This window comes from Strix uralensis, chromosome 4 (genome assembly GCF_047716275.1).
Source record: "Strix uralensis isolate ZFMK-TIS-50842 chromosome 4, bStrUra1, whole genome shotgun sequence".
Lineage (NCBI taxonomy): Eukaryota > Metazoa > Chordata > Aves > Strigiformes > Strigidae > Strix > Strix uralensis.
Window position 1 is genome coordinate 49,214,060 of NC_133975.1, and position 243,793 is coordinate 49,457,852.

The 243,793-nt window shown below is 42.4% G+C and overlaps 5 protein-coding genes across 12 annotated transcripts; 2 read left to right on the top strand and 3 right to left on the bottom strand.

Moving 5' to 3' along the window:
• The first annotated feature begins 71,318 nt into the window (after positions 1 to 71,318).
• On the top strand, positions 71,319 to 75,152 carry SFRP2 (secreted frizzled related protein 2). Its single transcript, XM_074865088.1, has 3 exons — positions 71,319 to 71,958; positions 72,583 to 72,663; positions 74,087 to 75,152. Exons 1-3 carry the CDS (start codon positions 71,466 to 71,468, stop codon positions 74,389 to 74,391), a joined length of 879 nt encoding a protein of 292 aa, XP_074721189.1. The 5' UTR covers positions 71,319 to 71,465; the 3' UTR covers positions 74,392 to 75,152.
• A 3,244-nt stretch (positions 75,153 to 78,396) lies between these two features.
• Positions 78,397 to 109,402, top strand: RNF175 (ring finger protein 175). The gene is given in 11 exon segments (XM_074864940.1): positions 78,397 to 78,645; positions 94,931 to 94,965; positions 96,774 to 96,819; positions 96,821 to 96,879; positions 96,881 to 96,914; positions 103,856 to 104,024; positions 104,909 to 104,996; positions 106,655 to 106,775; positions 107,421 to 107,554; positions 108,387 to 108,511; positions 109,202 to 109,402. Coding segments are annotated over 11 exon segments (1,179 nt in total). The 3' UTR covers positions 109,321 to 109,402.
• Positions 109,403 to 111,466: 2,064 nt separating this feature from the next.
• Positions 111,467 to 114,068, bottom strand: TLR2 (toll like receptor 2). The gene has a single exon (XM_074865089.1). It carries the CDS (start codon positions 114,066 to 114,068, stop codon positions 111,717 to 111,719), a length of 2,352 nt encoding a protein of 783 aa, XP_074721190.1. The 3' UTR covers positions 111,467 to 111,716.
• A 5,377-nt stretch (positions 114,069 to 119,445) lies between these two features.
• Positions 119,446 to 129,852, bottom strand: LOC141942743 (toll-like receptor 2 type-1). 2 transcript variants are annotated; one of them, XM_074866630.1, is made up of 3 exons: positions 129,593 to 129,852; positions 124,056 to 124,187; positions 119,446 to 122,208 (listed from the first exon to the last, which is right to left on the bottom strand). In XM_074866630.1, the coding sequence occupies exons 2-3, from the start codon at positions 124,067 to 124,069 to the stop codon at positions 119,823 to 119,825; spliced, it is 2,400 nt and encodes a 799-aa protein (XP_074722731.1). In that variant the 5' UTR covers positions 124,070 to 124,187; positions 129,593 to 129,852; the 3' UTR covers positions 119,446 to 119,822. The 2 variants fall into 2 exon arrangements, with proteins under 2 accessions (XP_074722731.1, XP_074722732.1); XM_074866631.1 differs by lacking the exon at positions 129,593 to 129,852 and adding an exon at positions 125,429 to 125,451.
• A 16,491-nt stretch (positions 129,853 to 146,343) lies between these two features.
• Positions 146,344 to 229,868, bottom strand: TMEM131L (transmembrane 131 like). Of its 7 annotated transcripts, none has more exons than XM_074866635.1 (35): positions 229,706 to 229,868; positions 229,244 to 229,314; positions 221,824 to 221,867; positions 194,437 to 194,508; positions 193,389 to 193,512; positions 192,210 to 192,326; positions 190,109 to 190,219; positions 183,743 to 183,820; positions 181,722 to 181,875; positions 179,383 to 179,441; positions 178,905 to 179,013; positions 177,840 to 177,945; positions 177,029 to 177,182; positions 176,202 to 176,372; positions 175,836 to 175,905; positions 173,742 to 173,859; positions 172,847 to 172,985; positions 171,733 to 171,842; positions 170,032 to 170,104; positions 167,752 to 167,894; positions 166,980 to 167,122; positions 166,464 to 166,650; positions 165,214 to 165,399; positions 163,472 to 163,621; positions 162,281 to 162,897; positions 159,751 to 159,905; positions 158,305 to 158,429; positions 156,606 to 156,763; positions 155,245 to 155,430; positions 154,124 to 154,202; positions 152,969 to 153,051; positions 150,941 to 151,061; positions 149,211 to 149,299; positions 148,233 to 148,375; positions 146,344 to 146,756 (listed from the first exon to the last, which is right to left on the bottom strand). In XM_074866635.1, exons 1-35 carry the CDS (start codon positions 229,827 to 229,829, stop codon positions 146,478 to 146,480), a joined length of 4,848 nt encoding a protein of 1,615 aa, XP_074722736.1. In that variant the 5' UTR covers positions 229,830 to 229,868; the 3' UTR covers positions 146,344 to 146,477. The 7 variants fall into 7 exon arrangements, with proteins under 7 accessions (XP_074722736.1, XP_074722734.1, XP_074722735.1 ...); XM_074866633.1 differs by having other exon boundaries at positions 152,969 to 153,054; XM_074866634.1 differs by having other exon boundaries at positions 172,847 to 172,988.
• Between the last annotated feature and the right edge of the window lie 13,925 nt (positions 229,869 to 243,793).

The following is a 243,793-nucleotide window of genomic DNA, read 5'->3' on the forward strand; positions in this document are numbered from 1 at the left end:
GCAACCCCCCAAATGCAATGTAAGTTTTGTAGCTAACTAGGAATGGGATCTGTAACATGTATTATGCCATCTGCTACATTCCAGAAATAATTTTCCAATAGCCTTGAAACAGAATGAGTACAGTGCATATAAACAAACAGAAAGCTCTTTGGGTCTTTAAAGTTTTACCTCCCAATTCTTCCTGCAAAAGTTGTATATCTGGCTCTGGTGATCCTGCAACAGATGTGCAAAAATTCATATATTAACTTTGTAACTGCCCTAAGCCATGGTTTTGATTTTTGTTTGAGCCTTGGCTTGACAATCCCTTTAAAAAGTCTGCTGGGCTATATTCTTCTGACAGGTTGAAGACTCACAACAGAATAGTTTTAAAGGGCATAATGGTTTCATGGCACTTAGACTTGTCTCATGATAACACAACGCATTTCCATAAAGACAGCAGGAATCACAGCATCTGTCCTATGTATGTCCTGAGTATGGTGGCCCTGCTAAGCAAGAGATGCCTGAAATACCTATGGAGTATAATATCCTGAAGCAAAGACTGCACTCACTCATAGCTCAAGTGAAAATGTTGGCTTCGCTGATAGCTTCTTTTCTGTACCATTGCATTCATCTTAGCTGCCAACGGTGGATTGTGTAGGCAAAGCAAGCTCTGTGCTAAGGGAGAAGCAACCACAGCACTCTATCCAGAGCCAAAGGTCACCCCAGACTGAAGACCTCAGTCCAAGAGTTAGGTCTCACTATACTCTAAGAGAGAGGTTTCCGTCCTGCCATGCTGGTTGTTTACATGCTCCATCCATAGGGTTTAGGAAGCTGTCCTAACCAAGCAGCTTTGCTCAGAGCAGCAATAGAGGGAACATGATTGTCACAAGTCATTCACAATTATTCACAATTTTGTCTCAGTCCTTAAGGTGGAAAGAGACTGAGGAAATCAGTGAAAGGTACAATAGGTCCATTTCAGTTACTTTTCCGAGCTTTCCTTTCTGCATATGCCTCTTGCTTACTGGCTTGCAGATACTTCGATAGCAAGCCACAGAAACCACCGCGGCAAGTACTTTACCAGTACTGGGGAAACTCTCAAGGGAGAGGAGAAGAAATAGGTACGAAATTGTTACTCATTTTGCTCTCTGTGTTTATTTATTTTGGACCCATTGGGCTAGACCGCAACTAAAACTTTATGAACCTAATAAAATTCCCAACATTCTCAGACATGGGTCGTGATGTTTATGTATTAGGCAGAATACAAAGGTGTATTTATGAGGAGATTGGAAGTACTTAGAGATGCTTGAGCTCAGGCAAGGCATAAAGCACACGTAAGAAATGTTTTCAAACTCAGGACAGGTACAATCGAGCTAACCAGCTGGGAAGAAGATGATAAACTGCATGACACTTCAAAACCAGAAGCGTTTCAGAAATGCTGTGCACCTCATTACAGAACCGTCCCACCTCCTCACAGGTGGCAGAGTACAGGGCAATTTCATTATTTTTCAATAGATGTTATTTATTTATTTGCCTACTTCTGCTATAGCTAAAATACAAGCTCTCTCATTTTGGTAGTGGTGGTAACTATACACACTAATAAACAGGAGAAGGTTACAAGAGTAAACATCTCTTTTTCCTTCTGTCCTCATAAAACACACAGTATTCCCTGATTCAATATGCAACTTATACTGTCTGACTCAAGTTGAGGGATAATGGGTTTTGGCACAGATTAGGCTTTCCATCTTTATAAATAAGAAAAAGCTAGGGGGGATATATGCTGGGATTTATTTTTGCCAGAAGCAAATAAACAGTTCTGTCAATACACAGATAATCCCTTCTTCCCTGCTTTCCTCATCCTTCTCTTGTTTTTGGTCATCTCCACCCCCCCACCCCCCCCCCCAAAAAAAAAACCCAAAGAAAGAAAGGTTAAGTGTTCATTCTCCTCCTGTCACGCATGATTTTTTTACCTATTTCAGCATTAACTTTTTTGGATACTTCCTGTCACTGGAAGACCTCTCCCTCTTCCTCCCCACAAGAACAGCATACGTTTTCAATTTAGATTATGTTCCCAGCAGATGTTGCAGGACGTGAAGGCCTTGCTGTCTCTTTCATTAAAAAGGCACTTGTAATACGTTTTATTGTCTTCGACGGTAAAAAGCATGTATTGCAATGTTCAGAAATCAGTCAATGTGATTTCATAATCTCTATCTTAAAAATAATAATAATTGGTTAACAGAAAAGAATAAAAACAAAGGTATGTGTTGAATATAAATCCCTGAAGAGTATTTGTAAGCATCCCTCCAAAGGGTGCTATGAAAGGAAAGGTGTAATATCTCAGGGAGAACTCTCCAACTCTAATGCCCAAGTCATCCCAAGAAACACTTCTTATCTTCATAATATTTTGCATGAAAATTCAGAGTACACATCAGTGCCTTTGGTTGTCCACATGGAACTCTAAGCTATTCTGTGTGCATACAGCTTTATCTGAAGTTACCTGTTAACACAAACCCTTCTGTTCTCAAGACATGACACCAACATCCCATGTGGAGCCTGAGGTCTGGGTTAGAGTGTAACATCCAGATACACCACTTGGGTACTTGCTGCTGGCTGGTGGCCTGGCCAGGGTCACATCACCCATGTCTTCCTTGCAGCAGGACTGGCTTGAAGCGGACCAGAGTACACAAAACCTCAGTGCTTTGAACTTACCTAAGGAGTGGTGGACCAGAACAAGCAAGCTCCTGCTTCATTAATAGTCACCCAAGAGTAAGGCTTGAAAGGAAAAGAACAAGGCAGGCTGCATTAAAAAAAACCAAGGAAATATAATCAGAAATTCAATATACCAGAAAACAGTATGCTACAGTCTCCGAAGATTCCCTTTAAAAATCTTTAAGCTTATGCACACTAGGAAATTGCTGTTGGTAGCTTGTAGGATGCTCACAGTGTTACAGAACCATCTGTTATCATCTGGTTTCACAAATACCTACTGCTAAACACGCACTTATATATATATTTGTGTGTGTGTGTGTATGCATCTCTGTGTATACTTTACATACACTCATATTTACTTATTCCATCCTTTGTGTCAAAACTCGGAACAAATGAGGTTATACCCCACGGCAAAACATACACAAACATAATGCAGAATCACCAGAGCTGCCAAAAAATCCCCGCTGTAGAGAGAAGATTAAGTCTAACAAAATGGACAGCAAACCACAAGTTTCATACAGAAAGCTTGTTTCCAATACAGTTAGATTTTATCATTCCATTGTTTTTTCCTGTATTATGGAAGCAATTGTTTTTTTCTAAAGCATAGGTATGTCAGAGCCAGAAGCAATGGTCCATCTAAACCTACATTTGTGACAGTAAGTAATACAGACAAATTGATATCTCAGCATCTATTCCTAACCACATAAATCCAGCCAGTGGCTATCTCTCAGGTTTCCTCATTTTTCATAAATTTGTCTATCTTCCCTTGAGCTGATCTGCATGGCTTTTTATTGCTGACTTTGGAAATTGCTCCATAATTTAAAAATTCTTTGTATAATAGAAATTCAGCTTAAATTATAATTAAGGTTGGTTGTTTCCACCTGGTGTATTGGTTTTCCTGATTACAGACACAAACTTTCAACTTATACCTTTCTGTAAGCACTTACAGAACACACTTACTGCTTCAGGTGGCTGGTGGTACCCTGGGACCAGCAAGGAGAGATTGGAGGCAATTTTGCATTGCGCTTGCCTCCTCCCAGCCGTGGGGTGCTGAGTGTGGGTGCTGGCCCCATGCTGGGTTGGTGCAGGCTGGGTCCTGCCTTCCTGGCTGCTCGTGGCTCCCAGCACTCAGCAGCAGCACTCAGCAGCATCCTGCTCATCTCTGAAGCCCCCAGGATGGCTCCCCAGTGGTTTGCCTCCCTGTACTTGATTTTTTTCCAACCCAGGAGCTTTCTAGGCAAGGGAAACACAGCAGGGGACACACTGAGCTCTGGTCAGCCAAAGAAATGGTCTCATTTTGACTGGACACTTGTCACCTCAGTCAGGTGTCCTTCTGGGACAGCATCCATGCCCCACGGGGCATGCCATGGCCCTGCTCTGAAAGCCAGAGAGGATATAGTGTCCAGATGATTGCAACTGCAGGGCTGTCTCAGCAAAATAACTTCTTGCTGCAATTTTTCAATTTACCAAGAAGCAGAAGTTTCCTCCAATACTGGGAAAGTCCTGGCTCTTGGCTGGCAGCACCACTGCGCTCCTGAGCCATGTAGGCACCAGGGGCCAGTGGCATCCCCATGCAGTTGACAGCATTTGAGATTTCAGTTACTGGGACTCGAGGCCCAGTAACCCTCAGCCTGGACTTGCTTTCCTTTCTGCAAATAACCTGGTTTGTTTTATTTTGTTGCCATAATTAATCACAGTAAAACCAAGCCTGAAAATCCCCCCAGCAGTGTAACAAGCTCTCTCCACACCACTCCCAGTACCTGGCCGTGATAATCCCCTATGACAGGCTGCATCCTGCTGGTGCTGGAGCCAGTTGCTCAGCGCCGACCCCAGCGAACACATGGCAAGCAGTCAGACACAGAGCTGGCATCCTTCACCCACGCTGTCGCCAGGGTCTGCCTGCCCACCGAGGGACACCGTCCTGGAGTAGGGGGGGTAGGTGGGCTTCTCCCACCCTCGTGGCATTGGAGGACATGGAGACCAAAACCAAACTCAGTGCAACAGAGCAGCCCCAGCCCCTAGGCACCAGCTCGCCACAGACCCACAAGCACCTCAGGCAGAAAAGCAGCCGGAGAGCAGAGCTAGGATGTGTCAATGAAACAGGAGATGAGATTTAAATAATCTGTGTCAGAAATACCGCTTACAAATTTCAGCTTGTAATAAATGAACAATGTGCAGACTAAAATATTTCCACTCTGGGGATTCCTTTTTTTTTTAACATTAAATTTTTTCCTTCTGTAAATGCCAGTCACTTTTAGCCCAGGAATTAGCATTTTCTGATATTTCTCTGTGCCTTTTCAGGCTGCATGCTGTTGTGCACAGCCAACTCTCTGTCTTTTCTTTCATGCTCCTCACACTTCTTGGCACTGACACCTCAAAATAACTGTTGCTGCTACACACCGGCTCGCCTCTACACAATGAAACGGTAGTACAAAGCAATCGGCCAAATGAATTCTGCAACTTTTCACCAAAACAAACCGCAAACACCCAGTCCTTGACCCCTCTGCCACCGGTGGCCAGAGCAGCATCAGCCCCAAGGGCAGGCACGGAGGAGCCAGGCATGGGGGGCTGGCTGCCCCTTGCAGCAATGTCACCAGGTCACAGGAGCCCGGATGGGACAGACAGCCCTGAGCAGCAAAGGGGGACAGTGAGAAAAGCAGCCAAAAGGCTTGGGAGGGCACCAGGGAGCGGGAGCAGCCATACACAGGGACGAGGAGAGGAAGCCACAGCCATGGAGATGACTACCCTTCCTTCTTCAGGCCTGGGGAAGGACCTGCAGGAGGGCAGCCCAGCATGGGGATGGGGACAGAAGGAAAGCAAAAAAAGTATCCTGAGGATACGGCGGCTACCCGTGGGCAGAACATCTGAATCGAGCATATGAACATCCCATGCTTCCCAGCATGGCTTTAAATTAAAATAAACCCATTTTGTAACACCACCAGAGAATGGCTGACTGAGAAATTTATAGTCCAAAGTATCCAGGAATTCATTCTCTATTACTCTGTGAACACTTATTAAAAATATAAAAATGAAATTAAAATGGCCATATTAAGATTTGATGCCCTTTGTGGACACATATCTTTTATTTTCAGGACAAAGTTGCTTTTCTTCCAAGAAGTCTGATGAATTCAGAGATGGGAACTTGCTAAAATCATCCGCAATGGTATTGTACAGCACTGCTTTTGCTCGCTGTTAAATGATATTCTGTAGTTCCTCCGTTACCTCGAGAGGCTGAGTTGACTGGCCTGGGTTAAGCTTAAGAGCCAAAAATAGAAATAGAAAACCACAAAATATTGTAACAGATATTCAAAATCATAAATCTGTAATCAGCAAAGCAGAGAACCTCTGTTAACATCTTCACGTAAAACAACTATTTGTTGAGGCATGCAAATAAAAAGAGTTAATGAGACTAATTTAAAAAGTAGCTTTTGCAAGCCCAAGAGTTTTGGATTACTTGTATAAATATCCAGATTGCTGAAAGCTGGGCTGCTCTCAGGAATCCCTTAACCTTTTGACATCTTTATACCACGCATTTACATCCTTAGGAGCTGCGCTGGTCCTGCCTGGGAGAGGCAGCATTCCCGAGGGACCAGTCATGCATTTTCCTTGAGCTGGCCCCTGGACAAAAAGCAGCGTTACTCCCAGAAGTGGGGATCGCTGGCCACCAAGTGCAGAGCCCTGCTAGGAGCCGGCTGTGCCACGCCAGGCTGCCAGGGACCTGCACAGGGGGTGGGCAGAACACCCGAAAAGTATTGGGGAGCATGGTGCTCTCCTCCAGTGCAGGGAGAGGGTGCAGGCAGTATGACAGCCATGGAGACTTGGACACAGGCGTCTTTCTAGCAAGCAGCAAAGCAGCTGAAAGGGGTGCCAGGATTCACTTTGACAACAGCTTTTCAGCACAGTTTTGCACTGCACTTATAACGGTATCAATGAAACAAATTGGCCTCACCGATGTCAAAATTGCCATGTGCTTCTTTTTTCTAAGAAATTCAACTGCTTGCTAAAAATGGATGACAGGAGAAAAGCTTTACCATGTGCATTGCCTTGTATGAAAAACCATCTATGTCTGGTCTCAGTTTAGATTGTTTCTTAATACTGCCCACAAGATGTTATCACGTTGGTGGGGTATTATTATTATTATTATTACTACCTTCATTTCTAAGGTGGTGCACCTTCCAACTACTCTTAGGCATGTCCTGCACTCTTTCCCTAGGGTACAAGATGTCACCTCTTTCTTGGTCTTTTAGGGATTATCAATGAACATACAGTAACTATGAATCAACCCGTGTAGATTAGTCTCTTCTCGCAAGTGCATGACCAAGTAAGCTGGTGAACTCAGAAACATGTGCATGGTTCTCAAAAGATAAATGTCTTTCTGTGTGACATATGCTTGACAAATACCCAGTAAGTCTGAAAAAATTGACTTTCTAGATGCTTCCATATGAATCCAAAAGTTTACCTTTAGACTCGGGTTTTTCAGTTTGCCACAACACATACATTCAGCCTGAGAGTTACACAGCGTCTAACACCACCACAGTCTTGGCAGAAAATCCTTGTTGATACTTATATCACTGTAAAATCCACTCATGCTGAGTGAATTAATTACTTACTAAGCTGACAGTTTTTAAGACAGCGCAAGATAAAACCAACCAAAAAAGCCAAACATAAAAATCCAAATATAACCACAGTGTCTGCTGAAATGTTAAAATAAGAATGGGATAATGTTTGCAGTGTTAAACCTTGGCCCTTGGATGAGTTTCTTAGTATCAGATTTCAAAACACACTGGCGCCTACAGACCCATACAGGTTTCCTGCAATGCTTTTCAACATGCATATCAGCTAGTTCCAATAGTCTAAAACCTCTCAGGCCAACTCTGGAAACTATTTAGCACCTGAATCCCATTTATTTCCACATAATCATCTCAGTTCCTTAATCATAATTGGAAAAACTGTACTTCTCTGCCTCTCAGGAATTATTTAATAAATGCTACGTAAGACTTCTAAAGCCCTTTAGATATGATGGCAAGGGGAGAGCCCAGAGATATCCTGGACAGAACAAAGTGAAATGAGGAATTAAGTGAGGGAGATCGGCAGTGACAAGATGCGCATTGCCTTGGCTCCTGGAGATAGATAGATAGATAGATAGATAGATAGATAGATAGACAGACAGACAGACAGACAGACAGACAGCATGTAAACACACTACTAAAAGCCTCAAATTACAATCCATAATTTGTAAAACCCAGCTAATGGCATTGCAGTGTGCATACTGAAACAGACTCAAAATTATTCCTAATTCATGACAGTGAAATTTTCCTTAGTGCCACTTATGAGATATCAAATTATTTCCATTATTCACTGGAGCAAATAAATAGCAAAACTCAGAAATTCATACCAGAAGTTATATTTATGGAAATACTGCCTAATTTTTGGAGAAAACACTTTGTACCAGGTCATCAGTTCAAGACAGATGGCCTCATAAACCTCTCAGCAATGTATAAAACCTAAGGTTATATCTGATGGGTTCCAGGAACTGCATTTCACACAGATGACTGAGTGCTGCAGCAGAGAAGCAGACCCTATTTACTGCCTGGTAATGGGATGTGAGCTGAATACACCCATCACCTGTGCCCAATGCAGGGTAAGACCAAAATGGAGAGTGACCAAGAGCTGCTGTCCCCAGCAATGTGCCACACATGGCACACCGCCGATGGCAAGTTGCCGATCTGTGAACTCCTAGACTTCTTAAACCATTTTTCTGACATTTGCTCATCTACGAGGACTGAGTGGTGATGCTGAAACAAAATCCCAGGGAAGCTGCACGCTTCATGGCACAGTACTCAGTAGAGCCTGAATTTATATACCTGGCCCTGCCTGGCTCTTCAAACATTCATAGGCATGCCTTCTCTATTATTAACATACACAGTAAGAGCATCAGACTTCACATGACATATACCCATTTACTGACATTTTACAACGGAACCCTGTTTACTCAAGTTGACATATCTACAGCTGAAATACTTACTCATATCTAAGAGATAGATGAGCTACACAATGTTAAAAGTTTATCAGTCTTTTCCAGCTTCATACTATTTTGGATGTATCAGTAAAAAAGCCATCACCCCCGTGCCTCCACTCATAAAAGTGTAGCAGAAGGCATGGTATAAATAAATATGGCTACCATATGGTACATCGCTTTTGCCATTGTAAAGCAGGCACAAGCATTCTGTCATCTGTCTGATTTCAAAATCTCTCGATTATTTAACAATACCTGGTGTGCACTGGTTTTGCACATAAAATGTAATCTCACACTATGACACATCACTCTAAATTTTAAAAAAGCAAGCTCATGTATATGAGAGGGAGGGAGAGAGATCCTTCCACATGTGGACAAATTACTGCAAACAGGGCTACAAGGGGTAAGCTATAATTTGGGACTGGGAAGTGTGTGAGGGTTTTGCTAGTATTTCACTCATGTAACTGATTCTACTATTTTAATGGAGAGAAATTATGTAGCTGGAGCTCGCAACCTGTTTATTCATTGGTTTAGAAATTTCCTGGTGTAGCTACAGATCAGCTGCCACTGAAAAGCATTAATGATGTAACTGTTTCCTTCTTTAAATAAACACAAAACTCCAATTGGTACCGCTCAACCACTTTTTTTTTTCTTTTGTTTTTAAATATATACTACTTGAATCCAGCAATTTTTCTAATGATCTCTCAATTTTGCTATGGAATAATTCTTTAAAGTAACTTTTTTGCTGAAAATGTTTCTCAGCATGCAGTTACAGCCTCACCAATATTAAGTTATAGTGGGACTGGTGGGCCTGTTACTGACTTTATTTGACAGAAGTAAAGACAGAAAGTTACGCTCAGAAGTCTGTTCAAAATATGTTACTAAGGTTTCCCCAAAAACACTGCTGAGGAAATCCAGAATTAAAATCATCCTTGCTATTTAATTTTAGCCCTTGCAAGTAAATCTTCCAGGGACAGATGGGCCCTGAATGCCATTACCACACAGTACATTTTTCTCTGTCTCAACACAGGGTGGATGGCACTACTTAATGAGCAGCAATAGCAAAATGTCTTGATCTTCACTGCCTACAGCACTGCCGGGCTTCTGCACCTGAGCAAGGAGAAGTAAGCAGAAGTCTGAGCCAGCTGACAGAGCTCTCTGGGGATGGGAACAGCCTGATTGCCAGTAATCTCCCCAGGCATCTGCTGGCAGCAGAGAAATAGTGAACTCAGAAATCTCATTGTTTTGCAGATCCTCAGGGCAATTATGGGCCTTTCTCCCAGCCCTGACTCAACCCGCTGTTCTTCAGCTTGTTTTCATCCAGGCCTGTCTCTTCTATCTTCCAGGCCAGGCCCCTCAGGTCACCCCAAGCTGGCAGTACCCACCTGCTGGGTGCAGACCTAAGGGTTCTGGGGGCATGGGCATGGCTCCCAACCCAGCCCATGCTGGACACCCAATCCACCCTCTCATGTCAACCCCATCCAGTCTACCCTTCCTCGCACCCTCCCTGCCAAGGTGCTCCTGGTCTCACTTGTCTCCCGTTTAGCCCTTGTTCTCCTGGGTCACATCCTTGCATAAGAGTTTCCAGCTCCCTCTTATGCTGGTGGTGGGTGGGTGGCTGTCTGCATGCTGCCATGGCTGAACACTTCTTGCAGAACACAGAAAGGAGAAGAAACGTCAGGACATGTATTTCTATCAAAGCAATGAGTACACAAGATACACAGACACTACGTTTCACTGTTGCTTTGGTGGCTGTAGGATATACATGCCAAGTTTTGCTCTTCCAGGTGGTCTCTGTATATTTTTTTTCATCTGGGAGACGCTCTCTCACTGATGGCCACATGAAAGATGGCAGACAACTAGACATCTGGGTGGAAATTCAGTGTGGGATCCCAGGGACACTCCAGAAGGCTTTCTGAGTTCAGAGTCATGAATGCTGTAAATGCTAATGCAAGTGGTCCACCGACACTTATTCCATCACAAAAATGATATCCCCAGAGTGGCTTGTGACTCATTCTGTAGCCATAGCCATGCTAGGCAGAAGAGTGCTCTTGCAAGGCTGTACAAGCCTTGGTAGGAATGACACTTTTTGGATGAAATTGTCAGGAGTCCCTATCTTAGACAGGGTACCACCATCCCTTGCCTTTTTTTACCTATGATTTTCCCCATTGCCTGTATCTTTGTACACTGGACACTGTCAGATACATACACATCCATCAGCTGATTTTTAAGCACTCTTGGATTCAAGATATCTTTCGTCTGTTTTAATCAGTAGATACCTCATTGGATATAATTATGATCTGAAACCTCTACGCGCCTGCTAATTTACTTTGAAAATGAACTTGAGTATCTGCAGCGCTTGGGGTTTTGGTTTTAGCTCACTCTCCTCTCAGTGATTATTTCACATTTGCCCATGATTCCGCTAAAATATTTGTAAATGCCCCTCCTTGTCCCTGAATTGCTTTGCCTTGCCTAGCCTTAACTCATCATGGCTTTTAACTCTCATTTTTTCCTGTTAGCAGTAACTTAGAGAATGTTCTTGTGTAGCTGCCACCTCTGTTTTCCATTTCCAGAACAGTTCATTTGTTAACCTCAGATTTTTTGAGCAGTCCTTTGTGAAGCCACACTGGCTTTTTTACTTGTTCTTTGCATATCTTTTTTCAGAGGAATTTTAATCTGTTGCACCTTAAATTCAGATTTCTTATTAGAATTCTCCAGCTTGTTTGCACACCCTTGGATCTGAGGTACTTCTCATTGTATCCAGCCCACTAAGACCCTGATTTAACTAAGCAGTTAAGGATGTGCTTAATTTAAAGAATGTGTATAATTCTATCCCTGTTCAACAGAACACATATATCAACGGCTGTTCCAATAGGACAAAAGCACATGCTGAAAGTTACTGTAAATTTGTAAAAACTCATATTCTTGAAATCTAATCCTCCAGTACTACTGCAGCACCTTCTGGCTCCCAAACAGTTTTTCTCAATTAAACAAAAGGAGATTTGCAATACTGTTGTTTTCATCCTTTCATTTTCATAGGACTTGTTGCCTTCTAGGTTTTTACGTCACTGCAGTTTTTTACATCCTCTAGACAGAAGTAATTGCATGTTTTACTATATTGGGATGACAAGCCATCATACTCTTGAAAAGAAAGAGACCCCTTATTCAGAGTAAGCAATATAAAGCAGGCTTTTTGACCTCCAATTTCTGACTGTTAGGATTTGCATTTGTGGAGGAATCTGCAGAAATCAGCTGTGAAGGCTCAAGTGTACATCTCTCCCTCCAGGGCTCAGGCCAAGAGCCTGCACAGAGCCCATATGCTCTCAGGCCAGCCTTTAGCTCTTCTCTCCAGTTAGGTGACTTTTTACCTTCTTGTGCAAGTGACACCTACCATGCACACATAAGTGTGTTTCCATGAGATGAAGGAGCGCGGGAGAGGTTTCTCACTTCCATGCTCCCTGGGGTAATTTGTCCCTTTCTCATCATGACAGTCAAATGAACCATCCTGGAAGAGTGAAGTTGTGATTCAGTAATATAGTACTGTCCTGGCGAACTTTTGTTTTCACCCCAAGCTTTTAAAAATATTCATTTTTGCTCTAGTAGCCAAATGCAAATTGAAAAGAAATGAAAAGGAAGTGACATGACCGAGCAGCAAATCTCTTTACCAGTCAGCTTTGCATTGTAAATTAAAGCTGACAAAGTAAAGATAATGCTTAAAAACTTTGCACCTTGAGGCAATCAAGTAACTCGGTGTCCCCAGAGTCAATCAGATGCAGTTCTTACAGCTTCACTCATTGTCTCCTAAGAAATATGTTGTTTTGCTTCTTGGCTAAACTGTTGACTTGGGGTGGAACATGATTTCCAGGCAAAAGGCAGAACAGAGCACAGACCTGTTTGATTCCTGGCTTGGTGTCCTGTTGTTGGCTTAAACAAAGTTTCAGTTTAAATTATTTTGCATTTTCTCTCTCTCTTTTTTTTTTTTTTGGTAGGTTTGCCTCATGTTTCAGTATTATCTGTTACAAATACTGTGCAGCTTAATGCTATCACCCACACCCCAACAGCACTTTATCACTTTATCACTTACTCCCTTTCAAGCAGAAAAGGAATTTTTCTTGGTGTTAATGGAAGTGCAGTGAAGGGCTGTGCGGGACCCCTCTGAGAAGAGAAGCACATACCATGCGCTGAGGTTAGTTTAAATCAGGTTTGGGGCCTTTTCTTAAACACAAAAATAAAAGATTTTATTAACATAGGAAATGATTCAGAGGAATCTGCAGGCTACAAAGCAGGGTAATATCCCTCAGATGGTACAATTACCCAGACAACTGGGAAAACTTGCAATTATACAAATAAGCTATAGAGTTGCAAAGCTGATAGCAATGTAGAAAGTTACAGAAAGGTATTGCTCTTCCAGGGAATAAAGGGTGAGAATGTTGCAGTCAGCAGCCAAACTTGGATAACATGATATCTAACATATTAAAGAAAGATGTTTAACGTTTCTTCATAACAAAGTAAAGGACTCATAAATCACAAAGTACTGATTCCTTTGGGTACCACAATTCTACAAGTTTGAAGACAAAGAATATATCAAGTTTCATTCTCATTATAATCTCCACGTAGTAACCTTGAGGTCAAAGAGAGAGGCAAGAGCCTATGGAGGTATGCCTTCAATGAGGGAGAAGTGATTTTGCCTTGGATTGCTTGGATTTCTTAAAAGAAGAATCTGCTGCCTGAGTAATTGGGTGCATTTTGCCTCATAAGGCTGAAATAACAGAAAAATTGGTAATACATCAAGTAATTTGGAGATTATTTTGTAACCGAGACTGCCCTTTAAATTCATCCACTTTCCCTATCAAATGCTCCCTTCCAAGAACTAATTACTGAGTCATTCTCTTCCTCTGTCATGTAAGTACTATTTCTTTCCATCTTCAGGGGATTTTGTGTTTGCACGAACTATTCCTGTTTCTCCACACTAACACACTTTAGCTACTAAAAAACCCCCCAACAACCTAGAAGGACAATTCAAAGCGACCAGACAGACATCTTGCATCAGAAGAGAATTAGCAAACTCTAATAACTGTCTGGGCATTTATTTGCTATCATTTACCTGATCATTTCAAAGTATTTTTGAGCCATTAAAGCTTTACAACATCCCACAAGGTTGGTGTTTTTAACTTCCTTTCACAGACAGTAAAAATGATGCAGAAATAGCTTACCCTCCATGCTGTAGGTCATATGGGCAGTAACAGAGAGGGGCCATAAACAAGCTGACAAGGCTATAATGTTCCAGCCATTAGACAACACCACCTCCTTCTGGAATGAAAAGTCAGTAACACAGCTGTCTGATGCAGGGGGAAATAAAAAATAAATTACTGCAACTTCTTGAAAATGATAACAAGGCAGCCTTCCCTAAAAACTGGAGAGCAAAAGGTGAATTATGAAATTCCCCTTATGAATCACATAGTGTATATTTCTACATCAAAATAAAAACCATCAGGTGTTTAGATAGTGTTCTAAAGAATAGAGAGGGACACATGAAAGAAGTGCCTGCACCTTGGCATCTGCATCTCCCAGGAGCTGTGCAGGTACAAAGAGCCTGTGCTTGCAGTTGGATCAATGGGAGCACCAAGAAACTGGGTGGGAAGGCCACACTGTGCAGGCACATGAGCAGGCTTTCATGGGCTGCCCCATCTTGGGTTCACAGCAGAGCCACATGCAGCACTGCCTCATTTACCTGCTTGCTGGTTGGGTTTTGCAGCCCACGAGGCTGCCTCCAGTACACAGGCTGGGCAGTTCAGGGGTAGGTATACTGCTGTACGTATGCTGTATGTATAGCCACCCTGTCCATCTGGTCAAGTGCCACGTGGCAGGGTTTCTGAGAATACAACTCAGAGGCTGCTTCTGAAGTTTCAGCCCTATGGGGAGAAGACTATCCAAGCAGATTGCATCCAGCACCCGGGATGTATGGAGCTGAGATCATTACTGTGCCGTGACGACCACAGCAAATGCTGAACGGAGTCCAGGCCGTTATTGCATAAGACTTGAGCGCTTTCCTGGCAGTGACTGCAAAGTATATGAAAATGTTGAAACTGAATTTATTCTCAGTTTCAACATCATCTCTCAGAAAGAGTCAACCGGCAATGGAATTTCAAGGGCGAAAAGCTCCTATAAAACTAATGGCTTTTTACTCTCTTTCTGTCAGCAGATGATTAATTCCTGGTGCTGGAGGTGCATCTGAGCAACTTAGAATGGTGTTCTGGAAGTCATGAAGAAGCAGGAGAGGTTTTGACCAAGGCTTAATCATTCTATTCTCAGTCCTTGCTCTGTCCAAAGCTCCACTGATTAGAAGCCAGCAAGAATTTTTCCTTGAAAAAGGCAAAGTAAAACGTCAAGATAATATTGGTTTGCAACTTGGGATCTCACATTAACAAGAAACTAAAGCAATACAGATTAAAAGTAATATTTTTTTTTCAAAGTCAGATGCCTGACGTTCAGCACCTAAGTCTGTCTTTTGAAACTTGTCTACTCCCAAAGCCAGTATAAACTGGCTGACTGGGGCCTCTGAAATGTATGCCGCATAGGCTGACACATTAATTTAGAATTGTGAGTTTAATTAGAGTGTCCCAAGTTAAAAAACTTCCTCTAAGTGGCTCACCAGTGATTACAGAAAAAACAAGTCCTACATCTCCCCTCTCCCTGTTGCTATGTTCTGAACACAGAAGAATGCAAACCTATACACCCCCACCAACTCCTCAAGTCACAGCAAAATGCACCACTTCTGGAGATACCTTCCCCAGCCTAGCACTGCAAAGTAGGTCTCAACAACCTAGAGCAGAACAATGGAGAAAGAAGCTGATTAGAAAATACTTCCTGAGCAACCATTTATAACTAGTACCTTCTAAAAACCTCCTGTCCTAGAGCTGAGAATACAGAGCTGAAACATATAATACTTTATCATCATTCTCTATATCTTTAAAAACTATCAAGTATACGATATAGATCCAGCATGTATGCATATAGATTAGATTATTGCATTTTTTCACATTTAAATATTTTTACCACTCTTTATTAAGCTCCCCTCCAAACATCTGGAAATTTAAATTTTTAAAAAATCAGTCTTTTTAGCAAGCAGTAGAACAGCCAAACCTTTCTTGCCAATCAAAACATTCCCAAATACTGATTTCATTTTTTCCAAAATTTCATAAATATTTTTGAAAAATCCTCATGATCTTTTTTTTTTTTCTTCCCTGAAATGGAAAAGTTTGGTTCAAGAAGCGCTGCCATTACAAAGACAGACCTGTTCCTGAAGGAGATATTCAACAGTCTTCATATGCATTAACCATTTTCTTTCTGCATTGTTCTTCATCCAGTCCATACTTTTGACTTCTGCAGTAGAAAAAGCAGGTGTCCCCCAGAACAAATTGCCTGATGCAACTCTGGAGTAGCTCTAGCCAGCATATAGTCTTTACATGAATTTTTTTTTATATGTTATGGAAAAAATAGTTTGGGATTACCTAATCAAAGACCATTTAATAATGCAAGCAACCTTTACTCAGTGTAGGAGGTTACATTAGGATGGCTAATCAATTTGTACCGAAGTCTACATTTCCTTTACCTTGCCCTTTATGTTGTTGTATTTTGGCCATGGCATCCAGAAGGTCTGTCTGTTTTCCCCAGGATGATATTTCAATCCTTCCCTTGGCAGACAGCTCCCAACTGGTTTCCTCAGCTTGTGCTTTTAGCATGCTGTGACTTCTGGTGACAAAGTTATCAATGGTACAATTAAACAGGAATGCTTTCCAGATGGTGCAGGAGGAATGCCACGGCTCTCTTCCTCTAGCTCAACCCTTGCCCTTTCAGGCAGCAGCTCTGTGGCCTCTTCTTTAACCTGTTCCTTACCACTTGACAGTCTGCCTACAAATCCCCATCTTCCTCAGGTTATTTCAGTCTTCCACACAGATCAGTGACACTGAAGCCCTGCTACACTAAATCTCTAAATTTCACTTCCTTTGAAGAGGAATTATCTTGTCAAATAGAAATATCAGTTAACCTGGTACAATTCACCTTTGAAGAACTCCTGTTGCTTTTATTTTTTCCATTTTCTACTTGCCTTTCTCTCTCTGTTCTCTATTATTTCAAATCCTTGCATACTACTGAGGTGACACTAATGAGCTGCCCAGATTATTTTTCCCTTCCTTTAACAAAGGGTGTTACAGGCATTATCCCCCAATCATAAAGTGCTACCTTTGAGTTCATAGATTATTAAAAATCCTTTCTACCAGACTTGCAATTTCCTCTGCCAGATCTTGGACTATTATGAGATGGACATTATCCAGCCACTCTTCCATTGCAAAAACATTCATTTGAACTTCTACAGTTACTCCTGACTACCTTTGTCCCCATAGTCTACCTTACAAAATATAGCTTCATTATAAAACAAAAGCGAAGTATTCTTTGGTTTGAGTCATACTTGGACTACCTTTATCTTCATTCCCTCCTTATTTGATTGGGGGGAAGAGGGAATTTTTTTTGACCTTGCTTCTAACCAGGGTGAAGTAGAACATTAATTTTGGAAACAGTCTTGTCTGCAGTGACAGATCTCAACATATGCCTTTAAAGGGTTCAGATAAGCCATTGATGGCATTGTGTTATGTGGCAGGAAGGTCCTAATACTTACAAATATTCAAATTTGAAGTTTCTTTGCCCTGGAATTGCACTGGCTGATATAGCGGTAATCATCTAAAAACAATATTTGATCCAAAAGAGAAAGGAAAACCATTCCGACACTGATTTCAGCTTTCAGTATATTTGTCATTTTGAGTATCTATGTCAGCAAAGACTGACCAGAAACCATTTCAATGAGCATCTTACCTTATGTGCTGCAGCATCCCCAGAAGAGCTCCATCTGAGTAGAACAGCCCCATCTGGGGCTGATGTGCCTGGGCCAAAGGCAGCGTTTCTGCAGAGCACTCCCTCACCTTCCAGCTCACCTGGAGCACACTCTACATTTCCTGCAACCGGTATAGCACAAGCCCACCCATCACCCAGAAGATGAAGCAAGCGCACACAGCAAATACAGGAAAAATAGGGAGACTTTAATGATTATTTTATGTTTCTCACAGGGAGAGCCATAGGCAACTATTCATTAAATCCCCAAAACACTCACTCTTCCAAGTCATTCTGGCTTGAGTGTATAAGGAAGATCTTCCCTTCTCTGTCTCAAGCTCCTTACATCTTCACCATGCCAAAACCCCAGATCAAGCCTCAGTTAAGCAATGTACAAGGAGCAATTTCAATCCACTTAATATGTGTAATCAAATAGCTCACTGCTCAGTATATTCCAGAGTTTGGGAATGCTTATGAAGCTGCCACAAAGCTTTCAGTGCACTGCAGAGCTCTGCTTTGAACTGCCAAAGAAACTGGAGGTTCTTGCCATAAAATTGAGGTCCAGTGTGTCACAGAGCGCACATTGTTTTGTCTAATTTGAACCTGGAAACAATTTCTATGTTTTTTTCAGAACTGGTGAGTAACCATTGAGTGACCAGATTCATGTCTCCATGTTAGTACTAAAAGAAATCTTTACAGTGGGTTTGGTCTTCTAAGAACCGTCTGCCCCATGATGCCATCTCCCCTCCTAATTTCCATGTATTAAATTTCATTGAAGAACAGATGAAATGCAGGATGCTTTTTCTGCACATCACCCCTCTGAGGAAACCTTTGTTTTTAGCTTCCATAAGGATATTATGAAAAACTGAGAGAACAAAATGTCCCCATGACAACCTCTGTAACACACTGGTCAAAATGGTATAGTTTTAGCCAGTGTCCATAATGTTTTACATCTAAATGAAAGGGTATGGCTGTGTACTATATTCCCATGAGATCTGCCTAACCTGGCAGTGGCGTGATGGTGGTCCCAGGTGCTACACACTGAGGCAGAGCTGGCAGCAGACCTTTGCACTGGGATGCCCTTGGTACAAGGCATTTGGGAGTGCTCCTGGGCTTCTGAGGGCTTTAACAACACACGTATATGAGAAATGCCCTTTGGGGCCAGACCAGCTATCCACCTACTCCTATAACCTATCTGTGACATTGGCTTGTTGTAAATAAGTGTGTGTGTACAAATATGAATGCACTAACTCAATTCCTCTTGTTGCAATCATTGCAACAGAGCACTCTTTTTGGATTGGTAATGTACACTTTTATATCATGATCTGTACAATTCTAATGTCCAAACAAAATAAACTTGGTCAGTTTAATCCCTTGAGCTGTCCTCAAAGAGTCTTTCTGATTACAAACAAGAAGCAGGCAGCACCTCTTAATTAGGAAAAAGAGAGAGAAGTAATAGATGAGCATACAAAACCCATGGGCTAAACTGGCTTATTAAATTGTATGAAGCCTGGCTAGCATATGTTATTGAGCAAAGCCAAAAAAATTACTCTAAGTGGGCATGGAGGGAGTCTCCTATTTTGATAGCCATCTTTGAAAGAGGGAGAAACCCACTGGAGCAGACTGTTTGGAAAGGAAGAGGGAGGTCCTCACGCACTTCCAGAAATCTCCCAGGGCTGCACAGCACAGCTGTGGCCAGCTTGAGGCCTCCTAGAGGAATGATGCCCTTAAAACTTCTCCTCCTGTGATGCACCCCATCTCTCCTTGCCAATACCTCGCCTGGGGGTGCAGGCACAACTGCAGTACAGGTGGAGGTACAGTCCCAGCTGTCAGTTAGAGACATCAGTGGGGTCGTGAGGCAACTTAAATACAACAGCCACCAGGCAACACAGGAGTATATTGAAAGAAAAACTTTTTTCTCTTTTTATTCTCTGTTAGTCCATTTTTTTTTGTGAAATACTGGTAATTTCCAGAGAAAGCAGCCAGTTTTCTTGGAGGTAGGTGTTTGGCTGAAAATGAAATACTTTGTCAAAAAGCAGGTTTAATGAAGAATACTTAAGCAGAACGTCTTCCAACTTCCTGCTCAGAAAAGCCTGTACCAGCCTGTGGTCCCTCTCTTCTTGCCCCTGGACTCGCCAGTCCTTGCCAGTAACTTGTGACTTGGAGGGAGCTACCTCTCACATTGCTTTCTAGCTTCGGTCTTGACAGCAGAGAGGAAAAGGGAGATGAAAAGGGAGTACTCTAGGAAGGCAGAATCCTTAGAAACAACAAATAATGAACACAGACAGACAACTTAGAAGTGAAATAGTATAAAACGATACTGTCAGATGTTCTCAAAAATGGCCCACAGTAGAGAACTGGCTAGTCACACAGAGCTGGCTCTCCCTAGTCCCAGCTATTAAACTGTTATGAAGCTAAAATTGCATGAAATAGTTTCCTAACTCTACTTTTCTGTGTATGTAATAACTATCCACACCACAAAGGTGTTCCACAACTGCAAAATGGGAAGAGGAGATACACACAAGACACTCTGTATTAAAATGTGATCCGTGCTATGAAAAACAAATGAGAACCCTGGATCTGACCTAACTGTGAAGTAATTTCAAGTGATAATAAGACACCAATGATGAATTTGTTAAATCTGGAGTACATGTGGAACTCATCTGAAGCATATAGCCGAAAAATAAATACACTAATTTCAAAAGTGATGCAACGTGACATTTTGTCCATAAGCAACCAGCAAGAATCCAGGCTGCAATTATATTTTTGTAGACATAATTTTGGTAAATTTTTTAATACATGTTAATATATCTTGTTTACATACCAGTTCAGCAAGACAGCATTCTCCTCCTGAATTTAGAGACATCAAAAGTCACACTGTCTGGTACAGCAAGGGGTCTATCAGACCTAGAAGATACATATACACAGTGTATTAGTCTTTTAGCTCAGAATAAAACCAAATACCAAAGTTTGGTTTCATATACATCACAATTATTTTGATTCGATCATGCATTTCTAATATCAGCATGTTCAGAAAATGGCTAGATCCAATCCTTACTGTAACCGTGTTGTCAGTATGGCCGTAGCAGGACCAAGGAAGTTAATCTTCTGAAATCTTTTCCAGCACAACATTTCTATGATTTCATCCCAACAAGTATGTGCTGCCTTGTTCTGAATCAATCTCCAATGTGCCCAGACTGTCCTTCCTAGATTCTGTCTAATCTCTTCTTGAAAGACCTCAGTGACAGCAATTCGGCTACTTCCCAACAAAGTCTGTTCCAAAATCTAAGCCTTCTGGATATGTCTACAGAGTATCTCTGTTTTCCATCTACTACGTATTTTGTATTTACAGTTCTTTGTAGTTCTTTGCAATTTTCATTACTGGCATTTATGGACAAGATTTTGCAATCATTTATCCCATTTTTATACACTGATTTCTGCTTATTCACTGGATAAGGAACTTAGGTCTCTAAGATGGATTTCTTTTTTCTGTTCCCCGTGCTAGGACCTTACAAGTCAGGTATAGAGATGCTGAGTACTGAAGGACTGATGGATCTGGATGTAAGTCCCTCTAGCCAATGAGACTCATCTACATATATATCTGTTTCAGAAGAAGGTACAGCTTGAAATGAAAATAGAAATAATTCTATAATAACCCTATGGTTAGACAAGCCTTTAGTGGCTAAAATAGCATATCAGTTTGCATTGGTTAGCTTTCAGAGAAGGAAAACTAGATGGATTCTCCTCATCATCAACAGCGTAATTTACTGTCAGGCTGCTTGCTGCCAGTTTTGTTTCTAACATTTTTTGACTTTCCATAACTCAAAAACATTTTCCCACTTAACAGAAACTTCATTTTCACTGTACAGCAAACAGTTGAAAAATGTGAATATTGCTATGTAATACAGATAACGTCAAAAGTCAAAGAACTTTCTATTCCTTACTTTTTGCTCCATCTCCTCCATCTTACTCCTCTTCAAAGTACTCAAAGGACCTCAAAGTACTGTGACAATGAAAAGGGAGCATTCTAAATTTTCAAGAACATTTTGGAAAAGCTGTTTTGGATTGCTCCATGGAGAAATTAGGAAGCAGGAGGAATATGTTACACTGCAACCTTTCACAACACAACAGCCTAAGGGCAATGAGAAGATTTTCGTACTGCTGCGGGTAAGCAGTCCATGAGTCCTATGGTGAAATATTCTGTGTCAGGAAAATGACCTCAGTCTTTGACCTCTGCATGATTCATATTCTTTCAAGTTAATACTGAAGACAAAACATATGAAAATAAAAGATATAATGGCTGTTTAGCTGTAAAAACAGGACTGTCTAGTCAAAAACACGTGTAATTTTTACTCCCTTTCATTTACCTTTGTCTTCCTGCACACACTGTTCCTGCTGAGAATTAAATCCCCAAAAAGCTTCTGGATTGGTTTTCAGGCTAAATTCAGTTTACTGAGTATTCAAATGGATACATAATGAACATGGGGCCTACCCTAAAACTCTCATGAAAAATTATCCTTTTAATCTTAATTATTTAACTTACAGCAATCATTTTCTAAGTGTGCTTTAAGAACTGAAAACTTGATCAAAAGAAATATTTCTATTGATTTCACAAACAAGGAGACATGTTAACTTTTTTAAACATTGTCTTTAAAGACTTGTCATGCCTGTATGGTAACCATGTAGGCAAAAATTTCCCAAGCAATAAATATTTGATAAGCACAGCCACTGTAAATATCTGGTTGCACATTTATAAAGAACATCATAGAAGACAAGGACAGCATTGCTCCACCACCCTCTGAAAAATCTCTCTGTTTTGGAAACGTTAACACTTCCTTCCAAAAAAAGAACAGTCCAAACCAAATTATAATTCCAGTCCGTATTGTGATAGTTTCAGAACAAGCTGATTTAGCATTGATGAGAAAAGGCTGAGGACAGGCAAAGAGTAAGTCTGACCCTCATGTATACCAAGTGTCTTTTATGATAATTTGGCATTGTAACAAAAGCTTTTTCTGATGTGCAATTTATATTTCCACCCATACAAAGACCATTTTACTTTGCCATGGTAAATGAAAACAAGCCAGCATTTGAATATGCATAAATGTCCCCTCACTTCTCAGCCAATGGGATGAAGTTTACAAATAATACCTATTTTCATAACAGAAAGCCCACATACACACTCATTTTTACATAACTGCTTACATTTCTATTATGCCATATGCAGGGATAGGACTCAACATCCCACATGCAAACACCAACTTTGCATCTTCAGTTGCAGCAACTGCCTGTTAAAAACCAGGCCTGGGCTCAGTATTACCCCTGTATCTCTATGATCCATACATCAGAACTGCAGGCCTGGTCTTGAGCATCATTACTCTAAAATACTTCATAGCATAACATCCCAGCAGCTACCAAAAGCAATATGCATGCACCAAAGACCCCACCTAGAGCATGTGAAGATGCTGACTTTTGTTTAAATTTCACAAGCATTTTCTTACTGTCCCCAGGTCTGCAAGATCTGTAAACTCCTCATGGAGTTCAGAAAGTACAGAGTGCCTTGGGTCAGGACACCTACCCAGCAAAATGCACCATCCTTCCCAACGGGTGGGATTAGCCCCTGCAGACACGACCTCTTGCAGGAGTCCTGCTGCAGGGAGACTTGAGCTGCTCCATTCACATTGGGGCTCCTTACGGTGCTGCCTTCGGCCACACAGGCAGAGCCACAGTAAGGTGGACAGGCTTTGCACGTGTCTAGTAAGTCAAAATTATGATGGGAAAAATTCACCCAATGCCAAGAGCTCTAGCGAGACAGTATAACACTTCATTCATGTGCTAAAAACTCAATAGGGATTTAAATGAATTAGATCCTTGTGCACAAAAGAAAGTTAACCCTTACTGAATAAACATCTTTTATTAGTGGATCAGAATTTGATTGGATATATTTCTTATGAAGCACTTTCACTTGAATGTGAATTAAATGACTGACATATCGTGTCTTCAAATGTTTCTTTTTCATCATTTGTTTCTTCTTCTTGGAGTGCAGTGTTCCACCAGGGTTTTCTTTTTCCTCTGTGTAACAAAAACAAAGATAACTTCTAAAAACAGAAGAAATAAATCAGAACACTGAAAGTCAAGGTTCTCACTCTGGTTTGACTTGAAACAGAGAAAACACATTACAAAGTACAGCAAAAGTTTGCCAAGTCTCTTTAATGACCCAGAAACTGATTATGATGTACTGAATTTTGCAAGTTAGTAAATCTGCCCACACACACGATAGCAAAAAAAAAAAAACCACACCATTGGTACTCTGCCACTAACGGTATTTTCTGTTCAGAATTACACAGATCCAGTAGCATAGTGACTCCCAGGGAAATCTCTTGGTGGTTAACTGGATGAAACCAACAGGCATAAGAAAATATTATCTGCAGATTCCAGCAGATACATCTTCAGTGGAATGTTTCTACCAGCTGTGCCACAGAGTTGTCCACAGTCACCCGTGGCCCTCAAAAAGCCTCAGTGAGACTGGAGGGCTAAAGCTAAATCTCCGTCCTGGTGTTTGTGCCTGCATCCTCCTCTTGCCTATGTACTCTCATCAGTGTCCTTGCCTGTGAAAATAATTGTGCTGTTTCGTGCTCCCTTATAGAGCAGTGGAGGACAAAGCCATTAAAGTTGCTCTCAGATGTATCATCCCTTTTTTCATCAGCACAAGGACCTGTCCCAAAGCCATCTCAAGCCAACTGATGTCTATCCATTCACTCCCCTGGGCTTTTGACCAGCACAGGTCTCAGGTTTTATGTGAGCATAAAACACAGCACAATTCTTTTCACACACAAGTACACTGACAAGAGGTCACCATAATTTTAAAGATGTACGTGTTGTGCCTGTCAAAACCAAGGGATCTTAACCATAAGAAATTATCGAATTTGTATACACAAGGAGGAAGCTGGAAAATGAAATTACATTTGCTACAGAAAATCCATCTTTGTTTTCCAAGTTGTTTTTGCTTTCATACTCAAGCGTTTTGTGTTTCCCTCATCAGTAAACACTACCCCTTGGGAATGGCTGTGTCCTTGGGTGGACACACGATTCATGGTGTTATTGCTGCAACCTCTACATGTCTTCCTGGCAAATTTCTGTCTTAATTGTACTTCTTTCCCAAATTAATGTGCTTTTAAGTCAATCAGGGTTTACACATATCTCACCAAGTGAAGTCCAAGTGGGTGAAAGGCAGTTTTATTTTCCTGCAACAAATTTTCCAATCACACCTATTTTTATGTTAGCAAGGGAAACCTCCATGATTTAATAACTACAAGCCATTTAACAAACATGAACTCAAACAAGCACTTGTAAAGAACAAAAACAAATGCTTCACTCTGAAAGGTATGTTTTCCTTTTAAACACTTCTTCCGTTAGAATAGAAACATAAATTTAACTGATTTTTACATTATTTTATTTTTTTTAACAAAAAGTTATTCCCCCCCTGCTCCCATCCCAGATGGCTAGATGTTGACTCAGTGCAAGGAACTTGGGAGGTTATAAAAACACAAACCTAGTTTGACAATCCATTATAACTTGGCTAATGCCCCTCCGTCACCAATAATCAAGGCTCTACTAACACTTTCATTCCTCTCTTTCTTATTTTTGCTGAGTACGTTGCACTCTGCTCAGCTGAATCACCAGGATTTCTTTTCTTTTCTTTCAAGAGGGCCCCTTCTTTTAAAGCCTCTTAAGGGAAAAGTACATATTTATCAAATGAATCCCTTGAAGGCATTTGCTTCTTGCAGGTGAATTTACAGAAATGTTCGTTTTCAGAGTGGTTTCAGACATAGTTTTCTCTCTGCTCCCCCCTTGTCAAATGGCAGCACTGGGCAAGGAAACAATGCCCAGCTGCAGCACCTAATCCTGTATGCCTGCCCCACCCCAGCACTACTTGATTGAAAATCCAAAACTGAGATTTGTCCTGAATCCGACCCATACAAGGTTCCTCAACCCTAGTGGAAAACCTCCAAGCAAAACAATCCTGCTAATTCAGACTTTCTTATCAGCTTCTTTATGGGTGCTTGAAAAGGGATATTGGGGTTTTTTTGGTTGAGCACAGTGTCCGTCTGTGGGTTCAGCTTCTCTGACCACCCAAATTCAGGCTCTCCAAGGGGAAGCCTGGGGATTCCACCCAGATGCACAGTGGCACAGCAAACCAACAGCCCAGCCATTCACTCAGGAGCTTACATGGACCCCTGTGGAGAAAATGTAACTCTACCTCTGCTTGTCAGTACAGGTGTCTCCGAAGAGGCTTCAGCATAGCCACATGCTCCCATGCAAGAAGGAGCTGTGGCTGTGTGAAGGACAGGGCTCCCAGGGACTGGCACCCCAGCACCTGTCTCAGCAAAGGAGCCTGACAGGGCACTGACCTGGCACACAAATCACATGCCATGCTGGAGGGGACATGTGTTTTCTTCTGCCAGGCAATATGCGTCCCCTGGCTGGTCTCCAAACCATGTCAGACCCATGCATCTATCAGTGTGTTGCACCACATGCTGGACTGAGGCAAGTAAAGCTTAGCAAGTTTGTATTTCCCTGCAGAGCATTGCTACTGCAGGCAGGAGCACCTCTTGGGCTGGGTGAAACATAACGAATGGGGCCCTCTGACTTCTCCCAGTTGGGGTCTCTTTGATGAAGCAAAGCAGGACTGAATAAATAAACTCATCTTACCGCCTCTGTGGGAATCAAAACATTTCTGAAGATTTTGTCATCTGAAGTTGAGTACGGAAGCGAGGGTAACATATTGAAAAGATCCTGAGCAAGTAAAGCTTTATTTAAAGGTGAAGTGACTTAGGAGCTCTGGAACTTACTCCTGCCAAAGCCCTCAGCTGTAGGGTCTTAAATCACTTATGTGCAGTCAAAGACTGGGAATGTAGGAGTTTAAAAGGGGTGTCTAAAGCCTTCATCCAGACAGTAACATTTAAAATTGTCATATTTGCAAAGGCTTTGAAATCTCATTCCTGCCCCCCTCATGGGAGAGACAACCCACCCAAATGCAATAATGTTAAGGCAAAAATGTCTCTAAAACACAACCATTTAAGTGAAGCCTTTTTCCATTCTTTTCATCACTGCCACCAAAAGAAGGCACAGCCCCGTGGAGGACCCTCTGCAGCATGAGGTTGCTCTGGGCAGGAGCTGACAGCACTGGAGTGAAGCTGATGGGATGGGTGGTCACCTCCTGGAGACCAGTGCCACCAGCAGGTATGTGGCAGGCAGAGGGTAGCACACCAGCAGGGCTGGGGACCATGGTCTATGGGGTTGTCACAGAATCACAGAATCATCTAGGTTGGAAGGGACCTTGAAGATCATCTAGTCCAACCATTAACCTAGCACTGACAGATCCCAACTACACCATATCCCTAAGTGCTATGTCAACCCGCCTCTTAAACACCTCCAGGGATGGGGACTCCACCACCTCCCTGGGCAGCCCATTCCAACGCCTAACTACCCGTTCTGTGAAGAAATGCTTCCTAATATCTAGCCTAAACCTACCCTCGTGCAACTTGAAGCCATTACCTCTTGTCCTATCACTTATTACTTGATTAAAGAGGCTCGTCCCCAGTTCTCTGCAACCTCCTTTCAGGCAGTTGTAGAGGGTGATGAGGTCTCCCCTCAGCCTCCTCTTCTCCAGACTAAACAACCCCAGTTCCCTCAGCCGCTCCTCCTACGACATGTGCTCCAGACCCTTCACCAGCTTCGTTGCCCTTCTTTGGACACGCTCGAGTAATTCAATGTCCTTTTTGTAGTGAGGGGCCCAAAACTGAACACAGTCATCGAGGTGCGGCCTCACCAGTGCCAAGTACAGGAGTAAGATCCCTTCCCTGTCCCTGCTGGCCACGCTATTTCTGACACAAGCCAGGATACCATTGGCCTTCTTGGCCACCTGGGCACACTGCTGGCTCATGTTCAGCCGGCTGTCAATCAACACCCCCAGGTCCCTCTCTGACTGGCAGCTCTCCAGCCACTCCTCCCCAAGCCTGTAGCGCTGCTGGGGGTTGTTGTGGCCCAAGTGCAGCACCCGGCATTTGGCCTTATTGAACCTCATACAGTTGGCCTTAGCCCATCGCTCCAGCCTGTCCAGGTCTCTCTGCAGAGCCTCCCTACCCTCGAGCAGATCAACACTCTCACCCAACTTGGTGTCATCTGCAAACTACTGAGGGTGCACTCGATCCCCTCATCTAGATCATCAATAAAGATGTTAAACAGGAGTGGCCCCAAAACTGAGCCCTGGGGGACACCACAGGTCATCAGGGTGGGATAACATGATGTTGCCCCACATGCTACAGCATGCTCCTACCTGCTGGGATGAGCATGGGGACAGCAATCTCATCTCCCACCACAAAATAACAGAGAAAGAACTTACCTACTGAGGCAATGCTAGTGAGCTTGCCTCACCTCTGATGCTGCAGAGGATAGGGGCCCAGCTTTCGACAGTGGGAGCATCCTAAAGCACTCTTGGAGCCAAGCAGTCAGGGAGCCAGGAGACATGTGGAGGGAGCCAGTAGAGAGCACAGCATCCAATTCAGCAAATCCCTTAAGCACGTGTTTTAAGTGCTTTACTAAATCGGGACCACAGGGCGTCTGAACAGATGGCCCTCAGTGATCCTGGGATACCTGCTAGTATCCCATGAAAGGACAAGGAGGTGGCTCAGTCCCCTGCCAAAACAGGCGATGGCAAGTATAGACAGCATGGCGATGCAGGCAGAGCCTGCAGCCCTCTGTAGCAGAGATGATCTACATCCAGAGGCATGCTCCTTGGAGCAGTTCATTTCTCCAGGCAGTCACACTGAGTTATTACCATACAGTATCTTTTCTCTCTTTTCTCTTTTGCCATGGGGTTTTTCTTTCTTTTTTTTTTTCCTCCCTTTTTCCCCCTAATGTTGTTTATTTCAAGTCTCTCATCTCCACTCTTGACGGTGGAAAAGCCATATCCTACATATGTTCTGCAGATTATTGGACCCACCTCCCCCTTCAAGTATTTCAACAACAATCAGTTGTTTTTCTGTGCAGCGAGAGGGACTACAGCCCTGTGGTATCTTTCTGAATTCTTTAAAATCTTCTCTCCTCTCTGGGGAAGAATCTGTTTCTGATGTTAATGTGGTGCTACGTGTTTGTAAAGTGTTCTGATCCTGCCTGCTGTCACCACAACATAGTGACAAATTAAGAGTTTAATTTCAGTTTAATTTGCACATGCAGATTAACAAAGGCAGAGGACAGGGCATGGAAGGACAAGAGCAACTCTAATATCTCTGCCTCACTCAGCTCATTCATGTGCATCTCTGGGGACTGTAACTACTTCATTCTAGTGTTGATACACAAAAAGCAAGAAACTTGAAGATTTAATAGAGTCAGTATTATTTTGACTCAGATATTATGGAAGGAAAGAGTTTAAGAAAGACTCCTTGGCAAGAGAGTTAATGCAAATCCTTCTCATTTGTTTTAAGTTTCTCCTCTTCATTCTTAATACTGCAAGAAGGCACAATGTGCTGCATTTTTGAAGTATGTCCTTAACCCCACTGAGCTGAGGGGTGGCAGATAAACAACCATTCCAGCACTTTGAGTGTATGGAAATGGAGGTGTTAGCAGACTCTCACAGTGAAGGCATGAACCTCCCAAGGCGTGTTGAAGGAGATGATCCCATTGCTGCTGCTGATCTTTAGCCCCACAGCCCATGGTGGGGCCATGCAGGATGCAGCACCTCCAGCCATGATCATGCTCACCCTTGCCATATGGACAGCTGGCCTTACAGACCTTTGCAAAGGCACTGAGTCACTGTGGGAACCCTGCACCTCTAAGGCACCCCATTTCTCATCCCCTTAGAAAAAAGAGATGAGGTCAGAAGATTGTATAAAGAAAAAGATTGGAGCAGAGATCCCACAGATCTTGGCAAGACAGTTCAAATTGATTGAAGTGTTAAAAATGGAGGACCTATATTTTGGCTGTAATATATAAAAATTGTGCTAGGCATCAGGAACTTTTCAAAGAGTGCTAATTTATAGATGCTTTTCTAAGGAGGACAAGTTAGTATATTACTTTTCCTTTAAAGTGCAGCTGCAACAGCAAACCACACACACTCTGTAGGTTTTATAACCTTGCTAATTTTCCCTAAGTCTTGGGAGCTATTGGTGGTAAGTATAAAGGTATTTTGTTTCAACCTAAGAAGAAAAAGAAAACTGAAAACAAAATAATTTGTTTTCAGAGTACAGCTAACTGATAAACTAAAGAGATATCGACTCTGATCTCCACAGAACAGCCAGCAATGCCAGGGAGACTGTTTTATACCACTTACTCTTGACTCAACTAAAGGAATTGGGATTTTATTTTTATTCCTATTCATATCAGTGGGAAAACTGGGCACATAAAGCATGCAGGGACAAAATGACAACCTAAAGGAAATACCGGATGAATCAGTAACAGGTTTGGCTGTATGCAAAAAATCTGCAGCCATAAGAAGAGAGATCCTGGGAACATTGCACTGAATGAGGTACTTGCGTGAAGAGGAATCAACTCCCAGCTCTGCAACACATTTTCTTGCTTTCACATTCCCATTTGTAAAACAGGCAGCTATAAAAACCAGTTCACGGGGATGTGCAAGAGGCTCAGATACTGCAGTAAGGAGGAGCGTGTATGTGCTGAGACTGGAATCCTCATCTTCTGATCCCATCACTGCCTAAAGTACCAGTCAGCCATTTTGTTTTATGTTGGTTCTTAAAGCTTTGAATGTTGCTTTCATCTCATAGGAGAAGGAAAGCATGTTTTTCGTGGCACCATGTCAGAACAGCTCAGCGTTGGGGTACCAACCTACAATGGAGAAGACCTGAGTTTATCTTCCCATTTTAACAGCTTAACAGGAAAGCTTTTGATCTGAGTCAGGAAGAACAGAGATTTCACTGCAGGTTTGCCTAATTGCCTATGCAGAAGGGGTGGAAGCAACTTTCCCTGCAACTAAAGCATTTTCTGGGGACATAAAATGAAGATCTTCTGCCCAAACTCTAACCATAGTCCAAATTTTTAAGCAAAACATTTTAGCCATGCCTTAATATGAGGGGGCAGGCTGCACAGAAAGGTTACTTGCCTATAACAGCACAAAAATGGAACTGAAGATTTTTCTTTCTCTCTATTCTCTGGACTTCCATTTTTGCTCGATGGTCTACAGGAAAAAATTCACTGTCAAACCCCTACAGAGGTCCAAAATGCTGCTCACATTCCAAAATCACTGGGAGAGCTCACATAATAAAATATTTGCTGGAAAGGCACCAGGTCATATTAAGTATAGAGAGGCAACCTTCACTCTCACTTTCCATACTTTCATAAGCCTGAGTCAGAACTGTAATGTTATTTGAACTATACCTATATTCTGGATTTAACTTAAAGCATTTCTTCACCCATCCAACACCTTTTTATTTACTCCCATATGCTATCCCATATTATCTCATTAGTTACGTTATTTTAGCTGCACTTAGCATGCAGGAGATATTGCCAATTTGCTACCTAGTCATAAAACTATGTATCCTTTTATTGTCACTGGAGTTTTCCAAAATATGCGCTAATTCTGCCATCTCAAGATATATTTCACCAGCTGAAGAATATGTATTCTTAAGCATGTCATTACTGTAATAAAAATGAAAATGCATGAACAGAAAATAATAGATTTTTTGTATCCTATTCCCATTATTCTAATTTTCATTTGCTTCTGATTCTATATATATCCTGATTAACAAATGTCACGTGAGAGATTTAAAACTAAACAGTCTGGAAATGGGAAAAGGAGTTAAGTTCATAATGGCACCCAGACGTCTGCCAAAATAATTTTTAAACTGTTCCTGACCAAGCTGTAAAAGTGCATGGCTAGCTATAATCACCAGCACAAAAGCAATGATATCATCAGCTTGCTAATACATCTTCCATTTTAAGGCCACCAGTGGTCAAGCAGAAGATTCAGCCTGTTGAGTTTGTTCCATAAATAGTTATTAGCCACAGCACCGAGCAGGGTGAGGAAAGAATGTTAATGTCTAGGAATGAGTTTGTGTTGCAACAAAGGAGCAGCAACAGAAATGAAGACACACTGGTTTGTTCTTACACTGAGAGATCATCCTCTGGTTCACAGAGAAAACACAACTGAGTCCCAGTAAAATTCTTGAGACTCTCCTGCTTTCCACCTTGCCTTACTGGTCTGAGGCCAAGACTTTTCAGGTGTTTACCATAAAAATTCAGCATACAAAAAAAAGGAAGTTATAAACATGCATGATGAAAGTTGAGAGAGCTGAGAAAGATGAGTCAGCACAGCCCATGATTCATGGTGGCTACTTTCTCTCTCAGACACTGAACATGAAAGGCTTTCTGAACTTCTATATATATCCTCCTTCTGAAACTGAGTGTTCCTGTAGCATATGTGAAATAGGTTTCCTAATCTACAGCATTCATGTTATATTCAAAAAAGATTAGTTGATAAAAGAGGACCACATAACATTGGGTGAGATGGCAAGTAATGAATTTGCTGTATTATTTCACAGAGAACAAGATTTTCTATGTGTCTCGTTGATGAATTTTCAATCAGAATTTACTTATTTCATAGAACTGGTGAAATAATAGGCAAAAGTAAACCACATCAGCTCCTGTGATTCATTACAGGCTGCACAGAAAAATCCCACTTTGCCCCAGCCCTATGAAAAGTGACAGTAAGACTAAGCCACAGAGACTGAATTCACCAAGGATCAAAGTAAAAATAAGAAGCAAATATCTTGCAGTGTTAAAGTGTGGGTTTTTTCAAAATAATTTTCAAAGATAGGCCAAATGTTACCGGTCTTGAAAAAACGTGCATCCAGTCTGCCAACTCAGTTTTGCTGAGCAGCAACAGAGATAGGACAGGATCTTCGAGATCCTAGTGGCTAACTTCAGGAGCTTATTTCAGCTCTAATAACCTTTAGAGTATGTACTGTGCACTGGAATTATGTATCAGCAAAAGCATCCACAGCTGTACACTGCACTCCTGCTACCAAAGAAGGAAATAAAAAGGACAACCAGCAGGGCTTATCTTCTGCTTCAACCAGAGATACATACCTTACAATTAGCATGCCTATGGTTCACAGGAGAGGAAAAATAACAAAACACAACAAACATAATTCTGCTTCCAAAAGAGTGTTGCTTTAGCAGCACCATCATCTCCAGGCTCCAGCAGGTCCATTAACAAAAACAGACCAAAATTTTGTCCCCCACTCTGTCACCTAGGCACAGTTTTGTGAAACCACACGTCAAAGCCAAAGAAAGATTGTGCAGAAAGTCAAACTGCATCTCTTCTGAGGAACAGTTACTGGCACACTGTGTATAAATACATAGCAGTAACACAGAAATCTATACAGGCATCCTTTATATGCAAACAAAAACAGTACAGGTCTTTGTTACCAGTCCAAACATGCACCCTTTTATGTACATCATCTTCAGCCATGCAGAGAAAGTTCAGCAATTATCCTTGAGTGAGGAAAAACATACGGTTCACACACATTCCTTAATCCCAATGAGAAACAGTGCTCTGCAGTGGTTACTGCACTAGGACTCAGCTGAATCAAAACCTCTATTTGACTTTCCTACAGAGAGATCGTGGGAGATTGACTACCCAGTTCCTCCCTAATTTCTGAAAACAGAGGGTATGGATGCTATCTATACATTGAAATGTGTAAAAGCTGAGTGTTACAGCTATTTGTGTGTGGAATGCAAATCTTAAATACTATTAATTCCATAACTCTAACCATGTAACTCCATGAACATCGACTTTCATTAACAGTGTGAAATTATATTCAGCGTCAGGGTGTGAAAGTCTCGCAAGAACCCTAAATTACTGTAACTTATAGGTCATGCCAAAAGGGAAAAATGTGTTGGTGATACCTTCTAAATTATAATCCTTCAATTCTTCTTACTGCAACTAATAACTAGCATCACTTGCCAGTTGTTTCAGTGATACATTTCTCAAAATGAAACCCACACCATAAAAGTCTGGTCAGGTGAAGCTCGTTGGTGTAAAGTATCCTGTATTGTCTGTCAGAGAATTACCTATCAGATCTTGAAAAGTTTCAATTATATATTTAACTCTATACTAATCTATTCAATGAATAAGCAAAAAATTTAGATATTGCATAGTATTTTAGTGTCAGCTGTCACATAAATTATGATTGCTCTGTTCCACAAACACAAACAGTCCAGAGCTGAATGCTTCTTCAAGACAAGCTCAGCTGAAGAAATACCTCCCTTAGAAAGAAAGCGGATAATGCTCTCTTTCATCTGCTTTTGAAACTCCAGTCACCTTCTAGCTTGCATAGCACGAGAAAATACTTCTGAGAAAGGTTGTTGTAATATAAAAAATGAATGCTGGGAGTCTTGGAATTGTTTAAAAGCAAAATAAAAATGCAGATATCAAATTCCTCAAAGCCACAGGCTTCAGCTTAGTGCTGGTCAAAAGCCCACTAAAATTAATATGAATTTACTGATTTGCTTTAAGTTCTGCCTTTCATAACCATTGTGCATGTAATATGAGCACAACCACATTTTGGATTCAGTGGGATATACCCCATTTCTCTTACCAGTTCCAGGAAAGGATCAGAGATATTACATGATGAATATGCTGCACTTAGCTGTGATTTTATTGTCCCTCTGTTTCTCCTGCCTTGTGGAATGTGCAGAGAAGCTGGTTTCCATGACGAGGAGAACAATCCAAAATGAGTAGGGAATAGAAGTTAAACAACTGTTATTAAATTCAATGTATATTCATAGGGCTATTGTTTCTATCTAGTCTCTTGAATATTCTGGTTCAGCAGACACCCTAACGTGTCATCAGTCTGCTTTTTCAGCAATCCAGAGGACATCACCACTGATGTAACTGGGTATATGTCACGTAATTGTTTTGGGACAGCATACTCTATAGTATATGACTCTACGTGTTACTGGGTTATTACCAAAAAAGGCATTAATCACCATGACAGACACAAAGCGGCACTATTCACACTCTCTGAACTGAAACATCAAGTAGACCCATTGCCAATTAGGTTGATGACAGCCAGGAATTAAATTTAAAAGCCTCTGGTTATTCCCCACTACTTAAAATTACTCCTCTTTGTCCCATCCTTTTCCTTCTCACAAATCTGGTAGGTAAAACATTAGGCAGTCTCTTCCGCGATCCTGCTAAAGTTTCTTCTTAACGGACACATAATAATGATGATAAACGAGAGAGAAGAAAGCGGTCATTAAGCTATTAGAAGCTGAATGCACACCGTTCAAGCACACCCAGCATTTATCTAGCTTTAGCTTGCTTTCCTAAGCCAGGAATATAAAATGATACAGAGCAGAAAATGTAAATCATCAACAATGTAATAGTGACCTGTGCAATACCTTGGAAGGACTTAAGCATACATTAACATTTTCTTTACAAAAAACCCCATTGTCCTACCCTGACATATGAATGCCTGCTTACTTTCTTCATGGCTTTCCAGAATACATTAACCCTCTGTATTACTTAACACTGCATAGGCACTAATGTCTCTGTCTGAAAAGATGCAGCGATATTTTCCTGCATGTGGCTGTGCAGTCAGCAGGTTTTGACTCATGGAGGATAGGACTGAATACTAAGAAATGTGGGGTTTTAAATTCTATTTTTTAAACAACTTGTAAGAAACACTCGGCTATACTACTAGTGAATTGTTGCTGGTGTTGGTACAGGGAAAATGTGAAAAAGGAAAAAAAAATGTGCTTCCAGAGTCATTTGTCACAAGAACCTGGCAAAATCTTGTGTAAGAAACGCACCTAGCAGCATACAAAATTAATCTGGATGACCTATCTTTGGCTTACCGAAAAAGGCATGAAGATGGCAAGGAACTTGATACATCCATACCTGGAAGCTGCAGACACAGAGACCGAGCAGCATGGGAGAGCTTGCTGGGAGATCTGAATGCTCAAGAAGAGCAGCTGTGGGCAGAGCTGCCCTCAAAACCAGATGGTATCAAGAGGCAATGAGCAAATCCAGAGAAACAGCTGAGGTGAACCTCTTTCCAGAGATAACCCTTTGCCTGTCTCATTGAGTAGATGAATGAGCTAATAGGTGGTGATGATTAATTTTTTTCTAAAGAGACTTTATTGGGGAAAATTTGGAATGTTAATTTCTTTCCTGTTTTCTGAAGTTTGAGGTCTGTGTACTTGTCAAGTCATGCTTTGAAACGATCTTTTATCAAAAGTGGTTACAGTTGGGGTTTTTTAGACAAAACATTTTGATAACATGCTTTGAATATGTTTCAATAGCCATTTCAGAACAAACTATCACTGACATTTTCAGGAGGTGAAGTGTTGCAAAAGCTCAGCTTTTCCCACAAGTATTGTTTTGCTCTGAAAGAAGCCCATGCTAGAATGAAAACATATTTCTTAGCAAGCTTCAAAACGCTCATCTGATAGTTCTGGGAGTTTGCTATTATTCGAGATGGTGATTCATTAGGAGAAGAAAGATCTACTCAAACAGAAAGGGTATCCCACAGAAAAAAAAAGTTCGCGTGTTAGAGGTAATTTGCAGCAGTGACTTTCTTACCTTGGTTAAATGTTCACAGAAGGAAGTCAGAGCAGAAAAGCAACCTCTTCAGTCTTTTTGACCAAAGACAGAACCTGTGTAGAAATAAATGGCTTGTTAGCATATATAGTACACCTTCTTAGAATAGGTAGCTTTTCCTCATTTCTCCTCATGTTGAAATTGGCCTTTTTGAGCTGCCTACATTTTGCACCTTTGTTTTACTTTCTTTCAGTGGCTGGGTAAAAAAAGTTACAACCTAGCTGCATCTATAATTTCACTGATTTTTTTTACAAGTCAATATTGAATTAACTGCAGGCTGACAAAAAGACAACACAGAAGAAAAATAATTTATTTGCCTTAAGCTAACTTAATAGACAATTACAATAGAGTGAGAAAGAAACAGTGCTTTACAGTTAAAACATTCAAAGAGTTAAAATAACAATGCATAAATTTCTGCATGAAGAAACTAAAACCATTCACAGGTAATCTTGGACCCAAGCTATGAGTACAGGGCAGATAAATGAGAATATCCACCGCCAGGACGTTAATAACGAGGGAAGTTCAGTTTTAGAAGAGCCACAAGAAGAAAAACATGAATAGCTCTTAATGCTTCTCATAGCAATGAAACAGCCACTTAAATGGAAAACGAAAATTTAAAAAACAAATGGAGTGTAGCTTTGATTAAGGATTTGTTTTTCAAAGGCATTCATCTACATTATATGACTGGTAGACTTCAGTCCCTGTAGTGCAACATGTTCATATTTGAGCTCCGATTTTAGGGAGTACATGATGTTTTGATTGGAAACTGGATATAAGGAGACTCCTTCAAACAATAACCAAAATAAAGACATTGACATGAGGAATTCGGCTGTGGTTTCACATGCAGTCCAGGCAGTCTGGCAGCTCACTGACCAAGGCAGGGCTGCTGCTCTCCTCCCCTCAAATTTCCCTGCTGCTGCCCCAGCGTCAGCCTTGCCCCATCCCAGGCTGCCCCACTGCTCCTTCCCTCCACTGCCACAACTCATCAGAAGGCAGAAACCAACACAAAATTTCTACTTTTTTTTTTTTTCCTTCTGCCTATTTTTTTTTTGCCATTTTAGTGAGCTAAAATAGCTAACAGAGAGGACCAGCAAGTACCAGAGGCAGCACAAGGGGAGCACTGGGAGCACATGGCAGGGAGTTGGTGCTGGGGGAGGTTCTCCCTAGGTCGACACTGAGCTCTGTCCACTGAGGTCAAGAGAGAGGGTCCCACTGACTCCAGCAGGCACTTGATTGGTCCCACATTTGGGGGGAGGAGGACAGATTTGGATGTGAAGCCCATCTTCACTCTACATGTGCTAGTGCACACCTACATAGGTAACTGACCTGGCAGCCAGTGCCCTCTTCGGTGGTACACTGTATCCCTCCATTGGGGAGCAATGGAGCCTGTACCAAATTTGTTGTGAGGAATAATCTATGGAAAGTCACAACATGCCTCATACCCTCCTCTTGCCCACAATGTTATTTACCCAGAAGACTGATCCTATGAGTCTTTTGGCTCAGTCCCTGGTTGCCCACATGGCCAGGTAAGGACTTTATGATGCAGTAGGAGTTTGGCCACTTTAATTTAGACCAGAGCAGCCCTGCCGAAATCAGAGCCCATCCTTTATTTCATGGAGAATTTCAAGCTGCAGAAGGTTAATTACGGACAGCAGCAAGGTGAGAATGAACAGCGGTGGCACCCGTCAAACCGTGAGCTGCGCTGGATTTATAAACAGGTTCTGTACTCAATTAATGCTCTCACCTTTGGCATGCAGAACAAGTTTGCTCAAGAGCAGAAAAAGACTTGAGTAATACAAAGCTGCACACTGCAGTGCTTTATTTGTTTTTTCACATTGAACTGAGGGCCTAATTAGTTATGTTAGTGTAGAACTAATAGCACATTTGTTATAATGGCTGTTTCTTTCCTAAACTTTTTATATAAAGCTTACAAGTTTGATATCACAGTATGCCAAAAAAAGTGAGAAATGCTTTCCCTGCTCTTGAGAAATCTTGGTCTAATTAGGTTGTTCATTTTTCTGCCTAGATGCTGAACTGGAAAGACTTTCTCTTCATTAGAATAAAAGATATCAAAAGTATCCATTCTTCTGGTTTTAAAAGTGCTCAGAAATAAGTCTGTTCTAACCACTGATTTGTAACATTAAAATAGCAGTGACTGTGCTTCAGTTAGACGTCCCATAGTTATTTGTAAAGCTGAGGATACTAAACAAGATACAAATGTGCCCATTGGTTTAAATAATCATGGGGCAAGTGAGGGGAAAACTCTACAAAATAGTGATGTATATTAATTACATCAGTAATTACATAGCACAGACCTCAGTGTTCAAGGCCACTTTTCCTTATTTTGCTTCATACATTATTTACACCACCAAGATGGTAACTAACAAAACCAGCTTGGAAGCTGCTTGCTCTTTCAAAGATTTACACAAATATTTTCTGCTTGTAAGAAAACGCCTGCCTGTGGCAGCCCTTTCACCCCAGCCTTCACAGCTCCCTGCAGTCAGGGGACAAATACATAGCATGTGCCTAGCCCAAAGCTTCTGCGCAGCCACATTTACTGATCACAGTCATCAACTCTAATAACAAATTTGTCTGAAGACTTCCAGTAACGTGCTGGTGTTATTACAGCAAGAGGACACACTGCTGTAGATCATGCAACACTCGACAAATATTAACATAAACTTCAGACGCCTCCCCATGAGCCCCTCTTTGCGTATGGCTATGAAAAGCCTAGAGGGGATGAAGTGCCTCAGGCACAGAAAGAGCCTGGCTGAGCCAAGAAGAAAGTCTACACGCTAGCCGCCATTTCATTGCTCAATATCCCAAGCCCTTTTTTAAAATCACATTACTGATGTTATCAGAGTATACCTGGGGTGCAAGAAGCAGGCACAGCTCCTGCATCCAACACAAATTTACAGCTGAACAGGTCAAAAAAAACCCAAATGAAAATTAATGGTTGGCAACTTTTAAAAACTGAGTTAAAGGCTCTTTGAGAAACAGAAAGGAGGCACAAACACCCACCATAATGATGGAGGCCAGGGAATAGAAAGAAGCCTGAAGCCGAATCTCTGTGGTCTGCTCGGGTGTCCTAACTAACGGCTGCCTTAATGTAAAGTGCATAAGCCCTCCTTCTGCAACCCAGAACTGTTTCCCGATGTGCACCCATATTTAACCAGCTGAATGCCCTAGACACTCAGTATCAAGTCACACACACTTATGACACCACCCCCCCTTCAATGCAATGTGATTTATTTTACATGACATGGCACAGCTTTAGAAGAAGGGGGGTGCAGGTCACACCCTCCATGCTGCACCGCAGCACCCCCTTTCTCCTGTGGCTACAGCTTCATTCAGCTTTGAGGCACATTGGTTTCCTTCCTGAAAGCAAAATGCTCCTGTGAACAAGCAACATGATAGGCATGCTTAAAAACACCTCCTAGACTCAGTGCCCCAGGGCAAAATGCCTTGTCTGGACATTGCACTGGACAAGGCATGGAGAGGTGCTAAAGGGCTCACTCAGTGGTACATAGCGGAAGAGCTTCATGGTCTGAGCTGCAGCCCAGCTCCCGGTGCCACAGAGGTGCAGAAACCTGAGCAAGCATCTTGAGTCCCCGACTTTGGCCTCAAGCACTGACATTAGGTTCTGGGCCTTTAAAAACAGTATTTTGGAACATAAATATACAGATAGATTTTTTTATCAAGATATAAATTTTCCTTAGAAGGGTTACTTTGTTCTTTTATTATCTGTACATGAACTATGCCGGGCATTTGTTTAGGATCTGTAAAAATCTGTTTCCCATAAGCAGCTTGGCATTCTGTCTTTATTAGCTACAACATCCATAGAGAAAACATTGTACTATCAAAAAGAATCATTATTACTTTAACTTTATCACACCGGGTGATTACAACTGAGATAATTAGAGGCTAATTTGAGAGGAACCTAAGGGGAAGTGGAAGCCGAGCTAGAAGTTAATCAGAGTGTGCCTGTATTTAAATCAGGAGCGCATGGAGATTGATTTCTAGCAGATTTTTGCAACTCAAACAGCTCTTCTTGAAGGACATAAGAAGGAAAAAGAGCATAGAAAGAGATTGAGGAGAGAGGACTGGCGAGCACAGAGTGGGGGGGAAGAGCACGTTTGACCTGCTGGTCTGGAGTCACCTTCCACGTGTGTGAGGCTCCCGGCTCGGATGTTGTGATGCACTCTCCCTCCCAAAAGCCAAGCATGAGCCCAGCCCTGGGACAAGCAGCCCCTGAGCAGCTCCACACAGAGCATGTTGAAACCAGCTTTGCCCGCCAGCATTTCCAGGGGAGAGCCAGTGGCAGAGCTCTCTGAGGAGGAGCGGGAGGAAAGACCCTGCCCTTAGCTGCAAAGATGAGTTAGAGCCAAAGCAGCAGGGCAGGCAGATGATAATCCTGCCAGTGGGGAAGTTTTTTTTCTTTAAAAAAAAAAAAAAAAAAAAAAAGGAAGAAAATACAGAGCTCTGGCTCTGAAATTAGGGGAAGGTGATAACTGTGAGCTGCAGAAGGGGTCATCTGAAACAGAGCAATGGCTGCTGGAGGGCAGATTATCTCCTGCAAGCTCTTTCCAGAGTTGGCAGCTCTGAGGACAGCATGGGAGGGAGCAGGGGCAACCTTTTCCAAGCTCCCTCATGCAGTATGTCCAGAGAGCAGACTACCTTACTGAGATCCTGAAGCAAACTCTCAGCACCACCAGTCTCTGGAGAAATAGTGAGACATCAGCCCATGCCATACTAGTCAAGCTGTGCTGCTTTCAGTGTCCTTGCTGGCTCAAGTGTCTCCTCATAGCTCTGTGTTACGGCACACGTGTGTACCCCTTTCCTTAGCCCAGCATAATCCACCACAAACATCCAGCCATGGCAGCTCCTGTGCTACCACTGAAGCTTGTCTGCCCTGCCATGAGATACAATAGGGACTAACCCCCAGCATTCTTGTTTGCTGTTGAACAGACCCCTTAGAAAGCTTGCTGGTGACCTTTGCAGATGAGTCCCTCTGCCTCTGCAGGGTCTTTCTCAGCCTGCAGAGGAGAGGAGGGCTCTGCAGGCACTGGTGGCACAGGAAAAAACACCACAAGCTGAGCTGGGTTACATGGGGAATGGGGGATGCAGGACCATTTTTTCTGCCTGTGTATTAGAAAATGTTTGATGGTATGTTTTTTTCCACCGCAGCCCTCTCAGAAAATCCTCCCAATGGGTTGTTTGCTTTGCCAGAATACCATATAACGGGTCAGTGCATGAAATAAGCTATTACCAATAAAAGCACTCTTATGATAGGATAAGGAAAATTTATGGTAGGGCTTTGGCTTGTATGGCAGTGCGGCTAAGAGAAGAATTACAATGGAAAAAACAGTGTTTGCTACACCTGACAAGTGAATAATGCAGCTCTTGGCTCCTGTCTGCTTCCTCTGATAGTATTTCAAAGGGTTTGGGTCTGTAGGAGCACTGGTGCCCCAGTTAAGGGAGGGTGAACCCTGCCCTGCTGCCCATCACCCCAGACTCTGACACATTAGCAGCACTCCCATCACGGACATTTTGGGTATTCTCCCAATTACTGACCCAAGCTCATTGAAAGATGAGATGTCCTTGTTCCCATTGCAAAGAGATTCAGCAGATAGACTTCAACAAGGCAGGAACCAGGGACTCTTTCCTTCCAGACCCCGGCCCCAGGAACCTCCTTTCTCCAGAAAAAAGCCTTCCTGTGCACATCTGCTGTCTACAGGTGATGCAGGATTTTGCTGACTGCTTGACTTGCCTGAAGAGCAAGGGCACAAACTGACACATGAGCACTAGACACACTAATGTCTGGCAACTGCCCCATCCCTGTTTTCTTGCTTCCTGTTTAATAGGCCCTTTAGGGAAGTTTATTGCTGATCTACACTAGAAAATTACTCATATAATTGAAACGTCAGTGTAATATTGTTTGCCCAGTGTAACTTTTTCTTTGGGAATTTCTGGCTGCAATTATCCCTTGTGACTAATAAAAACAACAGCTTAATTGCAAATATATGGTTAGAAATGTCATTTTATGTTTAAACATAAAATGCCTGTTGTCTCAGTGTTTCAGATCAAATGTACTGTCCTTTCTGAGAGCAGCCAAGGGAATTCGAGGAGCAGAAACAGGGTAGGAATGACGGGAGCTAAGTATCCTTTTCTTGGGGATTTTGCTGAGTAAGCATTTGAGACCTGATCTACCATTACAGTCCTGAGATGCTCCTAAGAGAGACTCGGATTCATCCAAACCCCAAGGCACCTTTAAATCCACCAGCAATGCAAGCAGTGAGCCTCTGCCAGATACGGGTCTAATGGCACCTCTGGCCTGCCACCATCTCCAGCCTCCAGTCCCCACTCCACCTGAGCAGGAGCAGGGCCACAGCATGACCAGGGGAGTGGCCCAACATCTGTCCCCTGCTTTCCATCAGTGAATGACAGTTCACAGAAAAACTACCCTGTAAGGAGTTGGTCAGGCCATTTTTATTTTGCAAACTTTTCAATGAAATACATTTGATTTTACATAGCTCTATGTACATATACCAAAAATACCACATACGCAGAGATGTAAAAACAAGGAGGAAGAGGAGAGTGAATATTGGGTTTTGAATCCCTATAAAATCCCCAAATTGCTCCTTTTTAAATACTTGTATTATACTAAAAAGAAGAAAACTGTTTTACAGACCCACATTCTAAGAAATAAGAGCTACTGGCAAAACATGATTGAGGCTCAGTAGTTTTCAAACCTGGTACAATCTGCACAACTTCACTAGAAACCAACCATAAGGTATTAATAATTTCTTTTCAAAGTAACATTAAACAACTAGCACTCAAACAATCCCAGGAAGTGGCCTAAAAATGGAAAGGTCGGGTACTCAGCCGTTAACACTAAACATGAGAGTCCTGAGCTCATAAAGTGAACAAATCATGTCCTGCTGTCCCCCTCTACATGAAAGAGGATTCAATATAAATAACATAACATTGTCCACATTCACTGAAATGGAAGAGAACTCCCACATTATGTCATCATAATGTTTATTTTTTTATTAATTTAGAGAGTTTAAATATAATTCACTAATATTAAGATAGGAAAAATTAAATTAAAGAAAACACCACCCCAGACCTCTAACTAAAATATCTGTTTTGAACTCCCTGTGAGATCACTGAAGTCTACACCTGAAGTGCAAGGATGTTCTCTCTACAACAAACGAAGGCAAAACTAGACTACATGGGAACCACAAGAAAACTTGGGTCCCAGTTCTCATACCCATTCACAAATGGTTTCTGTCTTTGCAAGAGAGGAAAGCAGTCTTCTAGCTCCAAACACCACAAACCCTGAGGAAGCCTAGGATACACCCTGAAACTTTGCAGCTGATGCTTTCCTTTAATTTATTATGCAGCACATTCACTTTGGGTTTTGAATGATTTACTACCAGTACAGCTTAACTGTACTGAAGTTGAAATCAGTGTATTAGCATGTATTGAAACAATTTTGGCCTTTCGTTAGTCCTTCGACAACAACACTGTAAGCATTGGCACCAACTTCAGCATTAGCAGAATGCACGTTTCGATATGTACTCTAAATTAAATATGTATGAGAGCCTGAGAACCACAATGACAATTACTGCACCTTGGAACGAGACTTGGAATATTTCATCTGGCGAGTTCAAAAGACTTTTCAGCTGGGAGCAGCTGCAGCTTGGTTAACGCAAGAATGGATTGATTGCAATTCATAACTTGGAATATGGATTAATGCAATATTCATGGAAAACTGCGTGTGCAGAGCTCCATATGGCAGTGGAGCTCTGAAAGCATTTTGCTTCAGGGAAGAATCATGTCCCCAAAATGCATTTGCCTTTACTGTGTCCACATTAGGAAGGAAGGAAGCTATTTCCCTTGTTTAACTGGTGTGCAGGTTGTGGAGTCTAGAACTCCCTTCACCCTTACCCAAGGAGGCTGAAACAGCCCTGCTGGTTCCCAAAGCAGGGTCTGGGGTTTGACTGCCTCCTTATTGTGCCCTGAAGTCTGCATGATGCATTAGCTCTATCTAGACTATCCTCACAAATCCTCTGAGACGGCTCTCGAAATCACACTTGCTGTCAATACAGATGACAGTCAGGACCTATCCACAGTCCAGGTGGACTCTCAAGAGTAAAAGGGCCACCACACATCAAACACACCCAGCAGTTTTGTACGGTATGAATAAACACTTTGATGACTAAGCCATCAGACGCACTCAGACAGGCTTGGGCATATGAGATGCAGGCAGAGTGCAGCACTCACAATTTTCTATCAAAGGCTGAATAGAGCATTGCAACCCCCCTTATGCTGAGTACCAGGGGGAGGCCAGCCAAACTCCCACACTTCGTTATTTGGCACCTGCTTTCTTGTTGTTCTGGTGCTATTGAAGATCTTAAAGTCAAGACTGAAGAGTATATCTGGCAGATCTCAGATAGGGAGACAAAACAAGGGAGACAAAAAAAGATGTGATGCCAAATGGTACTCCTAGTTGGGTCCCCATTATTCACATGGCTTTGTTTCAAAGCACTTCAGGAAAATATTAAAAAAGAGGATTTGTCCTAGATCACAGAATGGTTGAGGTTGGAAGAGACCTCTGAAGATCATCTGATCTAACCCACCTGCTCAAGCAGGGCCACCTAGAGCCAGTTGCCCGGGACCACATCCAGTCAAGTTTTTAGTATCTCCAAGGATGGAGACTCCACAACCTCTCTCGGAAAACTCTGCCAGTGCTTGATCACCCTCACAGGAAAAAAAAGTTTCTTCTTTTGTTCAGATAGAACCTCCTGTGTTTCAGTTCATGCCCATTGCCTCTGGTCCTGTCACTGGGCACCACTGAAAAGAGCCTGGCTCCGACCTCTATGCATCCTCCCTTCAGGTATTTGTACACCTTGATGAGATCCCCCCAAGCCTTCTCTTCTCCAGGCTGAACAGTCCCAGCTCTCTCAGCCCTTCCTCACAGAAGAGATGCTCCAGTCCCTTCATCATCTTAGTGGCCCTTCACTGGACTCTCTCAGGTACATCAATGTCTCTCTTGTACCAGGGAGCCCAGAACTAGACCAGCACTGAGGGTGTGGCCTCACCAGTGCTGAGTAGAGGGGAAGGATCATCTCCCTCAACCTGCTGGCAGTACCTCTCCTAATGCAGCCTAGGGTACCATTTTCCGCTTTTGCCACAAGCATTCATTGTTGGCTCCCCAGGTCCTTCTCTGCCAAGCTGCTTTCCATCTGGGTGGCCCCCAGCACGTACCAGTGTCCAGGGTTATTGCTCCCCTGGTGCAGGAATTTGCACTGCCCCTGGCTGAACTTCATGAGGCTCCTGGATAAAAGATGCTGTGCAGAGATGCTGCTGTTGGAATGAGTAACTCTCATTTGCTTTGCAAATTTAGATCACTGTGGTAGGCTTCATGCACAGAAATCATTCTCCTTCCAATAAGGTGAAATACTGCAGCTGCACTAATAAATGAAGCATCAATTTAACATTTGAAGTAAATAATATTATTCTGACAAGGAAATATTCCTGCAGGATGACGTTGCAAGAAAGGCAGAGTGGAATTACCTGAGTTTGAATTGAGCCAGGATACTGGAGAAGGACAGGTTGCCACCCTCACCCCGTGGAAAATACAATTAGTTAGAACAATTAGAGATGCCTTTGGGAGATAAGCCTTGACCAGGTCACCTCCCACTGCAGCACCTGCAGCTCAATCCACGCTTGCACATGACCAAATCAGGAATCTCAGCCCTTCCAAGAGACCTTGACCCACAAAGACAAAGTAGCGCGATAAGAGGAAAAGCAAGTTAATAACAGCAGCAGGGAGACACCTAATGCACTTCCCAGGCATGTATTTGTGGGGAGATATTTAAGCAAACCACAGCCTATTTGAAAATGTGGCCTAGTTCCCATAGTTTCATTTCTGTCAGGAGGATTGTGCTAAACACACTTTCAACGAGCATTATACCACCCAACATGCAATCCCTTTTAACGACTTGATTTCCCTTTATACTACCGAGGCTGTTGTCTTTTCCCTGGATTGGTTTTACTGGGTGCATGGTGCACCGTCACACATTTCCCTGATGTCACTTAATCTCTTCCTACTTTCCTATCATTTCTGTATTTTCTGATGAAGTGCTAGCACACTGGGCACCCACTTGGTTCAGACTGGGCTGTGACGCCACACACAAATTTCCAGTAAAACCACAGTGTAGCTCAGGGAAACAGGAATGTGCTTAAAGCAACTTATGCCACTCACTAGAAATCATACCAGCTATTACATGGAGGAAGGTGCAATTACTGCATGTTGTTATCTGACTCCTGAGAATTTGGAGGAGCGTTACTCGAAGTGGAACAAAATCAGTGAAAGCTTCCCCACTGATTTCAGAGGGTCAGCAGTCCACCTCTAGGTGTTCAGTGCTCAAGGTTGATGTTTCCTTCAAGTTCTTTTCCAGCGGTTAAAAGTGGTTTGGGGGAAAATAAATCTCACATTCTAGGACTCCTGTTTTTCCTCAGTGTTCAAGAGCTCTACATTTGTAGCCTTTGCAGAGCAGCAAACCTTCAGCCAATTTTCATGGAATGCTCCTGAAAACACACTTCTTGCTGATTTGGTTTTCGGCAACATCCCTGGCTGGTAGAGGTTGCGATAAGTTGCTACAGCACTTTATTTTGCTCTTTAAGTTAATTGTTTTCCTTGCATCACGTCCTCTAAGGCATACTGAAATGATTTAGTATCAGACAGATCCGATTTGGGGAGACAAGATGATCAGACTTGATGCTAAAGTTTATGCGTCTTCTCATTCTTCACATGGCACTGTTTCAAAGAATTTTTAAAAATTTTTAAAAACTTAGGTGTCTCAGATACATAGATTAAAAAAATGTTGTGCCTTATTTTCTCAGGACTACTTTACAGTTATAGGCATTGCCCCATGTGGGAATATTTCACAAATAAATAAACAAGCATTTCTAGAAGGCAGAGTAAAAGCCATCCTCCCCACCACCACTTTTTTAACAGCATGTTAGAGACTCTGAATATTGTCTTTTTAAGGTCATTTTCCCTGCACTTGGGTAATTCTTCCTCCAGGAGCTGCCGTGGTTTTCTGCACACCACACCTTCCAATGACTTCCCTTTCCCAACAGCTTGAGAGCTCTTCAGGTGCGTCAGGGCCATGTGAGGCTCTGGCAGAAGAGCCAGAGGTGGTAGACAAAGAGCTAAAGGCTGCTGGGAGCTACAGAGTGAGAGCATCCATCTGATCTCCACCTGCAGCCAAGGAGTGGGGAAAACCTGCACTTTCCTCAAGTGCCTAAACCTCTATTTCATTGTCAAAGGCATGTGAAAAGCCTACCTCTGCGGTACTGACATTCAATTCAGAAAGAAAAAGGTCACCAAAAAGCACCAGTATCACCCTCACACAAGGCAAAGATTGATACAGCCTGAATGAAGCACACTCTCTCTCTCCCTCTTTCTCTACCACCCAGAAATTCAGCCAAATGAAAAGCAAAGCCTTCCCTCCAGGAAAACCAAACAAAAGCCATGTGTCTTGAACCCTCATTGTGTCCAGACCGGCACAGGGAATTTGCCAGAGCAAACAAGTTCCAGAGTCAAAGGATTTCCGCTGAGAGCTCTCTGCAACCAGTCCTCCTCGGCCCAGCCCCGTGCTTCCCAGCCAGCTCTGACTGCTCAAACCGCGGCAAAGAGGCCTCCCATTACAATGACACATTTGACAGCTTTGCCAAGAGCGCTTGGTGACATGCCAAAGAAAGAAGCAGTGTGCTCTCCTGAAAAAAGCAGACACGCTGAGGAGGAATACTTGAAGTGCTCCTTTTAGTAAACCTGAATGGCTGAGCACCCATGCAGAGAAGTGTTTGGGTTGTTATCCCAAGGGAGAGCTGAGAACAGGCTCCATCAGGCTTGTCCCTCTCCAGAGCTTGCCCTCCCATTCTCAATGATGGTCAAGGCATCTGCACTGAAGAGCAACCATCTCTGTCTGCACTTGGGCTCACCTTGAGGACATTCTCACCTGCTGAATTTCAAGCTAACCAATACCTTGAGTTTGCCTTGCCTCAGTTCACAGAGCTTCAGAGCCCTGGTGCTCAACACAGGGCTTTCACCAGGTCTCCTTGTTACCCAAGCAAAAGCTGTAAGCCTGGCTCCATCTGCTCCCATGGTGAAGAGTGCCACAGCCGTCAAGATCTTGCAGTCCACATGGAAAAGCACTGTGCGAAAACTGGAGATGCTCTTGAGAGGACACACGGTATTTGAGCAGTGTCATCAGGGAGATTTTCACTATGCTGAATGACACAAAGATAGCCAAAGCAGGTGTCACCCTGAAGCACCAACTTTGAGTAAGGGGACAAGAATTCAAAATAATTGTACTTTTATGTGTCTAGACAGAGACAGAAGCCACAGTCCTGTCCAGGTTTTCTTGCTGTAGGGAGAACCCCAAGGAGAAGCCAATACCATTACAGCCACTAGAGCACTTCTTCCCAGGCCCCACAGTGAAAGGACACTTTCCAGAGGCAGAGTTTTAAGGGGCTTATGGAGCAAAGTGGAACAAACACCCATACACATGCATATGGGTGTGTGAAATGAGTGTACGAAATGTGTGCATCATAAGGTCTCCGGTGTATTTAACTGAGGCACCACTCTACTTCTAAACTTGTATCTTGCAGGAAGGTTTTAATAGCATGACATAATCTAAGGCATGTACCAACTCCATTTTTAAGACAGTTGACTTCTGTCTGGTTTACACAACTCCCTCTGATTTTATACAAAGTCAAGCATAATGGAAGGCTCTTCTTCCATTGCTTTTATGTGCCATATCCTTTCTTTCTGTTTCTTCTTTAAAACACATTGGTTTTTTTATTTAATGCAGGATTGTGCATCCAGAGCCTTGCAGATGGAATGCATAATTGAACATTATATTCCACTCTTGAGAGACACACCATAAAATTAATATTTGAACCATATTCTTGCTGATCTGGGGGAAGAGAGCAAAATAACACAAAGAAAATATTCTAAAGCAATTTGTGGCCTATCTACAGAATACTTTCCAGACATTAGCATAGTAAGCGAAAGACTTAACATTAATAAAAGGTGGTTTTTAATTCACAAGCAGCGTTGTACTGTGCTGGGCTGCTTTGGGTAATTTTGCATTTAAGGAGTCAGATTGAACAGAGTTTAGGGTGATGGGAAGAAAAGAGAGAGAAAAGACCAGATTTCAAGCAATGGTCCCCATCCCCCCTCTCACCCCCCAACACACACATAACTGTGCAGTGGAGAAACACAGAGCAAGAGAGACTGCTAGAGACCAAACCACATCACAGATGGGACCACAGTGGGGTCAGCATTTCACAGCATGGAGGTCCTGGCTTCATGAAAGGCATTTGAAATGCTTAGGACAAGAGATTACAGGTAACGTTTGATGCAGTACTACTCTAAAGCCAAGCAGAAAGAAAAAAAAAAAAAAGGAAAAAAGGTATAAACTGTATTCAAGAGGGAATCAAGGTCAGGGGAAACAAAGGGGATGGCCATTAATAATCAGCTACTTCAGTCCTTACCATAGCCATGAAACTAAGATATGAATTTGGAGTAAAAAGTGCCTCATATGGGGCTGTTTTGCCCTGGGATATTGGTGTGAACAAAGAGATGTCAAGTCATTAAAGTTTGAGCTGATGCCAGATAGTCTCAGATTTCAGAGTTAGGAACCAGAGTTTCTATTTGTGTCCAAAACTGTTTCTAGAAGTAAGAATAATGAATTTGAACTACATCACAGGAGCACTGATGCCTGATCTTGATACCTACCGGCATCCAAAAACATCTGAGTTCTGTATAAGCTTTTTTTTTGGTGCATTTCTGAGCCCCATTTTACATTTTCTCCAGAATTTAAGGTTTTCCTTAGTTAAAATGTTGAATTCTAGTATTTGTGGCTGCAGAAACACATCTTTAAAGGCATATAATAGGCAAATAACATTGTTCTGCAGTTGTAAACATACAGCTTAAAATGGTGACTGAAACGAAATTTGCCTTTTTAACTGGGCTGGCATCGCTGCACTCCATAAGTGGACAAGGAACAAAGAGAAGGTGCATTATTTTATCCTCAGAAATAGCTAAGGTGCATAACCATGACCAGCAATTGCCGGAATAATTAGTGCTAGAAAAGGTCCAGGCAACAGGTACACCTACACTGCCACATCTGCAGTTCAGATGTTTATTAGTCACAACTTGACATTAAAAGGCCTTCTAATTGGCAAGGATTTATTCCCTCTGATCTCAGGAAGTTTATAATTGTGAGGGCCATAGACACAACACAAATGATGTCTAAGTCTCCCACCCTTCCTTATGTATTACAGAAAGTATTGCAGAAAGCAGGGTGGCAGTGAATACAAAGCAGGTGAGCTCCCCTCTTTGGTGTACAGGAAAAAAAGAAGGACCCCCTCCAATGGCCAGATTAGGTGTAAAACCTAATTTCTCACATATAGCCTTGGTTACCTCTAACTTTGTGATTCTCTCTGGTGACCAGGTTCAGAAAGCATTTCTGCAACACCACCTGACATGCTCCTGCTCCTTCACCCTGTGTGGAAGCCAGCCAGTACCCCAGTGGTCCTCCTGATGGGATGCAGGGGCTGCCCCCCAGCCAGTGGGATGGGGCAGCAGCAGTCAGTTAGGGCACAGGTGCCTCGGTAACGTGGCGCTGGGCCACAGCACATGCATGTGCAGCCAGCAAGCACACACACGGTGCTGCCCACACACAGAGCCATGACAGGGATGGCATGGCAGCACTGGTTTGTCACCGCCGCCTCATCATCATTGCCTTGGCGTGCCAGGCCCAGCCACCGCTGCCCGGGGAGGAAGCACCATCTGTTGCAATGCCAGGGATGTTCTGGCAAGAACATTTCCAGAGAGCTCCACATTTGAGGAGGCACTTGAAAAGCCCAGACCGCTTTGTTTAAACTCCGACTGAAGACAGACCCATAAGCTCTCTATATTATTTATTAGTTATTGTCTTATGTAATTCCCTTTGGAAAGACAACAATAGAGGAGTTACAGTTCTCCATTTTTTTCCAAGCTAGTGATGCTATTCCTTTACTTAGAAACAGAAAGCAGAGTGTACCATACATTTAACTACTAGCGCAGATGGGTTACTGAGCCCCATCACATCTGCCCCTTTCCTGACTCACTACCGGTCACTGTTAGTGATGCATTAGTCACTGACACATCACTTGGGAACACAGGTCTTTGCCCAACTACCTGAGCTCAGTGGGTGCATCTCTGCCCTCAAGCAAAAGTGAACCTTTCCTGATCACTCTTGAAGAACACGAGTGGTTTGGCTCTCGGAAACAAGCCTCTGGGAGACTGCAGGTATCTCCCCCCATGTGCACCGCCACACTGGTTTGAAATTCTCACCTCCAGGCCAGCATAAAAAGGAAAACCAGGAGTAGAAAAGGAGATTATTGCTAACCTAAGGGTGACCCACTCAGTCTCTCATTGAGGAGCATCAATGCTCCCACCAACTTCAGAGAGACTGGGTTATCGGTGACAAACAAGAGGAGGCTTCTGTTTTCCACTATCAGCTTTCTTAAAAAAAAAAAAAAAACCACCCACAAAAAACCCCCACAAAAAATTCCCACACCACTGCTACTCTCTCATGCTAGCCAAAAGCCTATTAAGCAAGTAGGAAGATAAGCAGATTTCCACTGTCCCTTCCACACTGAAGCAAACTGCCCTCAGACAGAGGGCTAGTTTAGGCACATAGGCTGAGATTTTTGTTTTGAAGAGACATTTGTTTTCAGGGAAGACGTGCATTAGAGTCAGAGTGCACCCTGAAATCAGATTTTACTCCTTTAATAGTGGGCTTGGGCATCTGGAGTGTATATGTGCAACAGCTAGTCTCCAGTTCAGCTTGTAAAATCTTTTTGTGGGGGGTAGTGACTTTCCCAGTATTTTTCATGTTAGAATAAATTAACTTAAGTGTACATAGAAGGTAGGGATACATATGACTGAAATGAAAAGTCAGGCTAAAAATAGCACTAAACCAATTGCATTGTTCATAGTGAGGGAAAGGAAACCTGGGGGGAAAAAAGAAATATATTTAACAGCTGTCTCAACATAATGTCAGATTTATTCAAGATTTCTAAAATGGTCTTTGACAAGCCTTGACTCATTGTGTAGGGCTGGAAAGGGTATTGAGGGTGGACTATTTCTTGTGATTTATAAGAGACCACTGTGACTAGTTTGAAAAACCTGCATACAAGTGCAGTAAATTAAAACAGAAGCCTACATAAGACGTGTACCTTACAGACAAAAGGCTTAAAGCATTCTTCAGTCTGAATCACCAGAGTGTGGTTTGCAAAGGGAAATTGGTTTCAAGAATTTCTGCTAGCCAAAGATGTATTCTCCAACATTTAGAAGAACTAATTTCTTTCATTAGCACATTTTTGAAATTAAAACCTAAACTCATGCAGCTATGTCATGCTTCCAAAGGCACTGCACTTGGACTCTGTATCAACCATTGCAGAAGTTTTCAGTGGCTCATTAACACTGGATCATGTAGTAGTCTCATTTATTGAAAAGCTTGTAAGGCACATACAACAACTTCTACATGAGTACAATTTAAAAAGCACTAAAGTTTGCATGTGCAGAAGAGTAGAAAATGAAAGTATGTGTATTTGATCAAAGATGGACGTGTTGGCCTTCCCCATAGCTCTAAGAGATATTTGCACAAAATTTCACATAAAATTCGAACATTACCTAATTCATCAACAGAATCTTGCACAGGCTGTACCATAAAGAAAACACTCCAGATATCTTCATGGGAAGCAAGGGGGAAGTGAAAACCCCACAGCTAGAGGTGCTCTGCATAAGAAGTGTATTAGTTTCACAGATCCAAGAGAAGTGAGATTGTGATCTTCCTTAAAACCCTGGTTTTCCCTCTCCCTCCAGGCAGATACTTGCTCACATTCCCCTGCAGAGTCCAAGAAATTACTGAGCGGAGGTTCACTCTGACTCCCACAGCCCTCTCCAAGCCCCGTGAGTAAATCAATACAGGCAGCCCCTTTGGCTTCTACCAAACGTCTGCAGAGGTACGTGATCTACACAGAATAGTTTGGGAAAGGCATCATACCTTTCCTATGAAGCTCTGGCACTGATTTGGATCGTCAACATGACTGGACATGCAGAAGGGGCAATTGTCCTTGGAAGTACAACACGGAATTTGAGATTAGGCCTGAAATCCTTAATTTTACATTATCTATGGTAAACTAGAGTAACAGCTGGTGACATCCTACTGAAGAACAGATTGGGGGAAAATGACATCTTATGAATGTGCTTTGCTTCCCATTACCTACTCATGATGCCAGCTGGTGATCTGTATAACATCCACCTCAAATCACATATGGGAATTCAGGAGCCAAAACCCTCCCATGACAGTTACTGCCCAGACTACATGACGACCCTGTAGAACTCTGTGTCACTATGCAAATTTGGGGAATCAAAATCAAGCAAACCTCCCAGAAACTTCTACACACAGTTGTAACACCCCTTTTCAGTGATGGGGCTTTATTAGCTGGTGCTTATGGAGGAATGACCAGAAATAGACTAGCTGATACTCTTAATGAAAGCTTGACAGCTCTTCTTTGTATAAAAAGAGTAGTTAATACACCTTGTATAATACAACCAAGAAGGTACAGGCAAAAGCAAAGGGCTGGAGAAAAGAGAAATCACTCCAAAAGAAAAAGAAGAAATTCACAAACAAGAGAGGGAGCTGAGACTTCAAGCCCTTCATTACCTCCTGTTCACAGCTCATAACCAGAACACCATGTTTGGGCCACTTCTTGCCTGATGTGACTATTGATAAAGGAATTAAAATATTTTCTTGAGTGTACCTGCTCCCATTTGCCTCGCACAACTACAGCGAAAAAGATTTCTGTATGAAACCTTGGCGGAAAAGGTCCCTGCCCAGTATTAAGTCATCCACGGCTCCTCCCTTATTCCACAGAAACCATCCAAGGTATCTCTTCCAAACTTGAGGAGTTATGATTGTTTATAGCAACTTCTTCTCTTCTTTTGTGTCAGCTAAAAGAAAGAAGCCTGATTTTGAATTCCCATACCTACCCATATAAACCTAGCTTCAAGTCAGTGCAACTCCACCAGAGAAGAATTGCTTAAGAGATCATAATCAGATGTAAAGTGTCTTTTATCTGCCGGACTTCCTACATGTTGCTCTGAAATGATGGGTCAATTATTCCAGCATTATGTTCTTCCTGGGCTGAACGAGGATAGTAAGTTGAGATCTCATCAATCACTCCATCTCCTATTTCTCCTGCAGAGAAAATTGTTATGGCAACAGGAGGCTGAAACCCAGGTTTACAGTAACTGAACAGATGGATTCCAAAAGCCTGGGACATTCTTGCAATGGAAAAGCTGATGAATTACAGAAGAAAAACATATGCCACTTATTTAACCTTCTGATTTTCTTTGATTCATTGCTAGGACAAGCAAACAAATCTTAAGAGAAAAAAAAAAAAGGAAAGAATGAAAAAAAAAGTAAATAGTAATGTGACTAGTACTTCTATATTTCATGCAGTAGTGACTCCTTCTATACCAGCACACTGACTGCCCCTTGACCTTCCCACCTCAAACCACCAGATTTTACCCTGATTTCTGAAAGTTATTTACATAGTAGCAGAGAAGTCTCCACTTCCTTCCCCTGGTTTTTTTTTTCCTCACTGGCCAATTCCATTAACGTTTGCCAGAAGGGTAGCAGCCCAAGAAAGCAGGGGACAGAATCCCAAAGCAGTGCTCCCACAGCTAAGAGAGACTGCGGGAGCCTCCACACATGGTCTCTTCCTCCCTGGGCAGAGGGGGGGCAGGGGAGACTGGAGGTGATGTGCAACTGAAAGACCTGGGATTACTGCAGGGAATGTGGGACACTTGGTAGGAAAGCCGGTTACACCACTCAGGAACAGATCTCTGTGCATGTTTGCAATAAAAATTAAAATGCCTTCCCCCCCCCGCCCCCCAAAATAGAAGAGAAACAATTGTGGAGATGCACCTTGATGAAGACGAGTATGCATGCCCTGCGGCTGTGTAAAATGGGAAGAAAACAACTTCTGCATTCAACCTTTCCTCTGCACGTGTGCACACACACGTGTGCGCACAACCAGAATACACATACACCCACACAACCAGAATACGTGTATATGCACACAGCCTGCACGTACACACATATGTTCACACACACAGGGGAACAGTTAAAACACAGGAATTATTGCAAGTGTATCCATACACATGCACACAGACAAAACCTGGGATTTCCAGCAAAGCTTGAGTGATTCAGTGTAATAAAAAAGGGCTCCTTGCAGCAAAGCACTTAACAAATGGCAGACTGTGTCCAAAGGGTGCCATTACCCAAGGGAGCTGGGGGATTTGGCTGGAGCGCACAGTATGAACAAATGGCCTGAAGATTTGTTAGGGTGACTGGATTCAACACAATCAGAAGGCTTCATCTCCTCTGAAGCCCTATATATTTTATCCCCAGAGCAGATGAAGCTGCAGTATTTTTCCATACTTTTAAAATATTTTTTTTGTGAGAGGAATCTAATTTCTGAAAACTATTGTACCCTCACAGTATTTGCAGAGTCAAGTTCTCTTCTCACTAGCAAAAAAAGCTCAATTGATACCTTTTGATTTAATTTCATTATTAATTATCTTCTTGTATACTGACTAGGGAAAACTGAAAAACCTAACAAGAGATAACAACTTGGTGTTCTAAATGGCCAGTAGAGATAAACAACGGGTCTGTCATTGCCTACCTTCTAGGAATCATCTTTTCACTCTCCCCTATAACCCATAATTTGAAGTATTTGCAACTCCTCTCGCCTTGAAGAAAATATATTATTTACAGCATGTTTTCTATTCTGGGAGCTCAGAATTCCTCCTTGACTCCAGCTCATACATCACTTCTGTGTCGAACTCTGACCTCATCTCTATTTGCATTCCCTGTTCTGATGGAGCAGCTATTTCTGATTACAGACTGGCAAAATAAATCATAGAAAATTGGAATTCCAAGGAAAAGAACATTTCATGTTTCGTCATGTTGTTGTTATGAGACAGGCGGGCTTTTAGTTTGATTGTTTTATTTTTACCAGGAGATGCTCAGCGCTATGTTTTATATGCTCTCAGAATACGAGCCCATGTACTCATGGTGTTCCAAAACCTCAAAACCCACAGCCAGTTATACTGCTCAAGAATGGTGACTGTAGATTCCTGACAACCAGTTTCTTCTGAGGTACTGCTGACTGCATCTGTCCCATGCAGCCATACTCCTCGTGGCCTTAAAAATGCACTGACTTGAAGAATGGTTGAGGTTGGAAGAGACCTCTGGAGGTCATCTGGTCCAACGCCCCTATTCAAGCAGGGCCACCTAGAGCCAGTTGCCCAGGACCACATCCAGTCAGGTTTTTAGTATCTCCAAGGATGGAGACTCCACAACCTCTCTTGGAAAACTCTGCCAGTGCTTGATCACCCTCACAGGAAAAAAAAGTTTCTTCTTTTGTTCAGATAGAACCTCCTGTGTTTCAGTTCATGCCCATTGCCTCTGGTCCTGTCACTGGGCACCACTGAAAAGAGCCTGGCTCCAATCTCTATGCACTCTCCCTTCAGATATTTGTACACCTTGATGAGATCCCCCCAAGCCTTCTCTTCTCCAGGCTGAACAGTCCCAGCTCTCTCAGCCCTTCCTCACAGAAGAGATGCTCCAGTCCCTTCATCATCTTAGTGGCCTCTCAGGTACACATCCATGTCTCCCTTGTACCAGGGAACTCAAAACTGGACACAGCACTGAGGGTGTGGCCTCACCAGTGCTGAGTAGAGGGGAAGAATCACCTCCCTCGACCTGCTGGCAACACTCCTCCTAATGCAGCCCCAGGTACTTGTTAGCCTTCTTTGCCACAAGGGTCCAACACTGGCTCAGCCAGCTTGGTGTCTGCCAGGACCCCCAGGTCCTTCTCTACCTAGCTGCCTTCCAGATGGTCGGTCCTCAGTATGCACTGGTGCCTAGGGTTATTCCTCCCCAGGTGCAGGACTTTGCATTTTGCTTTCCTGAACTTCATGAGATTCTTATGGCCCATTTCTCCAGTTTATCAAGGTCCCTTTGAATGGCAACACAACCATCTGGTCTATCAACCACTCCCCTGAGTTTTGTATCACCCAAGGTGATGATACACTTTATTTCAAACTTGCTGAGGGTGCACCCTGTCTCAGTGACCAGGTCATTAATGAAGAGGTTAAACAGAATTGGCACCAGTGAAGACCAAGGTGAGGAAGGCATTGAGTACCTCAGCCATTTGTGTGTCCTTTGTCACCAAGTCCTCTGCCCAATTCAGCAGCAGAGCCACATTTTCCCCTGTCTTCCATTTATTGCTGAGGTACCTGTAGAAGCCCTTCTTGTTACCCTCCATGTTCCTTGTAAGATTCAACTCCAGGTGGGCTTTGGATTTCCTAGCCCCATCCCTGCATGCTTGGACAGCATCTCTATGTGCCTCCTGGGTTACCTGTCCCTGTTTTCACCTCCTGTATGCTGCCTTTTATGTTTGAGTTTAGTCAGAAGTAACTCATTCTTCAATGCAGAACTTCTGCTGCCTTCGCTAGATTTCCTGCTCACTGGGATGGACCATTCTTGAGCTTGGAGGAGGTGATCCTGGAAAAAAATTATCAACTCTCCCAGACCCCTCTTCTCTCCAGGGTCATATCTCATGAGATTCTTCAAAGCAAGTCCCTGAACAGGCCCCAGTTTTCTCTCTTGAAGTCCAGGGTTGTGGTCCTGCTATTTGCCTTATTCCTTCCTCTCAGGATACTGAACTCCACCATCTCATAGTCACCGCAGTCGAAGCTGCCCCTGACCTACACCTCCCCAGTCAGCCATTCCTTCTTTACAAGTATGAGTTCCAGCAGAACATCTCCCCTCATTGGGTCCTCGATCACCTGCATTAGGATATTACCATCAATGAACTCCAGAAGCCTCCTGCACTGCTTGTACCCTGCTGTGTTTTCCCTTCAGCAGATACTGGGGTGGTTGAAGCCTCCCATGAGGACCAAGGCCTTGTGAACATGAGGCTTCTTCCAGCTGTCTGAGTGCCTCACCTACTTCTTCCTGATCAGGGGGTCGCAGTTAAAAATATTATTTACTTCATACTAGTTTGCAGCTTGCAACATTTCCACAAGTGTTTGGGTGCAATGGTTCTTCACTGGAATATGAGAGAAATAAAACCTAATGCAGGAAATACTTTATCTCTGTGTAGACAAGCCCATCCTCTTTTTTCCAGTCACTTCATCTGTGGAACTAGCAACTTGCAAAGGACACCCAATAATTAAGAACACATTGTGCTGAAATCAGTATATAGTAAGTCACAATTTGGGATATCCAGACTTACACCTTCAAAAGCAGTGCTTGATTTTGATGCCTGACTTGAAGACATTTTGGGCTTAAACTCCCAGCCACCACGAGGACTGCAAGTGCATAAGGTCCCTTCCTCCAAAGGAGTATGTTTGTAAATATTGAATGGCATCACCCACAATGAAATGCTAATTTAGGGAAGGGAATAACTTTTTAAAAAACAGTCCTGATTGGTACCCACAAATGGGAAAAGCTGTACTTTGTTAATGCCATCACAAGAAGTCAGGCCCTTTTTTGATTTATGTAAATCTAACCCAAAAAATAACACATAGCTACACATTTTTATGACCTCCAATTTAAGAACAAACAAAAGAGTAAAGTAACTGATGAGTGTCAAGGAAGTAACTGATGCACTGTCTCTTCTCACCATGTGCAATACCAACACCTTAACAGTGAGTGACCCAGGTTTAAATATACATTATGGTGTAAATGCTCCAAAAATAGTTCCTAAAAGTAGAGCCATGTAAAGTAGTCAGAATTTGTCCCCTCCTTAAGAAATATGTTCTTCCTATGCAAAAATCTGAGTAAGTTTAAAAGTAATGAACTGCAAGCAGCAAGGTGCCAAGTTCGCTCATAGGCAGAAGACATACTGTCCTAAAATGACATGACTGAGGGTTTTTGCTTTATCTGTGAACATTTATACAGCCAAACATGAGCCTTGCTTAGACTAGTAACAGGGGTGAGCATCCCCCTTTAATAAGTTAAGTTCCAGAGCTCAGTGCTGGGGCCTTGGGAGTGACTAACTAACAATATCATAACCTCTTTTACTAGAAAACAAACCATATACAGTGAGATGCAATGATTTATTCAAAATCACACTGAATTAAGCAAAGCTGAAAATAGAAGCCAGGTTTTTCCCAGCCGTGTGCCTCTTTCACAGAGCCACCCCTCTGCTTTCCCAGAACAAGGCCAGTTAAAGAGAGAGCATATGCACACATTGCTGTAAAGCAGAGAAAAGTAACTGAGAACTGACACCATTAAATCAGAGTAATCTCATCTGTGTAATGTATGAGGCAACATATGAAGGCAAGCCTCAAGAAACTGCTCAATAGTCATCATTCTCCACAATCAAATAGCCAGAGGAAAAATCTTCTGCTCAAGCATAAGATAAGTATTCACAGACATATTGCAGATACAGTTAATAATGCTAATAGGTCTTCTACAACTATAAATAGGCCAGAGATGCCAGAAGCTTTTCTCTCTTCACACAATCAAGAGGTCTAGAAAAAAAGCCGGATTCAGAAACATATCCCAAAAATAACAGTAGGCGTTTCAAATATGTGGTTAGCTCCTATGGCTATAGGCACAGCTGTGCATTGCATAGCATTACAGAATTAAAGCTGTTACCTGCACACATTCTAAATGCACAGCCAACATTAATGACACAGGCCATCTAGGAAGGATTAGTTATCATTTCAACCCAATGAAAGAAGATCTATATTTCTCTTTTAGACACGTAATTCACAGGAGAATCGTGCTTGCCAACACTCTGAAAAAATAATCTTTCAGAATTCTTGCAAACCCACTGTGTTATGATTTCATCTCATGAAATACAACACCTTTACATTAAACCTCATAAAACTAAATCCTGCTGGATCTCTTCCAGGCTCAGAGAATAAACAGCTATATCAGTGATGCCTAGAACAGTAAAAGCTGGCCCACTGTCATATGGCATGTTCCCATTTACAGAGGGGAGCAGGTCTGCAAACAGCTAATTCACTTTGCTATTACAAAATCCTCATATATAATGAATTTCTCACATAATTGGTCTAAGAAATACTTCAAGGGAAAAAAAGAATGCTTTGAACACCATAATACATATTTATTTCTACTAGATTTTTTTTAACCTATTCCCTGCCTTCCCCTTAATGAAATATGTGCTGCAGAGCTTCTCTGGTTTTTAGCAAGCAGGAGTGAGTTTAGTTGTGTCTGGAACTCTGGTAGATAGCAAAGGGGGGAAATTTTTTGTCAAAACAGTTCAAAAGCACAGATGAATATATCTGATGAGATTACTTTGTAAAACTCAATTATTTTCCCTTTGCAGTCAGAAGAGCTACACAGATTCCTTCCAGTCTTGCCGGTCCTGCCCAGAGCATGAGTAAGAAGGATGTTAAAATAACCAGTACAAGTACAATCCCACCCAGCAACACAGATCTAATGCAAAAGCCCTCCTCAGGAACTCAGGGCAAATATCCTCCATAGATATGGAGACCCACATATGGCTAATGAACAAAAGCAATTTTCTGTGTGAATTAGACTCTTCCCTGTCCTCCGTGTAGAGCTATGCCTTAATTCCCAAATCTGGGCAGAGGCTGCACATCTTCATGTGGGAACTCCAGTTACAGGCCCAGATACGCAGATGTCACACATTCCTGCTGTCTTTCTGATCACTCAGCAGGCTAATTACATCTCAGGTGAACCACAACTGGATCACCTTCAGTGCCAAAGCACACTCCGTGCAAACACAGCAGTCAAGGCTGACATAACCAATATCACCCCTCACCAGTGCCTGAATTCCCCTAAGGTTCCCCTTCTCATTTTTTCCATGTTGACCACAGTCCTTTCAATTTTAGTAGCCACAGCTGGAAGATGATACTTCTATAGTAAAAGGGGGAGGTTAACAGCACCGTAAACTGCCTGTAGCCAGTGACACAAAGCAGAGGGAGGAATCCCAAAGCATGTGGGTAGGCAGGCCAGTGAGGCTTCAGTGGGTGGGAGCTGCCGGGGGAGGGACAAAAGTTCCCTGGGAACTGTCAGGAGGTCCTTTTTGAACTAGGCAGAAGAGAAATGTCCCTGTTAAGATGGTCGATTAGATGATGTAGCAGTAGGGCAAGGTCACTGACCCCATCACTGGAAATAATTAGGAGGAGATGTACACTTGGAGAGCGGTAGATCACGCCTGCAAGCTTCCCATCAAGCAGAGGACAGTGCAGGACACCATCACCCAGCGGATGTCACGTGCCCAGTCTTTCCCTGGGGTGAGGAGGGCTGATGTCCTAGGAAGGCTTTCCATGGATTTGGGGCTGTCCCAATCAGCAAGTGACTTTTGTCAGAAAACTGCTGTATAGGTAGGGTCTCAGCGTGTACAAATGCTTGAGCCTGGGAGGAGGGAACGGCAGCTTGCTGTTTGCATGCTTGACCGTGCAATCTAGAGAGATGCTCTAACTCTCAAACTGGCTAATGACCCCACCCCAGAATTAGCCACTCTCATTAAGGGCACACCCAGACTGACTGTGTCAGACAGCACCAGGTAAAATCCAAGTGTCCACAGGGGCCTGTCATCCTTAGGGAAAGAAAGGAAGGAAAAAAATAACAAAACACAGGTGACAATACCAGGTTAAAGTGAAATTCTGATCTGACCTAGTATTAACCATTCCTAAGGGTTTGTTCTGATATTTCAAGCATAATTTTCAACACAATTTGTGCCAAACCAGATTAAGATAACACAACTTGATTTCGGCTTTGTCCACCTTTGTGAACACTTTCAAGCTCCAAATGTGTAGCTCTACACATAATCAAGTAGCAAAGGATATATGTCTGTAAATCACGGTACCTTTATTTCCAATGTTTACAGAATTACCCAAAACATCGTAGTTTCACCATTCACTCAGATGTAAATATTAATTCTAAGTTGACCCTAACACACTTTCTGCTACAACTTTACTTACAGGGACTAAACAAACCTTGTTTGCCCTGAAATCTTATGGGGGGAAAAAATATCACACAGCTAAACCAGAAAATTACATTCTCACCTTCTTTTTTCCAAACACAAATCTAAGTTTTCCCTGCAGGGAAGTCAATCAAGCCAGCTACATATTGGTCGGGAACATGGGCTGCAAGACACTCACTTCCCTCAAAACTAGCACAGTTTCAACCAGACCAGAAGACCAAGCATCAACCTGGATCCCAAGGTCTGATCCGTTGGCTACGTTTAATTCACTGTCACGTTCCAGCTTGCAGCACTTATGTATCACATACAAACAGTACAAGAGTATCTGAATAAAGGTGCACAACAAAACTGGCAAGCAAGCTTTCTGTCTAGCACATCACAATCTCTCAAGAAGGAAATTAAGATAATAAGGTAGGAGAAAAGCACCATTCTTTTTCCTGATACTTATGTCATGCCTCCCTTGCTGCAGTATAAGTGCCACGTGAGAACAGCCCCACTAACTCATACAGAAGTGCCCTTTTGGTCAGGAGCAGGACTTCTACCTCCGCAAAGTCATGATGAGCTTTGGGGTGGGACAGCAGTCTCCTTTTTTTCAGACAAAGAATTCAAGCTGGTGCATGGCAAAGAATTGTACCCTTTCTCAGCATGCTGTTAGCCTGCCTTACCCACACCCCTTCCCAGCTACCATCTCAGCCACAATGGTTGGTGGTTCAGCTCACAAACTATTTGGGCAGTCATCATGGCTAGTAGAGTGCTGAGCCCTACAGCTCTGACCCAACCGGCTTGCAGAATAGAAATGTTAACTACTAGACCAAGCACTACTAGGTAGGGTTGCAACTTGATCAAAACAAGCCTCAGGTTGGCAAAATGTTGTGAGGAAATCTACATTTGGGCAGAGGGAGGCTGAGATGGATTAGGCACACAGAGAGCTGAAAATATTGAAATTAATAGAAACAAATTAATAATTAAATGTATGTAAAACAACCCCAAAGTAATAAATAAATTTACTGGGTGGTTCTAAACCTCACCTCAGCCTATATTACATGCATGCATTTGCACATACTGAGAAAGAAAAAAATGTATGTGGAGAAGACAACTGTGTTTAAAACGTATTTCAGACAGGGGGTTCTTTATGAGCCTCTTCAGGTTTACTTTTCTGTGTCAAGTTCAGGAAGGTGAAACTGTAAATTTCTAGTTTGAAAGCTGAATAGTAGAGGAAAGAAGAAATTGGGGATGATGACCAAAAGTTTGAATATATTCCTTGATGAATACATGTTAAGTGATGGTTGCTGCTGTTTTTTTCAATCATTTCTGAACTTTGTGAAAACTGCAGATGTAATACCATCATAAGCCAAGTCACCCAAACTGCTTCTGGGTCTGCTTCTTCAAACACCTGGATTTTTTTAATATTTGGCAATGCCAACTTTAGAGTCTGCAGATATATTTTAATTACTGATTATGTGCCTACTAGTTGGATTATTTAAATCACTTTGTAATTTAACTCCAATCCAATACAGAGACTAATTTGTTGATTAGATCAACCTGACATCGTTTAGATTGTTTCCTTGCTTTAGTTTAAATTAGGCTTAATAATATTTTAAAGAGTATAGCTTTGGGCAACAGGTTCTCTTGATTTTACTTTTAAAAAATGTTTTACTACAAATTATTATTTAAAAATAATTTATCTTGACAAGTAGCAGGCCATTAGACTAGCTATCTACCTGCAACTGACTATTTCCCTACAAGTAGCAATTAGTTCTAAAAATCAGTTTCAATACCTGCCTCTCTCACACACTCATTTATAGTCATTTTCTCTGTTGGGCACTGCAGAAGCAGAGAGATGGCTATTTTTTGCTCACACATCTGCAGAACTACATGACCCCACAGCACGTACACCCACATCAAAGCTCACCAATGTCCACAGCTTTGGCCACTCATCAGGGGAAGTACTACAGCAGCCTTGGATGCAAATGGCCAAAACCTGACTAAGTCCTGATTTGGGGAGTAAAATTTGGACCTAGACCCCTCATGACCAGCAACAACAGCAAAACTCTCACTGTGGCAAATGATGGCAGTATTTCTGTCCCACACCACCCTGCCCAGGCAAAGAATTCTCTTCTGCAGCACCTATGCCCTCCCCGGAGCCCAAACATTTTGGTATAAACACCCTGTCCTTCTGTATGACTCACACAGCAGGGCCCCACTGTCTGCTCAAGGTGCTAGCTACTACCAGGCTGCAAATAACAGCTGGAGGGGGAAGAAAGGAAAGATATATTTCATTATAGCTTTTTTAATAATATACACTAGGAACACTAGGTACCATGCAATTGTAGTCCTCTAGGGCACGGTCTCTGCTATCTCTGTCATCCAGCACTTAGATTAGATAGATAGATAATAAAGGAAGCGGTAATCGCAAACAGACCTTCTGCATGAGCAAAAATGCTCACCATGACAAAAACTGTAGCCAGATACAGATACGTGTCAGATAAATTTGAAGGATCATAACTTACTTAAGCACTAGCATGCAAATAAAACTAGATTTATATACATATATATGTGTGTGTGTATAATACAGAATCCGAGCACCTATATTTACCATTTAATATAAACTGAGGAAAGTACAACACAACATTAAAAAACACCGGCTTGGAATAATATTTAATAATGTTCCTATGGAAAACATTACAAATTGGAAAAACTTGCCTGAAAATTTTAAGACACTAAATGCAGGGAAACTATTGAGGGAATGACCACTAAAATAAAAATAAACCCCCCTAGAAAACTCTTTGGGACTTGGTTTTGTTTCCATTTAAAAGTAATCAGCCCGAGTTTGATCCTTCCTCTTCATGACATAAAACCCTGATTAAAGATGGTCTAGAGTTTCAGTCCCCAAACATAGCATTTCTGGAGAAGAGACCAACGGCAACGAGCAGAAATACAGTGCCTTGGAAGATCTATCCCCGGTGTCACTGTGCAAAGATAAAAACGACATGGTGTGCACAAGCGCCACCAAGAGGTTTTTCTTTCATAGCCCAAAGATGATAAGATGGTTTTTTCCCTCTGAGCAGCAGCACCCTGTACTGCTCGGGCACACACTCAGCACCCTTCGAGCATGAGCCACTCCCTCGCACCAGGCATTTGCAGCTGCATTTTCAGTGAGCATTGCAAATGAAAGCAAAACAAAACAAAAAAAACCCAAACCACACTGATAAATTATTTTTTTAGGGTTCCTTTCAGAATGAGGGGAAAGATATCGCAGCACATGCCGTTTTTGACAATGGAGCTTTTAAACACTGCAGTAACAGAAAACAAGACCACTGCCCAGTCCCAGATCTGGAAAATGTTAAATTCCACCTTATCAGCCACCAAAACAGAGTCAGGAGGGATCTGTTGCTGAGCTGCCTCCTGTCAAAGCCTGTGCAATCCTATTTTTTTCACATCAAATGCGATTGCAAAATTCAAACAGTAATAATATTCTGGTAGTGTGATGTTGGAGCCCATTTTTAAAGGTAAGCAGACACTTTCACCAGATTTTTTTCATCATGGGGTGAAAGCCAGTTTTGTCCTCATCACTGCCATTTTACAGGCTGAAGAAAATGAGCTAAAAAGCCACAGTTTTTTCATTCCCCTACAAGATTACTAACCAAAGGGTAATTCCTCAAGCCCCAAGTTTAAGTTTAGAGAGGTCAGTATCTCCCTAACCTGCTTGGCCTGGCTACTCCCACCAGTGCAGCTGGACCCCCTCCAGGGGTGAAGGCAGCTAGGGAAAGGTGGGTGCTTCCTACTGGGTAAGGCCTGGCTGCCCTCCACGGGTGCGTGCCTCCCTCTGCAAATCACAGCTCTTCATGTGGCTGATAATCCATCTTGGTCTTCCTATCTTCCACAATGGAAAACCAACCTGCAGACTGCTCAGGGGCTGAAATCTCAGAGTTTTCTCCAGGAAGGGGAGGGATGTTGCGACACAGCCTTGAATCAAGCCTCCCTGGTCCCAGGTAAGCATGCAGGCACCCCAGTGAGGGCTCAGCTGGTTAAGGCTGCAAGCCACCTAGCTGAACTCTGAACCTGGAGCATGGGCTGGACCACATGGTCTCGAGGTCCCCTCCAGCCACAGTTATCCCATGATTCTGCAACCAAAAAGGGCAATGCCACCTGCAGGTCATGACAAAGGAATATGATGCTCAGGCTGGGGAAGCTATCAGTGATAGCAGATTTCACCTCAAGTTTATCACATCAGCAAAGCACCTCAATGGGTCATAGGGTCGGGGGGGAGGGGTGTGCAAAGAGGCCCCACATATAGTACATAGCCATGTAAGGGACTAAGTGATCTCAAGGCAGTGGATTTGGAAAAATATGTAACAGGCAAATTAACAGATTAATAAATACTATGTATTTGTTGCTGCCTGTATTGAAGCAAATCTTGCCCACTCTTCAGCAGACAGGCAAATGTCGGTGTATTTTCCCTTTCCCACTTTTCAGCTTCCAGGCCTGGCCAGGAAAAGGTACAGAAGATCTGAGTTCACACCAAGGCTTGAGAGCAAGAGGAAACAGCACCGTGGTTTTAACATAGATGCCACAAATCAGGCACACTCTTTAGAATGCAGTGCTACTCTTACCTCCCTGCGAGCACCAAAGACCCGAGTCATTTTCCCCACAGTTCATTAATTTTCACCACTCCATTGTGTAACATTTAGTGAGGGTTTAGGTTGGGTTTTTTTTTTTTTTTTTTTTTTTTGGGGGGGGGGGGTAGAGGACTGAGGTTGGTGGTTTTATTTTTTCCAGTCAGCTTCTCTCATCTAACTCCCAAGATTTAAGGTGATTTAAGCACTTAAGGATTAAATGCATTTTAACAGCTTATATTGCTTTAAGCATCTAAGGTGGCTTAAACGCTTACGGTACTTTCAGGGGTTTAAAGCAGCTTAACTGTCCATGACACCTGATGAATTTATGGGGGCTCAAAAGACTATGCTCCCTTTAAAACAATAAAAATGTACTTTAAAACATCACTGTATTTTAAGAGTGCCATCCTCCTTGGCTCCCCTCACGTCGGACCAGGTCGCCTAGGGTTTTATCCGGGAGGGGGCCCAAACCCTCCAGCTCCCCACCTTTCCTGAGGGAGAGGGGGGGTTTAGCGGCCTTACCTGGCGGCAGTAAGCTCCGGGGAGAGCGGCCTCCCCTCAGACACCGCCCCAGGCCCCCGGCTCCGCCTTCCCGGACGGCTTTAGGCCGGAGCAGCGGGCAGCCGCGCCCACACTTAAAGGGCCGGGGCGGCCCGTGGGGTTTAAACCGCTCCGTGGTGCGGGGGAGGGGGAGGCGGTACCAGCCATCGGCCGTGAAGAGCTCATTAGTTTCATTCCCAATTAACCGTGAAACAGTGGCTGTTGATTGGCCTGAGCGCGTGCAGCAGGACACCCCTACTCGCCCCGCCCCCCCGGGACTAACTCCGGACGGGGGAGCCTCCCCAGGGGTGCTCCCGAGTTGTGCAGTGCCCCCTCGGCCCCAACGTGTGCCCTGACAGCCGGGGAAGGCAGCGGCACCCGGGGCAGCCCGAAACACAACCAGCCCCCCGCAAGGGCTGCCCAGACCTGCCTTCCAGCGCCAGCCCCATCCCACCCAAAAGGCCACGCAAGGCAGCCCTGGGAGGCAAGGCTGTGAGCTCTCCCTGGCCTCAGCGACCACCCCACAGCGCAGGGACCCCCGACACCCACGGGTGTCTCCTCCTTCACCCCCACTACCCCTTGAACACACTTGCACAGACACCCAAAGCTGCTCTTCCTGCTTAGGCTTTGCTAGACTTCGAGCTAAGTTTAGCATGAAAATCATCCAGACCCTGGGAACACCGCAGGTTTTTGGGCCCCAGCAGCCAGTCCCTGCTGCTCACTCCTGGCCTGCCATGGTGTACAGGCCCTGCTAAACCGCAGCGACTGCTAAGAGCATTCAGGTCTGCAGGTTGGGAATGCCGTACCCGAGTTTGCTGCAAGGAGCACTGACAGCAGCCTCGTGCTCCGGTGCTTTCCCAAGCGAGGGCAGTAATGGCTACAGGCTTGGGGAGACCTGTCAGTCAGAGAGGGACCTGGGGGTGTTGATTGACAGCCAGCTGAACATGAGCCAGCAGTGTGCCCAGGTGGCCAAGAAGGCCAATGGAATCCTGGCTTGTATCAGAAATACATGGCCAGCAGGGACAAGGAAGTGATCTTACCCCTGTACTCGGCACTGGTGAGGCCACACCTCGATTCCTGTGTTCAGTTTTGGGCCCCTCACTACAAAAAGGACATTGAATTACTCGAGCGTGTCCAGAGAAGGGCAACGAAGCTGGTGAAGGGTCTGGAGCACATGTCGTACGAGGAGTGGCTGAGGGAACTGGGGGTGTTTAGTCTGGAGAAGAGGAGGCTGAGGGGAGACCTCATCACCCTCTGCAACTACCTGAAAGGAGGTTGCAGAGAGCTGGGGATGAGTCTCTTTAACCAACAAGCGATAGGACAAGAGGGAATGGACTCAAGTTGCGCCAGGGAAGGTTTAGACTGGATATTAGGAAGCATTTCTTTACAGAACGGGTTGTTAGGCGTTGGAATGGGCTGCCCAGGGCAGTGGTGGAGTCCCCATCCCTGGAGGTGTTTAAGAGTCGGGTTGACATAGCGCTTAGGGGTATTAGTTGGGAACTGTCAGTGTTAGGTTAATGGTTGGACTAGATGATCTTCAAAGTCTTTTTCAACCTAGATGATTCTGTGATTCTGTGACTGCTCGGGTCTGCAGGCTTGGGCTGGTTTTGTTTACGTGATCTCAGATCATTTCAAATTTATAGTAAATTACTTCGCCAAGGGTGATTAAAAATGGAAATAGTAAGGTCTCATAAAGCCTCATTTCAAATCAAAGCTTAATCCAGGAAAAATACCGTGTTTTTCCTCCTTATTTCCTGTGGGCTGGAAACAAACAAGCAAACCGTTCTGGTGAAAAAAACAAGCAGATTTCTGTTGGAAATGTCTCATCCTCCACCACAGAAAATAGTTATTATCTCCAGTCTAAACAGTCTGTTAGGATTTGGGCTCTTGCTTCCACACAGCCCAGCTGTCTGAATCTGTGGAAAGTGGTGTATGGAGCTACCAGGAATATATGGAGCGGGCAAATTGTCTTCTGGTCATGCTGAAATCCACCTGAAGGGATGTCAATGACCAAAAAATCAGAAGCAGTGAAAAAAGGAGAGAGAAAAGCAAACCACAAACTGGTCCGTTTTACAAAGACCTGGTGAATAGCCCAGCTGTTCAGGGTAATAGCAAATGAGCTGGTAGGTCTCCTTCCACTGATGAGGAGTTGAGGACAGAGGCCGGTGGGACCAGCACTGGGAGCTGAAAGGGACATCTCCTAAAAGTGGCAACAGCTACAGCCTCTGGCAATCCTCAAGACTTGGCAAAATGGGCTTAGATTGGCACCATAAGTCATTGGTGGGGCTCAGTGCCATGGAAGCTGACCGAGGCGAAGAGATTACAGATTTATTGTTTAAAGGAATGAGTTGAACACAGATAATAAATGGCAAGAATATGTGGAGCTGTAAGAAATAAACTACTTTTAAGCCCTTCCACAAGTGATATTAGACATTCAGGACATTTATTTTCCAGGTATGAAACAACTTTAAAGAAGAGAGAAGCTGGCCTACAGGGAGATTACATCCATCAGCATGGCCCACTGGAAAGGATCTTGAAGCCTCCTCCGAAGGAGTTGGCACTGGCTTCCGCGCGTGACAGGAGCCTGCCTGGGGCAGCCCTGTGCCTTCCTGGTGGGAATGCTGCAGGTCCCATCTCTTTCCTACGCCACAAGCAGTGACTCAGACCTCCAGGAAGCCCAGTCTGGAAACTGGATATACAGGGATCCTGCAGTTTACAGAAGTCCTCATGGCTAAGGCTAGCTTTTCATAAAACATCTCTGTAAGGAGATATATTCAGTAGCTGATTAATGAATGTGGTTTACCACAAAATGATACTACACAGGCCTACTCTTTTCAATAATAATCCCATAAAAAATATTACTAAAAATCCAAGAAATACCCAAATTGCACTGAAGCTGCGTTGTGATCCCAGTGCCTTGCCTGTTGTCTTCCCCTTTGTGGTAAATCAACACAAACATAATTCTTTAAGGGAGTTTCTAGGTGAAGACAGGAGCAAAGGGAAAGGGACATGCCTACACTGCACAGAGCCAGGCCCACGCTTTTAGCCTTAGAAAAACGTGCCAGGTGACGGTATTTCAAAAGCGCTTGGATGCTCCCACCCAGGGAAAATCCCCTTGGGCAGTCGGGGGCCATTCAGGGGCTGTAGGGCCGGTGTCCACTGCAGACGCCGCTCCTCTCAGGGGAGACCCAGGGGCAGGAGGGACTTTGGGAGGGGGGGGGGGGGGGGGAAGAAGGGCCCCGCAGGCAGCGCCCGGCGTCTGGGCGCTGCCGAGCCGGAGGGGGGCTGGGGAAGCCGGCAGCCTCCGGCCGCTGCCTGCGGCTCCAGCGCCGGGCCGAGCCCTACCAGCATCGCGGGGGGCGGGGGGCGAGGTGCCAGACACCTCCCGGGGGCTGGGGAGCAGACGGCCTCGCCCCCTGTTCGGGGAAGCGGCTCGGCCACGTCTGGCATCCGCCGAAGGTGGGCAAGGGGGGCCGGGGGGAGAGGGGGTCCCACCGCCCCGCAGTAGCGGTGTTAGCGGCAAAGCTCACCCCCGGCTCCCCGCCGCCTGAGAGCGGCCCCGCTCCCCCTGCCCAGCCGAGTTGCTCCTCGGGCTTTGCTGGCTCTTTGTTCGCGGGGATCTTTCCCCCCTTCCCCGTGCTCGCACGGTACCGCTTCTTGCAAGGATTTCCTGCCAAAAGACAATCCCCCTGAGCAAAAGCAGACCGAGAAAGTAGTGACCAATCCTTTCAGGATGGCTGTCACCAGGCTCCTCCCAGCTCCCGCTCCCCCTGCCATTTGCATACAAAAAAATCCAGAAAACTCCCGTTTGCCCCAGTATCTCGCTCAGAGCCTCCCGTCGCCGTCTGGCAGGCAGGAGCCCGGGCTGGGGGACGCTGCCTGCGGCTGAGGGCAGCGGCGCGCCGCCCGCTCCGCGCCCCGCCACCCCGGCCCCCTAAGCCTTTCGCCAGCCCCCCTGCCCCCCAAAATGCAGCGCCGCCTCTGTGCCCTGCTCCTGCTGGCGTCCCAGTGCATGGGTTCGGCCGCTGGGCTCTTCCCCTTCGGGGAGCCCGACTTCTCCTACAAGCGCTCCAACTGCAAGCCCATCCCCGCCCCGATGCTGCTGTGCCGGGGCATCGAGTACCAGAGCATGCGGCTGCCCAACCTGCTGGGGCATGAGACGGTGCAGGAGGTGCTGGAGCAGGCCTCCACCTGGATCCCGCTGGTGCAGAAGCAGTGCCACCCCGACACCAGGAAGTTCCTCTGCTCCCTCTTTGCCCCCGTCTGCATCGACGACCTGGACGAGATCATCCAGCCCTGCCACTCGCTCTGCGAGGAGGTGAAGGAGAGCTGCGCCCCGGTGATGTCCGCCTTCGGCTTCCCCTGGCCCGACATGCTGGACTGCAGCCGCTTCCCCAAGGACAACGACCTCTGCATCCCGCTGGCCAGCAGCGACCACATCCTCCCCGTCACCAGGGAAGGTAAGAAGGAGCCGCTGGGTCACCAGCATCTGCCCTCTCGCTGAGCCGCCCCGACAGTGGGGTATCCCCCCTGCGGCTTTCGGCAGTGGAGCGGAGACGTCCCCCTCCCGTTACAGCACACCCCGCTGCTCCGGGACGGGGGGGGGGCGGGGGACGACGACGACACCGGGGAAGGGGCCGCGTATCAGGTTCGGGGAGGCTTTCCCGAGGGGACCGGGGAAACCGCGGGCACCGTCGGGGAACTGGCGCCGACCCGCATCTCCCGGTCTTTGCCCGCCTCCGTCCCCGAGGAAAAGCCGGGACGCGGCTCCCGGAGGGACAACCGCCTTATGCAAAGACCATCGCTGAAGCGCGGCGCTGGGGTGCTTTGTGCCGTGTGCCCCCCCTCCCCCTTTACTCTTTCCCCCGTAAGAAAAAAAAAACGCTTTTGGTTGAGGTGTGACCTTAAAAGCACACCGTGCCCCCCTCCAGCGAGGTAAGGCGCGTCCCAGTGCCCGGGTAGCGCCGGGACTGGGGGGCAGAAGGCGCCGGGGTCGGGAAAGCGGCGCTTCCCGAAGGGCTTCCAACGCCACCTGCTGTCCCCTTCTCCCCGAGCCTGACGGGGACTGTCCCTTTCATTTCCAGCACCCAAGGTCTGCGATGCCTGTAAGAACAAAAACGAAGACGATAATGACATCGTGGAAAACCTCTGCAAAAATGACTTTGGTAAGTGGAAGCAGAGCCCCCCGGCCCCCCCCCCCCCCCCCCGTTTGAAACTCGAGAGTTGAGGATCAGGTAAAACTCCCGGTGGAGTCAGGGAGAGATGTGCCTGAATAAAGGCAGGGCTTTGTCTTAGCTGCAGATGGACCTCTCTGACCATTGGGTCATGAAACACAAAATTCCACCTTGGAATAAAAAGTAACCTTTTTTACAGTCCTTTTCTGTTTGCTGTTTCAAAGTAGTGCCCTTTTACGTGGATGTTGCTGGCCAGCCGAATAGAAAGTAAAATGGGAAAAAAACCAATCTTTCATCCAGACTATTGCCTGGGGAGAAGTAGAGCAAAGCTTCATTTAGACGTATGAGAAAAGAGACGCATGACCAATCTCACGTATCGTAAGAAAGACTCTCTCCACAGATTAAGAATGAAGCTCTGTATATCATTTGACAGAGAAGGTAATGCACAGACAATTGGGGATATAAACTTAATGGGAAAATCTGGGGTTAGAAGAGGACAAGAAAGCCCCTTCGACACAGACAAGTGAATGGCACATTATCCACACATTAGCATTTCAAGAGAAAAAGGGAATAAGGAGGGGAATCCTTTTATAATAGGTCAATGTTTATACCTGGAAACAGATTTGTAGTATAAATATCTACAACAATTCAAAAGTCCTTCTTTAAAAAAACCCCACCACCACCCAAAACCTGAAACCATGACTGTGGGACATAATTGCTAAAACAACCAATAACTTTGGCCTGGCAAATTGCACTCAGATAAATCCTCCTAAAGCTAAACATGCCCCACAGATTCTTACAGAGCCCTGCATCCCCCTCCTAGTTATTTTACCAAATCGAATGCAGCTGTTGGACCAATTTGCCCTCCATGGGATCTATTCTTTCAAAAAAACAATGCATGCAAAATATCATTTCCTTACAGGTTTGCCTAAAATCCTCTCCAGCCTAATAAATTAAGTTTAGAAGTCTTTGGCAGCAGCAGAGATCAGATTTCAGATTAGGTCTAGGTACTTGCTTCCCCACCTCCCCTTCAGACTCTAGTTTCAGAAAGACTGTTCTCTCCCAGCCAAAACCAGAGCTCTGCTTACCCTAGCAAACCTGCCCTCTCTCTGTTTGCAAACAGGAGTAAAGCTGGAGAAAATATTAATTTGGAAGGGAAGGAAAAAGAGGGGGAGGGGGAAGAGGAGAAAAGAAACCCAGAAAACCTCAACCCTAAGGTTGATTCAAACTGAAATGACTTGCATGCCCTTTGTGGCTTTAGAAATGGAGCCACCTGCTGCCTCTTCTGTCAGCCCTGACAGTTTAATTAGCAATAGAGCACCTCCCTCCCCAAGTCCTCTTTATGTGCACTAATGGGAAAAAACCTCTCAATCTCTCTCCCTCTCCCCACTTCCCCCTCCCCTCGCTCTATTAGCCTTGAAGATAAAAGTGAAGGAGATTGCCTACATCAATGGGGATACCAAGATCACCCCCGAAACAAAGAGCAAAACCATCTACAAGCTGAATGGGCTGACAGAAAGAGATCTGAGGAAGATCGTGCTCTGGCTCAAAGGTGGCCTCCAGTGCACCTGCGATGAGATGAACGACATCAATGTCCCCTACTTGGTGATGGGGCAAAAGCAAGCTGGGGAACTGGTGATCACCTCGCTGAAGCGGTGGCAAAAAGGGCAGAGGGCTTTCAAGCGGTTCTCCCGCAGCATCCGCAAACTGCAGTGTTAGTGGCTTTGGCTCTGCCTGCCTCCAGCAGCCACCTCTGTCCCGAGCTCTCTGGGCCTCCTGCACCTTCTTGCTTCGGCCCCTCTGAGCCTCGAGATGCCACGGGCATGAGACATGGTGACCGCTCTCCGAGATGGGAGGGAGCCCTCCGTTTTTTGTACATAGGTTAAAATGTAATAAAAAAAATCATGACTATTTTTGGGAAGTATTAAAGTATCTCGCTTAAAGCTTTTTTTTTTTTTTTTTTTTATGGTTGCAAATGTGACTTTGGTCTGAGGTTTTTCCCTCTTCATTTTTGGTAATGCTGGTTCATTTATATTGCTGCTTCTCTGTATACATGCATGTTTGTTGTGGAAAAGTAGGAGATGCAGAGAAAGACAGCCATGCGTGCGACTGGCCTGTCACAGTGGGTACGACTCTTTCACCGAGGTGAAATGGCTTGCCATCTATATTAACACAATAAAGGTCATGTTACGACTCTTGCATGTGATACATAGGCACCAGTAAGAGTATATTAACCATTCTCACATTTTATTTTCACAAGTCTGAGCCCTTCTCTCAGAAAAAATGAACGAGTTTTGAAGCCGGTTGATCTGAATGCAACTTTTTTTTTTTTATTATTTTGCAAATTAAACCATCTCTAGCCTAACTGTAATATACCTAGTGGTTAACCTGAAAGAGTTGTAAAATATTGCTTTAATTAACCTTGTAAATACTCCAGATAAATGTTATATTCTTGTATATAAACTTTACATGACAGTTTACACATTGTCTCAGTCTGTATTCACTTTAATCTGTTTGGGGAGAACTGGGAGAAAGCTGTCCAACTGACCTTTGTCATGGCAAAGCAGAATTTGGCCTTCTACCTCAAGTGGCCAGTAGAGAAGCATGAAGAAGCAGCTAGTGCTGCAATCAGAAAAAACATAGTGGACCTCATTTCCCCAAAGATGAACCCACGAGACATGGGACTGAGGTTCAGTCAACCCCTTTTAATATGTGTCTGTTGAGCTCTTAGAGATGAAGAGTGTTCTGTGTCTCCTTTGTGTTGACCGCCTGCCTTTTCATCTCATCTTCTCAGAAGAGACTGCTTTTTGCTGACGTGGAATTGCAATGAGACCGTTTGCTTAAAAATCAAATCCATTTATCCATTTCTTACACTTGAAAAAGACCTATTAAGGAGTGCAAGAGTAGATAGAAAAAAATCTCATTTGCAACTAGCAATTCAGAATAATGGTAGAGCAAGGTATGTTTTGTCTGTATGTACACTCACTATTCTTACTGAGAAAGAAAATAAAACCTACCTAATAGTGGAACTAGAGGAATGTTTTTCAGCATTTTTCTTACAAATGTTTTCTGATGAAAAGCATTACCTGCTAGAATTTTGTTGTGCTTACCCTGAAAAATAGTCTTGCTTCCCAGTGCTATCACACTTAAAAAATTCATCTTAGCTTCACTGAGAGGATGAGCAGTCCACTATTCCCAACGACAACATTTTATGCTATCCATTCACAGAAAGAATGCAAACCCAATGCTAGATTATGCTTTTAAGTAAAAAAATCATATTAATGTGACATACTCAGTGTGATTTTTTTTCTCACCATCAGGATAAAAAGGTAAAATCTAATGATCCAACATGTTAAATTAGTCTTAGAAAAAATAATTGTTGCCCTCTCCCAAAGACTTAATGCACTCACTACACCTGGTGCAAACAACAGCAGGACTCTGAACAAGCAAAAAAGATCAGTCCTCACAAATATCCTCAAAATAATAATTAAAGAACCCAACCAAACAAAAAGCCCCATTCCAAACTGGCTCTTTAAAGTCATTAAAACTTTTCTTCTGAATGGACATGGCTTCCCAGGAAACAGATTTGAGTCTTTTCATGCTATGGTGTAATTATTTTAATACCAGCACTACGTCCATCATCTTACAGAACCATCAGCATCCAGATGTCACATTGCTCTACCCATCTCACTCAGCATATAATGTAATACCTGTCCCTCAACAGCCTTGGGTTTAGAGGGAATGAGTGCACAGATAACGAGGCGCTGGCTGAAGGTGAGCCTGCAGAAAATGGGTTTGTGCTGCCCAGTGGAGGAAAGCACTTCGAAGAGGCAGTCTCTCTGTTGCAATGCAGTCTCTGGGGACCAAAAATGAACAGCCAGGACTGCTCCACTCAGCCTGCCTTACAGATACTAAGTCCTCCTACAGCAACCATAAAATTATCTTAATTGGGCTGTTCTAGAAGGCAGCAATACTGACGCTGATGAGGACAGACAGGTCACAAGTTACTCGCTCTGGGGTCATGTTAAGGCCAAGACTACATAACAGATTTTTGCCAAATCACTTAGATGTATGAAGACACATTACTTATGACCAACATTGCTCTGTCTTAAAAGAACCCAAATGTTCCTCTTTCTCCATCACAAAATAAACACCGTTACACCAGCAAAATCCTGTTCCTGTCAGGACAAATTCAGGAGAAGAAGAATAAACTAGACTAGCAAACATTCAATTTTCCTAGTATAATCAGTGTTCTGGATTAAGAGCATCCTGCCATACAGCATACCCCTACTGATAAAGCTTTCTGCATGTGGCCCTGGCCTGAATCACTGGGACCATCCACCCTCAGGGTAAAATGGCAGAGGCAGGATTACCTTTCAGATAAACAGGATTTAGGCAAATGTGAAGGGTAATGGGACTCACATTTTCCCAGTTTAGTTCCATTGCCTTGTTCTAACAGCATTGTATTAGAAGATGGGTCATATTCACCTCACCAAGGAGAGGGAGCATCAGGGTTTGTTATACTATTTGTTTCCAAAGGTGTATAATTCAGACACTGCAAACTATTAACTCAAAATTAGGATTTTAAAGTCACAGCATGAGGAAACTTCATCTCTCAGATGCTGGCAAAGAAGTAAACACATAAATTTTTCACATTTTTACCCTCAGTCTTACTTGCTCAACAATAACTGAAAATCTTTGACTGTGCCAGGCAAATAGCGAACCAAACATGTAACAAAAAATTATGAGCCTGTTACTTCTGATCAGTGGGTCACATATACTTCAGAGCAACTTTATTACCTGGTATGGTATGGTTCAGTTCTAGCAGAATTTTTTTTTGCAATTGATGAAAAAAGGCAACCCACTGTTGCATTTTTCAGACACTTTTTGTCGTCTTCTAATTAAAACAACATTGTTAGGCAGCCAATTATGTAGCTCCCATTGTATTTGCTTTCATAAAAACTATAAAAGCAGTTGACTACAATGGATTAGTTTAAGAACAATAATAATGATACTTGACATTTATACAGAAGTTTCCATTTAAGTTTCTCAGACTGACTTCACAAAAATAGGCATTAATATCCCTATTTTGCAGATCAGGAAAATGAGGCACAGTGAAGTGAAATAACTCATTCAAAACCACCCAGCAAGTCCTTTACAGTCATGAAAAGCAGCATATTTTTTGTCTCCAAGTTTTATGCTCTAATCATTAGGCCACAACAACCAGAATGGTGTATAATCAAGGCAGCACTTAGATTATGATTTGAAAGCATAACAGCAGCCAAGGCTCCCTCCAATTTCTTCCCCCCGAGTGTGTAAAAAAAATGACTGCCCCAATTCAAATTTAAAACCCATCAGTAATATTCCTTGCAGTCTTTTCCTTTCTTCCTTATTTATCGTTCTCTCTATCCTTTAATTACTTCTTAATCCTTTCTTTTCTCCCTCACTTCTCATTCACTTCAGACACCCACAGAGAAGCCACTCAGCTTCTCTCTCACCCCTCTCATACAGACACTTTTGCCCTCAATATGGTTTATTAAAGAACTCATGCAGCATAACTACACACAAGCCACAAAAATCCTAATGACCAGCTTAAGACATAAAAAGACCCATGCGGGAAATGCAGCAAGAGGCATTTAAATTTAATTAATGATTTTCTGTGAGGACAGGAGGACAGCTAGATGCCAAAAGGAGCACCATAGACACATGCTGGTTGCCTCAGGCATGGCCACTATTCCTATTCTGCAGCAGGAGAATATAAAGATATTTAAAGAATATAGTGAGCATGAAGAACACACAGATAAAGCATGCCTTTATCTCAGCTCCATTGTTACAACCCTGTATTACCCCAGTGGGGGTGCACCTCTCTCAACCTTCTTCCAGATGTCTCTCTACCCCTCTTCAGCCATCGAGGGCAACAGCCAAGAGCAGAGCCACCATGTCTCAAGAACGGGCCACCTCATTGTCCCCCAGGTGCCTGCTGGGGCATGAGTGGCCCCCGTGCAGTTGGCAGGGCAGCTCCTTTTTTCTGCTGCTTCTGAGGCCTGCTGCCATTTTTGCCACACCTACCAGCCCTGTGAGCCCTCACAATGTGCCCGCAGTTGGCAATGCCAGAGGAAGGGTGATGGATTGATTGCTACCAGAGCAGTAGGCAGACTTCCTTGGGTTGAGCAGCCCAGGCTTTTGTTATTGGAGCCAGAAGTTCTTATTTCTAGGCTTCAGAAACATGCCTGCATGATTTATCTAGAAGTTGCTTTCTTATCAGCAGATGTAGATTCAGTACAGCCTGACTGTCTGATGAAACAACCACAGGAATGGATCTTGTTTGCCTCTACGAAGAGGAGAGTGCAAGATATTCACATCACAGGAATCCAAGACCCCAAGCTGTCTTACAAACATAAATTAGCCTACACTATGTCCCTTTGGGGTGAGTTTAATAGACTAACATTTTCCAAATGCATCAGCCCCCTTCAGGGTGAGCCATGGGCTCCTAGATGCCTTGGAAAATATTAGCCGCTATCCCCCAGCAGAGTTAAAGCCAGTTGGCCAAGGTCAGTCAGCAAGCCTGTCACCCAGCCAGGAGGAACACCTCAGCAATCAGCCAGCCAGCCCATCGCTCTCATGACTGATCAAAATAACCACCCAACGCAGGAAGCTGCACCATGAAGCAGCTGATGGAGCAAACTTCAAAACCAACTGCACACACAGGGAAGCTGTTGGGCCAGGAAGCCCAGCACAAGTTAAGAGGTATGCTCAGTGTCTTACAGGACAGACCCAAGAAAGAGCATATATACCTTCTAAGACCCACAATAAGGCAATACTATTAATGCTGCTCTTTCAAATCCCAAATGCTGCACATCATCCTTTTGGAGTAATTTTCAATCCACAAAGGTGAAAATCACAGAGAATTTTCTATTTGGACACAAGAGGTTGCCATTAGGTGCACAGTCAAAACTGGCAGCAACTCACAGATTTAGGAGTGATCTGAAAGGGTAGCAGAAATGTTAATTTAAGCACACTTTCAACTTTCCAGATCTTTGTTTTCAGAGCTTAACCCCGGCAGTCTTCATTAGACATTAAACTTTCCATATGGAAGGACAATTCAAGAGTTTTCCATTGATACCTGCTTTTATCAGGCAAGAGATAACTAATCTTCGCTGGCAATTTCCCTGCATTGTTAGTTTGCTCCAAATCCCTAACACTGTCTAATTGCCTGTTTTGTTATGTGAATCTCCAACCATGCACAATGGTGAACCCTGGCCGGTTACACACTGAGACAGGTGCTTTAGTGGCTGCAGGGCTCACATCATTAGGCACACACAGAGCTATTAAACATTTCAGTTTACTCTGAGGCACAAACCTGAATTAAGTCAGGCTACTTTCCTAAGCAAAACAATAGCTTAATTGTAATAGGTAAGGCAAAAGAGTTTTGAGAGGCAGAGTTTCAGAAACTAGAGCAACTCCCCCCTCAAAAAATAATCAGGCAAGACAAGAAAATACACTGTAATTTAAGAATTAGGGGGGTTAATAATTTGTTTTCAACAAGGGAAGAAAATGATTTTGAAGATAATCTTATAGCCTCGCACCGCCTGTTTTCTTCAGAGGCTGGATTATTCAATATGGGAAAAATTTTCAGTAGTCTCATTTACATTCTGTGATCTGTGGCACTGCAATCATCCCAGTGATATGGATGGTAGTGTTTTTTCACACAGTGTGGATTTTTAAATAGAGCATGGATTTTCAGAAGAGTCTACGAAACTAGAGCATAAGCTCAGTTTCCAAAGTATTCTTAGGTTTTGATTTTTAAGTAATTTACACAACAAAAGGACAAAAATTAAATTTGTTAGAAGCAACATAAGAAGGCATATTTAAAATCCTGTTAGATGCTTACAGATGCTTATCTGTTGCTTGAGGTACCCACATATATTTAAAAATTTGGCTCCAATGCATATATCCTTAGAGAGTTTAATGTACTTGGCACCCAGGGATTTTGGAAATGAGATCTAGACTGTTGAAAATATAAGCAAGTAGTAGTATCATAATCTGTCCCACACATGTGAAACGTTAAAATTGTCTTAACCCTTTTGTTTCATCGTTTGACTAGAATATGCGACCTACTGGGAGAGCTGAAATAAGATGTTCTGGCTTCCCCAGAGAAACAGACTTTATACATTCATAAGGTACCTCCAGAATTCTAAAGCTAGCTCTACCTTCACAAGAAAACACTGCATGGAAATCAGTCCCTCAATCCAGAACTAAGCTTTAGAAATCTTACTGGAACAATTAACATCCTTCTCAACTTTGTGCTGCTATATTAAGTAGATGAACAAGAAAAGATTTGTATGAAATACTGCTTTCCACAACACAATGCAGCAGGAAACTACATTAATTGTTAAGATTTGCCTTGCGACTGCTGCAACTAACTACCACATAGCAAGGAGTAATACAAAAGTCAGCAATACAGTTATTTATAATTATAGTTCATAAAGGGTCTATTACTTGATGAGATTTCTCAAAATGGAAGATGGAAGAGGCACTGCATTTTCTCCCACATGAAACTCAAAAGGATTACTGGAGACATCTAGAACATGGATTACAATATAGCACCTCTATGTAGTAGAGTGCCACAGACTAGCTTAGGGTGAAGTTCACCTAGCAATAACTACACTTAATGTGTGCATATTGTATCTAAATGTGAGCTAGCTGCTCCATAGAGGCTTCATTTTCTGCACCCTACTGCCAGCTGTGTGCTCCTGCCACCTTCCTCAATCACACAAGGCAGACAGTGCATCAGCTCAGCTTTTTTACTCAACTCCAAATGAGCCCTGAATGAAAACAACTAAATACGATGAGTGGTTTGTGCCGAGTTCAGCAGCTGAGCAGAAGACCCACCTAGTCCCATGGCTGCACCATCCGATGCACAGAGAGCAGATGATGAAGGTGGCAGGTAGGTCACACAAAATGCATCCTGAAAATGGGCCCTCAGCCCAGACATTTGCAAAGAAACAAGTATGTTACAGCAGGATCCATCTCAATTTGCTGCTATGGCTTGCCCAGCATCAAGGGAAGTTGGTGAGGGCTATTAAAGAGTTTGCGGTACCAACTTTGTCTTGGTGTGGTCTGTCCCTGAACCACATGAAAGGGTCCCCCAGGGACCTACCCCTCAGAGCAGGCAAGGAGCAAGGGCTGGGGTGCTGCTCCAGCCCTTTGAGCTCCCACAGGGCAGGAGAGCAGCAGGCTGGATCCCTTCAGATGGCAGCTTAATGACCATCTGCAGGGCAGGGCTCGGAGCACTTGTATCTTGGACATGAAAAATATACCTTTTCAGCCTTACGGTCATCTTGATATGACTGAGTACCTGAGGCCCAGGCTTGCTGCATTCGCCAGCTGGGCTCTCCTCCTGCTTGCCTGTCTCCCACACTCATTCTATCTTTGATCCTCTCAAGGAGCAAAAGGATCTAGAAGAGCTTGTGGAAAACTTTACACACAGCAGCACTCGAAAAAAAGATAAGAAGAAGGTGCTGGTGAATACTGCAATGGCATAATCTACTTCAGTGGGAGATTCTCATCTGGCTGGTGTATTCCATTTCTGACACACTACTGACAGGACAGTACAGAAACAGAGCTTTGAAAAAAAAAAAGCCCAAATTTGCCAGGGAATTTGGTACCAATACACATTCTAGGTAGACTTTATGAAGTGTGAAATGATGGCCTAGATCTGGTCCTAGGGAAATCAGCGGTAAAATTCCATATACATTAATAGAAGCAGAGTAAATCCAGTATTGACTGGTTTTGAAGAGTCTGACTCTTTAACAGTAAGAGTATTTATTTTCTGAATGTCATGCTATATATAAAGACATCAACAGTACAGAAGAGCCAGTTCTGCTCAAGCTCCAATTAGAAAAGAAGCATTTTGAATAGATTTAATAGAGCCCCATTGAAACCACTGCTCTAAAATAGTATTAATACAATAGCTGATTAATTCTGAATAAAACATGTAATTGTATATAAATGCAATAGCAGAAGCTCTCTGGAAGAGAAAACAGCAACCCTGATTGTCACTGTTTCAGCACATAAAGAGGTGGACAAGTGACTGTGGTCAGGATGAAGTCATTCTCACCGTATAGCATCAGGCAACTGGCTGAGTGCAAAGCTGCCTGAGGTTCAGCAAAGTCAGCCTGGTGACATGTGGAGCAGATGCTGAAAGTCTGACAGCTGGAAATGTTGGAAGCTCTTGTCATCAGGAGGTGGCAGGAAGCTTATGTCAGCTGGAAAAGAGCCTGGATGCTTGTTGCTAGGGCAGCGGAGGGGGTTTTGACAGATAAAAGTGTTGGTGAGCAACGACTAGAGATAAGAGTGCAGATCCCTGGGAAGGCAGAGGAGGGCTGGTTCTTCAAGTTTATCTTTAGAGATAGGGATACAACAGGTCACAATGAACCCCTGGTTTGGGGCAGGGGCTTGCATAGTCCTTAAGTCATCTGCTCCTACCTTAACCCCAGAAGGGAATTGTTAGTTTTGACATTTTATGCTCATTCTCAGTGTTATGGTATAAATGCTACGGCTAGCAGGGAGGCTGCAGATGGGGAGGAAAGTAAGGGGCGGGGAGAAGAAAATACTCATCTTTGGGAAGAGTTAGACTTGACCTTGAGAATCTGAATGACCAAAGTTTGAATACACTTAGGTCTGTGCCTGGCAAAGTGCCTTCTTTTTGTATTTTACTTTCCTCTGGAGGCATTCAGAGTAAAGCAACAAAGACATAGCAGATGTGTCTTTGAGTAAATCTTACTTGGTCCTGAAAAAAAAAAAGAGGAGAGAAAAAAACCCAAAGGTTCGTAATTGAGATTGCTAATATAGAAGTATGTTAAAGAACAGGAAGAAAACCTGAGGACTATGAAAAATGTATAGACTTCAGAAAGACTGAAAAATAAGACCTTGTTAGTAGCTGGTTTTACTCCAGATCCAGTAAAAATACTAGAAAACAACAAAAAATAAAGTCTTTTGCAAGATTTTTTTTTTAAACAAGTTTCCCAAAATGTACAATATTGCTCAGAGATTTTTACAGAACAAAAACCTCTTCAAAAAGGGTTATAAAAGTTACAGTATTGATAGCAATTTCAGATAAATGGAAAACCCAAGGTCTTTGTCAATTTTCACACTATGAGAAGTTTCTTTAACCAAGTGCAGCTGGCTGAACTTTTTTTTCATTAAATGGTTTATTGGTTTGGATGACTCAAATAAATTGTTTCTTTTTCATTTCCAAGGTTGGGAGTGGACATTTCTGAAATTAAAAATTCCAGTTTTGGTAGCAGACTTGCACAGTCACTGGCATCATCTGTACTCACTCATGCACACTCAAATAGGTATGTGAGACAAGATGGCAAATGCTTTTCTAGGCTGTGGGAGATCCAGGTTTAAATCTGTCCTCTCCTCCCCTCTGTGCTTTGTGTCCCAGTTCAGATCAAGAGCTCAACCAGTAACCAGAGATTTTGGTAGCTACACACTCCAATGGGAGTATGCTGGGTGTTTCACTCTCAACTTTTACTACTGAAGCTTTTCTAAATTCTATAAAGTTATAGAATAAATCAGCTAGAGAAGGAATAAGCTTATGGTCTGATGACTAGGTTACTCACTTTGCACAGCAGCGGCAGAACATGAAGTAGAAGGGTCAGAGCCCATCTCTCATCCTCAGCCTCTCTCTTGCCCCTGTAGGTGTGTGCCGTAGCCCCATGTCAGACTCATAAACAGAGAAGATCCAGCACAAGAAAACTGACCCATGAGTTCTGATTTTGCCTGTTGGATCTGTTTTTTAATCTAGGCATCCTAGGAAAGAAATAGAGGTCCACCCCAGAACACTTCATTTCCAGTGTTAAGACTTTCATCTGAGTGTTAGGCAAACCTTACTAAAAGCTTGAAGCAGTTTGGAGTCTTGAATTTAAGTTGTTAACGTCCCAGGTAAATTGCCCTACTCACTCAAGCAGTAGATAAAACGGGAGAGCTGGGACTACTTCCCTCTCATGTTTATGATCCAATCCTTTGCTTTTATTAAATGTACCTGAAAACCAAATGAAACAGTTTGCCAGGTGTTAAAAAAATATTTCTATAACCTCAAATCAATCCTTGTTGCTGTGCTGACAATTCTAAAGAAATGAAGTTTCCATTCAGTCCATAACATTTTTTTTTTCAGTTCAGCTGCCAAAATACTTTAAACCCAGCAACTATTTGCACAGCCCTATAAATTAGGTTTACTAAAGGAAACAATTAGCAAGCCTGTAGCCTACAGGAATTTCAATTGGTGCTGCTACAGTGCATTGTTTAAGTAATTAGAAAATGATTCCAACTATTGTAAGTATTTGCAAAACAAATGCAGGGCACATAGATGCTGTCCTATTAATAATGGGAGCTATAAAAAGATTGAAAAGCTAGTCTGCAGAGGAGGTCACATGCTTATTAGTCTAACCAGTATATGCTTTTCATTGTCAGTGAATAGCAATATTAAAATCAAATAGGACTGTACAGGGAAAAGTGCTCCTGCACTGCTAAATTTGCGAGAAATCAAAAGATACAGATGTGTCACTCCATTTGAGCTTAAACAGATGAGCATCTGGATAAAGACATGAATATTATAATTAGTGAAGTTAGGGTGTACCACCAGACTAGACATGAAACACTGAGTGGAGCTATAAAATCAGCAGCAAGATGTCATGAAACTGAAATGAGTTTTCAGATTAATGTCTATTTCCAAATGGAAATAGCATCAATCATAAATGTTGATCTTGTGAAAACTGATTTAATGGGAAAACTCATCAGAGATGCTCAAAGCACAATTTAATACACTCTACAATCCTAAAATGCAATTAATCTGCTTAAACTGGTAATGCTTCCAAGTAATAATTTGCAGCCTTAAAAAATTCTGCACCTCAGATTTAGCTATTAAGCTTTAGAGATGGGCTAGCAGCCAGATGTTTATAAACTCTTTTCAGGTTACAATTTAGTTACGGTTACAGGGTTAGACAATGTACTCTCATTTAGCCCTTCAACTGACTAGCTTAACCATTATTTGCCACTACACTAGGCATATGCACCCTGCTGGCTGCTACTGTCCAATGCCAAGTCATCTATTTCCCCACTACTGCTAGGCTGAGGCTGCTCCATTCATCCCCTAGACAGCCTCCTTTCAGGGGAGCATTACAGGCTCAACAGAACTCTTTGTTGGAGTTCTATTTACACCACCATTTTTTGTTACTCGGATTGTGAAAGGAAACAACAGGAGATGGAGAGAAGACGGACTGCTAACACAGTGGACCAGAAGTCATCAACCTCGGTTCTTTGAAGTGATATGCACAGTAAACATGGAAACTATACCAATATGTGAAATAACCTGGTGGTCTAAGTGCAGTTCCCAATAGACGCGTGGATCTATATCTACAAAAAGTCAGCATCATAATCAGCAATAACTGGCAAGTTTCCCCATTACTTACAAAGAATTTCAGTGTAATTATTCACCCGGCTCCCATTGATTATAATGGGATTTGCTGCATAAATCCCCATGTAACTCTTTGAAAATTTGGGAGCTTTGGAGCAGTCGCTGCTCAGAGGTGCAAAACCGAACACACATTCAGATGGAATGCACTCCCTTCCGGATACAGCTAAAATGCAACAGCAAGTACTGTGAGCCTTTGACTCGATTGCTGCTGTCTCAAAGCTGTTGCAAGATAGAAATACACCTCCCTGCAGCAGGACGGCACAATGACTGCGCATCTCCCAGACACATGCTGAACTTTGAAGATGTTTTCATTTCCCTTTGACCACAGCAAGACTAAAGCACTCACGTGACTGCTTCGGGGCATGGATTTCAGCATGTGACCCAGGATGTAAGGCACACAGAAATGGTCCAGAGGCCTCGAAGTGGCTTCAGTTGTCAGGTTGTAGCTGGGGAAGCTGCTTTGCATACACACCATGCTGCTCGGCAGCTGCCTCCCCAGCATGCCATGGGCTGGTGCACTCCTTGCCCACACCACAAAAGCTTTTGCAGCCACATCGCTTCACTGCCATGATTCACCCCGTCAACTTCAGTGGGAGCAACACTCTGCATTTCAGCAAGCGATAGCAAGACCAAGGCTCTACATGCCAAGGTGAAAGACACAGTATGTTGAACCACAAGCTGAGCAGGAATAAAGGGCTTGGGTTCAGTGAATTCCGCACTGTTCAGGCAGACTTCCTACACCAGACAGCAGCTCCAGCCAGGGTACATGTGTATCGCTCATTTCTTTGCTGTACTCTGCCTGGAATACACCTGGTATCCCCTAGCTGTGTTATCTTCTTTACTTAGTGCAGCACCCTATTGCCCAGCTTTAGCTTTCTCTCTAGCCCTCAGCTGTCCTACTCCTTTCTGAGCTTCCCTGAAAGGCAGCTCCATGCTACTTCGGTTGCCAGATTTTAAGTTTGCAAGTACGTGGCAGCCTGCTCCCACTGGTCGTGTTGTCCCTCGGCCTTCCCAGCACTCTCCTGCTCTCTGCTACTATATTCCAAAGCAGTGATGCCTTAGACAACATAAATACCACCAGAGGCAAAAGTAATGTTGCTTCTCTATGATAATTATTTCCCATTTCTACCGTGGGACAGATGCCAGATAGCGCTATTGTGTAAGGTAGGTCTACATGTGTTGCCTTTAGCATGAGTCCAGCACCAGTCTTTCAAAACATTTTACAGGTGCCCAGATTCTGGGGTCGTGGGATGATGAAGGTCTCACTGCTTTCATTTTATGAAATGCATATTTTTAGACTTCCTTTTTCAGAAAAAGAAATTAAAAAAAGAACCCTAATAGCTAAAAAATTAAAAGTGACTAAGAAGAATGGTATTGTTATTGCAGAAAATTTTCTCTTCCTAAACCAGTCACATGGAGGTAGGGAACAAGGGGTTTTGGCTCTTGAATTTTCATTATTTAAGGTAAAGAGGTTTGCTTCACTAACTTTTGCAGATATGAGGAGAAACAAATTTTCATGTCTTGCTTTATGGCAGATTGACTTACTATTTCTCCCTTGTCTGGCATGCTTTGCTGCTTTTTAAGAGTACCTCCTTCACCAAATAAAAATGTTCTTCTTTTATCTGATAATATCCAGAGGCTGGACATAAAATAGACAATACACAGAGCACAGTGTGTACATGCATGTTTCAGTGCATAGAAATTTGCACTTTTAATTTTAACTAGTGCAAATGAAAATTAAAAGCAATAGCCTTTCAATCTTTGCAAGAAGATATCCCATTTTTGCATTTTATGGAGTAGTTAGAAAAAGAAAATTTTATTGCCTGTTGTCCTGGTTTAGCTAGGATAGGGTTAAGTTTCCCCAGCAGTGGGGGGAAGCTCTAGCCGGATTATTCAATACCATGCTGACGTCACCTCCTGGCGCCCAAGCGTGGGAGAGTCGGTGAACGTGTGTGTTATGCCATCTCTCTGCTCTCACTGCTGTATCGGTACATATCTTGCTCTGTTCGTTGTTATTACTGTTACTGTTGTTGTTTGTTGTGTTGCAGTTGCACTGTTGTATTAAACCTCTCCTTTTCTCAGCCCCGGGGGCTTTGTATTTCACTCCCTTTGTGGAGGAGGGGCAGCGGCCGCGTGGTCTCGGACCCTGGCAGGGACTAAACCACCACACCTGTATAGGGGAACAATTTTCAGTGATTTAAGCTTACAGTGAAAGCAGTTGATGTCCATCTTGTTTTACTCATATTGCTTTATTCTTTGAACATAAATGTATCCAACGAATATTTTTATGTTATTTTACTTTCTTGGTAAATTGTGTGCATCATGAGATTAAAAAAGTATACGAGTTACTATAATCTTCCTAGTGGGTTTTCCTTTCCAGTACGGTATTGTATTGTAGTTATCACATTGAGAATTTGCCAAAAATTATCTGACAGACCTGCTTTGGAGCTTCAGCAGTTTTGACATTCCCACAAAAGTTCCAAGAAGAAATAAAAATCCATTAATTTTTGCTTCCCAGGAGTCCCAGAATCCAGCCTAGTCAACCAGAAAAAGTTGTTCCCTTGTAAGACCAAAGCAAACCTCTGAAGCATATCAAGTTTATGAAAACATAGAGGAATCCAGTAAAGCAGTCTTTAGGGGGGAGCTCAAAGAATAAAATTTATAGTGTTTGTTGTGTTGTGTTGAATGATGGGGTAAAGCTAACAACTGACAGGGCTGCTTGGTCATCAAGAGATTGAGATGGAAAAACAGGGCCCCAGATGTTAATTGCACATGTCATTTAAAAGCCTAGATTTGGTTTACACTATCTTACACTGCTCCTTACCTTTGATTAGATTTCTGCCAAGTGCTCCAAGACTCTTGTTTGGTAAGTGTTATAAAGGTACAGTATGCATGTACCAAACATGGGCACTATTAATTTATGCAGAAACATTCCTCTATCACCTAGACTCACTTTGGCTGCTTAGCCCTATTTATTAAAACACTGAAGAAAGGGAAGAAGTAGGATAACAACATATACAAGCTTTCCTTTGAATATTTCTGCTTTGTGAGAGGTAAATGCTCTTTAGCCTTCCAACTTTCATCAAAAACAGAGATCCTGCTGTTGAATTTTAAAGAGCACTTAGAAATAGAAAATACTACTTTTATAACAGAAAAACATTTGGTGATTTACGCTTATTGTGAAGGTTTTGATGCATATTCTGGGTTAAACAGCCAGTATGGAAGCTATACAGTGAAACTGCATAACATTATGACATGCAATCCACTGTATTAAAATAAATACTTTTTTTTTAAATATAGAAGATAGTTTTGAATATTATTATTCACACTGGTCAGGGGCCATAGTGTAACCTCTTTCAGCTGCCCAAGTATCCCATTCCTAGGCCTGTACCTAGTTTTAGGTTCAATTTTCTGCTTTCTGGAAGAAAAAATTATACTGGTTTCCAAAGATTTTTCACTAACTCTGGTGATCTAAGAGAAAGTATATACTTTTTATCATGTTTAAATTCTTGCAGGAATGTAAATATATATCTACTCATAGGAAAATAGCTAATAAAGGTACCATTATCTTTCCTCAATAAGGCCTTTCTTTCCTACCAGTGACTGATATTAATTATCTATATTACTGTAGCATTTATTCATGCACCTGCTAGGGGCTGCACACAGTCCTGACACTTAGGGAGAACTTTGTGGCAAGGACTGCACTGGTCTTGCTGGCAACAGACTTCAGCTGTGGAGTTGGTCAGCTAGGAGGGAGCAGTTTGTGAAGCCGTCGTACCCAAAGATCACTCATTTGCAAACCCAAGCCCCAAATTGCTCCATACTGGTGCAGAGCTGAGCTGTCCTTGGGTTACTGCAGCAGGTGCCAGATGTCGAGGGTCAGCCCCTGCTTCTCTTCATTGCAGGACTGATGTCTGCTGTGTGTGAGTATGCATTGACTAACTACTGGTATTTGTCCCCCCATACAAGAGAGACACACTAAAAACCTCCTCCAGCACCATACAAAAAGCAAAGGACCAGGTGTGAACCCTCGGCAACCTTGCCACTTAGAAATTAAGCACTTCACAGCTGTTCGAGACTTGCACAGGTGGCCATCTTTTCAGGATCCTCAGTAACAGGCCCAGAAAGGACCAGGAGACCACAGACCACCTCCATTCTGGTGTCTTGTGCATCAGATAATGAAATTAAATAAGTATCTGGCAACAACAAACAATAATAAAGTTCAATTTGCTGCTGCCTTGGGACGCTTTGGCAGCCTGCTCGAGGGATCTCTAAGAGGCCACTTCCCCACAGCCACTTGTCAGATGCGTGAAGCAAACCCAACAGGGAGAATAATAAAGCTACATATGTCCTCTCTCATGTTTAAAATGGGTAATGGAGGCGGGAGAGGCCAACAGTGGCGGTCTGGGCTGCACACAGCCAGCCGAGTGTTGGGGTGAACGGACCAGGGCGCTGCCTTGTCCGCTCCCGAGCCCAGCCTGGAGCACCGCTACTGCTCATCCCCCAGCCGGCAAGAGCAACGCCAGTAAACCTCAGAGGAAAAAATCCCAGCCATTTTGTATAACGCTTCTGTGACTCGGGCTGAGGGATCGGGGATGAGTAAGCAAAGCCCTGCACCTCCCTGCCCCAGCGCCAGCATCTTGGGTCTCTGTGCACCTCCTGCTGCACTGCTGACAAATGGCCACCCACCAGCGCTGCCGCTGAGGGGCCGTGGGTTTGGGCGGGCACCCAGTGACAGCACCTTCCTTCCCACCCATGGCTGCAGGCATGGCTGCAGGCATGGCTACTGCCATAGCTTTGGCACAGGTCCTGGAGGCGAAGCAGCAGGGCCAGAGGGAGGAGGAGGAGGGATGAGGGTGGCTGGAGAGGGGCTGGCAGCAGTGGGAGGTGTAGGGCAGCTGTGTTGAGAGGTGTCTGGCTGCAGCTGTATGTGTCTGGGTGTATACAGGGGTGTGTGTATATATACATACAGATGCATATGTAAGAGGTGGTATTGGCCGTGTGATGAGGAGCCACATTTTCAGCCCCATCACCCCACAGGTTGTGAGGGAGCAGGCGCCATGGGGGAGGCCAGGCACTCCCCAGGCCTCTGCAGGCAGGAAGGGGCAGAGTCAAACCCACACCTCTAAACCTAAACCCGCTGCTCCTGCCCCAAAATACAGGAGCATTTGTGCTTCTCGGCCCATCAGCTTGGTATCACCTACCTCTCCTGGCCCAGTTCAGCGGGGCTGGGCAGCCCACCACCAGCCCACTCTTGCAGAGCGAGGCTGTCAGGCCCTCATTCGCCTCTACACTTTTTACCTTCCTTCTTGGAAAATGTAGCCATCAAGAAACTTTAAATATTTCCCTGCCCTCATACAGCTTTTGCAGGATTTTACAACAGCTGGCATAGGGTGAGACAGTAGCTCTCTGTACAACGCTATGCATTAATCATAATTACTCTTCATTAGGACTGTAGTAGTATTGAAAAGCCCAGGCACAATTTTTGGGTGCTTAGTGGCTAAAGCATACATAAGAACACGTGGGCCTTCCCCCAGCAACCTTGCGATCTAGTTTAAAACTAAACACAAACACTGGAAAATTAGTACAACACTTCAATAAAGATGAGATCAATGTTAATAAGCAATGTAGATGTATTTGGAGAAATTTTATCAAGATTAAAAAACTCCCGAAATTCTCAGTAATCCAACTGAGAAAGTTAAAGCACACATCGGGGCATCTGCTTGCCTGCTCTGAAGTTTTTATTTCATCCCAGTGTAAATAAACAGGGATTCACCTGAGCTGTCACAAGAAAATAATTCTTCTACACATGTAAAAACTATTCTGCCCATTCTTTTAAGACAGTATTATTTTTCTGTCCTGTTCTGTCCAGCTTTGGGTGGATAATGTTAGTTTACACCTCATTAGCAAGCACTTTTTACCCAACAGCCAGAAGAGGGGCCCTGACTGCACAAATGGCAGCTAGTCTTTATCCCTGTCTGCTGCTGAGGGATGCTGTGTTTAGAAAAGAGTTTAGCATTTATACCAAATACCTTTTTGCCAGGTCACAGTTTGCCACTACTGAGGGAACACTGTCAAGGGCAAAGCCTTGCCTGTGGCCATACATTCACTGATCATCCATTATGCGCTTATGTTACAGTCCCTAGCTGGGTCCAAAACCTTAAATTGTCATTTTCCTGGGGGCCAAATAAAACCTCCAGATACCTTAGTCTGTCTACACTTAAAACAGGGCTTTGCTGTCCTCTACCCATTGCCAGCAGCCACAATACTGTCCCTTGTTTGCATGCCACACAGCAGCTCCCAGTGCTCTCACCTCAATTGTGTACCCAACCTTCATGGCCAGGGTTGCTCAGGGTTACTACACCCACTGCTTCACACACAGCACCATGCTGCCACACAGTATTTGCCTCTACACATTGTATTTCTCTATGGTCACTGTCAACATACTCCACCGTGCTTCCTTGTATACATTACTTTCGTTCTTCATTCTCCCAACCCCTGAACCACAAACTGCAGCACCCAGGTAGCAGTATCTCACAGTACTTTCCTTAACCTCTCCCGTCTAGTTTTTTGCCCTAGGGACAAAGGCCATGCTAGTTGCCTTGTTGTGACAAGCCTTCACCTGCTGCTCTGGTCTTTGCCTCATGCAGCACATCCACCCAGTACAGGGCAGCCCTCATCACCAAGCCATTGCCATCCACCGTAGGGGAGGAGGAGGAGAATCAGAGGTTAAAAAGAGAAGATGGAGATGCAAGGATTCGTTTGGCTGTGCATTATCCAAAATAATGTTTAAAACACCGCATGGACTGTAATTTTGTTTCCTTTTCTTAACCACTGCCATATCCAAATTCTGGCACAGATAAGCTGATACTTGAAGAAAAAGTTGGGGGAAAAAATAAAAACAACAACAAAAAAATGTATTTTGTACAAATTCCTCACTTTAATAAGTTGGAAGGAAGTATACTAATAGAATATGATGAAATACTAGCGAATGATCTGCTGTCTTTGAAATAAAACCCATTTTATTTTCGAAGGCCCATTAGCCTTCCTCTTAACTGGTCCCTAGCTTGCTACAGAGTCAAAATGTTACAGCGTACAATGTTGAGAAAATTTGGATGTAAACTATTCCAAGCATATTTCCAGTTTTATTGCATAGTAACAACAGAAATTAGGTTCAATTAGCAAGATATAAATGCATTTTCAGAATCTGCAAGTTCTCTGTTACTTGCTGGCTGGTAAACAAATAAATAATGCAGCATGAATTGAAATGCATCTCTACTTTGAGCTATATAATGTAATTGGTGCAATTTAATTTGGCTGTAATGAGAGTAGAGTTTGCAGATGTGTAGTCCAGCACTTTTGTAAAGGTACATTAGCATATATGTGAACTACAAAAGCAAGTCTCCATTTTACAGTATTTGCTGACTAAGACTAGACTGTCAAAGCCTTTACTTGACTCTGCAGTAGTGAAAACTTCTTTTTTCTTATTTCCTCAATTTGACCTTCATGACCTCCAAAGATGAGAGATCAGGAGCCAATTGCCTCATACTTTTTTTTGACAGAAACAGCAAAAGGAGCTGAGGAAGCAGAGTGGCAGCTGGGCATCTAGATGGGTTTGGAGTGTTTGCTAGGTGCAGCTGTAACTTTTGGTACTTAAATTCTTCTAAAAGCGTACATCTTTCCACAAGTGAACGGTGACTTGCATTCCCTGTTCCTCCCTTAGACAAGTACAAAGTGCCACACGGTTACTTAAGGCGATGGTAAAACTGTAGTGTATCCCTCAGCACTCAGAGCAAAATGCAGGGACACATCACCCATAGGCCTAAAATGTACATGACAAAAGCCAACATAAAGTGGCACCCTGACACTTCAAGTTATATTAGCAACAACAACCACCACCACCAAAAATGGTCATTTCAACTACACAACAGCAAACACTCATAAAAATCAGAAAAATTTATCTTCTTGAATTTTGGAATTTCAATAGAAAATTTAAAGACTTATTTATAGAATTGGAATATACTGAAGGAAAACCAAGAACTAAACACCATCTTTGATGATGACCTTTTCTGATAGAACCCAGTTTGGAACTAGAAGTACTATCTTTAGACTTCATTGAATACTCTTGAATTCCCCTTTTCAACCATTTTTTTGGTGTGAGCTATACCTCAGGCTTTATGGTGTACCTGTACAGCTGCTTAATTAGAGTAGCTGAAAGATCAGACCTAGACCTTTTTGATTAAGTCTAGGAGATATTTCATTTAAACCTCAGCTTGCTAACTTTGTTGCAGTGATTTTTGTCCCCGTGTACTGAAGAAGAAAAAGAGAATTCACTGCCACAGGAGGCCCAGAGGGGCAGTGAAATATCCATCCATGGAGACATTAACTATTCAGTTGGACTCAGCCTGAGCAACCTGATGTCCTTCACTCTGTTTTGCACTGGAGGTTGGTCCAGAAAACCACCAAGGTCTGTTTTGGCTGAAGTTGTGCTAGAACTGTAGGTCTCTCAAGTATGCCCTCATCCCTGTTGGTCAATCACTCTGAGGGAATTCATTAGCGGCACCCATTGTACATCACAGCCATCGAAACTGCATGACTGCCATCCTTGGCACAGCTGCAGGTTTCTAAGCAGCTTCCAGGCAAGGGAGGCAGAGGGAACTTGCCAACACATCCAGCAACTCACAGGATGGAAAGGGTGGTGAGAGTTAAGAGAAGAAAACCCATCTGGCTGTTGTTCACCATGAAGTTATAATACTTGTTTTGAATGTGTTTCAGGAAAATGATTTATTATCAACAGAGGATCAATGGAAGTAAGTTAATTTACATATTGCTTGCAAATGTTTTGTTAAATGAATTGTACATTTATAGCAATACCAGAAACCTTTAACATTTTGTTCACAGAAGTGTAGTTAGTAAAGAATTTTCTTTTCTTGAAGAGTTTTACTGGAACTTTTTATTCTGTCAGTTTAATCTGTTTCTCAGCAAAACAAAATATGGAACAGCTTTACAGCGATCATTACGGAGACTGCTGTTGTAGTACAATGTTTTCCTTTAGGTACAATAAATATAATGCTTCCTGTCCTTGCAAGTCTAATATAAAGAAATGGTGCTTTAACCATCTTTTAATGACTGCTTGGGGGGAGTGGAGAGGAAAAGCTTGTTATCTCCCAGTTGCTGCCTTCCCTTTACTTAGGATGCACATTAATTATGCTATCTCCAGCTATAGGCTTGCCCCACCAGCATACCCGGCACCAGTGAGCCTCCCATAAGGGGCCATCCCTGACTGCGGCCTGAAGGACACCAAGTGCATCACACCAATGGGCTGCTTTGAGATACTTAACACAAGCACACTGTCAGCAAAAAAGAAGCGATACCCTGTGGTACTTGCATAAAGCTGAGAGGAAAGACGTTTAACACTGGTATCGGTACCTGCTCTGGTGCCGTGGCATCTGAGTGCAGCATCTATCACATAGCAATTTCTTTTTAAATGGAAAAAAGCATGGCTACTGTTACACTTTTACCTTCTGAAGGGATGGGAAAGAACCACATGCTTTAAACCTCCATCGAGATTTCTGCAAAGTCAAAAGTTTTAATTGGATTCAAAGTTTGTCCAACATGGAATAGCAAGTAATAGGAGCAAAGAACAGTTTCAGGCTTTTGTGTAGTTCCTTGCTCAAATCTGGATGCCAACTGGTTTAACAACAACCGTGTCTGAACAGAGTAGCTGCTGCTCATCAGCCACTGTGACACAAGGCCTTGATCCACGAATCATCCAGGGCAGGCATCAACCAGAACATGCTGCAGCTCCCTTCCAGCCCATACACATGATGTTTCTTCCCACAGAGACCAGATCATGGAAGGGGAAGTGAGACAGTGGATGTCTGTCTCTAACTTCATTTCAGGGTGCAGCTGGGGTGCACTCAGTGCATACACAGATCTAGAAGCCAGGAGGTGCTGTTGAGTCCTGAAATGTAGGCCCGGAAAGTTCCAGCTCAGAGGAAAACTAACATCCAGATTAATATGATGCAAGATCAGATGAAGATCAAGATTCTTACTACAAGGGCATGAGGCTCCATTCTAAAAGAGAAGCTTACTCAGCTTTAGTTATGAAGGAGGCTAATTTATAGCTCCAAGACAATCCCCTCCTCTCTTAGGGGCTCAAAGAAACTTCCATTAATTCTGGAAGGAAGATAAATACCAGCTACACTTCTCACTTTACAGGGAAGGAAGCTGAAACAGGAGTTTAAGCCTTCTTCTGGGGTTGCATTTACCTTAGGCTAAAAGATTATGTGGGACTCAGATCTGTGATTATGAAATGTCTGCTTAAAATTCGTAGTACTATGTATTTGTGTCCATATTTATGTTCAGGACTGAGTTACTAGAAACAGAAAAAAAAAGGCAACACTCTGCCTATTACTTTACATTTACTTTTTCAGGATAATAGTTCCAGTTACAAAGACCAAATATTCTCATCTAGTTTGTTACCTTATATCTTCACACATATCAACACTAACCTATTTCCTCATAAAGTATCTCTTATACAGAGGCTTACTGTCACCTTTAGGTATAACAAATCAATCTAGATTTTTTTTTTTTAAATAACATAATTTCTTTTCAGGTTGTAACATCAGAAGATGAATGTGAAGCACCATGGCTGTGAATCAAATTCATAGGGAGATGGTTCTTGTTCTCATTGCTACCTTGGTTTTGCCCAGATTGTGCTTTTCAGTGGAAGCAAAGCCACTGTTGATCATACAATGTGAATAACTTGTCAGAAAGACAGCAGTTTTGGAGTTGTAGTGGACATCATCTTTCTCAGGTAACAGTTGGGTGTCATGACATACTCCTAAGGGTTTCCATCTAGCAAGACAACTGAGCCTCATGGAAAGCAGAAAGCCATGGCTTTTGGTCAGGTGGAGAATAGCTGTTATGTAGGTAGAGAAAACAATTTGTATTTTATTTTCTGTGTATGCATCCTGATGCTGTGGTCAGTCTTTAGCAGGTTAAAGCTTTTAAGAAAAAGGCTTTGAGTTTTCATATAGCTAGGAGAACAAAGTCACTATCCTTATCTAGCTGAAGTAATGCTACAGAGTGTTTACTGAGAGAATCCAAGGGCCCTATTCATCAAGTTACTCATGCACATGCCTAATTAGAGAGAAAGCTTGTCTTGTGGTTAAGGTGCTAAAACTGGGGCTTATGGTGCTTCAGCTTACTTCCTTTCCCCTACCACAGATTTCTCTGCAAACCTGAGAAAACTAGAGTGACATGATTTCCACCCCTGACCTCCCTATTCAATAGTTCTAAAAAAGCTAGGCATCTCAGAAAGGGCCAGTCCTTAAAAAGTAATGCAAGTTTTAAGTAAATGTTAAACAGATAATGGGGATTACATAGGTATTTCAGACAGGCAGAATTTTAAGCACACAAGCAGCTTCTTAGCTTTTCCATCTTCATCTGTTGAGGGGTACCCTAAACCACCTGTAGATTGAAATCCAGTTTTTGGTAATTGAACTTCTTAGTAGCAGTGACATCAGTAACTAATCAATACTTTATCTCTTGATAATTGCTCCTCTGACTTTGAAGCATCCTACCCCCTGATTTGACAGGTCTATTAAACACTAAAGAATGAAACCTTGATACAATTTACAGAAACTGTTTTAGTATAGAATATAAACTCAGCCTAATGTATGACAGCTTTGCTGTTAGTGGAGTTTCACAGTGGCATAAAATTGCAATACGAGATTGTGAAATAAGGCTCTTCAGCTATACTTTAGAGTTAGGAACAGTGATGAAATGTTCATCATGGTAACATACGTACAGGTGAAGTGTCTAATGAAGTCACAGGTAGCTCAATGAGGATTTTAGCTCCACGTCACTAACTCTCTACCTTTACAAACACACACTCCTAACCCCAAGCACATATAGCATAATCATATATAGTACTACTTTATCATTATGTTCTCTTTAACTTCTCTTCTAGACCAGTTCTGCTGCATAATTCAATTATTTTAGGTTCATGTTAGCATCTCAGTTCAGAGGTTTTCAAATGTTTCTTTCCTATTAATTTTTGCCTTACTAATTTCAACAGACATTTAGAATGAAGAACACAACACTGAAGTGACTGAAGTCACTCAGACTGTGCATGTCTTTGTTTTCCATTGAAAGTATTTTGCATGAGACCAGTATCGAATCAGTGCTGAAACACACTTGAGCTCTAAGTATGCATACAATGATGAGCAGCTGGGAAGGTCCCTGTCTGCCTGGGAAGGCCTGTGGGAGTCTAAAAAGCATATACTCTATGTTGCTTTGGCATTATCCTCCTCAGCAGTACTGAAAGTTAATGTGTACTACATAGACTTAACCTCTGTCAAAACTGACAGTAGCCTACACATGTTACAGTCCTATTACTTGTGTAACTTAGTCTTCAGCTACTGAAGCTTCATTCCCAACCGATTCTAACATTAGTTTACAGGAGCCAGTCACACCTACAAAGTGACATAGCCAATATGAAAAAAATACACTTTTAAATGCATTTAGTCTCATTTAGGGAGGCTGCAGTACAACTACAACCATCACAACACTGATAAGATTTTGTGATGGTTTTTGCAGTGCCTTTTAAAATAAACAAAACATCTGCACCAGAAGCGTGTTGGGTCCTCATTTTTCAGTGCATAGCTGTGTGGCAGCAGGAAGGCCCTCTCCAGTAAAAGAGGAACTGAAACAGAGCTTTTTTCAGTAAAAATAGTAGCACCGTTCACTTTGCACTGAGTTTTGGCAGTTCCGCTTCATGCTCTGTTTAGTGGGGAGAGTAATATATTCTCACACCTACCATCTATGTATGAAGTTACTCTATAATAGCAAACATTACTCACAGTGGGTCTCTGCCAGTAGATGGTTTATTGCATGTATTCCACATTAGGTAATCGAAGAGTGTTTGTCACCAAAACAACTTACAAGTTTGTGTATTAAGTTATAACTGCCGTCATGTTTCATATCCAGATACTTCTGTATAGCTTTCGAACACGCTGCTGATCTCATTGGATTAGCTTGCTTTCTTTAAAAGCATGTCATGCAGCAATGTTAAAAGGTACAAATTTCTACCAGCATTGTAACTGCCAAAATCTCATCCACTCTACTTTGAAGGCTGACAAATAGGACAAACATTAAGATACAAAGCTGAACAACTAATGAGATCCTTACACAACACAGATGAAAAATAACTAGTATACATTGTTGCATCAGATGAGGAAACCTTCTGACTTAGGAGCAGAAACTGTAAAGATGGTTGCATTTAGGATTTAAACAACTCAGTTAATGCATACAGGAAATTGTCCATTTGACACAAGAATAAACAACAAAAAACCCCACTACTGCTCCCCTAAGTACAGGCAGGTCTAGACTTCTGCATTACAGTTCTTCCAGGTGGCAATTATTATGCTTGCATTCATGTGCATATCATTTTTGTTTTATTTGGTAGGAAACACTTAAATAAGTCAAAATTTGAAAATCAACCATGTGCTCACTAAAGAGAAAACAGCCCTCTACTTTTGCTTGCTTACCCATTTCTCTTACTTGCCATCCAGTTTTTGACTGCTTGGTTTATGCCTGTATAGTTCTTATATAGGTTATGCACAACAGCGTCTAATACTGACTAGAAGAAACCAAACACTTTCCCCTACTTGTAACAATATGCTTTCATTTTTTGGAGCAAAAGAGAAGTAAAATCAGATGTAGAAGTAGAATACATTATTTTCAATGGGAGGAGTAGACCTATGGCTCCTTTTCTCTCATCAAAAATTGCTTTCTTTTCTATTTTCAGAAAAACAAGTAACCAGCCCTCCATTGCATACCATGATTTGGAAGGCAGCATCAGCTGACAAACCTTTCTGTCTGATTCTTTGAGGTCATGGTGGGTGTTTGCATGTATACATCCCTGCTCTGGATACGCATGTTATTCGCAGACATAGTAAGAGCTCAGAGAAAATGGCATAGTTGTATCAGTAGAACTAAAGCAAAGGGTTGCAGCGATTGACTCCCACCACCCCCTTCAAAGTGCTTTGCAAACACGTGAAAAAGAAAAATTTGGTTTCTTTTTGAAAGAAAAAGGAAATGAAGGTCAAAAGGAACATAAAACCAGCCCTAAATGGAAAGGGCATTCATTAGCTTGCTCAAAAAGAACAAAAAATAAAAAGCAGCAACTACTTACTAGATGCAAGAGAAACAGCAACAGCCTATACCATCTAAAAGAACCTTATCCAGGCTTATCGAGAATGTAAAATGTCTCCTGAAAAAGAAGAAAAAAAAAAAGAAAAAAAAAAAGGCATGCTGGGAAGGCTCATATTTCAAAGGGACAAGAGCAAAAAAGTTGCAGCAAAGCAACCAAGGCTCAGCTGTGGATAATTTTGGCAAGAGGGAAGAGATTGCTCTTCACCAGATGGCTCCATATAAAGTAACATGGGTGTGATCCTAGCATGGAGGAGGGAGGGGAAAATAGGAAGAGGTTTTTCTAGTAAGTCTTGGCCTGAAATAAAATATAGACCACTCTGACAGTTGTGTTTTTTCTTCTAGGTGGTAGCTGACTATTTGGGGTTAACTTCTATATGATGAGGAAGCAGATTAGAGAAAATGATCATTTCTCAGTTACTTTTGAGAATTTTGTTATTTGAGATTTTAAAAAATAAATAGGGAGCCTGTGTTCTGCTAATTCATATTGTAAAAACCTGATTTTCAATAGGTTTGCATCTGTGTTAACACTCATTTCTCCATTTCACTCACAAATTTTGCCCTCCTCTAATTCAGTGAGGTGCAAGCAATTATATGCTTGCAACTGTATCATGTGATCTGTGCCATGGAGTGGCAATGAAGAATGGTAGTCAGAGAATTACCATCCTTGAAAAGCCATTCCTATCCTACCCTATCCTATCAATTTTTCTCAACGTAAAGGCAGGAGTCTAGCATATCAAATGGAGAAGGAAGAAAAAAGCATATTAGTGTTCTGACTGTGTATTTTCCTAAAGGAAATTCTCACTATCAGGTACTCAGCTGATTCTTATAATGCAATTTGCTTGCTGTTGGAAGCTGTCCATTGATGAAAATTACGTAAATGTGACCTATGCTGACAAAGTTGTTCTCCCTGGCATAATAGAAGTCCTAAAATATCTGAGATAGAAAGGCAGATTTGTCATGGTCTCAGAACAATCTCAAGCACAAAAACTTTACTTCTGGTCCCATAGGTGGCTGCCCATTTTACTGATTATATATCTTGTATCATATGGCAGTCATGTAATGAGAACTTACTTTGGAATGTAGTTGAAAAAAGGAGCAGCATAGCTATGACGGCATTGATTTCTGTACCTAAGTAATGAGGCAAATCTTGAAAATAAGGTTGGTTGATTTACTTAATACAGAAATCCCTGCTGATTTCCAATGTACTATCAAGTATAAGCATATTAATTTAAACCTTAAAAAACCCAAACAGCTGATTTATTATTGCTTCCATGCATATGTTTTTGAGTATTTGAATATGTCTACATCAAAAGAAATTAGAATTTTAGAGAGCCAGTTAGCTTGCATTGCCAAGTTAACAAGTTCTGGTAAGGTCAGTCTCTCACAATAAATCTAATTATTACACAGTTATTTTCTTTATGTATGCAGTTTTCACCGTATGCTATAAGATGGAAAGGATAGTGGAATAATGCTCTTCTGTTGAATTTACTGGTGATGGGCATTCTTACTCGCTCAGAGTTGGGGGAGCATTGTGAGGGAAGCAGAAGACAGATGGGAATTTTTCAGTTGGTGCTTCTATGACCTATTTAATCTGCATAATTAGAAAATGGGAAAGTTGTCTATGACGCTGATGCTGACTTCACTTCTAGGTCTTTTTGAGCTCATTTAAAGTACGGTAATGAGAAAAACATTTTACCTTTGGGCAGCAATCTGATTTGTCAGGAAATTCCTCTTGCTATGATGGGTGGATGAGGAAAATTTGGAATAATATGATCCAGATGTTAAAGTTCCCATTTAGCAGCAATGCAGATGTATTATTTTATGGAATTGTCCAGATGGTGACCTTCCAGTATTAATAATAAATCAATGCTGGGGTTTTCATCTGTATGACTCGATTCCTATCTTTGTCCTCATTTACATGACAAAATATTCATGCATTTCATGTAGAGGGTAATAGTATTAAAATTAACAATCTGGAAGACATAAAAATCAATAAGGAAATTTGAAACAATTATTGCAAACAATATATACCAATAGATTTAATAATGTATCACCCAAGAGAAGGTGGTGAGAACATTCTTTAATTAATTAGCATTTCATTTTGCAGCTAACATGGTAACAAAGTTCTGTTATAGATTTGTATTAGAAAGTAGCTACTTTACTGAAGATGTGTGTCCATTCAGTTTTTGTTTTACCACTTAAATTCAGACTTTACTTTCAGTCTACAGGAAAAAAAGCAACCCACAGTATGTAAACACATTGGAGAGGGATCACACTGGACAGTAACAAGGCAGGCAGGCAACAGGGAACTTTTGGTGGCCCCCAGTGAAGGCCGGGAAACCTCAGGCTCTGCAATCAGGGATGCATAGGCACCACTGACCGGTGACATGCCAGAAGGTCTGCGTGGCACGGAAGGAGCTCTGTCACTTCTATGGTCACAAGCAGCAGATTGTGGTCCCATAAAGGCAGGGCTGCAGGGTGGAGAAACGCGTAACAGTGATGTGATCTAATGATGCTGGAAGATTCATCTTCCATAGAAATAACTTTTTATTCTAGATGGATTGTGCTTTTTGTCTGCTTTTAAAGAATCTACCCTCCCCAAACCAAACATAAATTTGAAAACAATCTCCCCTCAGATTTTTTTTATTTTTAGTATCCTTTCTGTAAAGATGCAGGAGCTAACTCTACAAACACATATTAAAGTCAGTCTTGCTTTACCTTTGTCATCATCAGGCTTCCACAATTCCAAATCCATGGTTTATTAATGTGATCACAGAGAGAACTGACATTACAGGGCTTTTGACTCTTCAGTGGGTTTCAAATATTTGCTTATTGGAAAAGAAACAGAATATTTCATCACTGTGGGACGTTCAAGCAGATATACATATTAAGTTTGATATAATTTCATTTAGGAAAAAGTTTAAAAGTTTAAGTCACAGCATTTTGTTATGCCGTACAAAGAGTTTTTAAGAAAAACCTTCAGTAGTGTGGTTATGTAACTGAAAACATCCCAAACTAATGCAGCCAAATATACCTTTCTGAAAGTTTGTAAGATCAGCTCTAAGGCTTAAAGGCCAAACTGCCTCCACTGATTTCAGAAAACCTGCTCCCAAAGCTTTAGTCCTTTGGTCACCATAAATAATTTGAGTTAGAAAACAAACTTTAACTTTTTTTTCAGTAGCATTAATTCTATCAATAGACAGTTTAGTTTTCTGAGAATAGAATATGGAGGTCTGATGAGTTTTATCTCAGTGTTACAACCATTTACTACACTGGGATCACTAATTATTTACAGGGTGAAAGGCAGATTAATATCATTATTCTAGGGTCAAAGGCTCTCCTGTGTCAGGTGCTGTACAAGTCACATTTTTTGGTATGAGTTTTACAGTTTGGCAATCTGTTAATCAAACCTAACCATGCAAAACAGAACCACAGGATGTCATTACTTTGGAACAAATGTCTCAATTTTGCCAACAGTTAGTCACACTGCTGCAGATGTGGGTTGTTGTTCTTTATTTCATCACCAGACTTTACTGGTAGAGATCTCTGTCCATGTGGGGAATGCTCTCAGTTATTGCCAGTTACATCACTTTCAGAGCAATCTGCAAGCCTCTCTCAGGAAGAACACCACAGTATGTCCTTTTTTGTTGGTTTTGCCTTGGTTGGGTTTTTTTGGTATTGTTTCTTAAAGGAAACCTGTAGAAGGAGAAGAGCAAATAAGAATTTCCCTGGAACAAATCTTCCCAGATTACAAGAACGGCCATTAGCAGTTGAATTTGAGGGAATCTTTCAACTGCAGTATGAATAAATTCCTCTAAATCAATGTTGATCAAACATGACATGCAAATGAAAAAGAATTAAACAAGAGTTAAAATTAAATTAATTCCATCAGTTCCATCTTGGTTTTTCATTCTGCAAACTCTTACCATCAGCAGTCATCCCAGGTGTTATTGACCCTGAAGGCTCAATTTGGTATATATACCAAATAGTCTGAATTTATTTCTTAGAGCCCCCTCTGCCTCCCTAAAGAGAGGTCTGTATTCTTCCTTCTCCAGTCTTCTGAAACTCTGCCTTTCCATGCTGGATTTGCAAAGACAATTATTAATGGTTCAGAGATTGCTTCTGCTAACTGCTAAGTATTTTAGATAAATTTCTTTGATGGTATACTGACTTGACTATATATAACTTACTTCAGTTGGTTTTTACCTGTTCTTGTCCTGTTCCGGCCTATGTCTGCCTCCTTCACAATTCTCAACTGTTAGTTTTAATTGTGTTAGCAATCTGTTCATAATTACCATTTCTTGTGAAGACTGAAGCAAAACAAAAAGGTTTTGGTGGGTTTTTTTTCCTCCTGTACTTTTTCTTGTATTATACATTTTTATTCATCTTTAAGTAGGGGAGAAATAGAGAAATGTGAAACTTCTATTGAATTGATATGAATACTTCAGTAGAAGCTACATATGTGGCATTTTGTGCCACTCTGCAAAATATGCAAAGTCTTGAGCAGTCTTTCTTTTCTCTTATCCATAGGTTGGTTCCTCCTGATCTGTAAACTGAGTTATGCAATTGGAATTGTCGGTTATCTGACCATAATGGATCTAGTTTATTCTTTAGGTAGGTATCTCCAAGTAAAATTGGGATTGGCAACTGTTCTGATTTCCTATTTGATAGATTTTACTTTGTTTGCAGTGAAATTGCTCCAGACTGGTCTTTTCACCACCCACCTCAACATATGAAACCTCTTTTATGTTGTGTAGCTGTACATTCTCTTACTGCTTTATTTTTATTTTTGCATAGTTGATCTGAAGTTTGATATTTAGTCATTTTATAACATGTGTTTGTGGTGTGAAGAGGGGCGAGGAAAAACCTTAAACTTCATACAGCCACCCTGTTCACTTATTTAATCCCGTAATTTAACTGCTGAGCTCATTCTCAGTCCTTCGTTTATGTACCTGAAGGAGATAAGACATAAAAAGGTTTGACGTAAAGGATAAAAATAGATAAGCACATTCATATCAAAACCACATTATAATTCTTTCTGATAACTATGATTTCCTGCTCTACCAGGCTATAATGTTGCTAGGGGATTCTCCTCTTTTTATTTTGGCTGTTGCCAAAGACAATACTGTATGTCCAGATGATTCTCTACCTAACCTCTTAATACAGCTTGAATTTTTGCCTGGGTAGGATTTGAATTTTCTTTATGTTTTTCCAGGATTTGTCTCTGACTAGCAGCCCAGTCAGGGCTACTGTGCTGGACTCTGAGGCGCTGTCTGACCAGAAATTCCAGGGATTCTTCAAGAGCATGTAGACCAACTGCATAATGATTGTGCTTTAAGTCCAACACTTCTTGGAGGTATTGGAGATACTGCACATAAATAAATCAGCTGTTCCTCTAAGTATCAGATTTATTGCCCATACATTGTATAGTTGATTAACCCAAAAGTACATAGCTCCGATGGAAAATTCTTGGCAGAAACTTAAGAGTCTTGTGTTACCAAGACTATTAAGCTTTATTCTGTTGAGGTATTTTATTTAACCAGCCAAATTCTCCCACCAGTTTATTTTAAAGATATAACTACAAAATTTGTTAGCTCTATTTTAAACGTTCTTACTTTGTGCCCTGTTGCAGCAATAACAAGTCCTTTTTAATGTTAAGAAGCTCCAGTTTTATGAGTATTTCGTAGCCAGGTTTCAGCCTCCCAAGACCTGTAACACATACAATCTCAGAGAGATGACAAGAGATGTTAACATTTTTACAAACTCTATTGAGCTGGGGTTTTTTTGGGGTAGAGGGCTAAATATCACTTGCTGTAATTTTGCAAAGATTTTATTCTGAGGAATTTGTATTCAGGAGGACAGTGGGCTCTTTCAGCTGCAGAAACTTAACAGTTCTTTGACTGGCATCTTATACCTTATTGAAATTTGGCTGATCTTGTTCTTCTGCAAAACAACGAAATATATCTAATTGTTCTGTATAAGACAACTCTAGGTGAAGTCCCTTCCTGTAAGAAAATATGTCAGCTTGGCCTTTCTATAACAGCTGAGTAGCTGTGGCTCCAAAAGCAGTTCATAGCCTAATTTCAACATTGCTTGCCATCAAGAACATTGATACTTCAAGTACGAGGGTGTCTGCTGCTGCAACAGAAAATGAAACTAAACCTGCAGTTTGAAGGAAGCAGGAGCTAACTGGAGTAAAAATCTTGTTGATATTTTATTCTGGCTTTTTGGTGAAGAACAGACTCACCCAAGTATTCTTTTGTGGTTTTATGACAGAATCAAGTCTGATGACTCCGTGGATTTTGCTGTGACACTGCTTTTTTACAGACTGTACTATGGAGTGATGGGAAGAGACTTTGCAGAGATGTGTTCTGACTACATGGTTTCTACCACTGGTGTAAGTGCCAGGCATCATCATCCTGAATACCACTTGCAAGGACTGGAATTGAGCTGTTGAATCTCTTGTGCTCCTGGGTTCGTGAGAATAAGGTCTACTGGGTACTCTTGCACTAAACTAACCTCACTTTTCCTTGAGGAGAGCTGTTCTTGTGCCATGGACAAACTGTTGAACTCCATTGCCAATCTTATGATTACAAAAATAGTCTTAATGCATTAGTAGCCAGTGACATGTGCCAGGGTCTGATCTGGGGTTTCCAACAGGTGGGTCCCTGTGTACAAGAGACTACATAATTTTCCTAATTGCCATAGAAGACAAGCTTCTTACTTCCCCAAAGTCTGTGAAAGACTCTTCTTGGCCTTATCTTCCATTTCCAAATAAGGTGATTATCTCAGCACAATTCTCTTACATTCCAGTTACTTAAAATCAAGCAGACAGTTCCTAAAGTTCTTGCATCAGCAATAAGATTTTAATTATTTCTTGGTAACTGTGCCTCCTGGCACTAGTGAACTAAGACAACTGCAGCCATTTTCATGCTATCCTTATCTTTGATGGCACTTAAAATGTGTTTATGCATCCTTGACTCTAAGCAAATATTTTGTTGTTCTTTGGCTTCTTTTTTTCCTATGAACTTGATCTTAACAGTTTTACAGCATCAGTGGCATACCAACAACAAATTTGTCCAATGACATCTGCACAATTTGCAGGCAGAAAATTTTTGTGGATATAAACGAAGAAGGGATCATTCAAAATACCTACCATCTGTTCTGTAATCATGTGTATCCTTTCCATGGAATTATGAAATTGTTGTTTTCTCCTCTTTTATGCTGTATTAAAAAATAATAACAACAGCAATAAATACCAAGAAAAAAGGAACCAAAACCACATTCAGAAACAACGTAGCACAAAAGTAAAAACAGGAGCATAAAATATATTTCAGTTCTGTGACACAAATTGAGGACACACAGCTTTTTGACAGACAAACTGATGCAAGAGTGGCCATAACCCTACAGTTTCAGGCCTAAATCCGCCTTTCAGGTACTTTGTGCCTGTGTGGGTGTGCCTGGCAATATGTTAGACCAGGCTTGCTGACCCATTGGTCACATCTGCTAACTCAGGCTCCCATGTACTGCAGAGGATTTCCTCTGGCTGTGCCTGGGGCTATCTTTGCTGGGTAGTTTTAAGGCAAATGTAAAACCCTTCTCAAAAGATGGCATACCCTACAGCCTGACAGAAGACCCAGTGTCTCAGACTCGGGCCTACCAAACAACTTGGTGTTTTGCATTCCAGAAACTAAAATGATGGGTATCACATATGTGCTGGAACAATGTTACTAATCACCCCCTTCTGCAGTTCTTAAAAGTATCCTGGCTTCTTGCGAGCCGGAAAATATGAATACCAGTCTGGATGTTCAGGACATTGGATTCAACTTTAAAATAGTTCTAAATATTCTAAATATTTTAACTCATTTGAAACTGCTCAGTTATAAAAAAAGGCAGTATCCATAATCAGTCATTAAATTATCTCTTGATGGTTTGACTAGGTTTGCAGATGTAAGCACAGGGCCTTGTTTGTATTTGAAAGATTCCTTAGCAATACACCTCATAGCAGGTTTTATGAATCCTGCATCTGTGGTTGGTGCATTGTGGTTGGCAAGAACCAGACTTTCCCATACTGCCCTGAGAAAGTTGATTTGAAGAGGATGTTAAGTAACCCATACCCTCTCCCTGATAAGTGTGCTTTTGATTTTCTAAACCATAGCCTGATTACTTACAAAGTCTTGTTTTGATCTGCAGTGGAGGGATGAGGTGGCCACATTAAATAAATGGAAAACTAATAATTACTAAGGAACAATTATATTTAGGGAAGAGGATAGTTCTATTTGACTTTATCTTATCTAAGACCCCAAAGAAGCTAGGAAAAGAAAAGTGCATATATATTTTCCTTCTTGATTTTAGGACATCTGGAAATAATTTTTATAATGAGAGGAACATTTTAAAGAATGTAAATCGCAGTTTTAGAAAGACCATGTAGTACATTTTGCTCTTTAATGAAATAAGAAAATTGATACAATCCGCTTTCAGAACAAGTGCTGATTTTTTCCCCCCTCTTCTCTTAGTAGTTAGTAAACAACATTTTTCCTTTAACAAATGGAATAATAGTTGTAGATCTGCTGCTGCATCTGTAGAAACCTGCTTGAGTTGAAGCAACATTTGGCTTACTTTTTTGAAGCGTATTTTAACCTATATGTGAGGAGGATATTTAATTTTAACCTTACCCCTATAAAAAGGAAATCAATCAGAAGAGTCGAAAAGAAAGCATTTCAAGATTTTAACCCAATATTTTTTCTTTGATTCTGGCTAAGAAAAACACCAAGATTTACCTATTGTTGCATTTTCTCTTCAGTTTCTTTAACAAAAGATTAGGTGAGAACGCACACGTATTATATGGACAACTTTTGGACTGGCTTTGCTATCTGGTGGTTTGGCAACCAGTTGTTATAGACATCGTCCAAGGCATTAGTTATTCACTGGGTCTAGAATAGAACTCAGATTATTAGTGAGAATGAAAAGTGTTGGATATTTACCTGCTTAAATAATATGCATTTTCTGTACTTAATTTTAAAAGACTAGAGGAAATAGCTGTTAAACTCTGGTGTGCTGTACACCCTTTTGCAGGATAGTACTTCTTTTTGCATTACAACAAGACTGTACAGCATGCTATTAAAGCATTTTTTTAATTTTCTCAAAGTAAGAATTAAAAGAAATTGCTTCCTTTAATAGGAAGATTGCACTAGGGGGAAAAAAAAGGACTTACTTCTTAGAATGAATATCCCATTAAAAAAAAAAAAAGAAATATTTTGTTTATGAAATATATGGGTAGTGGCTTCCCACTAGTTGAAATTCTGACTACAGAAAATTGTGCAGTAGATAAGGAGAATTTTAAGTCAAATAATGGCCTTGTATACAGCAAATTGTGAAAAATGTCACCCAAGTAGTTTGTTCATTTGGTCAATGTAAAGTAATACAAGATTACCATTAGCTTTTTTCCCCCACCTCTTTCAAGAGCTGTTGCATTGTAACTCATACATCTTCCAATGGCTATTTACAAAAAGCTCTAACCACAGCAATGTTTAATGTGTGTTTGGTATTCAGATAGGCCTATATATGGAGGTCCTACATTAAGCCCTCTTTGACTTACTGTCACCATGCTCAAAAGGCCCAGCTTCCTATAACCAGCTTCTCAAACACAGAATGAAGTTACAATCTCTAACCACCAATTCCGTATTTTGCTATTGCTTTTTTTAAAAAAAAAAAAAAAAATCAAAATGGATGCATAAGTCTTGCTGCTTAGTGGCCAAATGTTTGACATCTATACTACCCTGGCCACATTGTGAGGAATTGAAACATGGCGTGTTTATGCAAGAACGGGCAGTTCTGTTTAGGAATCAGAGAAGCTGGTCTTAAAATGTAATTAGCCTAGCTGAAGTAGCTTTTAAACTCAGATTAAATATGGTCAGTATTTTAAGAATCTTTGTTCTTAGAAATCATAAATACAGATTATCTTAATTTACACTTTAATATATATATGAGAATAAAGCAGAGATTGTGTGAAGCCATATACCAATGAAGGTAAGGTTTAGATGTTAAAAATAGGAAATGATGCAATTAAACAAACATTAAGTAAATGAAACAAAGAGCAAATCTTAAGTGCATAGAAAGAAAGTGGCTTTGTTTGTTTAGATGAAGTAGGAAAGTTAATAATTCTTATTATGAGTTATGCCTGTATTCATATATGCAAAAATTCACGTTAATAAATCGTTCATTTGTGTTACACTGTCAGAGTTGCCTAATTGTGGGTGTAATGGAAGAATATTTGTCCTCAGCCTTCTCAATGTCTAGCAAAGTACAGGGGGACTTCTGCTCTCACTGACACGTTGGCTGTGTGGAGAACAACTTCCTAAAAGTAGTAACATGACAGGTAACTAGCTGTGAGATGAAGCTTCCAATGTACCAAATATGTATACAAAGAACACAGAAGAACCCTTGGCTAGGCAGACTCTCTCCTAAAGCTTTTACAAAAATAAAGATATATAAACTAAGTAGCTGTGTATCTAGACAACGTTTCATCATTAAATATTTATATGAAACAGCTTTTGCTAACACTGCTGATTAATGTATGTAGACAATTGTTGCGGTTTAACCCCAGAAGGCAGCTCAGCATTGCACACTCTCACTCCCCCCACTGTCGCACAGGGAAGAGACTTGGAAGGGTAAGATTGAGAAAACTCGTGGGTTGCGATAAAGACAGTTCAATAGGTAAAGCAAAAGCTGCACACAAGCAAAGCAAAATAAAGAATTCATTCACTACTTCCCATCAGCAGGTGGATGCTTATCCTTCTCCAGGAAAAGCTCCATCACACATAACAGTTTCTTGGGAAGACAAACATCATAACTCCAAACATCCTCCCTTCCTATTTCTTTCCCACAACTTTTATTGCTGAGCATGACATTATATGGTATGGGACATCCCTTTAGTCAGCTGGGATCAGCTGTCACAGCTTGTGGCCTCTCCCAAATTATCATGCACCCCCAGCCTACTCACTGGCAGGACAGCATAAGAAACAGAAAAGGCCTCGATGCTGTGCAAGCACTGTTCAGCAATAACTAAAACAACCCTGTGTTACCAACTCTGTTTTGGTCACAAATCCAAACCACAGCACCATAGGCGCAACTATGAAGAAAATTAACTCTATTTCAGCCCAAACCAGTACAACAACTCCCAAACATGGACACAAAAAGAAAATAATCTCAAAACAAGTAATAGAATTTACAGTAGTTAAGCTCTCTATTCTTGAGATACAGATAGGTGACAGGATGAACAAGCAAGGGAAAAAATCCAGAGTACATTTGCTATATATTCATTTGTTAATGTCTCTGTCTAGGATTTTAGAGCTATTTTCAAATTAAACCAAAATATCTCCTGCTGCTCTTCTTCAAGAGGCCACTCCAGGTAGGTCTTTGTGTTCATGATCCTCCGCAGCTTGCAGAACCTCTTGGGAATCGCTTTGCTCTGGATGGGCTCCAGGAGGACAAGAATCGCTGCATCGTTGTTCTCGTCAAAGAGGCGGAAGTGCGAGAAGTCCAGCTCGTATTTGCACCACTCGCTCTGCACAAAGTGCTCGGACAGCACAAAGAGCGTTTTGTGGCTCTTCTCTATGGAGTCAATGATGTTGTCCACAATCCACTTTCCAGGCACAAAGTCCCGCTTATGGAGGCAGAGCCGAAAGGGGGGGCAGGCCTGCTCCAGCTCCCGCACCATTATGTTTTCCACCCAGTCAGAGTCATGCTCGCTGTAGGAGACAAAAGCGTCATAGCAGATGTCCTTCAGGGGGGCTCGCTTGGGCTTCCGCTTGGCTTGGAGCCATGCCCAGGTCATTCTCAGGTACCAGACCGCGTGGTACTTGTAGCCAATGGCCACGAGGATGAGCATGACCAGGACCACCAGGGCGCAGAGCAATGACACCATGAGGGACCTGTGGCACTCCATCAGGGAGAGGTGCACAGCTCCAACCTGCACCCCTCTCACTGCCAGGGGAGAGTCACAGATGTACTTGTCTGGCCACCCCACCAGCACCTGGGCTATCCCAGCCTGGTGGTGGATGAAGGAGAGGAATTCACAGGAGCAGATGAAGTTGTTGTCACTGGCATCCAGCAGCTCCATTTTCCTGAAGGACTCAAACTCTTCCCTGGAGAAACCGTTGAGCTTGTTTCTTCTGACTGACATGGCCACTAAGTTAGGAATGGGTGCGGCACCAGGCAAGGTCTTCAAATGGTTTTTTGCGAGGTACAGCTCTCTGAGAAATGGGAGTTGCAGTCCAAACTCCTTCAGGTTGTTAGCACTAACATCCAAAACTTCCAGCGTTGGAGGAATGCATGTTGTTAGTTTAAGAATTTGAGTGCTGGAGAGGTTTAAATATTTCAGGTTTTTTGGCCATTCACACACATCTGGAATCTCTCCAAAATTATTTTGGCTAATGTCTAAGAGAATTAGATTTCTTAGATGAGACAAACTTTTACCTGTCATTTCTAAGTCACTCAGTGAATTCTGACTTAAATTTAGAGTTTGTAGTGAGGGCCAACCACCCTGACAGGCTGAATGCTCCAAACTCTGGTCTCCAAGCAAATTTGCACTAAGATCAAGATACTCTAATGACAGAAGATATTGTGAAACACTGCATGGTACTAAAAAGACCTTGGTGTTTTCAACTGTGACTTTGGTAAGAAGTGATAGTAGACCATCTACAGCATGAAGATCTGTAAACAAATAAAATTTTTCTATAGATAATTTCTCTATTGTCAGAACTCTAAGAGTCTGTGATTGGTTTGCTTGAATTTGCATTTGCCATTGTCCAGTTCCCAAGAGTCTACAGTCTATCATCTCCACCTCCACTAATTTTGGCATGTCTTCTAAAATGCTGATAATCTCAGGCACAGTAGCATCTGTTAATAAGGTCTGTTTAAAAGAAATTTTCTTAGCAAAAGAAGAAGACATGACTCTCAGTAGTTGTAATTCAGAGAGTATACTGAATGCTGTTTTTCTCACTTCTAACCAAGTGACAGTGTACAGAAGGTCCCTGACAATTGCTGAGAATACACTAATACTTTTTATGCTTATGATCATGTGATTTATCTTCTTAATTGATTTCAGACTTCCTGGCCTGTACTGACTGAGTCTGCCACCATCAATCCACAACTTGTCAAGAAGCTCAATGCCCTCAAAGTTCCCTTGCCTTATCGTGGAGAACCACGGGTTGCCCAGGTGGAGAGAGCTGAGGTTCCTCAGGCTAGAAAAGGGGGAGCTTTCACCCAGGTCTCTGTAGGAGTTCCCTTGAAGGTGGAGGTGCTGGAGTGAAAAGAGGTGCTCAAACCACTCAGGGGACAGGTGAGCCAAGCTGTTATTTGATAAGTCCAAGAGCTCCAGTTTCCCAAGGGAGCGAAATGAGTCCTTGTCTATTGAGCTGATTTTGTTGGACTGCAGCAGCAAGGCTCTCAGGTTCACAGCCTGCTGCAGATCCTGGGATCGGATGTGCTTTATCCTGTTGTGGGCTAGGTTTAATGTTGTGATTTTGCCCGTGAGCCCTGGGGGAATGAAATCCAAGCCCATGGAAGAGCAGTTGCAAAGCTGAGTGGCATCGCATGAAGGACAAGCCTGCTTCAGCACTTGTTCTTCAGAGAGGTTTGGAGCTAAGACCATGTAGATGGCCCACACTCGCCAGCTGTGTGTAGTCATTATTTTGCCTAAAATATGAAATACAGTCAGAGCAAGTATAAAATGGTTAGTTTTGAAGAAGGCACATTTATCTAAAACATAAACTGTTCTGTCCTGTTGAAGGCACTATAAATATATTTGTTTTTAACGTTGTTCAGAGATGAAAAGGATTAACCAAAAAAAGAAATATTGTACACAAATATTTCAGAATAATTTGTTAAATGCTATGTACATTGAATTTACTCTTTTGTTCCCTGTGTTTTCTAATTTTGGAATGAGGACTATCAAATCAATTAACAGCTGCACAAATGTTTTGTAGATTCAGCTAAACATCTGAATAATAACATTATTACTAACCTGATCCTTTGCCTGTTTAGGAAATAGTCCCATATATCCTCCCTCAGCCCCACCTTAAGTCCTTTTCTTCTGGATCTGTGAATATTATTTTGTATATTAATTTTTCACTACAGGGAGTCTCCTGTATGTGTTTCAAATCATAGTTACATCAAGAAGAGTTGGCATCTTGTGGGAGACAGTGATGTTCACATTTAATACTCATTTCAAGCATATGTCTAATCTCAATTCTGACAATAAGGAGAAGGAAGCTGCATATGTTTCAGTCCCGTTCTTCATTTTATCTGCCTTTGGCTATTTCAATTGTAAATGTGCTAGGAGCAGGGAAATAAATATTTGCCTGGATGCATAGGCCATTGTTACCATGTTGCCATCAGTCTGATACTTGCTAATGAAACTTAAGATGGGAAAACTGACCGTTGTAACCTACTGACTTTTAGCTCTTCCTTTTTACTGCCACATCCTTCTCCTCTGTCAGTGGCTTTTTCTGCTTTGGGTCTTTATAGCAGAGAGAAGGTCAGGCCCAGCCACGAGGAAGAGCCGGGGGCTTTTGGAGCCTCCTGCAGATCAGATCAGACTAGGTCAGATCAGACTAGGCTTTTTCTGGCCCTGTTCCTCATCATCTGGACTGAAATGATTCAAGAGAAGCCACACAGCTGTGGATCCTGTGTCACTTCTCTTTCCTCTCACAGTTGTGCCTTTCATAGTTCTGTTTTGACATGGCTTTTTGCATTACACAGCTTGCTGCAATAGCCAGCCCACCCGTACTCCCAACAAGGTGACTTTAGTACTTCTGTGCCTCTGAGGAGTTAGACTGAATTGAATATATTGAATTATAACCCTTTTTTGTTTATGCTTCGTTGATAAGGATCAAAGAGCACTTTTAAAGTGTAACTTTCCCCAGTGTGCCACAAATCCCCCCTACCTTAGTAGGTGTCTTACTGAAGGTGAAAGGAGAGAACCAACCCCAAAGAGGCTAATGAACAGGTTCCCAAAGACCATCGTGGGTTCTGTATCAAGTTAATCAGGTTAGACTGGCTCACTGAGGAGTACTTTCTCCTTCAGTCACCCCACTGAGACTCTGTGCAGATCTCACACAGACAAGTCCTACCCTTCTGGTTGCATTATTTTTAGCCAGAGTTGCTATAAATTATTCAAATGGGCTAAGATTGTTTGGGCATATGAGAGAGGAGGAAAAGTTGTGAATAATTTTTTCAATCATTCCATCTCTTCCCATCTGAAGGACTATAAACATTTTGACCTCTTGTGTTATTTTCCTTTAATTTCTGTCTCTCTAATGTATAGCTTTGGACTTGAAGGACACATTCCTCTCCCTGTCTTTAGATGCCCACAGCTGAGCTGATCACCCACCATGTCCTTCAACATCAATGGAGAGAAATAACAACTTTTAGGAGCAATTCACATCGTGTCTCTTAGACACTCACATTAAGATGTGATTACTCCAAGAGAAATTACCCCATCAACTTAAAATGGAGGACCATAGTTTAGATACCTAGATATTTATGCATGTGAGTCCTATCCAAATAATTGCAGTCTGTAGCCACACCCACCTGCTGTCCAGCTGAGGCTCTTTTATGGGGCTTTTTTGGTCTTGCAAGTCTGGCTGGATAACGCAGTGCTGTAGGCCATAGGAGCAAAGCTATGAGTAAGATGAGTTTCACAAGCAACAAATTTAAGTGAGATTTTTAAAGTTGCTATAACAATGCCTACTGTTGCAGAAAGAAACAACCAGGCAACCTGGCCAATCAAAATCTATCTATAGGTAGGTTATTTACAGATGTAAAATTGGCAGCATAGAATGGAACTGGCAGGTACTGATATTTATGCTGGAAATACTGGCTGAGCCTAATGGCTCTTCACCTTACCAGCTTGAAACCAACCAGTGACTGCAGGACTGAAATCCATTTGGTGCTACAGGATGCTTTTCTTTATTGTCACTTCCCTGAGCATCTTTTCCAGGTTTTTTTGCTCATCTGTAATGTGAGCAGACTGTCAGAAAAATCCAATTCCCACCCTCATTCATATACAGCCATTCACTTTCCATTCCTATTCCTGTCTAATAATTCAGCTTAAGACCCTGACTTACAGGGTCATCTCAGGCCTCTCTGCACCCACTCAGAAATTAGCCCCACTCCATGATATCATTGCCCAACCAAGGAATCACTTTTCCCTGTTGCGCTGGGAAGACAAAAAGCCACATAGAAATTGAAATGCAGCTAATAATATGGAAACTTGCACAGGTACCCTTATACCACAAGGCACTGTGATGAACTAGACATGTTTCTGGGTTATGGGCAAAGGGTCTGAGCCATCAGACATGCACAGGATTATTTTCCTTGGCCCAAGCCAGTAGAAGTATTTGAGGAAATATGTTCATATTCTCAAACAAAAACATGAGTGCCAACAGAGTGAGGTTCTATAAATGCTAAAAAATACTAGACGCTGATGTTAACTGCTGAAATAAAGCATGCCAATAGCATGCAAATTGATTCTAGCTTGGGGAACGCCATCAAGCTAGGTGAGGGCTGGTAAATTTGAGCAGTACTATGGAGTCTGCAGCAGGAGGGTCACTGGTTGGTGAAGGGATCGTTCCACAAGCAGACTTGGCAAAGCTGCTACTTTCCATTTGGCTGTATGCGGGTTACATATGTCCTGGCTACTACCCACCAGCATTGCCTTAATAGCATGTATGTTTATACACACACAAGCACACATACCTAAGCATGTCCCCTCTTGTTTCCAACACAGAGGATGTGCAACAGGGCAGTTAGGTGAGGAGGTAACTGATCCCACTGCCCCAAGAGCATTGCTGAATGAGCTCTTTCCTAGTTGAATTCCTAAACAAACACAGCCCACCTTCACACCCAGCCTTCCCTGGGCAGCTGGTATCGACACACAAGTGGGACAACATACAAACAGGACAAAGCACATACAAGGCACCCTCTCACAAGGAAACTGAGCAGAATTTGCAGTGTCTGACCCAACTTGTCTCTTTTTATTTGCTGTTTTCCTCTCTCCCCTTTCCTGAAGGACATTGCTCTGATCAGCATGTCCCAGCTCTCCCAAGGAGCCTTCCTTTTGCTGCCTGCCTTCCATGCAGCCCTGCCAGTTGCCTGCAATTGTATCTGCCTGCTCCACTTCTTCTGGCAGCCAGAAATCCCTCCCCGCCCTGCACTACTGCAAGAGCTGACCCCTGCCCAGCAGTCCCAAGCACCCTGAATCCCCCATGCAGAGGGGTGGCAGAGATTAGCCTCTTCCCAGGGCTTCCTCCTTGCTTCCTGCTCTGGCATTGCAGCTCCACTGTCTTTCCTTGCATCTCCAGCCTCCACCCACCTGCAAACTCACCTCTGTGCAGAAGAGATTCCGGGGGACACCAGCTCCAGCTCCGGTGCCTACATGCCAGTTAATCTATGTCGAGTTTCATCCGTTTCTTGCTGATCGCTCTTTACCCAGCTTCCTCTCATACTGCTGTTTCCTTCCCACTTCACTTCTCTGACCTGGCTATGTAAGTAGGGGAATTCCCACCTAGGGGATCAGATTGGTATAAGAGCAGTAACACTATCAGTCCTTTTAAATGTGCCAACCCATAGAAGTCTGGCTCTATGGTAAGAGCGTACTGTGTGAAAGTCAAGGCTTCTCCTACCTCTTTCTCTGACTCTTTCTTTGAAATGACTGGCAAGACATATTTACCTCCTTACCTCTAGGCATGCAGTCTCCTAATCTGATTTATCAGTGCTCAGTGTTTGTTATCAGATGATTCACTCATTGCTTACCTGGAGTTCAGTGTTGATTAGCCTGTGAGCTTTTCTTCTCCAAGAGAGCAAACAGAAAACTCCTTTTGTAGCAGACTTTGGACTAACCCTAGAGATATCATTACAACAGGAAAGTAGAACTGAAAGTGGTGTTTGCAGGCTACATCCACAGAATCTATCATCTCATGTGTGTATACACATAGGAGTGTGAATAAATACATATGCATAGGCATGTACACAGATGTACATATATGAATCTGTACATGTATACCAACACACAGACACATGTGTATAAGCGGCTTTGCCAGTTTTTCAAATACTCAGTCCATATGTGAATGCTTTTGTATTTCACCACAAAATAATTGCATGTATAAATTTTAATCAAGCTTCATTTAGACTCTCCAGCAACACAAGCAAAGTGCAGCATGGAAGTGCCGAGTTAGAGAAACACACACCTAACTTTATTCCCTCAGACACAGTTTCAGGTTTCCATAAAAATAGCACAAGAAACCACAACTGTGACTCCAGGCACTCAGGGTGGGACCAGCTATCTTAATATAAACATCTGCATCTACCTGCTTGTCTAAATTCCCTTTATAATTGGTGAAGAGCAATACAGTAGTTCTAGGAGATACCTCATACTGAAGCAGAAAGATTAATTGCCTCTTATCAGTGCGATTTTCTGCACCAGTTATAAAGGAAGGTATGTAGAGCTATAAGGGGTGCACGGCCCACTGATTACTTAAATGTGCTATGCAAAGTAGCAGAGCAGAAACAATAAGTGAGCCAGTCTGCAACACCATCTAGCCCACTCATTAGAAACACATCCTCATGTCCCACAGATGGAAGGGTTCAGCTATTTCTGTGGGTAGGTAGAAGGGAATGTGGTGTTGACCATGCAGAGAGAAACAGGCATTCACAGGAAGAAAGAAGAATAAGAAAACAAAACAAAACAAAACAAAACACAACAGTAATTTAATGCCTCTGGATTTCACCACAGTCATTGTACAAAGTGCTGGGATGCTTCCTTCACAGGTATTGAATAAACTCCAATCTGTGCATGGTGGTATGGACTCTGGTGTAACTAGCCAGAACAACAGACTTGTGAATGGAGGTATGTATTCTGTACTGTCTTTTTTTGTGTTCCACAGCAATGGTAGGGCTTATTTTAATGTAAGTCCTCAGGGTTTTTTTCAGATTTTAATTTTAATTACCCTGCTATGCATGATAGCACTGAAAATAAACTAAAGGAGAACAACAGACATGGGAGATTATTGAAGCACTTGGTTTTTATTTTCATTTGTAAATCAAAATGACATTGTTAGGAATTAGTCGGGGATGTGGTAACAGAAGGAAAAAGTACAGAAATAACCCACATTCAGCTAGACGTATGTAGAAAAGTGTATGAAGTCCAACATGGCTTCCAAATATCACAGTTATTGGCAGGGATTTTGAAAAATCAGAGTATCAAATCACTGGAAAGCCTAAAGTGGGTCTTTCTCATTTAGTAAGATGATAATTATTTCTATACACAACTAAGCAAGTTCTCCTTAGGCAGAAAATTAATAAAGAAAAATTTATTAGCAGGAAGAAACACCAACATATATCCTTTGTGGAAATACACTGAAATGGGGACTGCCAATTTCTTCTAAGACTTCAAGGCTCCTTTCAAGTTTTCCCAAAACATCTCCTGCTGCTCTTCTTCAAGAGGCCACTCCAGGTAGGTCTTTGTGTTCATGATCCTCCGCAGCTTGCAGAACCTCTTGGGAATCGCTTTGCTCTGGATGGGCTCCAGGAGGACAAGAATCGCTGCATCGTTGTTCTCGTCAAAGAGGCGGAAGTGCGAGAAGTCCAGCTCGTATTTGCACCACTCGCTCTGCACAAAGTGCTCGGACAGCACAAAGAGCGTTTTGTGGCTCTTCTCTATGGAGTCAATGATGTTGTCCACAATCCACTTTCCAGGCACAAAGTCCCGCTTATGGAGGCAGAGCCGAAAGGGGGGGCAGGCCTGCTCCAGCTCCCGCACCATTATGTTTTCCACCCAGTCAGAGTCATGCTCGCTGTAGGAGACAAAAGCGTCATAGCAGATGTCCTTCAGGGGGGCTCGCTTGGGCTTCCGCTTGGCTTGGAGCCATGCCCAGGTCATTCTCAGGTACCAGACCGCGTGGTACTTGTAGCCAATGGCCACGAGGACGAGCATGACCAGGACCACCAGGGCGCAGAGCAATGACACCATGAGGGACCTGTGGCACTCCATCAGGGAGAGGTGCACAGCTCCAACCTGCACCCCTCTCACTGCCAGGGGAGAGTCACAGATGTACTTGTCTGGCCACCCCACCAGCACCTGGGCTATCCCAGCCTGGTGGTGGATGAAGGAGAGGAATTCACAGGAGCAGATGAAGTTGTTGTCACTGGCATCCAGCAGCTCCATTTTCCTGAAGGACTCAAACTCTTCCCTGGAGAAACCGTTGAGCTTGTTTCTTCTGACTGACATGGCCACTAAGTTAGGAATGGGTGCGGCACCAGGCAAGGTCTTCAAATGGTTTTTTGCGAGGTACAGCTCTCTGAGAAATGGGAGTTGCAGTCCAAACTCCTTCAGGTTGTTAGCACTAACATCCAAAACTTCCAGCGTTGGAGGAATGCATGTTGTTAGTTTAAGAATTTGAGTGCTGGAGAGGTTTAAATATTTCAGGTTTTTTGGCCATTCACACACATCTGGAATCTCTCCAAAATTATTTTGGCTAATGTCAAGATTAATCAGTTTGTGCAGACGAGTTACAAAATATGCAGTCTGTTTCAGAGATTTTAGAGAGTTTTGACTTAGATTTAAAGTTTGCAATGAAGGCCAAGCATCTTCACAGATTGTCTCATTTAAGCGATTATTTACAAGCAAATTATCATGAAGGTCCAGATACAGAAGTAATGAAAAATTTTTTGCAAGTTTGCATGGTATCATGAAAACTCTAGAGCTTGCAATGGTGAATCTTTTCAGTTTGTTTATTTGTGACTCCATACCATCCAGATCAAAAAACAAATGAAAATCCTGAATCGTTACGTTTATTATTGATACTGTTTCAACGAAACTTTGCCCACTGTTTGCAATTTCTTCAACATCCCATTTTCCTTGCCCCTCAAGCACACAATCGATTGCCTCTAACTCTTGCAAAGATGTGATTTCCTTCAGTAATATTATTAGGAGGCTAATATATCGATCTGTGAATGAAGCATCTTTAAATGTAAGTTTTTGTATCTTAAAAGGAAGTGTAGAGTTCTGCACCAAGCTTTTTTTTTCAATCTCTAATTTGATTTCTCTCACTTCTAACCAAGTGACAGTGTACAGAAGGTCCCTGACAATTGCTGAGAATACACTAATACTTTTTATGCTTATGATCATGTGATTTATCTTCTTAATTGATTTCAGACTTCCTGGCCTGTACTGACTGAGTCTGCCACCATCAATCCACAACTTGTCGAGAAGCTCAATGCCCTCAAAGTTCCCTTGCCTTATCGTGGAGAACCACGGGTTGCCCAGGTGGAGAGAGCTGAGGTTCCTCAGGCTAGAAAAGGGGGAGCTTTCACCCAGGTCTCTGTAGGAGTTCCCTTGAAGGTGGAGGTGCTGGAGTGAAAAGAGGTGCTCAAACCACTCAGGGGACAGGTGAGCCAAGCTGTTATTTGATAAGTCCAAGAGCTCCAGTTTCCCAAGGGAGCGAAACGAGTCCTTGTCTATTGAGCTGATTTTGTTGGACTGCAGCAGCAAGGCTCTCAGGTTCACAGCCTGCTGCAGATCCTGGGATCGGATGTGCTTTATCCTGTTGTGGGCTAGGTTTAATGTTGTGATTTTGCCCGTGAGCCCTGGGGGAATGAAATCCAAGCCCATGGAAGAGCAGTTGCAAAGCTGAGTGGCATCGCATGAAGGACAAGCCTGCTTCAGCACTTGTTCTTCAGAGAGGTTTGGAGCTAAGACCATGTAGATGGCCCACACTCGCCAGCTGTACATAGTTCTTGATTTGTGTTTTGTTTGGTTGAACATTTTGCTGTGGGAAACAGAAAGGAGAGAAGGTAGTGTCAACTTTTAGTTTTGAACAGCAACTGAAAAACAATTGAAAACCTGTGCAATTTTATTAGGAAATTCAGATTCAGTTTTTTTCTTGTAAGAGTTATCCTATGACATCAGTCTTCCTCTCCTACTTCAGCTGCTCAGCCCTGCAAACACGGCATGCTACTCATTTCTTAAGTACAGCCTTGCCATGTCTCAGCAGTCATAAAGGACTGTTCTCAATGGCCTGCCTTTTCATACACGTTTCCTATGGCTCTCGCTTCTTACATCTCTCGCATTACGCCTCCTCTCAGCAATGAAGCTACAGCTGGATGTTTCAACCCTAAACAGGGGAAGATGGTTAGGTCGCCAATGATCTGGATGAGGGAATTGAGTGCACCCTCAGTAAGTTTGCAGATAACACCAAGTTGGGTGGGAATGTTGATCTGCTTGAGGGTAGAAGGATTCTACAGAGGGATCTGGACAGGCTGGATCAATGGGACAAAGCCAGTTATATGAGATTCGACAAGGTTAAGTGCCAGGTCCTGAACTTGGGTCATAACAACCCCATGCAGTGCTACAGGATTGGGGAAGAGTGGCTGGAAAGCTGCCCAGTGGAAAAGGACCTGGAGGGTGTTAGTCAACAGCCAGCTGAATATGAGCCGGCAGTGTGCCCAGGTGGCCAAGAAGGCCAATAGCACCCTGGTTTGTATCAGAAGCAGTGTGGCCAGCAGGGACGGGGAAGTGATTGTCACCCTGTACTTGGCACTGGTGAGGCTGCTCCTCAAACACTGTGTTCAGTTTTGGGCCCCTCGCTACAAGAAAGACATTGAGGTGCTGAAGTGCATCCAGAGAAGAGCAACAAAGCTGGTGAAGGGTCTAGAGAACAAGTCCTGTGGGGAGCGGCTGAGGGAACTGGGGTTGTTTAGTCTGAAGAAAAGGAGGCTCAGGGGAGACCTCATCGCTGTCTACAGCTACCTGAAAGGAGGTTGTAGAGAGGTAGATGTTGGTCTCTTTTCCCAAGTAACAAGTGATAGTATGAGAGGAAATGGCCTCAGGTTGCACCAGGGGAGGTTTAGAGTGGATATTAGGAAAAATTTCTTCACCAAAAGGGTTGTCAAGCACTGGAACAGGCTGCCCAGGGAAGTGGTTCAGTCACCATCCCTGGAGATATTTAAAAGACATGTGGACGTGGTGCTTAGGGACATGGTTCAGTGGTGGACTTGGCAGTGTTAGATTAACGATTGGACTCAACAATCTTAAGGGTCTTTTCCAACCTAAACAATTCTATGATTCTAAATGCCCACAGCCTTCACAGTGTTAGTCTGTCCATCTAGTATGGCTACCCATGAGGAAGAAGCCTGAACAGAGCAAGTCCAACTTCTTGGCCCTTCAAGTGGGCTGTGGCTTCTGATGCCACAAACTTTCCTGGCAGAGATTTTGGGGTCCCCTGCCTGGAGTCTCACCAGCCTTAGGGCTTCTAAAAAGCAGAACTGTGTGGCTCCTGGCACATCCTTTTACACACTGTGTAAGCAGTTTACATTCTTTACTGAAAAGGCAGACAAGCTGATAAAAGTCTATCGCCCTTTTCTGTAAATCAACACTGGTAATAGATGGGAATTGGATGTTACTGTCACCCTATAAACAGTGGAAGCAATTAGATCAATACTGATTTTAATTTACAGAAGGGCTGTGTTTCCTGCCACGGGTGTCAAAGAGCATTTCACCATTTGCTACAGCAGAAAATAAGTCACTTACTAAAGCTCACAAGCTGCTGTAAACAGCTCCGGTACTGCAGACAAACAGTATACCCAAATCCTGAATATGCAGAGAGTAAATACTTACCTTGTGCACTGCATGCTGTGTTTCAGTCTTCTTGTGTGCTGATCATGTACTCTGGGATCCAAGTAGTCACCTCATACCTCCAAGTGCAACAAAAACTGTAAACCCTTTGGCAGGTCTGATGCAATGACAGTCCTGGAGTGAGAAAATATTTCAGGCTGTGCTCCTCAAACAAAACTTTATGTTGACAGTTTCCCAATGTCCTCTAACTACTCAGCCAGTGAAGCATACCAGTTCACACAGCTTTTCTTTAGTGGCTGCTCCCCTGAGGAAACTATGGCTTCTGAAGAGTCTGTCATTGTCCGGCACACATGACACTGCCCTTCAAACTCACATTTCAACCACTTCTACTGCTGCTGCTGTAGACACAAAAATGACCACAGATTGTGTTTTCCCTCTCTTCTTCGCAAGCTGAAATTCAGTGGCAGATCTCTCTCCTTTTGTCAGTCATCGCCCATCACTGGAAAAGCTGATGCAACCATTTTGTGCAAGTCATTATTTCACAATCACTTCCTCCAGCATTAAGTGCAGAAATAGTTCCTAGGCAAAACTGCATTCACCTCCCTGTATCTCTGCTTTTGATACTTATTGTTTAGTATGCACTGGGGTGATGTTAACTACTTCCTTCAGAGGTATACCTGCTGTGGCACGGACATAACTGCAGCCACTGATGCTTCGAGATGTACCTGCTCTTGGGTGGACATATTCATGGCCACAGACGCTTTGGGGTGTCCTGCTCCCGTGAGTATTCATCCATAGGTCACAGTCCCTTCAACTCAAGTTTACACTGGAGTTCCAGCCTGTCCAATGCAGCAGCCCAGAAACAGCAGTGATGCCCTGACCCTCTGCCAGCCCAGGCGCAGCAACATTGCTTCTATCAAAATGTTCCCAGGCACAGCAGAGTAAAATGATAAGCAGTGCAACAGTACAGTAAGCAGTAAAAGCAAAAAGCAGCCACTAACAAGCACAAGACTCTAATTTACATTAAGGCAAGCAAGCCCCATGGCAAGCACAGGATCCTGTCAATTAAAAACTAAACAGCAAGAACAGCTATAAATTCGATCTAACACATTCTAATCAAATCCATTGTTATCTCGAACCCTTTCCAATCAAATCCATTGTTATCTCGAACCCTTCAAGTCCCATGTTAGACACCAAAACAGACTGTCATGTTTTAACCCCAGCCGGCAACTAAGCCCCACAGAGCTGCTCGCTTACTCTCCTGTGGTGGGATGGAGGAGAGAATCAGAAGGGTAAAAGTGAGAAAACTCATGGGTTGAGATAAAGACAGTTTAATAGGTAAAGCAAAAGCTGTGTATGTGCAAAGCAAAACAAGGAATTCATTCACCCCTTCCCATCAGCAGGCAGGTGCTCACCCATCTCCAGAAAAGCAGGGCTCCATCACGCATAACGGTTACTAGGGAAGACAAATGCCATCACTCCAAACATCCCCCCCTTCCTTCTTCTTCCTCCAGCTTTATATTGCTGAGCATGATGTCATATGGTGTGAAATATATCCCTTTGGTCAGCTGGGGTCAGCTGCCCCAGCTGTGTCCCCTCCCAACCTCTTGTGCACTACTTGCTGGCAGGGCGGTGTGCGGAGAAGAAAAGGCCTTGACTGTGTAAGCACTGCTCAGCAGTAAGGAAAACATCTCTGAATTATCCACACTGTTTCCAGCAGAAATCCAAAACATAGCCCCATATAGCTACTATGAAGAAAATTAACTCTACCCCAGCCAAAACCAGCACACTGAGCAACAGAACATCTCAGCACAGCTAAGTTATTTTGTGTAGGTTCTGTAAAATGTTATCAACATATAGACTGATATATATATTATATTGATACAAATGTTAGAATCAAATTGTTTAGTCAAAGAGAGCACTAGAGAAACACTCGGTATCATTTCATTTCCTAGGACACTGCAGTCATACGTTATCAACAAATAGAAAATGCCTAAGAATGGGAATGATATTCTGTCTGAAAAAGAAGACACAGTTTGAAAGAAAGTATCCCTCTATAAACATTCACGGCAATTTGAGAGGGAAAGTTTGGTGATATTTATTTTAGCCTGACTGAATGGAAACACATGGCTGGTCAAATGGCCAAACATGCTGCATGCATAAAGGGGTAGGGAGTCTTCCTACCAGCTTTGAAAGGCACACCCATTAAATTCAAACACCAAACCTTCCTACTGCAGTTTTCATTCTTTTTCTGTGCGCAGAAATTGTCACAATCTCCTGCCTGCTTGCACCGACCGAGAGGTACCTGCCTGAGAGCAGACAGACAGACTGATTCCTGCCACATGTCAGAGGGTCTGTGGTGGCATCTGTGTGCTGAAGGGTGGCAAAGCCCAGGCAGAAGCCTGAGTGCATCTCATAGCAACTTTCAGTCCCACTGCATTGAAATTAACATTGCACATTAGGTTAAGAACTTGATACTTTCCAAAAAAAAGGAATTAAAAACTAAGATACTGGTGTATTTTCTGCCTGCTACAGAGGATAGATGATAAGCATAACAACATTTTAAAATAGAGACAAAGCAGCTGTGAGACACAGCAGAGAAGGGAAATGGTCTTTTGGTGAAGGGATGTCATCAACTTCCTCAAAGCTACCTCTTCCCCCTAGCACCTCTTAGTTGGAAAGGTTCTTGTTCTTCAACAGGGGAAAATTTCAGTTTTCAAAATGCTTGAAAATGTCAATTCTGAGTTTGCTGCGACCCATTCCTATATGTTTTTGTCATCAAAACCGCAATTCCATGATAATGTTAAATATAGTTAAATTTGTGAAGAGCCTTGAAGAAGATGACATATGAGGCCACGTACTTCATTGAATGTGTCGTGGTTTGAGCCCAGAGAGCAACTGAGCACCACGCAGCCATTCAATCACCCCTTCCTCCCCAGTGCTGGGAAGGAGAAAATGAAGAAAAAGGCTCAGAAATTGAGATAAGGAGAGGGAGGGGTGTCTCACCCATTACAGTCACTGGCAAAAGACGGGCTTGTTAGGGGAAGAAAAAGAACATCACTTTAATTCAAACACTAACAAAACCAACACCTAATAGTGTGGGACAGTGAGAAGCATTACCACATCTTAAAAACCCTCCCCCCACCCCTCCCTTCTTCCTGGGTTCACTACCTCCTCCCCCAGTGGCGTAGGGGCAGGGGATGGGGGATGCAGTCAGTCCGCCACTTCTTCCTCCAAGCTGAAGGGGAAGCACTCTTCTGCATTCTTCCCCGTTCCACATGGCGTCGCTCTCACAGGAGACAGTCCTCCATGAACTTTCTCCATCATGAGTCCTCCCCATGGGATGCATTGTTACTGAGATGCTCTGGCATTGGTCACCTCCACGTGTTGCTGTCCTCCCAGCACTGAACTACAACAGCGGGGGCTGCTTCTTCCCACAGAGTCACGGGCGTCCTCCACAGGCCTCAGGCGAATCTCTGCTCCACCAGTGACCTCCGGGGCGGGGGGGGGCAGCCCTGACGTTTTATCAGGGGAATACAGGGGGGCTCTCTGACAAAGTGCACCTCCCCCCCTTCCTCCTCCTTCCTTCCACTGACCTCAGTGCTCACATAGGTGTCCTTCTTGTAACTCCTCCTCACAAGTCCCAACCCCCTCTCCCATTCCCCTTAAAAATGTTATTGCAGAGGCACAGCCACTGTTGCTAATTGGCTCAGCCTTGGCCAGAGGTGGGTCTGACTTGGAGCCAGGGGAGCTTTCGAGAAGCTTCTCACAGGTGGCCACTGCTGAAGCCCCCTCCCCTGCTACCAAAAACTCCCACCACACAAACCCTGCACAGAATGCGAAATGGGCATGCTTTTCTATCTCTTAAAGCTTCACCACCATGCATTCATGGAGACTCAAGGTAGATGACAGCTATTTTTTCAAAAGTACTGACTTTCTCCTAACATCCAGGCTCAGCCCACTCTTACCATACTTCTAAACTGGGCTGGGTTTCTGGTATCTCTCAGAAAGAGAAAACTGGAATGACCCTGCCCACCTTCCCAGGTCGCAGTTCACAAACTAAGGAGTTCATTTCAGCAAGGTGCTTAAGAAGCCAAGAAATCAGGGTGGGCCTTCTCCTTTTTTCCATCAGCACAGAAAAAAAGTCTACAAGCAGCACAACTTCCTTCTCTCTTACTCCAGGTCAATTTGTCAGGATTTATCAGGTTATCCGGAGTCAGAAAGGTCCAAGGATGTTCAATGTGGCCAGAAATGCCCTCCACAATCTGCCCCAGACAGAGAGGCAAGGTGCCATACAGCTGCCTCCCAGAGCATCAGCCTCCAAATCGAGCTGCAGCCTGGACTCAAAACAACTTCTTTTGAAATCAAAGTGTCTAAGGTAGGAGAAAGCAGATGTCTTTTAAGGTAAGAATACCATTCACCTGCCTTTCCTCCAGAGAAACTACATGTTTATCATTGAAGAAAGTTGCACCTTGTGGGTGCTTACTCTCCTCCTCCAAGTTTAAGCTATGATTATCCTTCTTCTTCTAGAGCGTTTAAAAAAAGGCATGTGCCTCCACCTGTGCCAGTACATTACTTTTTCCCAGCAGAAGGGCACAGATCTGCAACAAGCCTGTGCTTTTGTAACTGCAGATGTTCCAAGCAGAGACACCATGCAAGCCTTTGCCAGCAGATAGATAGGGCTGAGACAGAGCCTTGGTCATCATTTTTGAAGCTCTCTTGCTGTAAATGTTCCCATTTATCCAACAGTAGCACAAGAAGCACACATTTCCCTCAGTCAGGTCTTCCCTGACCCCCAGCAACCCCCTGCTCAGCATCCCTTCCTGCCGCTGCTCAGTGTCAGGTCCCTGCATTGCCTCTGCTGGCAGAGGGACAGGCTCCTGCCACAACCCTCCTCCACCAGTAAACTCCTGCTGCTAGACAGGGCAGCAACCAGCGATGGGGGACTGTATGAGATGGGTGTTGACCAAAATAGATTTAGAAACAAAAATACATTCTGTGGAACACAACTCCACAGGAATGGACTTGCTGATCAAAAACCACAAATCAAGTGGCAACACTAATCCTCAGTCTGCCATTAGAGTTACAAGGGTTATTTCACAGTTATATCCCCACTGTCTCCTCTTTCTGCATCTATGTTGTCTTACTCCGGGGAACGTGGCTTTAGAATCAGGCTCCAGTTGCTAGAGCCCAGCAGCCCTCTCCCCTCTGCCAGCCAAAGGTATCAGCTCCTCCATTTCCTGCAGTATCTGGGCATATTGCACTCTGTAAACCACTTCCCCTTCCCAGTCCCACGTTAGAGGATCCTGCAGCTGGTCCCCTCCCTTCCTCTCTTTTCTCCTGTACGTCAGCATCCACACTCAGAGCTGCTTTTTTGCTTTTCTGCTGAGAAAGGACAAGTGAAAGTGCAGAAGGAGCACAAGTCAGGCGACACCCTGCCCCAGACCCCCCGCCTCAAAGAAAAAGCAGAAGCAGTAGAAGAAGGAGGGAGCTCATTAATCCATTGGCCAGCCTAAAATATGAGCAGAAACGCCTTCCAAATCTTTGCAAGTGGCGCAAAACTGCTTCCCGGTACTTACCCCTGTTAACCAGGATGAGTCAGCTCGGCCACAGCAGTGCCAGCCGGGCCGAGCCCAGGGCACTCTTCTCCTAACCCCGCCTAGAAACGGCTGCTGAGGGAAAGCAGTCAAGTCTACTCCTGCAGTCTTTGGAGCAGGAGGTATAATACTTGTGTAATTGAAAGCAGAACAGCTTGGCATCCTTTCATGATCCTGGAAGTGGAGCCTTGGCATGCATTGCTGGTGCCTATGCTTTCATCTGACTTGCAGGGCTTCAGGTATTTGTCTTCAAGCTACAACAAAAAGGAATATTATAAATGAAAAATAAACAATTTTAACTTTGTTGTGTTCCATATCAGGCCTGCCCAGCCAGCAGCTCAATCCCCTGGTTAGATCTTCAGACTGAAAGTTTAAATGCAAAGGAGCAGATTCCCTTTATTTTTCTTCTGGGCTGTCCTTGCCATGCCATTGTGGCAGACTGTGATAATGCTGTGTAAATGGTTACTCATTCAACAGCCAGCCTTCAGAACTGCCTCTGCCAAGGAAGCAGGGTTGTGGGGTTTTTTTATCATATCCTTTCTGAAAGCATTCAGTCAGAATAACATGATGCCGATTTCCTGCCTTAACAGAGGAGGACATAGCAGGGAAGTCCACGGGCTAAGACACCAAAGCTTATTCTAAAGATATGGAAAGTTTTGTCTTTCCATAGGGGAAAACCCCTAATTTCTCCCACAATAGTCCTGTAGAGTATTTGAGTCCCAAGGAAATCGCATCAACAGAAAGGAGCCTGCATGTGAGGCAAAGCTGGACAATGTAGTCCTTTTCTTACTTTGCACTTTCTCAGGTGGGGTGAAAACAACTTGTTTCTGACAGGAACATTAGGATTTTCCATTAATACACAGCTATAAAATAGTAAACACTATAGTAAGTTTTGGCACCCTGTTCTGAAGACCACTATGACAAACACACAAACCCCTGTTATTAGCACCACACAAGTTTGTTACTCCAGAACGAGATTTCTGAGACAACTCATGCAGAACGGGTCCTCCCAGCCATAGCTTCTTGCTTGCTCCCCAGACCTGCGCGGGGCTGGACGCCAGTCAAGCACGCTGACAGGTAGCTCAGCCGCACACCAACACTGGGCACACAGCGGGACCAAAGGCGCCCGCGTACAAGCGTGCCTGCTGCAGGACTTCCTGGCCAGCTGCAGGGAGTAAGGCAAAATATAAACTGATACCACAACTAAGGAAACTCCCTTGGCATGCGTGGGAGAGAGGCCTGTCTGGAAATATATCTGATTAAGTGTAGCTTCCTCCGAGCGCCACCCAGGGCTTCCTGCATCTCTGTGAAAGGGGTCCAGCTCCCAGCGAAGATGCAGGGATGGCAACCAAACATGGAGGCAGGTGCCCAAGACCCATAAAAAGGCTGCTCAGAGCAGTCTTGATCTTGGCTTTTCTTACAGGCTAGCTTGGTTGTATCAGCCTTTATATTTCCCATATTCATAACCCTGCATCTCCACAGGCATCTCTGAATAGTCTGTAGGACTCAGGAACCTGAAACACAAACATCACTGTACTGGACCTTGGAGGTCAGGCCAAATGAACCCCTCATCACCTGGACAAACAGGCTCCCAGCTTGCTGTTGCTGAGGATCCATCCCCTGAAACAGACATAATCTGGAAATCACGTTTTCTTTTAATATATTTTCTGCAATTTTCATACTGTTAATTGGGTCAACATTCAAGGCTACTTCTTCAGCTTTTTAGACACCTTCAGGAAATACCTCTGCGTAGCTTTCTGAAGTACCACATGCTTAGTATTGTGAAGGACTTTTTTTCCTATCTCTACATATATTGCACTCCTGTGTCGATCAGCTTGTTTTGCTGTATCCCAAACTATATGACAGGGGTCATCTCTTATGGGCTGTCCAGAGAGGTATTTGGAGATGTAAAATACATTTCTAGTGAAAATGAGGTGCTATGCCTATTTCAAAACAGGGATTTTGCAGGTTTCTGGACAGAGCTACAACCACCCTTGGCTCTGACCTCCCAGGAGGCACCAAACCTCCCCATGTGGAAATCACATTGCTCCCCCAGCACGTCTCCAGCCACTGGGGCCGCTGGAGGTACCCCAGGGTTGGAGTCCTCACAGACCCTACAAGGCACAAGCTGCACTACCAGGCAGTCATGGGGAGAGAGGAATGGGATCTCTTATGCTTGCTGTTGGATGGCTTTTGCTTCATTTCAGCTCATCGGGAGAGAAAATACCCTGTCACAGCCCACCGGGTGCAAGCCATCACCGGCATGCTGTGGGGAAGTTAGGGTTTAACCTCCCGGCACTGGAATTTCCCTCAAGGAGGAAAACCAGCTTTGCTCAGCTCCAAGGAAGAGCTCCTTCGAGACACACTGGGCAAAGGGACGTGTGTCAGTGTGCTTCAGTGCAGGAAAGGTCCAACAAACTTTGTCTTTCCTTGTTGAGAGGAACACATGGACACATGTCTCAGGCCTAGGTCCATCTGATGCTAATACACTGAAAAAGTGCTTTCTTTTTTCTTTTTTCTCTCTCTTTTTTTTTTTTTTCTTCTTTTAATGGAAGGGAAACATTGCAGAACCAGCTAGAGTTTGTTTCCTGCATGGAGATGGAAAACACTGTGCTGGGATGCAGAGATACATATTTAACTGCTTGTTATACTAAAAAAAATATAGTGTTTAACATTTGGGCAAGAATTTTAGCAGGAAATGAATCAGATCATTATCATATGCCATAAAAATATCAAAATTTTTGTATTTGTTCCAGAAAAGACAATGTCAGGACATATTTTCCACAGGTAGTTCAGGCTCTGCATTCAACTGCTTCCTCCCTCTGTGCCTGATGCCATAAATATTTCAGACATGATAGTGCATTTCTGAAAGAGAAAACCAGTCCATTCCAAATCTTTGGTTTCAGTTATTCAAGACCTCAGAAGCTCTTTCTTCAGTGCAGGTACTTTTCTTGATATATGTCCTATCAAAGCTCCATATTTTTTAAAAAATAGGAAAACTCTAATGAGCTATTTCCAAGTTTTTCTGCACTGGAAAAAATTACATGTTTTGTGAGTTTCTTGCAGGGACTATTTCTATTGTGTTCTTTTGCATTTGATTAATTTTTTAAACCAACTTTTTAGAAGCTTGAATACAGGAGAGTTGTAAGCACTCATGAAAAAATCATTTTTACTAAAATTGAAAACCCTGATCACAAAATTATGTCACTAAGTATTTGAAAAGTGTGTTGAATCTGAAAGAGCCACCAAAACATCTTCAAATAATTAGATATTTCCAATATCTGACCATTCTCTTACTTTCCAGACTTGAACATGATTGAAAACAGACATTCCAAGCTGGTTTTCAAGTACACACTCAGCTATTTTAATCATCCCTCCTAAATTATCCTCAGATTGCATTTCTTGCTCTTCTATAAGTTTTCTTGAGTGTAGCAGTACCAGCTTAGTAATGACAGATTCAGAATGGACTGTGTAACTCTTGTGCCCTTACTGCAATAAGACCTTTTGTCTTCATTGAAATATCTACAGAAAGAAACACCTCATACTAGGGGATCAACACCCAAAAGAAGGTTCTTTCTACTATTGTGAAATACTCATATTTACAAACTTTGAGTCAAATTCCTCTCTAACATCCAAAGTTACCTGGACATGGTACATAAGGCACAGCTGTGCCTTGGCAACGCACATATGTCCAGGATGGTCTGGAGATGCCTGCACAGCCAACCATGTTCTCCCAGAATGGTGTGCTTAGTCAACAGCTTTAATGGAAAATGCTTTCCTTTTCTTTCTTCAGGTTTTGTTTCAACCCAGTGGTTTCTGCCAGGTCATAGTGTCTATTTGAAGAAAGAGAGCACAGACTGGGCAGCAATGGCACAGACTTGAGAGGGAATAGTCCTCCTTGGCGATGTCCCGTTACTCCGATAGTGATGGTCCAGAAACATTGCCAACCCCATAGACCTTTTAGCAGTATTTAGGAACTCCAGCAGAGACCAAAACCCCAGTGCAATAGGTGATTGCAAGCACAGGGTACCAGAAAACAGAAAAAAGATCCCCGCACTTCACTTGAAAACAAGTAGGGAACTTATACAGAGATTGCAACAGGGGGTTGCAATCAGTGCTAAAACCACTTTTGTAGACCTCTAATAAGTGTAGGATGCATGGTAACTCATGCTTTCAAGTAATTTGCTCTGTAGTTTGCAGCTTTGGGACAGAAAAGTTATCAAAGGAAATATAAGCAAAAAAACAGTAAAACCAACCAATTTTCATCTCAACAACTGGAACTACAGGACAAGAATAAGTTGGTTCAGAGATAACCATAGGGTAATAAAATTTGTCTGCCTTACATCTGCTTACATCTGCTTACATCTGCTCTACTGTGGGAAAGAGCATCAAGTTAGGTGCACTCTCTTACCTTGTATCAATTCAGGTGATATTTCTCCAATGCTGAACTCACTGTGAGGTTTGCACCTGTGGGCACAAGAAGATCTTTGTTTCTTTGAGTCTTAGTATCCAACATTTAACAACTTACCCAATAGACTGGCCACCTGGTTTGTTTTCAGCTTATAACTTACACAAGTGTTGGTATAAAGATTCTTTTCTATTTATAGAAATTATGTTACATTTGCACTTCTTTCATGTGCTATTTTTATGACATCATTTTAAATTAATTTCCTGTATGTTCCATGATTAATAGGTTCAACAAATTTCCTTTAAGATTTGTACTCTTTTGGAGTACTTTATTTCTCGGGTTGTTTCCTAGAACTCTTTGTTCCCAGCTCACATCTGGGACCAAGAGGCCAAGCAAAACATACTGAGATGCATGACTCTCTGTTGAGAGGACTAGGACACTCTCTCTCAGTCATCTCTCTGGTGTCTCCATGTTTCCATTTGATAGTGTCCTCTCAAACATGAGGCAAGGCCTTCCAGTTGAACAGCATCTCTCAAAAGTCACTAACAAAAATGCAGAGAGTAATGGGAGAAGGGATGGATAAGGGGAAGGCTGGCTGGACTCTTCTACTATTGAGAGGTCTAATTTTTTTCTATAAATAAGTTTTCCTCATAACTTATTATGATGAAACACAGCCTATGAATGAGTTTGACTTGTTCCCTGTTTCTGCAGGTGGAGAATTCCTGTCTCCAGTCTGGGCAGCCCCTTCTCTTTCATGCGGAACTTGGCAAGGAGCTGCCAAGCTGTTTTGCTGGACAAAAACACTGTGAGCTCATAACTTCTCACTGAGTAACAGGACAACATTGATACCACTGACTCACTCTGGGTAAGTCAGGTCTGTAACTGGATTAAGGGAGGGGGGAGTGTTTCCATCCATTTTGGCTCCATACTGCTCCTCCTGCTGAAACAGCCTCCCACGTGTGAAGGAGCTGCTTTGTGCTCCACTCTGTCTTTTACTCCTGCTAGAAAGTCCCCAAAAGACACCCCCCCCCATCCCCCAGGAATGTCACTGATCATAAAATAATCCCTCCCCATTTGCTTTCCCTAACTCTGCTGGCACAACAATGACTACACGCGCTGCCAAAGTTAACAAGCAGGCACATTAATCCCTCCTCCTGCTAGAGAGTCTTTCGAGACCTACCTAAGCTTTCTGCTGGTGGCTGCGTACTGTGCAGGTTTGTCTCAGGACGATTCCTTAGAAGCCTATCTGCAGGGGAACTCAAGTGAGCAACAAATCTGAAATGACTAAAGCACTCAAGGGCAAGGGACAAGCTTTGCCTTTTGCTGTGCAGCTGGATTTTTTGTTTGCAGTTTTTCGTTTGGGTGGTTTACTTTGGCTGGTTGTCTTTGCTAAACGTCCCATGACACTGAAACCAGGAAATACCCAAAAATGAATACAGAAATGGTGATTACTAATAGATCTTCCTTTGTCTTCCCAAGAATCAGCTTTACTCAGGCCAGATCCTGCCATTCTAAGAGGAGAAAAACCTCCCAGGGGCATGTTGGGGGTGAAGGACACCCCCAGCAAAGGAGGCAGATGGGATGGGGGAGCTGGCTGGGCACTGCTGGCCTCAGCGCCGCCCGCCTTGTGCAACTACCGCCCCGCCTGCCTGCCTGCCTGCCTGTACAAGTTTGGAAATCGCAAGGCTGTGCAAGGGCCTTACCCCAGCTGCCCTCAAGGCACGGGGAGATGAGAGGCTCACCACTGTGCCTCAGAGGCTCCTCTGTCCTGTTTTGTCCTTAAAGTTTTGCACTACCCACTCCAGAGTTCAGCCAGGGGTTTACCTGCCCCTCTGACCCCTGCTTTTCCGTATAACTATTGGCATGAAGAACAACTTTGTAGATAAAGCTGTGCCTTTAACAGTGTATTTACTCTCTAATTAGATGGACCCCTACTGCATTTTAAAGAGGAAATCAGATAGATTTCTGAGGAAATCAGGCACTGAGGTGCTGCAGGGCCATCTGTTGGGAGGGGGACTTGCATCCACTCCTTCTTGCTCCATTCCCTCTCCTCCAGGGCAGAAAGGCAGAAGATGGGACAGACCAAAGACAATAAGATGCCCCAGCTCCCCGTCCCCACCGGTGGGAAAGCAGCCGAGAGCTGGGTTGTTGCAAGCATGTACACTTAATCTGGCCTGCACATTTGGTGGGCAGCAGGACAAGACTGCTCCTGCATGCAGAGGCACTGGCTTTGCCTGGCTCTGGAAAGATGTAATCTTCTGCCTGAGAGGCTATGGCAGGGGGAAATCACTGAGACAAGCTGTCACAGTTGCTCCTTTTCCTACAATAAACAGGATACCTACAGAAATTCAGGTCAGATACCCCATGACTGCTCCAGTCCTGTGGCAGAGGGGATTTTTTTGGAATCCAAAGGCTCCCTAAACCTCTCTATATGCTCCTACAGCTGAGGTATGGAAGAAAAGGAGGTGCTACTTTCTCCCCTTCTGGACGTGTTTTCTGAAGGAGGCAGTTGATTAGGAACTGGATTAAGCCTTGCAGAAAAGGTGGCAGAGAAGATATGAGCAAGAGCTTAACCATGGGACACTGGCAGGGATGATTGGCATCAGCTGTGCTCAGACATCCTGAGCATCCTCAGAAGCAGAGCCAGAGGCCCAACAGGAACTGTGGTATCTAAACCCCAGGGCCTCCAGATATGAGGTGCCAGCTGAATATGGGACACCCAAGAACTAAATGCTAAACACTTACATGTCTAAAGGGGCAGCAGGATCCCAAATGCTGCCCAAGTCTCTCTCTTGGTTGTCACTGAGGTAAGACTGTGTTGTCTAATTCTTAAAGCACATTACAAATGTCACTATATGTGACTTGCTGATGATCTTCCTACAAAAAGAAAGCTGACCTTCTTTCCTTTCCTCTTTATTGTAGGAGACACATTAAGGTCTATCGGATAAAATGGAATTAGAGGAAAAAATCCCTGCTGCAGATTTTTTGCACAATTTTTGGAGGTGACATTGACCTCCAGCTTCTTGCATAGGCCTTCTGCAAACTCAAGTCCAGGCCATTTTGGTGGGCAATGCAGAGGAAGAGTACCGTTACCAGATCCAGAGGTTTCTTAACTGTGTTCTATATTTCCATCTCTACCGCCAAACATGTGCTTTTCAGTCAAGATAAGCAAAAGTTTAGACTCCTTAAAAGCAAACAAACATGCACATAACAAACCAACCAGGCAAACAAAACAGAAGCCCGTGTCGTGGGAAGCCAAGTTTCAGTAAGGTAAAAGGAGCTAAGAGTCATGGTGCACATAGCACCATTCCCTTCTGATAGCATGGGGTTTGGCTTACAGAGCAGAGCAGCAAGGCACAGGAGAGAGATGGGTTTTAAACCAGTGTTCACTGTTTGTGGAAAGCAGAAGCAGCTGTTTTGCAGACAAACTAATAAAAGTCGGCATCTCACATAAGAGCAAGCTTTAGCTCAACTGTAATTCTAAAAAAGTCTGTACTCCAGGTTTATTCCGGCTTGGGAGAAATGGGTTCTTCTGCCCTCAGAATAAATTGTACAACCGGAAAACAGTTTTCAGAATAAATCGTACAATGGGAAGACAGTTTTCTGAGCTTGCAGCAGCAGCTGGCACACAACATTTCTGCTTGCTCCTAGGCAGCGCTGCAGTTCCTGTAGATTCAAACACATTAGACATCGTACATACGACCTGTCTGAGAGACCACATTGCAGCACAGAGCCAGCTTGTACCAGTCTAAGTCAGGCATGTTATGCTCTTACTTCTCTCTGTCTCTTTCTGGAAGTTAAAACAGATACCCATGAATAAGTGGATTGATCTAAACAGAAGTGGATGCTGACATACTCAGCCCCTTGAGGAGACTTGGGCAGCTCCAGAGGCTTCCTGCTTCCTCCTCACATGAAACACTTCCTTACCAGGCTCTCTCTCAGACCCCAGACTTGCAGACTTCTCTTAATATCTGCAGTATGTTTGAGACAACAGTGGGTCCACAGTAGTAGTAATTAAAACAAAACAAAACAAAACAAAACAAAACAGAGAAGTCATTAGGCTTTATTCACTGCGGGAATACATGGCAGAATTTGAAATCAGCAAGTCAGCCCCATTACTGTAAGGATACATTTGGTCTGCCATCTATTAAAATGCATGGCTGAGTGTGCCTGGCAAGTGCTTCAAAGTTGTTCTTTTGATCTTTGCAGATAAAATTGTAATATTTTTGTAGGTATATGAGAACACTAGTTACTGGGCTAGTTAAAAAACACTTAACTTTTGAAACCGATGCCATCTGTTTCCTATTTTTATTTATAGAACTCAATACTCAGTCTCTTGAGGACTTCTCTAACAAACACTCTCTATATGAAGTATCAGTGATGCTTTGGCCAAGACAGCTGAACTCCTGCTTGACAGGTCTGTGGATGGGGCTGGTCAACTGACAAAGGACTACTCAGACAAGAAGCAGCAAGGAGAAGGGCAGAAGGAAGACCATCTGGGAGCATTTTGCTTATCCCTCAAGTCAGCTCTTGAGAAAGAAGAATACTATCTTGGTTAGGCTTCAGGTTTCTCTATTATGGCAAATGGCATATGAGCTTCTTGCAACCAAAACCAACCCTGCAAATTAGCGAGCTTCAGCCATGTAAATTGTTTTGGAGGATGCTTACAGGCTTAGGTTTCACTAAGGAAACTAATAAATAAAAGTTAACAGTTACTTTATATCTCACTTAAGGATTTTGAAGCATGTCTATAAGTCATTATTCAGTTCTCAACAAATTGTGTGGCAAATTTTAGTCCTTAAACTGATAAATTATTAAAAACTTTTCAAGTGAACAGAAAGGTTCTTTTCTTAGAAAAAAACAAACAAACCCTCCACCAACCAGTGAATGTGCAGGCCATCTATAAAAGACACAAAGATATCTCTCCTTAATGACAGTGTGTGTTGAGGGCTTCCAAAAGTTGCACATTGCTGTAGGGCATCAACTTGGGTCATGAATTTCAGCTACTGCAAGGGAAACTCATGATCTGCCTGTGAACCTTGCTCAGAAGGCAGAAATACTTACAGACAGGAAAAGCTTGTGTCACCGTGAGCTCAGCCCCCGCAGGCTGCCCATCCCCAGCATCTCCATCAGGTCTTTAATTTGTGTCCCAGGTTTCTGCTTGCAATCAGGAGCATCCCACTCCATAAGCCACGGATAGCTCAGGCCAGGCCATGCAGAACCGTGATGTTCAAGGCTGCAACCGAAAGCATAAGCAAACCCTGCAAGCCAGGAGAGAGGGAGGCCAACTGCTCATACTGTGGTGTAACAGGGGTGAAAGTGATAGCAAAGTGTCAGGAGAAAATTGCTCAGCGACATCTGTGTTCACTAGACCAACAGCGTGGGGAAATTGCACAACTGAGCAATTAAGCAGTAGATACCTACAGTCTGATTTCTTGCAGCCCTGGCAAGATAATTACTTGCCAAGGACATACAGAGAGGAAAAACTGAAACTTGGTACACAAAGTCATTTGGTGAGAGCATGATCTGAACACAGCACAAACCGTGGGAGCCCAGAGGCACAGGCAATGTGAGTCTGATGTCCTTAGCCAATGGGAACGGGTGGTTGGTGCCTAATTAAAAGCTAATAATCAAAGGAGGAACACAAACTGTGATTAAGCAGAGGCTTTCATGAACAGAAGTAGGGCTGGCATCTCCTCTGGTTAACAACTGCTCGCTGTCCGCAGAGAGAGGCCAATCAACCTGCTAGCAGCTATGGAGAGAGCGGATCGATACAAAACCACTGCTGAGCTCCAGAAACGATTTACACTACAAACCGCGGGTCATGAGGCTGAAAAGCACTAAGGGAGCTGAGGGGGAGTGAGGGCTTCCCACGCTGCTCCAGAAACAGGGCAGCAATTAGGTAATTTTCCATTCCCTCTTGAGCACCACGCACCCCATCCACCGTCATGAGCTGGGCTGGAGGAAGAGCGAACCAGCCTGCGTGCAAGCGGCTGGAGGAATGCCGCCAAGGTGCTGCCTTTCTCATGCAAGCGCCGTTGAGAAGAAAGCAGTAAGTTCCCATGGCCACGCCGCTGTCTCACAGGTCTGAGGAGAGCAGTGGGAAGGTTATGACATTTTCTGCTGTTTCTGCAAGGTTCCCTTATCAGCCTCAGCATCTGGTTTGCACTCTTTGGCATTTCCTACGCCACACTGCAAAACACCTTTCATCTAACAAGGCTGTGTTGAGCGAATGAAGTGAAACATTTCTCTCCCTAAATCAGAACCAGCAATCACAGTAGGTTCTCGTGGAGTGTTGACGGCCAAGTGCTTTGCTGCAGCACCTGAACATTGCATGAGAAGGTTATTTCTAGTTTCAAGACAGCCCCTCACCACAACACCCGCTGACCCCCAGCCCGGTGAAGGCCTTCCACGTCGCTGCCTCTGGGAGCCGGAGCGAGTCCAGTGCTCAGGCTTCCTCCACATCTGTGCTAACAAAGACGTGCAAAAGCATTAGCTTCCCTTCACGAACTGTACATTCAGTCAAAATTAAAACCAAACAAACGGCTCCCAGCAAACTGAGCATTTTGCCAGCGCGGTTGGAGAAACGAGGTCTGGCAGAGCCTGTCACCTTCAGCATCACCTTCTCGAAATCACTGCACGGGAGCTGGGTCTACTGAAGAGGATGGGAGCTTTTTGGTCACTCGTGGAGGTGATGTGCTCCTTCCAAGAGATGTATATGTACACACTCAGTTGCAAGCCAAGCCTAGCTGCTGGTAGTTTAGCTGACAATGATTAAATAACTGGTTTATGCCAGATGAGAAGCTTGTCCACACCAGCCAGAGCAGCTCTTCTGGCACCAGTTCATACACCGGGGAGGCCCCTCGTTCCAGGCCAGCATGGTCTCTGCTTGCACAGGTTGCTGACAGCCTCCAAACAACAAAAACGCCAGAGAGGTATGTGGGGCTGCATGGAAATTCCAAATTGCCATCACCCCCAAGCAGGGCTGCAAAAACCCCAAACACACCAGGGAGCAGCTCCCATGCACAAACAGAGGGAGCGGTTAGGAATGGCCACCCTTCAGAGCAACCCAGAAGTTAGAAAAGGTTTGAGAGTTTGTGCTTCTGTTGTTGTTATTGGAGAAAGCAGCAAGAAATGAAATACAGCAGAGGTCACGGAAAAAGCGAGACGCATGGTGTGCAACCCACAGCGACAAAGGAGGCATTTTTGTCAGGCAGGCACGGACAGAGAGCTTTTGCAGGGAAACCCACTCCAGAGATGGTGGGAGGAGCAGTAATATTCAGCTTTCAGCAGCAGGGGAGCGCCTGTGTCCGTGCATTAGTGTGGAGCTGCAGAGGCGGGTGTGAGCTCCCAGGACTTCAACTGCAACACCGCCTTGTAGGGCTCGGACAATAAATCCTTGACTTGCTCTGCTCTTGCCACTTGCCCACGACAGGGCAGAACACAGATCACCCACTGCCTCCCGCTCCTCCATGTCCCCCAGCTTGCAGAGACAGGGAGCATTGCTGGGTCTCGCCCAGCAGAGCCTCTTCCAGTGCGGGACCAGGCAACTGCCCCAACTAATGCCAAAGACCTCCTTCTCCAGCTGGGACACATACCTCTGCCAGCCTCCCACCTGTCAGAAAGGCAGGGCAAGCGTTGCATTGCCACTGGCACAGGCGAGAGCCAGGCCAGCACAGCAGTCCTGGGGAGACAGTGACCTTCAGCCCACCGCGGGGTGCTGCAGAAGAGGATAAGATAAGCCCTGCCCCCAGCCATTTCCCCCCCAGAAGTGGACAGGCAGACTGAATAACTAGATGGGGCAGAGTAATCAAAGTACAATTAAAACGTGCCCATGGTGATGGGGAGGTGCTGCTGTGCATCTTTTCCACAAATTGATGGAAGCAAAGCAAGTATCTGGAGAGAGCAAAAGAAGATGGAGGTGACTTGATGACTAAGAAAAACCATGGGTGTTCCCTGAGGCTGGAAGGGAAGAAAGCAAATGCTGGAAAGCAATGCCCAAGCTACCACTGTAAAAGACTGACCAAGAGCTCACCTGGCAGGACAGTGGTGCTGGCTCTGCAGGAAATTGCGGTGCTGCCGAGGCTGCAGCTTCCCAGGTGGTACCGAGACTTCTCCCCAGGCTGAGAGAAGTTGGGTGCTGGAACCAAAGGCACTACCAGCCCCTGTGCAGGTGGTGAACACCTCCCCTGATCCCTCCCCTTCTGCCCTCTTCAGGGGATTAAGATAGTTAAGGTTCTCTCTAATGAGCTCATTTGCCCTCCGGCAATCAGATCTCTCAGCTGCCCTCAGACTTTTCAGGCTCATTTCTGCAAGTGCAACAGCAAGCTGTTTGCTGGTCATTGTCTTCAAGCAGCTGGAATGGTCCTACACACCCAGATCCAGCTGCAGAAGCTGTAGGATAGACCCACCAATTGCCACCGAGCAAGCAACAACTGTGCTCCCCAGGTGAGCCTGTCTTCAGGGACTTGTCCCCCACATGCTTTGAACCCCATGTGCGGTATTTGCAGCTTGGTCGGGCCGGTCTGTTGCTCTCAAGCACTTCAAACCCAGCTCCCAGGTTGGACCAGTGGCCACCAGGCTGCTGGGCAGTCCAAAAACCTCCCTGCAGAAGCAAGCTCAACACTGCAGCAGCCCCACTTACCAAGAAACAGGGTCCCAGCAGAGCATTTGCCCTCTACTATTGAGAAGCTGCGTTGGATGCTCCGCTTCCCTCAGCTCTCCAGCTTAAAGCTGTGAGGGCCTTGCTGCAGCCTGGCAAGGCTATCGCACCTGCACACCCCTGCAGCAGATGCTGGCTTTGTCCAAATCTTGTTTCTCATAGTACCTATAAACATTCAAAGAACAAGCCAGGAATATTCCCTGGCTCCAGGATGGAAATACTGGACAAACCAGGCAGGCCTGGCCAGCGTGTCCTGTGTGTCCTGTCCAAGTACAGCAATAACTTAGTACCCCCAGCTTCCAGTGCACATCTAAGAAGCTACAAACCCACTGGGAGCAAGGAGTAGGGGTGGCTGCTGCTTCTCCCAGATCTTGTCTTAGGAAAACACTGAATGTCCTGAGTTTATGTAGTGTCCGCACTCCGATAGAAATCAACACCAAATGCTTGGAACTGCCTGTGATTTTCTCCCCTTCCGTAACCAGCCTTATTAGTGAACTGTGCAAGCTGTTCCGCTTTTATACTGGTATTTTTGTTTTTCCTTTTGAAATCCTAAGCATTTCTTGGGTTAACTGAGAACTTCTTTTGCTGAAGTTTGTCAAAAAAACAGTACCGGTTTCAGAGAGATGAGTGAAGCTCCCAGTCCAGGAATTCCTGGCACAAGGCAAGAAATTAGAAATTATTTTGCTCACAACAATGAGAGGTCTTTAAAGCAACCTCTCCAGTTTCACTCCAGTAGAATTATAATCATTTTGGTACAAAGAAATTTGTAGTGGAATCATTTATTTCATCTTCCCCTTTACTGAAGGAAGAAAGATTTTTAACCAAGCCCAAATCCACTTGCATTCAGTGGATTGCTAATTAAGCTACAGATGTCTCCTGATGGCAGCAATTATTCCTGGTAACCTTAATGAGCTTGTTACATTCCTTAGTTATTGCTATGAAAAGTTATATGAAATACTTTGCCTAATACTACACAGCTCCCGGGGGAATTACGTCTTAATCTGTTCTGGTTTGATTAAAGAGATTGTTTTCTTTCTTAGCAATATTTCTCAAGTTATTTGTAGCTCACTTCCCTTGTCTTATGCTGGCACTTCAACAACTCTAACCAACTTTTTCAGAGATCTTCTTTTCCAAACATTTCTTTTTGTTCTCCCTGAACTCTCCAGTGTCTTTGCTTGGTTTATTGCATGGGCTTTTTCTCTCTTTTTCAGTGATTTATTCTGTCTAGAACATACACGTTACTTACAACAGTGACTCACTGCTGATCAGAACTCTGTGGGGTTTTGTTGCTATTATTACAGTATGTTGCAGATATAAGAAAAGCATCTGCTTACACTGGGACTTGAGGAAAAGCTTCGCTTCAGTGCACAGAAAATACAGATCTCCTTAAAACAATTAACAGAATTAATAGATTGAGCTGGGTAATTTAACAGTGCAGCTTTGCATGTCCTCTCTGCTCCTTTGCATGTCCAAAATTCAGTGAACATGCTATACAACAAGCAACATTATCCAGAGAATAAAGAACTTCACTGCATTTCAAACCAAATGATCACCTTTTTTTTTTTCTCTGTATTTATTGTGTTTGTGCTCCCACTCTGTTTCCTCTTAGTCTCCTGCCATAGGCAAGAGGAGCACAGAAAGCATGTCAGTGGTTATGACTACTTCTCATGGCTTAAGTACTGATTTCAGGAACATCAAAGTTCATATGAACATGTGAACTTTCCTTCAGAATCACAAGCAATTATGATTAAACTCCAGAGTCAAACAGATTCCCGCCCAGCACGACACATCACGGAAAGCAGCCAGACTCCAGGCACTAGTTCCTGATCAAGCCATTAAAACACCATAGCTCAGAAGAGCATTCAGTGACAAACTTGTTTTTCTGACATAGAAACCAAAGGCAGGCTTAGGAGCACCTTCCACATGAGCAGTTAAAGCAGGTAAACGTAGCAGCTTTTGCCTATTCCACCCAGTTGCTACCTCTGAGCTAACTCAAACGCACGTGAAAGCATAGCTGGCAGGGTATCTTTCAACGAAGCTTTCTTTGAAGGAACTGTTGATTTACTGAAACAAACTTTTTGCAGAAATGCGTTGTTTCTGGAGAAACATTTGAAGAACTGGGATGGCATTTCTGGCTGAAAGCAGCAAGTCAGAGGAGCTGGTCCGATAGCTCAGCAATGCGGTGAGACTGGCAGGGCCAGAATTTAGGTCTGGGAGCTCAGACTGCCGAGCAGCCTTGCACACAGGCCATCTGCTATCTTGCAGTGCCTTTTCTGCTCTGTCTTTGAATAAAAACAAACGTGAAAGCCTCAACAGCTCCTTGTCAGAGTTCTTGTCTTTCAGTCAGTCTGCATTCGAAGGACAAGAAGAAAACAACTGAAGTAGCAAAAAGTATGGAACTTGCTCAAGTTCACAGAATCCTCAAAATGGTGACTGGACCCTCATGGTCTCGAGTCCGACCTCCCACGAGGAGCAGGACTGCCACCACCACTAAAGCAGGTCATGTGCAGCTTCGTTCAGCTGCGTCATGAACACCTCCAAGCAGAGATCTGTCCACCTCATGGGGCACCCAGTCCTCCTGCAGCACCACCCTCCAAGTGAAGTCAGTCTTCCTCACATTCAACCTGAACCTCCCCACGTGGCAACCTGTGACTTTTCCCATAACGCCTGCAGCTGCCATGCAAGCTTTGGTTCTGCCATCTTTATGGCTCTCCTGCAAGCAGCTGTACAAGACTGCTACTGGATCACCCTTCACTCTCTCTCCAGGCTTAACAAGTTCCCTTGCCAAGGACATCTCTGAACCTAAGGGATGCCTTCCCCTCTTTTTGACACCTAAGAGTGAAGATGCCCAGACACACTCTGCCATGCCAGAAGAAAAAGCTCTACAGGAACAGTAAGCAGAGCCATCTGCTACAGGAACAGTAAGCAGAGCCATCAGAGCCATCAAGCTTGCATGATGGATTCAGCCCTCACATGGGTGGCAGCACTCCCCTGATTGCCTCTCCCACCACAAAGATTCAGTCTTGTAACATGAGCTAACACAATGTTGTTCTGTTTTGGAGAGTGGTGTGAACTCTGCTCTCAAAGAAATATTTGTTCCAGTTCAAGCTTTGGCATTTTAAACAAGGGCAATTAAATGCGCTGAAAATGCTATTGCAACATGAAGGCTAAAAATATAAACACAAAATGTCAGGAGTCACTCGCAAGAAAAGCTCCTGGAAGAAATGCCCACTCACCCACACTGCACAAGCATAACATCATCCAAGTGACAGCCTGCATTTTGAAGCCAGATAAACAAGCCACAATTCAGCCTCTTTTCTACTGCCAGAAGTTTACATCCACAAATGTCAGCAGTAGAAGTGACACCACTTGAAAAAGTCTCTGATCTGCATCAACAGGTAGGTCCCCAGTGCTACAATTTGGTACAGATGCGATTACTTACAGGTATAAGTTTGTACCTACAAATGTTAAACCACTCCTACTTTATACCACAGTACGTAAACTTCAGAAGGAACACGTGCAGTACAGGTTCATGGATGCTTTTAAGAACCTAATACTGTCCTTATTCTTGAAAAAAATTAAGTTTTAAATTTATAGCCTTCACCTGACAATAACAGTGTCCTGAATATGCTTTGCTTTTTAAAATGCACTGAATGCTCAGACTTCAGTAAAAAAAATTTATTTTCAATATAAAAGTGCCAAAATATCCACCAACATTGTAATCTATTCAACAACCAGCTTACTCTAGTAATCAAAATTGCAAGCATCTTTATTCACATTTTTAAATCAAATTCCTTTCACATGTTTCCACAGTAACCCGAGTCCCTCGAAAGTGGGAAATTTGCATTTCGATTGGCTGCTGTAGTCCATATGTCCAAGTTCATGTAGGCACGGAAGGGGTTAAACCTTGGATAGTATTCCTGCTTACACATAACTGCCTGGTTCTCCACGTGGGTTGAATGTTGGGTCGTGGCACTGACAGGGCAGCAGCTTTCATAAACATCACTCTGAGGTGCCCAGATGGAACCAAAAAGTCCAGACATTGGAGACAAGCTTCGGGTGCTTGAGAGGTAGGGCTGTAGAGCAAGAAAAAATCAGTATGGGAAACTGCAAAATGGACCATTTGCCAAAGAAAATAAGGAAATCCAGTACTAAATAGGAGAAAGTGACATTTATGCAGAGAACTTAGGAAATGCACAAGTAGGAAATTGCAGATGAGTTTACAAAGCAATATGGTTGCCGAAAATATTACAGCAGCATTAGCGTATGTGTGTAAAGGCACTTTGCTAAATAAAGCCATATGAGCTCCTCGCTGCACAGCATCGGTATTACACTAACAGGAATACTATATTCAGTTCTGGTCAGGCTGTTAAGAGAAATAAGGGAGAAACAGAATACACGTGAAGAGCATCATGCATGCTTTGAGAGTTAAAATTAAAAGAGAAGGATGCCTAAGAAATGACAAGAAAAAGGTTGAAGTACGTGTCAGTACTGAAAGACTATGCATGCCGGGAGCAGAAAGGGATATTCAGTATGGAAAAGAGACTATAATTGGGAGCTAGGGAATTTTGTTAGAAAATTTCGAAAGCTTATAAAGAACCTCCTGGAGGGCAAGATGTGTTAGTCTGTGAGGAAGTCTCTCGGAGAAGGTCATGGAAGTCTTGGGACTTTTAAAACTGAATGAAACACTGAAATGTATTGTAGGGAAAAGCTCGCCAGGGAAATGAACTGAATTATCTAATGTATTTTCCAATCTCTACCTTCTGTGTTTCCTGGCATTCCTGAATAAAATATGAAATAAAGCCATGTTTATTTTAGGAAACAGTCTTCTACCAGTTTTGCCACTTTTTAACATAGCAGAATTTTCATTTTTGCAGTAAGAAATATTTCTTGCTTTATTTGGTTAGTTTTATTCAAAATAAACCTACTGTAAATAAAAAAAAAATCTAAAATAGAAGATCTTGAAATATGAGCAGAAGAGAAGGTGGTTACAATTAAAGACCACCTTGAACTGAAGTCACTACATTGCACTATGGGATGACATAAACACGGCTAGTCTGGAGCGTTAACAGGTCAAAGTCAGCATTCAGAAATCTGCACAAATCCAGCTTAAATCACTTGGATTACCTAGCAAAAAAACCTGTCAAAGTCACTGAGAGCAGCTGTCCATTCAGCTCTACAATTTCCAAATCTCTTTGGGTTTTGCTGTCAGCACTTTTTGTGTTTTACCCTCATCTGGAAAGGTTGATTTTGATAGGAAAAAGTCTCAGTAGACTATGTAAGTCCAAAATATTTTTCCACACGTAAGATGATTTTAGTCAATCTTCAGGCAAAAGGATCTCTCTTACAATTTCACAGACAAGGTCCAGTAACAACCTTGACCAACGGCTGGGAAAAAGCCAGGCTACCAATGCCAGCATCAAATACACACATCAGGCTACTGAAATGATTCATGAGGTACGTGTGAGCAACAGGTAGGGGAAAGACAGGAATACACTGGGAAGGCTTTGAAGAGGCACACGAAGGCAGCGCCTCATGGCGACAATACTCACTGTGGAGTTGACGTAACTGGCGGGCTCCCAGGTAGGTGGCATGTTGGGAGGTGCGTTCCAGGTGGAGGGACAGTTCTGGTCAATGAAGGCAGTATTCTGCACTGCTGCAGTACCTGGGAAGCTACTGGGGTAGTTCATGTTTTCTGTAGTTTATAAAAGCAGGAAGACAAAATAAGGCTTTTGCAATATAAACACTACTAACATTTCTGTGGAGGAACACTGAATCTTCTTGGAGTGCGCCAGGCCAGAACCAGCCTCAGACTTCAGTGTCTTCAGGCAGCTTCAGGGCAGCACAGCAGCACAGAGTAACAATTTCTGTTAACAAGACTACCATTCTGTATTAGGGACCCACTAACAAATTGCTATCAGAGGGATGGGATAAAGAGTTGGCAACCTGTCTACTGGAGAACAGTGTCTTTATTAGCCACAGAACGTGCATGGCAGAACCTACCCAGGCTTCACTGCCAACATGCCTCAGCTCTAAGCACCCGAGGGATCACCGTGCTGCCTGTGATACTGTAGCCTGACCTTTAATTATTGCTTAGGTAATGCTAAAGGATTCTAGGTTGCTGCCAGTGTGCTTCCCAAGCCAAGAAACTCTAGCCTGGAAAGGTAATTGGTCACAAGAGGCGCTCTGTTTCACACACTGGAAGGCAGAAGTCTGCCAGACGGGAAACAAAGAAAATTGTGCAGAAAGATTTGTGTAATACTGTGGTCACAAGCATTTCTCTCTATTCCCTCTCAGAGTCCTGTATACTGGCTTTTCAGGCTGAATAACTCCATAGGAAGATCAGCCTTCTCATCCACCACATGCAGACATTGTTTATTACTACAGAGCACCCAGTCAGCTGGAAACTGTGAAGTCTGCTTAAGCAATGAATGCCCAGATGTTTATAGACAAGCTCAGACTTTTGTTCTACAAAAGGTGAGAGTAAAAAACATGCTCAGTGGTAATTCATATGCTTTATTTCATCCTACCTTCTGGGAAAGCACCATATTCATTCATCTCTAGTGGACAATACATGTTGGAAAACTGGCTGTCACAAGCTGCGTTCCAGTCAATGAAGCTGTCTCAAGAAAAAGAAAAATCTGCTGTCAGAAACAATCCACAGAACTTCTGAAAAATATTTAGGAATACTTATTTAATGTAAAGCTGTTGGATGCAAGATGCCTGTAACTGATGACAAGGCTTTCCACATTCCACTTGCCAATTCTGCCAGGATCTACTCTTCCACTGCATAATCACAGCGATTCTCTCACTGAGTTCTTTTTCCTCTGGGAGGATGAACAACTTGTAATGACCAGCTACCAGAGTCCTGCAACACCTAACTGGGTTCAACTTCTTCCTCTGTATAAAGAAAATAATTGTACTTCTTTCCCACAGCAGTGGTAATGGTAGATAGAGAGTGAACTAATGTGATTTGCAATAGAAGAAAATGTAACGCATCCTCAAGCATTTGAATGCTTAAGAATAGCAATTAAAATGGGCATTTCTACTTTCCCTATCACATGCATTAAAGTCCTGTTAAACAATTATGTTTTCTAAACTACACATTAATTTGTAGGGATTGTATTTGTTTTAATTAAAATAATTTCAGAATTTCAAGAAGACTTTTCAAAAGTAATTCTTAAAGATATATCAGAAGTGAAACAAGTCCTGCTATGCAGTGAGCCTGAAGAAGTCCAAATCTGGACCTAGTCCGGACAAGGTAGGCACATAAAAGGATTTCATGTTGTGCTAATTCAGTTCTACTATTCAGGCAAAAGGTTATCATAAGTTATCACTACTACATATGAATGTAGTTTTGCATACAAAGTTCAAATTGAGATGGGCATATGAACGCAAAGTAGCATAATACATAATCTGCCATAAATCACCATGTATTTCATCTGACTTAAGAGCTGAACAGACTCCTGGCCACTGCTCCCAATCATTAGGGCTGCAGTCTGTTGACATGACAGTTAGAACTGAGGTTAGCAGGCTGGTTAGGATCACAAGACCATCACTTGGGCATTTCTGAGTTACCACTCTCTCATTTCAGATGACAGGATATGACCTGGAGAACCGGCCATATTTCACTGCTGTGTGGTGGCAGAGTATTTCTTCTCACTAGTTTGTGGTGCATCTTTCATTAGTAAAATTTGCAGTGTGCAGTGTCTAAAGTACCAGAATTACTCAAGTTCATTACTAAAGGAAGATCAACCCAAACCTACACAGAGCCTGAAATAGTCGGACCAACTTGTATCCTTACACCACGTTCAAATTGGACTATTTGCCTTTATTTAACAATGTCTGCTCATGCCATTTAACAAGAGTACACACTGCATAACATACCTCATGATACACAGAAGCTACGCATTTAGCAAGAGGACAACAAACCTAAAAGCCAGGCCCTCTGCCTGGCTGTGCAAAAGAAGTGGAAGAAAGTAACAGCTTTCCAAAAAGTATTTAATCAAATTTGAAAGAAGTTCTGGAGTATCTCTATGTGAGCAGGAACACCAGTGAATTTGTCTTAGCAAAATTAATCATAACGTACTAATGGAAGAGCATAAACAACTAGAACTAAGATTGAAGTGACAGCAAGAATTTTACTTTAGCTACTCACCTGCCTCACAAATATTCTAAGGTAAGCTCAAGTACAGTCCTTTGCATCACAGAAACCTGAACAAAGCATTACCCCGCACTGTTTACATAAAACATAACTTGCCTGTTGTGAACAGAGGGGGTTTCCTGGATCATGCATGGTATATTATTCTCAAGGTTGTAGTTTAAACTGTTTGTCAGGCAGACTGGCTGGGCAGGCCACAAGTCTCCTGTTGGGTAAAGACCTAAAAAGGGAAAAGGGAATGAAATGCAGAACAACAGGAAGGCAGCTCCACAAACTCTGAATGACACTTTATTCTCAGATCCACAATGAGGTCTGTATGCGTGATAAAAAAATCCAGAATTACTAACCAATCTAATTTTTTTGTGATGAATGTCCATCTTTAAACAAAGCTCAAAATTTCTATTTGTTAAAAAAATATATATAAAAAGACTTGAACCAAGAATCTGAAATTGAACACAACAGGGCAAGAAATTCCTACAGAGTCCTTAAGTCATCAGCTGCCAGCGCCAAGGCGGCACCCTTCTTCACACCCCCACCCATCAGTCAGAAACCATCTCTGAAGTCCAACTGCATGAATGCAGCAGGAATAGGGTCGGGATTTTAATAGACAAGAGCCATTCACGAGCAAACAATACGTGAACTCGTTAGGGCTGTATTTAGCCCCTAGGGCAGATATTCATTGTGCTGCTCTCTACAGACTGAGTGCCCTGACTGCCCACAGATACTTGGTTCCTATCAACTCTGTGAGAACAGGCAGCTGGGGAAAGAAAAAAATCCAAATTAGCAATTTCCATGAGACAACATTTGCAAAGTGAGCTCTATTTCATTATTTCACATGATAGAATGTATTGCTACTGCAGAAAAAGTTTAATCAGCATTTGTATCCTACCAGACAGAGGTTAAATTGACAGCAGAAGGGACAGCCATGGGCAGGCAGTTCTGCTGCCCAAAGGACCATGTGTCCTAACCAGCTTTCAAACTACACCTCACCATGTAGCCTGCAGCTTTTATGAAACCCACTCAACAAGTTAACAGTACTTCCCTTTGAGATACTGTGGTGGTTTGACCTTGGCTAAATGCCAGGTACCCACCAAGTCGCTCTATCACTTCCCTCCCCTTCCCCCTTTTTACTCAACAGGGCAAAGAGGGGAAAGAAAATAAGATAGGAAAAAAAAAAAAACACCAACCCTTGTGGGTAAAACAAAAGTAGTTTTAACATAAACAAAGCGAAGCAAAGGTCCACGCATGGAAGCAAAAAAAACCAAAACAGATTTATTCTCTACTTCCCATTAACAGGCGCTGTCGGGCCTTCTCAGGAAGCAGGGCTCCAATACGCGTAGTGGTTGCCTCGGAGGACCAAGGGTGACCCCACCCCCTTCCTCCTTTTTCCCAGCTTTATACTGAGCAGACATCATATGGTATGGAATATCCCTTTGGTCAGTTCGGGTCAGCTGTCCTGGTTGTGTCCCCTCCCAAGATCTTGCCCACCCCCTCCCACTGTGGGGGGGGAAAATGTTGGAAAGAGCCTTGGTGCTGTGTAAGCACTACTCAGCAGTAGCCACAACACCAGTGTGCTATCAACACCCTGCTGGCTCCCAACATAAAACACAGCACCATGAGGGCTGCTACAGGGGAAAACCAGTTCCAGCTCAGCCAGACCCAGTACAGATACAAACAATGAAAACTCAGAGAGTTTTAACAGCTCAACCTAACCTCATTCATTATTGCTTTCAAAGAGAACAAGTCCCAACTGTGGAAATTTAGAGAGGAAAATGGCCATATCCAATTTGATGCTGAGCTTTATTTTAACACAGCAACCAGTGCTCTTGATCTCGCAACCACATTACTTTTGGACATAAATCTGTGCAAAGCAAGAGGAGGAAAAACAAAGAATACCTAAAAAGTGAGCTGAAAGCTAAATGCTGTCTTCACACAGAGAAAATGCAGCAAAAAATGCCATGGTTATAAGCTTTTGTTTGCTAACTTTGCTCTTGTTTAGAAGTAAGTCAAGTTCTATTAAAAACATGTCTATCAAGTTGGTGTATACAAGTGTTATTAACAACACCACTGAAACTGTGTGACGAAGTGTGCAAAAAAAAGCTTCAGTTGTTAATAAAAGTAACTGACCTTTATTTTTGTCAGGATCTGCAGCTATGTCAGTGAAATTGGGACACAAGGTTTCAGGATATTGGGGGATGCTGTTCATATCTCTGCTGAATGAAAAGAAAATTTAATTTCTTAAGTCTAGACACTGTTATGTTTCATAATCCAAATTATTTCAAAGGAAATATACAGAGATACAAAAAAATATTCTAATGAACATCACGATTGCTATTGCTTTCCCACTCTTTCCTGATTTTTCTTATTTTGAATTAACCACTGTGCAATTTTTTTACATTTTTTTCCATTTAAAAGCCAGCTACTTATTACACATGCAAAATGAATAAAATTAATACATCTTAATCACCCCACTTTTATTATCCAAGTAGCAACCTATTGCAAATTAATTCTACAGCTCTTCTCTAAAAGTGGAAACCAAGCTATAGTCTGTGGAGATGAGTAGGATCTCTCATAACATTTCAATGGTCCCAACAACTTTCAGGCAAGTTTACTTTTATATGCATGAAGACACCTAGGCACACATGAACATCGATTGCATATTCATTGAATCCCATCAAATAAACTAGTCAATATGAATGGAAAAGGAACATTTCCAAGCACCAGAATCCCGAGGAAAAGGATTAAATTACTTCTGCTAGTAGAAACAGAGTGTCATGAATGAGAAGTGAGGATTCGTAGTAATAAAAATTGGAGATGCTATCTCTACTGAAGAGGTAGAAAGGAATGTGGGGGAGGGGGGAAATCACCTTTCATGCTGTATATCCTAGGAGAACATTATTCCCATTAAAAGAATAACATCAACTTGAAAGTCTCACTCCCACCTTTATTTTTAAACCATTATTACTTTAATATAACTAAGTAGTAATGGAAATGTAGGAAGTTGCTAAGATCTGGAAGAAATGAGAGGGGAAAAAACATTTCCTTTTCCCCCCAATTTTATTTTACTTTTGGAAGCATTTATTGTATTTCCTCAGCATAATCCATTTTGCATATATCTTTTCCTGTAACAAAGAAGATTCTTCTTCCTCCAACTAGTAAGTACAATTACATGATCACAAAAAATGGCAAGGTAACAGGTAGGTTAATTTATCAAATGGAGACAAGATTTCAAGTTGGTGGTGTTTCTTTAATGTCTTATAGGTGTAGATTCAAATTTTTTACCTGGTATTGCAGATGTTATGAGACAGATTTAAAGTGATAGGAGTTTCAGATGGAAAATCATTTTGTGAAATATTCTCTCCTAAAGAAAAGAATGACTGTGAAAATCAAAGATCCTAAAAAAAAGAAGTATGCACAGAATATACATACACACAAACAGAATAATCAATGGTGTTAATCAAGTTATAACTGCATTAATTTCAAAGCATGCTATCTACGCCCACATGGTCTTAAATGTATTTTATGACTTAAGTGATTACCACACTTTTAATGGAAAGGTTCCTTATTACTACCAAATTTTTTTTTTAAGAGGCATTACAATTTGAACAAACAGAAAAGTAATGTACACACAATCCGTTATCTATTAGATCGCAGGTTCAGATATAACACATACTATCCTTCGGTAATGTAAAGTTTCATACATATACAAATACACATGTAAGTATATGGGTCTTTTGAAATCATTCAAAACAGCTTTTTCAGGTACTCAAAGGTAGGTTTACTTGTGTCACTTCACCACTTTCTTTAAAATTTACCTCTAGTGCTACATCAATCTGGATAGTGATGGCAGTGACAGGGTTTAGGCTTTCAACTGTTTTAATGATATTCAGACTTTCCCAAAACTGCAGTAATGAACCACAGTTTCCATTTCTCATACTAGTCAAGTGGCTCAGGTCTCCTGGCTACTTATGACTCGAATACAGCTATCTAATCCCAGCATCCTCAGATCTAAACTGCTTTCACACATTCCTCATTTGTGGATTTCTTAAATAGCTATAATATTTAAGAGAACAATGTGATGTAACATAAATTCACAGTCAAAAATTGCTTTGACTAGTGACTCTCAGGTCTTCCATCTTTCCATGAAAACTAATTGCGCAGCTTTCTCAGGGAGGAGGATGACACTTTCTCTATAGCTTGACAGCACATCTTCATCTCCACAAAACTTGTGGTACTTTCTTTTTTTTTTCAAGTACCAAGTTCTTTAAATCTCTCCTCCTGTTTCTGAGAGGTGCCCTATAAAAGGTGAGTTACGTGCCCCATGCCACAGTACCCCTTTCCATTCAGGACGAAGGCTGAAACTCTGCCCACTACTGATTAGAGGTGGTATTTGCAGAACTTACTAGATGGAAGAAAATGCCTGGCAGCAATCATGGGCTTTTTATCTCCATCTGAACTGCTGGTACTGCTCCAGCTACCCCAGCTCCCACGACTCGCACGAACACTTCCCGATGAACTTCCACAATCCGAGCTTGAATCAGAACAGAATTTCTCCAAACACTTCTTTTTGGACCGTTGAAAAAAGCTTTCTAAAGAAGTTGCAAAAAAAAACCCAACACAAAACATTTAAGAAAGTCCTTCAGCTGAAGATTAGTGAAAGTCATCTGAAACATGAATTTACATGGATTCTCTGAATTTACTCATAATAGGACAGAAAACAATATTTACTGATAGCCTCAAGATAAACATACCAGCCCCTTCCAAGAGGAGCTTATGACCTACACAACATCCCCAGTACAATGAATGCAAGTGAAGATACAGTGCAGCTAGAAGAAACAGTTTGAAATAGGAAGCCCATACTGTTCTTTGAAACATATACTTAATATTTTAATCATGAAACATATCCTGGCTGTAGGAACATGCATACTTAAAAGCAATAACAAATGTTGCAAGTAATGAATTCATAAGTGATAGATTCTTCTTTTTCATTACCTCATCAGGAAGACTGTGGTGGTTTGACCTTGGCTAAATGCCAGGTACCCACCAAGCTGCTCTATCACTTCCCCCCCCTTCCCCCCTTTTTCTCAACAGGGCAAAGAGGGGAAAGAAAATAAGATAGGAAAAAAAAAAAACAACCCTTGTGGGTAAAACCCCTCCGGTCCCGACCAGGAGCGCCGCCAGCGCCTCGGTGGGCTCGCGACAGCCGACCGCCTGCCCCCGCACGGGGCAGGCCTGGTGCGGAGCGCTGCTCGTGGTTGGGACCGGAGGCCAGACCCAGTACAGAGGCAAAGGAGAATCCTATAAACCCTGATACCTTCTTCAGCCCTCTCCCAAAAGCCAGGGAAAACAGCTGATTAAAATCCTGACAGAAAGGCAGGAAACAGGTACCTAAGCTTGTGATGGTTTATAAAAATGACCTGCTTATTCTAAAGGTGGCCTTTGCAATACAGCTGCTTCAGTTAATTCCAGCTTTAATTTGAAAACAAGCAGACTGTCAGTCCTTCACCCAGGACTGATGGATTATGGCTTCAGACTAATTCATCTTCTGATTTGCACCACCAACCAACCCTGCAGAGAAAACGTGCGGAGCCCTTCAGAAGCGAGCAGGTATTATTTCAGGCACTGCATCATGCCAGCCTGCCATCTTCAAGTCACAGTTCAAAAGGCAGAGAAGCACAAGTCTCTCAACGGAAGAATACAGATCTACTGCCACAAAACCCACATTACATTTCTTCCCCCGTTTAAGACAATTAAGACTGCGTACCTGTTTCTCCTTGTATAGACAAGCTTCCAGCTTTTTGGTCTGCTTTACAGTTTTCCCCGTTACCCTGAGGACACCAGGCTCTTATTCCAATATTTGCTCTCAGATCCGGCCTTTCAAATTCACTGCACATATGCTTCAACTCATTCTGCTCAGGGACCCTAATACAACCACACCCAAAGAAACATGTTTGCATTTTACATTTCGGCTGCATTTTCCTTTTCAGGCATTAAACACTTGAACTCACATGGCTACTGAGGCAGGATGCATGCAGGGCAAGGAAGAGGTTTAGGAGTCTTATTCCCCAACTTTACAGAAACCTAACTAAACCCTTCCTGAAATGCAATATCCCACCACACAGACTACTTCTCAGGGGAGAAGCAAAATAATGTGTGTATGTTAAACTCCATTCTTTAATGCACTTGCAGCAGGCAATCAGATGTTATAGTGATATGCACAGTCTAGCACTGTACGAAGATCTAGATACACTGAAAAATGTGCCCTATGTCTATTTCACGGGCATAATTGTAACTACAATAAAACCATCATCTGAAGTAATCTTTAAATTTTTGCTAGTAAAACTGAAATACCTGGATCCAATATTGTAATCAGAGTATATTAAGGAAAATGAATAAAATCCAGCTGTCAAGTTTCTACAGGAAGGAAATGGTTACATCTTAACTCAGGAAGTAGCAACTGCTGAATCAGTTCAAGGAACAGACACCAAATTTCAGGATTTCACTTCCATTTTTTATCTTTCCTACCTACAAAGGTGTGCATCCTGCAAAGATTTACACATGTGCTGACTTTCTACACAATGAATAATAATTTATTTATAATGAGTTATAATGGCCCCTTCAGATTTACAATCTCCTTGTTATGTCCACTGATCTCAATAGGAGCACTTGCAATAAAAATTAAGTCTGTGAAGGCTTTGTAGGATCATGACCTTAATTCAAAGGGCTGGGGGAGGGGAAGGAGGTGGATTTTCTCCTCTTAAGTGTTTCTATTCTAGCAGCAGTTTATAACTAGTATTTTTTAACAGCAATCCAAACAATAAATTTAAAATGCATGAAGAAATAAATAAGAGTAGTTTACAGCTGACTTTAGAAATGCATTTAAAGAAACCTCAGGGGAGAAAAATAAAAGTAACTTCCCAAGGCGCTCTCAATATTCTTTTGAGCCTAGTGCTGCTCTAATCTTTTTAATCATTATGGCAAAAATGCAAGCCACTGTCTCTTTCTACATATTTCTCTTCTTCTTCCAAAACTACTAGAAGACAACGTTCCCTCAGTCACTCAGTATAGCAGATGATTCTCCTGAAAGTGGAATCATTTCAACAATTTTGTTTTCGTTTTTTCACTGAAGAGAACACACGACTGGATTTTATCCATACAATACACAATGGAAAGGAAGCTAACCATCCAAACTTCAGAGACAGCAAATTCCAGACTATAACAGAGAGCAACCACTGCTATGCAGAATGGGGTGTGTCTATATACATGCAGATTTACAAATGGAAATTTTTACTTTTTGCTGGTGATACTTAGTACTGCACATTCTTAAAATAAAAAGCTCAGGACAGGATTAAAGTGTGTTTATTTAAATAGATAAAGCAATCATGCCTAATGTACTATGCAAAACGTGCAGAAACATTACAGAAACTCTGTATTTCTTCATGATTTGATGAGGCAATACATACCTTGTAGATATATTAATGTTCTTTTTCTTATTTTTTCTAGATGTTCTATTTCTATTCCAATTCATATTTGGTACATTTCCTTCCTTCTTCTCCTGAGGTTTCTTCTTCCTATATGCATCTTCTTGCTAAAGATAAAAATATGAGCTGAGACAATACATACATTATAAAATGAAGTTAACTCAGTAGATGAACTCCACTGGATTTTTCTCGCTAAATTTCTCTGGACAAGACAATGTGACCCAAATGCATAGTTACTTCATGATTTGTGCCTTTCCACAGCACATCCTCTTTCCAGCACCATCAATTTGACCAGTGTTTCCAAGACTCTGTCCTTCAAGACACCAAGAGATGATGAGAGAGAAATTTTTGAATTCCCAATGACAGCATTTCCTCTCTCACATCATCTAGCTCTGACTTCCAGGGAAATAAAAAAAATAGGGGGAGAAAAAGGAAAGCAGTCAATAAAATCCCCAATGTGCTAAAAACAAAAAACATCTGCCAGATTTATGATCAGTTTGTGTGCAAGTTCAGCAGCAATAAATCCTCCCTTTCCTCAGCAGTTGGGGGGGTGTGGGGGGGCATTCATTTGAATTACAACAGAGAAAATTATGGGGTAAGTTAACCAACAAATAATAGTCATTTTAAAAAAGGCAAGAAGCAAACTGAGCACCATCAGCCACACACAGAAAAAGGTTTGTAACAACAGTTCCCAAAACAAGACTAGAACCTGTCTTTTCTGATACATATTCCTCAAGCATGGTAAGCAATTCCTCCTTACACCTTTTTGCCATGGAATTCTTATCCAGTAGACAGGACACAAACATAATCTAAATTACTGGGTTTACTGATTACCTCATGAAGTTCTTTAAGTGTTTTACACTGCCTGCAACTGAGGTATAGTATGCTGTGTTTATCATGCTCAGAAACCAGGGGTGAAGAATGATGCTTCTCAGCGGCTTCACAATCTGTTAAGGGGCTTCTGCCTGCTGTACTCTCAAATGCAAATTTCTGATGCAAAGCCCTGCATTTGGAGATCATGACTGCGAATGAAGGCAAATATGCAAGGACACCTCCCCTCTGGAGTACATTCCCACATCATTACTGTGGCTGACACCTGGCATTAGATTCCAGTATGTTTGTGCCTGCTCCGACAATAACAAAGAATTTCTCTGGTTGTGATACGGCCAATATCACAATACAAGGACTGTTTTAATTTTTACCCAAACTGTTCATCGTTCTACAAAGCAGCTTTACTATGCAACAGATGTGAGACAGCACATCCGCATACTTCCTCATTCATCTGATTTACAGTGTTTCAGATCTGTGACTGTCCATAAAAGTTCCTACATACACATGCATATAAACATATATAAACAACAATGTGCATACATATATAAACAAACAACAAAAAGATCATTTTAAATTTGAAAAGATCATAGTACAAACCTCAGAAGAAGTAATCTCCTCTTTTGCGCAGCATGGAGTCTCTTCCTTAGGTCCTTTATTAATCTTTTTCTCCATGGAAGGCTTTAGGTTGATCTGCTTTTTTAAAGTCTCACAGTTTTCTGTTTCATTCCTGAGAGGCACTTGCTGGCTATTCCCTACAATTAAACAGTAACATGTTTGCTTGGGAAAGGAATGGGCGTCCAATCATAACCACAATATCTTATACTTTTCTTTAAAAACAGAATCGTGTTGCTTTCCAAAATACTAAGAGACTAACCTCTAGACTGATGATGCTGAAAATTTCAGTATCAAAAGCTAATGCTGTATAAAAATTCTTAGAACAGTTGCGAAAAGTAGATCTGTATTGATTCATGCGCATGGGCACACCACTCCTAGCACATGCATAAATTACCCAAGTCCTGCTCATCTGATCTGAATTTGAGCTATTTGGGTCCCAGCCATGGGTCTGTAAGGTAGAATGTGAAGCCAGAGAATACTGGGCTAAAAAACAAACAGAAAAAAACCTGCAAGCTGGGTGTGGGGAAGACTTTTCAAAAATGGGTAGATCAAAATAAGGACAGCCTTTATTTAGTGCTTTACGTCTCTGAAATGCTCTCTGCGTTCATTATGAAGACAAAGGGAAGTCATCCTTTTTCCAGGATGAGTTCCAAGTTTAAAATTCATTTTCTTGAGATGCTTGTATGGAATAAGAATTATTCTTGTATAATAAAATCCAGGAGATGAAGAAAATGAGATGAAGCCTGCCTTAACAACTAGCTGATTTGCCCAGTTGAGTCACAGTCCTCTGCCTGGGCCCGGCCAATCCTGGACAGGACAGAATTAACTTCAGCTCTGATCAGTTCCAGGTATCTCAGGTATCTGCAATACATCCACAGTGATCTGCTACTAAGACTCTCAGCCATTTTGCATGAGAAATGCCATCGCTTATTGTGCTAACTGGTCTTCTCAAATGGGAAAGGCTCACCCAAAAGTTTTTAGTTTCCCATCTACCAACCAACTACAACATCCTAGCTCTGAGTCAGCCACCCTCTCCCCTCTGGAGCTGACAGTCACAATAACTGCAAAAGGAGTCCATGTGTATGGAACACCAGAGACACCAAGCACAGGAGGCTGCCAGAGCTCTAAAAAACACTCTGTTGCTCTTCAGCATACAAACATTCGAGTACCTGAGGTCTTGAAGACTCCCTGTTTGCACAAAACCAGGTCTGCAACTATAATAAAGATCCAAACACTGCAACATGGTACTTTTTAGACTTCATTTATGCTACCAAACTTCCTGAAACAGAGAAATACTCACAACTCTGACAGCGCAGAAAACCACAACTGCTAATAGAAAATGCCACAGATTACCTGTAGTGCTTTACCACCAAATACAAGTAATTGTCAGTACTCCCGAAACACTCACTCAAGGTGGAAGTTTTGTCAGTGAAAGTAAGTCTAGTATCTCGCAATTCATTTATGTATAACCATGACTTCCACAGCCTGTATTCAAAGTTACTTCCCTGTGCACGTAATAAGACATAATTACTGATTCCTCCCCCCACCCCCATCTGATTTCCTAATTCAAAGCAAAGAATGAACAACACTGCAGTTTAGGAGCACATGAAGAATGTCAAGTACTTTGTAAGTATGAGTGAAATTATCCTGCCTCCACCTGAGAGGATTACACTTGTACCCACTGTATCTCACAGATAATGACACAAAGGGAAGCAACAGGCCCAGCGTAACAACTGCACACTACAGCAGGGCCTGAAATCCCTCTATGATGGCTCACTCATTAAATAAATTCTGTCACAACTACAGTAATTGCCAGTTCAGCATTCAGCTGCTTTGCTGAGTGCCTAAGTAAAACCAAGCTTCCAGAGGATGCATTCTCCTACCCTGCTCTTGATCTCCCCCAGGTGCTCTTGGGCTGCTCTTAAAATTTTGAGTTGTGACATTAAGAGGTAAGACTTCCCAGGCAGCTTAGTTCCACAATTAAAAAAAAAAAAAAAAGCCAAGATAAAAAGTATAGCTATGCAGTTACTAAGAGAAATGCTGATCTGTGGATTCCTACAAAATATAATTTCACAATACTCTGATGTCAGCTTTTATTATTTTACATGGTTTTATCAAAGGAGTTCTGAATATCCAGTACTGAACATGCTTACTTGGTGACTCTAAAAATCAGGCATCAGATTTGCAGCGGACCTGAAAATTGCAAACTGGGATGTTTCTGAATATTTGACAAGGGCAATTGGTGTCTTATAAGCAGCTCTATGACATCAATTATTTTAACCATGAAAGTGCTACAGCACAAGCTTGAGATCTGTAAACCAAGGCAAATTTATGATTTATGAAACAACTTTTAATGCAAGCTGTTTCCTTAGGAATGTAAACAGATAAATCATAGTGAACACATAAGAAACACCACATCTCCTTGTCCCATGCAAAAGACAAAATCCTGATCACAGTGAACTGAAGATTTCACCCAATAATTTCAATTGACAGAAATTGCAAAAAACATTACCACTATTTTTCCTAGAAATTTCTTGCAGTTCCGGCTGTTGCTGAGGTGAATTTCTGGACAAGTGACTTTCGGGTAGCTTCTTGGACATCTTCACAGGACAGAACTCCTGTTCTTTGAGCTCAACTAGATTTTCTGAAGTTTTAAGGTTAGTTTCCTTAGGAAACATACATGTTTGAAGATCCTCCTTCAGATCACACTCTGAAGAAGTATTTTTAATAAGAACTGTATTTTTCAGTGCACTTTCTTCTTTACCCAGAAAGTTTTCTGGAAGAGTTAAATTCTTGTTAACATTTATGCCATTTGCATATTTTAGAGTTACCCAGTTCTCACTGACAACATCAGTGCAAATGTCCTCTTTCGGTGCTGAGATTTGGTTCTCCGCAGTCTGATTTTGTTTCTCATCAGTAGCTGCAATGGCACTGCCAGCTGCTGTGTTTGGTTTCTGCTTACTGTAGTAAACTGAACATTTGTGTTTCTTCTGAGAGTGACTGTAGGTCGCAGGACTTCTCTTTGCTGCATTCTGACTTCGGCTGGAAGAAGTGCCTACAGACAGGAAGCCCTTCCCTTTACCTTTATCGGAGGAGCTATAAGAATCCATAAACGTCTTGCAGCTTCCCCTAGAGGAAAAATAAATTATTTGAGATTTGCTTTTATCTACGAAGCTATCATGAATTGTTTTATGGGATATTATTGTAAGAAAAGAAAGGGGGACATATTCACAAGCTGTGAAACTGCATTAGGTCTTCAATTTATCATCCCAGGTAAGCACATTCTGATTTTAGTGGGAGTTGAGCAAGACTAAGTATGTGCCCAGACTTCAAACACACTTACATGCTTCAGTAAGTGCCTAACTGACCACCCAAGAGGGTCAGATTTGAGGACTGTTAATGCATTTTCCATTCTTTCCACAGCTGCCGCACATGGTGTAAACTTTACTTCCATCACACAATTTTTATCCTATGCACTGCTGACAATATACAAGATTAACAAACCCTTGAGTTCTTCCATTTCTCTTTTGTAGAGATGAATATACACCACAACACTGAAAGCTCTCTGAAACAGGTTGCTTCGAACACTGTCTCCTCTAAACCAGCCCACAGCAATATCAAAATACAAACACACAGAAAACATCACTCCACATTAAACAGGGTACAAAAAAACGCAATTCAAAAGAAGAAAAAAGTATTTTACTTGTAGGAATCAGAGCTGATTACGTCAACAGAGTTGCTGTTCTGCTGCGGTGAAGAACTAGGATTTGGCCTCTGTCTTGATTTCATGAACTCTGCTAGGATATACTGGGCTTGCTGGAAGGCTATCAGAATCACTCCGAGCAGGGACAAACTGCCAAAGAAAACAACGGATACCGGTGTCTACAATTTTCTGGAGTATTCAGTGAAAATTAAAAACTTTCTAACAAGATGCACCTTTCAAATATTTTGTTAGTAAATTCTAAGTAAGATGACAGATGAGAAAACGCAAAATACACTTTAAAATAAATAACAGTTTTAACAGTCTTTTCTTTTCCTTTTTTCCTTATAGCCCTTGCAGGTTATTCTCTCAATAAAGTAACTCAGCCATAAGCTTTACAATTAAAAAAAAAAAAAAAATCTAACAAAGAAAAAAATCCGTTCTAAACCAGCTAATACTTGATTTGAAGATCAGTTAGAAGTCTCACTACAACACAATGGCAATATATCATAGTATGATACTTACCAGTCTTCTGAGTACCTTCTATTCATTCATTATTGTTATGTCATTATTCTGATATTTATTTAATACTGTCTCTTTCTTTTCTTAGAGAAAATGTTGGCACAAATGCCACCATGCTTCTGAACTAAAACTGAAGCTGTAAAATATCCTTTCTCTCCGGTGTATTAATTGCACCAAATATAAATTGATCAACACAAAAATCTTTGTAATTCATCTAACCACCTTCTTGATCATACAGTATAAATTTTGTCAGCAGGAAAACAGAATGAGAAATTCCTGATTTTTCAGATCTCTGTAGTCTCCTTCTGTTGTATCTAGAACCATGTAACATGGTCATTATTGTTGCTTCATTTGTGCTCTGTTTTCAGTGTCAAAACAACAATGCAAGCGGAACCACAGTGTGGTATGCACCAGCACATATATGTATCACCATGACATTCACACTCACTGCTTGTTAGTACTGACTGTAGGAATTCAGGGTTGGTGTGATGAAATCACCAGACATTATCTGTGACAAACACAACATTCAGTTCACACTACACAGTGTGAAAGGTTAGTAAAGGAAGACCAAAAAAAAGAATATGCATAGGAGCAGAACTGTTAATTGTTGTACAAAGGTACAGTCTTCTTAAAAGCAGTTTACCATTGCAACCAATGAGTCAGCTAACACAAGTCAAATCATCTTTCTGGGACAGCCTGTTTAGCAGTATGCCTAGCAAAAGCTAACAATAAGCATGAATATTTTTTAACAAGTGAAAGGAGGAAAGAAGCAGAAGGAAAAGCAGGTCCTCACTTGGTTGTCTGAAACTTCATAAATAAAATTTATGTTAATTTGCCAAAAATACTTAATCTACCTGTCAGCTCGATTCTATTTTTGACATTCAGATACTAATACATTACATGTGTGTCTCTACTGCAGGGGGAGTAAGCCTTCTAGAAAGGGGAGTATCCACTGGGTATTCCTGTGGCAGTATCCTAGCCCTTTTTCTTTACCGCCTTGACATGGACGTTTATCAGGAGGAGCAGCAAGAAATGCTTGACAACTCCATCACCAGCTACTGTGTCACACCTAAGCTGTCACAGCCAGCTGGAAGGACTCTCAGGTGATGCAGTAGAGATTCAGGCCCTACCACTGCTAAAAATCTAACACAAGCCAAAAATGCTTGCTGATCTTTCACTGACATGTCCCTTTCAAACTGCTGCAGGGGCTCTGAAAGCATTACCTTACAAAGAGGACAGTGAGCCTCCAGAAAGACTCTTCCCAGCTGGGTCCTGGCACCACATCCGCACACAGTGGTAACAGGTGGTGAGGAAGAGTCACGTTGAGCGTGAAGTGGAACTCCAAATCAGCAGCAGTCACCAGTGTAAGCTCCCGGATCACCCACGAAGATGTAAAGTCAGGAGTGAATCTGTCAGGAAAAGCAGACAGAGCTGGTGTTATTTTTCCATTTTTGGGCTGAATGTCATTTTTTGAAGACACACTGATACCAAAAAATGCAAAATAACTTCTGATTTAATAATATGAAAAAAAGACAATGAAATAAGTCACTACTGTCTGCTTAGACTACACAGATGGCATTAGCATCTAACAGAGGTAAGACTTTGAGGTCATCTTCAAACAGTAAAATATGTGATTTTATTGCGACTCTTCACAATACTCTCGTTACTGTGGCTTGTTTTCCTTTTTTCAAGGAGGTGCACATGATCAACTCATGTTAACCAAAACACTCTTTACCAAAAGCACAGTTGTCAAGCGTATAGGCAGCACTGCTTCGGAAAGGGCCAGGTACTAGGCTAAGTCTAGAACAAGGCTAGAAAGATAGGGAAAGCAGAAGAAAACATCAGATTTGTCTCTTCTTCCACTTATTTCCCTGACCCATATCATTATTGTATTTGAATGCCATGGGTACAGCTAGAAAGTATGACTTGTCTTTTCAATCAGTACAGGTGATGCTTGTTGTATTGGAAACTGCAGTTACTGTAATATAGTAACTAATGTTACAGTATTACAGTATGTTACAGCAACTGTAATACTTAAAACTTATGTTTAAGTCATGATTTTAACTCAACAGGATTTTAAAAGAGAATCAGTTTTAGACTATGTGCAATGTTAGGAAAACACAACTAGATTGTGGTCAGGCTACTTGGAACAAGCTAGAGAATAACAATCAAATAAAAAAACAGTGGCAAAGCATTTCTTACTCTTTTATTGTGACAACTCCTTAATTTATTACTTCATAATGCACTGATAAAAGCATGTATGTTGCTTTTTAAAAATAATGAGTCTTATAAAGAAATATTATTATTCTATTATCAATTTGTTAGTATTACCCTCACTGAAAAAGGGAAATGCTTACGAAATTTATATTCAAAGCTCACCAAATTTTGTGTGCTATTGGAGTATCTGTTACTGAAATTAATTATTTCAAATTTCCACTTAAGTTAATTTGTCAGCAAATTTGTTAGTGCTTACACAATGCTGATCTCTCGTGATGAGTTCTGAGCCAGGAAAAATTCCTGACAGTCTAATACTTCAAATCCATATCCTTGGCAACTGTAACCATTGATTTTCATTGATGAAATTGTTATAGGAAGAGGCCCAATATTCTCTACTTTGAAGTTCTTCGTAATGGATAGAATTTGCTTGCTGTCTTTCAGTTCTTAAAGAAAAAAAAAGAATAATTATTTTACAGTGCTTAAATTTTTTTTAAGTTTATAAATAAATTGTTATTTTTACTTTCAATCTAATAGAAAAATCCAGAAGTGAACAATATTTTAATACAGACTGTTTTGCAGTAATGTGTTTCTAGAATTTATAACTATCCTCAGGCAGTGTTTTGAGAAAACAGAATCGACACCTCTCATGACCAAGCTCTTCAGCTTTTTCTGTTTCAACATTCTCTTTACTTAACATTACTGTACCGTACCAGTACCACTGCAGAGTAACACAGACAGCTATGAAATCAGAGACCTGTTTATTCTTACTCACGTCGTCTGCAGTCCATCAGTGTAGCCTCTGGCACCTTGAATCGAAGCGATCCTCCTGCACCAGGTAATCTTCCCCCTACTTTAAGCAATTCTTTGGCTCCAAAGCCTTCTACATAGACCACGTCCAGAACAGTCAAGTTGTTTCTGCCGTAATATAAAAATCAAGCAATCAGCCACTAAAACACAAAGGAAGTTTGCAAAATCATGGCTTTGCTATCTAAGTGCCAATCCAAGACAACAGTGTTTCAGTAACGGAATCACTGGCCACACCTGGATAGGTTTCCCCTAAATACAGTCAGCATCACTCCAGAACCAGTGGCCATTGCATTTCACACAGTGAAGGATCAAGCTTTGTGACCACTGCCACCAGATAACAACAGTGCCACCAAGTAAAAATGGTTGCTTCTTCCATAAACTCTCTTCCTTTAGAGATAATCAATGTGTGGCTGCACATTACTCACTGGATACTTAATTCCTATCATTATGGAGTTAAGTTGAAAATAGCACAGCCACCCAATGTGTTGTGCTCTTAACTCAAAACTGCCCCAGTACATTCATACGCGTTTTATAACCCACTGATCGCATATCAAGAAAAAAAGGCTCTATTTTTTAAAGACTAGGACATAAGGCACAAAGGCCCTTTAAGCAATTTGTATTAAACTGGAGGTATTCTGGCTTTGAAATTTTGACCATTTGTCTTTGCTCCAAGATCTGGCAAATTCATTTTTACACTGAGTTGTTTGATTCTCACTTAGAACTGAAACTTGGCTTACCTGATTAAAATAATGGAAGTTACTCTTTTGTAGTCAACTGGTGTAAAAATTACACCAACTTTTCTGGTTTCCAGTGGCTGTAAACTTAGCCAAAGCAGCTCAGAACTGCATTTCTTGTTGATGAGATCCTCTTGATGTGCATTCTGTTAAACAAAAATGCACTCCTTATTCACAGAAAACACGTGTGTTTAAAGATCTCAACAAAGAAAGCACTATATCTTTACTCAGCACCACATAAGATATTTTTGGCAATGTGTAGTAGTAACTGCGAACTAACTTGTTATACAAAAGCCTTTCAATTTGACAACATAAAACATCAGATAAGGTTGTTTATTTGAGCAAAAGTTCATATTACTACACTTATTATTATGAGGAATGTATTACTTCATTTTTTAAAACAGCCTTTATTTGCTCAGATGGAAAAGAAATTATATAGCGTCTTTCATATTCAAGGAATCCTGAAACACTTCACAACACAATGAGAACTGACAGTATACTGATTGCACAGGGAAATGTGGCAACCATTATACCCTTAGCGTAAGGCTTGCAACTTGATTTAAGTGAGAAAGGGACTGTAGGCAAATATGTTGATCATTTGAGTCACTGGAAACAAGCCAAAGTGAACTGCCTACCATATTAATTGAAGACCAGAACTACCAGAAGTTCACTGAGTCTGGAAATAATGTAAATTTTTTTCCCCCAATACTGCTGTTTATTCTTTTTCCCATTAAAAAAAATGAAAATAGACCTAAAATTTTCTTTTCCAGAACTGGGGGTCTCCTCTTAGAAAGGAGTTATCAGACACCTATAGCAGTCAAAACCACCATAAACATTACAAAATGGGCTCTTGCTCGGTTGTTTTTCAATTTATGGCTGTTGTACTAATGGCTTTTCTGATCTTTTCCAGTCCAAAATATTTTTATTCTTAGTCTATTTTATGAAAAAAGAACATACAAAAAAGTTTCAGAACCTGCACTTAACAGTCAATATTTATTAAAAGCAAACCACGTGTGGCATTTGCAAACTTCACTCTGTCACTCCCTACAAACAAAGGTACACATGCACTCAAATGTGAGCCTAACAATTCACTACACATGTACATAAAGTGACTAGGGAAATGATGACAAATTCAAAAATGTAAATATTAGCAACTAGCGATTTGGTTAACAAGCCAAGATCAGTCTCGTATGTGCTGAATATCTATCTCAGCATACATGTTCCCCCTAGCTCTTCAAGTCTCTAATGAAAACCAGATATTACAGACTGATGTAAAGATCTACCACTATTTTTCCATTTGGTCAAGAGTATGGTGTATGGGACTGTGGAAACTCAGTCCTACCCATGTACTAGTGGAGCTACCTTCTTTTTTTCAGTGTGTGCTTACAGGCTAGGATTTATGAACTGCTGTCTCCTCTCTTTTAAAACAACTCTTACAACTGTTGCCAGAAAGGAAAGGTCAGCCTTGATTAGTGTAGCAAACATAGTCTTTTCTTTTTATAAGGTACTAATCTTTCATTAAGGTCTTAAAGCGTATGTGCAGAAATGTGTATCTACACAGGACATTAAAGATGTGGCTGCAGCATGCCCAAACAGCAAGGAAAGTATGTAAATTCCAGGCTTTTGCACAAACAAGAAGTCTTAACAAGAAATTCTCCAGGTACCCTGGACAGTACTCTGGTCGTCAGAATATGCCAACATCCCTGACACAGGATCTTCTCTACTTCTGTTATCCATGACACAACATGTCAGGGTATAACCACAGCTCAGCACTGGTGACACAGTCAAGTGTTATCACACTCATGCTAAAAATGGGGCAATGGGAACCAGAGAGCGCCGTGACATTCCAACCTGAATCCAGGAGTTAAGTGAGACTGAGGTGAAAGTGTAGAAATCCAGCCTTCTCCTCCCTTGAACTGTCGGACAGTATTTCCCTCTACTGAAAAGATTATCAGAGAGCTTCTAACATCACCAATTCAAAAGCCTAACACTTCATGATCAACCTGGGGCTAAATGTAAGTCCCAGCACAGAATGCAAATGGTGGCCTCCTCAACAGGTACACATGCATGCAGGCATGCACACACTCTCCTCCCTACAGTTGTTTTCAAAAGAGACTCAAACTTTGAAAAAAAATTAACTGCAAAGACACAAGCCTGACAGAGAATCAAGAAAATATTATTAAATTGCTTTAAATAGCACTTGGGAACAACTCGGATGTAGTGTAGCTAGAAAAAGCTTTTTCTAGTGTGTCAGACCACTTCTATCAAAATTAGCCATCTTACCCTGTGAGAACATTCATCCATGAGCCTGAATTCAGTGGTTGTGAAATTAATAGCTTGCACATTTATGCCGAACCTAAATAAACCAAAACAAAAAATTAAGCACTTCAAGCCTAGTCTGTCAGAACTACATTGACTTATTATTACATGCTGGCATTTATTCTTAAACAAAAAATACTTTTAACATTGCACTTTGGCAGATGTGAAATACGGTGGAAATGTGGGTCTGCATTTTAACAAAATACACTACAAATCAGTTTTATGTGGATTCCATGCATTTGGAAAACAGACAAATGGCTGGGCATTTCTCTCTCAGCATACAATATTGCAAAAGGTCACAATCCAGCTATAAAATTTCTAAGGCACACAAATGCCCCAAAGCTTTTTCTGCCCACATAACTGTTAAGAAATAATCATTATCAAATCTCATTAATATACTCAAATATCCTTCTTTCTGGTCATGATTTGTTTGGGACAAATTCCTATTTTTCACATACTTTGCAAATAGAATTCACTTACAGCAGTTGATTATTTGCCTGAGAGCAAATTAGAAGCATTTGACGTGAAGGTATTAAAAACAGACATAAGAAAACCAATAGGTAAAATTTAGGTTATAGAGGACTAATGGACCTCCAAAGCCACTGAATTGGAAAGTCATTTGTCACAACTTTCTGTGACATTAGCTTTAAAAGAACCAGTTAGTGGACGTGATTTCTGGTAAACCTAGAAGGTCTGCAGGAACACAAGTGTGCAAACACAGAGAAAATGTCATTTGAAACCACCTGAAAGAGTCTATGTGGAAATTATATTTGGTATGCAAACAGATGTAGTTATTAATGTGCATATACACACACACACATATATATGCACATACACATACATATGTAAAGAAATAAGGTTAAGGAAGCAATTACACAGGAATCTGGACCCCAAATAAGCAAGTTACACTTAAGCATGTGAGTAGTCCCACTGGCTCCAACCAAGCAAATAGTCCTACCAGCTACACAGTTCTTCAAAGTTAAGTATGACAGCCAGGGCTTATTTTGGTGAACTTTAGCCCACCTCACCATGACCCTTTACACTGTTCATCTAACTCTTATCTAGATTTCTCATTAGATCATCTCAGTTCTAAAACAGAAAGTTCAAACCAATGTAGAAACATTTGCTTAGCTAAACATTTACAGTGGGGTTCCTGGCTCTGGACCTGAATTTTTCTTCCTGGCTCCTGTTTCCTCTTCTTCAGCCAGGGTTTTTATCTAAGAAAAACCTAAGAAGAAAACTTTTTCTGGTGGGAAGGTTCAGTTACCTTCCTCCTCACTGATTAGTCTACAGACTCTGTATACTTCCCAACCAGCCTTGCAGGGAGATGCACATCCCCATTTCTGCAAGTTGCTCCCCTCACCTGGGCAGCTTGCACAAGTCTGCACTAAGCCTTAAAAGATGACCAATTACACTTTATGCCTGGCAGACATAAACTTGCTGAAAACATACTCAATTTGGTTTTGTAATGTACCTGATCATTGATAAAGTCATGCATCATACAGGGAGCTGCTCTGAACATGATTATATCTTCCAAAATGGGTCAAAATATTGTCCCCACCTAAGTTACACTTTGAAAAATTAAAATAAATAATAAGCAACAATCATAAGGCATGGCAAATTGATCTTTTAAAAGGGAAAACAGTATTCTGAGATAGTTATTACCATTTGTTGAGTAGACTCAGTGAAGCCTGGGGATCAGGGTAGTAAGAAAGAGGCAGAAGCTGCAATGTAACTGGGAAGGATGAAGGGTTTCTTAGTACGAAATATTTTACCTAAATAGTTTGGAGGGGAAAAGAAAAAGTTAAAAACTACATACTTGAGAACTGGAAGGTAAAATAATTCATCACTGGTAATATGATCTGCATTTTCAAGGGACTTCAATCTGGCTTCTGTCTTAATGTAATATAATCACATGTGCACAGAACTGCATGGAACAACCAGACATGTCACTACTATGCCATCCTTTGCAAAAACAGCTAAAAGTGCAAGAAGAACCGCATGTGCAAAAATACAGACACCCCCTCACCCCCCAAACAACCCTTTCTCATTAGGATTTTGATTTACACAGGCAGACATGAACAAAGCTCTTCCACAGAAAGTGAAGTTAGTGAGGTGCCACCCTTTCTTACAGAAGTCTGAATGCAAACGGGATAATTTTACTATAATGACTGCCAATTAAATGGCACAAATGGAATATTAAGGTAATTCACAATATGTGCATATGAAAACTATCTCCGTATGACTGGTTCTGGCCCAGGCTAGGTTAGTAGTGACCTAAATCTGACAAACGAAAAAGAAACAACCATCGGTGTGGTTGGAAGACACATTGCTCTGCTGATCTCTCAAGTGTTATCTCTCACAAATGCTTTTACACACTTCTGTTACATAAGGTCATGGCATGAGGAAGGCCATCCCATAACCACATGCATCATGAATGACAATACATCCTATCACTAGTCCCTTGTTCAATTATTTTATTGCAAGCATCTAACTTATACAACAATGCAAGGAAAGCTTTAACAACCATGAACAATTGTTGGTTAAGACCTATACTGCTTTACTCCTCTCCTTGCATTAAAATATTACAACTAGGTAGCTTAGAGAACTTACCAAAGAGCCAAAAGGATACAAATCTGGTGTCTTAAATTAGACTTCAAAACACCAATCTACAAGCAGCATGAAAATGCTAAGCATCATCAAATATTAACCAAAGACTTTGTTATTTAAACAAGCTAAACATACATCAACTCAGAAAAAGCATAACAATCATCCTCACCATACTACTCTTAACTGCTGTGGCACTGAAGTTGAGCATAAGACCAGGCTCTGTAGTCAACCGTGGCAAGAAAAAGGCAAAGGACTCCTCTTCAGGCTTCTTCTGGTGAATAAAGCGAGCTGATCCTAAAATACTTCTCCTGCTTTATTGGCAAAACCAGAAAGCCTTGTTAATTTTATTTTCTTTTTTCTTTCAAAGAACAAAAACAAAGATGATTTGTCAGGACCTATAATTACATCAACTAACCTTTCCTTGAAAATGTTCTTCACAAAATAAAGCCCATAAAGCTGTAACCTAGTAGTAGAGAGTCAGTATAACTTACGCGCATCAATTCATTCTCCACTTTTCCACCTGCAACACAACTGTTGTTTCCACAGCTCTACCTCCTTATTCTGGAAAGGGGCTGATGTCACTGATGCACCATCTCTACAAGAATTGCTCAGTCACAGTGACTGCCTCCTTCCCAACATCCCCAATATGCAGCATCCATTAGGCCATGGACTAAAAGCCTTAAAAGCTATTCAAAGACTCTGATACTGAAAAGACTGCTTTGTGACCTGTTACGAAGGACTCCGGCAATTCCATAAATTATCTGGTAAAACATGCTTTGACTGCTTTCACGCGAAGTAGCTATGGTGGGGTTATTTTAGTCAGAACATTATTTACATTCTAAAGTTCAAGCATCTGAAACATTTACTTATGGCTGGCAGTGCCTTAAAATGGAAGCTGGGATTGCCAGGAGTCCTCTGAAACTCCAGGTGCTTCAAGATAACTAACTTAAGTGCAGGAAGGTCAAAAATATTTGTTCTAATTAAGAATACTTCAGAACAGAAACATTCTTTCTTATAACACTATACTGGCTTGAATTAAGAACCTCAACGGATTATGTACAGACCTGCAGGCTTCCCCACGTCTTATTTTTTGCCATCTTTCATAAAGTTCACTTGCAAGCTCAGAATCCACATCCCAGGCAGAACGGTCCAGAGAGAGACTCTTCTGCCAAAGCAGATTTGCTAAAACGATAACAGATTTTTCATATTTTACAGAGGTAACATTTGCTCCTTCCATCAATCTACTTCTGAACATGAGTAATCAGGATCTGCAAAGGGTCCTGACACAAAAATTAAAAAGGCAATCCAATCTTTCCCTTTACAACAAGCATATGTGAGGGTATATGTATCATTGTCCATATCTGATTTGCTTAAAGAAATACGTCTGCAAAACCACAGCAATTCTAAATGCAAACAAGAGTATGGGCATTGCACAGGCTCTGTATGCTCTAGCAAGTCCTTTTTACTATTGCCATTTCTAATGGATGCCATTGAAAAGTCATTAGGTTATCAGTAGTCTTTACACAGAACTCTCCACTGATGACAACAAGTATCAAGATTGTATACTATTCTCCACACAGTGGTACAAAATTATAATAGCACAGCGGGGAGCAAAACAAATCCCCCAAGTTTGGCAGAAATGGTGTTTTCATTTTAGCTTCTCTTTTCGAGGTGCTGATAATTTTCTCAAATTCTTCTTAAGATAAAATTGCAAGGCTTTACATCAGTCTAAAGATTAATGCCTTTTAGAAAGTTAGACTAGTATTGGTTCAAGCATTTTCACAAGCAGAAAGGAGTTAGAAAAGCATATTTCTTTTGAAAGAAAACAAAAATGGCTTATTTTGAAAGTACATTTACTTTATTTTACAATCCTTAAGTGTTTAAAATAACCAACTGAGAATGATGATGACTGGAATAATCCAGGCACAAGTTCTTTATGTCAGTTAGTTTCAGGCTTGTGCATTAGATTTCTCAATTTAACAAATACTAGTATCCTAAATTAGAAGGCAGAATACCTGTATATAAAGATCTGATTACATGTATTATTAGAATGGAAAAAGAGTAAGCAACAAGCACTCACTTGTATCAGCAATATTCCTTTATATAGATTAAAAAAACCCAAAATAAACAACAAACACTTGCTTCTAAGATATGTACCTAGTGTGCATATGTATCAGTAATTCTTCAAGCCACGTGTTTCCGTATGTCACCTCAATTCTCCTTTCTGCATTTGACTAACTACTATTGCCTTCTTCATATCCTCATATGAAAATGCATTTTAGCAAAACATCATCTTGAAAACACATTCAGGACAACACTCACTTAAACATTTAAAGCCTATGGTACCCAGCTGCCTATGGAAATTCCTTACTGAGCAGAGCTTAAAAAAACCCCACTATTCTGAAACAGCTTTCATCAGATTCAACACTCTTCGGGCAGTGTCATGTCCATGTAATACCTAACACTGTGTTCTGGTAAATGCCAGCCAGGTACTTAAAACAGCTCCCAGCGTTACAGTATCTGGAGATAGATTCCTCAGTTCCATGAGACCCCTTCTTTCTGTTTCACATGATACAGCGTTAAGGATGCTGTTTTATAAGCCTGATAAATGGTCTTCTGCAGAAATCTATGAAATTACTGCTGTGAGAAACAGACGAAGAGAAGGCCTTTAAATTTAAGTCTGGCTAAAGGCAGGGTATTGGTCAACGTTTCTTTTTTGTTTTTCATCTAAGACTTCCCAGAGTCTGGAGCCAGATTATGCATATTTTCTAACCACTTTGAGCTACTTGACAGATTTATCATTCTACCTCAACATCTCCAGAGACCACGCATATGAAGAAAGCAAGGAGCACGACACCACCAATGAGAACTTATATAGGAGAGTTCTTAAATATTAAGTCAAAAAAAATATTTCAAGACAGAACAGTAACTTAGCATGTGCTATGGAATCAGAGATCTGAAATACTGCACAGTATACTCAGTACAGGTTACTCAAAGCCATTTATACACTCCCAGAAAAGTGGATGTTTTGTAAAGACATAAAACTAGGTACTGGTATGAACAAGTTCAATATTCTCAATCCAAGTCCTGCTACATAAAATGGATTTTCGACAATATAACTATCATTAGATGCCTAAAAAAACCTAAGATGAGCCTACCTGAATCAGACCTTCCCAAGTAAGACTGAGTATCACAGTGGGCCATCACTTCAAAATGAACATCTCCCTGCTGGAAAAACAAAACAAAAACTACAACTGACCATATGACAAAACAACAGGACAAATTTCAGTTTCTCAGCGCTTAATTTGGACAAAGCAAAGAAGAGAATTAAGGTTGCCTAGAGAACTGTAAGTCCATTGCTGTAGAATCTGGGGGGCTTCTCAAGCTACAGAATGGTTTCACAGAGCGGTCTGGTACTGAGCTTTTCTTTCAGGACTAAGGGACAGGTTTCTGGCCTAAGAAAGAGGCTGCTGCAGTTTGATTTGCAGCACATAATGACCATTCAATGCAGCTGAATACAATACCTTGGACACAGTCGAGTATATCTGCAGAGGTATTTCAAACATTACTCCCACATTTGTGGCCAAACAAATACTAGAAAGCACATTTGTTACAGTGTCTTTCACACTGAGCTTCAACGAAAAGACATTCCAGCAGCCTGGAGGTAGAGTCAAAGGTTCAGCAAAGTTCAGAATCTAGAAAGAATCAAAAGGCAACTGAATTAAAATTCGTACGGTATTTTTGGTGCAAGTGGTACCTTGAAGAATGTAAACTTTCTCTTCCTTCGTGTTTTTGCTGTTATTACACACACATATGTGCCCATAACTGATCCATAGAGTGCACATATGTAAATCTCCTATCTAAATATATGAAAAGCCAATTAGAGGCCTGCATCATGTGCTTATTCATAAACCAGATTTGTCTGGTTTGAATCAAGCAATTGCACGAGTAAATTATTGGCTTTGCCTTCTATTCTTCAAAGCTCATATATGTACTAAAGACTTCCATTACAGTCTATGAAGAAATACTGAATCCTATAGAGCACAGACACTGCAACAATTCTGAGAACAGAGCAACGGTCTGTAATTTGATGCATCTGTAGCTGCAACTCAAATGAAAGAGCAGTTGCTAATAAAACAATACCAAAACAAGCTGGACAGTGAAATAATGCCTATTGAGCAAGTAATCTCTTCAGGACCTAAGAGTTACAGGCATACATATACCTTTGTTTTTAATTGATTTCAACCAGCTCTGAGAACACCCGAGTTCTTCAAAGAATCTATTTTTATGTCAAATGATCATATCCTTAAATTAAAGGCAAAACATTGTATGAAGCAGAAATAAAGCTTACCTTTAAAATGTTCTTTGTTTCTCTGGCTATGAAGACTTCATTCAGTTCAATGCTGAAGTCAAAATTGTTTGTAAACCATATGGACCAAAATCCTGAAGTATTATGATGTGGTTCTATATGAAACAATGCTGCAGAAGGATCTACATCAAAATACCTGTAAGTAAATACAGAAGAAAAAGAAATACATTTGAAATTGTCCTTGAGCACACATAAGCAGTCCACACAAGTGAAGAGAACTGCAGTAATTCTTGCATAATGAGGCTCTTTCAAGGTTTTAAGGAGAAAGAACAGAATTATTTCCTTTGGAATACTTACATGTAATATCAGGGTAAAAACTGACAAGAACAATGTAAAAGAGGTAGGCAGGTAATCACTCTACCCTCTTGCTATGCTATAGTACAACACTGCCTACTGCTTTGTGATATGGCAGTTTGGATGAAATTGGCAAAAGACGACTGAAGAAAAGACTTCACATTTTTTCTGTAACTATCCTGCTTCTGCACTGGATTAACAAGGATGGTGCAAATTTTATCACAGACTCTAAGCAACATTTATATGATATCAGTTGCCAAGGCATATCTTTTTACTGGCTCCTGAAAGTCTTCCTGGACAAAATACAGAAATATTGCTTGAAATGTCACATGTCTGTTTTGGCAAATGACACAGCAACAATAGAAAGAAGCCTCTTCACTGTCCTTGGAATCGTTCAGTGACAAAGCAAGTTAACCTCACCTCTTAAAGTAGGGTACAATATTCTTCTTATAATATCAGTGAACGCTAACAAACAAACAAAAATCCGCTGTCAACCTACCCTTCCATCACAGGACAGGAAAGACAGGCTTTTAGTGTTGTAGTGCCTTCCAACAGATTATTATTCTTGTTGTCAGCATAAGGACTTTCATGGTCAGAGGATGTAGCTGGGGCAAAGAACAGACATAGAGGAGAATACAACATCAGCCAGAACAAAGCACATATGCAATGGTTTTCATGTGAGGACTTGGAAGAACACTACAAAGAGGAACGTTTGCTGGTCCAATACTCACGCAGCAAAGCATCTAATTGCTTCTGTTATAATTTTCAGAGGTTCGAAACTGCTTGAAGAAGAATGTGTGAATGCTACACACTTTCAAAAAACACATGCACAGCAAGGCTGCAAAGAGCAACCTGACCAATTTTAACCACATGTCACTGGCACAGCATTCCTCCTTATCAGTGCACACTGCCTCCTTTTAATAAATGAAAAACTGTTCTGAAAAAAAGAATCACTTAACATAGTCCCTTCTTTCTTCCCATTTGCCCTTTTTTTTCTAGGAAAAACAAGTCCCAATGTCATTATGAAAGCAGCCTGTTTCATAAATGTTTAAAGTCTATGCACTGCAGTCTAGTGGTCAGAATAGGAAATAGGCTGGAGGCAGGAATGCTTAAATGTTAATCTTTGCTCTTCCACAAACATGCCTGGTCTCAGGCAAGCTTCTTCAATGATCCTGCCAAGAAATGTCATAGAAAATGACCACCCAAGCACAATAGCCTTTTAGAAAACATATTGGAAACAGAAAAATAACCACAAATTATAAAAGTATGTTGAAAAAGCATATTCAATAATTATGCTTACCGTAAAATCAGCTAACATTTTAGTAAATGTTTTCTTCCCTTTTTTGAAATATGTATAGCTTGGAGCCTTCAACTGGCATAAGAAGCAGCATATATACAAAAAATGGTGGAAATAATTTAGCACAAAGAATTCATCCTCCTTCTCAAGCAAGTCCAGACAAGTTGATTTTTAAGTCTTTCAAGGTCTCTATCTGCTGAAAACAGCTTCCCTTTTATAATCAAATCCTGTTTAATCATATTATCTGTAACTATACTTATCCTGTACCTTTACAAGAAATAGAAGCAACTTTTGTAAAGTTAGCAGATGATGAAGATAGCAGTACTGGCTCAAACTCCAGAGGTGATGTGTCTTTTTGCGACAACTGCCGTATTTCCTGCATGAAGACAAGACACAATGATCCTTGTAGCAGTACTACCATTATTATTGTAGTTCCTGTATTAGTGTATCTTCTTGTCAAATTTGCAAGCTAATATCTACCATTTTCTCTCATCTTCTAAATCAACTTGTGGATTTTTTCTCAAGTTAACAGCTCTTATGTCTTAAAAAAAAAAAAATCCATCACTGAACTACAACTCATCATCTAAAAGATCTATTAGACATTTGGGCATATTTTAAAAATCCACAAGTGTGACATCTGCCACCAGCAAAATCAATCTGCTATTGGAGAGTAACCCAGTGGGCTAATTAATTCCCCAATCAAATTCAAAACCCTAAAATATGACTTCCTGAAGCCCATGATTACCTGTATATGCACAAGGCTGTTCCCAGAATGCATGACGTACACATCTACTGAGGAATCACCTGTCCAAAAGAAGGAACATTGAGGTAAGTTCACCAAGGATGGAAGCACTTTGGCTTTGTCAGATAATCATATGAGAAGCAGTCCCGGTTTAAATTTAAAAATCTTTGTGTGACAGCTACCCTTGTAAAAAGGAGGAACTAATCACACCTTGAGCTGGCAAACGTTTCATAAAGGAGTAAAAATCCCCTCAACAAGATTTTTGGCCACAAACATGAAGGCAAGCATCAACAGGGAATCTTCCTTCACTATTTCCTAAATCCGAGACGGAGCACAATTCCCCCCTTTCGTACAGGCAGGGAGACCGAAGGCAAAGCTGAAGGAAAGAAGGATGCTTGATGCTGCTGTAACTTTCTAAGGGCCAACCTACCAATAGCACAAGAAAGTCCGTTAAAAACTGTTCTGTCTACACACACAGCTATGTAAGATCCTGGGTCGTGTGCTCTGAACAGCAAACATTCTCAGGAGACAAGGCAAAGCTGGATGGCGCTTAACACCTTCTGGGCTTAAAACAGGAGTGGTCCTATCACCTGGTAGCAACCTATTGACTAGAGCAACAGGAGATGGGTATAACTCAGCTTTCACCTGCTGATAAGGTAGTACAGCTATACTGGGTAACCACCCTTCATCACTGGCAAAGCTACATTCCCGTCCACAGGACACTACAAAGATGCAGAGGACCAAAAGAAGAGTAGAAGGACAGAACAAGAGATGACTACTATACCAGGGTGGTCATCACACTTCCATGAAGGAAGATGACCTGAGTTCCTGACCTTGCTTATACTTGAATTGCATCAGAAGATGTAGGCTGACATAAAAGGACACTCTCCCAATTCACCAGGCGCAATTTCTAATAATGAGTGTGCTTTACTTAGCTGCTTGAAAGCAAGCCTACAGGTGCCAGCTTCCAAAAGACAGTTCAAGATGTTGATTCTGAGTGAGCAGATGTCCCACATACCCACAGCTGTTTAAAGCACATACAAATCTTCAACCTTCCGAGCTGGCTAGTTCCCCTGTGCAGATCTTGCCTACCTGCCGTCCCACTCTAGGAGCTAACACATGTGCTGTACACTGAGACTAACACAGCACCATATTCCCTTTTGTTAGATCTTTCCCTCAACACCACGTGCCTCATTTAATTATACAAATGGAAGGTAAGCAAGCATTGCTGTTCAATATGGTAAAGTCACCACCAGTACTGATGGAGCAAGACATGGAACTTCCCACTGACAGCAAGTCTGATGGGCTTATATGACCAACCTCTAACACAGTGAAGACTTTAAAATTGCATTGTATTTAATAGAAAATAGCCTTAAAAGCATACTTCTGTAATACTATAACCATCAAAAGTGTTAACAGTGAGCACCCTTGACACGACAGATGTAAAAAATCTCTACCAGCATCAGAATAAACCTACATCCACAACTCAACGTAACAAAGCACTGGCATCCCACCGGCAGGGAAACTAGGTTTACAGTGGGTATTTCAGTTTCAGCTCTGTGTAAATGTCACATCACAGAACAGGTACAGGCAGGACAGCACATATTATTCTGTGACTAGGTCCTGAACGGAACTTCTCAAAAGTCAAGTAAGATTGTTTTTTTTTTTTTTTAGTAGTGTGTTAAAAAATATTATTTTAATCTGGATTCTTAAGCAGTTCCTTCTTCAATCAGAAATTAGAACTAGGAGAAATGTCTAAAAAAAGCTTTCCAAACAGACTGCAAAGCTCTATAAATAATTTTAAATCCCTGGATTTAGAGGATTTGTTCACCCAATAAATATAGCATAAAGGAGCTGCAAGTAGTTGATTGTTTTGCCTGTGGAATTCTATCTTACAAGAACAAATGATGTGCACATCTCTATTACTTCATTACCCTACTTTCCACAACGCCCACTATCCCTAGTACCGTACAAACCATTCTGCCTTCACAGTCCTATTACAGTTAATTTAATTAATGAGAAACCAGAAATGGAGTTGTAGAAATTGATGGACCATGACATCTTTCCATACTGTTTAAGCAGATGCATGAGCATGGAGGACTATAGAATGAAACAGATGTAGTTCAAACTTCACAATCATTAACCTTTATAAAGAGGACTGCACTAACAGTAACTCTGCCCTAAACAAAGTGGCTGACAAGCTGCGTTTAACTAAACCAATTTGTTTTCCCTGACTTGCAAAATCTACCTGTCACTGAATTTGATTCAATTTAGCACATCAAATTACCACTTACGTATAAAACTAAGTTCTATTACAATTAACAGTCATATTTAGGACTTACCTGAGGTCTTTGTTTTTTCCATTGCTACATAAACTACAAAAAGATTCTCCAGTAAGTATTGTCTGTGCTCCACAAAATCTTGTTGGGCATTTTCCATTCTTACCGTTAAGCTCATTTCTAGCAGCATTGGGTCATCGGACATAAAACAGCAACTCTGGAGCGAGACAAGGGAATACAGTGTGTGTGTGGTGGGGGAGGGAATGGAAACAATTCATTACAGAATTGAGAAGTTAATCAAAGGTATTATCTAACAGACAAGGTTTTCAGCACCAAAGTGCTTGCAAAACAGGAGTAATTAGGACCTCTGCTAAAATCTCAGCAGAAACCAAAGACAGTGCAGGTACAGACAGCACAGCAAAAACAAAGACGAGAAACAACTAAAAAGGACACTGAACCTTGAAAGAATGCAAATTTATAAACTGTCTTAGTCAGTCTCACCTCAGGGACTGCAAAACAGTTTCCTTTGTTAAATCCTCTGCCTTCAAAAAATGTGCCATAAACAGACTGATGCATGTGTCTTAACGGTAGGAAGACAGTTCATGTTCACTGGTCTGTTTATAGTTAATTTTTCCAAATCCTGTGTTTTTTGTCTCCATTTCTCACTGAAGTAATTTTAAAAAAACAAACATACATGTACAATTCTTAATAGAAAACACTGTTGTCTGGCTGGAATACTTCAGATAAATACAAATAGGATCTTACTTCCTTCTCTAAGTAGTGGCTGCTATTAAGACAGCTGAGTCTTAGCAACTACAAAGACACAGACACCATTTTGCAAAAAATTAAAAGCCAACAAAGCAAAACAAAACTAGACAATCAACAGTGAGTAACATAAATTTGTCCTGTGTCACACCATGAAGGTCGCTAAACTCAGGCTCCAATGCCCTACCAAGAGGACTGATTTGCTCAGGAGGAGAAAACCTCCACCCCTGGCACGTGAAGTGCTCTCATGAAGTGGCAGCAAAACATCTTCAGCTAACCCAAAGTGCAGCAAGGAGGTACAGTGGGAGTGGGGAAGCACCTCTGGGAATGGGATGCCAGTTCACTGCTCACATAGCATCAAAGAAACCCTCAGCACTTGAAATGGCAGCCAGGAGCAGGAGAAGAGGCCGCTGTGGAGACTGGAGCCCTGGGATGGTGCGCCCTTGGGAAGCTCACATCAAAGAGTGTGCAGCTGCACTATGTGCAATCTGAAATGTTCAGGTGCATCTCAAGCCTAGCCTTACTCACCAATGCAATTAAAGAATCAGGCATGGGAGTAAAACAGCACGGGATCACTGTACAGAAAACCAGCTATGGAGTCTGGGCCTCATCACACTTGATGAAAGAAAGGTGCTGCAGACCACAGAGCAGGCCTATATATCTCAAGCAACAAAATACCCTATTGAGTACCATCGTCGCTGTGAACCAACACCCATTTACTGTGTAAGGACATTTGAGAAGAGTGGAACAGGAGATTTGGATAGCACTGCCCACGAGGAGGAGACCTACTGTCCTGAACACTCAGAGCTTTTGGAGGGGGCTTTTCTGCTAACAAGCTTGCCCCTCCTCAGCTCTGCCCAATGACAAGGCCACCTTCAAAGCCTCCACACGGCCCAGACAGCTCAGACTTCAGCCTCTCAGCTCACTCATCTCTTGTTAGTGTGAACTAGAAACTGCTGAAACATTTCTGGAGAAAGAAAATTTCAGGAATCTAAACACTTTTGTACTCCATGTAAACAATACAACCCCTGCACATTAAAACGCTTAGTCTGTTGGGTTGGTTTTGGTTCTTTTGTGGAGTTAGGTGTCTTTTTACCATCTCCCCTTCTCTTAAAGGTTGTAGTGTGATGTGTGTGACATTCAAGTTATACCACAGGGTATGGTTTTATAAAAGCATAGCTAAAAGCACAATTGCCATTTAAACTGAGATATTGGAAACTGCATTGTTGTTAAAACTTCTAGAGCTCAGGAAGGTGCCCCTCTAAACTTTGACTAAAATAAGAAGACTTAAATAGATATAAAATTATAATAAAATATACCTTAGCTTGCTGATACATATCCTTAGGTAAACTGCATTCAAGGTGAACAAGTAAGAGACTGGCATTCGTAGTTTCTGCCTGTAAGACAGAAAAGTGAAGAAAACATCAAGCACATTGCTTCAAAAGATGTTATCATATAAATCTGATTCACAGACCACAATTTATAAAGATAATAGGACTGTTTCTGCATATGCATGGCACAGCAATGTAAGGAAACTTTTTAGAATAAATACAATTATTCTGTACAGTAGGCCAGCAATCAATCTCCAATTCTCAGGAACTCCAACAACAGCTGCTTATCAAACTATTATTATATATGATTATTAAATATTTATATAGCATCAACATGAGCAACACTTGTAAACTTTCCTATGTCAATAAACTGTATTCAACAGAGTCTTTTTTGTATAACATAAAAGCTTCTTTCCTTCTTTTCTCTATATTTTCTTTGCTGATTGCATACTGAAATACAGTTGCCAGGCCAAGAACATAATGCTTCTTGGTCATGGCTTCATGACAAAATGGACAGACAGAAAATACTTGTTTTGCCTTTTTATTGATTGGAAAGGGAAAAGAAAAGAAAAGATGACATTGATTGTGCCAGCTTGTAAAACACTCATAAATCTAAGTCGGTAACAGCGCTGACAAAGCCAAGCATAGTTCATGAAAGCTGTCCGGAAATCTGGACTACCAAATTACTTGCACAAACTGCTCAGCCAGTATATTTTGATTCTAAATTAAAAATTAAAAAAAAAAAATCAGAATGACAGACCTGTCAGTCTATCAATGCCTTAATTACAGCAAAATTACCTGGTGATTTTGAGACTAATGTGGAACACTGCCCTCAGTTTCTCCTGTGACACTGAACTAAATGAGCGGGGTATCTACAGGTTCAAGTTTCTGAACGTGTCGATGCAACCGACTTTAAAGAATTTCAATAATTTTAATGCTGAAAAGTGAAACTGTGAAGAAAACTTTTTAAACTACCCAACACCCTATTTCATATCTCCCTGGGACAGGCAGAAGGGGGAAGGGTGCAGCTGAACAGAGAGTAGATTTACCACAAGTATGGCATTTCATGAGGTCCAATTTTATAAAAGCACAGCCAAAAGGAAGCCAGCATACATTCTGTGTTCCCTATTCAACTGAATTTCATAATAGAATGACTGAGGCTTCACACAAGAGGGCGATGTAACCTCTGCAAAGGTGGTTATCAGCGACCCAAACCCAACCCTGTCCCCAGCGCAGCTCTCTGCAGGACGAGAACCCCTGCCACCTCCTTTCATTTTTAACAAATGCTTTTGTCCTCATCAAATTTTGAGAGCAGAGAAAAACACCATTTGATTCTAAAATATGCATTACTTACTAACATCTCACGGTCATAACTGCTAGTGGAGTTTCACCAAGGCAATAAGATTATATAAAGAGCAACTTTGCAAGTAATTTTTCTGGTCAGATAAACCTTGATGCTGAAGACTTCCCTTCCCAGTGGTTCTTGAGAGAACACTACCACTTTCATGGTCCTAATTAAGGAGTTGTTAGCCCTTATTCAATGTCATTGTAGTTCAAAGTAGTTTAAGACCCCACACCCCTGAAAAAAATAATAAATCAGCTAAATCGTATTTTTGCAACTTCTTTTTTTTAACTTCTTGACCTGTCATAGATCTACCTTGGAAACTGCCGTCACCTTAAAATTAAAGCTGCTAATGTAACATTCACAGAGGGGAAAAAAGTGTTACTGGGGTGTATTTGATGTTCGTCTGTTTTCTATGGTAATTTTTTTTTTCCTCTTTGTGAAGCTATCTTCAGAAAAGGAAAAGGGTTTTCCTTTCTCTAAGGCAGACAACAGATGCATAACTGTCATGCCCACTACGTTACAGCACTTTTAGGATGGCTGTGTTAACCATAAAGAGAAGATAAAAGTGTCTGAGAAGAAACCACTGTCATAAACAGAGTTTACAAGACAAACCGAGGACTATGTCCCCATGTCCCAGCAGTGCAAGCACTGTACTTATCACTGCGTGTGATTCAGAGCAGAGAGGCTAAGTTATGCAGCGTATGTTTGCATCAGAGGCGAACTGAAGAGGAGAGGCATGACACAAGAGGGAAAGTGAGAAAGAGTGCTGCAAAGCAGTACAACCACTGCTACTTCATTACCTGGTGCCTCTTTTGTATTAGGTATACATGCATACATACTTGCACGTACACACACACTCAGCACCCGCAAATCCTGTATGTACTGAATAAAGAAGTCTGATAGAAGCCACAGCAATTAAATTCTTACCAGTTCTGGTAAATTCTTATATTTAAATTTTAAAGAAACAGAGGCCTCTCTCAACAAAAACCTAAAAACCTGAACCATCTGATCTGCAAGGAGCCCTGCTCTCCTGGTGAAGGTCTAGGTTTCTCACTGAGGACAGCACAGAAGGAAATCACTTAGAAAATAATTTGCCCATCAGAAGAGAGACAGAGCATCAACAGGAAGGCTGGCACAGGACAGCTCAAGAGCCACCAAGGAACCACAGACCCAAGGTCACTTTTAGGGGAACAACTCCTTATTCTGCCTTAGGTGCCCTGTTAATCAGACATGGCTCTATACAAGATTTTCACAGAGGTATTCTTGCATCATTATCAGGACTGTAGATTTCAAACCACTTCCTGGAGTTTGGCTACAGTGTAATTAAAAAAGAACAAACACTGAATAAGCCTCCCCTTTCTGCGGGCTGATACTTCAAAGTTTCTGCCCTAGACAATCCCTGGCCCTAAAGAACTATTTCCATTCTGAATGGTGTTAATAAGCTGTCCCTGTAATAATGATTCAGCAGAGTTTCATCAGTTTTTTGCAGGCAGTTATCAGGATGACACACCAAGAAAACTCTACTATTCTACTACCTTCCTTCTCCACACCCAAGCACCACGCTTGCATACATTTGATTCTCTGATCCTCTGTTCACTGACACAAAACAGCTTAAGGAGTCTGGTTCCTGCCAGTACTTGCAGTATTTCCCATGTCGTTGGTTCATAAATTCTGAACGCCTCTGGGAAGTCAGCAAAGTGATGCCCGTGTCTCCTATGATAAGACATCCCATCCTGCAGGTCACTCCTCCACTGACATTTCCAGTGTGTTTGTACAGCGTTTTGAACACAACGAGGCAGTGATATAGCTGCCCTGTCAGTGCCACCCAAATATGACCCAATGCCAAAAACCAGGCAACTGGAGCAAAAAGTATCCAAAAGTTGGATAAACAAAGATGACCTACATGTGCTCTCTACCATCTGTTATGGCTTAGTGGTAACTAGCCACTGCTAAATGGCCACGTGGACATACTATGAATTCAGAGTGTTGGACACAGCTCTTCTTTCCTCCTGACAAGTGACCCAGGACCCCAGAAATCCTGGGATCTAGGACCACAGCCAGAGCACACCGATCCTGAACCCTTCAAAAGCTGAAACTTTTAAAAGAGTAACAGAAAGAGGGCAAAATTCAACAGTAAAAAAGGCAACTTTGTCTTTTTCTTTTCTTATTAATCACAAGAGTTTCTGCTAAAAAGCATTGAGGGGAATGATGGAGAAAAAAGAAAGGCCTGCATACTTTTGCCTATTAAAAGATGAGAACAACCCACAAAATCAATGGAAGTTCATTTTCCACAAAATATAGAAACACAAACCTGTCACACACTGTATTTCCAATGGAAATACTACTGCAGAGGTAAACTTTCATCTATAATCCCCAGGGATATATCATATTTTCAACATAAATACTCTGTAGAGGCAAAATTTCATCCATATCCCTATGTACAGTTCTGGACATTCACCTTCAAAAGAAATTTTTACAGATTGGAGAAGATGCAGAAAGGGGTTGTCAGTCTGGTTAAGAAATGGACAGCACATCACCAAAGAAAATACTACAGAGCACGGACCATTCAGCTTGGCAAAGCAAAAGCTGAAAGTAGTGATGCCACCAACAAATGCTTCTAGGTATAAGCATCAGAAGCAAGAGTAGTTAAACTAAATGCATATCTTAAACAAATATAAACTGGCCAAAGCAATTCAGATTGGAAGTCAAATGTAGGTTTCCAACCCTCAAAGGAGTAAAAACAAGTATTTGGGGTTATGGTAACAAAGCCTCCAGCAGCTCCAAGAAGCCCTTTTACCAAGCATATGATGGGAATAAATGACATTATCTTTCTGGCCTTGACGATCAAGGATGCCAGTTATTACCGAACAGCTTAAACACAACCACCTGTAAAACAAGAGACAAGAGGCAAAAACTAGACACACACCATGCAGCATTCAGTGAGCTTTCTCACAGGTTTCCAAGCAGTATCAGTAGACTTCAGAGGTAAGGATACGTTTAGTGTATCGAACTAGACATTGTTACCCAAGGTTACAACTCATTCACCCCAAGATGACAAAGGATATGTAAATGAGGCTTAGCTATCCTGAACTTACACTGGTATTTTACTTCAGTTAAACAGGGGAAAGCAAATGTGCACAGTTAAGTGAGAATGACTGGTTTGTTTTAAATGCTTTTTCACCACAAATATCCACTGTATGTTTAATAGTTACGTATCTTTAACTTCACACAGTCACTCAGTCACTGCAGTCACTCACTCAAACCTCATAGACCTCTCTTCCTTACACTGCTTCTGAGCCTAAAATATAAACTGGACAAAGAACAATACCAATTCTTATGGGATCTGGATCAGAGTATTAGTATGGTGAATTGAAGGAGGCACTTCTGGAGAGGACAGCTATCTGTCAAGCAACATTTTTCTAAAAGGAACCCAAACTCGAGCCATAAGATCCTCTTCAGTATTTAGATCTTGTCTACCACCTTCAACAGCTGAGAAGCCTGTCCCACTGCTGCAGCATTTCTGTCAAAACCCGTAACATTCCATGAACGGAAGAGTAATTCCTCAATTATAGCCCAGCACAGGAAAATTACACCCACAGCTAGGAGAATTGAGTCAACATTCTCTCACAACTCATGTCTTGCAACAAAACTGGTGCCAGGTGGTACCATGCTGCTCTGCCAAACATGACCTCAAGCTTGTACTCTAGACACATAAAGCACCAGAAAATGTTCCTCGCTATACAGTAAGGAAAATGTTAAATGCTCCCCAAAAATTCTCTACTCAGGAATTCAGACAGAACTGCAAAGCAGCAGAGTCTGCATCCAAACTTCAGACAGTACCCGACAACAACCCACTGAGCTAGATGTGAAGATCCAGAGGGACAGGTCATGAACAGCGTTCAAAAAACCCTTCTCAGTTCTACTCCTAGCACTCCAGATTACAAAACTTGAAGATTTTTGGTTACTTTGCAAGACTCTGTCTGCATATGCCCACAAGCAAGCACACCTGTGTGATTACAGGAAAGAGACTGGTACAGAGGAAAACAAAGGAAGAGAAAGAAATTATGCATTATCCTCAGGTAGAGGTAAGATTGACCTAACACATACGTAGAAGACTGAAAAATATGATCTAAGCTGAGAATTCTTCTCAGGTAAAACAGAAGAAGATATGAAGGCAAGCAATCACCTTACATTTAGATAAAAGATTAAATTCTGTTATGTGTCAAGATATTCTAAATACGTTTTTGGAAAAACTGTATCTGTGTATAACACAAAAGGAAATTTGAAAGATTAATTTTCCCAATTATTCACTTGAAAGGTTGTGTATGACCTGGAAGACTATGAAAATACCTGCAACTGCAACCAAATCACAGAAATCGTTAAAGCTTTTTTCATCTGAAATAGTTACGCCTCATAAATCCACTTTGCTGTATTCTCCACAGGTCCCTGGTTTAGTCAAGCTGAGGTAAGCAAAGCTGCTATTCTCAGCAGCGGTACAGGCAGGAGGGGATACTCCAGCCTGACTCCCATCCCAGCTCTTGTTCTCATCCACACAGCATGGCACGCTTTCTAACTGGGGCAAACTGCTGGTGCAGCCCTGCTGTGAAGCGGCATGGGGAACAAGTCTGAAGTAACAAACAGAACAAACCAAAACAGCCCCCCTCCCAACTTCATAGTACAAAGTTTATTTTTTTTTTTTTTTAAGACAGATCAATTCTCCAGTTTAGTTCAGAGCAGAGCCTCACAAATAGTTTTGTTGGCACAACTGAGAAGACAACACACCACAGGAGCATGAACAAGAATAAGTGGGAATAGTTTAAATGCCAAAGACTGTCTCATAAAACCAGAATACCAGCTCATCACAGCAGCCCTGTATCTTGAGGCCTCTCTCCTGCAGTCACAGGTACTTGGACTTTTTGTTAACGTTCCTTGCATGGCAACAACCCGCAGACAAAAACCTTTTACATCTAAGATTTATGTTTCATCTCCATTTGAAATGTGTACTGTACCAGTGTGTGTGACGCCTGGATGTTTTGAATGTGTGGAAGCAGTAAGTAGGCATTTGCTAGCTGCACTCTAGGTTCTTCTGGAGAAGATGTCAGAGTTCCCATTCCAAAAACCTGGTGTTAAAAAATAAGGTCATTGCATCCACATGTAGTATTTTAGTTATCACAGTAACATACAAAACTATTTTGCTAATAATAACAATCTTCCCAAGACACAGATTGGTTTTTCACATTAGATTCTTTTAAAAGACAATGTATCAAATTCCAACGTGGAAAGTAACTATACACATACATGGCACTTTAGCATCTTCACTCATTCAGTCACTATTACAAAAACAAAACAAAGCAGTCACCAGCACAGCATCAGATTATCTCAAAAAGAAAGTCTCTAAACTCTCTTATTATTCTTCAGGCAATTACAATACACATATCACCATTTGGCAGTGCCGTAATTTTTGGAAAAACTTCATTACTAGTGAAACTGCATATTGAATTCAATGACTTTGCCTTAAAATTTGAGTGACTATTGTTGACAATTTTGGTTTTTGAAGTCTGCAGTTTTCAGAGCACTATAAGATTTGCAAGTTGAATGTTTTTACTGCATTCATATTCCTCTTGACCAAGATTAGTTTATGACAATGAGATGCAAGATAATGGGGAAAAAAAGAAATCATTAGAGGCTAAGAAAAATGCCTTGGGGTTTTTCACTTGTATGCAAAGATTTATTTATTTTTTTAAATAGAAAAAAACATGGTTTTAGTAAGAGGATAATGTAATTCATTCTATGTTCACTGAAGATCTCTGACTACAGATACAAAATACCAGATCAAAGGGAATATGCTTTTTTTTTATGGAGGCATTTACAAAGTACATTTTAATATAATGGTACCTCTTCTCCATTTGGGTGAATCTTCTGTACATCCTCTTGCATAAATGCATGAGAAATATCATAAATGTTTCAAGGCTTTTGGGCTCTCAAGAGCACTGTAACTGTGCAGCAACCACTCAATTCCGATTTTGAAACTGTTAAACCTAATGCAAGCTGAAATCATGGGCAGCTACTTCCTCTGTTTCAGGTGGCTGGTGAAACTGTCCATGAAAACCAGTTAATTACTGATTTTAGCAGCAGTCCAGCAGGAGACAAACTGATTTTTTGGTGGCACTAACAACTGCTTCCCCACAACTTGCTGATAAAAAGCCCTGGCTGAGCTGGCAATAAGTCAAGGGGTCAGGAGTGAGTGCAAGGACAGGAGAGAAGTCAAAAAGAAAAGGTCAGTCACTCTATAATGCACTCTTCCCTCATCCTTGATGAAAAATTCCTGCCAACTGTGGTACTACCTCTAATAAATACTAGATAAATGCAACACTTGTATTAAAAACCATGTATTTCAACTGAACTTACCTACGCTTCAATTTAAGCAGCTTTGTTTTCCATCACAGTATCAAAGTGTGGGAATGGAATAGCTGGATGGATGATTAAAGCTGGCATTGTTTTTAAATCACTGAATTCAGAGTTAGATTTTTCTTTAACAAATTAATAAAAGCAAGTAATTTGGAGTATATAATGTCCCTTATAAAAATGAAAAAAGCTTAAGACTTGCTTGAATTCACTAATTAATCAGGAAATAGGTGGCTTTAATGCACAACCATTACTCTGACTTTCACATTTCAATGGCCTAAACCTCTCACCCTGTGCTACACCCTGAACGTGTTTACATAAAATCTTGCAGAGTAGCTGAAAACCACCTAAAATATTTCCTAAGTAGGTTTTTCATGACAAATGCATTCCAGCACAGTGCAGTCTAGACTGCAGTGTTATAGGAAACCAACTAATAGTGACAGGACCATGATCTTCTAAGTACACATATACAAACACACTTAGTTTTACTACCACAAGTAGCCACTAACAGTAGTAATTTTAACCATATACATGATCATGAGACTAGCAAGATCTGGTAAAAGGGATGAATTTTAAACATTACCCTGAGTGATTTGTATCAGGAATTCAATGAACTTTGGAAGTCTCTAAGTTCAAAACATATGAAAAATCACTTTTTAAAACACAAATAAATCCAAAACTCAAGCTAAAAATAAAAGTAGTTACCTGATATGAAAGTACTCCATGAGATGAGGTATTTATAAATAAGGAGCTTTCAATACTGCCTTCTTCTGTTGGCAGGAAGAGTACTCTGAAAGAAATTTTTCCCATTGCTGGAATTACCTGCAGAGACCACAAAGAAGCTTGCTTGCTCGGTGCTGGTGATCACAACACCCACCATTCAGTCACACAGCCCAACAGACATTTATTTCCACATGTATACCCCTATCTGTAGATCCCACTAAGCAGAACCTCAGACCGGAGAAGTTTCGTCTGTCCACAACTCTTACTATGGAGAAGAATTGAGACCACGCAGCAATTCACCGTAATAATGGCTGGAGTTTCTTTACTAGCTCGGGTCTTATCAGTCAATACTCCTTTTTGCACAAGAAGTTAATCATGCAGCACCGACAGCCTCTGCATGCACAAAAATGCTTCCCCGCATATAGATACCTATTACAAAGTGAATCAATCCCCCCTGTGATATATAGTCAAATGAGTCAAAGCTGAACTTGGGCAACACCATTAGTAATGGAATAAGTCTAACTGAAAGAATAGTGACATTTATGTCTGCAGAGTAATACCCATTCAGCCATAGTAAAAACACAAATCAGATGAAAGCATAATAAAAACCCTTTGCACATCAGCAGAGGATAAGACCTAGGCTTCATCAAACTGAGGTCACAGCGATTCATTCTTAACATGTGTTATATTGTTATACCTCATTAAAAAAATTCAGAGTTAAAATAATGGTCTTAGATCATAAGGCAATTATGCTCATAATTGCAATACAAAATGCATAAAACATTTCACTGCAGGTTTTTTTTGAGGAATATGCAAGACTATTCAAAAGCCTGAAAATTCAAGGCTGTAAAACACCCACATGCCTGTGGATTACTGCATAATACTGCATAGAGCAGAATGAGATTTAAGCAGCCTCTTTAACACTGAAAAATTCTTCTCCTTCTCTGTTACTGTAAAACACATTTCCTACTGCAGCTTTTGGATGTCTTCTCCCTTACCAGTCTAAGTGAGAAAAAAAAATGCTAGCAAAACAGAAAAAAAGTTGGAGGTCCTACAAAAAAGCACGAAGAGAAAACACAGAATGAAAAGCTTAGGCCAAAGGAAGCACGAAGGCTTGGCACCTGGCCATTACATAGTTTCCAAAAGTACATCAACACTCACCCGGCTATGAGCAGGAGACACATGAAACTGTCTAGTAGCTGTAAACACTGAATTCACTACAACTTCTCTATCTCTACTAGGGTTGTAGGCATGCAGCATTTTAGCCCTGGGTAATCCCAGTAATCTAAAGGGGAGGGGGAGGGGGAAAGAGAAAGAAATTATTCACTTTATAAGCACAAGCAATGCACAAAAAAGCAACAAACACAAATCACTAAAACATGTTGATACGCAACAATATTCTAGTTGTAATCAGTCCTTGGAAAACAGTATAGGAAGACAAAAAAGTAACACTGAGATGTGAGAGGTGCACTTAGTCAAAAACTCATTTGAGTCACCGTGAGTTTAAGAAAAAAAAAAAACAACCCTTATGAGGCACAAAGTTTTGAATAAAAAAGTTTAAATAAACAAAGTCTTGTTTTATCAGCTAAAGCAATGATTCTCTTAAGGCTTTTCCTTTAGCTAATACATCCTAAACCCCAGCATCTTATACATTCATTCTGTACATTTTGTTCTGTGAAACATTCCTTTAACTCACAAGAGGACTGTGCTTCTTTTCAGTTACTGATAGACCAAAGGCTGATTATCATTTAAGAATAATTTTTGAGGTTTTCTTAGAGGAGAACTAAAAAAATAAAATCTCAAGTATTCTACCAGTATGTTTTGCCTGAAACTTTCTGAATTTAATTTTCAGAAGTTAAAGATAGCAACAAGCTCTCCCTCCATTAGGAAGGCAATTTTTTCAAGAAATTAACAACCAGCATGAATAACTGATTTGACACCAATGCAGAATCACCTGAAATGTACCCAGAATGTGTTATGATTCCCTATTCCCTCTTCCTCCTTCCTAGAACTATATTGATTTTACTTTACAAAAAAGTATTGCAAGGCAAGAAACACAGTTCCCACTCCGTGGCAATTACTTACTATTTCTCTTTTTTTCAGAGGATAGCATGATCTCAGCTAATGCTCTTTACCCAAATGTAGCCCAGTGTAGTTGCTTCTCCGCGCTTTGTTATTAATCAAAATAATAATAATGTAAAATACTCACTGCATGCCAAAATGCAGAACTGATGGGTGAAAATGTAAGGCCTTCCCATTTGGAGGCATCTTTGCTGAGAAGCTGAAAAAAAAAAAAAAGGGGGGGAAAAGAAGCCACAATTAATATTTACAGGGCATGATGCTACACATTGCAGGGAAGGAAGATATGTTACAGGCTCTGACTCTTTATATTCTAAACACACTTTATTTCCAAATCTTTTCATACATTCCTCTTGCTGCCATAACACTGACCTTTTAAGAAGGTTTCCATACAATAGCACATGCTGGAAAGCTCATGCCAATAAAAGTGCAGCAAAAGAGAAGTATCCCATTTTAGAGGCAATGCTGGCTTGGACAACCTCCCTTCCTTGCACATATCCCCTCAATCATGCTGATACACCTCTTTATGGGGCTAGGCAGTGAACTACAGAGGGAAAACAAGAGAGTCCTGGGGAATGAAAATTACGTCATCATAGAGCAGATCCCCAGTCTCATCAATTCGACATTCACACAACCACTATTAGGAGCACACCTGACAGATGCAGAGGTAGATGAGTAAACAGCAGCTTGTGCAAAAGCCAACATCAAAAGAAATGTTTGTCTAGTTGTGGCTTTAATGCAAAAGCCAACTCATTTATTATATGCAAAAGAGAGTGAGAAATAATGTGAAACACACACATCATCATCTTTCCTTTGCCCTAGGAAAAATCACAATAAAGTTCCCATCAGTTCTAGCACATTTTTAGCTTATTTCAACATGAGTTGATGCACTACAATGTAGACAGAAATCCCAGGATATTTTCACCACCTTCTCAATTAAAACTTGTCCTCCACAAGTCCCAACAACCACAGCAGTAAAAAACAAGCCCAGTACTTGTTCATTACATCTAAGTACCCAGTGCTATACTGTTAAAAACTTTCCCAGAAGCAGTCTGCATGTCGCATAATCCAGAACCAGTTTCATCTTTACTGGATGATGCTAATAAGCATCCTAGCAAGGATGAGTCTGAGAAGTGAGAGATGGACTGTGGTCTCATTAGTTATCCAGCTGTTTTGCATAATGTGTGGTAGTATAGTTAATTGGTCCCCAATTTTAAAATGTAGTTCTGTAACATTACACCTTTAATATATTAAAGTACCTACACAACTCTGTTGTTATATTCCAAACCAATAAAGACATCATAATTTATTACCAGTCAGGAAAAATCAGGTTTATTATTATGAAAACCCACAACTTTTATGAAAACATTTCTCATACAAGGGAGCAAACTCTCTTGCTGCCGTAGCAGGAGGAATGCAATATATCCAGGTCGCATTTCTGGGGAGCTACCAGAAAATACAAAAGAACAGATGGTGTAGAACTACAAAGTCTGGGTGAATGACAACCTCCTTCCAACCACCTTATCTCTGCCTCAGACAACTCTTGCTCCATTACTAGAAACACCACAGCAATTGGCACCTTCTTCCCCTTTCAAAAGTCAGCCTCAGAGATGTACCCAGAAGGAAAGTCTGAGTACTGTTGTTGTAAACACGCACAAATTAGAATTACTACTACAGTGAAAGCCCCAGACATTTGGGGGAAGGCACATTTCTTAGGGGTCCTCAGGTCCTTTTTTTATATGCATGCACATATATAGAAAAGTAACAGTTAAGCCAGTGGTTTGTGCACTACAGTATCACCTTGAATCCTACCACTGCTTAAATTTCTAGCATCTTACAGGTACTGCTTGAAATACTTTTTCCCACCAGAAAAACCCTTGCTGAGAAGGACAAGAAGTTGAGTACCCTCCCTGGTGCCAATTCATGTAATTGGCAGCAGCTCTCCAAGACTTACGAATTTTCCTTCTGGGGACCTCTAGCAGCATTAGCTTGTTACCTCTCAACCCTTGCTCTCTGCAATAGGTACCCAACGCACTGGGTGCAAATGCAGCTGTGGATGTAGGAGATCGCATTTCATTTGGTTTGGGTGAACAAGGCCATGCTGTAGCACTGGTTCTTAAAAACACACTGTATTACTGTTCAGATAACAACCACAGCCAACTCCACTAGTCAGAAAATGGGAAAAGCCCTGTGAGAGCAGCAGCAATAGCAGGATCCCAGGGCTGCCATCCCATTCCTTCTGGGGAAGGCAGCCTGGACCTGGGATGGCTGAATCTAAGCCTCAGCTAATGAACTCTGCAGGCTCTGAGCTGACTCCCAAGCATGGATGTAATTTCAGAGCATCCCTGCACACTGCTCCCCAGCAGCCCCAGGAATGGGACCGTGGTTACAAGACATCCAGCTTCTCCTCTGCACCCCACAAAAGCTGCCGAATTGCTCCAAGCCCCATCCTGGCCCCAAAAGCAGAACAGTCACATTCCTACGGTGCTGTGCTCATGACCCTGCCTGCTGGCCAGCTCCAAGGCGTCTGCACTGCTTATCAGCCACCCCAAAAGCAGTGCCAAAAAATAACTTGAGACCTGAGTTTATTGAAAAACAGGACTAGTGGAAGGAAAACTGGGTGGTTTTTTTTTTTCCCCCCCAAGGGAGAAGATGACACGTTGGAATAGCAGGAACAGGCAGAGGATCATTCTGCCCATTGCACCTGAACAACCAGGATGCATTTTAAAGCTCACCACTATAGAAAGGGACAGGCCCATTTACATTAGAAGTCTACTTCTCCAGTGTTACCACAAGTCTTTTAAAGCCAGCTGGAAGCTGGCAGAACACCCTTCTGCATCCCCACGCTCCGAACACAATTCAACACATTCAGATCTCTGCAGGGAATCTGACATGGAAATAAATGTCAAAGGCAATTTATTAAGACATTTAGAAGTTGAAGTCACTTTTTAAAACAAAACATTTACTTTTTGGATTTATTTTTTTTTTCCAAGAGCCTCATCTCACTAATAGATTCACCTCAAATTATGCCAAAAATTTCTCTTTTGGCTGCAGACATCATCTCCAAAAAAGTACATGGGTCATTTCATGAGAATGTTTCAGGCCTGGGAAAGACACACAAATATCAGCCTAAGAATGGAAGTCTTGAAACAACAAATGTGGAGAAACAGTCCTCTTCATAACAGAAAAAGCCTGGTTTTCAACTACTCTTTAACTGCTTTTACAATCAGCTAACATCACATTAAGCACGCTGTCTAACAAAGCCACACTCAATGGTATCTCTGTTTTTACAGGCAGACCAATTGAACACCGACTTCTGAATGATAAATTTTGATACAGCAGGTCAATTCCAACATTTCAGGGGCCATTTTTAAGCGCAAGTGAACAGAACCGGAGGGAAACGGGAAAAAGAAACAGAAGAAGGAAAGGGAATTCCTGGCAACTACTTTGAATTCTTAGTAGTAATTGCCTTTGTATCAAAAAAATAGTTTAACTGGCCCCATTATCACTTGCCAGCCCAACAATTCAATGCTCTTCCTCCTCTTCATCCTCACAACATATTTAAAATGCTGACACCCTGGGGCCCAACCATCTCCAGGAAAAAAAGAGTAAGAACAGCTGAAACATTGGGGAGGCAAGGGAAGGCTCCACACAGTCACTCAGGGCAGGGGGAAGATGGGAGGCAGACTCTGGGGAGAAGGAGAGGGTGAGCCCATGCAATCCACAGCTCCAGCCTACTCCAGCTCATCACCACAACTCACTGAAAACAACCAGCAGAGAGGGACAAATCCTGAGCACACACACAACTCCCAGCACCAGGGATGCTTGCTGGGGAGAAGGGGCAATGTGGGGCAGACAAAAAGGGGCTGGGGGGGGAAGATGTGGTAAGGAAGTGGGGTGACACCAAGGAGAGAAGAGCAGGATGCAAGAACCCCGGATCACCTGTGCAAGCAGAGCAATGTGTCACCTTAGAGCAGCAGGTTCGGTTTGGGCTTGCTATTGTTTAAACAAAGCAAGAGCTGTAAAAGCTTAAGCCGTCATATGCCCTCCACTGAGATCTGTAGGGAAAAGGGCATCAGAGGAACATGGAGAAGTTCCAGCCTTTTACATTTCCTGCTCCAGGAAAGAACATTTTGGTGTCCTGTTGATGTGGGACTAACAAAAGGGGATGCTAATACAGGGATACTCACTACACGCATGCTGAGTGTGCTGTTAAATACATAGCTAAAATTGCTTTGCCCTCGCTTCTTTCAGTTCTGTTACTCTCTGATGTAGTTAGTAAAAACAGGTAAACAACCAGGTCAGTATCATTTTTATATATTTATTTACAGCCCTCAAACCTCATATGTATAGGAATGTATATTATATACTAACATTTGTTCCAAATAAGCAAAGACCCTTTTATTTCCCCCAAAGTGCAACAGAAAAAGATGTTTCTTCATAACAGTATTATGCATACTTCAGTGGCCAAAATCACTAGAAAAGTATTTCTCCTAAAAATCCAAACCTAAAAGGCCAAATCTACTCTGAATAAATTGCTGGGGTTTGTGTTGGGGTTTTTTGGGTTTGGTGTGCTTTTTTTAAAAAAAACAAACTTCAAAACTGAGTTAATTCATCTAATTATATATATAATAAACACTCAGCAATCCGCAAAATAAGCTGCATTATGAGCAGAAGCAAAGGGAAGTTTCCTAGAAGGAAGTTTATCCCAGTGTCCCTTTTTCTTCTATTAGCTCCTTTAAGTCTTCCTTGTATCTTTTATTTCTTTACTTTAATGGATTACTTTAGATTATCTTAGGATGCATGTTATCTGATGATCCAGAGAGCAACGTCTGTAGTTGAGAATAATCGCAATTGCTACTTGGTGCCCTTTCTTCATCCTTCCTTTTTGTGCCCTTTGTTCACAGCAAAGGAAGAAAAAGCAAGTCAGGGGAAGGCATTTTATTGTCAGGTCTTTTTCTTTATGGTTGCAGGGTTTTCTTGGAAGCAGCTGGCAAAAAGGACTGGATTCTTTAACATACAAGTGGTCCTTTTTGAGTGAATCTGCTTAGGCAGTACCATTTTCTTTTTAATTATATTGATAAAAGTAAAATTTGACTTATGTTTGGCATTTTGGAACTTCATCTGTTCAGTGCAGGAATATTAACGAACCCACGGGATAAGGTTCTGAGATACAAAAGCATGTATGTGTTGTATAGGACAGCACACTTTTTATATGTAAACTGAAACAGAGAAACGAAATTAAAAGCCCTTCATTTATTGACTAATTTTAGATTCATTCCTCTGTACTACACCTGATAAACAAAAAGCAGACTATGATGATGAGATTCACACGTACAGACAACTAAACCCAAATACTTTTAATAGTTCTGATTACAGCTGATGCAAAGAAATTATTTTGACAAATGAAAATTGTTAATTAAGAGGAAATTGACATAGATACAGAAACAGATCCCAGCAGCAGATGAACTGAAGTCTTCTGCAGAGCCGATACAAAGCTTTGGTTTGTCGCATCACCTAGTCCCTCTCTTCTCCCAACCTCCCATTTACTAAAGGCAGTATACGCACCAAGCAGTAGTTATGAATGTTAAACTGCACCTCCTGGAAGGCAGAGAGTAGCTTTAAAAGAGGTAATAAAATTGTTTGGAAATACGAAATTAAAACTTTCGCTTACCATTAAGGCAACTCTGCCAAAAACACAGACAGGTACATTATTAAATTATGCTTTTTTGTAACCAAACTTAATTCTTCTCCTAGAAACAGAAAACAGTCATCAGAAAGTAGGTTTACCCTGCAACAATACTGCTCACAGGCAAGCTGTATGTGCAGCAACTGGGGAAGCACAGCTCTCAATGGCTTCAGCCCTGTCATGCTTGACACCTCACCTCTGGAGGCTTAGAGGACTTCCGAAGCCCCATACCTACATAATAAGACTCAGAAGATCACACATGAACCAGCCTGTGGATTATTTTTTGAAGAAAAAAAACATCCAGCAGGTAGAAGAACAAAAATGTGAATTTTAAACTCTGGAAACCTAGAAGGCAAAAAAACTCTGGTATTTTTAGCACCACATTGTTTAGGGAAGAGGGGGAGGACTGACTCACTCCTGCTGAATGCTTGGGGATTGGCAACCCATCCTTAGGAATTCACTTACACGCTTTACCAGAGAGCTATGCTGCTTCTGGAAGAAGAGTGGTCGCCCTTCTCTAAACTACATTACATACACATCAGGGATTGAATCCTACACTGTGGAAAGCAGGAAAGGCCAAAACAGTGTTATTCATCAAATAATATGTGTGTATGCATGCCTGCTACTTTGCATGTTTTGCCTACAGGAAAATAGGAAAGAGGAGCTAAACCAAAATAAACCAGTGAAATGGGTGAGACAATCTCTCTAAAGACAAATCCCATATTTATGGCCAAAGTCATGATTTAAGGGGGCAGACAGGTCTAGCAATCTTTTTTTTTTTAACTTCTGAAGTTGGCAAAGCAGCATACAGCAAAGACCTGCTCACCAAAGTTTCAACGGGCTGATACTTAGTTTATTTTAAACAGCACTGAGATAAAGAGGTATGTAAGCCTAGCTCAACATGTAAAGCACAAACCACTCTCCATTACTTCCATTCAACCCCTTGTGCATTGCTCTCCCTCAGCAACTGCGAGCAGCCTCCTCAGCTCCTCTTCTCCAGCCCTGGTGTTTCCACTGCCGTTAGTTACCTTTCTGGGTAACCTTCTCTCCTCTTGCTGTCTGTGCTCCTTCATACAAAATTCTGCAATAACGTTCATATAAACCCTATGAATAATAGTTACCTAAACCAGCATTGCTTCAGTTTTATTTATTACAAAACTACAACAAAATTGCAATGATTAAACTCACAGTACAGTGCTTATAAAGTTTCATTTCTCAACAGGATGTAAATAGTAGGACACAGTTAAAAAAACTGGCTTTTCTCCCTACTCTCACACCCAAACAGTCTCCTTGAAAAATGTCCAAAGAAGTTAAATGTGAACCACGATAAAAGTCAGAGTAAGACTCATGAAGAAACTGGCTGAGATGATGAGCAGTAAGGCACAAAGCGCCATAGCAAGCATCCTGGTGAAAAGAAAAGGCAAGGCTTTCTTCTCCAGATGTGCCTGTGGTTTGTATTTCAGCAGCAGCAACACAATAAAGTGTGTTTAACAGAATGGAATTATTCCCTAGTCCTCAACTTCTGAAATAACTGAAATCTGTACTAAATTAAGAAATTAATTCACAATGACTTGAATTCATTTGAAATTGTTTCCTGAAACATCATCTTTCAAAATCCTTTAGCCACCCAGATTTCAAGCAACAGCAAATGCTCTCTAGAGATGATCCAGGGGGAACCTGTATTTAGGCATCTAAGACAGACAGTCTGCTTGATCAGAGAAAAAAAAAAAAAAAGCAGAAATTTTAAAAATCAAATGGTACATAAACCCCTAGAAACCCCCAACCACAGACTGAAGAGACCAGTAATTGGATTATCAGTGAATTGGGCGTGCAAATCAGACACCCATCTGGCCTAAGCTGACCCTGCAGCCACTTGTGGACTCCAAAAAAACCCCAAAAGGAGTCTTGTTTCAGCTAGGTTGAGAAATATTTAAGTTATTTGTTTTGGATAAGTGTACAGGGCCCACTGGTTTAAAATCCACTTCAAACATATTTTCCTCTGAAGCATCTCTACCACTGCCAGCAAATCCCAAATATCCTGGCAAGCAGAACATCCATCTTCATCTTCCTTTTTGCTTCACAATAATTTAAAAATTACCTGTTCATTTTGCAATATTTCATAAGATTTCTAAGTACTTCAGACAGTAGCTGCTCTGAAATGAAACCTTTAGTTTGCCTTTTTTTTAAGCCTCTTTACAATTTAACTTTTTTTACGTAGTCAGCAATCTTCTGTTAAACTGTTAAAATTGCAGAAACAATAACGTTTACTCTTTTTTATAGTTCTTTCCAAAACAAATTAAGAGTCACTTGCCTAATACAAACACACACTTTTGGTTCCATCAGGAGCCTTGGCTTTCTTGACATTTTATCTTGAATTATCAGGTCCTAGACTGCTGGGGTTATGAGAAAATACTGCATTTCATGTCTTTATATAGAATACTTCTAGCCCATGAGTAAGTGAAATAAAAACACAAATCCCAAAGGCACACAAAGCAGCTCATGATATATTTTTTTTTTCTCCTTTTTAAACCTCAAAGCTTTTTAGCCAAATTCACTTTTTTTTGAGTAATTTGCTTACCCTGTAGTTTCCAAACCCTCAAAAAAACACCCAACAACCCTTTGAACTGCCTGCATAACCCAGGTTTCATTCTTCAAAAACTGAAGCTACAATCACAAATCATTTCTGAGATGTTAACTTTTGCCTATCTTAATTAACAAGCATTAAGAAAGGCAGTCAAACCTGAAAGCACCCTGGCCTACTTCATACATGTAAATAAATGGCTGCTTTTTGAAGGACACTGCTCAACTCTCACAACTCAAAATCACTTCAAGAGGAGCTGAGACTCCACACCTCTGAAAGATCACCCTGTTTATCCAAGCTCTTGCCCAGAACTGAAAATGAAACATTTTCAAGTGGAGATGTGCTGCTCATAGCCTTTTTCACACACTTCGAAAACATCAAGTCTAAAGAAAGAACACATGGTGAAGTACCTAGAGAAAAGGCGTCCACAGTGTCAGTATGCTGCCTTCTCCAGCTAAAAGCAAAGCACTAACTGCAAGCCTTGTGCTGAAATGCCATGAAATTTAAATGACTGTTCCCTACCCACAGTTTTCAGAGCATTTTACTGAAAGCAGTCAAATTTCACAGCATGGCCCTGTGAAAGAGGTAGGATAAAAGAACCTTAAGAAAAGTCAGAAGACCATAAACCCACCTGTCTTGTACCTAAGGAGAGCACACTTATTTTATTAGGTTATTACTAGGTAAAGTATTTAATTCTATCCTTGCAACACCAAACCATGGCAGCAGATTTTAGCAGCAAGGGCTGTTTTTAAGCATAGTCCTGTACTAATATAACTAGGAATCTAACAAAGGAAGAGACAGATATTCCAGAAGAAACAAATAATGATTCTATCACACCTGTCTCATCTAAATTATTTCCCTTTAAATATAACAATGAACTTGTCTTCTGTTGCTGCAGAGTGCCTACAGGACAATTAGCAGTATAGAAAGAAGAGATCCAAGTGAAAACACATCTCTTCCTTTTTAATGTATCAGTTGCAATTCTGTTTTTACTGGTTAAAATAAAAATTCATTTCATGAAGCACACACAATTTTACTCAAAAAATCTCCCCAAGCTGAAGAGCAAAGGGCCAATTTCTGTCAATTCAGCAGCAACCCTCCCTCAAGTGTTTCACTTTCACATGTCAGGGCAAAGCAGTATTTCTCTGGCTCGGGGAGTCTGGCTCCTGCCTTGAGAGAAGGGGGGAGGCACTTGACAGGAAGCACAGAGGGGCTGCAAAGCTCATGGCAATAGGAAGTTACATTCTTGTCAAGTATCATTGCACCCAACCATTTCCTTTTTTCTACTTACAGCTGCAGCGAAAAACTTCCATCTTGACAGAAACCATTTAAGTCAGAACAGTTCAGCAAAATGCATGAAAGAGTTCTGTGGTCACTGATAAGCTTGACCTGCTTACTAATTAAGAGTGATAATCTTCCAAAGGAACTGCCTTTTGCTGTTTCTGCATTGACTCAAGCCTTTTAGCTTCTTTATATAACAAAAGAGTAAGGGCCTGTAGAACAGCTATAGCACAGATTTGCTTGGGGGATCTTAACAGCCCATAGGAAACCTTTGCACTGAACCCACTAAGTACCCTTTTTCCCCCTGAAACATAAAGAACATTAACTAAAAAGGAAGCTAAGCAAATACAAGAAGACTCAGACCTAGGACTTAAAGTAGTAATAATAATTTCTGCTTTTAGTTTATTCCTTTGGTCTGGACAATGCACCTGACACCGTCTGCCCTGAAAAGAAGCCATAGAAAGTCACTAAATTTACATCTCAAAGCTGAAAAATCGAAGTTTGACACAGTAGTAGAAAATATCAGCTTGGACTTTGCATTTCTTCTCTTTTGTGAATTTCAGCCTATATCTTTAAAAACAGAGCATAATTTTTGAGCATCAACCTTTAAGCATTCCTTCTTTAAGCCAGTATATGAAGACGGACAACTAAAACGGGTTCAGTATGGAAATCTGTACAAGTTAGAGACAGTACTTTACCACTTAGCTTGAAATGCTACAAATGTGAAAAAGCAAGCAGTACAACATATAGTTTAGATGCATTAGACAGTAAATGATTTTACAAACTGGTAAAACACTGGGGAAGTCCCTCTCAAAAACTTAAAAACACACCTCTTTCAAAATCCTTTTACCAAGCATTTGCTTGAGTAACCAAGACCAGCACCAGATTTGCTTGAGCACCAAGACCAGCTTTCTCAGTGCTATGTTTCCTTCTTACAAAAAACTATTGCCGCTCTTGATTGTCAGACTTATTAAAAGCTTAATTCTCTCCTCTAACAAATGAGACTTCATACAAGACTTTCTGAAGCACGTGCAAAGTACCCAGAATTTAAACTACATGTACTAGCTTTCTAAGAATACCTAGTTTTTCCATGTCATTGAACAGCATTTTCACAAGCCATAATATATGACTGCAAAAATATGACACAAAGAAGAAATATAAAGAGAAGGAGCAAGTCTACACATTTCTTAAAGGTACTGTCAGCATGGTACACAGGGTGAAGTTGTGGTTACACAGTTGTCCTGCGTAGAGCAGGTGAACAAAGCTGCTCTCCCACACCTCAGGGGCCACTACCAAATCTTAAGGAGGAAAAGTTAAAGATAAATCAGTGACCAAATAGCAAGACCAAAAAGGCAGCTTCAGCTCAAAATCAACATCTCCATCTTCACAGCAGCATCACTCTCTTGTTCTTGTTTGCCACTCCTCCTAGTTGAGATGTACTATATCCTCTTTAGTCCCCCTCCAAAACTTTCGATCTTTCGGTGTCACCTGACAACACTTTTTGTTCTGGTGCAGTAACCTGTTTGACCTATGACATTTTACAGATGTGATGTGTAATATTATTTATTAGACAGGACATGTACTTTTTCCAGAAAAATATGGAACTTTTTTCTTATGAAGAACCTTTTAAAATTACAATGCCAATATAAAAATGGCAGACTACTTATTATTCATTCATATTTTATTAACTGATTGCACTGTGCATTTTCATCTTCATCTATACACTTCAATAGTCCAGTCATATCTACCTACTCTTAAAGTAAAAGCTTTTCTTTTCCAACTCCCCATACAAAATTCTGGTCCTGCTTCCAAGTACATCCCCTCCTGCAGGCAGAAAAAGAACGGGGGAATCCTCCACAGCATCAGATCATTTCCCCCTTCTCACCTAAAACCAGTAAACCCCCATCGTGGCAGGACACCACACGGACAACCTGCCAAATTCCCCCAGCCGCCCCTTTTGAAAAAAGCAGCTTGCTGTCTTCTGTCACTTGGCGCTCTGGGTCACGGTATGCAACATGAAAAGACATCTCCATGATTTAGTGCTATTAATAAAAGGAAGCACACTCACAGTGTATTTGTGACCTACTCCCTAAGTACTACTGTATATTTATACTTCATTAGATTATGTTGTTAAAGAAAACATAGATACAAAAAAAATTATACCAGAAAATTCAAACTGGCAAAAATTCTGGCATTGCCAGGATTAGTAGTTAACAACATTTATTGAAGAAATTTCCAGGTCCTTACAAAACATCTGGGATCTGTTGAAAACAATGCACAGCATATGCTCTGAGCCAATTTCTTCTGACATACAAAATGCTGCAATCTTCTGCTATTAAACGAAGCAGAACCATATGAAACACACCCCATTTCACAGGTTTATTAACAAAATGTCTACCACCAAAAAACCTCAGGTATGTTACAGCTGGCATGTTAACCTCTAGAGCTCTGACTTCCAACAAGGGGCACTTTGAGCCAATGGGTTAACATTTGTTTCCTTCCGCAGGACAGCCGGTGGGGGAAGGAAGAGGAGAAAAATGAGCTGAAAAAAATAGCAGGAAGTCAACTTTTTATTATTTTGTATCAGTTTAAAAAAAGTACTTGCAATCAAGTACTATATTAAGACTCCACCTCCCCTAGATTCTTGCATTTCCTCCTTTATTTCAAAGCTAAGAAGCTAATTGAAGTTCATCAACTTGAAATTTTCACCTGTGAAACTAAGGGCAAAGAATCAGTAATGCTATTTTTAGTTTCTTAACAAGCCTCAAACTAGAGGTCTGCTTCCACTGCAAGAAAGGATGCACTTTGCTTCTGCACGCTCCACACGTTAACCTATTTGACACAAAGTTTCTCAAGCTGCCCGCTGCTCCTTCCTCTGCAAGATAAGCAAATAAATGTCACAGTTCCGCATGGGAACCTGCTGGGCCCTGCCCGAAGTCCCTCTGAAGCCAGCAGGGCTTCTCGTGGGCAGGGAGAGGCACAGCTGGGGCAGGCCAAGGAGCAGAACCAGTGTGGAGCACTTTGCTCCTTCTTACAGGTGCATTTGAAAGTACAGACACACGTGTGACCTAAGTGCATGAAAGCAAGCTTGGCAAATGCCTTCAGCCTCTGAACAGGCTTCTTCATGTCACTTCACGGCAATATTTTACACTGAAAAAGGAGCAGTGAGACTTTGTTTGATTGTTTCAAAACAGAAGACATGGCTCTTGGCAGGGGTATGGCAAAAAGACAGAGGGAATAAGGAAGCATGAGGTGCTGACCCAAACCACAGTGAGCAATAGGTAACATGGATTCGCAGCTACCACAAGGTCACGTTTTCAACACCTCATCTTACCTTTCCACAGCTTGTAAAATTTCAGCAGATAGAATGAAAATAAAAAAGGTGCAAGTGTTCAAACCAAGAGTCATCATCCCCAATCCAGCACTTACACCCAGCACAACCCAACCTCCAAGCCAGACCTCACGACAAAGCCACGACAGACATAGGGCAACTTGCAGTTCTCCAAGTCCCAAATGAGCCTCCTCAGTTTGAGAACAAAAGTGAAGGTCCCCATCTTAGAATCTGGAAGTGTACGTTCTTTATGGCTGGGCACTGCCCTCCTCTCCGTGCCCAGCAAACATTTCAGTAATTATTCCAAGAACAAACCATCCTCCAAAACGCAGCCCACCACTTCAATGACCAGAAAGCATTAATAATTGGTTTTATTTACAAGGAGAAAAAAAAATCCAAGCAAGACTGAAAGCATGGGGACCGTGGCAGGGGGGTGTGTTTGTTTTAAAGCGACTACTTGCATCTGCGGGATCAGCCACATTATCCCCACAACACTGGGAACACTCACAAAGGCCAGAAATGCCCCCTTTTCAAAAGGGCAGTTTAAATGCTGCAGAAACTGGGTCAGCAACAGGCCACAGAAATACCTAAGCAGGCAGCAGGCACCTTGTGTGTTGTAGGCAGCAGGCTTGCAGCAAAGGACTCAAATAAAAGACAGAACACACCAAGACAGAAATCAGACAATAGCTATTGAAGAAAGGCAGTTAATAGCAACAAAGCACGTAAAGCACGGGTCAAGGAGTCGGTCAAGTACAGGCCCTTCAACTCTCTACCCTCCTCCAGTTGCCAGGGATCAAGATTTAGACACAAACCAGTGATGCACATGGCACACAGCACTAGCAGGCAGGCACAAAAACTAAGCAAGGCACATTAAATCCACAAAACAGTAAGAAACTGCAAAAGTTACTCAACAATATTACATGGCTGCTTACTTTCTGAGGGCACCGCAGTGCTCCTTGTTGTTCCAATCTCATTAAAAAAAACCCCAGCAATTACACAATTTATGCTTATATATGGTTAGCATAGTCATCATCTGTGTTCAGGTCTTTACTGTTTGTACGTTTATTGATGTCTTTACTGCAGAGACTTTAATTTTAAAATGCTGACCCACAGCTTCAGTCAATAGGACAATGTAAATCAGCACAAAAAAATATATATGTAGGCAAAATGTAAAAGGTGACCTACAGTATCAGTAGCGAGGCCTGACTTGCTGATTGCTTTGTACCCTGTGTAATAGCTGACATTAAATGAGCGTGCAGCAGGACCCCTGCACACTTCTGCCAGCCACAGTGGGGAGACTTGATTTGGTTTTGCATGGACCCTTAAAATCATTCTACATAAATGAAGGTGGTGGTTACACAAGGTGCAAGCAGTTACGAATCAGTCACTCCCTCCTTTCTCTCATTTCACTTCCCTTTTGCTGTTGTGCAGCTTTCCTTTCATCACTAGATTGCAATCTGCTGTTGTCCCTTATCAGTTTTCCCTATCGCTTGAAATAAGCAAGCTTTCATTTTTCCCTTCCTACCAGTATCTTTGTTCAGTTTGCATTTTTAATAGGAGCACCTTTTTTTCTTCTTTTTTTTTTTTTCCTATTCACAATCTTTAATCATTTTTTCCTCTTGTTACCATACTTCCCCCCTGCCTCTTTGACAATTACACCTCATCCTTCCCCTGCTGCCAAATTCTAGCCCAGACAGGTTCAGCATCGCATCCGAGTGGTTTCCGGCGCTGCGTTAGACACGATGTCTCACCAGCATCACGTGCGACTCACCGGCTGCCCAGCCCCTCTCTCCCCAGCCCAGTGACCATGCATGGATGGCAGCGCCCTGTTTCACTAGGGTTTCGCCTTAACCCACATGCTGCTCTGAGCTTCAGTAAGAGGCAGCAGGCTGAAGAGGAGCACCTGCACATCTGCAGTTCCCCAAGAAAGGTCTGGTGGTTGCAGAGATGCCCTTTGCTTCTGCAACAAAGTCCTGCGGTACCCAACGTGCAGACTGTCAACTACAGTCCCTGCCCCACAACAAAACCGACTTGAGGCCAAGTCTCTCTTGTACAAAAACCTGAGCAGAGAGGGCAGACCACGCTCGCTGTGCAAGTCAGAAATGCTGGGGGTTTGAAAAAGTTGCTAAAACTTCACCTGCCACCTTGCCGGGGGCGGGGGGGGAGGGCGGCATGAGCACTCCCTCACCTTGGGTTCCAAAATTAGGAAAATTGTTATTTCCCCTCCCTCTGAAGGACTGGGGAAAACAGGCTGCTCCCCAAGGGTGATTCAAAGCAGCTAAATTAAACTCTTTGACCATCCTCTGGTGAAACCTCTTTCTCTCTCACTGCAGAAGGAGCTGGAGATGACCACCCTTCCAACATTTAAAGTTCTGTCCCAAAATTACTCCTCCACCACTGCCCAGGGAGGGAGCTTCCCCGCAGATGAGACCACATACAGGTGGTGGGCATGGATCCTGCCTGTGACCGAGGGCCAGCTCCAGGTCATGGGGCATATGAACCTTGCCTAGCTGCTGTCCTTACAGCTCTTCTGTTGCTTTGAAACACATTTTTTATCATGATTGGTGCAGTCTGACCACCATCATACCCTCTACGTTGACCTGCTTCCGAGCAACAGATGCACAACACACAGATGCCATGATGGCACTGTAAGCATATGGCATACCGCACAACTCTTATTATGGGACAACAACACAGCAAAATAGTCTCATGGCCCCAGTAACACTACTGGTTTTCCTACTTAGCCACTACCTGGCTGCCACCTCCTTCTCCGCAGATGCACAATCTGTCAGCCTCTGGCTCCCCATCAGGGGGTGGGGGTTCACATCAGCCTCTCCGGAGAGAGCTGTGCTGCATCAAAGGTCCAGTGAGCCCAGAGAGGATAGAATGGGGGAAAAATGGCACTCAGTGCAACCTTGCAGTGTAGTTTGCTGCGAAACAAACACTGCCGGGTATCCAGCCAGACAGTAGGCACTTAATGAGGAGAAAGAAAACCACTCCTCCTCCTCCCATGTACCACAGCAAAATCCCACTGCCTCTCCAGCCAGAGGTTTCATATCAAGACACCAGTTTAACCATGGTGCTGGGCAGTACGTGTTAACACCAACAGCATCACTACACCAAAACACCTGGGATCTGCGGCTAGTTTATGGTGCTGGAGCTGACCTGCTACAGCATTACTTCAGCCAGGAGCTGGTGCTCAATGCCCATGGGTGTCCAGCCCTGTGGGTGATGACAGTCACTTGCCAATAACTTTGCTAGAGTCCTAAGGTAAAAACACAAACCTTTTATATTTCAATTTCAGATGCTTCTAATAATCCTGTTAGACTGTTGCTACTTTTCAAGTACAGCGCAAACAACTTCACGCAGTAATTTCTGCAGTAACTCCTACAAAGGCAACCAAATCTTTCAGGATGACATCTAGTATCTAAAACTCTGAAATTTCATGCAGAGTACATTCGTACTCTAAGCAGTGCCTCAGTAGCAGCAGTCACAAAAGTGTAATTAAACTTTAAAATTACAGCTTCTATTTTCTATCAAACATAACCAACTTTTTTAAATGAATCACTGCAATTTACCCTCAAAGAAAATAAAACTACCATATTGTCAGATAATTCAGTAAAATTCAACCAGTTTGGCTTTTTATCCTACAACTCTCCCAGGATTCAGCTCTGTTGATCAACAACTTCTAACACTACTATGTATGTGAAGATGGGTTTCAAACAGAGTGAAATGTACCCATAGATGCCACCTGTTTATAAAAACATCCAGCTGTAACAGATGAGTAATTAACAGCTTTTACCTATTCCCACCAAAAAAAACCCTTGAAAACATGGTGCACTTTGCTCTGGCACTTTGGCACAGAGCAGCAAGGTGGTCCAAGAGCCTTAAAAAACAGTACACGTGCATTTTTAATTGCTTGTGGAAACTGCACCTCTCATTCAAGCGCACTACAGCGATGGAGTTAAAAGGCAGCACAATGTACAGGAACCTTAAGACCTTGGAAACCACACAAAGCATCCTCCTCACAAATAATACAAAAACAAGCATGCATCTGTTTTTTCTCTCCAGTGCTAAACACATCACACAGACTGCTGGCTCAGAGTCAACGAAGTCTCCAAAGTCCCTCTTTGTTCCAAGCATATTCCCAACAGCAGTGCAACACACTTCTCCAACAAACATGGACCAGTGTCCTAAATGCCAAGAGATGACATTTACACTACGATGACTGCTGAACCCATTTCTGTTCTCACTGATAAGAAACAAATACCTTCAGCTGAAGGACTGCAAAGTTGCCTGATCCCACCAAACCCACACGCTGCCTATGGAGGAACTCTTCGGAAGTGCTCACAGGAGAAAGAGCACCAGCAGGAAGCAGGATGTGAAGTGGCCTTCTTTTATGGCTTAATTTTTATAACCAGAAATCACAGAAATAATTGAAGCAGCTTCACGGGAAAGGTCAAGACCTCACTATGCCAACAAACTTAAAAACCCACATTAACATTTGGATCCACTGCTTGCCAAACACTGTCAGCTCTGAAAGAAGTATGCAGGAGTTGATGGCAGCACTTGCAGTGACTCAAAGCCAGACTCTCTAGAGCTTCTGGAAATCTGAGACTCTGTATAACAATCCTGTTTTAAACCCTTTCTTAGGACCCACAAAAGCTTTTTAAGAATATACCCCTCACACGGGTGACCAAAAGCCCTCCAGTGAATCAGGAGGGGAAACAGGGCTGAAAGAACATGGCAGCATTCAGGGGGCACAGAGAAGAACAAAGAACAGTGAAACAAGAGAGACTATTAACTTTCCACTAGATCAGGTATCATCATTCACACATGGGAAATTCCCACTCAGGAGATAAATATATATGTGCTACCAACAAGGCAGACAGTAGCAGAAAATAAGCAGATTACAAAGTGGTAATTTCTCTCTTTATCTACTTTGAAAGCTGAGACAGTCTATTTAATTCAAAGTTAACTTTTTTTTTTTTGAGACAGAGGTCCAAAGATATGTGACAATGGAATTATGCTTCAGTCTCTCAGAAAATAACCAAGTCCCAGAGAGAAACGTTAAAACAATGAACAGCAATTAAAAAATTTGGAAAGCAGTATGTAATGATTTACATATGCAAAAGAAATAGTGAGAATGTACGTCAAAAGTTTTGACTTAAGGTCACTTTTTCTTCTTCATATATGTATCATTCAGGTTTCTGAGTCTCCCCAGGCATTTCAAAGTGTGTTAAATTATCACCCTATTGATATACAAGCATCTCCAAAGGCCAGACCAGTTTCAAATCTTAGGACTGCAAAGGAACTGAGATCTTTTGCAATGCAAGATCAGCTACATTATTGGAAGTGTCACCATCCCATCATCCAAAAGAACAGTTCCTAGGCTTAAAAAATGAGTTGTTTTCTGCATTTCTCATGTTTCCTCAAGAAACATGCTGTTGCAAACAAACATCTTAAACTTTTTCTTGCTCAGGAAGCCCAACTTCTAACTGAAACACAACAAAATCATGAACCAGGGTCAACACTGCCCATGCTTTCAACAGCTCTGAACATGATACACTATCTTAGCTTTCTCCATTTTACTTCCAAGTCCTTACAGCTTCTTCATGTGTCTTCAAGAAGTTTTGAACTAGAAGTTGACTTATCAGGCACTAAGAAAAAGCACTATTTTGCACTTACATTTCTTAATTTTGACATCTGTGGAGTTCTGCTACTCAGGTGGGCAAGATGGTAAACCACTGACTACAGCTCACTAGATACTGCAACAGTATCTTGAAGCAGACAATAGGCTATCAGAAGATGAGAACTTCACCAAAATCAAGAACAGAGGGCTATGTCTCACCCTCCTCTTGGAAAACATTTTCCCTTCTCTCTTCTTTTCCTCATAATTCTGAGCAAAAAAACTTGTGATTGTTTTTGATTGAGGAATTACTGTGTTTAAAATGTATATAAAGTCCATTTGTCTATAGAAAGCAAGGTCTGTTTTGTACATAGATACAAAAAAATATCCTGAGTTGTCCTTGTCTAATTATATTTCCATTGCCTTCCTAAAAGTTACCAAGACCAAGAAAAAAAAAAAAAACAAATGGCTTTATTTGTACATCGCTTTGGGGGCAGGAGGTGGAAAGGAAGGTAAGGTGACTACTAACACAGCCAGCTTTGCCCTCTATCTTCATTATCTCAGGTGGCAGCCTGGATATAACAGAATGGTGGACTCCTGAGAGGACAAGCAGACACCTAAATTACTCATTCTGACTATGTGTTTCTCCTAGGTGATTAGCTTATTTGATTAAAGCAAACTCTTTCACAAATATAAAGCAAATATTTGCAGTGAGTGCTCCGAACTCTGCAAAAGAGTTAATACACACTGTCATCACACGCAAGTATAACATTTGATATACTTTTCCTCTCCCTGGACAGGACTATTTTGTCCTGATGAAGAGGGGAGTTAGTCATTCTGTAATAACCACCACAAAGAAAAAGTCTCCTCCCAAAGCAGCTACCTAAGAAAGTGGACAGAAAATTATGTTTAAGACAATGTAACTAAGATGTTTTTTAAAAACTTGGGCTTGAATTTATAACCAAGACTGAACTGAAAGTGGTACGGATGAGTTATTTGCTTTGTTTTCCTGTCCATGTTTTCACTTATGTTACTATGGTAAATGCCAAAATTACTGAAAAGGCTCCTTCACCTACTTGCCTACAAGTCATGCGCTCAGAGCCACCACCAGGGCGGGAGCACAGCCTTCCCAGCCACATTTCCTAGTCAAATAAAAAAATATGTGAGGCATTATAAGCTAGGTTTGTGTTACCTTTGAGTCTCTAGGAAGATGAGAGGCAGGTAACAGCACTGCCTATAACACTTTATTACACCGCATCAGAAAGATTTCGGGTAACTTTATACTCAGCTTATTAAAAAAAAAAAAAAATCAAGCCAGCATGCTGGGGTTGATGATTCAGAAGTGGACTGTCTGAAAGTTCCTGAAAGTGAGCAAGCTGTTGTTTTGTTTTTTTCTATTTTGTCATAATTTACCAACCTCAACAACAGAAAAACTATGAAGCTAAATGCTTATAGGGTGTCAATTTTCAGATTGCTGACATTGGTCTACTATTCCAGATGTCTAGTGTTTAACTTTATAACAGTAAAATTAAAATTACTACAAACTAAACCCTCTTAAGGGCAACTAAGAAGCAGTTATTAGGGAAGTAAGAATCATTTATTAATAATAAATGTATAGAGATAAAGCTAAATCTTTCATGGTCCACTGCCCACAAATCAGAAGGATTAGCCTGAGATTAACACACATCTAAAATTCATTATTAGTGTATTAAAATGTAAAAGTAGAAGCATAAGAAGAGAGTTCCTATTCTGAACTACTTACATTATAGAAGCAGCATGTATGGGCTAAGGGGACACCGAGTTTACAATGATTTACAAGGATTTACAAGTTTACAATGATTTACATGCCATAGCAGCTGTTTGCTTTTGCTTTGGTTTTTTTTTTTCCCCTCTTGTCTCTAAACATACAAAACATGTCCTAACATTCCCTTTTCCAAAACAAGACAGGTTAAGTTTAACAAGAAAAACGCCATGTTCCAGAGCAGACCTGCAGACCGCTTGCAGCATGAGGCTGCTTGGCATTGACCTGACCCTCCCCATGAGTTTGCTGAATGACTCTATCAGCAGCCTGTGCCACCACAAGATCTGTCTCTGCTCCTACATGGCTTTGCAGCCAGTACTGAAACAAACACAGAATGGCAAGTAAGACACTGCATGCCCTTGTCCCATCAGCTCAGATCAGGACTGTCGTAACTCTGAAGACTGCATTCTGGGCAGACTCTGTCCCAAAACACAGGCTACAGAGTTTACCAAGAGACTGAAAAAATTTAAACCGTGCACCACAAATGTTGTACATGTGTGTGCACTTGCCTTCAACCTTCCATACAGTGGCATGCTGTGTGATTCACCACACCATCCACCCAAAACCCATCAACTGCCTCCAAGGCTATCCATCACACTGATGTAAATGCATTATCCTCCTCCTGCCCAACAGCCATTGATCTGATACTGCATTACTCCCAACACACGACAAGATGCTCTCCCTCTCAGCCCCACATTTTTGGGGATTAACCTACTCATCTATCTCGCCAACAGTGAGCAGAGCAGCAGATTTGGCTGGGGTCCTCCCCAGCTCCTCCTGCACTGCAGTAGATAAGGGAGCAGAGAGTCAGCCTTGGCACGAGTACCACCACACAACCACCCACCCCAACAGCAGGCCAAAAGACAGGTGGAAGAAGAGAGGGGACAGAAGGACCAAGGAAGGAGCAGTAAGATGCCACAAGGTCCGGACCAAGACAGGGGCAGGCCTCCCTGGGAGCAGCACAACAAAGATGCTGTCCTGCAAGGGAGCCGTGTTGCCGCACACAGCTCCGGTGTTGGGTCCAGCAGCCATCCAGCACAGCAAGAGGAAGAGACCAAGGGAGCACTTTTGTGCATTTTTTCAGCTGACACTGCCACAGAAAGCTACAGGGAAACGGATCAGAGAATGCTCACAAGTAAACGTTAACCTGGCAAAAATAAAACAAGGAAGTGCTTTTCATCCACAGGAGTTTTCTGATACAACTTGTAGGGCTGCAAAAGGCAGGGGACAGCAGTGGGGCAACTGAGAGGGCAAGACAGCCTCTTCCTCTTGCAGTACAGAAACTACAACCATTTCAGGCATGGCCCTGACAGAAACTAAAAAGAAAGAAGAGATGCCATAAAAAGGTACACAAGAGATCTGCAGAAGAGACAGAAAGCTCAGAAAGTGGGAAAGTGAAGAAATTAACAGATGAAAAGAAAGATACAGAACACCAAAACATAAAGCACAGTTTATCTCCATTTAAAACAGGTCATTACACATGAGAAAGTTTATTCCAATTGCACATATCCACAAATACAGCTTCTTCACATACACTAATCCCTGTGCAAACAATAACCTCACAGCCCCAGCTGGGAGGAGACTGTCACTGCCTGCTATTTTTACCAGTATAGAAACTGAGGTGAAGACAGACTGTGTGGCTTTTCAAGTCAGTGTGAGCCATATGAAAGCACAAGTGCCAGTTCTCAATTACCACACCAAGATTGTCTTCATTTCTCAAAGTCAAATTTTCACCTGTAGATGAGAAAGTCCATTTCAGGTCAGCCTACAAGCCAATGTACAGATCAAACAGTCACCGATCTGACCATGGGCATCTTCCAGCCCAAGAGGGCTCACAACAGTGAGGGAAATACACACATACCAGCAGCATTTTTTCAAGGCAAGCAGACAAGATTTCGATGATTAGTGGGATTGCAACAGCAAATCAAAGAGTAATTAAATCTGGCCACACATCACCTTTAAAATATTTCAGTTAAGGTTAATTAGGATCTACACTGAGGACAGAAGTTTGACAGCTTTTTAGAAAATGCAGGACTGTCTCGTTTGCCATTAACTCCAGATCCCAGAAAGCCATAGCATTAGCTCCTCAGTCTGGTGCGAAACAGAGTAAAGCTGGCCTAGACCACTGCTCTCCTTTCAGAAATGTCTGAAAGCAACTTAGAAACAAATAAATAAATGTACAGCTGACTCATTTGCTAGCACACAGCACTGGCATGGAATGTCCCAGGAGAAAAAACAAAACAGGTTTTTTGCTCCCTCTATGAGCAGACAAGCAACCCAATTTTGCAAAAAGAACAATATTTTGGAAGAAGCAATGCACACGAGGGCACAGCTGTCCCTAACAACATTTAATACAAAGTTCAGCAGGTCAAAGTTCATTGGTGAATGAATTGCAACATATAAAGCAGAGATAAAAGATTAAAGCAGCATGAGTTCAGCCTGCCACCCTGGCTGTGCCTGGCAGATGCATAAGGAAGGAGAGAAAGAGTAACACTGATAGGTCCTTTCAAAACAATCTGTTTCTTCATCTACAAGAGATTCCCCCAACTTTGTTGACCTTCTAGCAATTTTCTTCAGTAAGCTTTTTTTATTCTAGCTTCACATTATCCTCTGTGTTCTCCACAAGTGCTTCCTCAGGGATTTTCCCCCAAGCATAACAGGTAGGTGTGTGCATCTCATTTCCACGCCTTTTCTTCTAAGGATTATATAAAGTAAATTTCATTTACTTTAGACATCTAGTAAAACTTAAAATTAGTAGTCCCTTGGTGATTTGGTGAAATTGTAAGTAGGATACAACAGCAGTGACTTATCAATTAAAAACAAAGGTTAACCAATATCAAAGCAGTTTTTTGTGCAACCCAGTAGAAACACCCATTCTGTGCATACTGTAGAAATGCAAGTGCATTAATGGTGACTAAAAAGCTTTTTCCCAAGAAATGCAGGTTTTTTCTTTTTTAATACACACAGATTTCTGCTTTTGTGAAAAAAAATTAAAAACTATTAAAAATAAAAGCAACTTCTGCTATGACAAATTAGGACCAAGCATATATCCTAGGAAAAGTCTTCATGTAATTTTTCAAGTACTTTTGGGGGTTAAGTTTAATGACAATCTAAATGATTAGTGGTACTTGATACGATTAAGTTGGTAATACTGGTTTAGGATGGTTCGTTTCAAACAGTTTAAGCACTCACTGACACTCTCAAAATGAAAAGCTGAAAAGTAGTTTTAAAACACTTTCTCAATGGATACTCAGTTTGACTTTAATAAATGTTTAAACAGTAAACACAACATAAAACAATGGGGGTTTTTAATATTCTGACATTTTTCTGGCACAAAATCAATTTTTATTCTTTTCAGTAAGAAAAAGCAAAAGGAAAAAGAAATCCAGTTGATCCTAACCTATTTTTTAATCTTTCTTTTCTTGGCGCAGCCACACCACCCAAGCTAGTTATCTAGTACAGAGGCATACCACCAGTCCTATGCCATTACTTTCCAAGAACTGGACTGACAGAAATTGTGGCACTAAGACCACACAGGCTTTTTTGAAGGATGAGTCACCTCTGAAGTGTCTTAATGGTCCATCCACAGCACCAGACTCATCTTAGTCTCTTGACTGGCGATAAGATGAAGTTGTGGCCAGTGAGAAATTGCCGCATACAGCCTTGCAACCAGAAGCAGGCTCATTCTCCCTAACCACTCTGGATTTTTCCTGAATCAAATGTTATAATCACATCTCTTAAGTACCCGCTAAACCTCCCCCAGTAATTTTGCCATCCATGCACCTTAACTGTTTTGTTGTCTCTAGCAGTTGATACCTATTTGCTCAAAGCAAAATATGTCCTGTCACAGGTAAAGGCTGGAAAATGTACTCTTACTCACTAATTACATTAGTAATTAGTGTTACCAATCTTAGTATTGTATGGCTTTCTTGTGGACTATTAATGCACATCACATATTAAGAGTACATGCTCCACATCTTCAGTACAGCAGTTTATTCTGGTGCAAATGTTCTTTAACATGTCAGCTGGGAAACTGGATCCTCAAAGGCCTTTCTACAGAAGTCCTCAAAACCATGGATTAAAAATGTCATACATGTGAAAATTTATTGTTTTTCTTTTGGTAGTCCAACGTCTGCTTCCTTGAAGTGGAAAACTAAAAATTTTGATGGTATCATCTGTGCACATCACTTAATAGTATTGTCCCTTTATCTATGACAGACTTCTGCACTTGACTCGTTCTGCTGCTTTAGCAAAAGCGTAATAAAAAAGCAAGCACCTAAATCTTAAAAATTAGCTACTGCCAGCTGTGGCAAGTGAACAATCACCTGCATGAAGGAAAAAACCAAAAAACTTTGTCAACACTGTCATTGACTTTCTTCTAACAAAACTTCCTGAATCGAAGTTGTTCTGGAAGGCATTCTTTTTACTGCTGACTTTCAAATGTAAGAAACTTTTTTTAGGAAACTTGAGGCTTTTTTAATAGGCTACCCCAAATAGATGTGGTTTTAATTCTATCCGACTGTGGCCTGAAGCAGTGCATCCAGCAACTCAAGTATCTACTGCCCAGCATTTCTTATTTCAGAGTCTGATCCAGAGAGACACAAACAGCAGAAAGCAATCTGTGGTAGCATACATCAATCAGAAAGGCAGGAATCATAGTCTGGAAATTAAGGAGTTGCTAATTACCTTTTTCTCACTCAGAGCAGCTGCAAACCCATGGACCTCCAAATCAACCATTTCTCATTCACATCTGAAATTGCTCTTTACAAAAAATTGCTATTTTGACAATGCCTTTTTACCTCCATGCAAACTTCAGTATTTGTTAAAGCTAAACCTAAGGCAGAAATAATGAGACTACATCCATCCCCCCTGTGCCCTTGCCACAAAAACAATAACAAATGAAGAAGTCCACCCCAAATGGAAGACCCTGTGATGCACATGCACAGGAAGTCAGTTAATAGATTGTTAATACTTTTTTTTTTAATTAAAAAAAAGTAGTTTAGCCAGCTCTCAAGAGAGCCCATTAACCTAGAATTAAAAACTGAATAAAACAGTGTTTTGGGAAGAGACCTTCTCCTTTATGTCCCAAGATGCTGAAATCTCTCTACTTTCTTCAGCTCTGGGGAAAATTTTGAATTCTTTATCTCCATTAACTTCTGTTCATACCACTACTTTAAGGTGCTTTGCTTCTAGGAGCTTCACATCAAATTTTGGTAGCTCTAGATGATTTCCCTAGGGCACGCTGGCAGACGATGCGATGGAGATGCTGCAAGCTCTCAGGTTTTGCTGCTACAGGAAAAGGAAATCCCCATGATTTCACCATATAGTAATATAAACCAAGGGAATTAAAGTTAATCTGGAAAGAAACTAAAAATCTAGTCTTTCTAACATATCATTGTTAGGTCTTCTTCATAAAGTCTACACTATAACATTCCTTCAGTATAGAGAGCACACACAAATCAGTGTTTATACACGGCAAACCAAAACAGTTTAAAAGATGCACACAAACCAGTGTCTCTTTAGGCAAGTTTTCTAAAGCATTTCAGTATGACAATAGAAGATGTTTGCATCCACGCAAGTGAACCTTATAAACTTTACTTTCAGAAAACAAGTTCATTTTTGAAAATGAGTAATTACTAGAAAACATATTTAAGCACCTGGATGACAAAAAAACAAGGTCATACCACTTTTTCCTATTTCCTGAGTCTCAAGAACCATTTATCTTTCAATAATATTACTGCCACAGTAGCCAGTTACTCCATCCACCTCCAGAGAAAAACAGTCAGCAGATTTTCTTTTCCCTAAACTACATCTCTCTGCCTACTAACAAAAAAATCCCAGAATCACCTTAAGCACAGCACTTGAGATTGCTGTCTTCTGACTACCTCTCAATAAAGAGAGCATGCTTAGGCACACAGTGAAAATTTTGCTTCAAAACCATAGTAGGCCCCAGCTGAAAATTAGAAAGTTGTATTTGAGCAGCAAAAATGACAGCTTTCAATAGTTTACCCCTCTTTTCTCAAGGGGAGGAAGGAAAAAAGAAAAAAACCCTGAACCCATGCAGATAGGAATTGGGGATGTAGGTAAGCACAAACCATCCGCACCAGCTGTCAGTCAGCTCTCCCATCCTGTTTCTATACCACCTTTGTCATTCCCACGGAGACGAGGCACAGAAACCCTAATGTGATGCTGGGATCAGACAAGGCAGCTCCCGATGGAGCAGAAAGAGGGGGAAAAGCTGGACAAGACAGCGCTGCAGTACAGGACAGATCCATCATAACCATCCCCTTCCCACCCCAGGCTTACTCCTTCTGCCAGCTCCCAGCAAGGCTTGTGTTTTATCAGATCTATTCGCTCTCAAACTCAAGCTAAGGGCAAAGATGGGAGATAAATGAGAAAAGTATTTCTGGCTAACTGTAGTCATCAGAGCACAGTGGTGTTACACATGTTTATTTTAAGTCTTGTGATCTTTCTGGCTGGCATAGCACTGAAAGCTGTACCCACATTAACACATACCAAAGGAAGGAAGCGTTTCACTGGTAGATGTCCAAGCATTTAAATCTGGACGCTCAGAGGAAACAAAATGTGTATTTAAAAAATAATCTGTGATGCTATTTACCCAACCCTTCAAAACAGAGGAGGCCTGATGTTAACAAAAACAGCAGGGTTGAGGCTACAGTTCTTAAGAGCTTTATTATTTATCCGATTTCAAGAAATAAGGCAGGATATTTATTGTTCCATAGCAACACATTAATAAGCCTTTGGCTTTAAATCTTCTTTATCTCCCCACCCTGGTACACATTAACACTCCAAGACTGCTTACGTTTGATCATTCTGGAAGGGAAAACTGTCCTCTTGTTTAAAAAAATTAATTACAAAATATACAATAAAGCAGAATTAATAAACACAGAATTTTTAGTGTAAAAGCAATGAAAAGCAAACGCAGCTCAGAGATAGAATAAAGAGTAAGAGATGCAAGAGGGCATTTCAGTCTTGAATATGCTGCACACCATTTTCTGGTTTTGCTAACAAATTGATATTAATATTAGTTGAGAAAATCATAAGCCACAAGTAATGAAAATCTATTTAATATGCAGCAGGAAAAAATTCATTTTTAGTAGTCTGCCCAATTATACTTCAGTATTTCCTAAAGCAAAAACCAATACGAGCTTCAATTTTCTTGTTTTCATTTGAGTTTTGCTTACCTTTGCTCTTGTGGGTGCTCTTCCACATCCTCCTCTGAATCAGCCTGACAAACAGAGAAAATGCTGTGTAAGAATCCCAGATTGTAACAGGGTGCACTGGACATATGCACCATTTTTAACTCCTCCGAAGATGGACTCTCATGGTACTTGCTTGCAAAACAAACTCAGAAATCTAAAATTCCTACAGCAATTCCTTTACGATTCAAGTAAGGTGGATGCTGGTCATCCCATTTGATGTTTCAATTCATTTTGCCAAGATAAATGGTGACTTAACATGGCTACTCCATATTTTTTTTTCTCCAAATGTTGATTGAACAGACTCATTTACCATTTATACAAATGCATTTGTACAAAATTCTGCTCACATATACAATTGCAACCTAAAACCATCAATTGTCCTCAAACTATAGGAAGATTAGTTCTTCCACCTTCAAATTATCTGTCCCCAGTCAGTAAAATTAATTAGCCGGTACCTGAGAAAATAGGATGCAGAATGCCTTGAAATTCAGATCACATGGTAACACCAAAAGCAAAGGCAAGTTACCATTTTCCAATGGTATGGCGAGATCGCAAACCCAGACCATACCAGTGATCAGCAGCATGTACAGAAATACGAGCGAGTAAAGGCTTTAAACACAACAGCTTAGCTCAGTTGCTGGACTAAGGTAATTTTCAAGACATGCAGTTAACAAACTGTGCCAGCTTGCAGTTCACAACTAACCACTCTGAGCTGTCTACAGAAATGAACTCAAGCGTTGGTTCAATGAGCTCCCTGCAGGAAATCCACTTAAAACAAGCAGGTAGCTGCTTTGAACTGGACAAGATCTCCAGGAAAGCTTTAGGTACAACTCAAAATGGAGCATGTTACAGCCATCCCACCTACGCTGATGAAATCAGGGACAACTTTAGGGAGATTAACATTTTTCAAGAAGAGGTCACAGTTATCCTGCCAGGAACAGCTGGTAAGTTTTCCCAGCTACTGCTTCTGCAGATGAGGGTTCCACAAGACATGAGCTACAGACCTTAGTAATGAAAAGACAGGAAAAAAAAACCCTACCATTTTTAAAATTAAAAGTGTGCACCTTCCACCACCCCTCCTACACGTTTCCCATGTAAGTGCATCATGGAACAGGCCCCAAGTCACCAGCTTTGACTCTAGCTCCTATTTTCACTACATACTGGAAAATAATAATAAAAAAAAAAATATCACCTGCACAAACACTGAACATCCCTCTACAGGCTTCAGATGCTTATGCAGACCAGGCAGCCCTACTCTAATCTACTGAATCGAACAGAAAGCAGGATTTCTGAAGACCTGACCGTCATGAAGGGGGGAAAAAAGATAATCACACTAAGGCAGCAAATATGGTTATTATTAATAAACAACATTATTATGGCTAAAATAATCACCTTATGGCTAATATTATTACAGATCTTGCCAAAAGCTACCAGATGCATCTAAATTTCAATCTTTTGCCACAAGCAGCTCATCCAACAGAAACAGCACAGCCTTCACCACAGCATAACCAAATCTCTAACAAGACTGACAGGGAAGTACAAGTTAATTTGAGGACCTGACGATCTTTCTGTACGCCTGCCCTTAAAGGGAGGTTGGAGACACTGTGATAATTGTCCAGGATCTGCAGCACATCACACAGCTCTTCAGCACAGACCTATCTACCTAGAAGTCCTAGCACCTGGCCCTCACAAAAACCTGTCCATCTCCTCTAACAACCGAGGAAAGCCTGGCTGTTAGACACTACCCATATGGCACAGTACAAACCCATCATCTGTTTTCCAGCTTCTCCAAGCTCCTTTTGTACTTCCAGGACCTCCGTACAATACCAAGCAGAATTAGAGGACTCCTCATCCATCTCCTCCAGAAACAGCTTCTCTGCCACAACAGGCTGGCAAGCTACCCTCATTTTAAATGGCTTAACTCCTCCTTTAAATGGCTTAACATCTGCCAGGCATCAGAAACCTGGGACTGTGTCATTACACCCTTAACACTATCTATCTTACCACTTCTCCTCAAGCAACAATGAAGAAAACCTTCCCAACCTACAGTGCAGCCACAGCATAAATTGTGCAAGAAAAAAAAAATTTTAAAAATCACCCTCAACTGAGCATGCACACAGAGACCCATGTCCAGCTTTCTCCTATCTTCTCTCCTCTGTATGTCACAGGCTACATGCATACTTACACTGAGGATTTTAAAAAAAGCCAAAACACAACCATATTGCCAGACAAGGACTAAGGACTACAGAGGGATGGGAGGAAGGGAATGACTCCTGAAGTCAAAATGCAGGTCCCAGCAGCCTATCCATGACAGGAAAAAAAATCCCCTTCCTCCAAACCTCATCCTGGGTAGGTGCTTATCTTGTGCTAGAAAGCCCCCAAAAGCACCTCTCATGTCACACAAGTCATGAGAGCCTGGGCTGACAGCTTCTGCATAATCTGCATGGCCAACCAGCCCCAAGTCCTATCAGCACCATCCAGAAGCTCAGCTGGGAGGCTGGAGGAGACTTTTAACAGCCCAAAGAGGAACACAATTCCCACACCAAGTCTGTCTCAGGCTTTCACACAAATTGTGCGCCTTCAGACAACCCTTCTTTGAAGTAGGTGACTCTGTACATTCAATTTGTGCATAGCTGATGGGATGCGCCCCTGTTAATGACATACTGCAGTGCTGCGTATCTCAGATACATAAGAACAAGGTCTTCATCAGCTTTCGAAACCAGCAGAACAATTAACCTTATTAGCCCCTGAGCTGCACTGAAGAACAGGAACTGAAGACGAGTTGCTACTACATGGGAAAAGAAAACAATAATGATCTTTCAGGCTCGAGGAGAACCCTTATAAAGTGAAAGTCAAGGCAGCAACTCTGTATTTGCCCAGTGTCCATAACAGACTTCAATACAATAAATATTGTGGTATTTTTCTCTTTCTCCAAATTCAAGCACCTGAAAGAGTGTAACAGTAAACTGAAATAAGCAGTCACTGTAATCTCCTAGGTATCTGCAAGCAAACTGAAACACACACAAGGCGTTCTTCTAATGAAACATCTCGCTCCTCTCCTACGCAACACACAGGAACAGTAGAAAAGCCATCACATCAGACAGACACAGCACTGTCACCATGAAAAAGTTTGGTATATGTTGCCTTTGATAACTTACTGTCATTTTCAATCGTGATAAAAAGACCTACAACGTAACCTTCATTAATTCACTTCAGAATAGTTCCTCCCTCAAAACGCAAGGGGCTGAAAGAAAAGCACTGAATGCCCTGCTCTGCAGGTACCGAGCCTGCCTGCCCCTGCCTTCAGATGTTGGCAGTAATCACCAAAGCAGTTTGGTGGACAAAAACACGCAACTGTGACATTCCAATACCTCTTTTAAATGGCATTTGTGGTTCTCCTTTCATACACTCATGGCTGTGGAGATAGCAGGCCCAATACCCTTATTGTGCTTTTCCTTGGGTTCTTTCCTCTCCTTTTCAGAAAAAAAAAAAAAAAAATATAACTAACCACCTTTCAGCTTTGCACTGAAGTGCTCCAACATGGCTGTTTATATTTGGAGCTTTTTCAGCTTTTAAGGGTGAAGGGCTTAGGCATCAAGGCCTACACAAAGAAGCTTTTCTCCCAAGCATTTTAGTAAAGTAAGTATTAACAAGTTACAAACAAACAAGCAAAACCACAAAATTATAAGGAGTCTGCATAAAAACCACAACTGCGCTAATCAAGCCTCTCGCACTGGAGATTTTCCATGTCAAAATCCCACTGGTTTTCCATGCATCTCCCAACCATCAGGGCAGGCAAGACTTTACATTTTTCCACACTGAGGACAAATGATGGGAAGAAAAACAAAAATCCAGACACCCACCCCAGGGAAATTTGCTATAAAAAGGATGTCAAGGGCAAGGAGGAAGACAAGAGCAAGGCAGGAGCTCTGCAGCTATCCCACACTTCACACCACCTTCAGCAAGAAAGAGGAACTGAGCACAAGGGAATACAGATACCACATCCGACCGGGAAACCCAGCCTGTCTTAGAAGCAAAAAGGGAACCCAGGAAGAAACATTAAAATGCTGGAGGAAGCTGCAAACCAGTGGAAGACTGTCAGCATGCTAGATACAGCCAGCTCCTCCTCATCGCCAGCGCACAAGCCCACGCACACCCTCACCAACTGCAATGCTCCGGGCACCCTTCAGGCTCGGCTGCGGTGCAAGAGCAGTAGGTAAGCCATCCCCAACAGCTCTGCAGGCTTCAGAGAGGAAGCCAAAAATCAAAAGATTACAAGCATGAGGGCAACAAAAAAAAAAAAGAAAAGAAAAGAAAATGCACAAATACATGTAAGGGGGAAGCTGGGAGGGGGCACGAGAGAAGCACAAACAATGAAAGGGAAGCAAGAGGAAACAGAAGGTAGAACGACCAACCGGGGTGGAGGCGCGGGGGCCCTGGGCGGCTGCGCTCCAGCATGCAAATTCATGCAGTTCACGTAGACAAAGCGATGCTGTGAAAGGCCTAGAAAGCAACTACAAATATTAAAATGCTGTTTCCCCTCCCTCGCCTCTTCACACGATGTCTTTATTCAGAACATGCTCTTGGAACAAAAGCACGCGTGGGCAACCTGATGGCTGAATGGGCTACCAACCCGTCCAACTTTCATCTTCAAATCCTGCAGGCAGCAAGGAATGCTCAAAACTGCTCTGTCACAGGCAGCTGATGATGCATGGAAAATAACATAATAGTGCAAAGCCACAACAGAAAGGGAAAAACATCCATCAGACAGCATTGGTAACCTGCCAGAAACAGGCAAGAGGGCTGGGCAGACAGGGCAGCCTAATCCATATCCCTGCTCAAAGCTTGCAATACGCAGGCGGGAAGGGAGGTGCTTTGGGAGGGGAGCATGCACAGTTCCTTTCCTTGATTTTTTACTTCTGCCTGTGAAGTCCTTGCTCTCCCAGGCTGCATTCTCACCCACCCTCCTCCAAAAGGGAACAGGAAGAACCAGATCAGGGGAACCAGGTCACTTCCCATTCCCAAAGTCTTCCGTGAGACCTATCTTTAAACACGTGAATGAAGCAACCCTTGGATATTCCCTATCAAACAATGTTTACTATCCACTCAAAAGCAAGGAAGGTCTTCCTCTTACTAGATCCTCATCATCGCATCACCACTGCTGTGGTACACGAACACTGGGCAACAACCCTCTGTGAGGGTCTACATGAGAAAGTCTGTTCTTGCAAGGAAGACAACATGGACAACCTCACTATGAGGAGTAAGTCAGACCTTTTTTTTTTTAAGTGGAGCGTGGAGACCAACAAGCAATAAACCACTCGCAAATTTAAGCATCCCTCTAACAAAGGGCAGTCAGATGTTAGCAGATAAAGTGGTTTTCCAAATCTCTGGAGCTGATGCTGGCACCTCCACCGATGGCCCTCACCAACCCAGAATGGTCACCCAAGCAGGGCGACGATGACAAATTGCCTTCAGGACCTTGCACACGCTGCAGGGAATCGCAGCAGGGTGAGTAACCCTCAGCTCCTTGGGCGCTCAGAGAAGAGCCATGACCGACCATCGCAGAGCAGTGCCACCACTCCATGGAAGCTGTGCTGGAAGGGTCCCTCGCTGTATCCGCAGGGACCGAGAGAGATGTCCTTTCCTCCTCCCCACTGACAACTGGGAAAGGCGGCTTCAAATCTGGCCACAGGCCCCAAGCCCGAGACCTGCTTGGTGAAGCCCAAGCCCGCAAGGGAACAGAAATTCAGGTGCCAAGGCTGGGCCTGGAACCAATCTCCGGTCTTAAAACCTTTTTGAGGAACCCAGGACCTTCTGCTTCAGCTTGAGCAGTCACTGACTTGTCAGATGCTGCTGTGGTCCCCAAGCTCAGAGGGGAAAGCCATCCAAAACAGCCAATGCACTGCTAGTGCTCAGAGTTCATCTGGCTTTTAACGTCCACCTTTTATTTCAGTGAGCCTATCACGATTTTCACTTCTCACTCTGTCGCAACTGAAACCAGACCTGTATTCTTTCCTGCATACCTAATGCTGCATCTACGAAGCGACAGAGTAGCAGCAGCCTCAGCTTCACCTTTCCCTGCTGCAAGGACTCCGCAAGACCATATGCTCAACCATGACAAGTTCACGGGCCATTCGTGCCTGGTTTTCCTTTAGCCATGCTACAGCTTATTTTTACTAGGATGCTCAAGAACAAAGTGTTTTCCAAGAGGACCTAATCTCCTCAGGAAGTAAACATCACGTCATCATCACTCAATTGCAGCTTTGCTAGGAGAAGCAACTACAAACGACTGCATTACATGATTCTACATCCAATGCATCTTCACATCTTCAAGGTAGAAGCAAAAGGCCAAGTTCCTTACAACATCCCTGGGCAGAGACTCTGCACCATCCCTTAGTTACTACCAGACCTGCACCAGGCAAATTCTGAACAGCTTCATTTTTTAAAAAATTTTATGTATATACAATAGATAATATTTTCACAATACCACAATACAAAATGCTGGGCTCTGGTAAGCCGCATCGATTGTTAGCTAGCTGAGGGAAGAAAGAACACTTCTGCTATTTTTCCCTATGTTAATGGGTATCAATGGCTGAGCACTAGGGAATGATATAATGGCTTAAGAGAAATAAATTACCCTCTTTTCCCTCTCACATAAGATGATGTCCCTAAGGTCTGCTTCTTCCCATTTACGAGCCTGGTGCCTTGAAGTCTAGGAAGGCCCAGCTCAACATATGGCAGAGTCTGTCAGTGCAAGTTAAACGACTGCCTCAAATGCCATGAACTCCAGACCACTGCCTTCAGCTCCCCTCCTCGCTTACCAGCCCGGCCATGCATTTTACTGTACTGGCTCCTCTTGACAATGCAGAATTTAACAAATCTTGTTAGTGCTCAAGAAAAGCAGCTAAGCAAAACAAAAGTGCGCTAGGACGAGAGGAACAACATCAGAAATGATGTGTCATTTGAGGGGAAAAAATGGCTTCACCTGAGCAGGTCTGAGATATAAATATATGCATATTCATTATACACACATTCAGTATTTACCGTGCACAATTACACTCGCTATTAACAACAAAAAAAAAAAAAAAAAAAGATAAACCGGGGGGGGGGGGGCGGGGAGAAAGGAAAAAAAATAAAGCCAAAAAATCCCATAGCTGGTTGCAGCCCCGGTAGCGGCGAGGCGCTGGGAGGGGGAAGCCGCGGGGAGGGGGCTGCGGCGTGACAGCGGGCGAGGCCGCCCCCACCGCGGCCCGGCTCGGCCCCACACCCGCCCCCCGAACCCGAACCCAAATCCACCCCCCGCGGCCCCTCAAGGCCCCGTGATGGCACCCGACCCCCCCCGGGCCGCGGCCCGACCTCGCCCCCCCGCCCGCAACCACCGCCCCCCCCGGCGCCCCCTCACCTGGGCGGGCAGCAGGAGCTCCCCCTCCTCGGCCTGCCACAGCTCCACCACGCCGGGGATGGGCTCGATGGCTGCGGGGGCAGAGAAAGAGAGAGAGCGCAGATGGGCCGGTCGCACTCGCAGGGGCCGGGGCCGGGAGGCCAGAGCCCGCGGGCGGCGGCGGCCCGGGGCTCCCCGCGCCGGGGCAGGCCCGCCCCGACGGGCAGCCCGGCTGACACCGGGTCGCGGCGGGCACCGCGGGGCGCAGGACGGCGCGGGGCGGAGGGGGGGGGGGCGATGCGAGCCACGTCCCGGCTCCCTTTGTGTCCCCGGGCTGCCACCGCGGCAGCCGTCCGAGGGACGGCGGCGGGGGCGGCGGCCCCGCTCGCACGCCCGGCGCGGGCAGCAGCGGCGGCACCCCCGCTCCCTCCCCCGACCCGACCCCAGCCGAGCCGAGCCGAGCCGCGCCGTCGGCGCCCTCACCTTGTCCCTGCGCCTCCCCGGGGCGAAAGCAGGGCAGGAGGACGTGGAAGACGCCGAGCAGGAGGTTCATGGCCGCGGCCGCGCGGCAGTAGCCGCCCTGCTGCGGGTAGCGCAGCCCCGCCATGCCGAGCCGCGCCGCGCCGTGCTGCGGCTGGGCGGGGCGGGGCGGGGGCGGGGCGGGGCGGCACCGCACCACCCGCCGGCACCGCCCACCGCCGCCACGCGCGGCTGCGCGCCCCGGACACGCCCCCGGGCACGCCCCGCCCGCTGCCGGCAGCGCCGAGCACATGGCGGGGGGCGACCCCCCCGCCCCCCCACCCCATACCCCACCCAACTCCCCCCCCCCCCCCCCCCGCCAAAGCAATAGGGAAACGCAGGAGGTGCGGGGGGGGCGTTGCGGAAAAATGATGCGAAATCGGTTTTATTAGCGCGGTTGTGCAGGTGGCGCGTGGTTTGCGGCGGGACCGGGAGCTCCCCTCCCTCCCTTACGCCCGTGCGGGATGTCAGCGCGCCGGGCCCGGTGCTCCTCTGTCATTTTTGGAAAAAACAGCATTGAAAGAGCGAAGGAAGAAAACCAGGATGCAGCGCGAAGGGGGAGGGGAGAGCACAGAGAGGAAGAGTGAGGGGAGGGAGAAGAGGAGCAAAAAACCGAAACAGCCCCAATCTGGTGCCCTTAGCGCAGATGTTCTCAGCAAAGATGCTGCCAAAGCCAACGGCGGCTGTACAGTCCGGGAAGTAAAGGGGCAGTGGGGTTTATTTGCCTTAGTATTCCTTGACTGCTTAGCAGTGCTGTATGTTGGGGGATTACGGCTGCTGTTCTGATCCAGTTTGGTTTGAAGTAACTGTTCTGGTGCCTGATGGGTCTCTCTGGTAATCATGGCGTTTATAGAACACAAGTGTAGAACAGAGCCCAGCAGTAGCGTATGCTGGTCACGTGGTTTTAACAGGCGTCTCACACACCCTTCTAATCATATTGTAAAGCACTTGTCCCTTTTGCTCGAAAAAATAAACCCTCAAACACTTAAATTACAGGAAAAAACAGTTGTTAAACTAGTTCTGCAAACCTTGAAGAAAAAAAAGAAAGCAAACGCTCCGCTAACGAGGTTTGCACAACCCCAAAATTGCGCCTGGTTCTCTCCTTACCGATCGCACATAGTAACTCACATAAACAATGGAAACATGGTGCTTACTCACCAAAGGCTCGTAAATAAAGCCAAACAAATGACAAAACCCGTTTTCAGCTCCGGACTGAGTCAACACACGAGGCCGTTTGAGACCTCGGTCCCCATCGGCAGCGGGACAGCTACACGATGCCCTCTCTGCTTAGCGGTTGTAAAAGCTTTTCCCCCCTGGAGGCCATCCAGGTTTGACTGGAGGCGATGGTGGGTCTGTGTGCAGGCAATGTGTCTCTGCTCGCGGAAAAAGCAGTGCTGACCCACTCCTTAAAGGAGAGGACTTTTGTGTTCGCCAATATTGCACAACGGCTGATGTACGGTGCAGTCTTGTCTCCTGCCCACATCTTCCTCTCGCTTTCTCCTCTTTCCCCCTTTTTCCTGCTCTCTGCCTGTCAGGCCTTTTGTTTTCCACCCTGTCCCTCTGCATCTTTAATCGCCTTGCACATGCTTCCCCACAGGCAGGCAGAGGAATTGCTGCCCCGGCTATATGGGCGCACGCCATGGCACCCCTCCACCTCTGCCCCAGAGCGCCCCGGGCCTTGCACAGAAACAGCACCTTTTAAAATGGGAATGGTTGAATGTTTCTCTGCCAGCAAACATGCAGCCATGTTTGGACAGGTGCTTGGATAGCTGCTTTAGAGAGAGCTTTTCCTCCCAAGTAAGGCTCTAAGTGACTTCTGCAACCATAAGAGCATGGATATTTGGGTTCTTCCAGGCTGAAACATCTGCCTTTATTGGCCTTGGTTGGGCAGGAGGGGACCCAAGACCCCTGTGTCTCGCAGCACCCATTGCCCCACTGGTTTCTGCCACCCCTTCTTCTCAGCCACACTCAGTGGGTGCCAGCCCCATGCTCCCCCAGGGAGGGTTTGTCTCCCCCCACAGTCTGTGGGGGCTGCGCTGCTTCTCCTCGCCCGTGGCAGTGCCTGCAGCGAGCCAGTGTGTGACCCCACTCGCTGCTCACATTGCCTAGGCGTCCCTAACACCGCATCCCTCACTGCATGGTTATGCACACATTGGTGCCGCCGCCACCAGCTTTCCAACTGCATCCGACCTAGATTCACTGCCTTCTCGCCACCACAGCTCGGTTTTATTTAGAGCAGCCTCGCTCCTCAAGCCTCGCTGTGGACCTGTCGGTGAGAAGGAACTCGGTGTGCAGGGCGCAGTGGGGGGAAACAAAGACTGTCAGCATATCCCTGCTGGCCCTCTTTGACAGGCCGCCATGGTACTCTTCTGTTCCCCCAAAATTAGTGACTAATCCAGAGTCAATAGATTCACCCCACTCAACCTGGAAAAGCAAACAACTGCTAAAACATTTGGATGAGGAACTTGTCGGGCGATGCACTGGGAGGGGGTGGTCCCACCATGTGAACCTGGTGTGGACCGGCTGGTGCAGCTCCACCAGCTACCTGCAAATGTGTTAGTGCTCTTCCAAGGCTCACAGACCTATTGACAATGCTGTTTTCCAGGTAGGGAAGATTTTTTTTTTAGGCTATACATGTATTTACTATTCATGTGAAACAAATCCCTGTGCTGGCATACTTTAAGATCTTTGACTTGTTTTTCAGTAGTAGGATGTACTGCTGAAATATTTATTTTTACTGTTTCCCTCGCCCTTGAACTACAAGGAAAAGGAGCTGAGTTTTACCTACAGCAGTCTGGAGATACTGCTGTAAACTTCTGCAAATCGTAAAGCACACAGCAATTAATCCAGCCCTAAATGCCATTACAAATCCCCATTACTTCCAGCAAGGAAGGCTACCTGCCGTTCAAAAAAGACATTACACTGTACAGAAACACTAGGCAAAACTAATTTCTGGGGGAACTGAGTCCAACAGAAGTCTTTCTAGTCAAAGTATGCAGTCATTTTATTTGCAGTCACATATTGCACCATATGCAGTTAATGCTCAACATAAGCATACGGATCATCCATTTAGGGGTTTCCATTAGGTACAGTTTGACAGACAGTATGCGCTGAAGGTGATATATTTAAAAAAAAAAAAAAAGGCCCAGGGAAGTGGTCAGCCCGCTCTGGAGTATTATCTTCACCTTGCCATCCCCAGCCAGGAAATCGGCAGTGATAAGCCCCGTTGGTGTGGGCTGAAATATGCCTGTCCTGAGGTCTGTGGCAGTCTCTGGTGGAGCCCGGGGCCTCTCCTCACCCTCTCAGGCAGCCTCCCTTCCTGCTGGGCTGGGCTCCGCTTTATCAGCCCTGTGGCTGTACAACCCCAGGCCCGCCCCACACGCCTGGGGCTGGCCCTATCGGCAAGTGCAGCAGTGGCCAGTCCCCCCTGATAAGGCTACAAATCCCAAAGAGAGACTGAGGGGGGATAGCACCTTTACTCGGGCCATCTCCTCATCCAGCTAGCTCATTCTTCATCAAAGGGGCAGCATTTCCCCAAACACCTGCCGCTGGGTGACCTGACAAATCAGTGCGGGCTCAATCCCACCCAAGGAAAGCCAAGTCCCACTGACTCCTGCCACAGGGCTACGTGCTTCCCAAAGATCAGCTCACGGGTGAGTGCACAGGGAGGAAAAAAAAAAATAGAAAAAGAGGACCTGGCAGGGCACAGCCATAAATTTCTGTGCTCAGTTCCCTGTGTGACAACTGAAGATAAGCAGCCCTCCCTTTTCTCCCTGGTGTTTGCCCAGCTAGCTTGCTTAGCCAGCCAGCTTTCTGGGAGCAGAGACTCTCCTACCACCGCAGTGTTTGTGTAACTACCAGCGGAGCAGGGCCACGATCTCCGTCAGGGTGCCTCCGCATCATTAGAATAATAAAACAATATGGGAACAAGAGATTCTCTCTTCCTCCTGGCGACAATTACCGTCGTGCGCCTCCCCCCCTCGCATCCCCAGCAAAGATTTTTTGCAAAGCCGGTGAGTGCAGCCCTTGCTGGGCTGAACCTAATTCTTTTAAAGACAAATTCAGACTGATAAGAGTGCCTGGGACAAAGCCTGCCCTGGCAGTGTAATTAAAGAAGTACAAATTGTTTCTAAAACCTCACACTGGCAGAATTTTTACAATTAATGACCACTTGTCACTGTTGGGGCTTGTTGGGAAGAAATTGCTCTCGTTTTACATGCCCAATCTGGGTCAGCGGCCCACTGCCTGTTTGAAGAGGGGAAAGCAAACAGGCAGCACGGCACTGCCCCAATAAGCTGTTAATGACACCGTACTCATTACCACAGATGACAAACATTGCGCTCTTGTTTCTAAGCAGAATTTTTGCCAGCTCGCTTTGACTTTCTAGGCTGTGATTAAACAGAGCCAGAAAAATAGGGTGCTTACCTGGCCTACTTTTTTCATTTCTCCCCGTCTCATGCATTTTTCATCGGAAAAATCTGCACACTAAAACAAGCATCTATATGATCATCTAGAAGACTTGATGAATGTAGGACAACTTAAGTTATTTTAACAGTGCAGCTTATGAAACACTGAGAAAAAAACCCAAACTTTTTATGGTTAGGAGATCTATTCAAAAAGAGCCACTGGCTTTGAAATCTCAAGTAAGAAAACAGTGTAAATATCTATTTATCAGTCCCAAACTTCTCTGTTTACTAAAGAAGAAAGGATAGTAAATTATTTTTATTTTAGAAAGCAATGTTACTGTTGTGGTATCAATCAAATGCTAGGTAATTCAAAAAATATGCTGACACACTCTGTCCTTTCCTTGCCCTGCTCTGCCTACATTTTTTAGCACATACAGTGCATCCACTTGAAAGCATGGTGGATCCTTGCACACAGCAGGATTTTGCAGTCTCCTGCGGGACCCACCATGTTACAATAGCGTTCAAAGCTTTATAAGCTTCATTTAGTTTCAGCAAGCCTATCGGAGCATTGTCTGTGCTTAAAGAGGCATTTAAAACTAAAGCGAAGCTTTGAAAGCTTCAGAGACAATGACGCTGGACTCCCTAAACCCATGAGTTCACTGCACGGTTTGAAGTGATGGCATCATGTAGAAAACATGACACGCTGCTCTGAGAGCTCTGCGGTACCTAGGCAAAAGAGAGGGGGGAGTAGAAAATGGGGGGGGGGGGGGGGGTGTTGAGTTTCTATCACTGAAGGTCACGCCTGTACCGAAGGGAAGAAAAGCATCCTTAATTTTTTCCTGCCCTTGAGATTTGTACCCATGCATATTTATTCTCTCGCTCTGGAATGATTTCTAAACCATTGTTATGTGCATTTCTAAGCTGTTACGAATATAAGAAAACAACACCCGGAGTGCACACAATAAAAACAAGTGGCAATGCAGCAGCCATGCCACGAGGAGATGTCCGGCTTCTGTGACTCCTCCATCCTGCAGCATCTCACTGGTGTAAGCGGTTTGCACACCCCTGGACTGAGCAAAAGGCAGCATTTAATGCAGAACTACACTATCTATGTGCTGAGGGAAATAGCTGCAAAAGAAGCATCAGTGAAGCTGTGATTTCCCAAAAGGCACTCATTTTTAAATGTACAACCTGTCACCATTTCTAGGCAAGGGTATTTTATTTGTATAACCACAGTGATAAACTGTGCCTGTAACATCTCAAGGCGAGAGGAAAACATCCTTTTGAGTCCCAAAAATAAGCATCCACCCTACCCATGCACCTCACTCAGGCTATGGAGGTCACCCTCATCCTCAGGCTGCAGTGGCACTAAGGCCCCGCTCCTGCCTCGTAGGACTTCCCCGGTGAAACCCCCAGTGCTTAGCCACAGGCAGGAGCTTCTCGGCCGCCTCAGCCACCAGCAAGAATGACGAGGAGAGGGAAACCCATGCAAAAATAGGAATGATCCATGTGAAACAGCACTTTATGGATCAAGTCAGCTACATGATGCCCATAAGCAGATTGAAAGCACGGTCTGTCGCAAACAGGTGTAATAAAGACCAGCTTTGTGAAAAGCCATCGGGCCTGAGTGGGTTTAGAAATAGAACAGTAAAACAGGGTTTCACAGCATGACAAATACTCTCAATAAAAGCTGGGTGCACTCCGGTGCCAAGGCAGCGCTTGGAGAGCCGCATTGTGTCTCGTGGGCTGCATCTTGTTTGTAAGACCACGGTATTTCATCGGGGCGCAGCTGCAGGCAAAGCTCGATGAAGCGGAAAAGGAGACAGCATGAGCCACAGCGGAGTTACCATGTGGTTTAATTTTCAACTTCAATAGCTGTAGAAGGTTTTAATAGGGGTAAAATGTAGTTTTACTTAACCTCAGTCCAGCAAGGCTGTTTTTCACTGCAACTAAAAATAAGGAAAATAAACCAGTTGGAGGCAGATAATGGGCATGGGAAATTTTAGCCCAAAGGGTTAAAATCTGGTAAAGGTGTAAAGCAACCAGAATCAGTTTAGTAGGGCAGTCTGTCAGAAAAAAGCTTAGCTGTCAAGGATGCAGCAGTTCCACGTGTGTGCAGATGCATTTGACGGAAGAAGATGCACTGATGACATTGAAAAAACACAGCACAGAAATAAGAAAGACTTCAAAATACATCCAAATTGGAAATGCTACTGTTAAAAGCTTACTTAAACACACTAAAATATTGATGTAGCTCTTTTTTGAAGCCCTGAAGTGCTACTATAACAAAAATAAACATACTGATAAAATATTAGAGAACAGTAATGCCAAACTCCCAGAGAAGTGAATGACCGATTTGCCCAAGCTGTGCTTCAGGCCTGGCTCCAAAGCTGGCTTTGCAGCCCAGGATCCAACGTTAATGGGTCACAGATGTTCTCCTCTAAGAAAAATAAGTTGAATGTGTTTATTTCTTTTGTGGTACAGGCCAGAGGGCGGTTAGGGGAGCAATTGGAAACCTGCAAGTTGCAGTTACTTGATTGAATAACCCATCTGAGGAAAAGATGTTGCCGTGCAAAATTATCCCCCCCAGTTTTGACAGCAAGTAAGAGTTTCACTTCCATCTGAAACTGAGGGGGGAATTTAGGTAACCTAGAAAAACAATGTAATGTGCACAGTTTGTGAAGTACCAGGGATTTTTCATGCCACAGCCTTAAGGCCACCTCTTTTTTTACACCCTCAGAGCAGCTGGGGGGGCTGGCTGCTGCCCAGCTCGGGGCCAGGGCATCGCGATGCAAGTGTGGGTCAGGCTTCCCAGCTGGGCAGGGCTCGCTGCCTGCAGTGCGAAAGCTGCTGTGAGGTGGCATCGTCTCGGCATGACCTGTCTTTGTGGCTTGCCTATTTCCAGGCAACTTGCATGGCTGCAGCCACCAGTTTCTTGCTGAGTGCCCTTCCCCAGCTAATCCTTTAGGGAAAACAGAAGCCAGAGTATTACAAGGGAAAAAATAAATCTGTCCCTGAGAACAAGGACCGCTATTACAGAGCTGCCCTGACGACTGCAAGGCATTGGCATTTGATTTTACTGATGTCAGGGTGGGTTTTAATGGTGGACGAGGAGAGGCACTGCCTTGCACCTAGGCTGTGTAGAGAACAGTGGGGTGGGTGGCAGGCTCATCTGATATGGAAATGTGAAGGATGATGGGATCCGAGCTCAACCCACAGCATCAGCAACAGTCCTTTCTGAGTGCCTGTATTGCACAGAGCAGTAAAATCCTAGGCAAGAGTTGAATATCTCATGATTCCTGCAGATCCAGGGTACTGAAGTCCTCTCCAGGGTCCCAGTTCCACTGCCACAGAAGTCAAATGTCCCATGTGAATATGGGATGCTTCTTCCAGGGGTGGCAGTCACGGGTGCCCAGCTACAAACAAGCATTCCTCAAAGGGCACAAAATATATGCAAAGCCCCCATCCCACTGACCTACAGCCAAGTGGTACCCCGCAGATGGCTCAGCCGAGGAAAGGTGGGGACGTAGCACCTTGCCTTGGGTCAGAAGCCACATCACCCCCCTCACTTGAAATGGTTTGATTTCTGGAGGAGTCTCTGCAGAAACCCTTGCCATGTGGTGGACCCCAGAGCACAGCAGGGAGCAGGGAGGCCCAGGCCACCCTGGGAAAAGCTGAAAGAGCAACTTCTTTTCTCTTATTCCTATAGCCAGGGGTCAGCCCAGATACAACTTTCTAACCCACTTTCAAACATTACCTAGAAAAGTGTTGCAAAAAAAATCAGATGATTTGGACATTTTGAAGACTTCTTTTATTTCCCAGAAAGCAATTCTAGGCTCGTTTATTTCTTTTCACAGAACATCTGCAATCCCTGCAACTGTGATTGTTGTCATTGTCTTCTGAAGATGACACTGGCACTTGTACAACCTCCTTCCAAATAATTGCATGTATTTTCAGTTCCTTAGGGGAGCACATTTTTGATTCGCAGGGCTTTACCTCACGGCACCTCTGCCCTTTCCTCAGGGATGTACATGCATTCATCTGCTGTACTGACATCCCAGGGGCCATGGCCCTTTGCTCACCAGCTATTCCCAGCAGCACAGCACTCACAGCTAGCTGGACATGAAGCAGTACAGCTCCAGCACAGTCTGGATGAGGAGCCGTACAGATCCCATCAGCCACAGGAGCTGGGTGCCTAATTCTCTGCACGCCATGTCAAAAGCGTATTCTGCCGGGTGCCCGAAGGCCATGCAGGGCTGTTTTTCCAAACCTATCGTATATGCTGGGTGACACTCAAATGAAATGCAACTGAGGTGTTGCTCTAAAGGGCTTGACAAAATGTTAAACGTGTAGACCTCTGAAAACAATGCATCCAGCCTAGGAAATACATTTTGGTTATTCTAATGAATTGCATGTTTACATCCAAAATCTGTTTAGTTTCCAGCAAGAAATCAGAAGATGGCTAACATGCAGTATTTCCTCAGATCCTGCCAAAACAGCCATCTGGTGGCTGTGTAAATGCAGAAGGATCAGGACTTTCTTTAGGATATTGAAGATTATCATGCAAATAAATACGTTACAAATAATAGGTTGTGTTTCTATGTAAAAGTGTTAGCCTTTTAACCTTCAATGCTCCAGCTTTGCTCTCAGCTTTCTGAAGCATTATTCCTTATGCTGCTGACTACACACTTGCACTTACATGTTTTCTTATTTTTTTGGCTCAGTGGAGCAAGCAGTCAGCTTTTCCCTCATTCCTGAGGGATATCAAGTTACAACGAATGTTGTTCTGCTCTTATATACTTACCAAGTGGTATATTAAAAATGCATATTTTCCATTCGATTTTTCTCCTTGCCAGAGTCGGGTTTAATGCCACTTTTCTTCTCCCACTTGCTCGATACTGTTAACAAGCTACTAGCTTATTCCCAGATGTAAAAAAGCAGGCAACAACACATGCTCTATTTAACCCTAGTTGGGGATATAGTCCCTGCAAGTCACAAAAACACCAGTTTGTTTTTAACTAAAGAAATTTCTAGTGTATCCTTGCAGTGAAACTATTTTTGAGAGAATTCATTTTTTGAGGAGGTAGGCAAAAGATGGGTGTAGGGAGGCTGCCTAGAAATGCAGCAGCCCCCTGCAGCTGCGCACATGTCTGCCCCGCTGGTGCACAGCCCGTCTTCCCATCACAGGCCCCAGAGGGGCTCGAGTCCCTGCTGGTGGGTGCTTCACCTGCCCCTCTGCCCTGGCCTCTGGCCACGCAGCAGCCGGCTGGCAAGTGCACAACCACCGATGAGCACCCGCTGCTGAAGCTCAGGAGGACATTCAGGGCCCCATCACTCCTGGTTTTGTTCCAACACTGAGATCCATTGAGTTATTAAAATTGAGCAGCAAGTTCAAAGAAAACAGCCAGAAGTATGGGGTGGGCTTGTTAGAGCTGTGTGCTGAGCTGTGCAGGGATGGTGAATATCCACCTGCCTCTTCCTTGCCCACCACTGCCATGGCTCAGTTTAGCAGTTCCATCTAAGACCTGGAAGAAAAAAATCAGGATAAAATCCCATGGGGTAGGTTTGACTCCCCACAGACATTATCCAGCAGCCTGCACCACCATTCAGCTGCCCAAAGTCCATTATCTGCCCTGAGGAGAAGCCCAAATGCCCCAAGGCCAACATCTGCCTGTGTCTGCCCCTCCTGCTCTCTGTGCTATAGAAGAGTGGTTCTTCTACCCTGCGCTCTCAGGTCGAGGCACTGCAAACTCCGGGACCTTGTTCTCAGTCTCCAAACTCTTCTGGTCCATGAACATGTCTTGCACATATGTGTGCATTCATCAGTACAATAAAAAAACCCACAATTTACCAACTGACTTATTTTTCTTGTATACAATTAAGTTAAACATTTTGAATCATTATGTAGAACTGATGGTAATAATATTTTTTTACGGATGTGCTAGAAACTGTTAGTATAGGAATCTCAAGAGGCCATTTAATTCCTATCATGATTCCCCGAGGAGGGACGTAACTGCTTTTCCTACAGCAAAAGAGAGTGAAAGTTTCAGCCTGAAAATACATTTGTCATTTGGTAATTGTCATGTGTGAAGAGCATGAACTAGAGGACTAGACAGACAGAGAGGGACAGTAAATCATATGGATGTAAAAGCATGTTACCATTCAAGCTAGAAATACTATTTAAAGGAATTACATTGTCTGGCAGCATATTTTACTTTCTCTTAATTGAGCATAGAAAGAAGTAGATCACTACTCAATGCAGACTTCTAAATTGGTGCCTCACTACTTGGATTTATCTGTGGCCATACAATTATGGATGATCAAAAACAATTAAATGCATTCATTAGGTAATCATCTTAACAACAGAAAATACATTAAACTGAAAATCAAAAAAGGCATAGGAGAAAATGTTCTAAAATTATTTATATATTTATATTCTAATATGTCATACAATAGCAAGGAGGACAGGCTGATATTTCTAAAAGGTCAATTTTTTGCCTAAGTAACCAGCAATGAAAATACCAGAATCATATATTCCATATGATTCATAGTCCTAGCAACCTGAGGTAAGAGTTTGCGCGGACATATTGTAACTCTCAATCTGTGAAGGGACACATCTAGGTTTTATGCCAACTCATGACTCTTCAGCAAGAGAGCTAGGCTCTCTTTCTTTGCTTTATACAAATCTTAAGCATTTCAATTCCATCCATTTTGGAAAAATTCAAAAGATTTTTCATTCTATTTAGCATGACCAGCGTGTGAAAAGAAAACAGAGGATGCTTGGTGCAACTGTCTCAAGGAAAAAGAGTGCAAACTGACCTCTAGCTCTCCTAGGAAACCCTCCTATTCCAAACAAGAAAACAAGAGGGAAAAATTTCTGGTTTAAGTAGTTGAAGATAATGCATCCATCCTTCAAAAGGATTGAAAACTGATGAGACTCATTCTCAAACTGAAAAAGGACATGAGACTTCTGTCAATTTCAAAAAAGTTATTCAGAAAAAAAAAATATCTGCTTTACTGTCAGTCTCTGTTGAGACCCCACATCCTATCCAAGGTATTCTGGGCTCTGAGAACAGTAGTAAGCAAAGTGACCTTCATCTTGTTTGCATATTACTGCTGTATTCAGAACGAGGCTCAATTGCTCCTGCAATAAAGGATGATTTACAATCCTGCTGTCTTTGACAACAGAAAGCTTAAGTGAAAAAAACCTCACAAAATCTCCCTTATTTACTCGACTTCTAGCTACCCTAGGGAAGAGACCTGAGACTAACTCAGACAGATTTGTAGGCTCCCAGTGATTTCAGTAGAACTTGATCTCCTGAAAACCTCTGAAGAGACGGAGATGCACAAGTGCCTTGCACAGCATTTAGCAGAGCTGTACTCTGAACCCCTGGGGATGTCAAGGCAGATGCTGAAAAACACTCAATAACCTGCTGAGGGGCTGAAAGCAAAAGAGACTCTATTGTGCTAAAGTATGCCAGGAAAGCTTCAGCTGGAGAAATTGCACTGTGGGGTAAGATCTTTTCCTTAGCTCACAGGTAAAGTGGAGGTGTAAGTAAAAAATAGTTACTTTAAAGAAAAAAAAAAAGGCAATACGGTTTATGATGCTCATGAAAAGATATGCTCAGGCTAGTTCCTTTCAGAGGTTAGACTGCAATACAATTGCCCTTAAAGTTGCATTTGATGGAAGCACAATGTTCAGCAAAACATCTTCAGTCTTGAAGACTTCTGATGCTGCAGAGCGTGCTACTTTTCTCCATGGCAGGCTAAAGCTGCATCTCATGTCTCATTTCGACACACAACAGCTGTTTCTGCAGCAAGACATTACAAACCACGTAGCATTCAAGGCTTGTTCGCAGAGACTCTTTGCATGACTAATCTCTGAGCAGTCACAAGTTTTCCTTGAGAGAAGCTCCACAGCATACAGCAAGACTCTGCCTTGGCATCAAGTGCTCCAGTGCTCCGGCTGAAACGTGTCCTGGGGCTGAGGCGTAAGAAGACATCAGCAATGAGGGAAAGGCCAGAAGCACAATATCCTGCATCATTCTGCATTACACTACCTCCCAGACCTTCTGCAGAGAGCACACCAGCAAAGTTATTCTGCTTTGATAAAAATTGGGTATGATTCAAGAAGCTTTAGCCAAAAGGTAAGATGGAAGCCACACGCCAAGGAATTCTGCAGCACAAACTTCCCAGATTTTTATCCCTGAAGCAAAAGTTGCCAATTTCAACTCAGAAGGCAGAAAGGAGTGGGAGAGGGAAATTGTGGGGGTGAAACCCAGGGCACACTTGGTGGAGGTGAATGGAGACAAGAATCCTGATTCCCTAAAGGCCAATAGGGTTCAAGTAAAAAGGAAATTTTACTAGGATGAGCAGAGGAATCCTAAAAAGGAAATTATTTTCTTCCTTTTCATCGACAAAAAGATTGTTCCCGTGACAGAGTTACCATGGAAACCGATTTTAAGAATAACAAGAAACCATTTATGGTACAGAGCTTATTTTAAAGGCTGGTGAAACAGCAGCATCCTATTCCCCTAACTGGACTGATAACATGATCAGATGGCCCAAAGAACTAAAATAACATGTTTTAAAGTGGTGTAGAATGGCAATGCTAAATGGAGCAGTCACAGCTTCGTATTGCTCTGCCTTTATGACCTTCAAAGCTGTGAACAGGGGACTCTAAAGAAAGTTTCTCCCAGGACTGAGCTTTAGCCAGGCTGACCGGCACCACATCTCAGTGAGCAAAAGCCAAAGACTGGTGAGCACCTCTCCTTGAGTTAATTCAATTAGCCTGTCATTTTCTTTTGTGTCATTCCATTTTACTATGAAGGAGGGATTTTTCTCCCCCCGTAGACTGAAAATTCACAGTTGTCAAACGCAAGGGCAGGCGTGACTGACCGAAGTAAGGAGGGCAGCACTCCTGCTTGCCGTGGTGCCTTTAAACTCACATATTTCGCTTCCTGCAGCTGCCACAGGGACAAGAGAAACTGAGAAATGCCTGCTACCCTAAGGGCTACCATGTTGCTGACTGCACACCTTGGTGGCAAGTGTTTTCCTCACCAGCTCTGGGGAAGCCACTGAAAAAAAGCAACTAACATTACCTGTAAAATCTAGCATACATTGAAACAAGCACATAGCCCCAAACTACCCATCTGTGATTTACTCCAGCTGAAGCAGAAACAAGTCACCCCTTTACATTGAGCATGGAGGGGTTTTCCCATTCTCCCAGCCCTTTGATCTTGAAAAGCCAGGAAGAGCTGTGATCTTCAGAAGGGCCCATCGCCTCCTGAGTCTACTCTTTACAGTGAAGGGGTTCATTTCTGCCAGATTAGATCAAGTCCTAAGGAAGGAGGAGAAGATTAATACCTTGCACAGCCACAGGTATTCTCAATGAGAGCTCGTCCCTCTGCAGTGGGGAATAAAAAGCCAATTATGAGTGTGAAGTCACTGGCACCTAAAATTTTTGTTCCCGTTAACTGAAAATGCAAGCAAATAAAAACTACTTATATATATTGCTCCAAGGCTTCCCATCTTGGGAGTAGCCATGTGAGGCTGCAAGCGATAATACTTATCCTCTGTGAAGAAAAAGAGTCTGGTTTACATTGATCTGGGATTCAAGTATGAGGTCAAGATAAGAAAAGATATT

Coding starts and splice junctions, on each gene's coding strand:
- SFRP2 (XM_074865088.1), top strand. CDS start 71,466: ATGCAGCGCCGCCTCTGTGCCCTGCTCCTGCTGGCGTCCCAGTGCATG. Junction 71,959..72,582: donor CCTCCCCGTCACCAGGGAAG/GTAAGAAGGAGC, acceptor TTTCATTTCCAG/CACCCAAGGTCTGCGATGCC. Junction 72,664..74,086: donor CCTCTGCAAAAATGACTTTG/GTAAGTGGAAGC, acceptor TCGCTCTATTAG/CCTTGAAGATAAAAGTGAAG.
- TLR2 (XM_074865089.1), bottom strand. CDS start 114,068: ATGACTACACACAGCTGGCGAGTGTGGGCCATCTACATGGTCTTAGCT.
- TMEM131L (XM_074866632.1), bottom strand. CDS start 229,829: ATGGCGGGGCTGCGCTACCCGCAGCAGGGCGGCTACTGCCGCGCGGCC. Junction 173,860..175,835: donor CTTGGGAAGGTCTGATTCAG/GTAGGCTCATCT, acceptor TTATCGTTTTAG/CAAATCTGCTTTGGCAGAAG. Junction 162,898..163,471: donor ATCAGCTCTGATTCCTACAA/GTAAAATACTTT, acceptor TTTTTCCTCTAG/GGGAAGCTGCAAGACGTTTA.